Source organism: Talpa europaea (genome assembly GCF_964194135.1).
Source record: "Talpa europaea genome assembly, chromosome: 8".
Taxonomy (NCBI): domain Eukaryota; kingdom Metazoa; phylum Chordata; class Mammalia; order Eulipotyphla; family Talpidae; genus Talpa; species Talpa europaea.
In genome coordinates, this window is record NC_140075.1 from 39,983,584 (window position 1) to 40,242,528 (window position 258,945).

Genomic DNA, 258,945 nt, shown 5'->3' on the forward strand with positions numbered 1-258,945 from the left:
AATTAACTGCAGTGGGCTAGAAGGGTAGGGTGGGGTAGGGTATGTCTATTACCAACTAAAGAAAACAAAGAAAAGTCAGAGGGGGAAGTGTTGCAATAACACTGCGAACACGAACAACCTCCAGCAGCTCTCTGTTTAACAATGAACGGGTGACTCAAAGGTCTACGTTACTGCAACTATAAGAAAAGAAAATCTTTTTTTTACCTGCCAAATTTAGACCAAAATCTCATGAGGGAAGTGATGATATCTATTCTTACTCCCTTTCCCGCAACCTTCAAGTGCCAAAAATGCAAATGCAACCTCCGAAAATGCAAATACCTACTGATTATTTTGCAAAAACCCTACTTAGTATCAAATCTCCCAGATCAGAGTTAGTTAGTCAGAGTTCTGTTTTTCAGCTACCTTTAAATGTGAGGTGAAAAAGAAAGCACCATTTTCTAGAACTCAGGGTTTTCTTATTTCTCTTGGAGATGTGTTGACAGGCTAAAGTTTGAGCCTGGTGGAGGCCAAAGATCATATATAGTTTGTGTAGTGACAGAAACTGCTGAAAATCTTGACAATGAACCGTAATCTTTGAAAATGAAAATATGTCATCCAACAACCTCCCTCCACATACAACACACACTTGAGACCCCTCACTGGCTTACCAGTGTTCTTACCATAGGCTCCAACCTTACAAGGTCCCACCCACAGAGTCTGGCCCTTACTCCACCATCAGTTCCATTTCATTCCATCTCCTGCTGGAGCCCCATGTTCTGTGTTTGCTGCAGCTACACTGACTTTCAAATAAACTGTGGTACCTCCTGCCACTGGCCCTCACACAGGCTGTCCCCTCTGCATACAACTCTCCCACCCATACTCCCACCTCGTGCATGACCAGTCATCTTCAGATTCCAGCCCAAGTTCCTCAGAAAAGCCTTCCTGGGCTCTATACCCCATCTCTAGGATAGATTTCTCAGTGATATGAGCTCACAGAATCATTCTCCGTTACTTCAGGGGATTCAGCTCATCATCTTGTTTAGAGTTATACCCCCTAGTCTGTACTTACTGGTTAATTTCTGTCTCCCCATTTAGATTATAGGCTTCAGAAAGGCAGGAATGGTATCTAGTTTTGCTCTCCATCCTATTCTGAGCTCCCAGAACAGTTCCCAGCAGATAGCAGACAGCCAATTACCATTGGTTGAGTAGTTGGGGAAATGAATGGATAGAGGAATGAGTGAATGAAAGCACTGAAAGAAACTGAATTTGGCTGGGTAGCTTGGAGTCTTGAGGTTAAAATGAAGAACTGGGAATTAAAACCAGAGGCAGTTGGATGGAAGATGTGTATGGTGGCAACTATTAGGGAGACTTTGCTCCTAACCCCCTGGCAAAGAAAAACGGTAGGGTGTAGAGAGGCAGCAAAATACCGTCAGAAGTCACAGCGTAGCTGCCAACCTCATCAGAGAACCAAAATACCCAAGTTCCAGACCACAGGGCTAATGAAAATTATTCACTTTACAATCACAAGGAAATGCTATGGAGTTAAAGTTAGACTTATTCTTGAATTGGATTTTATTCTCCAGGGCCCTAAAGTTAACCAGCTGGAATCATTTTTTAAGGACCATTCTATTTAACCTTTGGAAATGAAGCATCTGCCCTTAATGGAAAAGCTACTTCTCATTGTGAAGATAGTACACAATGTTCTTGGTTTCTTTGGTCTCCAAAAGAGGAACTTCAGATATCTCACGGTGTCCTCACTGTATCTTGAACCCCCTATGTCAACAAAACAGGCTGGATTAAGAGCTAATTTTTTTTTAATAATAATAATAAGTAGAAAGTGCAGGCCCATCTTGAGAAATGCTAGGAAGGCAGTCTACAAAGGCGTCTCTGCCTTTCAAGAAGTCACAGCTAGAAAATGAAAGTTCCCACATAACCAACCTCCAAGGCGCTGTGCTCCGACCAGAGGCCAAGTTTACCATCCTTTCAAAAGCTCTGTTCCTCAAAAAGAATCAACAAAGTGTGATTAGCTAATAATCAATTGAATAATTAAATTTTCCTGCTTGGCACAAATTCTTCAGTCAGGGAAACAGTAAAGAGAGTCCGTGCCTTAAGCACATTCTAACCCAACTTATGAATCAAGATCTGAAAGAACCAAGATATTGGTCAACAACACAAGTTACAAGGCAGCCCATAGCCAACAGCACTGCGGTCCACTGAACCTTTACTGTACCAAGTGCTTTACACGTATGTTCTCATTAGCTTCAAAGTCCTTGTGAGATTATAATCTCTTGTGAGAAGCTGAGAAACATGCCCTAAGTCTCATCATTAAAAACAGATTTCGAGCTGAGTCTATCTCATTTCAAAGCTCACGCACAGCCTCTGAGTCCCCAGGGCTCACAGAGCTCAAGGGCAGAGGGGAGAGAGGGAGCTCTGTGCTGTCTTCGAAAGGAGCAGCACGGACACAGGCCAGAGAAAGAATGTGTGGAATGGTAGTGGAGACAGGACAGAGGAGGAAGAGAAGAGAACAGAAAAAGACCAGCTACTTGGATCCAGCCATTGGGGGTGAGGCTTGAGTGAAAATTTCTGCTATGGAGGCCATAGTAACAGGCCTTACTCCCTTCTTTCTTGTAAAACATCATATTCCCACACAGAAAGACTGAACTGGGAGAACTGGGAGAGGGAACTGGGAGAAAAGTTGGGTAAAGACTTTTCCTTTACCCTCTTTCTGCCCCTGTCTCAGCTCCAGTGCAACATCTCAGGCACCCCACCGTCCTGTATTTTCTCATTCATTGTCTTCAAAACTCTTGTGAGATTACAGCCTCTTGCAAGAAGTTGAGAAACATACTCCAAGTCTCATCATTAAAAACAGGTTTTGCACTCAGGACTATCCCATGCCCCACTGTCCATGCCACTAGTCTTTTGAGTCCTACATCCGAGGGGCAGCATCTTGGCTGGTCGTTGGCATCTAAAGCCTGGCTGGTTCCACATAGAGCTGGAACTCCACTTCTTCTGGCTCTGGGCACGGACCCAGGGGCTGGGATTGGGTAGAAGAGGGGTATCTGGCCATCCTCACTCTCCATTAGTCAGGCACCGTCTGAGAAAGGTGATGTCAGTTCTGTGACACCACAGAAACTCTAACACTGATTACAGATTGTTTCCCACAGAAATATCCCACTATACACCCTCTTATTCGTTTATTTATTTGCTCATTCAGCAGGTAATTGTGAATGACCACGTCAAGCCAGGGACTGTGCTAGTTAGTGTTAGGGAGACAGGATCAAACAAAATGTGACCTTAACCTCAGGAGCCTTATTGCTGATGGCAGGCCCTGGTGACAGACGGTCAGTTAATAGTCACTGTATTGGATGTTAGGATAAAGGGAAGCTCAGGAGGCTCATGGCTCTCTAGCTGCTCACACTCTAAGTTGCTCATCTCGTTCACCTCTGCACCTCCAACTCCCGTCACTGTGCCCAACACGCAGGTGCTCAGGAAATTTTAGCAAGGTAAATGAAGAGATTACGCGGGCTGAGCCCCAACTGTTTCTCTGTGGTTTCCGCCCATGGGATCAACCCTGACAACTGGCATCCCAAGCCCAGATGAAAAGAAGGAAGGAAGGATGCACGACAAGTCTCTAAATTGTTCACAGTCTGTTAGAGTTGGGACGAACCGGACAAAGTGATCTGTGTTGTCTCCACTCCCTCCCCCAGCCACCCTATCCCCTTAACTGGGGTCCTTCATGAACCACTTTCCTCCTTTCCCGATTCCTCCTCATCCCTCAGAGTCAAGCTGGTCAATAGTCCTACGGAAACTCCAGTCTAGACTTTAACACAGAGCTTCTGATTGAGATGTAACTTCAGTTTCCTTTTGCTCCCTCAAAGGTTCTACCTTGCCTCTTTCTGGTGAGTGGAGGCCAAGAAATCTACCACCCAGGCTTTCTCTGCTGTGCCAAAAATCCCTCCCCAGGAATTGGACTGCAAATCTCTGAGGATGGTGACAGAGCGCCTATCATCAGTTAGTAAGTTGTTTGCTCCCCCATCTTCCTGATTCCCCCAAGTGCTCAACTGTCTTGTCCCCCTGTGTTAGAGGAAGTTCTTTCTCCTCGACAGCTCCAGCTGGTTTGATTGCAGGAAGCCACCTTGCTCTCTGAAGTAAGGGATGTAGAAACAGCATTCTTGGCTTCTGAGTGAGATCTTCCCATCTCACTGCTGCCTATTGCAGGCCTGGGGAACCCTGAGAGGCAGAGACATTCTGCAGAAAATGGAGAAAGACGGATCGTGAACAGGTTCTCTGAGGAACTGGGAAGTGCCTCTGCATTTAGGGAACAGTGGTCCTCAGATGCACAGTGGGCATCTGAGCTGACAAGAAAGGGAGGGCATTGTATAGAGAAAGCACGAGGCAGCTGCCCACTCAAGCAGGGCAGTAATGTTAGGTCCAGAAAGGGCTGGCCAGAGTCCCCAGCCTTTGGCCAGAGAACCTCGAAATCAGCCCAGGTAGTGTTGAGACAGGCTCAGCGACCCCAGCTGAATAATGGCAGAATGGGGTTAAGAGTGCTCGCGTATTCCCACTCTCTGGTTTTTGTCTCATCTGGTGGCCTCACTGGGTGGCTCCTGAGCAGCCCAGAGGGACAGGCGGGTGGAGAGGGGGTGGGTTTTCCTCACTCCCATGTGTGGCTTTCTCAGTTCTTCAACACCAACTATCTCTCTGTCTCTATCCATCTCCTTCCTGGGAAAGAGTCCCGCCCCCCCTTCTCCCCAATATTCAATGGTCAGGGGGAAGGAGTCACCCATAGCCTGGCACTCTCAGGGACAGTGGGCATGTGCCTTGGCCTCTGGGTGCGGGATCCTCTTCAGAGACTGCAGTGTGGGGGAAAGAGGGGGCGGAATCCAGTAACTTCTCAGGCCATAAGAATTCCTGCTCTCCCCCTCAGTCTGACCCTCTCTCTGCCCGTCTGGGCCCTGGGAATGCCCACGGCAGGGCAGCAGGAAAAGGAGGGAGAGGCGGGTTGGCTAGCTTGCTTGGCTGGGCACGGGGAGAGCAAGCTCTGCCTCCCCCCTCCCTGGCCTGTCTCCTCTAGCTCTTCTCCCCCGGTGCCCCCCCCCCCCCCCCCCGCCTGTCCCTCTGGGCTGCTCGGGCGCCACCACTGCCGTCCCCAACCCGCCCCGCCCGCCGGCCCGAGCCAAAGGGCGGCGTGACTCACGGCGTTGCCACCAGCCCACGGCTTTGGCCCCCGGTGTATAAAGGCGGCCGGGTCCAGAGGCTGCCGAGCCTCCCCGGCCTGAGGCGCGGCAGAGCATGGCCCAAGGCGCGGAGCGAGCCCGAGTGGCCGCGGGCCGGGGTCTGCGCGGCGCCCTGGCGGCGCTGGCACTGCTCTCGGCGCTCAACGCGGCGGGCACGGTGTTCGCTCTGTGCCAGTGGCGCGGGCTGAGCGCGGCGCTGCGCGCGCTGGAGGCGCAGCGGGGCCGGGAGCAGCGCGAGGACAGCGCCCTGCGCGCCTTCCTGGCCGAGCTGAGCCGGGCGCCCCGCCGGGCACCCGCTCCACCCGCGGACCTCGCCAGCGCAGCGCGCAACAAGCGCAGCCACGGCGGGGAGCCCGCGCCGCACGTCCGCGCCGAGAGCCACGACATGCTGATGATGATGACCTACTCCATGGTGCCGGTAGGCGGGGGCTGGGAAGCGAAGGGGAGCGCGCCCCGACGCCCGCTCGCCCGGGCTAGTGGGCAGCTAGGTGCAGTGGCCAGAGGCCCTTGGGTGAGAATCCAGCTGGGGACTTCACCCTCCGAGCGCCTTAGCCCTCTGGGGGCAGACTCCTAATCTGTTCAGTGGGCGAGGGCTTGCAGAGGTGAGTCTTCTTCCATTTCTGATGCCCTTTGAGTCTGCAGCTAACCGAGGGGCATAAGCGCCCGCAGTGTTTAAAAAAAAAAAAAAAAACAAAAAACAACTCTGCTTTGCTTCTCAACATGGGACAGAAGTTTTCACCTTCGAGTGTGAAAACTAGAAGGTGCCACACCAGCCCCCAGGCTCTGCCTGTGCAACTCGCTGTCCCTCCACCACCACCCTCCCTGCCAGCCCTACTTTCCTCTTGCTCCCCGCCCCCCTAAAGCTGGGAGTCAGTGCAGGTTTCCACAAGGAAGGGTTCTTCCCCTGGCATAATCCCGAGGCCTGGCTTCCCACCTGGCCTGGCCCATCCGCGTGAGATTACTGACCTAATTGTCTAAGTGCAAACCAGCAGCCCTGATTTTCCCTACCACCTGACACCTTGATGCTGAGAAAGCTGTTCCTCAGTCAGAAGTGGGTTCCAAATGGGCGAGATCAATATGGAGCAATTTTTTTAAAATTCAGGGTCAACCTGAGGTTCGAATATGGGCTCGGAGGAGTATGTGGAACCCCGAAAATTGTGTGTATGTGGACTCATGGGCACGTGCCCCTCCGGAGAGTTCGTAGCTTTCCATGAGCTGCTCAGAGGAGTTCCCTTGCACTCCCTCCCTCAAAAGGCTCAAGAAACACTACTCTAAAGAAGGTCTTTAAAGCAACGTCTCAAAAATCTTTTTAAGTTTTAAGTTTCTTTGCTTTTGCTCATTTTAACTCAGTAATTATATAACAACTACAGTTAGATCACATTGCAGTTCCCCATTCCATTCCATGATCCTTGGTCTTATTTCACTAATAATTACAAAGATTTCCGTTCTGTCATCTCAAGTCAAGTGTGAGCCATACTTCAGAATCCTGGGTACCTGAAGATAAATCCATTAAAAATGGCCATTATCATAGATGCTTTTAAATGTCTTACACATGCAAAAATGAACTTTTAAAGGGATATAGGAGCATGACATACTTCAAACTCATCTTTTGAGAACAATTAAAATTTCCTCCTGGGTTTAGTTTTTACCCATGTTATCATCTAGAAATCCTGGGCTCAGCAAAAAGTTCAAAAAGGACCCCATCCCTTAGGAAAACCTGGCTCCTTCTCTGGACTCTACTGTGCATGCTGAGGGTTTTTTGAAACCCTCCAAGGATTCAACTAAACATCAACATTTTTTTATTTTTAATCATGTTGTTAAGGTAGGGGCCTAGAGATCCAAATTGCAGCTTTTTCAGCCACTGACCCAAGAGAACTGAGACTCATTTCTCTGTCACTCTACAGGTCAGAGGGCAGAACATCACATTTGTCAAGTGGAAACATTTGTAGATTATCACCAACTTATCCCCCACTTGCAAGGGGGTGTGCTTGGACCTTTTTAGAGTCACTAAGGGAATTTCCAGGCAGGACAGGAGAAGGCAGCTCTCTTACTGCTGACTTTTGTCTTGGGACTGGCTCTCAAACAGTAAATATAAGGATCACGTGGGAGCACACTTAAATGCAGATTTCACGGCCCCACTCTCTGATTTATAGACACCATCTCCAGGATCTATTTTCTTTGGAAGTTCCCTAACCCCCCCTCCCCCGCCTTCTCTCCCTCTTGGTGAGTGTGATGCAGGTGGTCGTGATTGCACATTTGAGAAACGCTACTCTAGACCGCTGCTTCTCTAACTCTAATGCACATGTGAAGGTACTGGAGATCTTGTGGAAATGCAGATCCCAATTTAGAGGGTATAAGATGGGGCCTGAGATTCTGCGCGTGTGACAAGTGCCACTGCTGCCAGCACTGCTGGCCTGCGCAGCACACTGTAAAGTCGTTCTGAAGCAGGGGTGGCACCCTGGGATCATCTGGGGGGATTTGAACTTTACTGATGCCTAGACCCCATGCCCAGAGAGTCTGAATTGTTTTGAGGTACAGCCTGGAAGTGGGCCCTCAGTCGCCAGCAGGGAGCACCCTGGCATCCCTTCCTGTGATTGTCAGTGTTTCACTGTTACCCCCGCCCCGAGGTCTCTGCTTCAGGAAGAGGAACCAATTTTATTGCTGAGAAGCCTTTTAATTTTTTTTGAAGCAACATTCTCACCTTTGCAGACTTTTCTCATAACAAAGATTTATTCACACAAGGAAACAATTTTAGAAAAGAAAACATTTCCTGGGGCACCTCTAGTAGAAAAGTTGCTAAGAGAACTATTTGGTCTACAGCATGGGTTGGTATGCACACCGGTACAGCTGAAATCTGTCCCTCCCCAGCCCTTTATACAGCTCCTATAGACCTGAATGAGGGTGAGAACTCAAGTCCCCCACCCCAGGTCTTATGTCCTTAGAGATCCGTGAACAAAGAAAGAAGCCATATGTACACCACCAGCATTCCCCAAAGCTTTCTAAAATGGTTCATTTTTTTATCCAAGATGAACCTCTTCAGACTAACTCTTCAAGGTTCTGTGCTTCTGGTTGAAAGCACAACTCAGCATGGTAATTCTGGCCAGCACATTCTTTATCACAGAAACTGGTTGACAACTATAAATGACTTTGTCAAAAGGATAAGATGGCTAATTACTACCTAAGTACAGGTAGTTTGATATAGCCAACCACATTGAATTTTGAAAAGCAAGTGGCTACTTTGCAGAAAAGTAATAAATGGAACCCTGGTGCCACTGAGCTAGACCAATAGTGGGAAACCAGGAGAGGTGCCTTCTACTTCAGCCCCACCCCACCCTCTCCTCACATCCCTGCCTCAAGCTGTGCTCTCTCACCCGACACCCCACTCTTCACATGTCACCATCACTGATGTTCTTTATGTCCTGACTGAAACCTAGAGTTGAGCTCCCTGTAGGAAAAAAGTTTTACTTCTCAATATGCACCTTCACAAGGTCTGAATGGGTCAAAGATTTACATTTTTAGAAAGATGAAGCTCTAAAATTACTAATAGAAAATATGAGTGAATTCACTTTTAATTTTGCAATGAAGAAGACCTTTTTCTAAACTATAACTTAACAGCCAGAGGCAAGCAGTAACTAAGTGCACTTAACTACATTTAAAAAGCACAAATGATAACAGCACTTACGCATGCCAGGCAACAACATACACGCACAAAGGCAAAACATGAATGACAAACTGAAAAAAATTATTTGCAGTTCATATCGTTTATCATTACAGGAATAGTTTTTGAATATATGTAGTGCTCCTAGAGCTTGATAAGGAAAAAAAAACCAGGAATTTAATAGGAAAATTAGTAAAGAAATAGGAATCCAATAGAAAAATGGGGCAGTTCTTAAGAAAGGAAATATAAATGACTCTTAAATGCATGGGGAAAGAACCCTTGATTGAAAATATAAATTATAATTGCCTTGAAATATGGCGTTTAGGATCTATCAGACTGTCACAACAACAAAGGTCTAACGACAGATTCTTTGGGGGAGAAGCTGAAGGGAAACAGACATGCCCTTGCGTTCCTGTTTGGAGTGCAGGACAGTGCAGCCCATGTGGAAGGCAATTTGGGATACCTAAAAAAATTGCACACACATTTACCCTTTAACTTAGTAATCTCACATGTGGGAATTTATCCTGCAACAGACTTTATCACCCATAAAGTGACATACACACATAGTTATTCATTGAAAAATATTTATACAAGCAAAGTCTGTACTTCAATACAGCACTCATTAAATCAGTTGACATAAATTACCACTGAGATGTCAAGGGAGATTCTGTATGTTCTGCTCCCAGAACAATCCCTGGGATCTGTTCTAAGTCAAAAAAGCAAGGGAGAGGAAATTCACATTATATTACCTGTGTAAGGAAGGGGGGGGGAATAAATGCAGAAATGAGCAGAAGTATTTAGGGAGGGTGGGGGAAAGGTGGGAATGTGTCTCTCGCTGTATAGCTTTGTGTATTGCTTTGCCTTTTGACTTCTGGTGTTACTGTTATTGTGAATGGAAAGTCCACAAACACAAGGTCACATGGCAGCTGTCACCAGGCTGGGGAGTAATAGGTCATGGCAGGGACTGTGCTGGTCTAGGTTCAAGTGCTTTTGCAGGGGACCCCTAGCTGATCGTTTTGCTAGACAAGAGCTGGGCCCCAGTGTGCCCAATCTTTTGATTTTTTTCAAGAGAGGTAAAAAGTTCGACTCCTAGGTAAAATCTCACGGCTTTTAACTTATTTATTTTTATTTTGGGATAGAAGAACTGGGGTACAGCCCAGAGGTGCAGGTGGGGGGAGGGGTGAAAGAATTCACCAGAGATAGAGTGGGGGACAGAACAGGCAGACCGACTGAAACACATTGCTGAGGGGAGCAGCGGTCGAGACAGGAGAGGTCTGCCACGCCATGTGGGTCACCTCCCTGGCTGGTGATTTAACACAGGCCATAGTGGTGAAAGCACTAAGACTCAGCCCCTAGGCCACCAGGGAGGCCCCCTCTCATTGCTTTTATATAATGACGACTATTTTGTAAAAAATGTTAATTGGCTGACAGCGTGTTGGCTGAACAATGCTCACATTGTTAGGGGCCATGGTAGGGCTTCCAAACTTAGTTTTCAGCAGACCCATCTTAAAATTATGAGTGGCTTGGAACAAAAATGGCTTTATTTAGTTTGACCACAACCCCATGCCTGCCCTATACACACACACACACACACACACACACACAATTATTTCCCAGCCCTAATTCTGAAAGGATAGTACTATCTGTGCCTTTGTTATTGTTGGTTGAGTGGCGATTTCTTGTGTTTGCTTTAGTTAGGGTCTCATTTTGTTTGTTTTGTTGGCTGTTTCTGAAAATCAGCTGCACCTTCAGTGGATGGAGATTTCCTGTCACTGTGACTTTTCAAGAGCAGGTACTCCAATTCTCTTAGTAGCTCTCAATGAGGAGATCCCAGCTGTGTTAAGCAGTAAATGCATTATTGTAACAAGCACAGCTTTTGATGATGACTACTATGAGGTCCATTTATTTGGATCTATTAGCAGCCCCATCCCCTGTGGCCAGAGCTCTGTGGGCACAGATGATACATTTCCTTGAGGGCCCTAAGTGGACTGTGCCTGGACTTACTGCCCTTTCTGAGCCCTTGCACCAGGTCACTTCCAAATGATGTAAAAGCTGAAGATGTAGCCCAGGGGTCAGCAAACTATCCTATGGGCCAAATCTGGCCTATTACTTGTTTTTGTACAGCCCATGAAGAATGATTTTTACAAATGGTTAGGGTGAAAAAATCAAAAGAAAAACAGTATTTTGCTATATGAAATTCAAATTTCAGTCATCAAGTGTGAAGTCTTGTTGAGCACAGCCATGCCCGTTTGTTTACATATTGTCCATGGCCGCTTTCATACAACAGCAGCAGAATTGAGTAGTTGCAATAGAGACCATGTGGCCCACCAAACCTAACATATTTTCTGTCCAGGCCTTGACAGGAGAAGTTTGCCAACCCCTCATTTAGACTGCAGGTTAGTGGAATGAAAAGAAAGGGTGCTAAGGTGGTCTCTTTCGAGAACCCACACTACTAAATCAGAGCTGTTTCAGCATTGGGTTAACCCTGGACTTTAAGACCCAGCCAAGGAACTGAATGTGGGACAGCGGACCTGAGCATGTGCTTCCTCCCTAGAGGGAGGCTGTGGGCTGAGCCAGGCTCTCAGCCTTGCTGCACGACGCTGGCTTCCCACGTCAGGAACAGTCGACATCAGGATAGCTTTTCACCACCCATTAACCTCAGATCCAGGCCTTGTTTCCAACTCCATCTGTTTTCCTTAGTTGAAAGAGAAATACTTACACCCCCTTAGGTCTTGTTGGTGAGGGATCAGAGGCCTGATACGCTAGGACCAAAAAAAAAAGACAGAGCAACTGATGTCCTAAAGCAGCAAGTGCACGTGGGTGCTTGGCATGTCACACCTGACACTGTGGGTTGGTTTGCACGTCAGAGACCATCACTGGCTGACAGTTAAGGGTGGCAAGAGAACTTGAAGCCCCATCTCTGCTTCGATTGTGTCTAGTGTTGGTCTGGTGAACACCCCTAAAACTAGCCCAGGTCGTGTCTCAGGTCACCATGGTTCATTGAGGATGACATACAAATAAAACTTTCCTCTTGATATATCCTGATCGTAGTTCTATAAGAACATAGGTAAGAAACTAGTGAGTCAGGACTATCTGGACCCATGAGAGCACATGGGTGTTGTTGTAGTGACCACATGATGACAATAGATCATTTGGACCTGCTCTCAGATTCTGAAACCCTTGAAAGCCACTAGTCTGTCTAGCCAGAGCAGCGAAGGTGAGGACAACAGGGACAAGGCTGATGAACCTTTTTTTTTAAAGATTTATTTATTTATTTATGCATATAAGAGCTGGGGCACAGGCCAGAGATGCGGCGGGTGAGAGGATGCACCAGAGACAGATCGGTGAACAGAACAGGCAGACTGACTGAAATACACTGCTGAGGGGAGCAGTAGGTAAGACAGGAGAGGTCTGCTGTGCCAAGTGGGTTGCTCCCTGGCTGGCCGGGCATTGAACTCGTGCTGCAGAGGCTGCAGATTGCGTCATAGTGTGGTGCTTTATCCTTTGCGCCACCAGGGAGGCCCAAGCCTGCTGAACTTTCACAATCTGAGCAGGGTGGGGGCTCCCAGGGGCCTGATGAATTGTCCAGTCTTGTCTTATCTGCACCATTTTCCTTCCTTTTCTTTAACCTTTCCTGCCACTGTGCCAGAGATGAAAGAAATTTTTCTCTTTGGAACTCAAAGCCAGTTTCTCCCCCAGAGAAGTGCCATTGCACCCTGGGGAGAATACCCCCGCCCAACCCCACGCCGCCCCCTAGACCTCACGCTGAGAGCCGTGGGCATAGGGTCTGTTCTGGGACCCTCAAAGCCGAAGTCCTCCGGTGTCATGAGCCGTTTGTCCTCCTCCGTGCCTTGTCCCTGCTCTCTCCATGGTGAGCCCTGGCTTCATGTGCCGGCCCCTTCAGCCCTGGGAACCTGCCCTTAATTTGAGCAGCCACGGATTTATTCCTCACTGTTAGAGCCCCAGCCTGACTCTCCCTCATGCTCCCCTGAGCAAGGCTGTGGTGAGCAGTGTGGATCTGGGAGTCAGACAGATTCACCTCCCTGGTCCCCCAGCTTGATAGCTGGGTGACCTTGGGCAAGACTTTTAACTTTCCAAGCCTCTGTTTTTTCATCTACAGACTGGCAGAGTACTGGTGCCACCTCCCAGGGTTGTTAGGAGTTTTCAGGGAGATGATAGAGGTAGTGCCTGCTGTAGTCAGGTTCCCAATCGGTGTTCCTTGTCGCTGTCAAGATTAAGCACTGCTACGTTATCTCTAATCCTGTGTGCCCTGTGCTCATATCGTCCTATTTCTGGGTCTGCTCTTTATCTCCAGTTTCTTCAGCATGCCAGTCTGTCTTTGTATCTGTGCCTCTAGAAGCTGCTGCTTAGGGATACTGTTTGACCTCTTGCAGCCAGTGGCATCACACCGCTCAAAATCTTGTCGTTGACAACAAAACAGAGTTACCCTGGAGATGGCATTGGGGCTACTTCAATAGTTGAGGATTGCTGAGTTCCCCCCACTTCTGCATGGCTTTACCTCCCAGTAAAAGGGAGTGGTATTCACTTGCTTTCTGACAGGCTCCGCTATTGTTAACTTTTGTTGTTTACCATTGGGGGCAGTGGTAAAAAAAGCTTCTGGATGTTTTTGGGAAGTTGAGGAAAATGTGAGCAGAAGGTGGAGCAAAAACTTCTAAGGAAGGAGAAAAACTTACTTTTTAGGGGGCTCATCTTCTCTAGGATACGGGCATATGTAGGAGCAAACAGAATAGCTTTCAGATTGAATTACCAAAAAAAAAAAAAGACACTCTTTTTTTTCTTTTTTTGTCTACATTTTTCAAACTCCCCTCCTCCTTCCAAGGAATCCTTGGCCAAATCTAGTTGACATTCAAGCTTAATTTACATGCATTTTATCTACAGACTAAAGGTCATGTTGTGTGAAATAAGCCAAAGCTTTTTAGGTTGTGATTTTGCTACAAAGAGAGCATTTTTCAGCCCATCAGTTGCTTTTATATAGCTCTTTGGGTTTTAACAGCTCTGTATTTTAAGTAGACATAATTTGCTTCTAGTTTAAAGTTCAGGACATAATTTTCTGCACTGAAAGGTAGAGTTACTCCAACAAGGCCAAATGAAGATTATTTGGAATGCAATTTAAGGAGTTTGTTCTGAGTGCAATAGATATAATAACCCCTTCATCTGCCGCTCAGTTTCTGGTTCTTTCCAAAGTGCTAGGACTATTGGACACCCTACCTGGGCTGTATCTAGAAACATTGAAGTATTTTGCAAGCACTAAAATATTTTAGTATTTTTCAAATGCTTCCTCTCCATACCTCAGGAAATTTTGAAGTCTCTTAATTAAAAAAAAAAAAATGAAATAGAATCAATAGAACTTGCCAGAGACGGAACATAGTCTAGGGTGACTCTAAAGTTTAGAATCTTGGGTGCTGAGGGCAGCACACTGGCCTCTGGGAAGAATGTGATTTCCTAGTTGTTTTTCTGATTAGTTGATCCAAAAGGAAAAAATTGTATTTTGGATATTGGATCTAAGGAGTTACTTATACTACATTAATTATACCAAGTATCACTTGCAACTCTTTTCACTCAAGTCCAATGTGAATGCATTCCTTTATTCTTTCATTAGCGAACTCTTTTTGAGCCCCTTAGGAACGGCATGTCTACCAGAGCCCCAGTCCCGTCTGGCCAATGTCTGATGCTAACAGCATCAGCAGTTGTTTTGTGGGTGCGCATCTTACCTAAGCACCTCATCCAAATGTTTTCTGGGGGAGCCATTTGTAGCTATTCCCCCTGCTGAGCGAGGAGGGGGCCAGAGCAGGGAGGAGGTTGACAAAACATCTTCACAAATTTTTTTGCCATGGACAAAGAATGCCTTGGGGCAGAGTTTGGAGATAATGGTTTAATTCTTTGTCCATTCCTGCAGCATCAGATAAGTTACTTAGCCAAGGTTTAGGAACACTTCTCTCACTGTAAGGTGAGGTTAAGAATGCTTAGATAAAAATCAGAAATTATCTGAAGATGCTTGTTGAAAGGGACAGTGTGAGCACAAAGTATTGTTATTAACAGTTCATGAGAGATTATTCCAGCAACGCTGCTATTTCAGAAAACTCCATTAGTGGCCTGAGGGAGACAAGTGATTCTTGGCTCACTTCAAAGCACTCATCCCTTCTTCTTCTTGCATTTATTTGTTTGTAGAACACAACTAAAACTTTATTTGTGCAGTTTTGGTCTCTAAGTTGCCACCTTTAGTTATATTTTCTCTGTAAATATATCTCACACTTCTTTGCTATGCCTCTAATGAAGTATTTGATGAATACCTCTACAGTTTAAAAAGTGCAAATATAAACGAAGGTATCTGCCAGTTTCTGAGTCTGGATTCTTGTCAGACTAGGAGTTTGGCAGGTGCATTCTGGAGTTTTTAAAAAATTCCTTCCTAGGAGTTCATGTGACCCATGAAAAGGGATTTTGGTGTCAGGTATTGGTAAGACTGACTTAGAGGCTGTTCCACTGGTCAGAGATAAGTTCATTCATTCGACCAGTAGTTACTGTTCCAGGCACATGAAAAATATATACAAATCCCTCTCCTCTTGGTGTGTATGTTGGGGGGGTAGTAAAGGAGGGGGAAGACAAAAACCAATGTAAATGAATGATCTACTGTATAGTCCTAAGTCACTTAACAGTGGGGAAACATTCTAAGAAATGTGTCATTGTGCATACGGCATAGAGTATAATCACACAGACCTAGGTGGCACAGCCTACTACCCACCTAGGCTACATGGGATAGCCTGTTGGGTCCACTGTCACATAAGCAGTCTGTCATCGGCCGTTAAGTGAGTTATGTTTGTATAGAAGGTGGTAAGCGCTATGGAGAACAACAAAGCAGGTTGAAGATTTTGAGGTGGGGAGAGGAAGATGTAATTATAAGTTTGAATAGGGAAGGCCTCACTGAGAAAGTGACCTTTGAGAAAAAACCTAAAGGAGGTAAGGCAGCCAGCCATGTGGCTGTCAGGGAAGGGCTGTTCAGGCAGAGGGTATAGCAAGTGCAAAGGCCCTCAGGTGGGAGAGTGTCTGGATTGCTAAAGAATAGTTAAGAAGCCTGTAGTAAAGGGAGTGGGAGAAAGTTGTAGGAAGGCAGGTCAAACAGATAACTGGGATGAGGAAGAACAAGGACACCAGTTCATGTAGGAACTTGAAGGCTACTACAAGGACACTAGCCGTTATAGGGAATGTTTGGAGGATTCTGTGCAGAAGAATGACGCGACCTGCCTTTTCACTTACTGATTTGTATCTGCCTGTTTCTATAAATCCTACTTCTTATTGCATTCTGAATTCAGTTGATAAACGGAGTTGTAACTGTAAGCAACCAAACCAGGTCTTTTGCTCACCTCCCAAAAAGGTCTTGTAACAAGAAATTCTGCTACCTAAGGAGTTTTATTCCAGGTGGCCATGAGGGAGCCAGCGCGGTTGACAGTCTATAAACTGGCTGCCCGAATGGTGGGAGTGCTGTGATTATATAAGGGGGGGGTAGGAAAATGAAGGGATAAAGGAGGTGAAGGGAGTGGGGGGCTTCCCATTTCTAGGTCCCAGGAGAATCATGAGTCCCGGCGTTTGGCTTTCTGGGCAGGGAGTTTTTTCCGGGCTGTTGGAGTAACAATCAGCAGGTGTTTGCTTTTGATGGTACTGTCAGCCTCACAGGGGCACCTGAGAATTTTTGTTTGAGATGTAACGATCATTTTTCCAGTTTCCTTGGATGAAGTTGGAGAGAAGTGTATTAGATGTGAGTTAAAGGTTAATCACAAAGGTAGAGAGGGGAGGGATGGGGGAGAAGAACAAGGGGTGATTAGAATTTAATTCTGTTTAGTCCCAATTTTTAGTCTAGGGAAGTTTTTGTATTAAAATGTAGGGAATTGGGGGTCTCCCCAGTGGCGCAGCGGTTGAGTGCTGGGTTGCGAAGCTGCCCGCAGCCTCTGCAGCACCGGTTCGATCCATTGCTGCTCCCCGGCCACCTGAGGAGGGTCCCACATGGCGCGCAGACCTCTCCTGCCGCCCGCTGCTCCCCTCAGCAGTGTACTTCGGTCCTTCTGCCTGCTCTGCTCTCCGCTCTGGCTCTCGTGAATTCTCTCACCCTCTCGCGCTTCTGACTGTACCCAGTGCTTGTATAAATAAATAAATAAAAATCTTTAAAAAGACAAAACATTCCTTAAAAAAAAATAAAATAAAATGGAGGGGATTGGACTTTTATTAAATACCTTTGTTAAAACAGTATGAACTGATGATTTCCCAAAAGGCAGAATCTCCTGGTTTACATGCATATCATAGAACAATATCTTTATATAATACCAACACTGAAAACAAAGTTGATTCTATAAGGACTCCTTCCTTTACTGTCGTAACAACTCCCTCAGCTTTCTCATCCCTCTTCCCCTCACTCCAGGGCCTCAAGGGGCTGGGGAGCTTGTGCAGGGAGCTTGTGCTGACCACTCATAGGAAACAAGTTATTGGTACCCACATGGCAATCCCCCTTTTAAGACCTGTCGTCAAAGCCTGAAGAAGGCCTTGAAACACATCTGGGAGGAGGAAATGCATCTTTGAGGACTTTTGTTGTGCACTTTCAGGTGTCCCCAGTGTTAAATATGTGGCTTTGGGGATGTCTGGGAGGGATTCAGCTGGGTTCTGAGGCGCCATTGATGTGAGATGTCCAGGGCTTGCTCACTTGGGCTGACAAAGGCCTTTCTTTACCTTTGCGTGATCTTCCAGGGGGGATGTAGGAAGGACACCCTGCCCCAAAATTTCACACGCACTGCCACCTCACTCTCACACCCTATACAAGACAAACCCCACCTTCACATAGGTGAGTGGAGATTCCAGATTACCTTTACCACATCCTGGCTCTAATACGAATTCCTGCCTCCCACAGGATGAGTGCAGGGTAGCTGACCCCAGCCTCAGGCCCTCCATGAGCGACGCCTCCGACGTCTGTGGTCTAACCCTCTCATTTCCTACCCTGAGAGTCCTGATTCCTCCAATAAATGCAGCTGGGTCACTTGCTAGCCCCGGCTTTGCAGTCCAAGGGATTTCAGTGGCGGAATGATCATTCCATTCCCTGGAGCTGTTTCTAAAGAATTATTTGCATGCATAGAACAACAGCAATTTGCATAGTTAAGGAGAATCATAAAATGTATTCAAGTGTCTAAGAAAAATGGGATTTAAGTTACAAAATAGGTCAGATCGAGAGGTGACAGAATAAGCAGTGTTCCAGAAGCAGAGCAGGGCCTGTAATTAGGGACCTTCCCAGGAACCCCGACAGGACGCATTGTTTCAGCAGCGTGCAGACCAGAGCAGGCGGGTGATGGGGGCAGATTTGCTCTTTCTTTTTCATGAAGCAGTCCTGGGAGAACAAGGTGAGCGGAAGGTTGCTCAAGAGGACAACCAGCCAACCATCTCGAGGTTAGGGGTTCAGCTAAGCACTGGCAGCCGACAGAATTGAGCTGTACCCGTTCTGATGAGAAAGGCACTTTGCACTATACTTTGCATTTTTGCACAGGAAAGATTTATTGAAATGGATGCATTTTCAACTGGTTAAAAATTGACCTATTTATGTTTCAAAGTAAAATAAAGGAAAAATTTGCATTTCAAGTTTAAATCTGACAATTCCCTTTGCAAAGGTTAAGAGGGATAAAAAAGCAGGTGAGAGGGAAAGTGCTCAGTGCTGGCAGCTCCACTCACTGTCTCTGGCTTCAGCTTTCTCCTCCCTCCTCCCCCGACTCTAGGGCCTCTGAATGTCCCCCCCACTACCGCCCTCCCACACCCCTGGGAGAGGGCAGAATTTGAAAATCATCTGTCTAATCCAACCCTCTCACTTTACAGATGAGTAATTCTGGGATCTGGCCCCCACAAAAGGGCCAGATGGACTTTTCTCAATCAGCCCAGAATAGGCCTCTTGTCACCTTGACATGAGAACTAGAGGTCAGTCAAGGCCCTATGAGCTTCGGGGTGTCTCTTAGCAGTACTTGAAGAATGAAGATTGTTTTGGACTGAGAACAGGGAGGGCCCTGAAGCCTCGGAGATGCATCTATTTTTGCCCAAGTCCTTCAGCCTCCCCCATCTAATCAGTGAGGCAGTGGCTACTATTCTCCCTATTCTGAGGCAGAAGAATGTAGCCTGGGGTCTCAGCCAGTTCTGGGTTTAACAGTATATAGGTTCTCTCTGTCTAAGATTCTCATCTTTACTCTCTTCCTTGTCTGTCATGTGACGTCGCCCCCACCCCTGTTTGTCCCTGATGCCCCAGCTCCTAAAATGCTTCGTAAATATTCCTGATCCCCTCCATTGTTCTTGAGAATGTACAACCCTGTGAATTCTCCATACATATTTCATTAAATTCTTTGTTTTTCCCTAGCTAACCCCTCTGATGTTTTGATTGCTCATCCAGCCCGAGAAGAATCCAGAGGGGTGCAGGATGATTTATTTTTTGCCCCAACATAACGAAAGCCAACCCCACCTCAGTTCACCTAGAGCAGTTCCACTTTCATTAGTTTTCTATCTGAGGGGTTGGCAGTTTATGTGGTTGACTTTTTTCTGCCATCGCTGCCACATATTATCAGCGCTGAAGCCAAGTGCCCATGCTGTGTGACGTGCTCCATCCATTGCTACGTTGATCTTCTCACTGGGAAGGTGACCTGGGTGGGCCCAGTGTTTCTTCTGGGGGGTTGTGATTTCACCTCCTCAGTGACATGTTGACCAGGCTGTACTAAGCCTGAGCTCTCTAGCTCTTTATGTTGCACTAAAGATGACAGTGACTGTTCCCATATAGCATGTCCCCAAGTCAGTGTGGCTGGATTGGGAGGGAGCAACCCCCACAATTGCTACAGACCTTTCCTTGTGCCTCATCTACTCCTTAATACTAGTGGAGTCTTACAGCATAAACCTAGGCTCAGAGTTTCCTGTCCCCTTCTCTTGAGGTGAGCTCTTCTCTGGAAAGCAATGATGTGCTTTTCTCCTTGAACCCTGTCCCTGAAGTGGAAAATTTCTAGGCCTGGACCAGGTTCAGTTCTATGAACAAGGGATACAGACTGAATGGACCACAAGTGCTCCTGCTCTCAAGGTGTTTCCATTGTTTGGGGAGCACAGGCAGGTAATACATAAATGCACACATTTATGTGCACACATAATAATAAGTTATGTGCATACAAAGTAAGAGTGAATAATGATGTGTCACAAAGATAGAAGTCAGGTGAGGTGATCAGGAAGGGTTGCGGGGACTACTTTTGGTTGGGGAGTCAGGGAAAGCCTTCCTGATGAGGTGACATTTAAGCTGAGGCCTTAGTGAAGATGTAGGCATGGCATACAGGTAAGGCAAAGACTAGAGACGATGTCCAGGGTGATTGCAGCAAAGGGAGGTGGGAGAGTTGGCGATGGCTCCCCAGAGGGGGTAGGGCCTCTTCAGGGACAGATCATGCCCACCCACCCCACTCCCAGCCCCCAAAACAGTGAGCTCTAAGGCCTCTTTTAGCTTCAACATTCTCATATCGTTAGGAAGCTACATAGGAAACCTTCAATGCCAGATGTGGCTCTTATTTGACCATCTAGATTTTGTGAATTTGAAATTTGGATTTTCTTATTTTTATCTAAATTCTTAATTATTATCAGGCAAAAAAAGCCTGACTTTGTTATGGCCCTACCTATATACAATCTTGCATAGCCCAAGTTTGTTAAAATAATATTCCCCAGTAAAGACAAATGCAATTTACTGGTAAATATCTAAATCAACATTTAATATATGCATTAAGCCAAAAGACCAGGAAACAAAAAGTCTGCCTCATTTTTTTACAGAAGCCTTGCCCACCCCAGACCACTGACAAGTGTGAAAGAGAAAGACTAATTTTCTCTATTGATGCTTCTGTTGTTTCAAACTACTTCTTCTCCTGCAATCCCCCAGGCAACAAATGAAGCATTGGGAAGTCTTAAATGGTCCTCTCAATGAGCAATTACACGTTTTTTAAGACAATAAATTTTGTCCATAGTGTAGCTGATTACATTCATTTCTGAAAATGACAGAAAACAGTGAATAGAATTTTTTCCTATCTAGTGTGCAGATAATCACCAGAGCCGTAATAGAACGTGCATTCCTCCTGGAAGGGGAAATCTGGAGGTGATCCTGCTCTTCAAGGAGCAAGCTGTGTGACCTTGAGTAAATGACGCACCTGGCTAAGCCTCTGTGTTCTTATCTGTTCCACAGGAACAGTAACACTGCCTCTTAATCCCCAGCGCAGAGAGCTGCTGGGCCAGAGGGAAGGAAGGACACCTAGGGTGTTTCCAAGGAAGGCATCACCAAGGTCTTAAGCAAGGGGAGTGATGTATATGTGCGTGCTTTATTATTCATCCTAAAGTTGTTGACATGGATAATACATTTCACAATCAATCCCTAAAGCAGTCAATACCCATTGACATACTTGACAAAAAGTAACGCAGCCTGAGTTTTCCTCTAGATCTCCCAGCACACCAAATAAACCTAGATGGGAGACAAAACAATTCTTTCCCTCAAATCAAAACATGTTCTTTTTAAAAAGTTCAGTTGAGAGAGTAATTTGTGAAAATAGGGAATACAACAAAAGGGTCTATCATGATTACGATATGAGCAGCTCCCTCCCACACTGACCCTCCACTCCCTCTCACTTGAGGTTTCTTAGGTCTCTCCAGAAATATTCTAGAAAGACCAAGACAGAATCTTGAAAGAGGGAAGCATCTGGGGCATTTGTGCACGTGCTACATGTTTACATAAATGAAGCCCATCATTCATGCTGCGCTATACTTTGTGTGTTTTCTTTTATCTTGGAGATCTTGCATTATTCAACCTTATGGGCTTACATTCATTCTTTACCCCATATTTCATTGTATGCATTGGTTCCACTTCATCAACCAGGCCTCACTTATAAGTATTTAGGTTTCAAATAGTGTTTATCTTGCCCACATTTCTGCAACAGCCGTCTTTGAATTTACATCGGCTCTCACATTTCCAAGTGTATCTGTAGACTAAATCCCAAAGTATCATTGATGACTCAAAAGGTAAATCCACTCATGTTTTCGTAGATATTACCAAAATGTCCTCCAAAGAGACAATGTCCATTCCACTTCCATCAACAACTCCTAAGGGCGCGGCTGACCCGACACCCTCTTCATTGATGCACTGTTCGTCTTTTTGCTTATAATCCTAAGAGGTGAAAAGTCACATTTCATTGTTTGAACTTAACTGTAACTTAACTTTCTTCAAACTGTAAGTGAAGGTGAGGTTCTCTTTTCTTTTCCTGTCTGTGTTCTCTTGGTTTCTAATTTCTTGTTGACTTGTGACAGCTCTTTACATACTACCTTTTGCAATTATTTTTCTGAGCTTGTCTCTTTTGTTAGTGATGCTCTTATGCAGAAATTTTTAATTATTAATCCAATTTGTCACACCCTTTCTATATATTTTATGGAGATTGTTTCTTAGAAAAAGACTTACCTACATGAATACCATGGTATAACTTAACTTATTTAGTACAAAGAGTAAAGGATGAACCCATTTTTTTTTACTTTCTTTTTTTTTTTTAAGATTGAATTATTTATTTATACAAGAACTGGGGTACAGGCCAGAGGTATGAGGGAGTGAGAGGATCCACCAGAGACAGAATGGGGAGCAGAACAGGCAGACTGACTGAAATACACTGCTGAGGGGAGCAACAGGTGAGAAAGGAGAGGTCTGCTGCACCATGTAGGTCACCTCCCTCGTCGGGGATTGAACTCCTACTGCAGTGGCTGCTGATAGCTTCAAAGTGCTGGCACTTAACCACTTGTGCCACCAGGGAGGCCCTTTTTTTGACTTTTTATAGATGTCCATTTAGCAGTCTCAATTCCAATTTTAACCAATAGGTTTTCCCCCACCGTTCTAAAATGCCATGTTGCTGGGGTCTAAAATTGTTCTGTTAGTATACTGAAAATTCTTGGATGGTAAATTAATTAATTAGCTAAGTCATTCCTGGTACATTCAAGGAATCATTGAAACAGTAGCTTAAAATGTGTGCTTATGATGCCAGGCCCTGTTCCAAGCATGTTGCATGTATTTGCTCATTTAAACCACATAATCATGCTGGAAGGTAGGTGCTGGTCATTCCTTTTACCAGTGGGACACTGGAGCAGAGTGGTTGTCACCTTCCCAAGGTCACACTGCATGGGAGTGGCAAGGTCATGATTCAAACACAGTTTGACTTCGCAATCCATGCTCTGCCCACACCGTGCTGTCTCCACGAAACGGAAAACGCTTGGGTATGTGCTTCTACATGCCAGACACTGTGCTTAGAACTTCAGATCATCTTAAATTCATAATTTACTTAATCTTCACAAGAATCCAAAGAAGTAAGCACCGGTGCGGTCTCCATTCTACAGGTGAATGAAAGGAGGCAAAGACTAGCTGCAGGACAGAGAGGGAGTGGGGAATAGGGTGGAATGAGGCCAGACAAGGTCAACCTTTGCTCTGTCTTTACAGCAGCCAGGAATCACAAAAGTGTTTGAATCGGGGCTGATCTATCAGATCTGGCTTTTATGGAGAAAGGATGGGGAAGGGCATAGAGCGGGTGTATGGGAACCAGGCAGCAGAGGGATAACTTGGTGCGGTGACCGCAGATCGCTATCCATGGTGAGTAGGTGCCCAGGTGCATTAGACCATCTGGGCCACTTTCCACAGGCCAGGCTGTGGCTGGCTTAGCCCTCCAGAGTGGTGCTTGTAGTGTCTACATTTTTCAGGGAAAACTAAAGTATCAGGAAACCAAAGGCAACTGCCATCTCTGTGCTCACCCAACTGGTAAGTGTTCACTCCTAAACATTATACCTCAGACCCTTGATATTCAGGCCTGTTCAGATGTCGGTGCCAACTCACTACAGCCTGGAAAATTGGATCTGGCGATTCCTTCACCATTCTCTGTCTTCTCAGATAGAAACCAAAGAGGTTCTGCTGAGACGTTGATAGATGAGCTACTGGTACCCCGTATCTTTAGATCTTTTGAGGATGTCTCTCAGTTTTAGGCTAGTTTCACCTCGGACTTCTGCATATTCTCCTGAAGTTACTTTGAGAATTTTTATAATTGCTTTCTGTTTGTCTGAAGTGGGCTGTTTCCGGGCCCGCTGCCACTGTGCTGCTCTTAACCGCCCTCTCTCCCCACAGATCCGGGTGATGGTGGACCTGTGTAACAGCACCAAGGGCATCTGCCTGACAGGTAGGCCTCCCCGCGCCGAGCGAGAGCCGCTAACGTGGCCAACACGTGTACTAGCCAAAGGCCAGGGGCAGGAGGAACCACCAGGGACACTTTAGATTATAAAAATACATGTAGCTTTAGTCTTACCAGATGTTTTTAATGGGCTGAAAATTAACTGTAATGCAATTATGAAAAATAATATTTTTGGTATTGCCATAGAAATATAGCCATGGAAAATAACTAGTTCTTGGGTAATTAAAAACATACATGTGATATCTTGAACCAGAGCCATAAATGGTTTCCTTCTCCCCATTAGTTTTTTTGTTTTTTTAAAGATTTATTTATGCACATAAGAGCTGGGGTACAGGCCAGAGATGCGGGGGTGGTGAGAGGATTCACCAGAGACAGAGTGCGGAACAGAACAGGCGGAATGACTGAAATACACTGCTGAGGGGAGCAGCGGGCGAGACAGGAGAGGTCTGCTGCACCATGTGAGTAGCTCCCTGGCAGGCCGGGGATCGAACTCATGCTGCAGAGGCTGCAGATTGCCCCATAATGCAGTGTTTAACCCCTTGCGCCACCAGGGAAGCCCCTCCCCATTAGTTTTCAAAAGTGGGGGAGAAAGCAAGGAAAACAGCCATGCTGAGTGGTCGCTCTCTTGCCAGAAAAGAGTGTGCCCTTACAGAAGTACCACGAAGATCCCAACTGCATGGCTCCATTTACACACAGATTTTCTTGTAAACAGATGGTGTAAACTTATAGTGTCGATAAATACCATACAGTGTTGAAAATGTATTTACTCTTCCTTAGGGTTTTCTTAATAACATCTCCTCCCCTCTAGCTTACTTTATTGTAAGAATAGCACATATGGTGCACATAACATGCAAAAATGTGTTAACAGGCTGTTTATGTAATTGGTTAAGACTTCTGGTCAACAGCAGGCTATTAGTAGATAAATTTGGGGGAGTCAGGAGTTATACTAGGATTTTTGACTACACATACAGCGTGTGGTTGGGGGGAGGTCAGCGCTCCTAATTATTTCTCTACATTATACATATAGCATGAATGGCAACCTCTAGAACCAAATTGCTTATCAGTGAAGAAAGCACTTTTCTCGGCAAGTGCTGTCTGTGGTGCTTGAGGCGGGCTGGGTGGGACTCGAGGTGGGTCACCTGCTGCCCCCTCCCACTCAATGGGTCAAGGACAATTAAAGAAGAAAGGATCAACAGGGAAGGAGGGACAAGGAGGCTTGGGACAAAAAATGGCTGCTGGATGGGCCAGAAGAGAGAGAAAGGGGTTTTGATTTGATTGTCTACACCTGAGTCTGACAGTAAAGCCTCCTCTCACCTGAGGAGAGGGGGCGCCCATCCCCTGCCTTTAGAAACTGGGGCTGCGGAAAAGCACAGACCCCAGAGCAGTCACTGAATTCATTGCCCAATGCCCCACACCCTCCACTCCAGCTTCAAGCCAAACCCAAGGGTGACAGAGCCTGATTTTAGAAACTCCTTCCCTGCCTCTCCAAAGGAGGTATTTCATTCTGAGGAAAGGGAAGATGTTTTTGTATTAAAAGTCTACCATGCATGGGCCTCCCCCGTGGCGCAGCGGTTGAGCGCTGGGTTGCGAAGCTGCCCGCAGCCTCTGCAGCGCCGGTTCCATCCCCGGCTGCTCCCTGGCCACCTGAGGAGGGTCCCACATGGGCGCAGACCTCTCCTGCCGCCCGCTGCTCCCCTCAGCAGTGTACTTCGGTCCTTCTGCCTGCTCTGCTCCCCGCTCTGGCTCTGGTGAATTCTCTCACCCTCTCGCACTTCTGACTGTACCCAGTGCTTGTATGTATAAATAAATCTTTAAAAAATAAAATAAAATAAAATAAAAGTCTACCATGCATAAATACGTGACTCTTCGTGGACTTCAGCGATGACCACAAGACTTTGAAGCTGTCTAAAGCTTTTACTGGGCCACCTCCACCTGTGGCCCCAGGTTCCGGGGAAATCCGTTCATGCTTCATGGAGCTGTGTGTGTAGAAGATGAAAACCCTGCAGGGTGTGTGTGTGTGTGTGTGTTTGTGTGCATGTGTGTGTGTGCATGTGTGTGTAGTTGTAGAAACCTCGCTCTTTTCTGCAGTATTCTCTCCAGTACCTCTTATCTGCTCTGCATTAGGAGTCCTGGTGAATTTGTTGAATGTCAAACCTGTGGTTTAATCTAGAGATTAATTGGGGGTGCTGGGCTGGTAAGGGAGCTTCCCTAAGGCACCCCAAGTCCAAGTCTTACTCTTGATTGCGTAGCTTGGCCTCAGAGAGAAAAGCTGTAATCCTGTGGCTTTATGGAAATGATAATTGAATTACTCGAGTCACATTTCAGCCTTCACAGAAAATTAAACATCTTTAGAGCAGCTTGGTCCTTTATTCTGAAACTCTTGGGGCTTAAGCACCTTTCTTCCATCTCTGGAAGTCCCTTTTCAGAGTTCCCACATGTGACAGTAATGAGCACTACAGAAATGCTCAGATGGATGGAGTTAGGCACAAAAGCTCTGTGGAGAGGCATAGGAAAAGCCCTTCCTTTTTTATTTTTATAGTGATAGAATGAGAGCCAGGCTTTCTGTGAATGCAGGGGATGGAGCTATTGAGACCACTTAGGGGAGATAGATGGAGGGGGGGGGTCACATCCACACTGATGGGGGATTACATCCTTGCTAGAAATGGGTTGAGGAGGTAATTCTTTGCTACTTCAAAATGATTTTCAGAAACCAGCACCTTTTCCTTTCTTGTCAGCTTGAAATTGGGCCTCCCTTTTACACAGAAAGCTCATTAAAACTTAGGTGTGAAAATGTTCAAGTTGCAAAGTGAAGAGGTACCAGGGGATAGACCATGCTGCCTGAATGAGGGTTCAGGGGATGAAGGACCCAGGACTGAATTTAGGCAACATCTGGGGAGAGACAGAGAGCCTTGATCCAGAAACCCGAGCAGGAGCTAGCAGGGTGGGCCGCAGGCCAAACCCTTGGCTTGAGTCTGAGAAAGATCTAGTTCCACACTGGATCCATCTTTGAAAAAGCAGGCATTTGTGTCTGGAGGCTGTTCCAGCTGTGACCGTGAAAGTCCACTATTATTCTTTTACTGGATCCAGCTGTGGTTGCTATGGACAAAGAAAGATGCCATGAACAGTGAGGCCAGTTTACCAGTAACATAGATGGGACTTTTGCTGTGCAGCTTTTCAAAGAACATAAGCTTTTCTGACTGCATCTTACCCCTGAGCCCAGATTTTGTGGGACCCCAGCAGATTTTATGGAAAAGCAGGTGTCTTTGAGAAGGCTTTCCAAAACAGACCTTCCTTAGTAGAAATTCAGGGCCTCAGAACCTTGCCATTCACCCAGCAATCAAACAAATCCAAGAATTCAAATGGCAAATGTGCTATATAGACAAAAATTCCCAGTATTGTTCCCCATCTAAGTTAATACATATTCAAAGCTCTCTAATTTTCCTGACCCAGACCTTGCAAAACCCAGGCATTCTAAAAATCCAAAAGAGCTGCAGTCACACATCTAGCCAATTCTAATTGACTCTGGCTAGGAGTGTGGGGTGGAGGTAGAGCCAGCAAACCCTTGCAGGGCTTGGCAGGACCCTACAGTCAAAGTCTCCCTGCCTGCAGTCTTGAACTGCTCCTGCTGTGGTGGGGCTTCTTACATTGCTGTTTACTGTCATACTCCTGAAACATGGGGCACATAGAGCAGAGACCCGCCCTGGCAGAGGGGGCACCCAGGGCACATGCTCAGCCCCAGCCTTCCTGCACATGAGCACATGCCCAGGGGTGGAAGGCAGCAGCAGTCAGTGATAGGTGAGGGGTAGGGAGGACACACTAAGGGTCAGGGGAACAGGTGGAATGCTGTCCTGGGAGGCCGGGCTGCATTTGAACCAAGGCTCCATCCTCCCTGCAGACTTTATTTACAAGACATACATGCAGACAAAATTTTTAATAATTTTATCTTTGCATTCCCAAGTGCAAAACCCTCTTCTGAGTGTGGGCCCCACTGGCGGCAACCAGTCCTGCATGCACTACAATAGGGACATGACCCTGTCCACACATACTCCGAGAGGGTCTGTAATGCTCAAGGAGAGAAATGTGAAGCGATGAGAAAACATCCTGAAAAACAGTTTGCTAAACACCCAGTTGTCAGCATAACTTATAATGCCTTATAATACCACTTTTTGGGGACAGCATAAGGAGCCCTGGGGCAGTGCAGTTGGCATCCTGAGAAGACATTGGAAAGGGGAGCTTGAGTCTGGTGCCTTGGACCACTCAGCCATCCCGACACCCTCGAGAAGGCCCTGGGACAGAGGAGCACAGTCACACCCTCTGAGCACGTTGGATTGGTTTGTCATCCCTCTGGTGCGCTCTCTACTGCATTAACTTTGGGACACAGGCACTGTTGGATCCCCTCCTCTGCCTTTCCTTGTGCCTCTTCTATCACCTGCCCCCTCCAGATGGTGTGTTTCTACTCATCTCACCCCAAATTTTGACCCAGACATTTTACTCTGGCCTCAAGAGTAATAGCTCAATGTTTTTTAGGATCAGAGATCCTTTTAGGGTCTGCTAATAGTGACAGATTCTTTCCCCAGAAAATATTCACGTCACATGGAGGTTGGGGACCCAAGACCATCTGCATCCCAGTCACCACTGGTGCTTGGTTAAAAAAAATATATACAGGGCCTCTCTGGTGGCGCAGGCTATTGAGCGCACTACTGGGAAGCTGTCTGCAGCCTCTGCAGCGCTGGTTCAATCCCCGCTGGCCACGGAGATACCCACATGACTTGGCAGACCTCTCCTGTCTCACCCGCTGCTCCCTTCAGCAGTGTATTTCAGTCAGTCTGACTGTTCTGTTCTCTGTCTCTGGTGAATCATCTCACCCTCCCACGCAACTGGCCTGTACCCCGGTTCTTGTATAAAAATAAATAAATCTTTAAAAAAAATACAGGTTCCTGGGTCTCTCAATCCAAACTGAATTAGAATCCCAAGATGGGGTCCAGTTACTCTGCATTTTAACAAGCATTCCCAGTGATTCAATGCACTCAAATGACTGAAAACTACAGCCCTAGGGGTCAGCAGAGTTTTGTCCAGAAACTCTATAAACACTTGGCCACAGCTAAAGTGTCCTAAATACATATCTCTAGCCAGGACCTCTCTTCAATAGTCCCCCGACTTGGAAATTTGGAAATAGTTATAGGGCTGTCCTGGAAACTTGTGGAACGTACGACATGCAATTGGTTCTTACTTGTACACCTTTTTTCCCCCCTACCAATGTGCACACTGAATTTGGCACCATCTGTAGTCAAGAATGATGGTTGATTTCTTTGGACCTCCGTCAGCTGTCCACATCACCCCCTTATGAGAGGGAGAGAGCAGGAGCATGAACAGGAACATGCCATCTGGTGATAAAATAATGTAACCGCAGGCTACACTGACCTTAGGAGATGTGTTGTCATTCTCAGTAGATCATTTCTGCCCAATGTAGGATTCTCTGTGTTAAGAGCATACATACAAACACAGGTTCTTCCAGAAACCCTATTGTCTGTAAAATAGCCTTTTTCCATCAACATCCTAAGTTCTCAGCTACCTGAGAGGCCTCCTCCCCAGTCACAGTGAAGCCCATGGATACATGGAGACCTGCTCCTCCTTCTGAAAAACACCCTTGAATTTCTAGCATTCTCTACAACTCTACAGTCACCAGCCACATTTTCCAATAGCCTTGTCTCTAAAGTTAACTGCAAAGACTCTGGGTATTTTCTCCCCACCCCTGCTTCTATCCATCTCGTTCCATAGTGCTATTCAACTTCCATTTACAGAAAGGATTTCCAGCTCACACTGATGTCACAGCTTATCCCCCTGCTCAAAAATCTACTCTTCTCTCCGCCAACCCCGCCCCCCGCCCCCGCACTGCCTTGCAGATACTGTCGATAGCTCTGTGTTTGGCTTCCAAGTACTTCTGTCCCGCATTCACCCCACCAAGTATTCTCTCAGCCTCATCGCCACACATACTAGCTTTGCCAGTCTTCTTTCTCTCACGATGCAAGTTCCCAGCTCTGTGCCTGTTTCCCTCCACCCCCCATAACTGCCTTGGGCCCATTGTTTCTTCAGTACAGCACCCCAGGACTCACCCTCTCAGACTTCCCAGAGCTGGGCTTGCTCACTGTGCTCCCTCATAATCCATTGTGGCTTCAAAAAGGTCTACTTTTCCCAGATAGGTCATAAATACGACTGACCCAGCGGCCAAGGTTTCTACCTCTTGGTAGATTTTGATGTATACAGTAAGTGATTAGTAAATGATGGTTTTCCACAAGCTTGGATTTCTGGAAATTTCCACTGTTATGTTATGTCTAACCATTATATGTGGTCTGGAGAAATAAAGGGACTTTGGTTGCTCAAACTCATTGACTTGTCTGAATGTACAAGTAGAATAATCGAGAAGGAGACTCTACTATTTGTGGAAGCAAAGTTGTTCTTTTTAGGTTAGGTGTAAATGATTCATCTGAATGCCTTTAGCCCCGGAGTACTTAAACACTAAGGAAGGTATTTGCTACCCGATTTGGCCCTCAGTTTTTCTCAGGCTATTTCGTGCAACAGAACAGAAGCCTCTGCTCTTGCTTCCCCTGCAATTTAGAGGAGACAAGCGAGCAGGATGGAGCCCTGGGACTGGGCTCACACAGCACCAGCTTGCTGAGACGTACCCTGTGTCAGGGCTGGACCAGTGCCTGCCTGCATTGTCACCAAACCTTATTTAATTAAGCTGATTGCTTGGTTGATGGGTGAATCTGTAGTGAAGCCAGCTTAGAAATTATCCCTGGTCCATTGAAATTGAAGCAGAAATGGTCATGATTGACAAATGGGTTTTAAAAGATTTTGGGGACAAATATACTGAGTTTGAAAAAAAAAAAAAAGGCATGGACTGGCTCCTTAGGGCCACTAAGTAATTAGTTTATTTTAGGGGGGAAAAGATACTCTTTGTCTTGGAGGATTATGGTGCTGGCTTTGCTTTCTTCCAACCTTGGTTTTTCATCTAAATTTCTCTTTCTGTTGTAGGACCGCCTGGACCACCAGGTAAGATCCCATGGGCCTTCCTAGTTTGTGGGGAGGATATGGGTGGCAGGCTCCTCAGGGCCCCTCAGAAAGGGCTGAGGAGGGCAGAGTCTGGAGGCAGCCCTGACCATGACCACGACCCCTGCTTTCTTTCTACTCCAATCACCAGCCCTCCTGCCTCTCCCACTTAGGACCCTGCCATCACCGGTCCTCACCTGTCAGTGCAGCTAAGAGGGAGAAGGGAAGAAGCAGGAGAGACTCTGGAATGACCTGGCATCCTTGGCTATAGAAAATCGCATTAACTTTAGTGGACATGACTTTCATTATTTCTGTTTCCATGTTTTAATGCAGGGCCTCCAGGAGTCGATGGGTTACCAGGACACAATGGATCAGAGGGACTGCCCGGCCCCCAGGGCCCAAAGGGCGAAAAAGGAGCCAATGGAAAAAGAGGGAAAATGGGTATTTTGGCAGTTTTTCTACTTAATTTCCTTGCCGCATTTCTCCATGGTTGTGTTTTGAAAGAACTAAAGCTGTGGGCAGTGGGCAGTGGGCTCAAGTGTTGCATCTCTGCTTGCAAGGCTAATTTAACTCTTGCCTAGAAGCGCCTATGTTTGGGATACACTGTTTTGAGTCCAACTCTGACAAAGGTTTAGCTCCAACGGGGGCAGTGGTTTCCCTGAGAACTTATCACCAACCTGTGGCTTGCTCCCACGCAGTCTGAAGGGTGGAAGGGCAGGAGCTGTGCTGTGTGTGCAGCCCCCCCACCCAACCAGAGTTGTTGGAAGTTGCTTCCTGCCCTTCCCTCTCACTGCCTCTTTCTGCGGGGTAAATCCTGTGTTTCACTGACAATCTGTGACTGTGTCAGCCCCTGGGTTCTCCTGGCTAGAGGAATAGCTAGAACATTTTGAGAACAGCAGCACCTGGCCGCCCTGAGGCCTGCACGCAGGTTTGTGGTCCCAGCTGTCAGGATTTGCTGTCCAGAATCTTCACAGAGATGTGGCTGGCGTCTCTGAGGGGCTCGCCCTGCCCTGCTGTGAGTGGCAGCACCTCCATCACCCAAGCAGACACCCAGAAGTACCAAGGCGTGGCATGTGTCCAGGAAGCAGGGACAAGTAGGGACTCAGGCAGGGTCTGTGGGGCTCTGAGTGTCGATTCAGGGGGGCCTGTGGAGAAGGCCTGCGCAGATTCACTGAGGAAAGAACAGAGGGCATGCCGAAGGCTTGGGTGCTTGGGAGGCTTCTAGGAAGGCCGGGCTCTTAGCCACCAGTCAAGGCCACTGTGGAGGGCAGAGGTGCTACTTCATCCCTTGGCTCTGCTACCCCAGTTCATACAGGCCCTTCCAGAACTACTGGAACATGCTTCCAGATGGTACACTTAATCCCTTACGCAATTTAAATGAGAGCCATCAGAGATGGAGAGGATTGTTAAGAGATGCTACCACTTGGGGCAACCTCTGTGAACATGGGCGTACATGACCCATGCCAGCTCAGCCCATAGAAGGCCAGCAATGACAGCAGAATTAAGGAAGAGATAATAATTATAATCAGATAATAATTATAATTATAGATGAACATCAGTGCTGAACAATAATCACCGTCATGTGCAGATATTTGGCTTATCCCATGAAGCCCCCCACAATGTGATCTAGTCCTGAGAATCCAGCAGAGTGTATGGGGAGAGGCCACCAGCTAGCCCTGGGCAAGGGACAGGTGGAGGAGGGATGGTTTTCAGAAAGGTCTGGAAGAGATCCCTGGTGTTGTCGAGGGTGTTGAGCGGGAAGGAAACGTAGAATCGCTTATGTACCACATGTTCACGAGGCAGGTCCTGTGCCAGATGCTGGAGATCTAGCCATGACAAAGCTGACAAAATCGCTGCTTTCATGAAGCTTACTTCCTAGTCTGAGCAGATGGACAGTAAGTACGATAAATAAGTAGAATATATTGTTGTCACGTGGTGCTGGGCACCAAAGAGAAAAAGCAGCAAGGAGAGTGTTTGCAGGGCCTGTGATGAGATTGGGAGGCCAGATAAGCCCTCCGGGGAGAGACCTTTGGATAAACACCTATCAGGGGTGAGAGAAAGCCTCCGGGGCTGTGTGTGGGCCTGTGTGTGAGTCCTTTGTGCCTGCAGAGTCCGAGGACAGCGTGGAGGCCAGGGCAGTAGACAAAAGGGGTGCAGAGGGCACATGGCTGAGTTTAGACTGGAGAGTTCAGGTGAAATCAGGCATGCAAAGAGCTCTGCTTTGCACTCAGGCCCGTGCTCCCACTGGGTGAGGGAACTGCCTTGGCAGCTGGGCTGAGGGAGGTTGCAGGCAGGCAGGGTGGATTTTGCAACAAGAGACAGCAGCAGACAGTGAGAAAGTGCTGAATTCTGTTTATCCAGGGGAGCCCACCAAATCCGCAGTTTCCTGGGGATCCCATAGGAACTGCAGCAAAGATACAGATTCTCTACCCCCTCTCCCCAGCAGTCTCCCAGTAGGAGATGGGGGTGGTGCCTCCAGGGGTAAACAACCTTAGAACCAAAGCTTCTACTAAGGTTGAGGGTAGAATTTGAGTCACTGAGGGCCCCAGGCCAGGAGTTCTTGCCCCATGCCGGGGGACGGGCAGAATACCCACCTTCCTAGATGTAGAAAGACAAAGGCTGTTTGAAGAGCCTGGCTGTGGAAAGGGGTGGTTAGAAGCTTTCCTCAGCCCTCAGCCTGCTCAGACAGTGGTCAGACTCTAGATCTAGGGCAGTGCTGTCCTGGGTTACCCTGCTGAGGGCCCCCCCTGTGGCTGAGCTTTCCCTCCTGCCCCCTTCCTGAGCCCTAGGCTGGATTCCCAACCTACCAGCACTCAGTGCAGGGAGGAGCAGGCATCAGAAGTGGCAGCACCACAGAGGGAAAGTGATTTCATTCTGAGAAGCCACTGAGGGCCTTTAAGTAGGAGAGCACTATGAGGAGTTGTGCCTTTCTTTTTTTTTTTTTTTTAAAGATTTATTTATTTATGCATACAAGAACTGGGGTATAGGCCAGAGACGGGGGTGAGAGGATTCACCAGAGACAGAGTGGGGAGCAGAACAGGCGGATCTACTGAAATACACTGCTGAGGGGAGCAGTGGGCTAGGCAGGAGAGGTCTGCAGCGCCATGTGGGTAGCTCCCAGGGGGCCTGGGGATCAAACTTGTGCTGCAGTGACTGGCGATAGCTTGATAGCCCTGTGTTTAAGCCCTGTGCCACCAGGGAGGCCCCTGTGCCTTTCTCAAATAACACTGCAGCCACTGCTTGAGCATAATGGAAGGCGCACGGGAGTCAGGACAGGGAGACAGCTCAGGGTCTATTCCCTGTGCAAGTGGAAGGGATGACAGAGGGGTATGGAAGGATGGATGACGTGGAGTGATATTTCAGGGGGTAAAATAATAGTACCAGGTGGTGGAAGGATAGAAGGAAGACATGGGCGGGAAATGCCAAGAACAGCTTCAAGGTCTCTGTCCAGCATGACTGTTTTTCCCTGCGGTGAGGAACCTGGATCCAGCTCAGGTTCAGAGAGAATGTCAGGAGCTCAGCAAGGGATGTGTTGAATTTGAGAGGCTGTGAGTCCTGTGGCTGATGTCAGCGGGACTTGGAGATGCGGGGCTGCAGCCAGAGGGGGTGGGCGCAGAGGTGTCCATTAGAGGGCCACTCGAGGCCACGGGGACGAGGGCTGTCACTTAGGGAGATAAGAGGGGGGAGCTTGGTCCAGCCCCGAGAAGCAGCGGTCTCTAGTGACAAGTAGAAGGTGATGAGCTGGCGAAGGAGCCTGAGGACCAGACACGGGAGGTGGTGGGGCTGTCCACTAACAGATACTTGTTGAGCTGATTCCAAGTGCTAGTGGGGGAAACAAAAAAAAAAAAAAAAAAAAAAGATGCAGCCACTACTCTGGAACTTTCCCTCTTTGGTGGGGAGGCAGACAAGAATAGTCAATAATCAAATACATTTGTAATCGCAATGTGAGATATACCTGTGAGGGAGAGAATAGGGTGTCTTGGGATGCAGTACAGAGAGTGGTGGGCAGGAGGTAATGTCTGAGGTCAGACCTGAAGGGTGAGAGCTGGGGAGAGGTGCGCAGGTAGAGGGCAGGACTCCTGCAGGGGCCTGGAGGCTGGCTGGGTAGGGGCGAAGGCCAAATGAGCCCGAGGCCAGGGCCTTCAGATGAGCAGTCAGGCCTCCTGTCAGTTCCCAGGAGGGCCCTGCAGGGTCTCCCACAGGGATGGCACTACAGAAAAGGAAGGGCTAGGTGAGCCGAGAATTCAAGGATAACTAGTGGTGTGCCAGGCAGGGGTGGGAGAGGCAGACGCGGGAGTGCATCCCAGAAAGAAGGAACCACAAGTGCTGTTTCCAAAAACAGGAAAAAGGGTCTGTGTTCCACAGAGACAGGACTTGGTCAGCCTTTCCTGTGCCCACCAGCAGCAACCCCAGCCGCAGGGAACAGCCATGTCACTATCGCTCTACCAGAGGCTCGCTACAGCACCTTCGTTTATAATTCACTCTCTTTTTCCTTTTTTTTTTTTTTTCTTTGAGGTGACATTGGCTTACATCACTGTATGTTTAGGAATACAGGTTGACACGTCTTCATGTGTGTATTGCCACACCATACCTGCCACCAAAATACGATGAATGCTCCACCACAGTCAACTGGCCTCCTTCCCACTTTGCTACCCCCACCCCATCCCCCTCTGGTAACCTCAGTTCTGCAGTCAGAATCCAAGGGTTCGTTTTGGGGTTTGGTTTTGTCTATGCCTTTATTTTATTTTTTTTCTGTTCCATGGGTGAGTGAAATTATTCAATCTTTGTCCATCTCCTTCTGACTGACTTCACGTAGCATAGAAATGCATGTGTTCCTCAGGTTGGTGTTGTGGACCCTTCGTGTGGATATCTGGGAGAGGGGTTGCTAGATCATATGATCTATTTTTAATGATTTCAGAAACCTTCATACCCATATCGTTTACAGTAGAGACTGGACCAGATTACAGCCCGCCAACAATATACAAAGGTTCCTTTTTCTTCACACTTACAGCAACATTGTTGTTTCTGGTCTTTTTGCTGTGGCCATTCTCACAGGTGTGAGGTGGTATCTCCCTGTGGCTTTGATTTGCATTTCCCTGGTGATAAGTGATGATGAGCATTTTTTCGTGTGCCTGCTGCCCATCTGTATGTCTTCTCTGGAGAAGTGTGTTTAGCTCTTCTTCCACTTCTTTCTATTGGGTTATTTTCTTTTTTGTTGCATTACATGAATTTTTTTGTAGATCTCAGACATCAACCTCTTGTTGGAGTATGATATGCAGCTATTTTCTCCCACTAGTAGGATGTCTTTTCTTTTTTTTTTTTTCCTGAGCATGCGTTTATTCTTTTTTAATTTAAATTTTATTTTTATATTCCCCTTATAATTACAACCCCCTTATTTTGACCCCAAGTCCTCCTTTCCCCACCCTCCACCCCCCATAGAGTGTCTCTGGTTCATAGTTGTTTGTTGATTTTAATATTTTCTTTCTTATAGTTATTCTTTTTCCTGGTCCCTTATTTAAGTTTTCTAGATTCCTGCTATGAGTGAGACCATCCGGTATTTTTCTTTTTCTTTCTGGCTTATTTCGCTGAGCATGATCCCTTCCAGCGCCATCCATGTTGCTGCAAATTGCATGTGTTTATCTTTTTTGAATGCTGAGAAATATTCCATGGCTGGTGGGAGTGCAAACTGGTCCAACCACTGTGGAGAGCTGTGTGGAGATTTCTGGACCTACTAAACATAGAGCTTCCATTTGATCCAGCAATTCCACTCCTAGGTATTTACCCAAAGGACACAGAAACATCAATTCCAAAGAGCACCTGCACCCCTATGTTTATAGCAGCACTGTTTACAATAGCTAAGCTTTGGAAACAACCCAAATGCCCAAAAATAGATGACTGGATCAAGAAGATGTGGTACATACAGGATGTCTTTTCATTTTAATGATAGTTTATTTTACTCTGCAGAAGTTGAGAAGTTTGTTTACTTTCACACTTGTTTTCCTTGACCCTGGAGTCCAGTCCTCAAAGACATCACTAAAGCCAGTATCACGAAGCATATTTCTTATGTTTTCATCTACATATTTTATGGCTTCACACCTTACATCCAATTCTTTGATCCATTTTAAATTAATTTATGTGTCTGCTATTAACTAGTGGCCTAGTTTCATTCTTTTTGCTGGGAGACCCAGAGGAAAACTCATATTGTGGGTTCCTGAGAATACTAACCTGATGAATTCAGAATTTAAAAGCTCTAGCCTAACGGTTGTTTCTAGGAAATTGAAGAATCAGAGTGAATCATCCATTTCTGACCTTCGGGATGCTGGAAACATGTTGGAACAACATGTAGCCAGAGCCCAAGGACTTGGTTTGAATCCTGGCTCTTCCCCTTACTACCTGTGCCCCCTTGGGCAAGTTACTTAATCTCTCTGTGCCATGATGTCAGATCTATATTCTGGGGACAATAATGGTATCAACTTCATCACGTTGTTAGGAAGAGTAAATGAATTAATATTTATAAAGAGCTTAAAATAGGGCCTGACAATAAGTGTTACGTTAGTGTTAACTGTTATTATTGTTTCCAATAATAGGGAAGAAAAATCTTGGCTTTAGGAAAAAAAAGGAAATCAAAGTGGAAATGACTGTATTCATTTGAAAACAATGACTTAAGATTTGGAGAGAATTAGACTAAAAGAGATGTAAATGTTGTCAATTTTGCAACTAGCATCTACTATGAAGTTTGACATTCTGTTGCCTCAAAACCAAGTATTTTTTTTTCTCTCCATCTGGCTCCCTAGGGCTTTCTCACTTAACAGTTAATGCTGCTGTGTCTTCTCTAAAAACCAAATCCCCAGAAAAGCAGAAATAAACACCTTCCTCTTTATTCTTCCCAGTCTTGGAACTGGGTTTTGACGACACCCTTTCCCCCCCGGCCTCAGTCTGTGACAGCTGGGCCAAAAATACACTGTCCTCCCTCATCCCCTGCTGAGAAGATGATGGAATTGACCCCAGTGACATCACACAACCCCAAACTCAAAAGCTGGCAAAAGGGTTGGTTTTGTGTGGGTGCTAATGGGGAAGAAAAATAGCAGAGAGTCGCTTTTAGCACACAAGTTAGGCAAGCTCAATCTGGCTGTTCTCTTCTGGCAAAATGTCTAGCTCGAAGCCTGCAGGCCCAGGGGCCACGTTGTGCAGTGTGACAGCATCCCTGTGTGCTGCTGAGCCAGGCAGGGTGGGCAGTGCCACGCCTGGGCCCTCCATGGTGGCACGGAGGTGCCTGTGTACCTGCGGCACCAGCGCCAGGCCAAGGTGGTCGTGCTAATAAAGACAAGGGAAAACCTCCCAGAGGTGATGGTCCCAGACTGTACACAGACAGAATAACCCCTTCCTTCCTTAGGGGGAGCTTTAAACTGATCGTGCTCACCCAGCTGAGAGTGAAATTGCACCTTTAAGTGAAGGTCTTTAATATTAGTGTGAAATACCTGCCCCCCAGGGGACTTTATTACAAAGCCGCTGCTTTATAGTGTGAACACTTTCCTGTGTCACACGTGGTCTCTTAAAGAAAACAAAGGTGTAGAAGGAAGGAATAGGAGGAAAGAAGGGAGATGAGATGATGATGCAGAAAGGCTCTTTGTGACTGGAATGAATGCCTGAAAAAGAAAACCCTGAAATAACTAGGAGATACCATTGCCCTGAGCTTTGCTATATCTGGGCACGCGAAACCTTCAGAAGTATCAGTTATCCCCTGCGCATTGTGCCGGCCTGGGCTCTATGGCAACGTTCTCGACTCTCGTGTCCTTCAGATAATATGCCAGATTGCCTATTTAAAATACTGACAAAAGAGCGTCTGCTCAAGCAGAGGTCCCCTCTTAAGTGAGTGAACCCCTTTCCAGCAAGAGGTTCTGATGACCACTGCAGGGATGACCCAGAGTGATGGGTTTTCAGCACTCTTGTGAGAGGCATGTCATGAACTCTGACCTTTCCCCCCTAGGTGTGGTTTGCCCCCAGTCACTGAATCTGGCTGGCAGTGGAGGGGCTCTCCCGCTACTTGCAGGCTCTTCTGCTGTGTCTCCAGCTGCTGAGTCTCCACGTCCTGCGTCAGTGCGCATCGCCCACCAGAGGCAGGGAACCCACGCCCCTCACCCCCAGCCATGGCTGAATTTGGTGGTTTTCACTGAGATTTTCTTTATGGTTGGCTGACATCTAGCAAATGTTTTTTGTTCGCTCCATTTTGTAACAGTGATCATAGATTTAAGTCTCACATACTGCGGTCTTTCGTGGAATGGTCTGTGTGGGGTTCCTTGACTTTGGAAGAGCAGAAACCATTGGGAATGTTTGTCCGTCCTCCAGCATAAAGGAAAGGTGCTAAGAGCTCCAGCCTTATGCTTCAGCGAATTATTGCCTTGGATGGCAGTGCAGTGTCTGAGCACAGAGGGTGTTACCATGGGACATGAGTACCTTCCATATTGCTCAAAGGATTTAGGAGAACCAGAAAGTAGTATAGAGAGGCTTTTAGGATGGGAGGCTGATCTAAATGACCTCTAAGGAACCTTCTGATTCAGAATTCTGGTATCCTCTGGGATGGCTATAAAGAATCCTGGGCCACTGGAGGAAGCATGGGTGGGGCAGTACATATTTGGTTTTAAATCTGGAGGGAGAACAGTTGCAGTGCCAGAAAGATGACATTCGGAGACTGGGGAGTGGCCACATTGGAGGTGAGGGTTGAAGGTGCAGTCCCTGATCCAGAGTCGAGAAAGGGCATGGGACTGGGAGGAAATTTAGAAAAGGGAGTAGGTCCTAAGCCCTGTTGGTTATAGACTTTAAGTGGAACAAATCCAGTAAGTGGATTCCTTGCACTAAAATGTGCCGCTGGCTCTTTCCTTGTTGCCTCAAAGCTCTGCCACTTGAGCAAAACCTCTATTGAGCAATATCCGCAGGAGGCTGTTGTCAAAATGAGCAAATGGTCCCTGCACTGCAGGGTCATGTGACTTGACCCAGACCTGGCAGTTCCCTGGAACGCAGGCAGGCGGTCAATCCCCCCCCCCCCCCCCCCCCCCCGCCCAGGGCACCGTGTCCCCGAGCGCTCCTGGTAGCTCTTATACAGTTTTCCTTGAAATTTTCGACTTAAATAACCATGTTGTCTGCTGATAAGGACAATCTTATTCATCTTTTTCAATCTGGCTGCTTTTTATTTCTTTTCCCTTGCTTTTTTGCCCTGGCTAGGATGTCTGGGCGACTGTGAAATAAAAGTAATGAGGGTACTTATCTTATTCCTCATCTTAGGGAAGGAAGCACTTAATCTTTCACTTTTGAGAATGTTACCTTAGGTTTTACATAGGTGCCCTTTGCAGATCGAGCAAGTTTCCTTCTGTTCCTCCCCTGTGTTGCTGTCCTGACCCGACCTGCAAGTGGTGGCCGGGGACCAGACCTCATCCTGTTTGTCCCAGGGCTCAGAGCGCTGCGCTGCCCATAGTCCAGGGCTGACCTGCGTCCTCACGTTGGTCTTGGCTCTTTTTTCCTGCAGTTCTGGTGGTGATGGCTCTCCATTAGCACAGGCAGGAATTTCACCCACTGCAATTGAGTACACTGTCCTCATGCTAAAGCCTGCCCTAATGCAGCTTTACCGGTTTTGCTATTTTTATTAACAGCATTTGTATTAGAATGTCACAGAAAAGGGAGTTGGCCATGGAATCAAGAGCTTTGCCTTCACAGTTATAATCACTGTAGACCTTAGTTCTAACATCCAGAAAGTGAGAGGAAGGACAACTGGTCTCTACTCCAATATGGGCGAGGAATAAGCCCGATGATCCGGCGCCATGTAGCGGCGACCCCAGCCCTCCCAGGCCTCCAGTATTCTGTTGGGGAGGAGCGTGGGGCACAGACTTCTGATGAGACCTTACCTCTCGGCCCCGAGGCTCACTCCTTTGCCGCAGCCTATTGTCCCAGTCGGTGTCTGCACAAATGTCCCAACAGAGCCCCCGGGAAATCCTATGCTCTAATGAATTATGACTGTGACACTGTCCTACCATGATTATGAGTATCATGTATTTGGTTTTTGAAGCGGCTTCCCCTAAACATTACAAAATACGGCATTACAAAACGGTGTGCTAGAATTTCTTGTACAATAGGGTGTATATCCTTTTTCTCCCTTAGGCCTACCTGGAGCTACAGGAAGTCCAGGGGAAAAGGGAGACCCTGGTGAACTGGGCTTGACTGGAAATGAGGGCCCCGCAGGGCAGAAAGGTGAAAAGGGGGACAAAGGGGACGTGTCCAACGATGTGCTCCCCGCAGGTAAGAGGCAAGCTCCAGCGTTTCCAGGGTGAGAGGACGCAGAGACCTGCCTGGGTTTTAGTAGAAGGCAGCTCTGGGCCTCCTCTCCTCGTTTACCTGATGTGCATCTGCTGTGTCCTCTGTTTTGCTACATGCTTTAGAGTTCTGTGCTTTCACTAAGGGAGGGACTTGCATGTTACCCCTGGTTTGGTAAGAGCGAATCTGGCATCCAAGCAGATGGAGTTTAGATAATTTGGGTCTGGACATTGTAAGTGGGTCGAATTAGAATGAAGTAACTATTTTCCCAAGTAACTATTAAATCCAGCACAATCCACAACAGCACAGGAAACAAGCTGCGTGAGATCAATTGACAGAGAGCAGAAAGCTCAGGTATTTTCTTCCCGGTCCCCAGGCCCTTATCCTAAGCCTTTTAACATAGAATTGGGGCAAATGTAGATGCCTATCTTCTTTTTCTGACTTTCAGCCCAGGTTAAAGCAGCAGGGGGCTGGTGGAGGAGTAGGAGCCGCAGAGAGACACAGTGGAAAAAGAAGATGAAAATTAATGGTCATGGAGGAGAATGAGGAGAATAATTTTAAAAACACAGAATTCTGGATATTATTTATATCCTAAAATCAAAACTTTCCTGTCATATATTTATTATCAGAGAGCAGCTTTTATAAATTAGGGATCTTGCTGGTAGCTGGGAGTATGAATGTGAAGATGAGTAAGACATGATGTCTGTCCTCAAGAAGCCAAGGTGATAGATGCTCAGAATAACGACCCAAATCAGTTGTCTATCCATCCAATCAAAATTTACTGAGCACTTACTGTATGCCAGGCACTGTGCTAAGATCAGAGCATCAAGGAAAGATCAAATTATGTTTCGCTTGCTTTGTTTCATAAACAGGGGAGGTTGCTATGCAAAATAATTAAAACCTAACGAGTGTTTCACTAGAGTTATATATGCGAATATTCTTTGAAAATATATGACCTTGTTACACTTCTGCTATGTGGGCAATCTATACACCCCAAACATTGCATTCCCTCACTGCTTGAACAAATGAGGGGTGACAACAAACATTCAGAAAAGTAACATTCCTGAGTGTACCCCAGTTCAGGAGATCAAGCCAGAGTTGATGTGTCCTCTGGCAGAGAGAAGAGAAGGTGTGGGCTGGGTCATGTCTGCCCTGCCTTCACTTCTCTGCCTTTTTTGAAGTGGGCAGAGACCGCCTGTAGCCTCTGCGACCCCTGCTTGCCCACTCGGAGGGGACTGAAAAGGCTTACAGCATCTGACTGGGAAGAGGCGCTAAAGGGACCTCCCATCACCAGTCTCGGTCCAGGACAAGAGGGTAAAATCAAAGCACTGAACAGCCTGGCCCAGTGGCATCTTTATGAAAGTGCTAGAACCAGCAGCCCCTGCTAAGGGCTGCACCCATGTTGGCCACCTGAACTTTGATGAAAGGCTGCCTGAGGGGTGCTGGGATCCCAGCTGCCAGAGCACTCACCCTGGTGACCTCTGGGAGGAGGGGTGCAGTGAGTCTCCTGGCAGTGGCTTTTTCCATTTGTCCCTCTTGTGAAACCCAGTCTCTGACTATGGCTCTTTAATCAGTCTCCCTACACTTTCTCTCTCTCCAGGTGCCAAAGGTGACCAAGGTCCGCCCGGCCCCCCTGGACCTCCAGGCCCCCCAGGCCCCCCAGGGCCTCCTGGAAGCAGAAGAGCCAAAGGCCCTCGGCAGCCAAACATGTTCAACGGCCAGTGCCCAGGTCACCAAGCCCTGTCCCGGGGCTCTTGCCTCTCCTGCTGATGATCTCAACTCTAGAGCGTCCCCCAGGCCTCATGACCAGATCTTTGGGACAAAGGGAAGAGATTTTTGTCCAAAGCCAGAGTTCCCACTTGCAGCATGTTTGTGGGAGACCTAAGCAAAGATGGGGGGGCAGGGTTAGAGTTGGGCCTCTGCTCCATTCCCTCCTTCCTCTCCCTTCATTTTCTACCAGACTCTTGTTCTTCCTTGCCCTGTACTAGCCTTCCCAGAAGCCTTCTCAGAGGCTGAGCTGTTGGCTGTGGGCATAGTGAAGGGCTTGCCTGATGCTGAGGGAAACTAGGGGCTGCCCTGGCAAATGCTGCAGGACTGCCACAGCCACCACTAAGCTTTGCGTGCTAGCTGTGTGCCAGGCACGGGGCTCCGTGCTTTAGTGTGCTTGGTTCTCATAACAATCCTGCGATATGGGAATCATTACTGTCACCAGTTTGTAGGTACAAAGTGGAAACCCCAAGGAGCTAAGTAACTTGCCCAAAGTCACTGAATTAGTGACAGAGCTAGGGTTCAAACCCAGGGGCACCCTGCTGTGAAGTCACTGCTGTTAGAGCATCTTCCTTTCAGAGGTGGAAATTCACACTGTGAGAGTAAGCCACACAAGGGTGAGGAACTCCTGACTGGGAGGCCCAGACGACTTGTCTCTGGGTCCGTGGGTGACAGGAGTGGCAGCAGAATCAAAAGCTACCTAGAAAATGAAAGCCATCATTTTTTTTTCTTTTTAAAGATTTATTTATTTATACAAGAACCAGGGTACAGGCCAGATTTGCAGGAGGGTGAGAGGATTCACCAGAGACAGAGTGGGGAGCAGAACAGGCAGACTGACAAAATACACTGCTGAGGGGAGCAGCGGGCGAGACAGGAGAGGTCTGCCTCGCCATGTGGGTATCTCCGCGGCCTGGAGGGATTGGACCCGCACTGCAAAGGCTGTGGACAGCGTCACAGGGCTGCGCTCAACCGCCTGTGGCACCAGGGAGGCCCTGAAAGCCATCTTGATGGAAAATGCGTCTATGGTGAAGCTAAAACTTCCCCTAAAGTGGTGGCCTGGGGCCCACTCACCTACTTAGGCCTTGAGGGGGTGCAATTTGATGCTCTGACTTCTGAGCCAGAGAGGAGAGCCGAGTGCCCCTCCCACTTGCTATGGATTAACTTCCGCTTTGCTGAACAGTCTTTCATTTTGTTTCGTGCACTGTTTTTTTCTGGAAGCCTTTTTGGGGGCATGGACTCAGCTGTCGGAGTGGGCAAATCTGTGCTTTTAAACATGTCACTCCCCTGCCCCCCATGGCCCATGGAGGCTGATTATCATTCTGCCAGCAGGTAGCACAGTGTTAAATGGCAGTGGGGCTGCCCTGCCCCCGCTCAGCACCGGCCTTTTCATCAGCTTTTTCATCAGCTCTTTGCTCAGCATCCCTTAGAGATTGAGTTCAGCAGAAACCTTTGCCTGGGAGGAGTGGTCTGACCCCAGCTGTTTGGAATTCTAGTTCTCAGTAGACTCTTCAGGTCAGCAGGTGACAGGGCGCCTGGAGCAGCAGGCCCTTCCGCCCATGCCTGCCTTCAGGGAAGCAGCAGCAGTTGGGCACCCGGACTGTGAAAACCGCTTTAAATGAGAGGCCATTCTCTTCCTAGATTTGAGTCCTCAGTTGCCAGGCATCCTGCATCTGAACTTCACCCTCTCTCCTGCCCCAACTCCATTTCTCTAGACACCCCCACCCTCCAGCCCCCACAGCTTTAGAAGCAGGTTGGCATAATAGGAATTAATGAGAGCCTTTTCTCCTGACTAAGAACAGGAGGATCTCTCTGTCCTTTTCTTGTGCAAAGTCCAAATTCCTGAGCAAAAACTGCAGATGAAACTCAGAGGCAGCGGGATTGCATGTGGGGGAGTGGGAACGGGGCCCCAGATTGCTCTCCTCAGAGACACACAGGCTCATCCAGCCAGAGAGAACAAAGCTTCCAGATCAGAAAGGGCCCCTTCCCTTATTTTACAGATAAAGAAACTACACCAGATTTTTCTCTGCACTTCCCTGATGACAGTAAAGATGTACCTTTCTAATCGGCAAACCACAGGGAGATTCGAACTCCTCAGAATTTGTCCAGACAAGAGGATATGGCCTTTCCCAGAAAGTGCAACTTGCCCTCGCCTAACCCAGGCCAGCGTCCTCATTGCAGTCCACTCCCTCCACCCTTGCACTGGCCATGTTCCTCCCTTTCTCCTTCCCTGCTTCTGCCTCCTAGAGCCACCTCTTCACCAGCGGTCTGAACTGTTAAGTGAAAGGTGACAAACCAAGGAGGATGAACCCCAGCTTAGGTATAGCCTCAAGCCAACTTTCATCAGGTGACCCCATCGAGAAGCTGTGCCCCAGGTAGCAGAACACAGTGGGCCACCCCTCCTGAGCCTGCTCCCTCACACTTCCCTGAAAGTGGAAATCCATCCAGAAAACCACAGAGAGGCGAGGAAAGTGTCAGCCAGCCTCTCTTTCCCCCCAGTCGTTGAGGGCATGAGTGGCCAGGTTCAGCCACGTGTTCCCTTATGCTGACATCCTCTTTGGGCTGTGTTCTCTTAGCAACTGTGGTCCTGAAAAGCACATTGGGAACTCACTGGGCAAGGAAAAGGTGCCTCAGTCCAAAGGGATGCTCTGGGGACTGGAGGGGGGAACAGCACTGGAGACACGCAGCTCACACTGTGCCCCCCATCCTTGCTCTGACTGTGGTTGTTGTTCCAGGGGAGACGTGTGCTATACCAAATGATGACACTCTGGTCGGAAAAGCTGATGAGAAAGTCAATGAACACCTTTCCCCACAAGCAGGTAGAGAAACAAAGCATCTAATTCCAAAATTGGCTGTCTGCAAGTCATCATTAGCAGCTGTCCTTTTTCCTCTTTCCCTAGAATCCATGATCGCGTCCATCGGAAAGCCCACGCAGGTGCTGAAAGTTGCAGAGACATTTGGGACTTGGATCAGAGAATCTGCTAACAAGAGCGATGAACGGATCTGGGTGACCGAGCATTTTTCAGGTACTTTCACTTGTCAGATAGCCGGTTTCGGTGTCATAATTGTATCTTTCATCTGTGACCTGCCTCCAGGCTTATTCAATCTCTGCGAATCTCAACTCCCTGCTGCTGGGTATAGCTCAGTTTATCCAGTTTGAGGCAAACAGTCCAGAAGGAGCATCATGACCTTATGAAATCCCAAATGATATAGCGGGAGAAATGTCAGAAGGGAAATCTTTTGCACTATCTATCTCAAAAGCTGATACCCCTCCCGGGGGCAGGGTGGATGTTTTCTCATTTATCTGCTGGACAGGGTGGGGTTAGGCGGTATGTTATCTCACAGGCAGCTGAGGCCGACCCTTGTCACACTGCCCATGGCCTATGGTCAGGAGTGGCCGGTGGTGGTGGCAGTGTCCTCCTTCCAAAGGGGTCTGGCCATCCCCAGAGCCAGGGACGCAACTGAGAGGGGCTTCTTTATTTCATGAAAGTGAAGTGGTGGGCTGGTAGGGGCTGCCCGGATCACCAGCTGTGGCTCAAAAAGAAGGAGGAATTGTGTGAATTAGCAGGTGCTGCTGTGGAACCCAGGAGGCAGGAGGTGATGAACAGTTGCCAGTATTAGCGATTCCTGCTATGTAGGCCTATGTGGGGCTGATAGAAAATGTCCTCAGCCACCTGGACTCGGATGGGGAAGGGTGATTCAGTTTCCCTGGGAGGATCAAAGCCGACTCGGTGGCTACTGTGTAGGAAAGACAGTTCCGGAGTCCGTAGAAGTGAGCTGGACTTTGAGTTTGGGACTCTGAGCTCTTCAGGCTGGACCAGGACCCTTAAAGCTACCCTCCTTTTGACTCCCCACCCCCCACCTGCCGAGCTGATTGTCAGAGCAGCCCAGTAACAGCCCCTCCTGGCCTCCCTCCCGCAGGCATCAGGGTGAAGGAGTTCAGTGACCAGCCCTCTCTGTTGAATGGCAGTTACACACTCATCCACCTCCCGTATTATTTCCATGGCTGCGGGCATACCGTTCACAACAGCTCTCTCTACTACCACAAAGGAGGCTCCAACACCATAGTGAGGTGAGTCTCAGGGTCGAGGGAGGCACAGCACCTTTCCAAGCACCCCGGGCGGTACCACCTCCTGAGTAGTGGTCTGGTTTACCTGTGAGCTACTGGCTGGGGCTGAGGACTGTGTTCCCATCCCTGTCCCCAGGGCCTAGCTCGCTGTCAGACATCAAGCAAAGTTTGCTGACCAAATGAACCACAGACCACAATGACTGAGCACCAAGTCCCACACCTGCCTGGGGGCTGCATTTGTTGCTGATCTAGATACTAAGAATAAGGTCAGAGCCAGAGGGAGAGGGCCCTGAGTGGTAAGGGCTGCAGTTTTCTCCTGCTTTAAGAAAAAGCAGCCAGCACTCAGAGTTCCCTCTTTCAGAAAGGTGTCATCCTCTGCCCCTCAAATTGGTTTTGTTCTGAAAAAGCATTTCACGTCATAGCCAAGATCACTGACGAGGGACTGCAGCGCTACCCAGGGGAATGGGCCTTCACACCGAACTGTCATCCCAATGGAGCCCTGGAGACCTTGCCAGGCCTCCCTCTGCTTCCCCGCCTCCTCCTTCTGCTTCTCCAGGGACAGGGAAGTGGTCGCCTGGGTAGACTGTGCCCAGGGCAGCAGCCAACTCTTGCTGCCCTTCACGAGACTTACTGAAGTTTGGTCTTCGTGGTTCAAGAAGAAATACAGTTCTGGGCTTTAGAGGCAAAAGCAGGTCATTCTGAGCAAATCAAGGGAACCGTGGACTCAGGTTCTAACTGTCCTGCCTACTCACTCCATGGCGTTGAACAGGAGACATCACCTCTGTGTCCTACATCAAAATAAAAAGATGGATGAGAGCCCCTGCAGCCCTCCAGCAGGGCCGCTCTCTGAAATAACAGCTCCGGCATCGTGGAGTGAAAACCGTGGTCCTAGTCACCTCAAACAAGGGGCAACACCTCGAGGGAAGGGCCTCCCTGTGGCGCAGGCAGTTGAGCGAGCACTGTGAAGCTGTCTGCGGCCTCTACAGCGCTGGTACAATCCCCACCGGCCACGGAGATCCCCACATGGCGCGGCAGACCTCTCCCGTCTCGCCCGCTGCTCCCCTCAGCAGTGTCTTCGATCTGTCTGCCTGTTCTGCTCCCCACTCTATCTCTAGTGAATCCTCTCACTCTCCTGTGCCTCTGGCCTGTACCCCAGCTCTTACATAAATAAATAAATAAATATATATATTTTTTTTAAAAAAGCCCTCGAGGGAGGATTGGGTGTCTGCCCCCCACCTCCCCAGTGAGGTCACTGGTGGCACAGGTTGGGATGGGACAGCTTCCTAGTGTCCTGTGCGGTTAAACCAGCCACCTCAGACGCATTGCGCATCCCCTGCTTGCTGTCCTCCTCCTCCAGACTCCCCCCTCCTCTCAACATCTCCCCTGCCCCCTCACTTGGGAAGAATCTTGTGCTAACAGAAAAGGACAGCTGACCCAGCACCTCTCAGAAACCACACCCCAGACATAGCCTTCCCATGACATTTCTCCTGATTTAATCCTGTGGCTCCTTGCTGTCATGTCTATAGGATAGAGGTGGTAGGGGAATTATGGGGTGAGTGAGCCCTAGAAAATGTCTTCTGATAAAGCTAAACTTGCATGATGCACAGGTCAGGAGGCCCGCATCGAGGGCCTGCTGCATGTTTCTGACTGGAAACATGTAGCTGTTGCAGCCAGTACCAGATGGGGCAAATGGCGGTACTAACCCCAGGCGTTCAGAGGAAGGAGAGCTGTGAGCTGAGGTGGCAGGACCGCCTTTCAAGCCCTTGCTCACTTCCCTGATTTCTATTCAAACTGACTTCAGGCTTTATGGCTTTATGGCTTCAAGTTTCTATACTCCAATCACAGCCAGAATCACACATTTTACTTTCCTTTTGTTGCTCAATGGCACCCTCTAGTGCTTCTTTCCGCCTAATGTCCCTGAATTTTTATCCCTGGGCTCAGGTACCTTTTGAATAATCATTTCTTTTTGGAAAAAACCCAGATTTGGAATCTGCCCAGTCATTCAGCCTCCGGGAGCTGAGGGGCCTGGGATTCCACGCCATACCTAAATTCATCCGGTCACTTAACCTGAAAAGAAAATCGATTTCTTCTCGCTAGTAACTTTCTTCTTTAGACTGCTGTGAAATTCTTGTTTTAAAATCCCAGTATGGAGTAACGGAAGAACTCCCAGGCTTGGAGTTAGAGAAAACTAAGTCTATTACATCTTATATTCCTGGACATGTCACTTCCCCCTTTTTTATTTGTGGAATGAAAGGACTGGACTACATCATCTGTTAAGGCCCACTGTACCTCTAAAAGTCCTTGAAAGGGCATTTCAGGAGGTCAACAAATACCTAAGGAATCATGAGTGTAAGGAATTTTCCCAGGGTTAATTGGCTAGCGAGTGGACACCTAGAGGTAAGTTCATTCTGCCTCTGGGGGTTCACTCTCTTCCACCACGCTGCGGCCTCCTGTTTCCTCTGTTAGCCAAGCTAGTCACTGTCCTTCACATCTTGCTGCCCACAGCACTGTGGTTGCATCTGCAGAAGGGCATGACCTGGGAACTCATCAGAAAAAATATTCTAGAAAATCACCCTTTTCCACAAGGATGGTGACTCATATTTACTTCTTTACACATTTCAGATTTGAATTTGGCAAAGAAACTTCCCAAACTCTGAAGCTTGAAAACGCCTTGTATTTTGATCGAAAATACCTCTTTGCAAATTCCAAGACTTACTTCAATTTAGCTGTAGATGAAAAGGGCCTTTGGATTATCTATGCTTCCAGTGTGGATGGCTCAAGCATTCTTGTAGCACAGCTGGACGAGAGGACATTTTCTGTGGTGCAGCACATCAATACCACGTACCCCAAGTCCAAGGCCGGTAACGCCTTCATTGCCCGCGGGATTCTCTATGTCACAGACACGAAAGATATGAGGATAACGTTTGCCTTTGATTTGTTAGGAGGGAAACAGATCAATGCAAACTTTGATTTAAGAACTTCCCAGTCTGTGCTTGCCATGTTATCATACAATATGAGAGACCAGCACTTATATTCGTGGGAAGATGGCCATTTAATGCTTTATCCTGTGCGTTTCTTGTCAGAGACATTAAAGCAGTGATGGGATGCTTGCTGCTCATCCCAGCAAATTTCAGATATTCTCTGGGACCATTTATATCAATCCCCAAAGAAAACTTGTCTTTAAGAGTAGCCGGGTACTTTGCTTGTTTATTTCATGACATGCCTATTTATATGGCTGGCAAAAATCTCTCAAATTCAGATTCTCTAGGAGAAAGTAGCAACAGATTGGAAGTTGAAATGACTAAGATTTAGCGATTCCTCTGGCCTGAATCCTCAGGCCTTGATTTGTTACCTGCCCTAGGCCTTCCGCCTCCCTCCTGGGGGTTCCTCAGCTAGAAGGGCTGGCCAACAGGACTGGTAAGGGTTCCTCCACCTTCAGTGAATTTTAAACCTTTTGCCTGATGGTACACTAAGAAACTTTGCTGTAATTTGGGTTCTTGTTTGTTTTTTAGCCATGTGCTGGGCACGTGTTGATCAGCCCAATTGCTTGAGCAAGGAACTTCATAGTGCTCAGATTTGGTGCCTTGGGAAGCTGCATTGACCCTTTCCTGCCGTGAGATACCCTGTTACCCATAGTTGACTCCCTTTCTCTGCATCTGCATCACCACAGTGCCGTGAAAGGCCAGTCCCCTCAGCTCCTCCTTTCTGCTCCAAGATTTGCAAAAGCCAGGAACAGCCAGTTACATGCTCAGGTTTCCTAGTGAAACAGAAACGAGCCCTTCCAGGTGCCTCTCCACTTCTGATCAGGCTGATTTGCAGCAGTGGTCACAGCGGCCAACTCCTGGGGTGTCACTGGCTTCCTCCCCCCAGCTATGCCTCCGCTCTCCAGCGCTGAGTGATGTGGGCGGGCATCCATCTGGCTGCCTGTGGGAATCACTGTGCAGTTTTCAGAAGAGAGGCACTATTTGTAGTGGAGACTGGAAAACCGTGGCCCAAAAGAAAAGCCAGCCCGTTACCTGTTTTTGTTAATAAATTTTTATTGGAACAGGTGATGCTATGTGTTTGTGTATTATAGGCTGTGACTTTTTCTGTCCTACAATGGTGGAGTTGAGTAGCTGCCATAAAATTGAGAAATGTCCCACAAAGCCTATTTGCTCACCAGAACCTGTGTGTGTTTTGTTCCAGGCTAAGAAGTAGCACTTTACATGGTTTGAGATTTTGGTAGAAGGCCAGGATGAGAACAGCTTAAAATTAAGTGGCCGTCCTTAAAGCAGATTTAGAGGATGCAATCACCCCTTGGATGCCAAAAGAAAATCCTGTTCGACTTGCTCTAAATGCCCTGAAATCATATATTTTCTGCCAGCTCAGTTCTTCAAACATCCTTTGGCCCAGATTCAGGCAGGGCCACTGGGTATAGCAGGGGAGCTGTAAGTCATGAGCTCTGCATCTGGGAAGAGGACCAAGGGGAACTCTTATGAAGGATTTTCCAGCAGTTTGGCCTCACTGAACATGTGTGTGCTGGAAAGGAGCTTCTGAAACTTTTTCACTGGGTCCAAATCCATTCTCAATGGCTCTGAGTCATGGTTTTATACCTTATTAATAGAAACATTTTTAAACTTGAGGGATATAAATTTAACTACCCCACCTCCTAAAATAATTAGGCCACTGTTAGGGACTTTTTTGTTGTTGTGTGTTCAAAATAATTGGTATGTAGAACTCCTCTCTCCCCACCCCCTTATACTTTTTAATTAGATTGTGTCATGTCCTCACAGCTTTTAAAAAACATTCTTTTCAGAGTCATGTTTTGTAACAAAGTAATTGAGAGTTTCATGTTCAAGATCAATGTGTCTAATATAGCTAGTTGTTTTTGTTTTAAGTATTTAAATATATGTGTTGATGTTTCTAGACACAGGATATGAGTATAATTTCATAGTAATAATTGTATTAGTAATAGTGATAGTTATATATATATATATTAAACTGATTTATGTATGGCAAATAAGTACAAAAAGAGTAGTTAGAATTAGCACATATTTCTCTTTGAAAAAAGTTTTAGAAAACCCAGTCTTGATAGAGTCATCTTCCTTGGCTCCTTTCATTGTGGATGAGAAATCATAGACTCACTAGTAGAACAGCTCTGACTGGGATTTTTTCCCCTCTATGGCAGAGTAGTATAGGAACAGCTGAATCTTGTACAAGGTTCCATGGGTAATAATGTAAAGTAATATGGTTCCAGTATGGTTGAAAGTTTGTCAGTACTTCATTAAAGAAAAAGATTTGGGTTCACTGCTGAAATAGAATGTACAGCCTCATGTTTTTAAGATGTAGTTTTAGCAGTTTGCATTGTCACTTATAAGCAAAGTTGCTCTCAAAGCACTTTTTATCTGTCTGCACTTCTGATGTCAGATAATTCTCTAATTTTTCTTTAAAGTGCTTAGCTTCCCACTGGAAAGTAAATAAAGCCATCTCTCCTGACCTCAAAGGTAGGTCACACGCTGTTCCACAGCATTTTACTGATTACTTGTCCTATTGAAGCCATGCAGGTGACTGTAGTCTCAGCACATCACTCAGCCAGGTGTGAGGACAGAGAAAGCGTTCTGGGTGAAAGTTTTAAAACGAGGAATTATGATCTTAGACACTTTTCCCCATTTTTACCTTCAAGGCTGCAAGGTGAAAAGTCAAATGAGACACTCTGATTCTTGAAGAGCCAGGTGTCATTTTCCAATGGCACGGAGTGCTTTTGGCTGTGACTATTTGAAATCAAACCACCTGACGGAGTAGTATGTGATAGGGCTTTTCAGTTTTTATCCAGCTGCTGTAAGCTTGTGTACCACATCATTAAAAGCCATAATTTCCAATCTGTAACCACAGATTCTGAACAATTATGAATAACAATAATGGCAAATGTCTCTTTTTTTGGTTGTAATTTATTTAACTTTAGTCAATAAAGTAATCATTGCTGAACATAAGCACATGTTGAAACACGTGTATTTTTATTTTTCTCTTTTGGTAATTTCCATGTAATACTGAAAAGAAAAAAATAACAACCCAAAGCAATGTTATAGAACTGTATTACTTGTTCCTCTAGTGAAACTCTCACGATCTGCTAGCTACTTCAGAATACAGGGAAATCATTAAGATTTCCCTACAGGAAAACATGAAAAATATAAAACTAGTAACTACTGATAGAACTATATAAATAGAGACATAAATGCAGTGAAGAATTGTTAGTTTATTTGTATAGGCAAGGCAACTGAAAGGGAAATAATGTTTTGGGCTAAAAATAAAAAAAACAACAAAAATTTAACACCAGATCTGTGTGATTCGGGGCAAGTTTCTTAATTGCCTCCCAGCCTCTGTTTCATCTGTAATATGCATATAGTAGTGTTACTTACCTGTTTTTGTTTTTCTGTGTAAAATGAGAAATGCTCTGAAAGTATATGATTCTTGATAAATTATGCTTATTTCTTCTTTATGTTTCATCCCTACAGGGACAGCCCACCTGTTGTTCTCATGGCCTTATTAGAAGGGCTATGGGAACGGGTCAGGGTTACAGGATCAACAGCTTCTATCTGCTCATCTGTTTGATTAGGTAGTTAACACTTCACACCACCACAAAATGACCTCTTAGTTAGACAGCAAATTTACAACTGAATTGTATTCAAGCCCTGAAAAGAGAGTCTAGGAATCTGCTACACTGACCTGTAGGACTTCTCTAGAACCTTCCCTTGAATTGTCCGTTACTGACAGCCAAGCATGTGCTGCTGATAACTCTTGCAATTAAAATATTACAAAAGCAAAAGGAGAAAAAAGTTGACAAGGAAAAGTAGTCTTTCCCCTTTAATTGGACCATTTAGCTTGTATGTGATTTAAAGATAACCAGTCTTAGAGCCAATCATTGTAAGATTTAAAATAAGAATGAAATTAATCTGTCTCACTACTTTTTCCTCCAATCTGCTGCAACCAACCTCAAAAACTATTCTTCTGAAATCTAAAGAATTCTAAAATCACCAGATTTTTGTCTAGCAATCTAGAAATGTCAGTGTCTCAAGCACAGTTGCCAAGAGACCACACACACAATCACAGGACTATTAGACTTCAACACTAGGTAGAACCTTTAAAGAATACCCAGTCCAACCTGTGTTTTTGAATCAAGGAAAGTGAGGTCAGAGAAAGTGAGTAATTCACCCAACAGCCCCTCAGTGCCAGAGTCAAGAGAAGATACTGTTTCCTGACTTTATAATCACGTTCCCACCATACTTTGGCACTTCCAAAGGAATGATCTGATCTCTATTATTGGAAAATAAAAATCACTAACTTTGAACATTTTTTAGAGGCATTTCTTCCAAAAGAGCTATTTCTAAAGGCAAACGCCAAACTCAGCCTATTTAGGCAGAGAACACACCACAACAAAGACATTTTCAACGCAATGATGCCAGTCACCACCCTCCGGCATGTGAATATAAATGCCCATATCCAGCACCTATTGTTACTCTAAAAAGTACCAGCGCCAGTGGTCCAAAGTTTTAAGAGATCTCAAAATAGCCACTACTTGGTACTCACCCCCTATACGCCACAGTCCCTTCATTTTGCACACATTATTTTACTTAATCAGAGGTGCTCAAGTAGAAAAATCCTTAAATATCATCTATTCTCTCTACTCGGTGTTTTAACCCTCTCTCTCTACAAATGTAGTGGGCCTGTGTTGCACTCAGCACTTGGATTCCACATCAGGGAAGATATTTTGGCCCTGGTGCTGGGAGTGCTGTCAGCCCATAAACTCCAGCTGTCAACCCTCAGGAGGGGCCCGGGCTGCAGCCACCTCCGCCCCCAGGTCACGCCCCTTCATCCAGATGACCCAGATGACGCTGTGTGAGTATTAAAGGTCTAGATGGTGGGTCAACTTGGAGCTTCGCTAGAGTGGCCATCCTCGTGCTGGGGTTCCCTGTGGTTCCACCAAGTCTGTCACTGGCCTGCACCCAGACTGACTTTTCCTCTTGCCGCTTCTGCCGCCTTCTCCCTTTCACAGGTATTGATTCCGCGGACACTTTTAATGGCTTCCTGCTGGCTAACCTCCATCTGGGTTGGCTTCCCAGAAGAACCCGAGCTCTCAGAGTGCCTCATGAAATGCTGGATGCCTGCCTCAATTTTAATTTCAGATAACGACAACAAAATTTTGTTAGTATAAGTACCTCCCAGGTGTGATGGGGGCACATGTAGGGTAAAAACAAAAACAAATTGTTTATCTGGAATGCATATTTAACAGGGGCTCGTCTTTCTATTGGCAACACCAGGCGACCCTAACCTTATGTGTTCCTGGGAAGAAGCCCCTGAAGTGAGATTCTGAGCTGGGTCTTTCACCACCCTGCTGTAGTGAGGACCCCACTGCTGGTGATAGACTGAGCACCTGTAGCCCCTGGGACAGCAAGGCGGGCCAATCGTTCACTTTTCTTTGGTGGTAAACTGAAATGGTGTGCCGGTGGAAAGGAATACCTTGGCTAAAGTTGTGTATCAGATGTTTGAGAATTTGGAACAACAGACTAACAGGATAATGCAATCAGGTGTGGCTGTTGCTAAATTTGGCCTGCTGGAAATAGATTAGAAAAAGCTGAGAGCAATTAATTGCCAATTGAAAGCATTATGGGAAAGTCCAGGGCGTCCTTAGCTGCATAAGAAAAGGCTCTTGTCTCCTGCAGGAGGGCAGAAAAAGCTGAGCACCAGACTCTGGACTTGGAGATCAGCGTTGAGACGCTCCAACGAAGGTTAAACTCCCAGCAAAAGGTCTGCCATACCAAGGTAAGGGCCTAAACAGGACAAGATTGGGTCCTTGCCATGTGGAATAGGAGGCAGGGGGCCAGCCGCTTCCAAGTTGTAGTTTGTGTAATGTTGTGGCCTTTTAGGAAAAAAAGGGAATTTCAAGGGTGGATTAAATTGAGCTTTTTGGCATATTGTTTTCCATAAAAGGCCTGATATTAAGTATTTTCAACTATATAGACCAATTGTTCTTTGTTGCAACTAAATTCTGCTGTTGTAGCTAAAAACAGACAATCCATAAATGAGGAAGCATAGCTGCGGTCCACTAAAACTGTATTTATGCACATTGAAATTTGAATTTTATGATTTTCACGTCACAAAATGTCTTAAAGAACGTTAAAACAATTCACTGAATAAATTTTAAAGATCCTACTAGCTTTATTCGACAATTCATGAAATGGGCACCATCCAGTCTAGCAGAGAGAATGGAGCTCTGTGGAGCTGCACATAATGACAGACTTTTATAGGCGAAGAAGCAGGACTAAGGAAGTTAGACTAGACAAAAAGCAGGTCGGTTATGGCAAGATTCCTTTAGGGGATGGTCAGGCCTTAGGCTGATCACCTCACTCGTGCTGACCAGGTGATTCTCGACTGACTGATTTAAGAATGCATTTTAGGGAGAGCCAAAACTGTAAATAAAGTAAATTAAATCTTGGTTTGGTGACATGAAGCTTAGTATAAAAGGCTCCATTTTGAGGCTGTTGTCTTGTTTTTAACAAATATAAAAACCATTCTTAGCTTGCAGATGGTACAAACACAGATGGTGGGTGGGATGCAGCCCTCTTCCTCTTTGCTCTTCCTGTTCTAGAATATACTTAGGCTAATATTAACATGTGCTCTAGCTTTCTTTCAGTTCATATTAGCATGCTACATCTTTTTCCATTGTTTTTATTGGTGTGTGTTAAAGTATTTTTTGTGGGCAGCATATGTTTGGGGCTTGCTTTTTCACGCAATCTAGTTCTGCCTTTGAATTGAAGCATTCAAACTAGGGATTCGTAAGCTGCAGCCCTGTGGACTGCCTGTTTTGTAAATGTTTTATTGGGCTGCAGTCACCCTCATGCATTTATATAGGGCCTGTGGCTGCTCTTTTACCACAAAAGTAGAGTTATGTACTTGGGACACAAACTTCATAGCGAGTGAACTTTAAATAATTACTGTTTGGACTTTTTAGAACGCTAGCTAACCTTTGGTTTAAATCCTTTACATTTAGTGCATTTATTGCTAAGGTTTGTTTTAAGTCTACCATCTTGCTATTCTGTCCTCCATGCCCTCTTTTTATGGGGGTGCACAGGGAGTCCTTTGATTGAGTACTTTTTAAAAATAATTTTGTCTATTTCCTTTCTTGGCTCATAATAGTTATAACTTACTGTGTTGTTTGACTTTAGAGTTTATAGTATGTATCTTTATCACAATCTACCTGCAAGTCGTACCCCGCTTTATAGTGTAAACTTTACAATACAGTTCTCTGTTCTCGGTATAAGTTGGATTTTTTTTTTTTTTTTTTAAGAATCCAGATATAAGTAAAATCATACTGCACTCTTTTTCTTTTTTAAACATCCTTGTTTATTTTGTCACAACGTGGGACTTCTCCCCGAAGGTGCAGTGACCATAGTTTTCCTACCACCAAAGTGCCCACAGCCCCCCACCATACCAGCCCCCCACCATACCGCCACACTCCTCGGTGCTCCTCCCCCGCCCTGCCGGGTTCTCTGCTCTCCCTCCCATCCTGACTGTCTCAGATCTACAGTCTGCTTTCTAGGGTCAGTCTTACAGTTTGTCTTTGATCCTTGATTTCTCTAGATTCCACATATAACTGAAACCATCTGTTATTTATCTTTGTTCTTCTGGTTCACTTTGCCTATAATCTTTTCAGTTCCACCCATGTTACTGTAAATGGCATGAGTTTATCTTTTTTGATTGCTGAGTATTCCATTGTGTATATGTACCACATCTTCTTGATTCACTCATCTGTTCTGGGGCATTTAGGTTGTTTCCAACCTTATTGTTTGTGGGGTTTTTTATTTTGTTTTTTTATGGGCCATCCTCTCAGATATGAGGTGGTATCTCATTGTGGTTTTGATCTGCATTTCCCTGATAATCAGTGATGATAAGCATCTTCTCATATGTCTGTAGCTATCTACATGTCTTCTTTGGAAAAATGCATATTCAACCCATTTAGTATAAAAGGTTATTTAGGGTTTTTTTGTTGATTTGTATAAGCTCTTTGTAGATCTTTGATATCAGTCCCTCATCAGATGTATAGTGTGCATATATTTTTTTCATTTAGTAGGGTGTCTCTGTTTTGGTCACTGTCTTCTTTGCTGTAGAGAAACTTTTTTAGTTTAATATAGTCCCATTTGTTTTTGTGTTTGTTTTTTTTTATAAAGAGGCATGTGTTTTTATTTATTTATTTGTTTGTTTATACATGCACTGGGTACAGTCAGAAGCGCGGGAGGGTGAGAGAATTCACCAGAGCCAGAGTGGGGAGCAGAGCAGGCAGAAGGACGGAAGTACACTGCTGAGGGGAGCAACGGGCGGCAGGAGAGGTCTGCGCACCATGTGGGACCCTCCTCTGGTGGCCTGGGAGCAGCCGGGGATCGAACCGGCGCCTCAGAGGTTGCGGGCAGCTTCGCAACCCAGCGCTCAACCACTGTGCCACCGGGGAGGCCCCCCATTTGTTTATTTTTTTCCTTTATTTCCCTTATTCCTGGAGATGGGTCTGCAAATATGTTTCTGAAATTTATGTCATGGAGTGTTTTCTTCTATGCATTTTCTGGTTTCAAGTCTTCCAAATCTTTTACCCATTTTGAGTTGATTTTTGTGGATTGTGTGAGATAATGGTCTACTTTCATTCTTTTGCATGTGGCAGACCAATTTTCCCAGCACCATTTATTGAATAGTCTTTCCTTTGTCATATATTAGTTGTCCATTACTGCGTGGTTTTCCTTCTGGGCTCTCAATTCTGTTACATTGGGCTGTGTGTCTATTTTTGTTCAAGTACCAGCCTGTTTTAATTATTATGGCTTTATAGTATAATTTGAAGTCCAGAAGTGATACCTCCATTTTTTTCCCTTTTTAGTCAAGAGAGGTTTGGCTCTTCGAAGTGTTTTGTGGTTCCATGTAACTTTTACTAATCTTTGTTCTACTTTTTTGAAGAATGCCATTGGAATTTTTATTGGGATTGCATTGAATCTAGAAATTGCTTTGTGTAGGATGGCTGTTTGACAATGTTGATTCTTCCAACCATTTGTGTCTTCTGTTTCTTTTAATGATGTTTTATAATTTTTCTTGTAAAGGTCCTTCATCTCCCTTGTAAGGTATTTAATTATTTTGTGTGAGATTGTAAATGGGGTGGCTTTCTTAATTTCTTCTTCTAGTTCACTATATATAGAATGGCAACTGATTTTTTTTATAAATTTTATTTTTATATTCCCCATACAATTGCAACCCCCTTATTTTGACCCCAATCCTTCCCCTCCCCCTACCCTCCATAGAGTGTCTCTGGTTCATAGTTGTTTGTTGATTTTGATTTTTACTTTCTTATAGTTATTCTGGCAACTGATTTTTGTGTGTTGATTTTGTATCCTGCCACTTTGCTAAACTGGTTTAATGTTTCAGTTAGCTTTTCCATGGAATCTTTGGGTTCACTCTATTATCATATCATATGCAAATAATGATAGCTTTACTTCATTCCCAAATTCGATTCCTTTTATTGGTTGCTCTTGCCTAATTGCTCTTGCTAATACTATTTTGAATAGTAGTGATGAGAGTGCACATCCTTGTCTTGCGCCAGATATTAGTGGAAAGGCTTTCAGTTTTCCACCATTGAGAATGATACTAGCTGTGGATTTAGCCTATCTGGCTTTTACTTTAAGATATGTTCCATTTATCCCCAGTCTTTCAAGTGTTTTCATTATAAATGGATGCTGAATCTTATCAAATGCTTTCTTGGCATCTATTGATATTATGTGGTTTTTTTCTCTCCTTTTTGTTGATGTGTTATTTTATATTGATTGATTTTTTCAGATGTTGAACCATCCTGATGTTACTGGTATAAATCCCACTTGGTCATGGTGTATAATCTTTTAATGCATTGTTGATTCAGTTTGCTCAGATTTTATTGAGGATTTTTGTGTCTGTGTTCATTAGGGAGATTGGTCTGCAGTTTTCTGTCTTTGTGCTAGCTCTCTTTAGTTTTGATATTAGAGTAATGTTGGCCTCATAAAATGTGTTTGGAAGAATTCCTCCTTTCTTGATTTTTTTTTTTTTTTTTTTTGAAAAAGTCTGATCAGGATAGGTATTAGTTTGTGTTTGAAGGTTTGGCAGAACTCACATGTGAGCCATATGGCCCTGGACTTTTGTTTTTTTGGGAGAGTTTTGATTGCTCTTTCAAGTTCCTTGTTGTAATTGGTTTGTGCAGGTTTTTCTTCCCTATTCAGTCATGGATAATTTTATAATACTAATAATCTGCCCATTTCATCTAGGATTTTGTTTGCATATAAATGCTGATTTTGTTGCATATAATTGATTGATTTTGTTTGCATATAAATGTTTATAGTAATCACTTATTAGCCTCTGAATTTCTGCTGTGTCTGTTGTAACTTCTTTCATTTTTGATCCTATATATTTGAGCTTTCTCCTGTGGTTTCTTAGTATTCCTAGCTAAAGGTTTGTCTATTTTCAAAGAACCAGCTTTTGGTTTCATTGATCTTTTGAATTATCTTTTTTTATTTCTATTTCATTTATTTCTGCTCTTCTATTTCTTTATTAGCCTTTGGATTTTTTTGTTTTTTTCTACTTCCTTGAGATGGGAAACAAGGTTGGTTGTTTGGGCTCTTTATAGTGTCTTAATGTGGGCCTGTATTGCTATATGCTTACCTTTTAGAACTGCTTTTGCTACATCCCATACATTCTGAAAGGTTATTTCTTCATTGTCATTTGCTTCAAGGTATTTTTTGATTTTTCTTTAATTTCCTCATTAACCCAGTGGTTGTTCAGTAGTGTATTAATCAGTTTCCATGTGTGTATTATTCAGTTTCCATTAAAGTTGTTTTCTTTTTGTAGTTGATTTCTAGCTTGATACCTTTATGGTCAGGGATGATATTTGGCATGATTTCTATCTTTATGAATTTGTTGATGTTCATCTTGTGACCCAATGTGCAGTCAATTCTAGGGAATGACCCATGTGCACTTGGGAAAAATGTGTATTCAGCTTTTGTCTGGCTCTTTGTTTAGGGCGACTGTCTCCTTATTTACTTTCTGTCTTGTTGATCTGTCCATTGGTAAGAGTGGGGTATTGAAGTCTCCACCCATGTATGTATTTTCTCCAATGTCTTTTCAAATTTGACAGTAGTTGTCTAATGTATTTTGGTGCTCCTTTATTTGGTGAGTATATATTGATGAGTGTTATCCTGTTGTATTCCCTAGATTATTATACAGTGCTCATCCCTGTCTCTTACTATCTTTTAAAACTGGAAACCTATTTTGTTTAATATAAGTATGGGTGTTTCTGTTTTCCTTTGGGTGCCATTTGCTTGCAGGATTGTTTTCCATCCCTTTACTTTCAATCTGTTTGTCCTTGGTGTGTAGGTGTTTCCTGCAGGCAGCAGAAGGTTGGATTCTGTTTCTTAATCCGGCTATATACTGTGTCTTTTTTTAACTATATAAAAATTTTATGGCAATATTAAGTTTTATTTATAGATATTTTACATCATTGTTCATTTTTGCACAGTTTGCTTTCTCCTCTCAGATGTTGTCCCCTTAAAATTCCCATCACCAATTCACCTTTAGTCCCTTGTGCTCTTCCCTCCTGTTTTGATCCCTTCTCTCCCCTGTGGAATGTCGCTGATTTAGTTGCCTGTTAACTTTGTGGGATTTTTTAATTATTCTTTTCTTGATCTGTTATTTGGCTCCCTATATTCCTGCTATAAGTGAAACCATCCAATATTTTTCTTTTTCCTTCTGGCTTATTTCCCTGAGCATAATCCCTTCCAGCTCCATCCATGTTGCTGCAAATGGCATTAGTTTATCTTTTTGATGGCTAAATAGTTTTCCATTGTGTACATATACCACATCTTCTTGATTGGCCATATATTTTTGGGCATTTGGGTTGTTTCCAAGTCTTAACTATTGTAAATAGTGCTGCAATAAACATGGGGGTGCAGGTATCCTTTTAAGTTAATGTTTTTGTGTCCTTTGGATAGATTCCTAGGAGTGGAACTCCTGGGTCATGTGGTAGCTCCATTGTTAGTAGTTTAGGAACCTCCATGATCATAGTGGTTGGACCAGTTTGCATTCCCACCAGCAGTGTAGGAGAGTTCCTTTTCCTTCACAATCCTCCCCAACATTTGTTGTTGCCTGTTTTTTTAATGTTTGCCACTCTCACTGGTGTAAAGTGGTATTTCATTGGTTTTGATTTGCATTTTCCTGATTATAAGTGAGGTTCAACGTTTTCATATACCTGTTGGCCATTTGCAATTCCTCTTTGGAGAGGTGTCTTTTTAGTTCTTCTGCCCATTTTTTTTGACTGTTTACTTTGTTTTTCTTGTCCTGTGAGCTCTTCATAGATCTTTATGATCAGTCACTTATCAGTTGTATTGTGTGCAAAAATTTTCTCCCAATCAGTAAGGTGTCTCCGTGTTTTGGTTAGTGTCTCTTTTGCTGTGCAGAACCTTCTGAGTTTTATGTAATCATGGTGGTTTATCTTTTCTTTCACTTTCTTTGCTTTGGGGGATGTATCTTTAAAGATGTTACTGAGATGTATGTCGTGTAGTGTTTTGCCTGTATTTTCTTCTATATATTTTATGGTCTCAGGTCTTAAATTCAAGTCGTTTATCCATTTTGAGTTGGTTTTTCTGCATGGTGTGAGGTAGTAGTCTAGCTTCATTCTTTTGCATGTAGCAGTCCAGTTTTCCCAGCACTATTTGTTGAACAAACTGTCCTTGTTCCACTGCATATTCTTTGCTCCTTTGTCAAAGATTAATTGTCCATAAATATGTGGGTTTATTTCTGGGTTTCTATTCAATTCCACTGGTCTGTGTGTTTTTGTTCCAGTACCATACTATTTTAATTATTATGCTTTGTAGTATAGTTTGAAATAAGGGAGTGTGACACCTCCATTCTATCTTTTTAGTCAGGAGACCTTTGGCTATTCGAGGCTTTTTGTGGCTCCATATGAATTTCATCAATATTTGTTCTATTTCTTTGAATAATGTCATTGAAATTTTTATCAGAATAGCATTGAATCTGTAAATTGCTCACAGTAGGATGACCACTTTAATATTAATTCCTCCAATCCATGAGCAAGGGATGACTTTCCATTTCTTTGTGTCTTCGGTTTTTTTTTGTTTGTTTGTTTTGTTTTGTTTTAAGATTGATTATTTATTTATACAAAGCACTGGGTACAGTCAGAAGCGCGGGAGGGTGAGAGAATTCACCAGAGCAGAGAGTAGAACAGGCAGAGTGACAAACTACACTGCTGAGGGGAGCAGTGGGTGGCAGGAGAGGTCTGCACGCCATGCAGGACCCTCGCTGGTGGCCGGGGATTGAACCGGTGCTGCAGAGGCTGCGGGCAGCTTTGCAACCCAGCGCTCAACTGCTGAGCCACCAGGGAAGCCCACTTCTTCTGTTTTTTTAAACAATGTTTTATAATTTTCTTTATATAAGTAACTCACCACCTTTGTTAGGTTTATTCACAGGTATTTGGGGTTTTTTGTTTGTTTCCATAGTAAATGGGATGTTTTCTTGATTTTCTTCTTCAGATTGATTGTTTACACATAGGCTACTGATTTTTGTGTGTTGATTTTGTATCCTGCTACTTTACTAAATTGTTTTATTAATTACTTTGTGGCATGATTAGGGTTCTCTATATTAAATCATCTGCAAAGAGTAGTAGTTTTACTACTTCTAACCCTGTTTGGATTCCTTGGATGTCTTTCTCTTGTCTTATTGCTCTGGCTAGGACTTCCAGTATTATATTGAAAAGCAGTGGTGAGAGTGGACATCCTTGTCTTGTTCCAGATCTTAAGGGAAAGTCTTGCAGCTTTTCACTGTTGAGAATAATAATGGCTGTAGGTTTGCCGTATATGGCTTTATATGTTAAGGTATGTTCCTTCTATCCCGAGAATTTCAAGGGCCTTAATCATAAATGGATGTTGAACTTGGTGAAATGCTTTCTCAGCATCTATTGATATGATTATATGGTTTTGATTTTTCTTATTGTTTGAACCATCCATATGTCCCTGGAATAAATCCCACTTGTTCATGGTGTGTTATCTTTTTGATGCATTGTTGGATTCTGATGGCTAGGATTTTATTGAGGATTTTTGGATCTGTATTCATTAGAGAGATTGGTCTGTAGTTTTCTTTCTTGTGTTTTCTTTGGTTTTGGTATTAGTATAATTTTGATTTCATAAAACATATTTGTCAGTATTCCTTCCTTCTCAAATTTTTGAAAGAGTTTGTGTAGGATAGGCACTAGTTCATTTCTGAATGTTAGAATTCACTTGTGAAGCTGTCTGGTCCTGGGATTTTGTTTTGGGGGAGGGTTTTGATTACTGTTTCAATTTCAGTGCTTGCAATTGGTCTGTTTACGTGTTCTATTTCTTCTATATCTAGCTTTGGATGATTGTATAGTTCTAGGAATTTGTATCTTCTAAATTGTTGAACTTGTTTGCATATAACTGTTCATAGTAATCTCTGATTATTCTTTTGATTTCTGCTGTAATTTCTCCTTTTTTATTTATTATTCTATTTATTTGTGTTTTCTCCTGTTTGTTCTTTGTGATTCTGGCTAGAAGTTTGTCTATTTTATATTTTTGAAGAACCAATGTTTGATTTCATTGATATTTTGGATTGTTTTTTTAATTTCTATTTTGTTTATTTCTACTTTGATTTTTATTGTTTCCTTCCTCCTATTGGCTTATGGGTTTTTTTTTTTTTTTTTGTTGTTGTTGTTCTTTTTCTATATACTGTCTTTTTATTGGTGAGTTCAGACCACTAACTTTAACAGTGATTATTCACACACAAGTGACATTGCCATATTGTTCCTAGCTCTGTGGCTCCATTTAATTCCTTAGTTCTTTGTGTTGGTTCCCCTTTCTAGTTTAGCTCCCAAGACTTCTCTTAATATTTCTTGAGGGGGTGGTTAATGGATGCAGATACCTAAGCTTTTTTTTAAGAAGGTTCTTATCTTTCTCGCATACAGGAAAGAGAGCCTTGCAGAATAAAGTACTCTTGGCTGGCTTTTTTTTCTTGGAATATTTTGAATAGTTCATTCTGTTCTCTTCTTGCCCTAGTGGTTCTTTAGAGAGATCTAATGTTAGTTTAATTGGTGTTCCTTTATAGGTTATCTGTTTCTTTCACCTCATCAACTTCATTATTTTTTCTTTGTCTTGGGCCCTTGGGAGTTTTACTGTCAGGTGTCTTGGTGTATTTCTTCCTTTCATCTGAGTATCTAGGTGTTAATTTTGCAGCTTGTATATTTATATTCATTTCCTTCTCCAAGTTTGGGGAGTTCTCCTCCACTATTTCCCTAAAGAGCTTCTCAGTTCCCTTGTCTCACTCTTCCTCTTTCTGGGATTTCCTATGATTCTTATATTTCCTTTCCTCATGGTGTCAATTCTCGAAGTATCGCTTCATTTCTCCCCTTTGTTTCTCTTTCCTTTCTCTTTTTCATCTTTGAGATCACTGTTTTATTCTTCCATTTAATTTCTTTTACTTCCATGGCTTTCTCCACTCAAAGTTTCTTCACTGTTTCTTTACAGTGAAAGAAACTAGGGCCTCCCTGGTGGGTTAAAGACACAGCAGTAGCACCATATCACCAGCCACTGCAGCATGAGCTCGATCCCGGGCGGGCCAGGAGCTAACCCACATGGCTCAGCAGACCTCAACTGTTTCTTCCGCTTCTCCTCTCAGCAGTGTATTCAGTCAATCTGCCTGTTCTGCTCCCCACTCTGGCAAATTTTCGTTTTTAATAGCTGCGTAGTATTTCATTGTATAAATATACAACCTCTAAAGCAACTCATCTGTTATTGAGCATTTACATTGCTTCCATAACTTAACTATTGTAAATAGTGCTGCAATGAGCAAAGGAGCTCATATTTTGCTGCAATTTAGTGTTTTTGCATTAAATAGATACCTAGGGGTGTTTGCTGAAGCATCTTCATATTGTTATGCTTAGTGGCTGGACAGATCTACGTTCCCATCAGTAGTGCTCAGAGGTTCCTTTTTCTCCACATCCTCGCCAACAGTGTTGTTTCTAGTCTTTTTGATGTAGGTCATTCTCTACAGGTGTGAGATGATATTGTGGTTTTGATTTGCACTGTGACAGGTGATAATGAACATTTTATTGAAGACACTGTTCTTTTATTGTATATTATTGGATGCTTTGTAATAAATTGATCACATATAGTCAATAAGTCCGTATGTATGGATATATTTCTTGGTAGTCTGTTCTGTTCCATAGATCTATATATCATTTTATGTGAAAACCAGACTACTTTAATTCCTACAGCTTATAGTATGAAATTAGGAAGTGTAAAACTTCCACCTTTTTCTTCTTCTCAAGATTGCTTTGGCTATTTGATGTCTTTTGTCTCTTTTACATACAAATTTTAAATTGTTTTTCTATTTCTGTAAAAAGTGCTAATGAAATATTTAACAGAGATTGCATTGAATCTATATTTAACTTTGGGGAAAATGGACATTTTAACAACATCCTTTTAGTCTATAAGCACAGATTAGCTTTCCATTTGTGTCTTCAGTAGCTTTCATCAGTGTTTTATAGTTTTCAGTATACAGGTCTTTCACCTCTTTGGTCAAATTGTAAATGGAACTGTTTCTTTAATTTCTCTTACATTTTATTTTTAGTGTAGAGAAATGCAAAAATTATTTTTGTATACTGATTCTATAAGCTAACTCCAGACAGTCTTTTTCATAGCATCTTTAGGATTTTCAACATAAAATATGTCAACTGCAATAAAGACAGTTTACACTTCTTTCTTCTTGATCCGAGTAATTTTTTTCTTGTCTAACTGCTCTGAATAGACTTAAATACTAAGCTGAATAAAAGGGACCAGAGTGAGAATCTATATCTTGTTCTGAATCTTAGAGGAAATGTTTTTGGTTTTCTGCAAGTGATTATGATGGTAGTTGTTGCCTTGTCATATATGGCCTGCATTATGTTACGGTATACCCCTAGGGCTACACTCAGTTTATTGAGAAATTTTATCAAATGGCCATTGAATCTTTTTCAGCTGCTTTTTCTGCACTTAGAGGATCATATAATTTTCATCAACTTTATTAACATTGTAATTGAAAATTGATCAATTTGCAGATATTAAACTGTCCTTGCATACCTGGAATGGATACAACTTGGTTAGTGTAAATGATCCTTTCATTATATTGTTGAAGGAAGTTTGCTAAGATTTTAAAGATTTTTATGTCTATATTCATCAGGAATATTTGCCTACATTTATCTTGTAGTACCCTTCTCTGGTTGTGGTATCAGGGCAATGCTGGCTGTATATAAGAAGATTGGAGAGTTTGAGAAGAATATTTCACCTTCATTTTTGTAACACATTTTTCACTGAGAGAGGAATTGCAGGTTGATAGTGGAGCAACATCTTTAAAGTCTTGGAAAAGAAAAAAGCATTTGTTTTTTCCTAGTATATGTTAACCAATTATAATAGTTTCAAGTATATAACAATGATTTGCTATCTGAATACATCAAGTGATCACCACATTAAGTCTAGTTAACATCAGTCACCATACAAAGCTAATTTTTTTTTTAAAGGTTTACTTATGCATCCAAGAGCTGGGGTACAGGCCAGAGATGTGGGAGGTGAGAGGTCCCACCAGAGACAGAATGGGGAACAGAACAGGCAGACTGACTGACACAGACTGCTGAGGGGAGCCAGCAGGCAAGACAGGAGAGGTCTGCCTCGCCATGTGGGTTTCTCCCTGGCAGGCCAGGGATCGAACTCATGCTGCAGAGGCTGTGGATTGCTTCATAGTGTGGTGCTTAACCCCTTGTGCCACCAGAGAGGCCCAAAGCTAATATAATAGTATTGATTTATCCCCTGTGCTGTATGCCCATGACTTATGACCAGAATTTTTTATTTCATGAGCCCTTATACCCATTTCATGGTCTTACATCTCATCCCTCTGGCAACCATCAATTCTTTACATCTGAGTCTATTTGTGTGTTTGCCATTTTTTCTTTTTCTTTTTTTTTTTTTTTTTTACTGTCATCAGCACTTTTTATTTTATTTTTTTTTTGCAGGTCTTTTATTGGGGTTCACCAGACATATGGCAGGCAGGGGTGCTGGGGGGCCGGGAGGCTGGCAGTCCTCCCAGCCCTCAGCAAATCCTCACTCTATCTGGGCTCTCTGGTGTTCTCTGCTTCTGCTTCTCATGGTTCTCTTTCGGCTTCTGCTTCGGCTTCTCCTGGTGTCCCCTTGACGCTGCCCTTAAAAAGCACAGTCTTAGCGCAGGTGTACCCACTTCAGGTGCCCGCCATCAGGCACGCATTCAGGATCACAGGGTTCCCCCATCTATCCTGATGGCGGGAGGGCAGAAAAGCCTGATTTTTCTTTACCCTACACCAACTAATTTAAAAATTAGTTGCATCTGTTTATTTATTTATTTTTTTTAAATAATTTTATTTTTATATTCCCCCATACAACTGCACATGCCCCATTCTGACCCCAATCCCTCCCCTCCCGGCCCCCACCCCCCTAAAAGTGTCTCTGGTTCATATTTTTTTGTTGATTTTGATTTTCACTTTCTTATAGTTATTCATTTTCCTGGTCCCTTATTTAAGTTTTCTAGATTCCTGCTATGAGTGAGACCATCCGGTATTTTTCTTTTTCTTTTTGGCTTATTTCGCTGAGCATGATCCCTTCCAGCGCCATCCATGTTGCTGCAAATTGCATGTGTTTATCTTTTTTGAATGCTGAGTAATATTCCATGGTGTATATGTACCACATCTTCTTGATCCAGTCATCTATTTTTGGGCATTTGGGCTGTTTCCAAAGCTGGGCTATTGTAAATAGTGCTGCTATAAACATAGGGGTGCAGGTGTTCTTTGGAATGGATGTTTCTGTGTCCTTTGGGTAAATACCTAGGAGTGGAATTGCTGGATCATATGCCATTTTTTCTTTAAGATTTATTTTTATACAAGAGCTGGGGTACAGGCCAGAGGCGCGGGAGGGTGAGAGAATTCACCAGAGACAAAGCGGGGAGCAGAACAGGCAGATGACCGAAATACACTGCTGAGAGGAGTGGTGGGCGAGATAGGAGAGGTCTGCCATGCCATGTGGGTATCACCCTGGCCGGCTGGGGATCGAACCCGCACTGCAGAGGCTGTGGACAGCTTCACAGCACTGCATTCAACCTGCTGCACCACCGGGGAGGCCCTGTTTGCTTTGTTTTTTAGATTCTACTGGGTATTTGTCTTTGTCTAACTTATTTTAATAAGCATAATCCCTCTAGTTCCACTATGTTGTTGCGAATGGTAGGATTTCAATTTTTTATAGCTGAATAGTACCCCCCTGCATATTGCTACATATACATATGACATCTTTAAACAGTTACCTATTGATGGGCATTTGAGTTGTTTTCAATTCTTGGCTATTGAACAGTCAACTTGGGAGTGCATACATTTCTTTGAATTAGTGTTTTGTATTTTTCAGGTAAATAACTAAAAGTATGACAACTAAATGATTTGGAACTTCTATTTTTAATTTTGTGATGACTCTCCATACTGTTTTCCACAGTTGTTACTGTACCAATTTACATTCCCACCAGTGTACAATGATTCTCTTCTCTCAGTATCCCTCCACACTTGTTGTCTTTTGTATAATAATCATTCTCACAGTAATGAGGTGCTATCTTCTGTCATTAGATTTGCATTTCCCTAGTAACAGATGATGAACATCTTTTCCTGTGTCTATTGGCCACTTGTATGTTGTCTTTGGAGATGTGTCGATTCAGATTCTCTATTTTTTGATTGAGTTATTTTTTTATTTTTATAGGTTCTTTTTTTTTTTTTTTTAAGATTATACAAGAACCTGGGCACAGGCCAGATGTGCAGGAGGGCGAGAGGAACAGAACAGGCAGACTGGCTGAAATACACTGCTGAGGGGAGCAGCGGGTGAGACAGGAGAGGTCTGCTAGCCATGTGGGTTGCTCCGAGGCCGGCGGGGATCCAACCAGCACTGCAGAGGCTGTGGACAGCTTAACAGTGCTGCACTCAACCACCTGCGCCACCAGGGAGGCCCTTATAGGTTCTTTATTATATTAATCCCATCAGATAATATCTCCTCCCATTGAGTATGGTATCTTTTCATTTTGATACTAGTTCTTTTTTAAGATTCATTTATTTATGCATGGTGTAGGCCAGAGGCATGGGGGGTGGGGGACAGTAGTAAAAGGATTCACCAGAGACAGAGTAGGGAGCAGAACAGGCAGATTGACTGAAATACACTGCTGAGGGGAGAAGAGGGAGTAACAGTAGAGGTCTGCTGAGCCATATGTGTTAGCTCCCTGGCCTGCCAGGGATCGAACTCGTGCTGCAGTGACTGGCAATAACTTCCTATTGCTGTGTCTTTAACCCCTGTGCCACCCAGGAGGCCCCTAGTTTCTTTCACTGTAAAGAACTTTGCGTGAAGAAACTTTTTGATATTGTCTTATTTATTATTCCTTTTGTTTCCCTTGCCATTGGAGTTGAATCCCCAAAGACATTTTTAAGGCCAATGTCAAGGGACATATTGCCTATGTTTTTCATGAAATACATCCAAGTTGTTAAACCATTTTGAATGAATTTCTGTGCATGGTATTAGGTAGTAGTTTTGTTTTTTGTATATGGCGCTCCAGTTTTCCCAGCACCATTTACTGATGAAACTTTCCTTACTCCATTATATGCTCTTGGCCCCTTTGTTGTAAATTATTTGTCCATATACATGTGGATTTATTTCTGGGCTCTCAGTTCTGTTCTACTGATGTGTGTTGTCCTTTAATTCCAGGACTAAGCTATTTTAATTGCTATCATCTTGTAGTATAGTTTGAAGTTGGGGAGTATGGTAATTCCATTTTGTGCTTTTTTCTCTTGGCTATTTGGGTCTTTTGTAGTGCCAAGTCAATATGATCTTTGTTTTATTTCTATGATTAATTCCACTAGGATTGCACTATGTGATTAATTCCATGGTGATTGCAGTGAGTCTATATATTGCTTTAAGTAACAGCCATTTTTTTTTTAAAGATTTATTTATTTATACAAGAACTGGGGTACAGGCCAGATTTGCAGAGGGTGAGAGGATTCACCAGAGAAAGAGCGGGGAACAGAACAGGCAGACTGATGAAATACACTGCTGAGGGGAGCAGTGGGCGCGACAGGAGAGGCCTGCTGCGCCATGTGGGACCCTCGCTGGCCAGCCGGGATTGAGCCAGCACTGCAGAGGCTGCGGACAGCTTCACAGCGTTGCGCTCAACCGCCTGCGCCACCTGGGGAGGCCCAACATAGCCATTTTTAAAATTTATTTATATCTTTTACATCATTGTGTAGTCCCCATAAAATCCCCACCAACCATTCATCCGTGAACTGTCACCATGGTCCCTTGTGCTCTTCCCTCCCCTGAGTAAGATAGCCATTTTAACACTGCTAATTCTTCATGGGGTATCTTTCCATTTCTTTTTGGCTTCTGTTTCTTTCAACAGTGGTTTATATTTTTCAGTGAATACATCTTTCACCTTTTTGGTTAACTTTGTTCCAAGTATTTAGTTCTTTTGCTGCAATTGTGAATGGAATTGGTTTTCTGATTTCTCTCTGCTAGGTTCATTATTTCAATATAGAAATGCAATAGATTTTGGTAATCTGCCACTTTGCTGTATCCATTATTTCTAATAGTTTTTACCCAGAGCCTTTGTGCTATCATGTCATCTGGAAAATAGTGATTGTTTTACTTTTTCCTTTCCAATGTAGATACCTTGTTTACACCTCTTTTGCCTAAGTGGTTAACTTCTGATACTATATTAAATAACAGTGGTTAGAGTAGGCATCCTTGTCTTGTTCCTGATAGAGGAAAAGCTTCCAAGTTTCCACTATTCAGTATTATGTTAGCTGTAGGTTTATCATAAATGATCTTTATTATGATCTTTATGATTTTTATTATGATCTTTATTATGTTCTATACCCATTTTGTTGAGAATTTTTATCATAAATGGATGTTGAGTTTTGTCATCATTTATTGAAATGATCATATGATTTTTGCTGTGGTATATCATATTGCACATATTTTAATATTTTATATAATTCTTACATCATTTTTCATTTTTGCACAATGTATGCATTTTCATTTTGGTTATATTCCCCATAGAATTGCACCCCTCCCTTATTTTTACCCTATTCTTCTTCTCCCCACCACCCCCCACCATAGTGTGTCTCTGGTTTCTAGTTGCTTGTTGATTTTGATTTTTACTTTGTATTAATTAGTCTTTTTCCTGGTCCCATATTTAGGTTTTCTAAATTCCTGCTATGAGTGAGACCATACGGTATTTTTCTTTTTCTTTCTGACTTATTTCACTGAGCATGATCCCTGCCAGCTCCATCCATGTTGCTGCAAACTGCATCTGTTTATCTTTTTTGATTGCTGAGTAATATTCCATTGTGCATATGTACCACATCTTCTTGATCCAGTCATCTATTTTGGGGCATTTGGGTTGTTTCCATAGCTTAGCTATTGTAAATAGTGCTGCTATAAACATAGGGGTGCAGGTGCCCTTTTGAATTAATGTTTCTGTGTCCTTTGGGTAAATACCTAGGAGTGGAATTGCTGGATCATATGGAAGCTCTATGTTTAGTAGGTCAAGAAATCTCCACACAGCTCTCCATAGTGGTTCGACCAGTTTGCACTCCCACCAGAACATATTGCACATATTGAACCATGTATCCCTGGAATAAATCCCACTTGATCATGACGTATGACTTAATACATTGTTAAATTCAATTTGCTAATAATTTCTGGAGTATTTTTGCATGTCTGTTCATCAGTGATATCAACCTATAGTTTTATTTTTGTGATGTCTATTTTGGAATCACGGTAATTTGACTTCATTAAATGAGTTCATCAAATGAGTTTTTGGAAGAGTATGAGAAAAGGGAAGTATTTTTTGAAAGGTTGGTAGATCACACTGGTGAAGCCATCTTGTCCTGGGCTTTTGATTTTGATGAGGCTTTAAATTTGTTTCCGTTTCCTTACTCATGATTGGTCTGTTCAGATTTTCTACTTATTCCTGATTCAATTTTAAAAATGTCTATTCTAGATTGTCCAGTTTGTGCCCATGTAAGTATTCATAACCCTTTTATGATCCTTTGTGTTTCTTCTATAACTACTTTTTCGTTTACAATTTTGTTTTTCTCTGTTGTCTTCGTGAATCTGGCTAAATGGTTGTCTACTTTGTTTTCTTTTCAAAGAACCTACTTTTAGTTTCACTTTTTTTTTTTATGTTCTTTAGGTATAAGCTTAGAAATTTTATTGATGATCTTTCTTATTCTCTAGGGTAGGTCTGTATTGCAGCAAACTTCCCTCTTAGTACTTTTGACACACCCCTTAAGTTCTAATGATTGTCTTCATTTTCATTCTCTAGGTATTTTCATCTGTCTACTTTGATTTCCAGGTAGACGTAATGATTGTTCAATAGTATGTTGTTTAGTCTCCACGTAGTTTTCATTTTCTCCTCTTCTTTTGAATACTAGCTTTATATCATTGTATTCCAAAAGATGCCTTATATAATTTCAATCTTCATAAATTTATTGAGTCATTTTTTATCCCAAAATATGGTCTGTCCTTGGGAATGTCCCTTGAGGTGCACTAGAGGCTATGTGTTCTGTTCTTTACAAGTGGTATGAATATCTGTTAAGTCCATCTCATCTAATCTGTTATTTAAGGTCATTGTTTTCTGTTGACTTTCTGTCTGATCTACTTACTCACTGATGTAAGTTGGATGTTTAGAGTCCTCTACTATTTAAGGCAGGGATATGAAAGAAAGTCAACCAAATTAGAAACTTCAGAAATGAAACTGGCCTGAGGATGACAGTCATAACAAAGCATAGTACTTGTAATAAATTTTTGATCCTGTTAAGTTCAATCGAAGTTTATAATAAAGGGGAAATGATACAAATGAAACAACCATGGCACACAGGACTTTAGAAATTATCCACTCTTCCCCTGCTTTTGTGCCCCAGGAAGGGGAAGGACAGATGGTGCAGCAGTTGAGCTACCAGCTTAGAAGGTCCAGTTCCAAGCCTCCTCACTCGAAGTTCTGAGCCATCACTGAACCCTTGTGTCTCACTAGTTTTCAGGCTGCCTTTTCACATGATTCTTTTTTGCTTAAAGATAGGAATTCCTACTTTTAAATGGCAACTGTTTGTTTTGACTAGGTCTGTAACTTTTTTCTAAGTAAATGAAGCATCTAATAGTATCTTAAAATATATTCCTATATAACAATTTTGTAAAAATTTATTATGACCTCTTATAGTAAGTGTAAAGTTACCACATGAAAAATATAATAAAGTTCCTTGCTACGATTGCTGGCAGTGTCTCACTTTAGGTCATTAACATATGCTTTATATATTTCAAGGCTCCTGTGTTGACTGCATATATATTAATAAGTATTACATCTTTTTCTTGCATTGATCCTTTTATATAATGTCCATCACTGTCTCTTGTTAGATTCTTTGGAATTTTTTTATCACATAAAATTCTTTCTGCACATAAAGCCTATAGCATCTTTATAAAAATCTTCACCTAGAGAGCTACATTGTTCAGGTACATCAGTATCCATTATTAAGTGATCCTTAATACTCTATAAAATCTAGTATCCTCAATTATAAATGCAAAGAAACATAAATTTTACTTTGAGCTGGTAAAAATAAAAATGATTATCTTAAAACTTTCTGAGACAGTTTTCAGTATTTCACATCACACTGCACGAGACCACGGTTTGAAAGATGCTGTTCTCAGCTTGTGAACTTATGACTTCCTCTCTCCAGTATTCCCGAGTATTTACCTAAGGCATGATACAGTGACAAAGCATTAAAATTAACAATGGCCTGACACAATGAACACCATAATTACAGATTCTTGGCCATTTTATTCATTGAATTCAAGGTACATTCACTACTCGTATCTTTGCATGCATAAAAGCATTCCTCTGAAACAAAGGTCTATTGCCTACAAGCTTTTTAAATCTTTGGATCTTTTAACTAATGCTGTTTCTTTCCCTTTTCACTTTGTTCACAGCAAACTGCAGTTTTATTTAATTCAACAGATCCTTGATTAACTGTCAGTTTTCATTGGAAATGCTATATGCAAAAAGCTACAATTATAAATCCTTGAGTTCTTCGCCTCCCTGCTGTCACCATCCCTTTGTCTCTGTTCCTCCTTCCTAACCTCAGGGCCCTTATGGTGTTTAGTAATGTTCACTATTTTTGGTAAGTATTTTACTTTATCAAGTTGTCTGCTATGTAAATGTCCAGTATTTGTTTTAATTTTCTAAGTTGTTTTACTACACAATTCTCTCAAATATCCTCCATTTTGCTGCATTCATGAATGCCCACCTGTCACTTCACCCCCATGCTTATTACTCACACAAGTGGGCTGATTGTAATGAGGAGCAGCAGAAACAGCAGTGCACAGATTTAAATCTGTAGTGACAATTCATCTATCCTGATGCTGAATAGAATTCCATAGTGTGTATATACCACATCTTCTTGATCCACTCGCCCGTTGATGAATATTTAGGATGTGTCCATGTCCTAGATGATTTAAAAAATGCTGCTGCTGTGAACATTGTAGAACAGGATTTTTGCATGCATGGTTTCACATACCTTGGCTTCCCACACCCAAGCGTGGGAATGCTCAGTTGCATTTCCATTTTTAGTTTTTTAAGGTAAATGCAAGATGCTTTCTATAATAGTTACACCTGGTTACATTCCCACCAACAATATTTCTCAGCACACTTTCTAGCATTTGTTGGAGTTCTTTTGAGTACAAGTCATTTTCTTTCCACTTATTTTATTTTATACATTTTACATTTTTCATTTTTGTACAATGTATGCATTTTCACCTCGGTTATAGTCCCCATGAAATTCCCACCCCCCATTCACCCGTGATCTATCACCATGGACCTCTGGGGAGTACGAGTCATTTTACGGTATGAGATGGCATCTCATTAGAACTTTAACCTGTACCTCTCTTGTTGGGTACAATGATGGCCATTTTTCCTTATGTTTATTGGCCTTCTAGATATCCTCTTTGGTGAATCGACTGCTCGTATCAGTCGACTGTTCCCATCTATCAATTGGCTTGTTAGCTTTTTTATTATTGAACTGTGTGAGATTTTTATATATCTTGGCTAATCAGCCCCTTCTCAGCTACATACTGTGTGAATACTTTCTCACATTCAATAGGGTTACTTTTTTTTTTTTAAGATTTATGTATTCATATAAGAACTGGGGTACAGGCCAGAGACATGGGGGGTGAGAAGATTCACCAGAGACAGAGTGGGGGGCAGAACAGGCAGACTGACTGAAATACAGTGCTGAGGGGAGCAGTGAGCGAGTCAGGAGAGGTCTGGGGCACCATGTGGGTTTCTCCCTGGGCAGCAGGGGGATTGAACTCGTGCTGCAGCGGCTGTGGACAGACAGATTCATAGGTTGCGTCTTAACCCCTTGCGCCACCAGGGAGGCCCAGGGTTACTTTTTGATCTTGTATCTTCCTTCATTGGGTAGAAGTTTTTTAATTTGAGGTAATCCCACTTGTTCATTTTTGTTGATTTCCTTTCATACGGGTTGAGTCTCCAAAAACATCTATCATTCATGCCATGGAACATATCACCAGTTTTATCCTATATATTTTAGTGTTGTAGATCTTGGAGTTCATTTCTTTATATGGAGTTGGAAAGTGATGCAATTTCATTCTTTCTGTGGCTTTCCAAGTTTCCCAGCATCACTTAGTAAAGAGACTGTCCTTTCCCCATCGTATTGTTAGGGGGAAAAGGATGTCCCAAAGCTAATTCCATACAGGCTTTGTGGACTCCACCCCCACCCCAGGTCAAAGCCAAAGACACTGGGAACTCCAAATCCCATCACCACCAAAGGGAAGGTGGCTGGGACCTGAGGGTGGGGTTAAGCAGCCAGGTGGATATAAAAGGCAGACATGTGGGTTTTGGAGGATCCCCCATTTTTGGCTCTCCGCCAGCTCGCAGCCTCCGGCCAGCTCTGAGAGTGACTTTGGGTTTCCAGGTCATCGGATCGGGTAGGACGCATTAAAGACTTTATTTCCCTATTTTCTCCCTGAGTTGTACATTTTCCTTATTTCCTTTTCCCTTGTAAATAAACCTTTTATTAACCTTTTGTGTGTGTCTGTAGTGGAGTATTCATAAGTCCCTTTAAAGCGCGCGGGTGAGGACCCACAGCCAGGAACCCGTTTAATATCGGGGCTGCTCTATAATAGTATCATCATGCTGCCTTGTCACAGATTAGGTATTATGTACATGGACTTATTCCTGAGCTTTCAATTCTATTCCATTTTCTCTTCGTTTGTGCCGACCATATATATATATTTTTTTTAGATTTCTTTATTTATACAAGCACTGGGTAGAGTGAGAAGCATGGGAGGGTGAGAGAATTCAGAGCCAGAGCGGGGAGCAGAGCAGGCAGAAGGACTGAGGTACACTGCTGAGGGGAGCAGTGGGCGACAGGAGAGGTCCCATGTGGGACCCTCCTCCTGTGGCTGGGGAGCAGCCAGGGGTCGAACAGGCGCTGCAGAGGCTGCGGGCAGCTTTGCAGCCCAGCGCTCAACCGCTGCGCCACCAAGGGAGGCCCTGTGCCAAGACAATATTGCCTTCAACACTGTTGTTTTATAGTAAAGTTTGAAGGCAGGTATGGTGATACCTCCATTTCCCTACTTTTCCCTGCAGGTTTGCTGTTGCTGGCCTTTCATGGTTCCAAATTTCCATATTTTTTTTTGTTCAATTTCTTTGAGAAATATTGCTGGTAATTTTGATGGGAATTGTGTTACATTTATACATTTCAGGCAGGATAGTCATTTTGATCACATTGATTCTTCCCATCCACAAACATGGGATGATGTCACCAAGTCCTTTAATAACATATTGTAGTTCCTGTTGTAGAGGTCTTTTAGCAACTTAGTTATTTCTGAGGTATTTAGTTCTTTTTAAGCAATCATAAGCTGAGTTATTTCCTTCATTTCCTTAGCTGCTTGTTCATTTTTGTATATAAAAAAAGCTGTGGAATTTTGTATGATTTTGTATGATTCTATAACCTGCCACTTTGCTGTATTCACTTATGGTTTCTAATAGCTTTTTAGTGGAGTCTTTAGGGTTTTCCATATATATATATATAGTCTTCTGCAAGTAGAAAGTTTCATTTCTTTTTTTTTTTTTTTCCCAAGATTTATTTATTTATTTATTTATACAAGCACTGGGTACAGTCAGAAGCGCGGGAGGGTGAGAGAATTCACTAGAGCCAGAGCAGGGAGCAGAGCAGGCAGAAGGACCGAAGTACACTGCTGAGGGGAGCAGCGGGCGGCAGGAGAGGTCTGCGTGCCAAAGTTTCATTTCTTTTGTGTCTTGAATTTTCTGTTTTTTGTTTTTTGCCTGAGAGCTCTGGCCAAACCTCTAATAAGTTAAACAGAAGTAGTGACATTGGGCATCTTTATGCCGTTGCTGATCTAAGGAAAAAGCTTATAGTTTTTCACCATTAAGTATTGTCAGTTTGTAATAAAAAGACCTTTATTATATTGACAAATTGTTTCAGTTCCCATCTTGCATAGTTTTTATCATAAATGAGTGCTAAATCTTATTAAATGCTCTCTCTATATCTACTGATAGTATATTTTTATATTTTCTTGGTATGATGTATTATATTTATTTACATTATTAATAATGTATCCTTGCATCCTTAAGATACATCCTACTTGATATTGATGTTCAATCTTTGTAATATACTGTTGAATTTGATTTACTAGTATGTTGATTTTTATGTCAGTGTTCATCAGGGATATTGGTCTATAATTGTGCTGTCTTTATCTGGTTTCAATACTAGAGTAAATTTAGTATCATAAAATGTATTAAGGAGCATTCCCTCTTGTATTTTTAAAAACAATTTGAGCAAGGTGGGTGTTCTTCTTTAAAAGTTTGGTAAGATTCATTTGTTAAGCAATCTGGCCCTGGTTGTTAATTCTTGGGTAGTTATTCTTGGATAGATTTTTTTTTTTAATTGCTGTCTCAATTCCCATGTTTATAATTAGATGTGTTCAACGTCTGTTTCTTCCTGGGTTCGTCTTGGCAATGTATAGTGATCTAGAAATTTGTCCCCTTCTTCAAGGTTATCAAATTCATTGGCACAGTTGTTCATAGTAATCTTTGGTTTTTTGGTTTTTCTGTGCTATCTGTGGTGATTTCTCCTTTCATTGGTGATTCTGTTAATGTTTTTTCTTTGTTAGTCTAGTTAGAAGTTTGTCGACTTTATCTACCCAGTGTACCTAATCTTAATTGATTTTTTGGTATAGTCTTTTTGATCTATTTCCTTTCTTCTGATTTTTTCTTTCTTTTCCAAATTACTTTATGTATAGTTTTAGATTGTTAATTTGGAGGTTTTCTTACTGTCCTGTTTTGCAGTTACCTTTGTCTTAAGACTACTTTTGCTGCATCCCACAGATTGTGGTAGCTTGATCCCAGTTCTCATTCATGTCAAGGTATTTTGATTTACTTTCCTCTTTTAACCAATTGTTAATAAGCAGTGTATTTTTATTTATATATTTTTTACATTATTGTTCATTTTTAAACAATGTTTGCTTCCCACCCCTCAGGTGTAGTCCCCATAGAATTTCAAAAAAAAAAATTTCCTTCCCCAAGGCACCCGTACACCATCAGCTCAGTCCCCTGTGCTCTGATCCCTCTCCCTCCTCCTGCCCTGCAGCATGTCTCTGGTTTATAATTGACTGTTTTTTCTTTGTTGTGTTTTGTACTGTTATTATTTTTTTACACTGATGTCTTATTTGGTTTCCCTATATTCCTCCTGTAAGTGAAACTATCCGATATTTTTCTTTTCTTTCTGGCTTATTTCACAATAAGCAGTGTATTTTCTAATCTCCATGTATTTCTATTTCTTGGCTTATTTCCTTAATGTTGATTACCACCTTTGTGGCATTATGATCAGAGAGAGCTTGGTATAATTTTGATCTCTGTATTTATTGAAAATTGATTTGTGGGCCTCCCCGGTGGCGCAGGGGGTTGAGCGTCGCGCTGTGAAGGTGTCCTCAGCCTCTGCATGCGGGTTCAATTCCCGGCTGGCCAGGGAGAAACCCACATGGCAAGCAGACCTTGCCTGTCTCGCCCATGCTCCCCTCAGCAATGTCCTTGGTCCGTCTGCCCGTTCTGCTCCCCGCTCTATTTCTGGTGAATTCTCTCACCCACCCGTGCCTCTGACTGTACCCCAGTTCTTGTATAAATAAATTTTAAAAATCTTTAAAAAAAAAAAAAAGAAAGAAAATTGATTTGTGTCCCAATATAGTCTATTCTTGAAATGCACTTGAAGAAAATGTGTATCCTGTGGTTTTGGGGGTTGTCTACATGTGTCTTTTGAATCTATTGGTCTAACTCCTTACTGAAGGCTATTGTTTCCTTATTTATTTTTTTTAAAGATATTTTTTAAGAGTTTTTTTTTAAGATTTATTTATTTATTTATACAAGCACTGGGTATAGTCAGAAGCGTGGGAGGGTGAGAGAATTCACCAGAGCCAGAGGGGAGAGCAGAGCAGGCAGACTGACGAAGTACACTGCTGAGGGGAGCAGCGGGCGGCAGGAGAGGTCTGCATGCCATGCTGGACCCTCACCCGGCGGCCGGGGATTGAACTGGCGCTGCAGAGGCTGCGGGCAGCTTTGCAACCCAACGCTCAACCGCTGTGTCACCGGGGAGGTCCTCCTTATTTATTCTTTATCTTATTTGTCCATAGTTGTAAATGGGTTATTAAAAATTCCCCAGTGTTATTCTGTTGTCACTATTTTTTTTTTAGTTCTCTTATTAAATGTCTTTGGCATCTTGGTGCTCCATTATTTGATGCATGTTTTTCATGTTGTAATGGACACAATCATAATGTCTCTTTTCCTTTTTTGAGTGGAAGTCTATTTTATCCATCATTAAGTATAGTTCCTGATTTTTTAAAATTTCTATTTAAAAACTGTCCTCCAGTTTTCAATTCCGTGCTTAGTTGGTAAGGTGGGTTCCTTGTAAACAGTACAAACTTGGATTTTCTTTTGAAATTCAGTCACCCACTCTACCTTTTGATTGTTGAATTCAAGCCATTTCCACTTAAGATTATTAAAACATTAATTTTATTTTCTGAGACCTTATATGTTTTTTTGAGGTTTTGTTATACATTGTATTTCTATTGCTATTCAGTTCTGCTGAGGTTTATAACAGACTGTTCGTGTGAGCAGTTCCACATTCTGGCATCTGATACATCTGATGGAATACATTGTTATTCTTTTCCTTTGCTGTTACATGACCTGGGTGTTTATTACCTCCATGTCCATTGTCCTTTAGCTTTATAATAACCCTTTAAGACTTCATATTTGCCTTTGTGTTTATACATTTTTTGTTTTAGCTTTTCAGTGAAGCTCGTTACTCTTCTGTCTTAAAGATTTCCAGCCTGGAATCCTTTATCCTGAAAGATTACTATTTAAGAACTTTAAATATCTCCAGCCAATCTTCATGTTTGTAACATTTCTACTGGGAAGTCCACTGACAATATGATTGATGTTTTCCTATTTTTAGTATTCTGTCCTTGTATTTCAACAGCTTTGTTAAAATGTGTGTTGGTGTGTCTGTGTGGTATTTTGTTTGGGACTCTTCGGGTCTCTTGGATCACAGCATTTGGTTTATTTCCCAGATTGAGATGGTTTTCAACAATTATTTCTTTAAATAAATTTCCATGTCTTCCTCTTCTTCTGAGATGCCTGTAATACACATTATTTCTCTGTAGGTTAACCAAAACCACTCTTACAGTATTCTCATTTGTTTTGATTCTTTTTTCAGTTTTATTTGTGTCTCCAACACTGTTTGAAGCTCATTCATCTTCTATAATGCTTCCTTTGGCCTGCTGTCAAGAGCCTCAGTAGTAGTTTTTTGATTCTGACACAGTATTTCTTAGTTTCATTACTGCTAATTTTACTGCCTCATTTTTTCTTAGTCTTTATCCTGTCGCTGTTTTATATTCCTGTAGGAGCAGGCAGGCAAGAGTGCCTTCTCTGGTTCTCCTTAATGGAATCCTAGCCTGTGTAGAAAGTCACAGTTCTTCCCCTTGGGGTTTGCCCTGAGCCAAGGGTGTGGGACTCCACTCTATCTCTACTCTCACCTCAAGAAATGTATTTGAGCTGGCAGCCCAGCTATCAGCTTCCTGTATACTGCTGGCCCCACATGTCCCATTCTTACCACCTTCCAGCGCGTGAGTGTGTGGCTCTGCCAGTGTCCCTTCCAACTTAGTCAATACCGGTCTCTGAGGGCCGGGGGTGCTTCAGACTCACCCCTGTTCTGTAGAATTCTCGTATTCTTGAATGGTTGTTAGCTGTTCCACTTGTGAGAAAAGCAAAGCAAAGAATGATCTATATCACTGCCTTGGTGATGTCACGCCTATGGTGCTTCTAATTTTTTTGAGAAATCATCATGCTGTTTTTCATAGTGGCCGCTCCAATTTACATTCCCACCAACAGTGTGCAGGGGTTTCCTGCCACCACATCCTCACTGATTCGTAATTCCTTGTCTTTTTTCTAGTCTTTTTGACAAGTGTCGGGCATGGCTTTGATCTGTATTTCCTTATTAGTGATGCTGAAAATCCTTTCACATGCTTCCTAGTAATCTGTTTGTCCTCTTTGGAAAAATTTCTTTCTATCCTTGCCAGTATTTAGTTGGATTTTTTGTTGTTGGGTTGTATGTTTTCTTTATATACTGTGAAATTAACCCCTTATCAGATGAATAATTTAAGTATCTTCTATATCGTAGGCTGCCTTTTCTCCTGTTAATGGGTTTCTTGGATGTGCTGAGATTTTCTAAAAATGGAGTCACATTTTTCTTGTTGCTTGTTCCCTTGTGCCTCCCCTTCTCACCAACCTGTCCCCCCTCCCTGGCCCCCCTGCATTGCTAAGCCTGATGCCAGGGAGCTTATTACTGCCTATGTTTTCTTCTGGAGATTTGATCATTTCAGGTCTTACAAGTCTTTGATCCAATTTGAGTTAATGTTTATGGTGTAAAACAGTGGTCCTGTTTCATTCTTTTACATGTGTCTGTCCGGTTTTCCCAACCTTACGTAGTGAAGCAACTGCCCTTAACCCGCTGTATTTGCTTCCCTTGTGGTAAAATTAATTCATCTTATGTGCATAGGTTTAATTCTGGGCTCTCTATTCTATTGCTCTGTGTGTGTGTACTCTAGTTTTACAGTATAATCTGAAATCAGAGGATGACGCCTCTGGCTTTTCTTTTAAATTTGCTTTTGCTATTTGAGGTGTTTTGTGGTTCCACACAAACTTCAGAACTATTTCTTCTATGAAAAATGCATTTGAGGGGCCTCCCTGGTGGTGCAAGGGGTTAAGCACAGCACTATGAAGCAATCCGCAGCCTCTGCAGCACAAGTTCAATCCCTGGCTGGCCAGGAAGCAACCCACATGGCACAGCAGACCTCTCCTGTCTCGCCCACTGCTCCCCTCAGCAGTGTTTTCTGTCTGCCTGCCTGTTCTGTTCCCCACTCTGTCTCTGGTGAATCCTCTCACCCTCCTGTGCTTCTGGCCTGTACCCCAGCTCTTGTATGCATAAATAAATCTTTAAAAAAAAAAAAAAGAAATGCATTTGAAATTTTAGTAGGAATTGCACTGAATCTGTAGATTGCTTTGGGTAATAGACATTTTAACAATTCTAGTCCACAAGCATGAAATATCTTTTGTGTTTTCTTGAGTTTCATCAATGCTGTATGGTTTTCATTGTAAAGGTCTCTTACCTCCTTAAATTTATACTGAGCTATGTTTTTCTTTTTGAAGTGAACATAAATGGGATTTATTTCTGACAGTTACTAGTGTATAGAAATGCAACTGATCTTTATATATTTTCATCCTGCAACTTTGTTAAGTTCATTTAATAATTTTGGGATAATATGTTATCTGCAAATAGCCACGGTTTTACTTCTTTCCAATTTGGAAGCCTTTTTTTTCCCCCTTACTTATTGTTCTGGCTATGTTGAACAAAATTAGGGAGAATGTGATCCTTTTCTTGTTCCTGATATTATCCCTTAGCTTTTTCATTTTTGAGCTCTTGTTCTCATATATGGCCTTAATTATGTTGAGATATATTCCTTCTATACTCTGAGTTTTTAATCATAAATGGATGTTAAACTGAGATGATCATGTAAATTTGATCTGCCATGCTAATGAGGATGTAGCAGAATGGGACCGCTGAACATAGGAACTCTCAGTAGAATTCATTCATTGCTGGTAGGAACACAAAATGGGATAGCTACTTTGGGAAACAGTTTGGCACTTTTTCATAAAGCTTAGCATAGCGTTACCATGATTCAGTGATCACATTTAGGTTTACACAAAACTTGCAAGCAACCAAGATATCTTTTAAAAGGTGAATAATGGAAACTGTGGTATACATGGAAAATTAAATGATAAATGAGTTACTGAACCACAGAAAAGAATGTACTCTAACATTGGTGTCTAAGTGAAACTGTTACAAGGCATCATTACTACTATATGACATTCTGCAAAAGGCAAAAGCATGGGAACAGTGAAACAATAAGTGATTAGTAAGGATGGGGGCAAAGAGGAGGGATGAGTAAGTAACACAGGGGGCTTTCAGGGCAATGAGACTACTCTGTGTGGATCCATTTGTCACCATCCACATAACAGAGGGTGACAATGCAATTCATGGACTGAATACTGCTTCACTGTTATAAAAGTATGGTACTAATGTAAACTGCTAACATAGGGAAGCTATGAAAGGCAGAAACTGTAGTATTAAACCAATGTTTTTATAAACATAAACCCATTCAAAAAATATCTTTAAAAAACATGCAAATTACTATAAAGCAATAGCTCAAAGAAAGTGGCAGCTATCAAAATCTTGCGTATGTTTCGGTTTCAAAATGCTCTTATCTTGCAGAGGCTGAATAAGCTGATATTATATGCTGTGGCGATGGAGAGAATGCACCAGTATCCGGCTACACTAAACTGGGGTAAGTGCCTGCAATTTTTTCACAAACTAGTTTTTCTATGTATTCAGACATTCTCTTGCTGCCTTCCCTCACCATTCTACATAAGCACTGTTCCCAGCATCCTTCACCACTGTCAGCACCAAAATCTACACTCAGTTCAATGAGCCAAAAGGGAGCATTCAGGAAACAAGAAGGTACAGTGAGGTTAGTTCTTACCCAATTAAATTCTAATGCTGAGTGGCTTTTCTTCCTGGCTCACCACAGTATCCCATTTGCTAGAATGACTTCTGATATACTAGACATTCACAAATAGCTTAAAAATTCTGTACATTTTCCAAAACTTAAAATCTTTTCTGTTGAAAATAACATCAGACCAAACTAAGATAAAACTCTAACAAATAACATTTATTTTTCTTTTACATTTGTACTTCACAGTCCAAACATCACATCGCCTTCAGAGAAAAGTGCTTTTATGCCATTATATTTTACTATTTACTGCACAGGCATTAAACATTCTTCACATGAGACAATTTGCTGGTAAACATTTAAACACACAGACATTGGTTTCAATATCTCAAGAACATATTTTTTGGTCATTACCAAAGAAGTACATCAAAATATGACAACATTGGCCAGTATTTTACAAGCAAATAATATTTAACTCTGCATAGTTTATACAATAGGCTATGGTAATAAATAATCACCAATCTCATCAACTATTAACCGGCCACAAAAAGCCTAACATTCATTTTAATTATGATACATGAAATGCTCTATTGGTGTAGTTGGAACACAGCCTTAAAATGTGAGTGGTCAACCTTGAATATGTGAAAAGAATAGTACTAAATCAGCATGTTTCAGTTAACTACAAATGTCATGTCCACATAGTACATTCCTAACAGAAGGCAAATATTTAAATAGAAAAACCAGCGGTCAAAAAAAGCGAATGTGCAAATTGTGAGGAAAACATTGCATTTAAATTTGCACTCAATTTGCAAGTTACAGTACTAGCTTAGTAGAAACACTAACAGGAAAAGTATTTAGCAGGAAAGAATGGAAAAGACCTCTTGCGGCAGAGAACTAGTCGATGCACACTGCTCCGGAGCTTAAAATATTTCTGGTGGTCTAGAGCTTTTAACATGTTATGACTATCCTTCCTTCAACAAAAGAGACTGCATGCTTCAATCAGCGATAAGGATAGGGGTTAGGAAGAAAAACCTGAATCAACAACACTGTCTTCCTCCATTTGGTATAAAGGCCTTTCTTATTACTATAACTCACTAGTATGCTAACTTTTAACCTCAAATGTTTTCTGAATCAGGTTTGCTAGATGTTGTAAAGAACAGATACCCTTCATACATACTAGATTGATTTTTCTTTTTTTTTTTAGCATGTTAGCATGATAACAAGGTACATGCACTTTCATCTTACCAACTTGTACAGGCAATCTCAGCATAACACTCTGCTTAGATTGGATTCAAATTCTACAGAGATTCTCTGTATTGTTTTAAATGCAACTGCTTGGAAAGCAGAAATGCCTAATAATTAATGCAGTGTGTTTTTTGTTTATAAAAATAAAGCTCCCATCTTTAAGTCTATAGAATGTCAAGAATTCTAGTAGGGATATTAAAAGCATTGGGCAAAACCCTCGTTTTCAGCGTGCCATCTGCCCCACAGGAAAAGATCCGATTGCCCTGGATGATGTCAATCTGCATCACTCCAGCCCCAATATTTCTGAATATGGACTGTTTAGCATGTTCGTGTTTAAATGAATGAATTAGGCCATGGCCTGTCAGTCTCCAAACCTAGTTTAAAAAAACAAAGGAATGAAAAGAAAATCATAAGTCACTTAAAGGAAAAACAAAACAAAGCACAAGTGATTTAAATAGAGAACAATAGCATGGATTTGAGTCCAATCACTGCCTCTTTCCTCACTGGAAATAATAGTATTGACACAATTTACTTTCCGTACCTTTCACTGTCCCTACTTTTTGAAATTACTCTCTGTCCTCTTGTTTCATAATAACAATACATATCCCCTCTCTAATTAAATATTGATGTTAATTCAATTAAATATCTCCCTAATGGTAAGCTAGGCCCTGTAGCAATACCATCTCAATCTAGAAACCTCAGCTACCCAAAACAGGCACTGGGGGAAGTTCTGTTCCAAGGAGACAAAGTAATGTCGCACACAAAAGTAAGGGAAGATGAATGTCAAGAGGTATTTGATATCTGCACAAAGCTTCACAAACCACAGATAAAATACTTGGACATTCCCATTCTATTGGACTGACTCACCTTTATGTTACCTTCTGCTGAACCTGTAGTAAAATATTCCTCACAGGGGTCCAGCGCCAGCGCTTTAATAGCAGAGTCATGTGCCTGGAATGTGTGAATTAGTTGTCTCTGCCTGATGTCAAAAATGCAGACATAGCCTTTCCTCCCTCCAGAGATTATAAGTTGCTGTTTGGGCGCATATTGAAGCACTGTGGCACCATGGTCATGGCATGTGAAACCTGAAGAGGAAAACACCAAATGCCTTTCCCAAACAATTTCATCTCGGCAATTCTGATAAAAATTTAAATGCACATTTAATATAGAAATTAAAAAATGCCAAGCAATGACCGAAAAGTCTTACACACAGGAAGTTTAAACTCTAAGCCCAAGCTAAGCTATATTGCCTCGTAAGAGGTGTCAGTACAGAGAGCAAGCTTCTCAACTACACTCTCAGCCACCTCACTAATACCCACCACTGACCAGCAAGTACCCAAGGTCCGTTCCATACATAAACTCTCATCAGAAGTTCTCAGGTGAGTAACTGAAACTTAACTACACTAGTGTTGAAGATGACAAATTACAAGTTAAGGAATTATCCTTCCCAGGATTATGCATTTTAAAGATTAAAAAAGCCTTAAATATATGGAAAATCTTTGTGATGTTAACAATAACAATAGAAATGCATTTTAAAACACAAATCTTCCTATAAAGAAAGCTGCTTAGCTTATTTAACCCAAACTTAAGAGAATGTAACACTTTTAGCAGCATTATGTGGAAAAGATATCTTTAGGATACTGTCTTAAACAAAACAAATACTTCAGTGGCATTGTTCATAGTTCTTATAATAGGTTAATTTTTGTTTTATAATCAGGTTTAATTTTTTAAAAATGTCATTTGTATTGACTCAATGAATACTTTGTAATTAATATCTTAAATAGCCTATAACACTGCATTTTCTTGCTTAGAGTACAAAATAGACTCTTTTAGGATAGCTGACTCCAATTCTATTTGACTCAGCCAGGTCAGCAGCTAGACATTCTAGCTAAGCCAGGATAGTAAAAAAAAATCATAGACCTTAACTCACCATGAATGAGGCTGTTTCCAGGTGATATCAATGTGTCCCAGAGGCACACATTTCTTATAAAGAAACAAATACATCAAGCAATTATTCACAGTCATCACTAGGGGAAGATTGTATCTTCAAGTCAATTATTTTTACTTAAGGTAATTTTGTTGTTGTTCATTCCCATTTATAGAGCAGTGATTCAACTAGGAAGAGGATAGAGGCTGAATCTGGGAGTATATCTCTCCTAAGAGTCTATTCTTTCCAACTACACAGTTGTCTTATATGGTCTTGCCTGTCTCTACCCCTTCTCATCCCCCAGTTCTTGAGACCTGACTTAGTTTGTAACCACTGCAGGTGAAATTCATCCATAGGCATGTGTTGTCCATGGAAAGAAAATCTTGAGAATCATGGCTACAGAATGTCAAATGCTTGTTCTCAAACTCCTAACTCTTTGGTATTCCAAATGTAGAAAATCCTCTTAAATAGAAATCTAGACTTTATATTTTTACATCTTTCATTTTTGTACAATGTATGTATTCATCTTGGTTATAGTCCTACCATCCTTGTTTTGATCCTATTCCCTTCTCCCCACCCCCTCTGCAGTGTAACTGGTTTATAGTTACCTGATGATTTTGATTTTTTGGTTTATTGTGATATTTTTCCTTATCTCTTATTCCTGTTATGAGTGAGACCATGGATGGAGCTGGAAGGGATCATGCTCAGTGAAATAAGCCAGAAAGAAAAAGAAAAATATTAGATGGTCTCACTCATAGCAGGAATTTAAAATTTGCTTATTTCTTATTTTGTTTCTGTCAACTTACCTGTTGTCATTGGATTGTCCAGATGTGGCAACTAGACTTGAAGAGGTAATAAATGCAAAGTCACTTGTGGCTTTACTGTGGCACTGCCAACTCTATGGACAATAAAGTACAACTGATGTTATTTAAAAATCCAATAAAACCAGTACAGTATTTACAGTTCTATTAGTAATATACTATGTGCATGAGTTAGTTTTTAAAGTAGTCTAGAACAAGAATAAGTGATATAAGAGGATTGGCTGTCATTTGCATATATCCAATAATTTTTTAAAATTGCGGAGTTGTGAAAAATATGAATAAAAAGTTGCTGTTTTAGATTATGTAACAAAGGAATGGGATCTACAAGTACATGAACTCAGCCAAGCCATTCAGTTATATTTAAGGCCCAATCAATTTTAGTGCTCATGACCTCAACTGCATTTAGTAAACTTAACAAATCTCTTACATGCACATTTAGTCTTAAGCCCTTAAGATGCTGCAGTCTAAGTCAAATTAATTCCTACCTAAATACAAACATCCACCTTCCTTACCACCTCTGCTCCCAGATACTTACCCTGTAAAGAGATTAGCAGTAACAAGGTCAAAGTGGTCCTGCAAATAACCCACAGGTATAAGGCTGCCAAAGTGGGTCCTAACGATATTCCAGTACGGTAGGAAACCACTTTACTGAGCCATGCATGACTTTTGTTGGATCAGGTGGATGTCAGAATACTTTAAAGATGGACATTTTTCTATTTGGAGTTGTCATAAATAATCATTTAAGGGTGATGTCTCATGAAGCCAGAAGTTCCATACAAGGTAGTATCACCTTCCATCCCAATTCTATCCATCACCAAATTCTTTGATTGGCATTAATTATTTTATAATCTAACAAGCAAAAATTTGGAGGAAATAATACATGGTACCTGTTTGGTTCTTAATATAGTATCTAAAATAAATCACTACAAAATTCTATCAAGATGTTAGAATACATTTTTTTTTTTTTTGAAAACTAAGTATGACCACAGAGAGAAAGAGACCTTGAATTTTTTCCCAATATAATGGTCACCCTTCAACCTATGAGAAACAAGCTCTGTTTTTTATGTCATTAAAACTAGGGCATTGATGGGAATGGTGTTGCTGGGCGGAAATGAATCTTCCCCCACAGAAGTACCAGTGAGAATGAGAAACAACACTGCGTAAATAAAGTGGCATCTGTGTGTGCTCTGGGAATTCTGAGTAATACTTACCATGTAAGGTTTAGGGTTTGATGCAGTTTGGTTTACTTGCCAGATACTAAGAAAGCCCTCTCCATCTGCAACACCGCACTGGAAGATGGGAAAATGTTAAACATAGCTACCGTTCCCATATCACTCAGTCCCCACCTCACTAGCATTCTGCCTGTATGTATTTTCCAAGGAAATTCAAGGCTATGAATATCCTGTCACCTTTTAACTGCTTCCCCAAGCTTATTTCATGGTTTTCCATTCAGCTACCTAATATTGTGTCAGAAAAGTCATGACACACTTTTGCTTGAAAAACAAGTCATTATGTGTCATGACTTTTCCGACAACCCAACAGAATTTAGTGAGAACCTGGAAGGTTTCTCTCAGGTGCTTCACTGTTTACAGATACCAACGCAAAAGAAACAGAATTCTTTACCCTCACAAAGTATTTAGTATCTTTAAAAAAATTTAGGGAACTTATGCTCTTATTGGAAAGTGAAGGATGGACACCAATAAACTTTCTGCTCAGGTTAAGTCCAGAGCCACTGTATTTGTTTTTAGATGTAGTCTTACTAATGAGTTACTCAAATATTCACAATTATTTTCAGATGAATTAGCAATAACACCCACGAACTAACCTTGTTGCCTTGTGAATTAAAATACAATCTGGTAACTCTTGCATTGCCAGCTTGGCGGAAACAGACAAGTTGCTGAGGTCGTGTCCATTCAAACATTCGTACGCTACCATCCTGAGCACCTGTGAGATCTGAAACACAAGAGGCATGGTAGAAACTAAGAAATGGGGCCTCCCCTGGTGGTGCAGTGGTTGAGCGCTGGGCTGTGAAGCTGCCCACAGCCTCTGCAGCACTGGTTCGAGCCCAGGCGGTCTCTGCAGCGCGGGTTCGATCCCCGGCCGGGGATCGAACCCTGGCCACCGGCGAGGGTCCCACATGGCGCGCAGACCTCTCCTGCTGCGCCCGCTGCTCCCCTTAGCAGTGTATTTCGTCAGTCTGCCTGTTCTGTTCCCCACTCTTGCTCTGATGAATCCTCTCACCCTCCCGTACTTCTGACTGTACCCAGTGCTTGTATAAATAAATCTTTAAGGAAAATAAAATGAAAAAGCTAAAGAAGTTCTGATATTTTCCATTCTATAAATCCTCAAAATGATAGCGGTTACTTAAAATACTTACAGTATTGATGAACTGGGTGTGAGGTCATTCTTTTAACATTATGTAGATTCCTTTTCATGAGCTAAAAAAAAAAAAACACATTTTGTGCATGACAGAAAAGGATGTGCTTCAAGCCAACTCTAATTCTAGTAACATTTCTTTACAAAAGGATCATTGCTGAAATAAATCCTGTTGATTTATTTGAATGACTTAACATATGACACTTGTCTTAACAGGTTACTGAGGCATATCCACTTAATGGTGCAGCCCTGGCCTCTGGACCATGAGAACCGCAGGCAGCTTTCTCTAGTGATAAAGGGACCTCTCCTCCAAGTGTCCCTCCCTGCGGATAATCAGAAGTATCTCCAGACTCTTCAAAGCAGAACATGAGAAAAGGACCCCTTCAACTGCAATGGCTTACAAGAAACTATTGATGCACTTTTCTAATACTTACTATAGAGATGAATTTTTCCTTGATCTGCTTTACTACTTTGTCCCTCTCAGTTTGCTCATTTATAAAATGATTATGAAGGATACTCATAGCACCCACCACCTACGCTTGTTTTCAGAAACAGTTTGCACCTGATAAAAGGAAACTCAGTCTATACATGCTTATTATTGTACTAACTGGTCATTGTCCCGCACCTTTAGGACTATTCCTATGTCAGAGTAACTTCAACTCATTTTTAAGGGAGTCCATATCCAGAAGTCATAGCTAATAGTAAACAACATACCACACTAGCTCCAGTGCTAGTCTGTCCACTGCCCAGCCATGGCAGAGAGGAAGGTGGGTGCACCTGACTCGTCGAATAGGATGTTGCACCGGGTTGATATAGAGTTGTAGTAGAACCACGATAATCTATATCATCTGAACTGTAAAAGACGTGTGTGTGTGTGTGTTAAGAGCAAATGGAACTTTCCCAGTAACACATTCCAATTACAGAGCTTCTTAGGTATCCACAAAGCAGTACTTTTAAAATAAACAAATAGCCGTGAGAAGTCAATAGATTACTACTGGTTAGAGTTTTCCCTCAACACTTATACAGTTAAGTGTTGTTCGGGGATAACTTTACTACTGCACAAATTAGAATGCTTGTTCTTTTTATGATGGACTATATCATATTACATTGTTATAGCTACTCTAAAGTGTGATATTGAAACGTAGCTATATAGCAGCAAAACAGAACATTTAACAGAATAAGGAGAGAGGCTACCATGACATCATCTCCAAGTACATAAAATTTCCTTATCTGGAAAAAAGAAGGGATTATATGGAGAAGCCCCCAAACAAGACAGTATTGCAAAACTCTTATTGCAGTATCCAAGCTTTACTATAAAGTTGTCTACATTTTTATCTGTAAAAAGGGTATGTTTATAAGGAAATAAGAAACAATAAAATTGTTCATTAAATGTGACTTACCAGTTTACTATTTGTGTATACTGCTTCTTGCTTTACTTATCCACAAAACTGAATTCACTGAATATTGTATAATTACTGATATTTTTTGGGTTAAATGCCAAGGTGGCAGTTGTCAGCATTAGGATTTGTCTGCATTAATCTTTGAAATCATTAGTACTCATACTTCTTCCATTAGACCCTGAAATAATCTTTTTCTTTTTTTACTTTTTTCATAGTAGTGAGTCTCTTATTGGCAGCTAAATCAATTATTGTCTCCTACCCAAATGAAGGGCGAAAGATGTAATTTTCAGGATAAATCATGTACATTTGAAAAAAAAAATCATTTAAAATTGACTACATAAGACAGACAAACCTTTTGGATTCTCTGTCAAATTCTTCTCCAATCCATATGTATGATTGACAGGCCAGAAGAGAAGTAACATCGAGTTCTTGTACATCATGAGTTGAAGCCAAAACAATTTCATTAGAGTTTGCCTATAACGGAGAGATAGGGTCAATAATTTAAAGAATTTCACTACAGTATGTTTCTTCATAATGATTAAAGCTTTTACCTTATTAACAGAAAATGCCATGATCATATCTGATTCCTTATGAATGATTTTTGCCTTTCCACCTGGATAGCCGAGATCAGCTTCAACCTATAAGACATTTGTCAGCAGTTTTAATTGTTGCAGCACAGTTCCATGTAGAGAACACACAATTCTTTAAAAGAATAATACAGCAGCAACAGCAAAAATAAAAGCACCAGTAATTTAAGTGTTGAAAATCAGCTTTATAGTTAAGTTTTCTGATGCCCTATAATCACCCAAATTATAAAGATATTCATTGTGATTATAGGAACTGTCACAGAAGATAGCTAACAGTTTTCAACAGTAGTCATGACAGTAATAATGTCTCGTTTCTTCTGAAAGTACACAGAGATTATGCAGTGAGAATATGTATATATTTAGAGTAGGGGAGAGAGAGAAAAACAAAGGAGCCACACATAAGATGGAACATTTTTAAATAAGGGTGATGAAAAGAATGAAGGAGATTGAGAGAGGAAGGTGCAATGGCCTAGGGTCAAAGATGAAGGAAAAAAACATTAAAAAGGAGGAACGATAAAACCACCATGTTTAAAAGCAGACTAGATAAAGGAACAGAAGTGAAGGCAGAACAAGAAGCAAGAAAAGAACCAATCACAATGATGAGTAGGCTAGACACAGTGCAGCATCCCCTGCCTTATGGTATTGAGCTATATGGGAGCACTGAGTACTCTAGTTAGCCAGCGGGCCAGTCAGGGTTAGTATTAGAGATGAAGGGTTATTTCTTGATTTCAAAGAATGAGCTTGGAATACTACCTTGATGTGGCAATCTTCTGCTATGGAGATGTGTTTGACCTGCTCCACATGTTCTTCTACAGACTAAATACCACCACACCATCATAAACACAAGACACATGCATGAAACAAAATTATAAAGAGAATGAAAATTTAAACTGAAAATGGGCATCCCATGACTTAAAGATGATAAAAATGAATCTTGCAAGCTTTCCTTTCAAAAGCACATCAAGAAAGAAATTAAATTAAAATGTTAGATAAATCAACACAAAAGCAGACAAAATAAATGCTACTGTGACTATTACATATATAAATACTATTGTAAAAATATTTGTACCCCAGTTATATAGCCTAAAGTTCTGACTTAAACCATAAACTCGAAAATCTACTTGTACAAGCAAATATTTTATACTATGCAGATTCCTATTTTATAGGGGCCTATTTAAAATGCAAATTAAAATTATAATTACAGACTAAAAATACTGATAATTATTTCACTCTTACTCATAAGGAATGTATCCATGAAAATGGATCAGAATTCACATCAACCATTTACTAAGATCACATAATTTTTCTCCTTTTAGATAAATAAATGTTTGATGAAAGGAACCATGGGAAAGAGATCACACAGATAACCCGCTCTTGGTCAATGACAGAGTCATCAGGAATGACTACAATCAAAAGTAATAAATCTGCTCTGCTGTGGAAACCTCTGAGGTTTTATCAGAAAAATATACTTTCCTGCTACCTCTTGAAGTGAGTTTCACTGTCAGTCAAAAGGGTCAAATTCCCTGACCAGGCCTTCAGTGACTGCTCTTACGCTGCTGCAGCTGACTATAAAGGAATGGTACATGTGTCCAAGGGTTGAATGGTTAAAAACCAAACTGCTGGAAACAGTTTTTTTTTTTAATCAATTGAAAAGTTTGTCACATTTACCAATTTCATAAAAACTTGTTCTATAGACTATTCTTCTTTAACATAGTCAATGAATAAAAGTATCTGCTTATGAATGTATCTAAAATGTCAGCATTTCTTAGGAGAATTTTAAGTGATTTTAACCAACATTGATGGAAAATCAAAGGGCATTTCTCAAAATATTAAAATAGTCCCAAAATATGGGTCAACATATGACCCAGCAATTCTCCTACATAACTACCCTAGGAACGCAGAAACACTAATTTAAAGGGCTAGGTGCATTTCTATGTTCACTGCAGCACTATTTACAATAGCCAAGTTATGGCAACAACCTAATTGTCCAAAGACAGAAGAGTAGATCAAAAAATGTGATGCATAACACACACACTTAATAAGTCACTACTCGGCTATAAAAAAAAAAAAGTTGAATTCTTGCCATTTGTGATAACATGGAAGGAATGAGAGGATAATCCTAAGCAAAATAAGTCAGAAGGAGAAAGAGAAATACCAGATGCTTTCACTTATAAGTGGAATATAGAGAAACAAAATAAAGGGTTAGACAAAACCAAACCAATAACAAACCCTTGGCAACTAACTGCAAAACTGAGGCAACCAGAAGGGCAGGGATTGGGCCCAAGGGGGCAAGGTGTGAAAACATACATTTGCAGAGGTGTAAACTGAGAGCCCCTAAAACAAATACAATGATGTAAACCAACTTTACCTCAATGAATATAATTGGAGGGGGAAAATTTTTTAAAAATCAACCAACAGTTTGACATTTTTAAAATGAGTTCCCCAATATTACTAATTAGTCAATTTATTTATGCAACACAATCTCTGCCTCATTTTGTAAAAACATTCTTTCTTTTTCATGTATTTGGCATTTCTGTGGTATTTTTCTCTTTCAAAACTGATCCTGAAATTTAAAGTTTACCCTTTTCTAAAGTTTAGGTTCTTCCATTTCTAAATGCTAAATAAAATGCTTTTTAAAAGGCTATATATTACTTTCAATTAAATGTTATCCAAAGAATAGTACCATGTTAAGTTCCATAAACCACCCATCATATTGTTTATTACATTTGAAAGCCCACTGACAAATATTATAAAGGAAACACCATGTTTTACTTGACTGTGTGTGATTTATCGTGGGAACTATGTCATTTCACTTCTATGAAATGAAAATTACAAGAAATTCACTGTAGTTTAGAGTTACCCATGATATATGAAAGATAATAAAATAAGCTCCAATCAAAACTTCATTAAAATATTAATGAAAACCAAAAAATACAACAGAAATTATTTTTCAAAATACCTCACTCTGCTTTCTTTTCTTAGTGAAAATATATCTAATAAATGTCTCTTGAAGGACTTCTTGTTTAACAAGAAAATGCCAAAGCCGCTTTACTGGAAGTGCAGAAGAATCCCGAGATCTATTAAAAAAATTAACATATCACATGATTTTAGTCTATAGAAAATGTGTTTCACATTTACAGGTAAAGAAAAACCTTCATTAGCTATTGTAAAGAAGACAATAATAACATTAAGCAACAAAATTTTACATTTTTCCCCTTTAATTTTTAGTGAAGTCTCCTAAACATTCCTTCATCCAGCAAATCTATAATTACAGGTTCTCTAAATGAACAGGTCGAGCTAAGAGTTAAATAAATTTCTCATTTTCTTTTAAAATTATATTGCAGGTTGCTTTTGTTGGATAAAGCATATTACTAATGAAACCTATTACAGGTTTCATTTTAATATGCATTAAAATAAGCTAAAAAGTTGTGTTCTTTCAAGCTTAAAGCAATACTCTTATCCATGGTCAGATGCTTCAAAAAACACAAATATGCTGCTTATCAAAAAGGGTATAGATGGAGGCGCGCAGACCTCTCCTGCTGCCCACTGCTCCCCTCAGCAGTGTACTTCGGTCCTTCTGCCTGCTCTGCTCCCTGCTCTGGCTCTGGTGAGTTCTCTCACCCTTCCGTGCTTCTGACTGTACCCAGTGCTTGTATAAATAAATAAATAAATAAATAAATCTTAAAAAAAAAAAAAAAGGTGTAGCTGGAAAGACGATCAAAACATCAATAAAAAAAATCACAGTATGTTTACTATTAAATTACTGACAAAAGGTCAGTAGCACTTTGCATATATAGATTATTACTCCAAAAATTTCTGTAAGAGTTCTTAAAATAACAAAAATATAATAAAAGGGCTTTCCCTGATCATAAAATATGTCTACTAAATTATGGATAATACTGAAAAAGTTTTCTATCCATATTCTGTTTTCTTTAGAGGGATGTAGAAATAAGAATGAAGTTTCAGTGTTTTGAGGGCTACTGGCATATCTTGCCAAACTGTCTTCTAGGAAGGTTAAACTGAGCTATACACTCAGCAGCATTATGAATGTTCTTACTTGAATGGAGTATTTTCAGGTTCTAGCATTGCTTTATTTCGAAGAAGAGCTGGTCCAGTTCCTACTGAAAGGTCAGTTGGGTATGTGTTGATATAGTTAGGAGGTGGGCCTTCATATTGATCCATTTTCTCTTGCAAGATCTGTTCCCAATTCTCCAAGTTTTTAACAACAGCAATGCCTAATGGTGATGTTACAGGCAACTCTAAAAGGTGATAGAATATGTCATTTTATTTTGATAAAAAAATGTTGGTAATCATACACATACTTAGGAAATCAAATTTAGATCCAGTGCTTCTGAAAATACAAATAAATTTGAAAATGTTATTCTACCACTTGGATTCTTAATACTTTCAACAAAACAGAAAGCTTTCTCCATAAAATAAACTGAGGAAACGTCTTGCTTCTACAGTGTGATTCTGGCTTTTACTTTCAGCTCTCTTAGGTATAAAGTGATTTTTACTATGAATTATAAAACCATAGACTGGAGTCTAATTAAGCAAGACCTCAACTTGAAAAGATACTGCATTGGAGATTTTAAGTACCAAATGCTCTTTTTTATATGAACTTTGTAAAGACAAACTTGATGGTAACATTATATTTAGTAACATTAATTTTTATGTTCCAAACTTACCAGAGAATTCTAATCCAGCAATGGGAAAGAAATTCTTGACATTGTGAAGCACTAGCTTAACCATTGTCAAATGTAGAAGAGCCCAGCTATTTAAAGGGTAAAAAAAAAAAATTCTCTTTAATTGAAACACAAAATCATGAGCAGCATAGTAGTGATGCTTATCAATTATTTAACTCCATCTCCAACCCAAAAATTAAATCTATTTTTTCCTAACAGCTTACTATACAAAAACGGCACCTTTGTGGACTCTGAAAATAAAAGAGATGCAACCATAAATCAATCACTCTTGCAGTATCTAAAAATTACCTAATGGAAAAACACCATACAGTTACATGAAATGTAAGAGCACATCAGTAAGTTAAATGTTAAGTTCTAATTGCACATCAATAAATTACATCTTTTTCTCACTAAGTATGCTTGTGTTTGCAGCTTGCATGAAAGCTGTTTTTAAAATTACATGTAAAGGGGAAAAAATACTCTCTTTAGAAATTTATCTCAAAGATAGAGAATTCCTAACCTGAAAACCTGTGTCAGTTCTTATATAAAACATAATAATGTTATTAAAGCAAATAAACAATCCCTTATTTACCTGTAGGAATTTGGATCTTGATGCTCCTGTATTTGTGTATCTGAAAAAAAGGCATCATCTTCATCTTCATCACTATGAATGCTTTCATCAGAATCATATATAACACCACTATCCGACAAAGGAAGAAATGGCTGCAATAAAAGGCAAAGTTATTTTTTAACTATAGAATTGGGATATTTTTGTCCTAACTTATTAACATTGAACATTTTAAATAAAATCTAATATAAAATTAATAACTAAATAAAATTTTCTTTTGCAAACGATACTAGATCTAAATAAAACAAGTAAAAAAGGCGAAACTCCGAGATTCAATAAAATGAGTAGCTAGATACAAAATGAGTACTTTTAAAAATCAATAGTCTTTTTCTTATTTATCAGCAGTGACGAGCTAGAAGTTTATACAAAAAAAAAAAAAAAACAAACCTAAAACAAAATGCCAAAGGAAAATTTTATGAAAGCGTGATAGAAATTACAAATCCTCCTAAAAGCTATAGGAGACTGAGAAACATAGAAACTATAATTCTTTATAAGTTGATTAATAGTTTTTAAATAATTGTAATAAAAATCCCCACAGGAATTTTCAGAACTTGATTCTAAAGTTCATAGGAAAGAAAAATATGGGCAAGATTAGCTGATCTTCTTAAAGTAAATTCTTAGTGGGTATTAAAATAAATGGATCAGACTAGCAACAGATCAATGAAAAAAAAAAGTCTAAAATAGTGTAATAAGAAATTATGACAAAGGTAACATTATAACTCAGTGGGAGGAAAGGAAAAATGATTTAATGAATGATACTAGAGAACTAGTTAGCTATGTGTGCAGATAAATGATAAAGAGGGCAATCAAGTCTGACTTTCACTTTATTCTCAATGAATGAGTGCTGAAAGCCAAAAAGGATGAAGATGATGAGGCAGGAGGTGAATGAAATAAGAGTAAACTTTCATTAGTGGACAGGAATTTCTCTTCTGAAAAACAGTAACAAATCACAAAGCATGGATACATATGGCTAAACCTATAAAAATTTATGTCAAAAACATCATAAATGAAGTTAAAAGTCAAATAAATTGGAAGAATTCTTGTTAATCACAAGATAAATTGATAATATCTTTAATAAAGAGTTCACTAAATTAAGGAAAATACCACAGTCCTGACAGGTAATTTAAGAACATGAAGTTAATTTCTCAAAGTAGAAAATCAAATGGCACTGAGTTCATTAAAAAATTTTGTTATTACTAAAAGGAAATAAAAATTTTTTAATCTATCAAATTAAAAAATGAAAAAGGAATACTTAATGTTAACAAAGGTAAAGCCTCACTATTTTCAAGAGAGTATAAATCAGGAATCTGGAAAATAATCCACAGATGTTTAAGTTATACAGTATCACCCAGTTCTTCTTAATGAAATGAGAACATGAATAAGACTTATCTACAGAAATATTAACCTCAGCATTATTTATAAAAAGTACAGCAAATATCTAAATATTATTATGGGGAAATTATTATGTAAACTATAGTGCCCTCATCAAGCTCTTGGCTTGTCATTGTTATCTATCAATACTTGGTCATTAGAAATGCTACTTGTCCTAGTAACCTGCATCCTGACCATGGCTTCTAAATATCAGTTCCCGCGAAAAGGAACCAACTCTTTGGAGAAATGTTCGTGAGTCTGGAATAGGAAATATATAAGCCTAGAGTAACAAACTAGAAAGGAAATTCAAGGACTACTAGAATAATATCAAAGAGATTCAGGAACTAACAGGCAGAGATGGGATCATCTAAGAAGCCACAAGAGTAACAGGTAAAATGGATTAAAACACAAGTGTTTAAATCCCTGACATCATGACAAAACTAATAACAAAATACACCAGCCTTCTCTGACACTAGAGTCAACTCATCATTTTGAAAAAATGGTGTGTAAAAGCCTCAAGGGACAAGCCAGAATGATCCTGCCAGAATAAACTGGAATCCTGATACATTATAAAAACTGGAAATCTGCCCTCACAATTTGCCTAATCCAGAGGTCCTCAAACTTCTGCACATATTATAATCACCTGGAGGTCTTGTTAAAACAGACTGCTGGTTCTCACTTTTACAGTTTCTGAATCAGTAAGTCGCAGATGGGAACCAAGAATTTGCATTTCTCACAAGTTCCTAGTTGATGCTGGTACTGAAGGTTCTGGGGTCAGTAGCCTAACCAACTCACTAGAAAACAAAAACAAAGCTTCAAAACTCACCCTGAAAGACTTTTTAAAGATCAGCTTCACCTACCAAAAACAGTGAGATCAGCACCTCAAAGACTCCAAGGTGAGATCTAACACAATTTTTTAAATGGGAGGCATGACAGGAGATGTATTCCCTTTTGTGCTTACAAAGTAAGCGACAACATTATTAATAGATGTAAAGAGCAAAACAGATCAAAAGAAGACAACGAGCATAAAAAAGCAAAATGCAAAAAATTAAGTATTAGCATGCATCCAACATGGTTCCAACGGGGCAATCCTGGATCTAGTCACCATATATCGGGCTTCCAGCAGAGTATTCTAATCCCCACAGAAGTTTCCTCTGCTTAAGGAAAACAGAGATATATGTCATGGCGGCTCATAAAACGCATGGCCTGATGAAATCGTCAAATATCCATCGATCTCCTAACTCCAGTTCCATGCTGACCAAGGGAACTTAGTCAGAGGGAGTCTAGATGGTAGTTACAAGCACTCCACTTACTAAAAATGGATGGCCCTGATTATATGTTAATAATCTGACTTCTGGTCCATACCTAAGTCTCCTATTTTAATTTTTCTCATGCATGGTCAAGCATCTGATCACACTGAATGACTTTAATTTCTGGAGATGAGAGATTAAATGTCTAAATTACGGTGATTCAATTCACAAGTTGCCCCATCATTCCCATGTGATGCATACAGAAGTGTTAATAAAACTGACAAACTTAGAGCTGTGTTCTCCATGCCCCTTACCTTTGCAACGAAATAATCCCACATACTAAGTTCAGGAGGAATAAATTTTTCCTTGTAAGATGGTCTTTCTGCAGGCACAGGTGGAGGGGTAGCATCTTTTACAGGTCTTCCCGGGACCAGCATTCGCATGTTAAATCTCCTACGATGCTTATCTATGTCTTCAGATGGAGTAGGAGGTGCTTAAAAAAAAAAAAAAAGAAAAAGAAAAAAAAGACATCATTTAATTTTCATTATTAATTCACAGTTCACCTTTCTTTTCATCCTGCTTTGACCATGTTTTAGTCTAGACTAAGTTACATGTGTATTCCTAAACTTTTCTAGTACCTATATCAGTTTTCTACCAATCATGGCAAGGAGATACTTTTATGCTCTAATCTGTGTATCTTGCCATAAGCAGCTCATGTGCTATACAGAGAAGGATTAATATAATTCTATGTAAATGTATACATTAAATTGTATATTCAATAAGTAGTAAAACAATTACTTGAATGATTATTTTTGGTGATGTTGTTCAAGAAAGATTCACAGAATTATGTAGGATATAAAGAATACTTAAAAGAAGGTCAGAAGCTCAATGTTTAAAGAAAAGCAAATGTTCAAACGTGGTTTGAACAAATGAGGAATAAACTACTTCTGCCTGACAGGCATTAGATACAGGGATAACAACAACAGTCTCGAGTTAGGCCAGGACTAGCCTGTGGCTATGAGGCTGGAAGCAAGTCTCACCAAAACTTCTTTAGCTAAGTCACATGATAAAGTATGGTTTGCTTCATCCATTAGAGAGGAAGATGGAAGATGACATAAGAAGAACCTGAACTAGTATGGTGTGTGTTAAAAACGGAGAGGTACATTTAAATATGAGGAATATCGAAAAGAAATATCAAAAGGATTCACAATTAATTGGACATAAGTAGGCCAGAAAGTAGAATTCAACCTACTCTTCAAAAGCGCAATCATAGAAAATGGTAATTCTTTCTCAACTTTCTCCATAGTACAAACAAAGTTCATTGATAAATTTATCAGCAATTGATGTCAAATTATATTCAGAGTAAGATTACTTTTTCATTCTGCATGACTACCAACTAGGCTAACCCACCTCTACTGTGTTTTTCTAATTGAGAACATATTTTAAAGTGCACACAACTCAGTGGTATTTATTACAGTCACATCACTGTGAAATCACTATCTTTATCTAGTTCCAAAGTAGTCTCAGCATGCCTCGTGGAAATCCTATACCCACTGAGCAGTCACTCCCCATTCCGCCTCTAGTTTACTGCAACCACCAATCTGCTTTCGGTCTCTATGGATTACCCTATTCTGGATACTTCATCTATCAATAAAAGGACACATACAATATGTGACCTTTCGTGTCTGGTTTCTTTGACTTAGCATAATACATTTGAAGTTTGTGCTGGTAGCAGCGTGTGTACACACTTCATCTCTTCTTATGGTGTAGTAACATCCCACTGTGTATAAACCACATTTTGTTTATCCATTCTTTCTTGAAAGTAATTCACAATTAGCTTTTAACTGGACTATTACAGTAGCTCCCCTTCCAAAAGATAATAGGTCTGAAAACCTAAGTCAGATTATGTCACTCCCTGCTTAAAAACCTCCAGAACTTTCCTTTCTTTAGGACGACGACAGTAAAGCCCTGATTTATGAGCCCCTAAATGACCTTTCCCCCACAACTACTATAACCTGATCTCTGATCACACTCCCCTGGGCTCAAGATGCTCATTCTGGCCTCTAAAAAAGGAGAAACTCAGTCCTACCTCAAGAGCTTGCACTCACTGCACCAGCTGCCTGGTAAGGCTGGTATCAGCATGTAATGAGCCTCGAATTCCTAGGTACTCTGCTCAAGTGCTATCTTACCAGCAGTATGTCTTCTGACCATCCTAACTAAGCTGTTCCCATGCCCTCTTCCTTCATTGCTCTTTCAACTTACTCTGCTTTATTTTTATCACAGTTCTTATACCTGAAATATTGTTTGTTTGTTGCATGTCTACTTCCACTAGGTGTTAAGATTTATGAAGGTAAGGGATGTATCTGTCTTTTTCATTCTTAACACTGCCTGGCAATCATAGGTGTTAAGTGAAATGCTGACATGACTACTCACTTGGAGAGTTTAAGCACAGACGATTTCTATTTTTATCACCAAAAATAGAAAATTCAGTAAAAGAAAGAAGAGATTTGGGGGACAAACTTAAGTTTAAAGTGGACTACAACTAGGTAGGAAGATAAAAGTTAAGCGTCAGCTGTGTATAACGGGAATGGAGCAATGGGAGGTAATGAGATCTCTGTTACTGTGACTGACACAGGAACCTGTTCAATTAATTCAACCTGGGGTAATAAGGACATACGTTAGAGCCTGTGCCTAACATTTAAATTCTTTGAACCTCTGATTCCTTATCATTAACAGGACCATTTCTAAAGATGAACAGAGATGATTTCTATGTTTCAGCGCTAAGTAGGTGGCACAGGTGTTAAGACAGCGCTATCAAGCTATCGCCAGCCACCGCAACACAAATTCAATCCCCAGCCAGGAAGGTGATCCCATGGTGCAGCAGACCTCTCCTGTCTCACCCTCTGCTACCCTCAGCAGTGTATTTCAGTAGATCTGCCTGTTCTGTTCCCCACTCTGTCTTTGGTGAATCTTCTCACCAATCCTGCACCTCTGGACTATAGCCCAGTTCTTGCATGCATAAATAAATCTTAAAAAAAAAAAAAAAACCCTCCTAGGGCGGGGAGGGATTGGGGTCAAAATAAGGGGGTTGCAATTGTATGGGGAATATAAAAATAAATTAAAAAAAAACCCTCCTAAACTATAAACTACCAGCATATCTTTCAAAAGAAAAAAGAAAAATATATTCTAACACAAAAGGGGGAAAAGGACCCTACAAAAAAATGGGATTTAAAAAAAAGTACTAGGAGATGTGACTCTATACCCTGAAATCTATTGTGTTACAAATCAACTTTATCACAATTAAAAATAATAAATTTAAAACACGACAACAAAAAAAAACAGTGTGCATGACTGGAACAGCTATATTGTACATGACCATAAGCTCAATCTGAAGACAACTGCTGGCATGCTCTATAAATATTATGAAGATATATTTAAATGTTCTTTAATTAGAAACTATCCTTTTGCCGTGACCTCATTCTTTAACATTGTCTTCTATCTTTGCCTTTTCTCTACCTTTTTATTCTCTTCAAATATGTTCTGGCTTATCAAAAGATGTTAACTAAAACCATATTTTATTCTAATATGAGTTTAGCTACTATCAGAGAGTAAGCAATCATATTTTGAACATTATTGATTTTCAAAATAAAACCTCAAAACATTTAAAAAAACCTTTTGCTTTACATTGAAAGCTATTTAATTTATACACAATATTGTTATCAAATTTATCTTACCTGAAATATTTTCTGATTGTTTTTGAGGTTTCACAACAAGTTTCACACCCCCTCCAAAAACAGCAGCCCACATTCGATTATTTAATGGGTGAGCTGCCAGTCGAAATAATTCATTGGAAGAATTTGTGGCAAGAGCATGTATTAATAAACTTAAGTAAACTGCAACGACAGCTTCACAAAGCAAAATGTTCAATTTTGGCTGGTCTTCGTCTTGGGCTGAACTCAAGAGATTAATAAGTGAACTCACACCTGTAAGGTACATAATATCAAACTATCAGTACAAAGCTCAAAAAGGAAAAAAATTCCAATTTGCAATTTATCCAAAAGTATGCAAATATATTTGACAAAATACAGTTTCACGATTTCAGCAACAAAATGTAAAGTGGGTTATAAATGATAGACTTAAATAAGACTCCATTAACCTATACCGATGTAATAAAGGAGTGAATAAACAAAAAGGGGAAAAGGGAAAGTTCCTCCTTACAGCAGAATTTCAACTAATTAGAAGCAGAGAGAATTAGTAATTACCATTTAATAACCCCACAATAATGTCTGATACAGGAAAGATCATCCCTGGATGCTAAAATTAGCTGGTGAAAGTATATTTTACACAGAATTATACTATTCCTTCAAAAGATACTTATTAGTTTTAAAGGAAAAAAAAAGTAATTTTACAAAGGGGAAACCACATTACCACCAAATGTAATAATAATACCAGTAATGGTACTGACAGTACGTGACTCAATATTTTGCACTGAGAAGCACAGCATCTCTTTTGTGGTATCCCTGTCAAAATACAAAATGAATTTAAAATTAAGAAAACTCCATATTCTACATTCAAAAGTGTTCAAGTCATTAAAGACAAGGAATGAAGAACTACTCATTTTAGAGGAAACTAAGATATTACAAGTAAGCGTTAATGGAAGACAACTGGTGAAATTTGAATAGGATCTTTGGATTAGAGGAACAATATTAAAATGCTGAATCTGATCATCATGCTATGGTTATGTAAGAGAATGTCTATTTTTAGGAATACATCTGACACATTTAGATGTAAGAGGGCATTATTTCTATAACTTACTCTCAAATATTTCAGGAGAAAAATGCATGTATATGCACGTACATAGTAAGCGAGAGAGAGCAGGTAGGAAAGAAGATAAAGCAAGCATGGTAAAATGTTAACATTTGGGGGCCTCCCTGGTGGCGCAGGGGTTAAAGACAGTGCCAGCCACTATAGCATGAGTTCGATCCCTGGCTGGCCGGGAGCAACCCACATGGCACCGCAGACCTCTCCTGCCTCGTCCGCTGTTCCCCTCACCAGTGTATTTCAGTACATCTGCCTGTTCTGATTCCCACTCTCTCTGGTGAATCCTCTCATTTCCCTGCACCTCTGGCTTACACCCCAGTTCTTGTAGGCATAAATAAATAAATCTTTAAAAAAAAAGTTAACATTTGGGGAATTTGGGTGAATTTATACAAAAATTCATTATTTTTGCAAATTTTTGTAAAGTTTAGAAATAAAAAGTTAGAATGAAAACATGTTTCTAGACCCTGATGCATAAAGCAATTTTAAATACACACTTTGAGTTTATTACTTTTTTCTATAGTCATTCTTCACAATGTTCATTAACATTTAAATTCAGAGCTATAAAACACAGAGTAAAAAATTAAATGACATGGTAAACCAGGGAGCGTACTGAAGAGAGCAGACAAGCTTTGAAGTAATGGCATGGAAAAATGAAGAGAGTTAACCAGAGAAAGAAGGACTGGCAGACAGCATGTCATATGTGCCATAGTAGAATGGTCACTTCTATCCTAAACCCATAAATCTACATTCCTGTAAGACCTAAAACCATAAAATACATATAAGAAAAAAATACAAAGAAAGCAAAATATTCCCTGACATAAATTTCAGAAAAATCTGAGTATTTGCCTCCAGCATCAGGAAAACAAAGAAGAAAATAAACAACTGGGAATACATTAAATAAAAAGCTTCTGTACAGCAGAAGAGACAGTAACCAAATGAAGAAACACTCTACTAAAAGGGAGAAAATATTTGCACCCCATACATTTGACAAGGGACTGATATTTTAAGACCTACAAAGTGCTCACACAACTCAACAAAAACAAAATAATCCAATCAAAAAATGGGCCAAAGAGTTAAATAGACGTCTCCAAAAAAGACATGCAGATGGCCAAAAGACTTATGAAAAAAAACTCAACCACACTTATCATCTGGGAAATGCAAATCAATGAGATACTACCTCACACCTTTGAGAACAGCCTATATCAAAAAATCCAGACACAGTAAGTGATGGTGAGGGTGTGGAGGAAAAGGAACTCTCCTACTGGTGGCAATGCAAACTGGTCCAGCTGCTATGGAAAACAGTGTGGAGGTTCTGCAAAACTAAAAATGGATCTGCCTTATGACCTGACAATTCCACTCATAAGTATCTACCCAAAGAAAACGAAAACACTAATTCGAAAGAAAACCTATACCCCTATGTTTATTGCTACACTAGTCATTATTTACAATAGCCAAGATATAGAAACTACCTAAATGCCCCAATACCCCAAAACAGATGAAAAGATCAAGACATGGTATATATACACGAGGGAATACTACTTAGCAATCGAAAAAGATAAATTCATGCCCTTTGTAGCATCACAGATGGAACGAGAAGGGACAACGTAAGCAAAGTAAATCAGAAGGAGAAAGATACACCTAAATACTGGATTGTTTCACTTATATGTGGTTATAGAGAAACCAAACAGCGTCAAAGACAAATCTTGAAAGCTGACCATAGATCTAAAGCATCCAGGAGAAGGGGAAGAGGAGGCAGAAGGAAAGGGTGAGGTGAAACAGGTGGAGGGGGGAGAACACAGTGCACCATGGGTGCTTCGGTGGTGGGAGAACAACAGTGACCACACCTGAAAGGAAAAATCCTGTATTGTCAAAAAATCAACAAGAATATAAGGAAAAGGTACTTCATTACAACATAATTTAAAAATAAAATTTTAAAAATAAAATTGTTTTACTGGATATGGTACCTTTTCTGACATCTCTCTGTGAAATCGCTCTCTAGGTCTCTCATTCAGAGTGTCTAATGATAAGGAAGATTGTGTGTTCACCCTTAAGATGTTAAACCTTTGCTTTTTTATGCTAGACAACAGAGCTGATTCTTGAAGCCTTAACTTTCTGACTCTTCAGACATTACAGTACTTAAGAATTCCTAATCCACAGCAGAAAACATCCTCAAAAAAAACCATTCACCAAACCCACAAAGAACAACAGTCAGAAACCAGTTAGTAGCTTTTAAAAAAAGGAACTGCCAAGTAGATTTTTTTTTTAATGCTTAAATTACCAGGCCACTGAGCAGGAGAAGAATTTGGCGTTGCATGTTCTTCAATACTTTCTGTCCTTAGTCTTCGACGATCACTTAAAAGAAGTCCTTGATAAGCTATTCCTGTAAACTGATTTCCTTCTGTTTGACTGCTAAAACAAATAGATTCAGTTATCATCCTAACATATATAATAATTGCACTTTGTACATATCACTCATTACAAATGATTATAATAGAATCAAAATTCTTAAAGATGAATTCATTGTTTTAATACAAATTTGTTTTAGACAGGTCTTAAAATTAATTACAAATGTTTATTAAATTTTTTCAAAACATAATAGCAAATTTTACTATATTGGGCAGATGAAAGTTGATCTTTTAAACTCTTTTCCAGAGACCAATTAGTGTACCTTAGTATCTTTTCTACATGCATTCATTTTTATTTAAACAAAGTCCCAGATAAGATTATTACTGGCACTAGGACAGATTAGAAAGTTTCAGGTTACTATTTTGTTGCCTTCCTTAACTGTGCAAAGTTGTACAAGCTTAAAATCGGAATTGAAACATAAGCTAAAATCTAAAGAATCTAGAAATATATTTTAGAAATTCTTAATCCTAAAGCCAAATGCCCCTGAATATTTATTTCCCTATTCTTAAACACTTTCTGAAGTTAGGGAAAATCCAAAAGCAGAAAGCAAAGTTCACTCCCTTGAGAATCAGTCATAGCCTGAGGACTATAAAATACACATTTTAAAAATATTTAAATTTTCATTTGGAACCATTTTAACCAGTGACTAAGTATCTAACAAGTCTTCTTTGATCATAAAGAGAACTACAGTTAACTAAATAAGCTTTTCCCCTACATTTTCAAGTCTTTGGGATTACTTAAATATGGCCGAATTAGGCTCAAAACAATATAGGCCATTTTGAGAGTAATTCCTGAATATGACATCAAACTTTCCCATGAAACACTAAAATTTCAAGAAAAAAAAATCTAGACATATGCCTAATATAAAAATGTCAGTTTGTATATATTACATTTTAAATATAATTCATTTAAATACAATTCATCTTTCCAGGTGATTAAATTTCTTACTACAACTGTTCTAGTCATTAAATGCAAAGTCTATGCTGATGAAAGTAATGTGATATTTAGAATATTTCAAAACGTTACTTCTAACTAGGAACAGTTCCAAAAACTTTATTACACATAAATGGTTAAGCTAAATTTATTTTAATAATTCAATTTTGGAATGTACTTTTTAGACTTTCGAAAGTATTCTTTCAACTGAAAGCCAGTTAAACAAATAGGAGCTAACACAATGCTGAAATAGTACATGTGTACAAAAATAGGAAACTTCATACTATTATTTTGGACAGTGAGCTTTTCTAGAAAATAAAAAAGAAGGTGGTGATAATTTCTTTTACTATTTATCATTTCTATATTTTTCTGTTATTACTAGGTGATAGCTGAAATAAATAATTCTTATATCTCATTCATTCTCTTAATCTATTAAAATATACACGGTCGTCACATTTGAGGATTTTTCAGTCCCTAGGAAACAGAACCTTAATATAACTTGAACAGTTTAATGTTTTTGCTATATTAATACTACTTCAGGGTTTTTTTTTTTTTTTTTTTTTTTACCTGTAGCTGTGACTGTCACATAATGCTTGGTAAATTGATGCAGAAAGCGATGCTGCCAGAGAATGAAGTGTGTGTACCTAAAACCAAAACAGCCACAATTACATTCTGTACTAACATTTCTACACAACTTAATTTTTAAGCAACCTTATATTTTAGAAAATAGCCAGGAAACTACCAAAATCATAAATAAGACTATATTCTAGAAGAGCCTACAAACTCTTTCAAAACTTCTAAAATAACACTCACTCAACTTTATATGTACGTCCACAACCAAGCTAAGTGATCCACAAACATCTTCAAATACTTACCGTGAGCACACCACTTACTATGCCATGAACAGAGTGCCGCGTTCATATTACTGGGATTATCTTGGCCTATAAATGATTAGCTTAACTAATAATAATCAAAAAAAAGTAGAACCAAAATAAGTATAGCATTTTCAAAACTTCTATTTAAACTTGCTTCATGATAAAAATTAAGACTTGATTCTATCAGTATATCTACTTAGAAAATATATCAATCATTGTGTGAAATGGCTGGTTTTACAGAAAGTAGATAATTTACTTAGTAGTTATAAGTGGCACAGTGTTAGAATTCTAAATTTAGAAAGTTTAAAAATTATCAATATAAGATAAAAATCACCCTAAAGTGTCATACTGAATCAGTATTTTCTGTCCCAAAATCTTAAAATTTGAAGGGAATTCAGAAAGTTTTGTACTCTTTGAAAGCCTTATCCAAATTTCTAGGAACTGAACATTTTTACCTAGAATTTATATACATTTAATGCCTTTTCTATTAGCCCCCTAAAAAATAAGTAGTCTCTGCTAAAATACTGATATAGAAATACATGCTGTAGACCAGAAGTCTCCAGTAGGCTGACACTATCAGTTAATCTTCAGTTCTTCAGAAAAGGTACTACCAGAGACTGAATGTCTTTCAAACAAAAGATTAAAAAATTTAAATGTTGGGGGCCTGAAATAACATCAGTCACTCGAACTGGACAAAGTGTAACACAAATACACTTTGGATAGCACAGTGGGAATCTGATCAATTCTCCAGATCCTGTCAAATTCTCTAGGGTATAGATTTAATTTTGGGGAGTAACTCTGCCACAACGCGAATGCTCCATAGACTGCACAGCCTATAACACACATAATCATCAGGGAAACAGCGGCATGGACACTTTCTCTGGGACTATTCCTGATAAATCATGATTCTCTCAAAGATATTCACTGAATTTATATTTTCACAATATATCGGCATGTAAGCAAACAATCATAAATATATCTAACTTAGTGGTTCAATTAGGGGAATAGCGTAGCTAAAGGAATATTAAGTGTTAAGAACACTAGAAAATTAATTTTATTACTGGAAAAAATATTTGCCTGACTTTAAGAATAACTTTTCCAGAAGAACGCTTACTTTTAAATTACATTCATTGAACAGTCTTGAATTGATAGGGAGTGAGAAAATAGTACATAAGAAAAAAAGAAAAAGAAAACAGTACATAAGAGCCCTTAAAAATACTTCCTCTATGTAGCGTAAGTATAACATATTTCCCTTCTTAGTGTGTATAAGATCAAATAGTCATAAACTTTACGATACCTTGACATCGCCAATACTGGGATGAGGTGGTGTTTTCATCTGAACAATAGTATAAAGTATATCATGGATGTGATTATTGAGGTACAACACAGGATTAGCTATGACTGTTTTTGTTGAAGCGATACTTGCTGAAAGCAGAGGTAAGGTGGTAGGCAATGGTAGTGGAGACTGGAGCTGCTTCACTGTAGTTTCCTGGGGTGACAGTGGATTATTTTTTCAAAGTAGTTAAAATGAAGGAGGAAAAAAACAATGATTAGTTATATTATAAATATACTAGCAATATACATTTCAATAAAGTGTTATGTTCCTGCACTTATTCATATGAGCACCCAGTCTGTCCAAGGGTCTATGCTGGCCACAGAAGATAAAACGAGGACCATGGCATAGCTGAGCACTCATATTTTTATGCCTAAGTCAAAGCTTATCAAAGCCTTAGTCTTAAAGACCCATTCATGGTGTTGATATCTGCCTCCTATGGATTAAGGAGCAGAACATATTTAAATAGTAAAATGGTCTTTACTATATAGCTACAAATGGAAGTGTTCTGTAACTTATTCAAATTACCAAGATTGAAAAACTGAAGTTCATACCTGCTGTGATTCTTGTAGCAAAAATTTGAGTTCCATCCTTACTGAGGCCAGCCCACCACCTTGGGCCCCATGAAGACTACAGTAACTAAGAAACACTCTCAGGAGATCTTGATTTTTCTGCAACCACAACTTTCGCCTTTCTGCGTGTTCTCGTTTAGCCTGCAATCTTCGTCTTTCTATTTGGTGGCGCTCATAGGAACCAATATCTGGTTTGTCCACCATTTCATTCTGATCCAGAAGATCACTCTCTACTTTGGAATAAGCCTTACTGGCATATTCTTTAATGACTGATTCATGATTACATATCTCATGCAAGGCAGCAATTTCCTTTTCAAGCCAGTTATAGAGTTGAAATCTAAGTTTTCCTCCATCTACCTCATAACCTGTAGCCAATGTTCTTAGTTCAGTCATAAGAATCTTTAAACAAGCTCGAAATTTCAGTTGTTCAGCAATCACGTCTACTTCAATATCACCTTCAAGATAATCCTCTTCCTGAGGTGTCACTAACATATTAGGGTCTGGAGTTTTCTGATCTTCTTGTTCATCCTTCCTGACATCTGTACTTTTCATTACTAAACCAGCAGCATCTTCCTCCTCTTCTTCTAAGGCACTATCATGCTCCTCACCCCAATCAAGGTTAAGGGGTTCCTCCTCAACTTTTACTATTGGCTGACTCCAGTCAAACTGTGATGAAGTTGCATTTGACCAATCAGTGCCAGAACTTCTTTGTCCATCACTCAGAGTTTTCGATTCTGAAGGTATATCACCCATCTTTTTAGAAATAAAGTCAGGCTTATCTTTCTTTGTAGGTAAGGCAGATATTATGGTAACTTTGGGAATTTTGGAGAGTACCTCTAAGGCTAAAACAGGGCACCCAACTTTAAAGTGAGCATTTGCTGTTGTAAAGAATAATTTTCTTTCTATGAGGTTAATTTTATCAACAAAGTTTTTCTCAGTTTTGAGACCTAAGGTTGCCAAAGTTCCTTCAGGGGAGGCAAGGTTTCTTCGAATAATCAAGGGATGAGTTCGAAGGTAGTTGTAGAAACTAAACACCACTGGGTTACAAGATTTGATGATAACTATAGAAATCAGACAGAAACAATAAGGTATTGTGTTAACTTGTACTATTATTAAAATATAAAATGTTAGCATATCCTCAAAATAAAAGATAATTAAATATTAACCTAAGTTAAACTATGATAATGCACATTAGTAAAACTATACCACTGAAATAAAAATAATTTCACTATGTACTGCTATGAAGTATTACCCAGACTATATTAAAAGAAAAAAAGTGTATGTAGTAAACTATCTTTATCTAAAAAGATCTCTCTCTCTCTCTCTCTCTCTCTCTCTCTCACACACACACACACACACACTCACACAAACACACACGCTTATATTTTCAAATGGAAGGAAAACACAACCACACTTTCTTTTTTAATCAACTCCTTAAATAAGGAGAGAACAGAGAAGGTCAGGAAAGAAGCCAGATTTCTCTGAAAATACATTGGTTTTATATATTTTGCTTCAAAATCATGTCAACATTTTATATAATTTTGAAAGTAAATTAAATTTTAAAAATTTACCAAAAAGACTAAAGCAAAATTAAACACATGCTTTGGTGTATAATATACCATACAAACAAAAATAGCAAAAAAAAATAAGTTTAACCCTTTCTCAGTAATCAGGTTATGAAAAATATTTGTATTAATATTCTGAAATTACTATAAGCCTAAAAACTATGTGTTAATGCTATAAGAATCCAAGATTTTCACTTTAAGACAGAAATCTGTAATCTAAAGAGAAAGAACCTTACAATATATATTTAAACTATATATAAGTGTGAATTTGTGAATTCTTAGGAAAAAAATTCCTACTTCCATTCACTGACATAGCCTAGAAACAAAGACCAAACCAACAGCAATAAAGATCTCTTTGCCCTGACGGCAGTCTCTAAATCCTTGTCTCTAATTATTATTTCAATAAAAAGAACCAGGATTCTTTGGGGTAATAGCCATTTCCAGTTCCAAGTCAGAAAATATACAAGATGATTCTGAAACATGTTGCAATACCAAAAAGCAAAGAAACAATCAAGGAATAATGTCGAAAGGACTGAAGAATTTGTAGAATCTCCCACTGGCTAAAGATGGGATAATGTGAGTATCTACAGTAATAAACTGCAATGGGTTAAAACATAGATCTATCTAAATCTGTAAGTTCAAAATAAACTTTTTTAAAAAAAGCTTCCTTTTCTACACTGTAATGTTCTTTCCTTAAAGTTCTGTGTCCACAAAAATTGACCCTGCGGGTTTTACTCTACACAAACCTGAATCTTTAAATTTACTTTTTAAGAGGAAAGAAATAGTCATGTAGAAACATAGTTGCACTGCTTTAGGTATTAAGCCTGAAAACTGAAGGACATATATGTTCTTGTATAAGAAAATAAACCCACATCCTCAGATGATCTGGTATGGTAGTGAGTTGGACATATTCCACTTTGGTCTTCCATTTCTCAGCTCCCTACTTGGGACTGGCCTCCTGACTTCTCGTTGAGATCATTCAACAGGAAGCACAGGCATGGGATTCCAGGATCAGAGGACATGTGGTTGGGGTAATTATTTCTGCTGGAATTCCCTCTGCTTGTTAATCATGGGATGGTTACATCCCTCTCCCAAAGTGGGATCTGTAAGATAATAGCTAAATTTATAAAGACTTTTACTTCCCCTATTAAAATATATGCACCCTTGCCTCAAAATAAATTAAAACATAAAAAAGTATAAGTAAATGCTAATTGATCACTTTTGTAGGATGCCAGGGAACCACGCAACTATTTTGAGAACTGGTAAATAAAGAAAAAGAAGCAAATATATGTTCCCTTTATAATACATACTAATAAACTTACAGTGATCTACAGTTGCTATAGTAGATTGCAATCTAAACAAGCATTCCTGCTCACAAAGGATAAAATCTTTGAAAGAAAAAAAGAAAAAGAATAGGAAGGGGTGAAGAGGATGGGAATATATGAGGCACAAGGTTGGTTGTAAATTAACATCTATTAAAGCTGGGTTTTAGAGAAAACTTTTGCACACAACACTCATGATAAGGGACTGATCACAAGATCTACAAAGAGCTGATGAGATTCAACAAAAACAAATAATCCAGTCAAAAAATGGGCAGAATTGCTAAAAAGAAATTTCTCCAAAGAGGAAATACAAATGGACAACAGGCATATGAAAAAATGTTCAACATCACTTGTAATAAGGGAAATGCAAATCAAAATGAGATACCATCAAAAAAAAAAAAAAAACTAGCACATATCCAAAAAAACCTAGCAACAATAAGTGTTGGTGAGGACGTGGAGAAAAAGGAACTCCCCTGCACTGCTGGTGGGAGTGCAAACTGGTCCAACCACTATGGAAAGCTGTGTGGAGATTCCTCAACCTGCTAAAGATGGAGCTTCCATATGATCCAGCAATTCCACTCCTAGGTATTTACCCAAAGGACACAGAAACATTAATTCAAAAGAGCACCTGCACCCCTATGTTTACTGCAGCACTATTTACAATAGCTAAGCTATGGAAACAACCCAAATGCCCAAAAATAGATGACTGGATCAAGAAGATGTGGTCCATATATACCATGGAATATTACTCAGCAATCAAAAAAAGATAAACTGATGCCATTTGCAGCAACATGGATGGAGCTGGAAGGGATCATGCTCAGTGAAATAAGCCAGAAGGAAAAAGAAAATACTGGATGGTTTCACTTTTAGGAGGAATGTAGAGGATACAAATAAGGGATAAGGATAGAAAAGTAATTGTAATAAAGTAAAAATCAACAGGCAACTATAAACCAGAGACATTATGCAGGCAGAGAGAAGGGAGTACGATCAAAACAGGGGAGGGAAGAGCACAAGGGACTATAGTGATGGTGCACAGGTAAATGGCTGGTGGGAATTTCATGGGAACTATAACCAAAATGAGAATGCATACATTGTACAAAAATGAAAAATGATGTACAAATGTGTAAATTTTTAAAAAGCTGAGTGATGAATTCATAGACTTTCACAATACTATCCACTCTTCTACATATATTTGAAATTTTCCACATTAACAAGTTTTGTAAAGTTAACATCAAAAACATTAAGAAATAGAACCTTCTGTCTATAAAAATATGCACATTTAATTAAAATTACCTGGGTAACTCAGATACTCTTAAGGTCTTATTTCCTTTAAGATATTTAATAATAATTACTAAAATAATATATTTGTTCTTATGAAAGAAGAAAATAAAAAACAAGTCCTGATCTCTTTACCCATATAAACTATTAGCATTTTAAAATAAGAAACCAAAATATAAGACCTGAGAATTATAATTACAAAGAATACAAAATGAAATGTTACCACTTATATCTCCCCACTCTTATTTCCTAAAGGTAGCATGACAATTAGTTTTTTGTGATTTGTTCCAGACACGGACGTGTCTCATCTGTAGACGAGTGACATATATGCAAAAGACAACCAGTCACTGTTCTGCACTTACTTTCTTCATTTAATAAACTACTAATCTATCAATCTACCTCATATTTTAATAGCACATTGCTTCTATACTACGACTATTGAAATTTACTTCAACATTCTATTGATGAATACTTAGAATGTTCCTTTTCTAAATTATTATAAACAATGCTGATAACATTAAAATGCAGATGTTAAAAAATAACACCTCACTTGGGAAGGATAACCAAGAGCAAAGAAAGTTTTCTACATAAAAAGTAATTTTTTTCAGGGTATATACACTAAATCAGTATGTGTACACTCAAAATTTCTACCTTGAAAAAAATGGCTATAGGTCTATATGGAAAGACTGTATCATCTGGAAACATTCTGTAAGCTTCAATTTACTATGCATGAAATTATAAAATTATGAATCCTATTTTATATATCTCATTATATATAACTATGAGTAAAAATGTGAGTCTTCTTGGCACTAAAATTATAACAGCAAAATGTTAGCATCACCTATAAATAGCAAACAACTAATCCTTTAGTAACATAAGTAATTTTGATAACTCCCAAAGTTGAAAAGTAAATCTGGTAATGACTGTAGGTTATACAACTTTACTCTAAGTGATCATTAGTTCATAAACTCTTCAGTTAAAAGGAAAAAAAAAAACACCTCGCAAAATGTTCCTACCTTGATGTTCATCATCCTCCTTCGGTGTTTGCTCCAATAACGTGTCCAAGGCTCGGGTGTAATCTTTCATTACCCAATAGGCAAGACTACGCAGGAAAGGATCAGGATGTAATCTCGTACAATCAAATCCTGAGCCATCCTTTTGGCAACCCAAGATCTTCTGATTTAGGATGGATATGTAAGTGGATGAAGTCTCAAATTCAGATTCATATAAACGGGCAATAACCATAGCTAACTGAATATCTTCCATTTTCTCCAGACATACCTGCAAAGTTAAATATTAGAAAATACTTATATAATAATTATTTAGAAACATGAAATAGCTCCCTGATATCCTGAAATTATCTACCATTTATATAGTCACGGGGGAGAAATGGATCCAAAGGTAAGTTATATGGCTGCTTGACAGGTTAAGGAATAGCAAAAAGAGGAGTAGAATTTAGTAGCTTCCAGCCTAGAAAGATCATTTATAAAATAAGCTTTAAAAAAGTGCATCAACATCATCTCAAACTTAGGTCAGCTTGAATTAATAACATTCATTTTTAAATTAATATATGATCATTCAACTTATATTTAACAGATCCTCTTAATTTCAAAATATAGTTCCACGAGGGATAATTATTACTATTTAAAAGAACCTACTACTTACATGGCAGATAATTCCTGTCATAAAGGTACATAATCTATTTTACTCTCTGTTAGTCTATATTCTAATATAACTACTCATCTTGAGAAATTTAGGCCATTCAGGTAATATGAGCATAATGCAATCAATGTTTCTTTTCTTTGCCTGAATATCTTTTGTGGAAATTATAGGAATAACTTCCAATTTCCAAATTATAAACATTTGTTATTTTAAAAATCATATACCTGAGATAATTTTGAAAATATGACTGATTCTAAATATACTTTCATTTTGTGGGGTATTTCCTATTTCTCCTATAATGTGTTACGTCCAATTCTGATTTTCCTTCACCTGTTTGGGTTGTTCATAATGATACTGAGTATCCTAAGAGGTAGATCATAAACAATTGCAATTACCATTAGCTGCCAGGATTAAATATTAAAAAATGCAAAGCTAAACCTCTTCACATTCTTTTTCCACTAAGACAACAACAATACAAAGCAGTGTAAATTCCAATTTCAGTTCCTTATCTGTGATTTTCACATAGAAGAAAAATAACTTACTTATGCCCTTCTACACCAAGAGGAGGTTGTGACCTATATATATATTTTAAATGGTTCAGAATTACAAGATGGCCAGGAAGAAAACACTCATAAAAAGTATGTCATTTTTTCAAACATTCATAGTTTGAAATGTGCATGCTCATTTTAAAAATCAATAGTCTCTATAAAATTTTGCATTTTTTCACACCTGAATTTATTTATAACTTCATTGATCACACTGCTGCTATTTAAGTAACCTCGGTAGTTATCCTCTGTCCATACAAACATGCCAATAATTATAATCTCCTCTACAACCTCTTCAGGTTTTCAGTCTCTTACAAGTATTCTGTATAATGTTTTCTTAATTATACCTCGATAGCATCTTTCAATGAACCTGCTAACAAGAAAAAAGCAGCAGATTGTTCAAAGCGTTGTTTTCCAAGTAAAGAGAAAGCATTTTTCAAAGCAGCTTTACGCCATCTATCTTCATTAAAGTTGTGGCTGAAAAATGTTGTCATTTTTTCATCATGTTGTGACCTGGGAATCAGAACACAAACATCAGTGGCAAAACCAATCCTTTTCAGAATATAAAATGTATATTCTATACAAAATATAGAAAATAAAAACCGCAAACATTGATCTAAAAGATGAACAATAACTTCAGTGAGAGGTAATTATAAACATACTTCTCTGTGCAGGTGCCCTTTTGAATTAATGTTTCTGTGTCCTTTGGGTAAATACCTAGGAGTGGAATTGCTGGATCATGTGGAACCTCCATCTTTAGCAGGCTGAGGAATCTCCACACAGCTTTCCATACTGGCTGGACCAGTTTGCACTCCCACCAGCAGGGCAGGAGAGTTCCTTTTTCGCCACATCCTCGCCAACATTTGTTGTTGCTATTTTTTTTTGATATGTGCTAGTTTTTTTTGATGGTATCTCATTGAAGTTTTGATTTGCATTTTCCTGATTACAAATGATGTTGAACATTTTTTGCCTGTTGGCCATTTGCATTTCCTCTTTGGAGAAGTTTCTTTTTAGTATTTCTGCCCATTTTATTGACTCGATTACTTTGTTTTTGTTGAGTCTCAGCAGCACTATTTGCAATAGCTAAGCTAGGGAAACAATCCAAATGCCCAAAAATAGATGACTGGATCAAGAAGATGTGGTACAGTTACACAATGGAATATTACTCAGCTATCAAAAAAGATAAACTCATGCCATTTGCAGCAACATGGATGGAGCTGGAAGGGATCATGCTCAGGGAAATAAGCCAAAAAGAAAAAGAAAAATACCAGATGGTGTCACTCATAGCAGGAATTTAGAAAACTTAAATAAGGAACCAGGAAAAAGACTAATTATAATAAAGTAAAAATCAAAATCCACAGGCAACTATAAACCAGAAACATACCACAGGGTGAGGAGGAGGGAGTAGGATCAAAACAAGGGGGGTGGGAATTGTATGGGGACTATAACCAAGATGAAAATGCACATTGTGCAAAAATGAAAAATGATGTAAAAAATATATAAAATTAAAAAAATTTAAAAAGGAAGGCTTATAATGCCTGTATATACATAAATAGAAAATAAGAGTTCACTTTCTAAAGTGCTTTTGCCAAATTTTAAGTAACATTCCACTCTTAAGGTTAAGATGAAATGATATTTTACCAATTTCTTATAAAGGAATCAAGGCACAAAGAAGTCAGCTGATTTGTCAAGTTCATAATCTAATACTTTCAAAGGCATCAGGCTTCTGGTTTGCAGCACAATCTTCACTTCACTGAATTATATTAAATGTTGAGGCAACTTACCTAAACAGACCCCACACTACTGCCTTCTTCTTCATTGAAAGGTAGAATAAAGCTGCATCCAAGGCATCGTTGTTCCTTTGAAAAGCAGCTTTGGCAACCTAAATGGTAAGTAAAATATTATATTATTTTATAAAAGAATTACAACCAATTAACCAACACTTAATACTTCCCTAATTTCCTGACAGAAAACTACAGAGCTAGGAAAAGTTGGCTCTATTCCACAGTCTCCAGGGGCTCATAACACATGCTTCTAGAGACAACCATTCACATGCCAGTAATTATAATTAAAATATCATAAAATATTATCACTCACTGTCTACTTACCATGAATTAGGCACCAATCTATGCACCTTTCATTCATCTTATTGAATCATCACAAAATCATGTACTATAATTACCCATTTTACATCTGAGGTGACTGAGACAAAGGGGATGAGTGAATGGCCTGAAGTCACAGAATAAGGGGCGGGAAAAGGAATATTACCCAGGTAGTAATAAAATTGTTTTACAAAAGATGAAATCTTGACATTCGCACAACATGGATGGACCTATTTGGCACTGTGTTAAGTGAAATAAGACACAGAAAGACAAATACTGTATGATTTCACTTATATGCTGAAAATAATGAAACAAAGCAAGTGTACAAACAAAACTAAGACAAACTTTAATATTGTAAGAACAAATAGTGGTCACCAGAAAGGAAGAGGGGAGGGGGCAATAAATCAGGTAAAGTGTAAAGCGGGTCAATTGTATGGTAGGAGATGGAAATTGGATTTTTGGTGGTGATTATAATTTATATACAAATGTTGACACATAATGCTGTACCCCAGAAGCCTATATCTTGTTGGAAACCATGTTACTTCAATTAAAATAAAATTTTGAAAGCTTTTACATAGGACACAAGAAGGCAGAATACTCAAGATAGGTAACTTTTTTCCTTAAAATTAAATATATTTCTTTTATTAATGTTTTGTAAAGTTAAAATGCTAACTTTTATGGTATAAGTGATTTCACAAATTAAGCTCTCTCTACTCATACTGATACAGACATCTGTGAATAAGTATCAGTTACACACATTTAAAAAACTACAGGCAAGAAATGTTCTGGTGTTTTTTTAAATATACTTTAAAAAAATCATTTCTGGTCATTTTCAATTAAATCCTGATAATTCTGAAGGACAAATTATTTCTGGCATGTAATTAAAATACAGAAGGTTGAAATCCATCATTTTCAAGGGTTTAGAAATTTTAATTCTTAGAAATTCTATGAGGAAAATGTTAATGAGCACCTAATCCTCTGATAACTTTCTTTGTGTCATATAACCAGTTGCAGAATTTATACAGAATCAGCCAACTCAGTGTAAATTAAAAAGTCATTAAGCCAGTAACATTATTGTATGTAACTATGTTATTATGAACATAATACCATGCCAAACACATCCTATTTCCCAAAGATACTAAGATAACTTCTGCAAACCACTAAGCTTAGAGGCATAACAAAAGAACAGTGGATGTTTTCTTAGCTCACACTGACTGCTGGTGAAACAGCCAGTAGAGGCATGGGAGAGATGGGGAAAGCACCTAAAATCACATCACGAAAATTCTAGACTGTCAATACTCTTATTTCTCTTCCTTTCCTTAAAATTAGTATTTTCTCTTCAAATATTTAACCTATTGCTTAAATGTGTTTAATAATTTCAAAGAAATTTCTGTTCATACTCACAGATTTATAATATATATCTCAAGGCAAAAAAATTTATATTATCACTGATTTAATTTTAATAAATTACTTACAGAAATAAATCATATGTAAATGTCACAAATAATTAAAGGTACACCACTTTCTTTTAAGTGTTGCTTTTTTTTTATATACATCATTTTTGGGGACTACACCTGACAAGAAATTAAAGAGATCTTGTAGGCAACACCTGAACCATTTCACATAAATTTTTCTACTGCCTCCGAAAATAAAATTTTTTTAAAGAGTTATTTATTTATGCATACAAGAGCTGGGGTACAGGCCACAAATGCGTGGGGTGAGAGGATCCACCAGAGACAGAGTAGGGAACAGAACAGGCAGATTGACTAAAAATACACTGCTGAGGGGAGCAGCAGGCGAGACAGGAGAGGTCTACTGTGCCATGTGGGTTTCTCCCTGGCAGGTTGGGGCTCAAACTCGTGCTGCAGAGGCTGTGGATTGCTTCATAGTGCAGTGCTTAACCCCTTGTGCCACCAGGGAGGCCCCAGAATATAAAATTTTTAATGTGGATACTATGTTATTTATATTCCATAACAATCTTGTCCTATACACCAAACTACATTTCTTAGTTGGTGTGAGAACAAATTCCCTCTTACATTTGTGCCCATTTTAAGACTAAAGTAATGATATTGTGTTGCCTGTTCACACTAGTAGGAAGCTGACACTTATACTCACATTTGGAACTGTGATCTGAGGATTGTGAACTACACCTACAAAACACTGATAAGATGACCATGCCAAAAACATTTGGGAGTAGAACTGAGGGACATAAATTTTTTATTTATTTATTTATTTAGATTTATTTATTTATTTATACAAGCACTGGGTATAGTCAGAAGCGCGGGAGGGTGAGAGAATTCACCAGAGCCAGAGCAGAGAGCAGAGCAGGCAGAAGGACCGAAGCACACGGCTGAGGGGAGCAGCGGGCGGCAGGAGAGGTCTGCGCGCCATGTGGGACCCTCCTCCAGTGGCCAGGGAGCAGCTGGGGATCGATCCAGCGCTGCAGAGGCTGCAGGCAGCTTCGCAACCCAGCGCTCAACCGCTGCGCCACCGGGGAGGCCCAGGGACATAAATTTTAAATAAATTTGCCATTAATCTGGCATTAATGTTTGAGTACTATTAGAGAGGAATAAAATCAAGAAGGGTTTCTGCATTCTTGGGAGAAATAAGTTCATCTTCACCAGGATAGTACCCTTAATTGTACTTCAGAGAATTTCAAAGGATTTCTAAAAGTAACCAATGAATGACAATTCTACTTTACTAATCCTGTTAAGAGTATGAAGGGCACAGTTTTATAAATGATGGGATTTGGATCTGATTAACTAAGTTTTAGTTCTATGAGTGGAATGTGGAGATGGTAACATACATAGGGCTAAAGAGCAAATTATAAGATACAAATTATGAACCAGGCCCAAATCTGGCACACAACAGATGCTCACTAATGGTTGGTTTCTGCAGCGCTACTACAGAAAAGAATTTTCAACTTCCACTACCAAATTTTTTTCAAAAGGAAATTTACCAGAAAACTGATTCCTAAAGAATTGTCTTTAAAAAATTTATAGACTAGGGCTTTCCTGGTGGCACAAGGGGTTAAGTCTCAGCACTATGAAGCTTTCCTCAGCCACTGCAGCAGGAGTTCTATCCCCAGCCAGGAAGTTAACCTACATGGTGCAGCAGACCGCTCCTGTCTCACCCGCTGCTCCCCTCAGCAGTGTATTTCAGTAGATCCACCTGTTCTGCTCTCCACTCTGTCTCTGGTGAATCCTCTCACCCGCCTCCCACACCTCTGGCCTATACCCTCGTTCTTGGATACATAAATAAATTAAATCTTAAAAAATTTATAGCATGTTTCATTTGTTGCTAAAGACATGTTCTTCAGTGGCACATAATTCAAAACTTTTTACTGAATTTTATTTTAGGTAGGCAAAGGAAGTTTATTATGTATTAACCTAGACATGCAGATATCTTTTATATAAAAAGAATGATTTTTCTATGTAATCTATACAACTGACAAGAACTTAAGAGTACTTTCTAAATTTAGATTTTCTTAAACTATGACACGCTTCAACTGAAAACAGAAAATAATTCCATTACATAAATATATTACAAAAATCAGTTTACACACAATAGACATATTGGTACACTGCAAGAACATTTTATAAAGGTCTAGTGTTGGGGATCTCCAAAATTTTTACTTAAGAAATTCTCAGTACCTCAAGATACACAATTCCCCACTAAAGATTTTTCCCACAACATAACATCTTTTATCCTTCAAAAAAAGAGCTATTTTTAATCATCAAAATCCAATGATATTACCTTTTCAATGCATCTTCGAAGAGTGTTAATATTCCTGACCCACCAACCTATTCCCATAGCTCTTAACTCAGACCATTGAGGGTCCCCTCTCTGAATTGCTGGAATCATATTTATCAGCTCTTCCTCAGCTTCAGAATGAAAAGCCCAGGCAAAATGGCAAGTAGACACACCTAAATTAAAAATACGAAAGAATAACCTTCAAAATTACATCAAAAAAGAACAAGAACAATTTTTTTGGTTTTTGTTCTTTTTTAAAATTCCCCCTTGCTAATATTGACAAAATTGTGGTTGAAATACCACAAAATCAACACAACAAGCCGTAACTTCCACTGTAAGTTTAAGGGAAAAATTGACAAGATTTAATAACATCAATTTGTATTTTCTCAGAACCTAGAAGGAAAGTTAATTTTATCACTATTTATATAATTGCATGATTTTAGAAATAATTACATCAAATAACTGATAATTTGCTTTAGAAATTATTCCATAATACAAAACATTCTTTGCTGACATCAAATTTATATAAATTAATATGAAGGGATATAAAAATATATTACATTCTATACTCTTAAATGAAATTTGATATGTTTTTGGTATGATTAAGAGGAAACAAAAATACACATAAGCATGTCAGGGGAACTAGGGTCAGAGAGCAAGAATACAAGAATAGTGAATGTGCCTGGAAGCCTAACTAGTAGTTGAGAAAGGCACTAGGAAGAAAAAGAATAAGGCAAGTGCTTATTTTTATTGCCCTACCAATGGCAGGGCATTCTTTGCAGTTTATCTCTCTGCTGCTTAGTTTTTCTATCTATATACTGACTATTTAACTTTTTCCCTGAAACTATTCCCAGAACATTATATGCAACAGTAGTTACTTTTCATCTCCAATGTTTTAACTGTAGTGAAACGGAAAATGGAATTTGACAAAGCTTCAGAAATCTGAGATCTTTTCCATGTCCCTAGGCAATGTATACAAATGGCATTAAGTGATTCAGTACCATTTGGTTAAATCTAAAACTAAAATTTAAAGTATCCTTGAGATACCATTTTTTCAAACTTATCCAAATGGCATAGACTATTTACAATGAGAATATTAAATGTTGGCAATGGATTGGCATCAACACACATTGCTTCTGTTCAACATAAATGAACACAGTCTTTCTGACTGTGGCAATACGTGTCAAGAGTTAAGAAATCATGTACTTTACAGTGGTAATACCTGATAAGGGTATCCAAGTATCTCAACTAAAGATAAAGTAAAGAAGAGGGAAAACAAGAAAGAAATCATGGACTTAGACTCAATGATTTCATGGCTAGAAAACATGAGGAAATAAGCAGAAATATCAATATTTATATACCAGGTTATAAGGACTTTCACCACTGTTATAATTCAAATAGAAAAAAGTAGTCCAGGGATGGGTATACAGTCAATGACTCACCAAATGCTCATATACAAACATGAACATCCCAACCATTTCAGTACTAAATAAAACTTTGCAAAGAATTTAAATACCTTGATGAAGTAGCTGTACTCGGTATAAAGGAGGTAGTGATGTCAAAAGGCATGTGTGCAACCGCATAGCTAGCAAGTATCTTAAACCACATTCATCTAATGTGTCTCTTCCTGTAAACAGAAAGTAAGTTTAAGGGAAAATGAATATAGCAGGTGACAAACCAAGAAAAGGTTAGAAATTAAACACTGAATTCAGTAATAATGTATACAAGATATGTATTTTAGCGTATTCCTTCATGGACATTTAATATCTATTAAAAAATACATCTTTACTAAAAAACATGAAAATACTAAAACTCCCAGAGGAAAATGATTAGGAAAAACAGTACTAGTATAGGTAACAATAGTAATAAATATAAAGAAATGAAATCTTAATACCCAATTAAGAATACACTAAAGTACATTAGGTACAATTGAAAATATGTCTCTTACATGAGTTCAGATGAAATTTAAAAACAGGAATTAACATAACTAAAATAAAATCATCTGTTAGTGGCCTCCCTGGTGGCACAAGGGGTAAACTCGCAGCACTATGAAGCTATCCACAGCCACTGCAGCATGAGTTTGATCCCTGCCCAGAGAAGTGGCCCACACAGCCCAGCAGACCTCTCCTGTCTTGCCCACTGCTCCCCTCAGCAGTGTATTTCAGTAGACCTGCTGTTCCGCTCCCCACTGTCTCTGGTGAATCCTCTCACCCCCCGCCCCGCACCTCTGGCCTCTACCCCAGTTCTTGTACACATAAATCAATCTTTAAAAAAATCATTTGTTAAATTATTAAATAGTTAATATTTGCTGGGCTGTGTAGTTCAACTGAAATATGGTACTACCAAAGATTTGAAATTTGACTCCACAAATTTGCACTTTGTTAGAAGTTGAACAGAGGTATGAAAGTGTGTCTAATTTAATGAAAACCACAGCCACTGTCAAATAAAGTAATGCAGAAATATTAATAGCACCTAGTCCATTAATTGCCACTCAGGAAAAACTCAGACTGTCAATTCAAATCAAATTATATTTTCTAGAAGAAAAAAAAAGTCAAAAAAATTGTGATGCTTCAAGTTCCAGTTCTACTTCACATCAGCTATATTCATAAACCATTCGTTCACTAATGGCTTCAACATATTAAACACAAACTTAACATGTGAGGTATAGTAGGAGCTGAGGATTTGGCAGTGAGTGAGGTAAAGTTCCAACTCTCATGAATCTTACATTTTAGAAGACAGACACAAACAATACACAAGCAATGTGTCTAGAAAAAATTAATGTTATAGAGAGAAATAAAGCAGGATTGAGAGAAAAAGGGAGTGTTGGAGTAAGAGGTTCTATTTTATACAGTATGTCCAGGGAAGAACTTTATTATCAATGAGATAACACTTCATCAGAAATTTGAAGAGGTTAAGCAAGTTAGTCATGCAAAAAATATGAAAGAAAAACACTCTACACAGAAGACATAAAAGTTTTGTATCAGATATATTAAGCTGTTTTTCATGGACTGTGGTTATAACTGCTTTCTTAATGTCCAAAGAAAAACTCATGTGGCTTGCAACAAGGACTTCAAGTCTATCCTGGGGAGAATCTTGCTTCATTATACACAACTTCATAATGATTGGAATTTTCTCTTAAATTAAACATTGTTAGAAGATAGGCATGAGGCAAAATTCTCTAAGATTATTTAAACTGATAGAAAACTTTGGAGAGCTATAGTAAGAATATAAATCTATATGAAGAGATATATTCCAGGTGATTTTGAGGTAGAGTCTTTTTTCCTCAAATTTGGAAAGCTTGCGAAGTAGTTAAAGAATACAGCTTTGGAGGCAATGATTTACTTACATATGAACTCCAGTTCTGCCACTTAATACCTGTGTGATCTTAGAAAACTAATCTAATCTTCCTTAAGACTAAGGTCTTCAGTTAAATATGTCAAATATAATATGGTTATTAAATATAATAAGGTACATAAAGCACTTAATTGTTCACTTCCCCGCGATATTTACTGAGTAAATGATCAATAATTTTTGGTTTGCTTTGCTAAAACCATCATTTATCATCAACACCATTACCTCAAACATTGCAATAGGTCATTCTAATATAGATCTAGTAACGATTAACTTTATAAATTTTTAATGAGAACATTTACCTGAGTAACTCTTATCTCTGTTTTCATCAAGCTCAGTACTGGTAGTAGCCACTGTGTCTGCCAAAGCTACAAGAAACATTTGCTCCAAACGGGTAAGGCCTGGTAGACTTGAGTGCATAAGATGACTTGAAAGTACCCTAGCATGTTCTTGGCCAAAGTAAGCTGGTCCATATTGAGAAAGATTTATTACTTTTGATTTATTTTCTCTCTTTTCTGGCTCTAAATCAATATCATCTGTTGTTATATCCTGGATTTGGAACAGGTCTGAATACTGATCCTCTGGCTGACTTTTGGTATGATCTTCAAAGCTCTGTGGTATTTTTTTACTTTCTTCTGAAATTCTGTAGGTTGTATCTTGATCTGCAGCAAGCAATGCATGCAGTGGTAATGGAGGAATAGAATCTATTTCAGTATAATCTCGAGTGCCATCCTTTCCTATGGTGACTGTGTCCTTTGCAGTACTGCCACTTACACTAATGGTTCGAGAAAGATGTCGCTTAGTGCCTTCTCCAGCTTCAGCATCTCTAACTATCGCAACTTCACCAGCAATACATTTTACTAAATGAGAAAGAATAGCTTTAGCCCTCCGAACTTTCCCTAAATCCATCAATTCTAACAGCTGAGTTGGGTGATACTGTGGGAGAGTGGGGGAAAGCACATGTGCAGCTTCAAATAAGCCACCATCTTGAACTACAGTTGGTGAACAAAAAACATCATCTGCATTAGCTGTTCCTTCAACAACACTTTTTCTTGACAACATACTAGACTTAAACGCAGAATGATCTTGTAGTGCTGTGTCTTCTGCATCCGGACTAGCAGCTTCAATGTCTCCAAATTTGACAGCGTGCTTCCACTGTGCATATACATGCATTTCACAGTCCATTCCTACCACCAATATCCCATCTCTTACCCAAGAAAGAGAAACAGGTAGTGAAGGTGTACCATCAACAGAAGATACTAAATCTATAGCTCTAAGAAGAACCCATCTTGACCTAACACCTTGCTTGATGCTACCACCTAGTGGCAAAGTAATGACAGCTACGCCATCCTTACTGTTGATTTGCTCAGTCACAATTCCTGAAAGCCTTCCATACATGAAGATATTAGCACCGACTCCTACTGTGAGAATGTGCGAACCGTCTTCTTTTGATACCCAGTCCAAATGTACTAAATGCTTAATATTTGGAATGAGATATCTATCCTTGCTCAAAAGTGCATCTGATTTGCTATACACAAACAAATTACTGTCAACGCTGATCCTTGAATCAAGTACACTCCCAACAGTCACCAAATCATCAAGATGAATTGTTTGTTCTAGAACCCATTCTGACCCTCCTGTAGATTCACATTCAAATATGCAAACATGCATGGAAAATTCCTTAGAGACAAAGCCATTTTGTTGAATAGGTTGTTTGTAAGCCACTGCAAGGCGACCTGTGTATGAGCAGCTAACAGCCACTGGTCTTCCCACAATGCTCACTGTACTGCTATTGTCTTCTCCTTCATCATTCATCAAGGGCCATCTCCTCCAATGATAGGTTTCCTTCTCATCACTTTTACATTGTAGATTGGTTTCCATATTGCATTTCCAGAAGCGTACTTTATTGTCAGAACAAGATGTAACCACTAAATAAGGGGCAAGGCACACTGGATAAATTGAAGAGGAACTCAGATGTCCTTAAAAAAGAAAAAGTGGATAGTCAGAATCAAAACATGCCTAACTGGACTTTCATTCCATATCTTTTTCATCTATGTCATAAATGCATAAGAAGTCAATGTAATTTGCCCTCAAATGCCCCTATCCAGTCTTCAAATAATTCAGACCCAAGATCTACCCTTACCATCAAAATGTTTTCCGCTAAACATACTCTAGATCTCACCCTTATCATCAGGTTTAATTTATGCTCACTTAATAGTGAAATAGAAGTCTCATATTTTTTCCTCACTGCCAAAGACTAGGACTGCCCATCTATTGTCAACTGTAACATAAGGGGTAATGCAAAGAAGATTTGGATCAAAACAAATTCCATCAAGAACTTAACAGTGGGCCTCCCCAGTGGCGCAGCGGTTGAGCGCTGGGTTGCAAAGCTGCCCGCAGCCTCTGCAGCGCTGGTTCATCCCCGGCCATCAGTGAGGGTTCCACGTGGCGTGCAGACCTCTCCTGCCACCCGCTGCTCCCCTCAGCAGTGTGTTTTGTCAGTCTGCCTGTTCTGCTCTCCACTCTGGCTCTGGTGAATTCTCTCACCCTCCTGCGCTTCTGACTGTACCCAGTGCTTGTATAAATAAACAAATAAATCTTAAAAAAAAAAAATGATAACTTAAAAAAAGAAAGAACTTAACAGTGGGAGAGTGACTTTAAACATCTGAGCCTATTCCATCTAAGTAACAGAGCATGTATTACTACTCTGCTTCCCTTAGAATATTATGGTCAAATAAGACATTTGAGAGCATTTTATAAAGCCTCTGCAAAACCTAATTTATTATAAATTACAAAAACCATTATTTGAATATATCCCAAACCATTCCAGTAAGTTAAAGGATTCAAAAAACTGGCTTAGACCTGCATCTGTCACAAAAGCCCAAAGTAAACTCTTAAGATGATCTTTCCCACTCTGCATTCAAACCTGGCTTAGGGGTAAGAGCACCTCACATTCAAAATCATTCATAAATAAATCTTTAAAAAAAAAACAACAAAATCATTTACTAGCAATTGCATTCATTTGCTGAACCCCAGATTTCAGTCCCCAAAAATACTACTCTAGAAACTCTTCAGTTAGAATTCCACAGTGACAGATCATTTTAAATATAGCTTCCAGTCCTATCCTCCAAAACCACCTTCTTAACCATGTTAAAGTGAGTATCATTCTATACAAGTCAAACTATAGTCATATATCCCACATTTTCCGCCCAAATTATATGCCAACTCTTGTACTAATTAGAGACATAATTAGCACAATGTAGATAAAAAGGCCTTTTTAAAAAACAAACAAAAAAAAAGCTTCAATGATTTGGAATGAACATATTTGTTTCTGGTTTTTGCAATTTTACTATCATAGTATTCCTAATTACAGGAAATCACAGTACAGGGAAGAAACCTCACATTAAAATATTTACTTCATTTTCTGTCAAGCTGATTATATTTATCATAGTAAATGATTTCTAACAAAGACATGTTTCTAAACAGATGCATCATTACTTGAAAGTAAATATCTCAATGTTAAGATAGCCATATTTCAGAAGAGTTCAACCATTTTATCCTCTCAAGACCACTCTGAGCTATAACCACCTGGTCTTAAAGCTACCTTACCTGCTGAAGGTGTTGCTCTTATTACTTCAACTCCTTCTGGGAGATCAAGAGGTTGGCTATACACTAGTTTAGAACTCAGAATAAGTTTACTAGCAGTTTGAAGATTGGCAATTGATGAAGAATGTGGCATGGGGCTCACGCTAGGAGAGGTTTCTGGAGAGGAGTCTACATTCTTCTGTCCAGGGACGGTAAGTAGACTCTCTGATGAAACACCTTCTGAAGCTTTAGCTTTGAAAATAAATTATGAAATTATGAAATGTACTACTATTATAACCATATACATGAGCTAGATTATTTTAAGAAACAGGGTTTCTTTGGAAATAAGTCCAATTTTTTGAATTTTGCTTGTTACCTTAATAAAGTTTTTTTAAATTTTACTCTTTTAGCATCACCAACTCCATTAACAGGGATACCATCAGGGAAGAATCACCAAATTTAAGGAATAAAATCTTGGGTGATCTAGTTCCATTTTCTTGTACTTTCAAAACATATCATGAGCTTGAGGAACTTGTTAACATGATTCCTGGTCTAACCACAGAGACTCTGTGCTTAATGTGTTTCTTTAACAGATGGATAATGAATCAAATTTTGAGAAATGAACTTAGAGAAAATGCAAAGAAGATACAAAAATACCAGTCTCTTAATTATTGAAACAAGATGATTGCAAATGCATACAAAAAATAAAGGTTGAAAGAAATTTAAGATATTTTTAGTTGAAGTTGTAAGACATATTAACCTTGATCTTCCCAACTATTTCCATTTTCGTCTTAAGCGTGGAGTGTAGATCTCTAAGCAGATTCACATATCTGTGTCTTTGCTACACATCAGGGATACTTTACATTAAATCTATTTCTATTTGTGTGTGTGTGCGCATGTGTGTGTGTCCCCATGAGAATATGCATTTATCAAGGGCAAGGATGATGTCCTAATGTTTTGTGCACCTCAAGAAGCACCAAAAAACAGAGATAATGACCAATCCCTGTTTGCTTCGGGTAGATGTTTAGTATGTCGAGCTATTTGAAAATGGGAGGCCATTCAATAAAAAAATATGAAAGCATTTTTGTAAAATGGAGTAAGTACAAATTTAAATCAGTAATCAGAAATCACAAGTACTATTATTGGCTCTGTCACTAACTAGGTATTTTCCCTAAGCCAGGTATTTCACCAATTCTGGCTATTTCCTCATCTGAAAATAAGGGTGATCTACATCATTTTTCTTCATGAAAGCCATGCAATTTTCTAATGTATAGCTTATGCTAACAAAGAAAATAAGAACATGGAAAACAGCAAAGGCTTAGAATCAGAAAGATCTGATTCTGAAACTTGGTTTGTGACAAACTAGATGGAGGACTTGGTCAAGTTACTTATCATTCCACCAGTTAAGGATAAAAATTAGTTCACATATATAACACATCTCTCTCAATATCAGGCACTTTAGAAGATACTCAACATATTCCTTCCCCATCTAAATTTAGGTCTATCATTTCATCCTCTAGCAGAATCTTCAATGTACTGGTAAAGTCAAGTATTAGCTAAGAATGGCAATATACACTAAATCTGCTGCAAATGTTAGAGCCAAAAGACAAGTGCTTTCTGTCACGTTAAAGACAGCGTATCATTTGCTGCAAACTCTAGAAAGCAAGCAACTCTAGCCCTGTAATGGCAGTGGAAATTTCCCTCAAAAGCAGTGGGGACAGATAGCATCACATAATTTCTGTCCTATCACAAGGATCTGTTACTACTCCTATTAAACCCTTCAGACCATTCCTGGCTCTATATTCCACTCTCAAAAAAATCTATGTTCTCTGGTGAGCGAAGATTTTCATCCTGATGAGCTAGTTTTGGATCTTTCTACTCTTGCATTTCTTTCAAACAACACATAACACCAAGAATTAACTCCAAAGCCTTCAAAAGAACTTTTGGATTCCTGCTGCATCAAGATTAGGCTCCACTAGGTAACAGGTTCTATTGACAAATTTGGCTGTTCTCATACCAGGTCATGGCCCAGTCAGACCTGCTACTTACAGTTATGTGACAGTGATTACAAAGGGAACAAATAAGAGATATATTAGTTCATTGTATTAAATGTGTATAAAACTGGCCAAATTATAAAATCACCAGAAATAATAAATTCTTGGTGTGGGTCCTATGCAGAGATAGGCTCTGAGGTTCTGCAGTCTCTGGGATGAACCATATTCAAGTTTCGGAGAAAGATGGCACCAGAGGAGGTTCCTCCCTTCATTCGCAGGAGGATAATCTGAAAGTAGTCCAAAGGGTACCTGGACCCAAATGGTCCCATGCAAAAATCAGAGCACCTCTTGGACATCAGAGACCAGTACTGACCACGCCGGAAGACACAGTGAGAAGATTCAACTCCTTAACACAAAAGGGTGGAGAAAGCCTCCTAGACACTGTGGCTAGAGCAAGAACCTGCACTGTAAACCCTGAAGATATGCTCCCACATTTGCCTGGTGTCCCAGAAAGAGGAGTGCTGACTATTGGAAGTGCACCCTTACCTAAGGGGAAAAAGGCATGGAGGAGCTGGGGTCTGCCAGATGGGCAGGATTCCCAGTCAGAGGACAGGGTGCTACACTGCGCCCACCCTCCCCACAACCCTTAGGGACTAGTACTGATCCTGTCAACTACACAGGGTGTAGACTGCACAGGCATGTATCTGGAAACCCAGAGAGGAGGGTTATCAGTGATCTACAAACAAAAGCAGCCACCACACATCAGCTTTCACCAGTGACTGGACACCTCAGGCTCCTCTCTCAAGCAATGACTCAGCAGATACAAATCAGTTCTCCCCAACATACAAGCTACTGAAACAGACAAGGCAAGAAAGATTTAAAAAAAAAAAAAAAATCACACCTACAATGCCATCTGCAGGAAAAGTGGAAGTTCCATTTGTCAGGAGACTTGAAAAAAAAAAAAAAAGGAAATAGGAAAGCAACAAAATGTGCAGGCAGAAAAATACAATATAGGGCATCTTGAGTTCTCAAGGGAATATTTCACCACCAAGAACAAATCTCCAGAATCCAATTACAAAGACATAGAATATCCTCTCTTCCTATCAGGTACAGAGTTCAAATTGTCATGATAGAGAAATTCAAAGAAATGGAAGAAGACACAGAAAAATTAATGAAGACATACAAGAAAACTCAGAAAAACAAATTAATGCCCAAGAACAGACGGCAGTATGCATTAACCAGCAGAAAATGACAATACTATTTCTAAAGGCAAAACTGATTTTTAGAGGCACAGTATCTAAAAGTCATAATAGGCATTCAACAAATATTAATAGAAAATAAATCTATCAAACTTTTATTTCTTCAGTATCTCTAATGTGCTGTTTTGACATATTTCATTAATGATGTACAATCATGTATTAAAAGTTTGGCATTCCATACTTCAATTCAGCAATTCAATTTACAGTTTATTGGATTCTCATGTTAAAGAATTAACCAACCTAAAGTATATTCAGTAAAATAAATTTCACATGACCTGTGCATAAATTTGTGATATAGTTACTCACCTAAGCATGCCTGTACAGATTTAAGATGAAGGTGCCACATATGAAGAATAGAGTTATTATTGGTGTCCTTTTCAATTACTACTAGAAAGAACTTTTCTGAAAATGGTGGTGGACGATATCCTATTTTCAAAGGAAAAGGATATGTAAGTTAGTATTTTTCTAAAGGGTTAAAAGAAAAACACTTTTTAAAAATGTCAGTATACAGGGCCTCCCTGGTGGCACAAGGGGTTAAGCACTGCACTATGAAGCAGTCTGCAGCCTCTGCAGCACGAGTTCGATCCTCAGCAGCCAGGGAGCTACCCACATGACGAAACAGACCTCTCCTGTCTCGCCCGCTGCTCCCCTCAGCAGTGTATTTGTCAGTCTGCCTGTTCTGCTCCCCACTCTGTCTCTGGTGAATCCTCTCACCAACCCTGCCCCGCATCTCTGGCCTGTACCCCAGCTCTTATATGCACAAATAAATGTTAAAAAAAAAACTCAGTATGTACACAAGTTGGGAGAAAGAGCTCAGTCTAGACATTTAGGGACAGTTTTATATAACTTTTGTGCCACACATTAAGTAGCTATGAAAGACAAACAGGGCTATGTCAGAAGTACACATAAGCGAGTATGAACGGATACCTATGTGTCAAAATGGGACAACCTGAGCATCAAAAAATAAACAAGCAATCTGTTAAAATGCATTGATCAAAAAAAAAATTTAACAATTTAAAAAAGCAAGAGTTCATAAAAATACCAAAAGAGAGAGAAAGGTACATAAGGAAAATAGTAAAGGAAGGACAAAAAGGAACAGGAGGAAGTAATGGAAGGAGAAGAAGAATGAGAGACAGAGGGAGGAGCAAATGTGAGGGAGAAAGAGCACAACAGCACAAGACTAGGCAGCCCCATAGAATGTCCCCAAAGTAACTGGGTACTAACTCCTTAGTTGGAAAATTGGCAACTAAAAGGAAGAAAATATTTATCTTACTTTCCCTATATGAAGACAGCATTAAAAAATTATAAGATTTAGGGGATAGGGCAGACTACAGCAGAGACTTCAGTTTTTATTTTAATGAAAATACATTATTTGCGGACATTACTTTCCCAATTGATAATTTCATTTTTCGTATACAAAAATGAGATCAACACAAAACACCAAAATCTTTTCTTAAAAACAAAACCCGTAATAACAACTCATGAGCAATGAGCACAGTTAGAGCTCATATGGTGGACTTGAACTACCAAGCCCCACTAAAAGGGACAATTTGGCGAATGACTCTATTCTTGCAAAAGGTATCTACAAGATGGCCGTGTAGCATCTTGTTCCTGAAAGACAGTATAATATCAAGAATAATGAGATTGTGTTCAAACGATTCAGGACTAACTTGAAATGGCCCTCACTAACCTAATATAGGAAAATGTAAGTATTGAAACAGTAATGAGTATACAACAATCCATGAGTGATAGGATTACTTGTTTGTATGTATAGTTTCTTCATTAACAGTTTTTAAAAATAAGTTTACAATGATACGCAAAAGAAAGTCAAACAACAAAAATTCATCAATAGTCACTTGGACATAATTCTTCCCTCTAAATTGTCAATTAAAAAGAAATAACTAAACACTTACCCTGCCCTTCCTAAAAGTAACTGCATTTCAAAGTAGCCAAATAACTTCAATTGATACGGGGAAACTTTTCTCTTTTTTTTTATTTTTTTTTTTTATAGAGGCATGTTTTATTTATCTGTTTGTTTGTTTGTTTATACATGCACTGGGTACAGTCAGAAGCGCGGGAGGGTGAGAGAATTCACCAGAGCCAGAGCGGGGAGCAGAGCAGGCAGAAGGACCGAAGTACACTGCTGAGGGGAGCAGCGGGCGGCAGGAGAGGTCTGCGTGCCATGTGGGACCCTCCTCCAGTGGCCGGGGAGCAGCTGGGGATCGAACCGATGCTGCAGAGGCTGCAGGCAGCCTCGCAACCCAGCGCTCAACCACTGTGCCACCGGGGAGGCCCTACAAATGCCTTTTCAGCTAATAAATAAATGAGAACTAAAAAATCAGAAATTATAATTTTGCAATTGAATTGATTAATGTAATATCAATAGAAGAAACCATGAAGTAAAAGATTAGCGAAGTTAACTTTGTAGCCACACCTGAATCTTCTAAATTTTTAGCATTATTAGAAATGAGATATCTTTTTTTTTTTTAATAGAGGCATGTTTATTTATTTATTTATTTGTTTGTTTGTTTTGTTTATACATGCACTGGGTACAGTCAGAAGCACGGGAGGGTGAGAGAATTCACCAGAGCCAGAGTGGGGAGCAGAGCAGGCAGAAGGACCGAAGTACACTGCTGAGGGGAGCAGCGGGCGGCAGGAGAGGTCTGCGCGCCATGTGGGATCCTCCTCCGGTGGCCGGGGAGCAGCCGGGGATCGAACCAGCGCTGCAGAGGCTGCGGGCAGCTTCACAACCCAGCGCTCAACCGCTGCGCCAACGGGGAGGCCCCGAAATGAGATATCTTAAAACTATGTTCTTTATGAGGTGATACACGTATTACCTAAGAAATTGAAACTGGATGTAATTGAGTCTATAGAACAACCTGCACTTTACAAGAAAAAGTTTAAATGACATTATAGCTAACTAGTCTAAAATTCCTATAAAATACTGTTCTTTAAAACAAATTAGTTATATGAAGAGTATAAAGGAGGATCACCTTTAAACTGATAGTAAAAAAACAAATGAGAGGCAATGGGTGAACTTTGTTTAGATACAGAGTCAAACAAATTAAACAACCCTGACATTTTTGAGACAACTGAATGAAGTAAATATGGGCCAGCTATTACACAATTCTGAGGATTTTATCACTATAAAAATACAAATGTAAGAAAGTCACTTTTAGAAATGCATGTGGAAGTACACAGGAATGAAACAACATGGGAGCTAGATATACTTTAAAATAGTTCAGGGAAAAAGGAAAAGAAAAAAAAATAAGGTAAATATAAAGCAAATCTGACAGAACATTCAATCTAAATTAGGAGCACAGGAAGATTCACTTAACTTTTGTCTATAATTGGCATTTTTTTAATTAAAAGAGTAATTTTTAATTAAAATTTAGAAAGTGCAAAATAAGGTGAGGGAAGGGAAGAAAAGAAATATACATATCAAGTCCTTTAAGAAAATGGCTGAAAAGTCAAGAAAAGCATCTGACATATTTTGCACAAAAAATAAAGGGAAACCAAGAAAGGTTCTGGGAAAATCTTCTGGCTTGATTTCTCAGTGAAATACAGATATATCAAAATAGGAAACTAAAAATGTTTTTAAAATACAAGTCTTTCAATTAAAAATACTACTATGAAGAAAAATACATTAATATATATGTAAGCAATGTTTTGTAGTAGTTTGACATGTATTTCCTATTAGAAATAGCATGATAAATGATAACTGGGTTTGCTGGAAAGCATATAAAAAAAGTTAAATTCAGATAAAGGTGAAATACTACAGAAAAACACATTTCAAATCTATAAAGCAGTACTGTTATGCTATAGTGACAGCAGAATAAAATTGAACAACAGAATAACATAAGAAAAATTTTTATAAGACACATGATAGGGGGAAAATTATTACTCTGAGGGATGAAAAGATGTTTGAGCAAAGTCTCACAGAAGACAGGAACTCATTCTGATATTCTATTAGAGAAAAGGAATTTGTCCATACAAATTCAGTATGTATTCTTTCCTTAAATGTCGAGACATAATTCTGTGATAAAATATGAATAATTAAATATGTCCATTTGGGTACTTATAATTTACAACCAAATAAGAAAGAATCTTGAAAATCTTGGTAAATCTAAGTTTCAATCAGAGAGAATAAATTCTTCAAGTAGATCATGTCTTTCTTACTTTCAAGCACGAAGTATTCTAGCCAATGTTTTATGTTCAAATACAATGACTTACAAAGTTATAACTTCTAAAGGAAACCTATTATGCTAAAAATATTTAAACATCATGTGAGTTGCCCTTGAAAGGTCTTATGGAGAATTATTCTTTCACCAAAAAAAAAAAAAAGAAGAAAGAAAGAAAGAAAGACTCTACTTCAGAGGGGAAATTGAGATGTTATCTTTATTTCACAGCATACCTGAGGTTCCTGGTATACAACACCTTATCTTACATTCTATATTCATTAGTAATCTTTAGCAATTTATTGAAAACTATTTTAAACCTATACTAACATTATTTCCTTAAGACACCATAATAACTTAATATGAATCAAAATAATTTAATGGTGCAGTTGAACAATTAAAAATAACTCTTAAAACAAACTGGGCTTCATCAATAACAAACATCTTTGTTGCTAGTGAAACTGTCTTTCAAAATGTAATTTTCACCCATATGCCTTCTTCACCTACAAAAAAGCAATTTTGATATAACGGGTGATTTTGCCAAGCACAAGAGTGATAGCTTTTATATAGAAATCTACACTCACAGAAAGTTCGGAGACTTTTTTTTAAGATTAAGGTATTAAACAAGATTAGTTTTTAAAATTGGGGCCTCCCTGGTGGCACAAGAGGTTAAGTCTCAGCACTATCAAGCTACTGCCAGCCACTGCAGCATGAATTCAATCCCCAACATCACCACCATCGTCATCATCATCATCACCATCACCATCACCCAACCCCCGCCCCAAGGGAGCTAACATACCTGGCTCAGCAGTAGATCTGCCTGTTCTGCTCCCCACCCTGTCTCTAGTGAATACACACACACACACACACACACACACACACACACACACACACACCCTCTTACTGTACCTCTGGCCTACTCTAGTTCTTATATAAATATAAATCTTTAAAAAATAAAATTACCTTGTGATGGCTGAAAAAATATTTCTGTTTCCTTTTTCTCCATATCCTCTTTATGTGGCTTGTAGCCTATAATGAAGTCTTCTTGAAACACATGAAGCAACTGTGTATTTGAGCCACACTACAAATGTAAAAAAAAAAAAAAAAATGAAGTTTTATCTTTATTCCCTATCTTCTGCCCACAATCTCCCCAATAATGTTAATGAAGAAAAAATAAAGCTCTCTAGAAGTTTCTGTTTTTTACTGACTGATTTATTAGAAAGGGGAAAAGCAACAGAAAAAAGTCTTCGGAATGACTGGGCAGAGAAAAATTACTTTCAATGATGCTACATAGCAAAACTGAGGAACTCTAATAAAAACAAATCAACAAGTGTGCTCCTCAAAAACAAACTGTGAGAAATAAAGACCAAAAAATACCCAGTTCAATGATGTGCACTACTTTGAGCTCAAAAATATCAGGTCTCATGAGTGGATAAAAAAGCCTGATTAGGTAAGGTGCACAAGTCTCTGGCTCTGATTTTCTCTAATTTCACTTAATAAAATTTAAAAAAAGGAAAGAAAAGGCTAGAACCAAACAAAATCTTATTATGAAAGTGTGTCAAGACAATCAGGTGACAATCCAGGAGATTTCAAGGAAGGGAAGTCTAGAAGGATAGGCATTAATGTTAATATAGTAGTATAAAAGGTCACTCTCCCCAGAGAAAAAGAGAAAGTGAGAGGAAAAGGTGATGATTTCATGGGTATTAAAAACATACAGGACAATGGGTGAAAACCTAGAATAAGTTTTAAAACTCTGTCATGGATAAAAAAGCCTAAGTCATTAATCAGTAGGTATAGTTACCAGCCCTTGTGTAAAAGAAAGTCACAACTGTGAGGGGAAAAAAATCTTGAGCAAGTATCAAGTGAAAAGCAGATGTTAGAGAGTGGACTATACTGACATCACAAAGTAAAGAGTAGAGAAAGAGCTAAAGTGGGGGATGAATTTAAGATGCTGCCATTAAAGATTAAGGTATCTATGGGAATGAATCTAATATACTCTTCACCCAAATCCCTATGGAGTAGAAAATGGACGTCATCGGTTTAAGATTTCCTAGGAAGCATTAGTAATTTGAGTCTAAAAGCCTTATTTCAAGGGCCTCCCTGGTGGCGCAAGGGGTTAAGACGTAACCACCTATGGGGCTATCCGCAGCCACTGCAGCATGAGTTCGATTCCCAGGCCTGCCAGGGAGCAGCCACATGGCGCAGCAGACCTCTCCTGACTTGCCTGCTGCTCCCCTCAGCAATGTACTTCAGTCAATCTGCCTGTTCTGTTCCCCACTCTGTCTCTGGTGAATCCTCCCACCCCCCACACCTCTGGCCTGTGCCCCAAGCTCTTAGATGCATAAAATAAAATAAATCTTTAAAAAATAATAAAATAAAAGCCATATTTCTATTGCCAAGAGCTAATGAGGTAATTTCTCTACACTGGTGAAAATTACTACATTTTCCCCAAAAGGATATGTAAGGCGCCATAGAAAAATAATGATCTACCTAACTATATATTTTTTTAGTACTTCATTTTCTTACTTGAAAATAGTGGTAACTTCCTCAGCAAAGAAACATTTTCTTATATTTGGAATGAATACACTAGTGCTATTATTGGACCATAAACATGATTCTGAACAAATATCCTGAGAGCTAGAATGGGATTTGCAAACTCCACATTGGAAGAAGGCTTCTCCTTTCTCAGGTTTCTTCAGGGAAGAACACTGACTACACAAAAGATCCATGATTAGAATGTAACTATATACTTTGATCCTAATTTCATCAGCATTTTAATGGACCTCATTAAAAATAGCTAACATTCATAAATGCACAACAAATACTCTGAAGTTGAAGTTGAAATGAGTAATAATATAAAAAGAGAAACCACAAATCAAGCCTTTATGTAGCTATACTGTCTTTTCCCTATGGCTCCCCTGACTGAATAAAATGATCTTTAAATAGGAAGTTAGGCTACAGATACAATTCAAGTGGAGAAAAAACAATTCCTAAATCATTAGATTTTCACTGAGAATCAAGATAAGCTGACTATATTTAATATCAAACCAGAAAAGTACTCTGAGATTGACTATATGCATATAAAGCACTCTGGAATAAAGTACAGTAATATCAGCAATTCATAATGATATCTTTACTTGGTTGGTTATAGCATCGAGTTCAATAATGCATCCAGGTCGAGCAGTAGACTGTTGACTCACAATATTAAATACTTCTCCAATAAGTTTCTGTAAATAATAAAACACAAAATGTTAATGATCAACAATTTGTGGATCTGCAGTAAACATGATACAGCATCTCAGACATTAAAGCCTCCTCTAAATATTACTGACAATGGAAATCCATACGTTAAAAGAAACACTTCAACATTCTTACTCATTCACATTTTTAATGTTAATCAAACATAAAAGTAGTGCTTGATAAGTAATATTTAACAGCAAGACATCTAGATTTTTCAACATGTCTCAAACCGTAGCTTTAAGAAAGATTTAGTGAATGATCTGGTCTGTGGCCCAAGTGTATGGTTTATAGTGAAATGCCATTCAAGAGCACAATCCTGCCAGACTGAAGGGAAGGTAAGGGGCTGAGAAGAAATGAGATTTTCTCTGTTTCTTGGAATGAGATGCTTGAACTAACTCTCAAAATTCCCAAACCTTTCTGCTAAAAAAAAAAAAAAGCGGTCTTCCTTTTGCCTCCTTCCAAATCAGTCTTTTACTTGCATAAAAAAACCTTTCAGTAATTTCACCTGAGGTGTTACTGACAAAGAGATACCCTTTCTCCTCCACTACTTCTGCCTCCAGGCTAGGAAGGATTAGCTCCCATGTAACAGATTAAATACAAGGACAGCTCTGGGAAAACAGCATATAAGATCTACCTAGTTTGTATGAACAGGATTCCAGAGAGCAAGTATGGGAACAGACTATAGGGTTATTAGATTAAGAACAAAATACATGATAATGTAGAGCTGAACTTACTGTTACGGGTACATTCACCCAAGAGCCAGAATTTTAAGTGCTAGTTCAGACACCTGGAAGTGGTGTCAATAATCTGCTGGGTCTGTTAATTGAAATCTGAACTCAACTGTGGCCCATAGTTGGTGGTAAAATGCTGGAACTTCTCTAACACTGCTACTGAAAATGTGGTCAATGGACCATCACTAAATATAGCATCTGGAAGCTTTTCATAAATGTATAGACACTCAGGTTCCAAAGCGAATACATAAACATTTTAACAAACTCTCTGGATGATTCATGTGCACACTGAAGTTTTAACAATTACTGCTGTAATTTCACTTTTGGAAATTTGGTCTAATAAAACAGTCACATAACAAAGAGGCACTGCTGTAGATCAAGGATTCACAACCTCAGCTGCACACTGAGTCACCTAGGGAACTTTAGCAATCACTGATGCTTAGGTTCCAAAGCAGAGGTTGATTTATTGGCACAGGGTGCGATCTGATTACCAGGCTTTTCACAAGGACCTCAGATGCTTCTAATACGGAGCCACGGCCAAATTGCCCTCTGCAGGAACAGATCCCTATTCCACCTGAGGATTTGTCTTCTCTGCTCACGAGTCTCCAGCCAGCACTAAAACTGACAGATTTACCAAATGTCTCACTCAACACTCGAGGATCACACTCATCCTCACCTAAAACCAAGGAACTCATTTACTGGAGAGATGGGATGAGATTTAGGATGGAGTGAAGGACTTACCCTGGAAGCAAAATTTAAAGGGGTGACAAGAAATTCAATGATCAATAATTTTTAAAAAATCAAAAATATTCAAAATCTCAAAATTTTAAATGCAGAATCCAATAGTTTTCATGAGTCAGACTGAAGCCTAAGGCAAAAGTAAAATCACACAGACATGTTTTTATGTATGTTAATGGCTATTTTTGCCCATAAGGTTAAAGCTTAATAACTAAAAAGCAGAAATATCAAAATTAACAATATTATTTTCAGTTTAAATGTTTTTATAGGAAAAATAGAGTTAATTCTAATTTTATTTTCCTGGCTTTAATAGAAGCAAAGTTAGTAATAATATTTTTAGGTGACAATCTTAAATATTTTTTATTGAACTTCAGCTTACTGATACTTCTTTTGCAGGATGAAATTATAACTGGTTTTTGTTGTGTGTGTTTTTTTAAGTTCTCAAGTTAATTTCCAAATCTGGGTAAGATTGTACTAAGCAAAAATTTTTAATCAGTTTAGAGGATCCACAAACAATGCTGCTTTCATATTACAAATTATTGACAATGTATGCCACTTAAAACTATTCCAGATGAAATTTCCAGATGAAATATTTGAGTCAAGTCAGTAGCTGCTTTTTGTAAACCACATTTATCCATAGAATTTAACTTTGCTCCAGTTAAAAATTCAAAATCTAAAGTACTTCAGTTCATTTTTCATACCTCCATTTTGAATGTGAAGTTAAACTGCTGTAATAGTGAGAATCATCATCTCCCAACTCTCAGCACCTGTGAATATGTTAACTTACAGGCAAGAGAGATTTTGCAGATGTGATTAAAGATCTTGAAATCGGGAGATTATTTTGGTTTATGGGGGTAGTAGGCCCAATATAGTCATAAAGGTCCTTACGAAAAAGAGGAAGTATAGTTAGATTCAAAGAAAAAAGATGTCACACAATGAAAGCAGAAGCCAGAGAAAAGAGATTTCAAAATGCTGCTAGCTTCAAAAAGGAGTGAGAGACCATAAGAGAGGCAGGGAGCCTCTCCACAAGCTGAAAAGACAAGAAAAATAGATATTCCCTGTAGGGTAAGGAAAAATATCAGGCTTTTCTGCCCTCCCGCCATCAGGATAGATGAGGGAACCCTGTGATCCTGAATGCATGCCTGATGGCGGGCACCTGGAGTGGGTACACCTGCGCTAAGACTGTGCTTCTAAGGGCGGTGTCACGGGGATGCTAATAGAAGCCAAGAAGCCGAAGAGAAGCCGAAAGAGAAGAAGCCTGAAGCAGAAGCAGAGAACGCCAGAGAGCCCAGATAGAGTGAAGATTTGCTGGGGGCTGGGAGGACTGCCAGCCTCCCGGCCCCCCAGCACCCCTGCCTGCCACGTACCCGCTGAACCCCAATAAAAACCTGCAAAACCACTGAGGACTCTGACTCCTCCATTACCCGGTCTGCATAGGATCAGAGAACCTGCTCAGTGGTCCAGTCCTGCCCTTACAGTCCCACAGAGGAAATATGGTGCTACCAGTACTTTGGTTTTAGAACTTCTGAGTGCTCTGAAGGTTGTTTTGAGTTACTGTAGGGTAAGGTAAAAAAGTACCAGGCTTTTCTGCCCTCCCGCCATTAGCATTAATGATGGATCCCTGCGGTCCTACGTGCATGCTTGATCGTGGGCACCTGGAGTAGGGCGTAGGCATGCATGGTGGGCACACCTGGGCTGACAGACTGGGCTTATAAGGGCAGTGTCACAGTAGAACAAAAGAGCCAAAAGAAAAAGAGCAAAAGAGGCAGAGGCCACAAGAGAAGGCCGGAGACCCCAGAAAGAGTGAAGATTTGCTGGGGGCTAGGAGGCCTGCCAGCCTCCTGGCCCCCCCGGCACACTGTGTACCCGGTAAAATCCCAATAAAATCTGGAAAAGCCACCAAGGGCTCTTAGGACTCCTTTACCCATCTGCTTGGGTAATAGAGAACCTGCTCTGTGCCCTTCCTGCCACTACAGTCACCAGATCTGTGGTAATTTATTAAAACAGTAGAAAACTAATACAGATGTTCATAATCTCCTTACTTTTGGATATGTACTTTTGAAAGTTATAATTAATATCATATTGGGCCTCCCTGGTGGTGCAGCGGGTTGAGCACAGCACTGTGAAGCTGTCCACAGCCACTGCAGTGTGGATTTGATTCCCAACTGGCCAGGGAGCTACCCACATGGCGCAGCAGACCTCGCCTGTCTCACCTGCTGCTCCCCTCAGCAGCGTATTTCAGTCGATCTGCCTGTTCTGCTCCCCACTCTGTCTCTAGTGAATCCTTTCAACCCCCGCACCTCTGGCCTGTACCCCAGCTCTTGTATGCATAAATAAATAAATCTTAAAAAAAATCACATCTAGTAATTCACATTTTTAAATTTTTTTCATTTACTTTCATATTCAGGAAGTATATTCATATCTCTCGCTAAAGTTTTGTATTTATCAAATATATCTTCAAACTTACTTTGCTTCATTAATTACAACTGAACTCTCAACTAAAAATTAGATAAGCAAAAAAGTAAATTTTGATATTAAGAGGGTTTATTTTCATTAAGATAAAGTAAAATTATAATAAATTCTTTTCTTGGAATAAATACAAATATTTAAGTTTAAAATTATTTGAGAATGTCAACAGACTTATTTTCAATTCTTTTCACCTACTTTAATATTCTGGGGGGAAATTACCCATTTGAAAAAATGCAGAAACATATTATAAGGCATTCATTCTTCCTTTTGCTTCCATTATGCCTCATCATGGCACTGTTGGATGCTGTATTTATTTAAAATTTTGGCAATTTGTTCCTTCTAATTTCTTGCATTTATCTTAATTAAAACATTACTTATCTTAATTACTAGTTTTGGGCATTCCCTGAAGGTATTTACTCAAGATGAGTGCCCCATTTACCCTAATTCCAGACCATCGAACTTACTTGGGCTTCCTAAGTTGCTCTTCAGCTGGAAGCAGTTGCCTCAACAGAATAGTAAAATGTTTACTCAAGATAGGGCACCAGCTGGGAGCTAATACCTTATATGGCTGGGGTGCTGTCCTCCATGCTGCAGTATGTATATCTTAAACTAAAGATCAGAAAGATGGCATTGTTTCATACTCAAGTCTGAACTAAAGGAGAGAGGCAGGAGTAACCCTCTCCCTATTACACCTAAGAATCCCATCTATAAAATTTTTCATTCCTGCCCCCTACAACCTTGGGTTCAACGTGTCTGAGCATTAGTTGTCAAGAAACAAATGTTACCATCAAGGAAGACTCTAAGAGTTCCACTATAGTGGAAGCTGAAACTGGCTCCTGGCTATTTTGAACGCATGGTATTTGACAAACACGCAGAAAAAGGTGACTGGTCAGGGTGATTAATCCTTGTTTCTTACTACAAAATCAGACAAAGAAAGGCTGTGTCTGGAACCAAATAAATATCAGGTACTCCCATAACCTATTTAAAAAAAAGTTGATGGAAAATGGTAAAGAATAGCCCTCAAAATGACTTGAATTTGCAGGAATGTCTGGATTACTATGCTGTATTTAAAAAGAAAAAAAAAAAAAGCATCGAAGGTGCTGACAAAAGTGTAAGGGAATGTAGGACTTGGTGATGGGAGGAGGCGGCTAGGATTAACCAGTTTAAGCTTTGTGACTATCTGTAAAAGCAGGGGCTATGACAACTTTCCTTTTATGTTAAACAAAAAATCAGGAAATTTTCCTGCTTTGACAAATGATGGAGTAACAACTATAATTTTGGTTCCAACTGAGATTATTTAATTGGCATCATTACACAATGATACAGTGCCAAATGGAAATCTGTTCCGCCTATGCTGGAGATAAAAATTCGTCCATCTATGCAAAGAACAATTAGGGGACACAAAAAGTGGATTTTGCTAGTTATTCTTTATTTGCATCTCAACCACTCTCTACCTTCATCTGCCTTATACTTTGAAGGCAGGATCCTCCCCTAGAATTTTCAGAAGCGCATACCCCTGCCAACATCTTTATTTCAGATCAAAAAAAATACACACACACACACACACACACACACAAAGAGGGCTGCAATCTATGTGAAACAAAACCTAAAATAAATATAACTGAAAGGAGAAGTGGACCTATTCACACTCACAGTTGGAGACTTAAATGCCCTTCTCACAATCAGAGAAATGACCAGAAAATTAACAAAAATCTAGAACTCAACACCACCAACAATCAAAACAGGATCCAACTGACAAATTATATAAAACACCCCACACAACAAAAGAATACACATTATTTTCAAGTATCATAGAATTTATATTAAGACAGACCATAAAACAAACTTTAATAAATTTAAGAGGATTAAAATAATCTCCACCACAATGAAATTAAGTTAGAAATTAGTAACAATGAAAATAGGCAAATCTCTAAATACTTGGAAATAAAATACACTTCTCAACAACTCATGAGTCTAACGGAAATTCTTAAGAAAATTTTAAAAATATAGTGAAAAAATATATGAAAATGAAAATGAAAATGCCAACTTATCAATATGCCAAAACAGTGCTGAAAGGGAAATTTATAGCACTAAATGCATACATCAGAAAATGAGAAAAGATTCAAATCAATAATCTAAGATCCTATCTCACAAAATCTGGAAAAGGAACAACCTAAGGGAAAAGATAATAAATATCAAGTCAGAAATTACTCAAAATGAAAACAAAACCAAAGAATCCAATGAAACAGAGCTGTTTTTTTTAAAAGATCAATTAAAAAAATCACCACAATCCCTCAACATTCATTAAAAAATAATAATAAAAGAGCAATAAAACTAGACTTCTAGCAAGACTGAAAGGAAAATGAGGGAAGACACGAAATACCAGTATTAGAAATGAAGTAGCGAGTACAGTGTCCAGAGGTAAAGGAAAAGATAAGCTCATTAACAGAGGCTGATGGTTTAATGTTACTAAAGATCCAGAGAATAATGAACTTCCTAATTCCTACTTTGTTTCTGGTCTTGTATTTCAAGAATTTGGCTTGCAAATGTAGAACAAACCAGTATTCATCATTTCTAAAAATAAATACTACTTTATTTAAAAAAATTGACTTAATATTGGTTTGTAAAATTAGATGTTTCAGGCATACAGCATTATATTTTGACATCTGTACATAATAGTATTACTCTATAAATTAAAAAAAATTAATGAAAATGAAAAGGTTTGAAAAAAGTACACTGGTAAGGGGAATTAGAAGACCAAAAGTACACTGGTAAGGGGAATTCTAAAACTATGTCTAATTGCTCTAAATGAAATTATATTTTCTGGAAAATAATGCCCAGCTTATTGAAATTTTGTAAATGAAATCAATAAACCAGAGAATGTTTTCTGAGAAATCATGGGAAATGTCATAGGCAAATGTTAGTTTTCAAAAAAGGAAACCAACATGTCTTTAAGTTAGAGTTTGCACAAAATAGGTACAATTTATTATACTTCTGTACTACTTAATACAAAGTTTTAGCTCTCCAGAGATTTCAGAGTACATGCATTCAATCAACTACACATTAATATAATCATCTCATACAAATCTGACTTCCTTTTCTGACTCAGAAGATTTGACAGACTATGTTTTATTTCAGCAAAGTACACAACAAGCTGCCTTATGAAAATCCTTGGGTCAAGGCAATAAAATATTACAGATAATAAAAATTCAGAAAGATTTCAAATGGTTACTGGTAGTATCTTTCTTCCCTCTTGTCCTATTTTAACATTTTAGTAATTGACTTAGATGAAGATGCAGAAACAATATTCATCAAACAGACCAGTCCTATGAGTCAGAAAGCAATAACAAAAAAAAAAAAAAAGAATCTCAATTCAAAAAGATAGTGAAAAGTTGTATGTTAAACACAGTAAAATGAAATATAATAGGAAATATAGGCCTACATTTGGTCCCCAAATGCAAATGCACACATACAAAATGACTGATGGAACAAAAAAAAAAAGGTCTTTGGATATTTGTCAGTTCAATATAGAAAGTGGTGTGACTGCCAAAACATCACAGTAGCATCTACTGAGGCCACAAACCTACGGTTTTAGTGACCCAATGATGCCCAGAGTATGAATAGCATCTTAAGAATGCTATGATGCAATGAAACTTAAGAAAGCAATGATGATCAAATGTAAAACAGAAATTTATAGGCCACAAAACTGCTATGTCTAGTGATCCAACAATGCCCAGAGAATGAACAAACTGAAACCTAAGAAAGCAATGATGGTCAAATGTACAACAGAAATTTATAGGCAGGAGATTTAGCCTAAGCAAAAACAGTTCAAGAGTTACAAAATAGCTGTCTTCAAACATCTGAGGTGCTCTCTTGTGCAAGGAATCTGGGACTTACTTTACATGGAACTAGGGCCAATAAGTAAAACTTAATACAAATTTAATTTCAATATAATAGGCAAATGTGAAAACAGAATGAATAGGCTTTAGACTTGAGTATCCCTCCTTGTTTGCCAGATGACAAATTGGCAGGAATGTGACAGAGGGGAATAAAGGCATCAGATGGCTGGTTAGACTAGGTGACCTTTAAAGTATCTTCCAACTCTGTAATTTTAAGATGCTATTTTTCTAGACTTTCTCTAGCCAAACCAACCAATTTTATTACTGTTTCTGAACAAATCTTATTTATACATTTACTTTCCTATGTCCACACTTATTTTCAGGCCATTTTCTCACTGAGGCAAAGACAAAGGATTGTCGTCTAAATCTTATTAATTCATCAAGAACAAACATTGTTTTTGAAGACTGCTAAACCTATCCTAATCTGATCTCTCTCTCCTCTGAATTATGAAATCCTTCTAGTGCCATCTGTTTGGCAATTAATTACATACCACCCTCAGACACCTCTTAAAATGTCTTAAATTGTTATTTAACCTTTTCTTAATAATTTCTATGACTAAGTTAAAAGCTCCTTAAATGCAGACACTGAAACTTACACTCTGTATCTGCTATACATCTAGAAGCACAGAGAAAACATTAAAAAATCTTTGATTTTTAATACTGGAAACATTTTTATTAGGACATTTGTTTTATAGAAAGGCATGTTTCATAGATAAGTGGAAATTTCACTACTCAAATCTGCATATAAACTCATATCTGAATTCCAGTTCAGATAGTAACTACCAGAATGTGATAATTGCCTCCCACTGATGTATCTTCATTCTAACCACAGAAATTTTTTAAACGGTGACTCAACCTGAGAAAGTATGAATTTTCCAACTTGAACAGAGAACTTGAAGATTCCTAAAAATTTTGTTTGGGCAAAGAAAGATTAGCCAAACCAGAGAATGTGAAGAATAACAGTATTTTAGGGAAAAAAAAATATACACACATATATATACACATACATATGTACATACATATATATACATGTAATACATATGTATACATATTTATACTGAAATTTTGATTCATGTACCCTGGAAACAAAGACAAGTTTGTCACATAGAGTCTTCACTATAAACACCAATTAACAACTAAAGGCACTAGACAAAGTAAAAAGGGAATTCCTTATCACCTTCGATACCCCAATAAAGATTTGTAAATACTTACTGAAGATTCTGGATCTGAAAGCTCATCTAATAATTTTCGTGCATCTACCACAGCTTGATAGAGTCTCAAATTTTTGCCATCAGAAGCAACAAAGCAAGCACTTGCAGAATTGCAGTATGTTCCTGAAAAACAAATACTTTGAATTATAACAGTTTATTTTATTATTGGCTGAAGTATGAGAAACAAATATTCATACTTTTAGGTAAAACTATGGTCCAGAATCACAAACAGATGTAATCAATGAATATTAAATATATTCAATAGAAGCAAGATATTTGAAAATAGAAAATATAAATAAGGGAAAATAGTAAAAAAAAGTTTTTACAAATTCTCAACATAAGGATGGTACCACATTCTGAATAGTCATTAAAAATACTCCTAATACATATATACAATACATACTACTAATAGTAACATTTATAACCATTTTCGTGGTTTTTAAAGTTTGTATTAACTTCACAACTAAAAGGAACACTTACCAAGACAATAACTGGGAATAAGAGTTGGAAGCCAGGCAACATTCGAGAAGGCTGAAGTATGCAAAGAGTTAATTCGAGCCAATTCTGATACTCCTCCAGTGTATGACAAAGGCCCTATTGGGTCTACACGCCACAGAATAAGTTCACTGTAGATTGCATTTGGGTCATGAAATGTACGTGTTGCAGCATTTCTTAGAGGTTGCTTCGAGGAACCTTTTTGATGTCTCCCGGGATCCATTAATCTACTTAGTTTATTGTCTGAGTCCCACTGGCAATCTGATTCAGGAGTCAACAGAGCATTATGATGAGATGATGTCAACAAAAGTGGTAAAACTGAATGACATGCCAGATCATTGAGGTGAAATCGATGACCGCAATATCTAAATTTGTGAGATACAGTTAGAACAGTGGTAAAAGCAGATTTATCAGCAAAGGTGACTGCCCACTGATTTAAAGAACCATCTATGTGTTTTGAGACCATCATTACTGTAGGAGCTAAAATGTTCATATTTGTACTGTGTGATCTAGAGTGTGGTTCTGATCCATGAGGACTGCCTACAGCCATCATCTCTTGATTTAACAGTGTGTGGTGAGTATCCTTCATTGCATTTATACAAGCATACATCATGATATTTTTACTAAGAGAGCTTGCATCACCAGATGGAAATGCCACAGGAATCCTAGAAGAAAAAGAAACCTGAAAGACACAAACATATGATTCAGTGTAAGTAGTTCACCTCGTCTCAGAAAATGTTCCAAAAATACTTTCATTTTCAAAATGCCAAATCTGTTTCCTAGCAAAAAATATCACTTTGAATCTCTTTGTGGTCTAATGCCGCACATCTATTTATGTAATACTATATCTTACTTATAGCATAAAAGGCAAAAAAAAAGTTTCAAGTGCCTTGCTTGCACATCTAAATGACCACAACCACAAACCTAAATAAAATTCGGAACAATAACAGGCAATGGTAGCTAGATTTAGTTGATATAACTGAGGGAAGGAAGTATTATCCTGAGTCCTATTTTTTGGGCTGTTTTTTGGGTTTTATTCAAAATAATGTGAATTTGAACAAAAATTATTCAAATATTCAGTATTTCATTTCAAAGTCAATTTCATTTTGCTTTGAATCAGGTTTGCAAAATTTGTGGTCATTTTTTCCCCTCTATTAGCAAGAATAAGTACTCTTTACAGTTACTTATCAAAACCAAAATCTTTAATTCTGAAAACCTGCCAAATCGGCAGAGCATCTATTTCTTTTTTATTCCCAAATAATTGTATTAATTGCTTCAACAGTCATATATACCTGGACTTGTCTAAATATTCCAGGATTATATTCATCCAAATACTTTACGTGCCACACTAAAAAGGTACCATCTACAGGATGTATAGTAAAAAGCATGTCAGGATTCTTATTCCATTCAGTAAGCAGCATTTCAATCTTGCGATCAAGTAAGACTGTAGGCAGTGGCATAGATATACTAGGTCGTGAATAGGCTTTAGGACTTCCATCTCTTTCTCCATCTTCATGTTCTGATGATCCTGTACCTGCCTCAGATTCTCTATCCAAGGATAAATCTGCATCAGAAAATAAACTTATCAATAATACTAATTTACCAGTATATACTACTAGTAAATGCATTTACATATCAGACTATAAATAGGATATTATCTTTAGAAACTGTAAATCCCTTTTTCAATTTATAATCAAGAATAACAAAGAGTGAAATAATTTTCTGGTCTGAACCAGAAATTACTGTATTTCTTACTTATAATCAAAATTTCACTCAGTTATCATTACTACCATTAGAAAAATCTGTTCCCCCAAAAAAGATACAGTTTCCAAGGTAGTAAAACAGAGCAAACATATAGAGTTACATGGTAGATAGTCCATAGTAGAATGTCAGTAATATTTGTGGAATGAATAGAAAAATAGGATGGATTACAAACTAAATGTGGTACCACAAAAAAAAGGAAAAATCTAAACACAAAATACTAACCGTGATCTAGTTTCATATGTAAACCCCTCTCTCTTTCCTCCTGTGAATATTCCTCATCTTCTCTCTCTACATAATCACTTTCATGATCCACTTGCTTTTCAGAAAGTTTTCGTAACTGCTGCATAAATATTTCAGTAGATGATGTGAAATGGAATTCCTTGTTGTTTAACCAATGAACTACAAAGCCCCCGTTTCCTTCATCAATGTTAAACACAGTGCCAACTAAGACATTTGGAATATCTGTGAAAACAAAAGAGGTAAGATTTCAGTATGAATTTTTAATGTCCTAAAAAATATCACAAATGTGTGCAAAGACTAATTTCACAATTACAGAGAAAAGGCACTAAACAAGTCAACATAACTCTAGCAAGATTTGTAAAATTTTAACTAGATTTAATGCTAAGTGTAAATATTAAAAAATAATGGCATAGACTTACATGGAATTAAATTACTGTCTTTAAAGCTAAATACACCAAATGAAGTAGTATTCATTGAATTTTGGCATGAAGACAGGGAAATAGCAAGATAAAATTGAAAAGCAACTATAAAAAACATTTTTGAGAAAAATGAAAAAACATAAATATGAACTGGGTATTAGAGATTCTGGAATTTTTTAAATTTTCTTTGATACAATAATGCTATTATGATTATATGAGAGAATTCTCTTATTCTTAGGAAATACTTGCTCAAGAATGTAAAGGTGGGTGTGCCATAGGATCTGCTATGTACTTTGAAAGATTAAGAAAAATGCATGAGAAACACATGTCACAGACATACATATATCCACCCAAATACTTTCAAACATGTGTATATATAAAGTGAAAAAATGTGGTAAAATTTTAACAACTATTGAATCAAAATAGAGAATGTAACAGTGTTTAGAATCAAAAATAGAGGATATAACAATTTAGTACATTATTTTTCCGAGTTGAATATTCAAGTATTTGAAACCCCTAAAATGTTAGGAGAAACTTATGCCACAAAAGAACACAGAAGGCAGGCAAACTTGAAAGTATGACATTTCTCACTTAGGGTACTATAATTTACAGTATAGATTAATTCATGTAATATTGTACAACTCATAAAACTCAGAATCCTTAGTCTCAACAATGTTATAAATAACTCATTTATCAGAAGGCAAAAGTGAAAATGGCATTGTGCTCTGCATAAACTGGTGAAAATCTAAAGATAAAGTGCACAGGATAGTCTAATAGTGTTCTATTAATAAACTTGAATGTTAAAGGGACAAGTTGTTCTCTTTATCCAATTCCTGGAAAACAGTTCTGGTTTTCTGATAAAAAATTAAACATATCATATAAAACAGGATTTGCAAATTAAACATTCTAGTTTAATATGACAAGACACTTTATGACAACTGAGAAATCAAGGGAAAGGCACTTGACCTGAGTTCCAAAGATAAACATTAAAGTTAATGGTTGCACCATATGACCCAGCAATTCCACTCCTAGGGATCTACCCAAAGGACACAAAAAACACTGATTCAAAAGAACACCTGTACACCTATGTTTATTGCAGCACTACTTACAACAGGTAAAACCTGGAAACAACCCAAATGCCCAAAAACAGATGACTGGATCAACACGATGTGGTATATATACACAATGGAATACCATTCAGCAATCAAAAAAGATAAATTCATGCCATTCACAGCAACGTAGAAGGAGCTAGAAGGAATTATGCTCAGTGAAATAAGTCAGAAGGAAAAAGAAAAATATCGGATGGTTTCACTTATAGCAGGAATATAGGGGAACCAAATAAGACATCAGTGTAAAAAAATAATAACAATACAAAACACAACAAAGCAAAACCGGACAACTATAAATCAGAGACATCCTGCAGGGGAGGAGGCGGGAAAGTCCCACTTTTCTCTTTAATTATCTTTTTTGGCATATTTATAAAAAGTAAAACTTTACTTTCTTTTTACCTGTGGCAGGATTGATGCTCGCTGCAATATGAAAATGACACAGTGCATTTGCATGATGGGAAATGTGTCTTTGAACTTCATGTGTTGCTGTCTGGTCAGGCATTAATTCAGTGTGAGTTACAAGAACAGAAGACCTCCTTTGTCCTTTTCTTAAATTTTTCAAATGGTGTATTGTCTGAAATACACAAATATTTACTAAATCCAACTCTGGAAATCAAAGTATTTTATGATTTTTCTCTCTGTAAAACTTCACCATTTTAAAAAGAAATGTTCGTAATTACAGTAGGATAATGATGATCACATTCTCCGTAGTTCTTGCAAATTTTATTGTTCAAGGCAAAAAGTATTCACTCAAAAATACTTACTAATTTTATCTACAGAAAATCGCATTAAGATTAAGAGTCTACAGTTTTGTCTTTTGGGGATATCCCAGTACTAGATGGAATTATAAATAGTGCCCAATCAGACAGCATCAAAGCAGGTCTACATTATATAAAACTTTTGAAGACAGTAACTTTAACCAATCAACCCCAAGTAGTATATCTGCTTGCTGAAAAAGCAAAGCCATTTTGGTATATGTACATTGAACTGTACATATAAATATATAATGTAAAATTACATTAATAATTAGTAATGTAAGAAGATGTTTATAACACATTAACTTCAAATACCAAGTTTTAAAATACTATTGCATAATAGGATTTCAATGTTGGAAACTAAGAAAAATGCTCAAACACACATTACTGGAAAAGGTGATAATAAATCACTTTTTTAAACAAGTCTAATTTAAGAATAAGTACATATTCTGTGTGCAATAAAAAGAATATTAGTAATCTAGATTCACTATAATAAATTTCTGATAATTTTGAATTATCTTTTTATCTCATTTTATTTGCTAATCATAACAGACAACTGTTTACATATACTATAAATAATTTAACTTCTAGAAAGCACTTTCACTTTACATATAAATTATTTTGGAAAAATTATCTCACTTTCAAAATAGTACACCATGGAATTAAAGCAGTTACAATTATTCATTTGTGTTTAATACTTTAACAACATCTTTATTCTTAAGGATCAAAATAATCATTTTTAAAGGAACAATAAAAATAAAATTTAACCCTCCAAGAAAAAGCAAAGTATTTTTAATTACAACTAATTTCAAGAACCTTTACATGTTTTCTAATCAAAGCTGCTTCTATATATTTTCACATTTGACACGCAAAGTGAAAGTATTAAAATGATAGTGTTCACCTACAATAATGTCTGAGATCATTTGTATTTGGTTTTTAAGAGATAAAATTAGAAGTCTTACAAGCATGAAATAAGGGAATTCTTTGCTATTAATTTCATCATTACATGTACCATGTGCACTATATGCATTTGAACTTATGATGTCCCAACAAACTCATATATCTTCAAAAGTAATTTACCATCTTAACTAATATAGTACCTCAAGAGCATGCTGTATTCTGTCTTTGTGTCTTCCAGCATGAGCAAGGCCGCTGGCAATGCTGGAAGTGGTAGTTTCACAAATCTGCTCACCCAATAGACAGTCTTCTGGTAATAAAGTCTCTGCCCAGAGCCGACAGACACCATCATGGCATGAAGTTAACAACACATTACAGACAGAACCTCTAATGACAAGGAGAAATAGACTACCATGAACATCAAAGCCATGAATTAATTAAAGGCTACTAATATTTGGTTCTTCCACATAAGGATGACTAGTATAAAAGTATGATCTATGTGAAGTTATTTTTCCAGTAATGTAATGAATTTCCACTGACTATTTCACACTCTCAGCAAATACCATTTGTTACTTGCTCTTACCTGCAAAGCAGTTACCATAAAATAGGAACAACCTACCTGTTCCTCACCTTAATTCATTAAAATCATTCCTTAAACATTTAAGCTAGATGATATAGTATGCTTCCAACTACTTTAGAAATCACACTGTATGGAGAAAGAGTAATCTATCATAAGGCCTGAGATCACATATAGTAATATTGTGATCATCATAAAAACTAGGACATGGTCTTGACAAAGGAAACAAATTAATGTCAAATTATATATGGAAACTAGACTGGAGAAAAATTGATATCTTCTAAACAAAATAAAGAAAACTTAATCATTACAAACACAAAATGACCACAATAAATCATTAAATGTAATCAAACCAAGTGTCTTTATGGTATTAGTTACATCATTTTGCATCACCCTTCCTATAAACTGAAAGAGTTCCCAGTAGGTAAACAAATTTTTGTAATAAAACTGTAAGGAGAATTCCAAACTATACATCAATTCCCATTAAATTAAGCAAATATGTCACAGAATCAAGCAGCTGAAACCTAATATGAAAGAACAAAAAATCATTTACCCTTTCAATGTTTTCACAGACTTTCAGTCAAAAGTAAAATGTTTTGTAAATGTTTTCTACAGATGTAATATCTTAGGTAGATCAACTGTATCCCAAAATGCATAAATTCCCCATACTGTCACTTACTGAGCAGCTCTACAATGCGCGCTTTATTCCCCATCAGATGTAAACAGTTCTTGATGCATTTATTTTTTTAATTTTTTAAAAAAATTTATTTATTTATACAAGAACTGGGGTACAGGCCAGATGTGCAGGAGGGTGAGAGGATTCACCAGAGGCAGAGCGGAGTACAGAACAGGCAGACTGACTGAAATACACTGCTGAGGGGAGCAGCGGGCGAGACAGGAGAGGTCTGCCACACCATGTGGGATTCTTGCTGGCCAGCCCGGGATTGAACCCGCACTGCAGAGGCTGCAGACAGCTTCACAGTGCGGCGCTCAACCACCTGCACCACCAGGGACGTTCCTCTTAATGTATTTAGCAAATAAAATAGCCCTCCCTCAAGAATAAATTAGAGGCCTCCCTGGTGGCGCGAGGGGTTAAGCACCATACTATGAAGCAATCCGCAGCCTCTGCAGCACATGTTCGATCCCTGGCCGCCCATAGAGAAACCCACATGGTGAAGCAGACCTCTCCTGTCTCACTTGCTGCTCCCCTCAGCAGTGTGTTTCAGTCAGTCTGACTGTTCTGTTCCCCGCTTTATCTCTAGTGAATCTTCTCACTCCCTCCCCCACTCATCTCTGGCCTGTACCCCAGCACTTGTATGCATAAATAAATACATCTTTAAAAAAAAAAAGAATTAGAACTATAATACAAGAACCATTTGTATGAGCTGTTTTATAATTTATTAAATCTTCTGTATACTTTTAAAAGATACTAAAACAGGGCCTCCCCGGTGGCGCAGCGGTTGAGCACTGGGTTGCGAAGCTGTCCACAGCCTCTGCAGCACCAGTTCAATCCCCGGCGGCTGGGCGAGGGTCCCACATGGCACGCAGACTTCTCCTGCCGCCCGCTGCTCCCCTCAGCAGTGTACTTCGTCAGTCTGCCTGTTCTACTCTCTGCTCTGGTGAATTCTCTCACCCTCCCGCGCTTCTGATTGTACCCAGTGCTTATATAAATAAATAAACCTTTTTAAAAAAAATTAAAAAAAAAAAGATACTATAACAATGAGGAAAACATAATTAAAAAATCCTTGAGAAGATTCTGTTAATAGCGCTAAGAAAAACCTGGCCACTTTACTATTATATACTTAATCACATGTGTATTTTTTTTTTGTTTGAATATGATTTTATGTGAAGCAATTGAAATTGAACAGTTCTGTTAGTCAACGACACAAAAGAACATAACACTCGCCAAAGTCTAAAGCTGTTGTGCAACAAGCTTTGTTTATATATTAAAATTATCTCCAAAGATATACAACAAATAACTTGTTTGTGAAGTTGTCTATGCTCTCTCAAGATTAAAGAAAATTACAGAGTTACAACAATGGTACTTAGAAATGCCTGGGATGACTAAAACAAGATAAATGTAGCTGAGTGTTAGCTCATGAATCACATGTGTATTATTGACAGTTCATTACTATGCTGTATTTCCTTCCCCCAAATATGTGCTCTTCCTGTGATTTGCAAACATCTTCCTAGAATCTTCTGATGCTGCTGCTAGTAATGACAGCGGCTAACATTGCCTAAGAACAGAATATGTACCAAGGACTGTACTAAGCATCCACAAGCACTAAAACACTTCAGTCTCAACAACTCTCTGAGTGAGGTACTATTATTACCCCATTCTACAGAGAAAAGATGTGGTACAGAGGGCATAAGAAATTTAGTCAAATACTCACTGAGCTGGTAACAACAGCCAAACTGAATTCAGGTAGTAGACTAAGAATCTCTGCTTTCAATTGCTACCATATCCATGCAGTAAAAGGACTTTTGTTCTCATTATTTTTATAAACATATTTACATACATGTAGTTACATGATACATTTGTCTAACCTGGGCATATACTTGCTAGTTTTACGCCATGAAAAACCAGTCACTGCTCGGGGATGTGCCAAGTAAACAAAGGAAAATTGAGCAGATGCCTCTCTCTTTTTCACTTCATGATGATCCTGAGGTATAATTGAAGATTTCCAACCCGTCATAGGATACCATACTTTCAAAAGACAATCGTCCTGCAAAAATATATAGGTTAACATAAAATTGATTTGTATACACACAATTCAAAATTTAAGTGGCTTGAAAAAAGTTTAAAAATTAAATTATAGGCCTCCTTGGTGGCGCAGTGGTTGAGCGCTGGGCTGCGAAGCTGCCCGCAGCCTCTGCACCGCCGGTTCGATCCCCGGCCCCTGGCGAGGGTCCCACATGGCACGCAGACCTCTTCTGCCGCCCACTGCTCCCCCCAGCAGTGTACTTCGGTCCTTCTGCCTGCTCTGCTCTCTGCTGTGACTCTGGTGAATTCTCTCACCCTCCCGCGCTTCTGACTGTACCCAGTGCTTGTATAAATAAATAAGTAAATCTTTAAAAAAATAAATAAATAAATAAATTATATATGAAAATTTATGACCAGATCTAAAATGACATTTATTGCTCAGATATTATTCTTGAAAAATAAACGAACCATTTGCTCATTATCAATCTCTCTGTGCAATGTTGGTTTTGAAATGAGACTGATGCCAAATTCCCTATTTAAATACACCTGGGCCACTGTAGAGAAAACAGATGCCAGCCCTTTGGATAAGAAAGATGCCATGTCATCACTGTTATCATCCTTTCCTATTTGAAGATATCCGTGATGGTAAAACAAATCCTTTTCAAATATGAATTGCTTCTTACTCTAAGTAAGGAATCAACGAACATTTCCCCCCCATAAAGGGTCAGAGAGTAAGTAAACTGGGTTGTATGTCCAACCACAGATCCTCTGACAAAGATTCTTTTGGTTTTTTCCTTAAACCCTTTAAAAATGTAAGATCATTCTTAACTCATGAAATGTTTTCTGATCCCTACTCTAAATGATGAAAAGCCATTTAGGTAGTTATTAGGAACTATGCCCACACTTACATGTGTAACAATTCATCATTTTACTTAATTCTAACAATTATGTTAAAGACCGAGACAACTATTACTAACAGAACCTATTTCGGAGTGCTTTTTTCGTCAATGGGGAAATAGTCAATGTTCTCACTTATGCAAAAAACTCATTCTCTAAGAAACAAGAAAAACATGTACCAAAAAAGCCAAAGAGACATGAACCAAAACAAAGAGACACCCCACTGATTGGGAAAAAAATCTTTGCACTCCATTCAATGGATAAGGGACTGATCACAAAGATATACAAAGAACTCACAGGGCTCAACAAAAACAAAATAAACAATCCAGTCAAGAAATGGGCAGCTCAAAAGACATTTCTCCAAAGAGGAAATGCCAATGGCCAACAGGGATATGAAAAAATGTTCAACATCCCTTATCAGCGAAATGTAAATCAAAACCACACTGAAATACCACCTTACACCAATAAGAATGGCACATATCAAAAAAACAAGCAACAACAAATGTTGGCAAGGATGTGGTGAAAAAGGAACTCTCCTACACTGCTGGTGCGAGTACAAACTGGTCCAACACTGTGGAAAGTTGTCTGGAGGTTCCTCAGTCTACTAAAAATGGAGCTACCATATAATCCGGCAATTCCACTCCTAGGGATCTACCCAAAGGACACAAAAACAGTGATTCAAAAGAACACCTGTACCCCTATGTTTATTGCAGCACTATTTACAATAGGTAAAACCTAGAAACAACCCAAATGCCCAAAAATAGATGACTGGATCAAGATGTGGTATATATACACAATGGAATAGTATTCAGCAATCAAAAAAGGAAAATTCATGCCATTCACAGCAACGTAGATGGAGCTAGAAGAAATTATGCTAAGTGAAATAAGCCAGAAGAAAAAAGAAAAATATTGGATGGTTTCACTTATAGCAGGAATATAGGGGAATCAAATAAGACATCAGTATTAAAAAAATAATAACAGTACAAAACACAACAAAGCAAAAGCAGACAATTATTAATCAGAGACATCCTGCAGGGGAGGAGGAGGGAGAGGGATCACAGGAAGGGAAGGAGGGAAGAGCACAGGGGACTGAGGTGATGGTGCACGGGTGCATTAGTAAAGGAAACTCTATGGGGACTACACCGGAGGGGGTGGGGAGAAGCAAATATTGTCTAAAAAAAATTTTTTAATGATGTTAAAAAAAAAGAAAGAAAAAACATATACCAAAAAGTGCACAAGTTCAAATATCTTCATCCATAGGAGACAAACTACTGGGTTTTTCCCCCCATATTTTCATTTCAACTCAATTTAATGAACACAATGTATGTTTCCACTAGTATCTCATTTATTTGGATATTTGAATTATTTCATAAATCTGTTTGAGTGCTTACTCTGAGACAGATAGTTAACAATGTACTCGTTGCTAGTAACAATGCACTTAACAAGCATCTTCCTCACCTCAGCGTAATTTTCACCGAACCAAATTTACCATATACTCCATGGCAGTTGTCTCAGACTATGTACCATAAAAAAAAACCCTAGAGTACCTCAGAGTCCCTTAGGAGTCAATAAAGAACTCCATAAAAACCCCACAAGCAGGTGGCATTCTAGAAATTTCTCCTAGTCCTACCAAATGAAGTAGCCCCACTTCCAAGAGCCACTGCCTAAATTCAAAATGTAGTTAAATTATAAATAGAAAGAGCTAGAAAATCCCATATATTGAGCAACAAAATACTTCTACATTGTAAAAGAATTTTTAAAATATATTGCACTGAATGAAAGTAAAAGCAAAACATCAAATTGGGAGCTCCAAATACATTAGTGTTTAGGAAGAAATGTACACCTTTAAATGCTTATATCACAAAAGTCTATAATCAATGTTCTACACTTCCACCTGAATCCATAAGAAAAAAAGAGCAAAGTGAACCCACAATAAATAGATAAAAGAATGGAAATCAGTGAAAGAATACAGAGAGAAAACTCAATGGATCAGAATACTGTTTTTTGAAAAGATTGTAAAACTTACATAATCCTCTATCTAGAGATAAAAATATTTAGAGAGAAAATACAAATTACCATTGTCAAGAAATCCCACACTAGGGGGCCTCCCTGACGCACAAGGAGTAAAGTGTCTGCACTATGAAGCTATCTGCAGCCACTGCAGCACGAGTTCAATCCCCAGCCAGGGAGCTGGCCCACATGGCACACAGACCTCTCCTGCCTCGCCCACTGCTCCCCTCAGCAGTGTGTTTCATCAGTCTTCCTGTTCTGTTCCCTGCTCTGGCTCTGGTGAATTCTCTCACTCTCCTGCACTTCTGACTGTACCCAGTGCTTGTATAAATAAATAAATAAATAAATAAATAAAATCTTAAAAAAAAAAAAAAAATCACGAACAAGCAGAGGTTATCCCAGCAAAGTAAGTTTAATATTTGAATATCAATCACTGTGATAGTAATAGAAAACAAATCAGTCGCTACATGTAACTAGGGCTGAGTGAGGATTAATTGGGAAGAGGTCAAAGGAAACCTCTGAGATGAAGGAAATGTTCTCTAACTTCAAGTTCAATGTGATCACATGGACCTATATATTTGCCAAATGGACTGACCTGTATGCATTTCATATAATAGGAAATTATGTCACTTTTAAAAAGAACAGATATATTAATATAGCAATATGATATTGTAAGTGAAAAATCAGCTTAAAGACTATGATCTCAAATTAAAAAAAAATGATCTCATAGTGTTAGGGGGAAGTGATGTCCTGAGTTAATCCCATACAGGCTTTGTGGACTCCACCCCCACTCCAGACTAAAGCCATCAAGACTCTGGGAAAGACAAATCCCATCACCACCAAGGGAGGGTGGCTGGGACCTGAGGGTGGAGTTGGTCAGCCAGGTTGGATATAAAAAACCAAACACGTGGGCCTTGGGCTCTCTGGCTCGCAATCGCTCGCCTCCCGGCTTCACCGCTCCTGGCTGGCGGCCAGCTCTCAGAGCGCCATTTTGGGATTCCTGATCGGCGGATCGGGTAGGACTCATTTAAAACTTTGTCTCCCGCTTTTCTCCCAGAGCTGTACATTTCCTCATTTCCCCTTCCCTTGTAAATAAACCTTTTATTAACCTTTCATGTGTGCCTGCAGTAGAGCCTTGGCCTCCACGGTGTTCTGGAGCGTCACCACTGCATATCCAGCACATCGACGGCCTTGGTCCATGAAGCTGCTGCCATCTGTAAATAGCTCCCACTCTGGGTCTGGCAGAGGCTGGTCAGTTAGATCTGGTCGGCTGGCATACACTGTATCTATGGTTTCTAAACAATTGTGGATTAAAGTGTCATCCTCAGGTCCATCTGCATTGCTTGGAAGCAGTGTGGCGGGATTCAGGGAGTTAGAAACCTGCAGCTTCACATTAGGATTGTCTAACAGAGCTGCTTGATATTTTCCCATTCGCCCGGCAGTCAACCAAAGTCCACCCTTCTGCTCCAGCAATGTCAAGACCTGATGTGGCACACACACAGTGATGGGCTGACCCAATGTAAACTTCTCCGCCTCGTGTAGGAGGTCACAAGTGGCAGCTACAGCACGCAAACATGGAGGCCATCCCTTAGTGGTGTGGTCCAATTGTTTGGACAGATATGCAACGGGCTGCATTTCTGGTCCCAACAATTGCATTAGTACTCCAAGGCCAACACCCTGTCTCTCATGTACATAAAGTTTGAATGGCTTCCTAAGATCTGGAAGCCCTAATGCTGGTGCTGAAATCAACTTTACTTTTATTTCTTCAAAGGCCTTTTGACATTCTGAGGTCCAAGACAAAGGTTCAGAGTCCAGGCCTTTGAGAGCATCGTACAAGGGTTTTGCTATTAATCCAAAGTTAGGAATCCAAATCCTGCAAAACCCAGCCATACCCAAAAATCCACGCAACTGTCGCCGGTTGCTGGGGACTTTAAGGGCTGAAATTACTTGTTTCCTTTCTGTCATCAAGCTCCGTCTGCCTTTCCTAATTTCAAACCCCAAATACGTCACCGTTTGTTTACAGATCTGTGCCTTTTGGGGTGACACCTTATAGCCACATTCTGCCAGGTGGTTCAGTACCACTATGGTATTTTCCAGACAAGATTTGTAGTCTGGACTTGCAATCAATAAATCATCTACGTATTGCAACAAGACACCCTGGTTTAATTGAACCTTCCTGGTCCCTCCCTGAGTAAGCAGGAACCAGGCGCCCAGGCACGGGAGCGGTGCAAAAGGCGCCATTCCCGCGCCACTGAACTGGGCTACAGCCCGCGTACTGGAACTGAGGGCTTTGGAACTGAGACCTGGGGCACGAAATTAGGGGCGTGGGTTCCCCACGACGGTGGGGCACAAGGCAGACACAGCACCCCAAAGCCGTTGAGGTGTACCCTACCATCCCCGCTCTGCTCCCTGTCCCACGGGGTGGAAAATCAGCTCCCCAAGGGCTCTAGGAGAGATCTCTGGCGCCACCTAGCGACTTGTAGCCAGCACAGGCTCCTGAAGGAGCTAGTGGCCAGCTGGGGAGTTAGCCCACACCCGGCCCCTTCCGAACAAGTAGTCTGAGCCCACAGGGAGAGCGAGCACCCACAGCTGGGGCAGACCAGGCACGCAGAAGAGTGTGCCTGACACCGTACGCGCAGGGAGTGTGTCCCACATCACCATTTTAGAACAGGGACATTTCTTCAGTAAAGACTACCTGCAGAAGGCTTCCTCAGGAGCCAGAGGTGAGCGGGGGAAGTTCGCCCACGCCAGACCCCCTCTGGCCTGCAGTCCAAGCCCAGAGGGGGAGCAGGAACCCACCGCCGGGGCAGACCAGGCGCACAGGGGAGTGTGTCCCCACATCGACATTTTAGGACAGGGACCTTTCTCCAATAAAGACTGCTTGAAACTGACAGATGACTCCTGGAGGAACCAGAGGGGAGCAGAGAAGCTCACCCAAGATGCCGGCCAGTCCCAACTACACAGTGTCCCAACGCATACGGCAAATTAGAAAACAGACAGTAGGGAGGAGAAGAACCACACGCAACCTAGCAACTCTCCAGAGAAAAAGCACACCACAAGAAGAAAACCAGCCCTCAGATTGCAACGACAGTAACTTGGAAGAACTTCTGAGCCTTCCAGAAAGAGAATTTAAAATTGCCGTGATTAAAAAACTGACAGAAGTCATAAAGGAAAACAATGATAAGGGAAAAATAATCAACGATCAGAAGAATGAAATTGAGTCCCTAAAGAGGGAAGTAAAAGAAATGCAGGAGATCAAAGAATTAGTGGAAGAACTAAAGAATTCGGGGAAAAGCAATGAAAGCAGAATTGATGAAATGGAAGAACGAATAAGTGCTCTTGAAGACACAGAAATAAAAAGAACCAAAACAGAAAAGGAAAGAGAAGTACGAAGGAAAAAGAATGAAGAAAGACTTCGGGAACTATCTGACTCCATGAGGAAAGGAAATATAAGAGTTATAGGAATACCAGAAGGAGAGGAGAGAGAAGTAGGAACAGAGAAAATATTCAAAGAGATAATTGAAGAGAACTTCCCAAATGTGAAGAAGGAGCTGAAAATTGATATACAAGAAGCAAGAAGAACACCAAACTTCCACGACGAAAGAAAAAATACAGCAAGACACATAATAGTAAAGCTCCCAAGAATCCAGGACAAGGAAAAAATAATGAAGCTGGCAAGAGGGAAGAAACAGATAACATTCAAAGGAAAGCCAATCAGGCTGACATCAGACTTCTCCGAAGAAACACTACGGGCAAGGAGAGAGTGGAGGGACATAGTCAACAGACTCCAAGAAAACAGATGCCAACCAAGAATACTCTATCCCGCAAAGCTCTCCTTCCTCTTTGAAGAAAGAATATGGACCTTCCCAGACAAACAGAAACTCCGGAATTTCATTGCAACTAAACCCCCACTCCAAAAAATACTACAAGGAGTCCTAAAGCCAGAACCTCAGAGGGACGAATAACAATGAAAGAAGGCCAAAAAAAAAAAAAGTTATTAAAAGAATAAATAAATAAAATCAAAGGAAAGACAAACACAATGGCAAATACAGATGTTAACATATCAATATTAACTCTAAATGTAAATGGACTAAACTCTTCAATAAAAAGACACAGAGTTGCAGCCTGGATTAAGAAACAAAACCCAACCTTTTGCTGTCTCCAGGAAACACATTTAGCTACCAAAGATAAAAATAGGCTCAAAGTTAAAGGATGGAAAACAATCCTACAAGCAAATGGACCAAAAAAGAAAGCAGGAACAGCTATACTTATATCAGATAAAACAGATTTCAAACTCAAAAAGATAAAAAGAGACCCCAATGGTCACTACATTATGATCAAGGGGACAATACTTCAAGAAGAAATAACACTCATTAACATATACGCACCAAACGAAGGAGCACCAAAATATATCAGACAACTGTTGTCCTCTCTGAAAACAGACATCAGAGAAAACACATACGTAGTGGGAGACTTCAACACACCACTATCAACAATGGATAGATCAACAAGACAAAAAATAAGTAAAGAAACCAAAGCTCTAAATAAGGACCTAGAGCAATTGGGCTTAACAGACATCTATAGAACACTAAACCCCAAAAAAACGGAGTACACATTTTTCTCAAGCGCACACGGATCATTCTCCAGGATCGATCACATACTGGGGCAAAAGACAAACATCAACAGATACACCAAGATTGAAATCATATCAACCATCTTTTCTGACCATGAAGGCATCAAACTAGAAATAAACCATAAAAAGAAGGCAAGGAACTTTCCTACCTCATGGAGATTAAAAACCACACTACTGGAAGACCACTGGACTAATGAGGAGATCAAAGAGGAAATTAAAAAATTTTTTGAATTGAACGACAAGGAGGACACCAATATCCTAAATGTATGGGATGCAGCAAAAGCAGTAATAAGAGGAAAATATATAGCAATAGAAGCTCACATCAAGAAACAAGAAAGAACTCAAAGAAACAACCTAATCTCGAAGCTCAAAGATCTAGAAAAAGAACAACAAAAAAAACCCAAAACCAGTAGAAGAAAAGAAATAATAAAAACCAAAGCAGAAATAAATGAAATTGAAACTAAAAAAACAATCCAAAAGATCAATGAAACCAAGAGCTGGTTCTTTGAAAAAATCAATAAAATAGACAAACCCCTAGCCAGGCTCACAAAGGAAAAAAGGGAGAAAGCACAAATAAACAGGATCATCAATGAAAGAGGAGAAATCACAACGGACACAGCAGAAATCAAAAGAATAATCAGTAACTACTATGAACAGTTATATGGAAACAAGTTTAACAACCTAGAGGAGATGGACAAATTCCTACAACTCTACAATCACCCAAAGCTAGATAAAGAAGAAATAGAACACCTAAACAGACCAATTACAATTAGCGAAATTGAAATGGTAATCAAAAACCTCCCCAAAAACAAAAGCCCAGGACCTGATGGATTTACAAATGAATTCTACCAAACATTCAGAGACGAATTAGTGCCTATCCTTCACAAACTCTTCCAAAAAATTGAGAAGGAAGGGACAATACCAAACACGTTCTATGAAGCCAACATTACACTAATACCAAAACCGAACAAGGACAACACAAAAAAGGAAAACTACAGGCCAATCTCCCTAATGAACACTGATGCAAAAATCCTCAATAAAATTTTAGCCATCAGAATCCAACAATGTATCCATAAGATAATTCACCACGACCAAGTAGGATTCATTCCAGGGGCACAAGGATGGTTTAACATCCGAAAATCAATCAACATTATCCAACACATCAACAAAAAGAAATATAAAAACCATATGATAATATCAATAGATGCTGAGAAAGCTTTCGACAAAGTGCAACACCCATTCATGATAAAAGCCCTTGAAATTCTTGGGATACAAGGAACATACCTCAACATCATAAAGGCCATATATGACAAGCCAACAGCCAGTATCATTCTCAATGGTGAAAAGCTGAAAGCAATTCCATTAAGATCTGGAACAAGACAAGGATGTCCACTCTCACCACTGCTTTTCAATATAATACTGGAAGTCCTAGCCAGGGCAATAAGACAAGAGAAAGACATCCAAGGAATCCAAATAGGAAAAGAAGAAGTCAAACTATCACTATTTGCAGACAATATGATATTATACATAGAGAACCCCAAAAACTCCACAGAAAAGCTAATTCAACTCATCAATCAGTTCAGTAAAGTGGCAGGATACAAAATCAACACGCAAAAGTCAGTAGCCTTCCTATACACAAACAATAAATCTGAAGAAGAAGAAATCAAAAAAACCATCCCTTTTGTTATTGAAACAAAAAAAATCAAATATTTGGGAATAAATCTAACAAAAGAGGTAAAGGACCTATACAAAGAAAACTATAAAACACTGTTAAAAGAAATAGAAGAAGACACAAAGAAATGGAGAGACATCCCCTGCTCGTGGATTGGAAGAATAAACATTATTAAAATGGCCATCCTTCCAAAAGCAATATACAGATTCAATGCGATTCCAATCAAAATTTCAATGTCATTCTTCAAAGAAATAGAAAAATTATTGATGAAATTCATATGGAATCACAAAAAACCCCGAATAGCCAAAGCTCTCCTGAAAAAAAAAAGAAGGGAATGGAGGCATTACACTCCCAGACTTCAAACTATACTACAAAGCCATAATCATCAGAACTGCATGGTATTGGAACAAGAACAGACATACAGACCAATGGAATCGAATAGAAAATCCAGAAATAAACCCACAGATTTATGGTCAACTAATCTTTGACAAAGGAGCAAAGACTATGCATTGGAGCAAAGAAAGTTTGTTCAATAAATGGTGCTGGGAAAACTGGGTTGCTACATGCAAAAGAATGAAGCTTGACCACTACCTCACACCATACACAAAAATCAACTCAAAATGGATTAAAGAACTAGACATAAGACCTGAAACCATAAAATATATAGAAGGAAATATAGGCGAAACACTACGTGATTTGCACATCAAAGACATCTTTACAAACACATCACCCAAAGCAGTGATAGTGAAGGCAAAGATAAACAGCTGGGACTACATCAAATTAAAGAGCTTCTGCACAGCAAAAGAGACAATAACAAAAACAAAGAGAAACCCCACCAACTGGGAGAACATTTTTGCACCCAACACTAATGATAAAGGACTGATCACAAAAATCTGCAAAGAGCTGATGAGACTCAGCAACAACAAAGAAAATAATCCAGTCAAAAAATGGGCAGAAGAGCTAAAAAGAAACTTCTCTGAAGAGGAAATGCAAATGGCCAACAGGCATATGAAAAAATGTTCAACATCACTTGCCATCAGGGAAATGCAAATCAAAACTACAATGAGATACCATCTTACACCAGTGAGAATGGCACATATTAAAAAAACTAGCAACAACAAATGCTGGCGAGGGTGTGGAGAAAAAGGAACTCTACTACACTGTTGGTGGGAGTGCAAACTGGTCCAATCACTGTGGAAAGCTGTGTGGAGATTTCTGGACCTACTAAACATAGAGCTTCCATATGATCCAGCAATTCCACTCCTAGGTATTTACCCAAAGGACACAGAAACATCAATTCCAAAGAACACCTGCACCCCTATGTTTATAGCAGCACTGTTTACAATAGCTAAGCTTTGGAAACAACCCAAATGCCCAAAAATAGATGACTGGATCAAGAAGATGTGGTCCATATATACCATGGAATATTACTCAGCATTCAAAAAAGATAAACACATGCAATTTGCAGCAACATGGATGGCGCTGGAAGGGATCATGCTCAGCGAAATAAGCCAAAAAGAAAAAGAAAAATACCGGATGGTCTCACTCATAGCAGGAATCTAGAAAACTTAAATAAGGGACCAGGAAAATGAATAACTATAAGAAAGTGAAAATCAAAATCAACAAAAAACTATGAACCAGAGACACTTTTAGGTGGGCGGGAGGGGAGGGATTGGGGTCAGAATGGGGGGGCTGCAATTGTATGGGGAATATAACAATAAAATTTATTATTAAAAAAAAATAATAATAATAATTGAACCTTTCTGAGATCCCTGGCCAGTATTTCCCCAAAAATAGTTGGGGAGTTCTTAAACCCCTGTGGAAGCACAGTCCAGCAATACTGGAGAGTGCTCTTGGACTTAGGGTCTTGCCACTTGAAGGCAAAAAGCGGTTGATCCTGGACATCTATTGGGATACAGAAAAAGGCATCCTTCAGGTCTAATACCGAAAACCACCCAAAGTCACCAGGTATGGCAGTTAATAAGGTGTAGGGATTAGGCACAGTGGGATGTAAATCCCGAACAATGTCATTAATGGCCCTTAAATCTTGGACAAAACGGTACTCGCCTGTATGGGGTTTCTTCACTGGCAGAATCGGAGTGTTATACGGTGAGCGACAGGGCCGAATGAGTCCAGATTGAAGGAACCTTTTCAATACTGGCTCAATTCCCCTCAAGGCTTCCTCCTTTAAGGGGTATTGCTTCCTCCTCGGGGTTCTGCTCCCCTCTATCACTTCTATTTTTACAGGCTCCGCATTTTTCGCACGTCCTGGGGTTCCATCAGCCCATACCCCTTTACTTACTCTTTCAACAATTTCTGGAGGTAAAATTTCACCTTTCGGTGGAACATCTTGAGTAAGTAACATCTGGAACCGCAGAGCATGCTCTGGAGGCACCTGTAGGTGAAGCCTCTGATGTTTTGGTGAGAATATAATTCGTGCGTTGAGCTTACTTAAAAGGTCACGACCAAGGAGAGGGACTGGACACTCTTCCATGTACAGGAAGCTGTGCTGGAGCTGTGTGGTGCCCAGCCAGCACTCCAAAGGTTGCAGGAAGGGTGTCTGTTGTGACTTCCCTGTAACCCCAATGACTGCTGCAGTCTTTTTGCTCATTTTAGTTAATTTCGAATTCAAAACTGAATATGTCGCTCCAGTGTCCACCAAGAAATCAATGAGACGATCCCCCACAGCGAGTGTTACCCGGGGCTCTGAGGGGGTTATTCTAATGGGCTTCTCTAGATCTAGTGGAGCCCCCGGGCACCCCTATTCTGCATCTGAACTTTCTCCATGAACTATCATCTGTCTCCTCTCCTCTGCACTTGGTTCTAGATTCCTTCTACTCTGTCTGTATTCCCTCCTATCTTCACCTGAGGCTCTACCCTGTGCTGTCATTTGTCTCCTGTCCTCTGTACTGGGCTCTCGATTCCTTCTCTGTCTGTATTCCCTGTCATCATCTGAGCCTCCACTCTGTGCTAACATTTGTCTTCTTTCCTCTCTCCTTGGTTCCTGGTTCTGTGTGCTCCTTCTATATTCCCTCCTGTAACCCCTACGTGAATCATCATGTCTTGGGGTTCTCTGTCTTCTATCCTGCCTTCTATAATTATTGCGTCTGCCGCTTCCCTGTAACCTGGGACAACTGTACTTCCAATGTCCCTCTTCCCTACAGAAAGCACACTGATTTCTTCCTAGGGGTTCATGTCTCTGTCCATTATTGTTTCCCTGAAACCCTGTCCTGTGTTCTCTTTGTAAAAAAACAGTCGCAGGTTTCGGTCTCCTGTCCTCTCTATTATTATAAACCCTGAATGCCAGGTCCACTACCTGGGATGGACTCATCTCAGTGACGCCGTCCACCTTAGCTAACTTTTTCTTTATGTCTGGGGCACTATGGGTAATGAAAGCCATAGTGATCAGACGAGCATTTTCTGGGGCATCTGGGTTTATATCCGTGTGGTTAGTGTAAGTTTGAATAATCCTCTCAAGGAACTCTGACGGATCCTCATTAGCTCCTTGCTCGAGTTGCAATATTTTGTTAAAGTTTTTTTGTTTGGGGATCCCCTGCTGCAGTCCTACCAATAAGCATTTTTTATACAGATCCAACATCGCCGTTCCTCCATTGTTAGGGTCCCATCCAGGATCTCTCTCTGGGACAACAACCTCCGGCTCTGGGGACTGCCTATCCTGTTGGTGGAGACGGTCAGCCTCCTCCCTGGCTTTCCTGAATACCATCCTCTGCTCATCCAGCGTTAATAAAGTATGCAGCATGGACTGTATATCTGCCCAGTTAGGGTGGTGGGAGACAAAGATAGAGGCAAACAAGTTCGCCATCCTCTTGGGAGCCTGGCGGTACAAGGGAACAGAGCTCCTCCAATTTAGGAGGTCTGCAGTACTGAACGGATGGTGCGACCAAAAGTACCCAGCAGGTCTCCCATGTTCATTTAAGCCACCCATTGGCATCTGGCGAAGGGGAAACTGCCCTGCCTCAGGTTGATCCTTCCTGCCAAAATGGGTGCCGAGTCTAGTGTGGGGAGGAGACGCCATTTTAGTGTCCTCCCCAGAGGGCAGTGGAGGCTGTGCAGCCTCAGGGGTCTGCATGGGAGGGGCCTTGTCACGTGGAAGAGGATTTTGTCCTGATGTATTTAAAGTATTTAAAATATGATGCTCCTCCTCTTCTAACTCTGCTCGCTGGCTGTCCTCATGGAAAGGGGAAGGTCTATTATTTCTCTGCACCATTAGCCTAGCCTCCGCCTCCGCCATATCTAATTTATGGAGGGTGGCCTGCATCTGGTCCTGCATACCTTTAAAAGCTGACTCAAAAGTCCGATTTTGTTGTTGCACTTGAGACAGCATGCTTTGATAAGCTGACTCAAAAACGTTACAATTTTCATCCCTTATACTCTTAATCGTTAAATCAAAAGCCTGATTTTGTTGTTGTATGGCCACGTTAAAAGCCTGAATTTGTTGTTGCATGGCTATGTTAAGAGCCTGAATGTGTTGTTGCACATTCTCAGTATGTGAAGTAGAACTTCTACCTCTCACAGAAACAAGAATGTAGCAAATTGCGCTTACACATATTACCAAAAAACCACCCAGAAGCACAGTCTGTAAAGGGATGGCTTGTAAACCACCCATGTATGTATACAATAGTAAAATCACGTGCCATACACCAGGCTTCATCAAATTATTTATATTAATGAAACTGGTGGTGATATTTAATGGAAGAAGACTACTCAAATTCAAGGCCGGAAGGAAACTGAAAGAACTCAGGCTAGGGATGAAACTGTATAGGCTCATGGTTGAGGCCATATTTGAGTCAAAACGCACCCACAAGGGCTGTACGCACAGGTAAAAAACAGACTTTTCAGGACTAGAGACAAATATTATACTGCTAGTCCTGCAGAACTAGTGCGCTTATGGTGACCAACGCAAGGAATGTTACTTTGGGCTGGTCAACCGCGGGTGTAACTTGGAAACCACGCTGGGCGCCAAACTGAGAGGAGAACCTGTTTGCTTTGTTCGTAGGGTTCCAGAGACCTCCAAAGAAGGTGAGGAAGCTTGCCTCCATTGGCAGGACTGAACAACCCGGCCAACGAAAATGCCCTGGTACCCTCGAGAAGAGGAAAGCCCAGGTGAAGTCTGATGAGACTAACTTTGTACCTGAAGCCTACATCGACCGGATGCCAATGGTTCGCTCTGATCCTATATGGAGTATTTCAACAAAGCCAGCTAAAATTGCTGCTTAGTTATTCTGCCCTGTGATTTTATGCAAAAATAGGCAAAATGGTTTAAAAGTAGACTTAATTTGCAAACTTTTGCTATGCTGTTAAAGTTTGGGATCAAGGTTGAGAGAATTCATTTTTGCATAAGTTGAACCATTTTAACTTTTTTTTCCTGTGATTTTGACATATCTGCTGTCTTGTTCTGGCTAATGCCTCCAGATGTTTTTCTTTCGGCTGGGACTGATGAACTGTTTTTCCAGGAATGGAGGACTTTTGCTTTCCACAATGGACACTACCTGGAGGGATTCGTTTTCTTTCAGACTGGAACCCTGGAAAACTTTCATCTGAGACTGTATCCCAGCATCCATATGTTTGACCTTCATCACCATGGAAATGGTGGCAAAAAGTGAAAGGGGAGAATTGTTAGGGGGAAGTGATGTCCTGAGTTAATCCCATACAGGCTTTGTGGACTCCACCCCCACTCCAGACTAAAGCCATCAAGACTCTGGGAAAGACAAATCCCATCACCACCAAGGGAGGGTGGCTGGGACCTGAGGGTGGAGTTGGGCAGCCAGGATGGATATAAAAATCAAACACGTGGGCCTTGGGGGCTCTCTGGCTCGCAATCGCTCGCCTCCTGGCTTCACCGCTCCTGGCTGGCGGCCAGCTCTGAGAGTGCCATTTTGGGATTCCTGATCTGCGGATTGGGTAGGACTCATTTAAAACTTTGTCTCCCACTTTTCTCCCAGAGCTGTACATTTCCTCATTTCCCCTTTCCTTGTAAATAAACCTTTTGTTAACCTTTCACGTGTGCCTGCAGTAGAGCATTGATAAGTCCTTTTAAGCGTGCGGGTGAGGACCCACAGTCAGGCACCCCGTTTTGTATCGGGGTTGCTCTACAACAGTTGGAATATGCATCTTCATGCACATATACTTCTGTGTTGTTTACAAAATCACCGGAAACTCAAAGAATATATATTAAATACAAAATAGTGGCAATATTTTTTACTTAGGGTTAGGGCTATTTGGCAGAAGATTATTACTTTCTCTGTGAAATAATATACATATTATGCTTTAAAAGTAAAAATATAACCATTTTAAAGGGAGAAAATGTTTGATAAGCCAAACCTTAAAAAAAAAAAAAAAAAAAAAAAAAAAAAAAAAACACTGGATATAGGAACAGAGAGGTGCTCTCATAAGCAGAAAATACTTCTGGGAATACAACACAGCTTTTGCCTTCCCTTCCTGCCCATATCACTCTAGTCAAAAATTCTTCTCATCCTTGCCCTTTGAAGGTCCAGTTTTTTACTCAAAAGGGTATTCCTCTATTAAAGGAAAATGTTCTTGAAGAAAAACAGATTTTTAAATCACTTTCAAATTATACAAAATAACCAATTATTATTGAAAAGTGCTCAGATACAGAATTTATGAACATAAAGAGATAAGCAAATATCTAGCAAGTAAACTAGGGAAAAAAAAACAGTAACTGAGCTGAAGATTTAATCACATATGTCCTATGGGAAGAAAAAAAAGCTCTTTAATAAGTAATACTCTTACCTCAGATTAAAAAAATACAATATTCTTCAGTTCAAGGGGTATAGGCCAGAGGTGCCGGAGGTGGTCACCTGAGCTGACTGCCTTTTCCTTTTTGACTTGTTAACCTGGATACATCTCACACTTTGAGCTAGCTTTCTGCTGTTCTTTAACAAGCCCTGCTGACTCATATCTCTGAGTTTCTGCACTTAGTGTTCCCTTAACCCAAAATATTCTTTCCTCTGAACTTTACACAGTTGGCTGTCATATTATTCAGATCTCAGCTTAAAACTATTTCCCAGACAAGTATTCTCTAAAGATCACCCACTCCAATAGATGCCAGGTCATACTACATCATTCTGTCCTGATTTTCTGAATAGCACTTACTATTTTCTGAATAGCACCTGGTGTTTTTTCTGTCTCCTTTCATTAGAAGTTACATTCATGAGAACAGGAACTATGTCTTCCTGTCTCCTTCACATGAGACTGCCAGCACATAAAACAGGGACATATATGTTGCACTGCAAATAATATTTGCCAAACATGCAAAGGTTGTTATTTAAAGGTATAATAGTTCCTCCAAAGAGGAAATGCTGACAGGCATATGAAAAAATGTTCAGCATCACTCGTAATCAGGGAAATGCGAATCAAAACCACAATGAGATACCATCTTACAACAGTGAGAATGGCATATTAATAAAAACTAGCAACAACAATTGTTGGCGAGGATGTGGAGAAAAAGGAACTCTCCTGCACTGCTGGTGGGAGTGCAAACAGTACAACTGCTGGTGGGAGAGCTGTTTGAAGGTTACTCCAAATGCTAAAAATGGAGCTTCCATATGATCCAGCAATTCAACTCCTAGGAATCTACCCAAAGGACACAGAAACATTAATTCAAAAGGACACCTGCACCCCTATGTTTACTGCAGCACTATTTACAATAGGTAAGCTGTGGAAACCACCCAAATGCCCAAAAAATATATGACTGGATCAAGAAGATATGGTACATATACACAATGGAATATTACTCAGCAATCAAAAAAGATGAACTCATGCCATTCACAGCAACATGGATGGAGCTGGAAGGGATCATGCTCAATGAAATAAGCCAGAAAGAAAAAAATTACTGGATGATTTCTGTTGCGTGGGACACCACCACACTGACAAACGGGAGTCATGAAGCAGGCTACATATTGCAAGATCCTGGCCCTTTTATTGACACATGTAATTGATTGTAAAGAGATTAAGGAGATTAAAGAAAGGGGAAGGGTGTAGATGATTAGGGATCAAGGTATGTCCAGAATGCCCAGGGGGCTGAGGACCGATGCATAACCTTCCCAGTGTGATCCAGCTTTGTGCTCTTGTTTGATTTGAAGGGCTGAAGGGTTGGGCTCCTGTTCCTAACTGGCCGGACCACTTTGACCTTGTTTAGATGACAAAATGGTGGCCGAATAGGCTGCCTAGGAGTAGCAGACCCACAGATTTCACTTTCAGGAAGAATGTAGAGGATGCAAATAAGGGATGGGGGGAAAAAAAAGTAATTATAATAAATATCAAAATCAACAAGCAACTATAAACCAAAGACATTTTATGCAGGGGAGAGGGGCATGGAGAATAGCATCAAAACAGGGGTAGGAAGAGCACGAGGGACTATGGCGATGGTACACAGGTGAATTGGTGGTGGGAATTTCACGGGGACTATAACCGAGATGAGAAAGCATACGTTGTACAAAAATGAAGAATGATGTAAAAGGTATATAAAAAAACTAAATAAAATGAACAAAATTAAAAAAAAAGAAAGTGGTAGAAAAACATGCTTCAAATGATACACAGCATGTAAGACAATGTCCACACTGATGTCAGATCAATGACTAATGGAAAATTATAACGCTGCATTCCTGCATGAATCCAGCTTTCTAATCATAAATTGGACCTATACTGAGTCATCATTCCTTCATCTACTATGGATTTATTAAATCAACAGAAAGACTAACTACTATTGATTCATGGGTGTATTGTAACCCTAAGAAATATGACTAAGAAAAAAATCTGGAGATGGCAGGTTTTCCCATGGTCAAGTTTAGAAACAATAGAATACTAGCTTTGAAAGATCAAAGTTTTAAGGGTGATAGCTTAATTTTAGAGGTCAAAGGCAAAATTATAAAATTTTTTAAACTACTTTTCCATGATTCTGCTAATACTTTTCCCTTTATTAGTCTTGCTTTTTGGACATTATAAAAATTCTTCCTGCATTTCTACATTCTATCCAGAAATATTAAATGTTAGGTTTGTTTCATTATAAATGAATGAACTAGCTTATAATAATTCACCAAGGAATGAGTATGGTCAGAGGCAAGGTCCACCCCGATATAAGTCCTGGGGTACTCTGATAGTTAAAAGTAGGAGAGATACAGTGACACTAGCAAACAGAGAAGTCAGAGAGAGAAAAGAAAATCAAGAGAGTTTGCTGTGTCCTAGAAGCAAACTCATGAAAGTGTTCATGATGGAGTAAGTAACCAACTGTGTTAGGTCATGCTAATATGTTAAGTAAGAATAACCACAAGGTTGAGTAACAGGAACTCGCTGGAGACAGTTTTAGAGTGGTGGTGGTGAGTAGGCACAATGGAAAATGAGAAGAACATGGAGGCAACTATAAGCAACCTCTTTATGGTGCTCTAAATCAGGAAGGGAGGGTCTCCCTGGTGGCGCAAGGGGTTAAGACACAGCACTATGAAGCTATCCATGGCCACTGCAGCACAAGTTCAATCCCCGGCCAGGGAGGTGACCCACATGGCACAGCAGACCTTTCCTGTCTCGCCTGCTGCTCCCCTCAGCAGTGTATTTCAGTCAATCTGCCTGTTCTGTTCCCTACTCTGTCTCTGGTGAATCCTCTCACCCCCTGCACCTCCGGCCTGTACCCTAGTTCTTGTATGTATAAATAAATCTTTTTTAAAATTAAAAAAAAAAAACAACAGGAAGGGAAATATAGTGAAAGGAAGGGTAAAGGTTAAGAAGGTTTTTATTAATATTGTCTGTTTTAGAATAGGCACAACTTCACAGCATATTTGATATCTGATGCTGTGCTAGCTAGCCTAGCCTGCCCTAACAAATGCCATGGACTGGGTGACTTAGAGAAATTTATTTTCTCACAGTCCTGGAAGCTGGAAGTCTGAAATCAGGGCACTAGCACCATCAGGTTCTGAGGACAGCACTCCTCCTGGGTAGCAGAAGGCTGCCTTCTGCTGTATCTTCATGTGGTGGTGAGCAAGCTGTCTGCTATCTCTTCTTATAAGAGCACTATTCCTATCATGAGGGTTACTCTCACAACCTCATCTAGCCTCAATTACCTCCCAAAGGACTCTTCTCCAAACACCTTAACATTGGAAGCTGGGATTTCAACATATGAACCCCTGGTGGTAAGGGAGACATTTAGTCTACAACATATGCTAATATGATGACTCAGTAGAGAAGGGGAAAATGAGTAAGACAAGAGGAGACAACTCCAAGAGTGATGTCCCCGAGTCAGCAAGAACAAATGGGATTGAGTACACAAGGGAAAGAACTGGTTTTGCATAAAAGCACACAGTTCATCCAAAGCAACAAAAAAGAAGGCAGAAATATAGGCACAGATGTAGGGAGATGGACCAATACAGGTAGGTGGTGAATGATTACCAAAGTTCTCTTCTGATTGCATCTCTTTTCTCAGGCAAGAATTCACAGTAGGGTTATAGACCCTGGTGGTGCAGGGGTTACAGACCCAGTGCTATCAAGCTATCACCCGCCATTGCAACATGAGTTCAATCCCCGGCCAGGTAGCTAACCCACATATGGCTCAGTAGACCTCTCCTTTCTCACCCGCTGTTCCCCTCAGCAGCATATTTTGTAGATCTGCCTGCTCTGCTCCCCTTTCTTGTCTCTGGTGACAATCATACACGCCCCCTGTACCTCTGGCCTACACCCCAGATCCTGTATGCATAAATAAATCAATCTTCAAAAAAAAAAAAAAAAAGGAAACCTGGGTTGAGATCTTTTAAAAAAAAATTTTTTTTCTGCAAGAACGTACACTCAACTGAGCCAGGCTCAAAGAATTCCTACAAATGCAACAGCAATATTTTCTCAGTGAAATACCCAACTAGTTGACTATGGAGCTTTGATATCCAAAACACCAGGGGTAAAACCCCACTCTATCTTCTGACTACTCTGTATTCTCAGAAACATTCTCAAGCTGCAGTTTCCTCTTCTGTAGAACATGAAGACTACTTTCTGCCCCACAGGCTTTGTGAAGGCATGGCTTCTGGTACCTAACTCTCAATAATTAGTAATTTCTTTCATAACAGCACTAGTAGTTATTCTTTTAAGTGCAAATTGCTTGTAAACTTTCCTTAATAAAGCAAGATAAAAGTTGTCACCACCAGTATAAAACTCCTGTACCATCTACCCCCAGCCCCAAAATAATTCAACCTGGCCCAAATCCAGTTTCTGAACAACCCATAGATTGAAGAATGAATACCAATAAAAACTGGAAAATTTATGTTTAGAATAATAAAACTTAAGGGAAATTTTTAGAAACTGTGGGATAAGCTAAGCTTATAGGAAATTTTATATAGTGTTAAATGCATATATTACAAAGAAGCTAAACAAACGTATCCAACTTAAAAAGTTGGAAAAAATAAACTAAACAAAATTAATAAAACAGAAAACAAATGTACAATATATAGGTCTATAAAACCAAAAGTTAATTCTTTGAAAAGACACAGAATTGATAAACCATTAGCAAGGTGAATCAAGAAAAAGAGAAGGTATAAATACCCAATATAAAAGAAGAAAAAGAAATCAAATGTATTATAGATTAAAGAGATAAAATGGGCCTCCCTGGTGACCTAGGGGTTAAGCCTCAGCACTATCACTGCAAAGGCCCACTGCAACAGCCTGGGTTCAGCCTGGATTCAATCCCTGGCCAGGGAGCTAACCCACATGGCACAGCAGACCTCTCCTGTCTCGCCTGCTGCTACCCTAGCAGTGTATTTCAGTAGATCCACCTGTTCTGCTCCCTGCTAGGTCTCTGGTGAGTCCTCTTGCCGCTACCCCTGCTCCTCTGGCCTGCACTCCAGTTCTTCTATGCAAAAATAAGTATCTTTTTTAAAAAATAAAAAGAAAATGTCTTGTATAACTATATCACTAAATTTGAGTATTCAAATTTGTGTGAATAGTGACTATTTCCAAGTCACTGTCAAGGTCTAAACAAATATAACTTACTAATACTAACGCAAAAAAGAAATAGAAATTCTGAATGATCCTTTATTTAAAAATGTGAACCACACCAAAAAAAAAAAACTCTTGGTCCAAATGACTTCACCAGCAAATATTTGAGAATAAAATTATAAGCACCTTCCAAACTCTTTCATAAAGTAAATAAAGGGAGCTTTCCAACCCATTTTATGAGATAAGCAGTGAATTATTATCAAAATTTGTCAAGGATATTACAAAAAATGAAAAATTGTCAATCTCATTCATAGATCTCATAAATCCCAAACAAAATGTTAGCAAATCATAATCAGCAAAGATTATACATTACAATCAAGTTTGGTTATTCCATAAATACTTAAAAATATGTCCATGTATTCATCATAGTAAAAGAGTAAAAAAGAAAAATTATGCAGAAAGGTACTTGCTAAGATTCAAAAATACTTTATTTAAAGAATCTAGCAAAGTACAAATAAGAAAACTACTACAGGTCCTAGATAAACAAAAGTAAAAGAAACCAAAGAAAGTAAGACCTAGTGTTACTATGAACGTCAGTATGAAAAAACAATTATTTCCTTATTTTCATAACTGCTAATTAAAGGAAATGCTACATTTCAGTTAAAAATAAAAGCAAAAACCAAAGTAGTGTTAGCAGTACATGTGACTAACAAAAATCACAGATGTTTTAATGTTAGAAGAAAAGTGGCTCCAGATATCTCACAATTTTTTATACCTCTCACTTCCTTGAAATTGCTAGTTATTAGATCCACTACTAAACTACACGATTGTAGTCTTCCTGTCTATGTCATCGACTGCTGGACAACCACTTCTGTGTCGAGCAAGTAATTATTCAACCACAAAACAGTTGACTGTTCAACAACTAGTAACTAACTCAAAAAGCCTTGGGTGAATCTTGGTGTTCTTAGAAAACTTACCCTTGTGTTGTAAAGCATGACATGGAAGTTAAATTCCCTATAACAACCAAATACAATTAACTTTAACTTGTGACTTTTAAATGTAAATTTCTGTTCCTGACCATAACTAAAAAGTACATAAATGGCTATTATCAGAAATTTTATTTTTTAATATCCTGAAGCTGAATTTCAGTAACTATATGGTATTGTTTTTAAAAGTTAAAAATTATGCAATACTAAACATTATCTAAGAATTTATATATGTGAAACTTTCTTTCAGATTTATTGTATTTGTTTATGCATGCAAGAATTGGCATACAGGCCAGAAGTGCAGGGGTTGAGAGGATTCACCAGAGACAGAATGGGGAGAAGAACAGGCAGATTGACTGAAATACACTGCTGAGGGGAGCAGCGGGCCAGACAGGAGAGGTCTGTGGTGCCATGTGGGTCAGCTCCCTGGCCGGGGATCAAACTCAGTGCTGCAGTGGCTGGCAATAGCATGATAGTGCTGAGACTTAACCCCTTGTGCCATCAGGGAGGCCACATGTAAAGCTTTTTTTAAAAGGCAATGAAATAAAACAAAATTCAGGATGCTAAGTGAGTGGGAAGGTAAGAAGGAGACACAAGCAGGAGGATAAGGAACCCATTCATTTTATTTTCTTCATCTCAAGTGAGGTGGTGGGTGCCTGTATTTAACATTTTATTTTATAAATAAATTACATAAATGTTCTTTTATACTTATGAAATATTTTATAACTTGAAAAGAAAGAGTCACAGAATAAGAAAGATCTCGTGGAAATTTCAAATGTCACAGGAGGAAAATATTATTTCAAAGTTAAAGCTTAAAAAATTTCCCAGGATTTAAACAAAAAGACAGAGATAGAAAATAAGAAGTGGGTCAGGGGTTGGGCAGTAAATTATAGGACCAGCATAGAAAGATCCATATATGAGTAAGGACTATTCAGAAAAAGAGAAAGAAAAAAAAAAAAAGCATGAAGGGAAGGAAATAACACCAAATATGAAATAATCTCCCTGAAATGTAGGACAAGGGTTTTCAGATTGAGCAGGCCCAACAAATTAGCTTACATAAAAAAACTTTATCCTTAGAGAGATCTACTAAAATATTTATGGATGGCTGACCCATACCACATCATCATGAAATTTCTAGTATCAGGGATAAATGAAAAGATTCTTAAAACCTCAGGAGGTAGAGATGGGGGGTGACGCAGTCTTAAGGGCACTGTAGTTCCTCAGCGGCAACAATGTAAGCTAAAAGGCAACGGAACTACGACTTAAAAAATTATGAGGGAAAAATATTTTCAGCCCCATTCTATGCCCAGCCAAATCAAGCATAAGAGCAGAAGAAATAAAAGTTCAAACTCCCAAGGCCTTGAAATGTTTTTTTTTCCCAATCATCTTTCCTCAGGAACCTACCAGGGGATATCATCATCAGAATAAGAAAAGATATAGGATGCTTAAAAACAGAATTTAACAAAGGAAAGAGCCAAAGAGAATCTCCTAATGTCGGCAAATGAAAAGGCAAACATGAGAGTGTGCTGTTTTAGACGTGGAGAGCAACTGAGCAGACTGGAGCAAAGAGAACACATATTTCCAAGATACCTCCTATGTCGGATTATACCAAAAGATGGTTCAAAGTCTGTCAGAGGTTTGGGGTGTAAGTTAGGTCTACTAAGCGAATAATGAAAGTAATTATTAACTTCAAAATAACTTTTCTATGAACAATATTTTATACAATCTTAATGACATGAACATACTGATTTACCTAAACATTATGAGACACCTAATCAGGAAAAATGGGAGCTAGGGGAGTGACTACTTGTATGTGCTGGAGTAGAGACGGTGCTGGGAACAGTAGGAAGGCAAGAAATGACATAAAAAAACTGAACCAGGAGAAAAAAAAAAAAGAATCAAGATATGGGAGCATAGGCAAGTTATTTAGAAACATGAATAGGAAAAACCTAAATATGCAGGTTGGGGGCCTCCCTGGTGGCACAAGGGGTCAAGCATAGCACTATGAAGTTATCAGCAGCCTCTGCAGCACAAGTTTGATCCCCAGTCAGGAAGCTACCCACATGGTGCAGCAGACCTCTCCTGTCTCGCCCGCTGCTCCCCTCAGCAGTGTATTTCAGTCAGTCTGCCTTTCCTGCTCCCTACTCTGTCTCTGGTGAATCCTCTCACCTCCTGCACCTCTGGCCTGCACCCCAGTTCTTGTATACATAAATAAATCTTCAAAAATAACAGTACAAAGCAAAAACAGACAATTATAAATCAGAGACACCCTGCAGGGGAGGAGGCGAGAGAGGGATCAGAGGGAGGGAGGGAGGAGCACAGGGGACTGAGGTGATGGTGCACGGGTGCCTTGGGGAAGGAAACTCTATGGGGACTACACCTGAGGGGGTGGGGGAAGCAAATATTGTTTAAAAATGAACAATGATGTAAAAATAAGTAAATAAATAAAATAAAAATAAGCAGTTTGAAAACAGCCTCCAGGACTTAGAAATTAAGAGAAGGGAGAGGGGAGAAGGAAGTGCTTCTTTTTATTGTAAATCTAGTAGTAGTTTTATTTTTTTAATTATGTACATATGCTAATTCTAAACATAAAAATAAAAATCAATTTTTAAAAATATAAATGAACTAAGGTCAAATAAAAATAATAACTATAACCATTACTTCCTAATACCTACTACCTCTGGAGAATATACCAGATCTTTTACAAATACTATCACAATTCCTCAGGCCACCTTTGCAGAACAGGATTACCCAAATTTTACAGGCACGAAAACTTGAAATGAGAATCAATAAGGAATACTTCTAATTGCTTTGTTTATTTTCATTATGTTTTGGTCCTTACCTTTCCAGCAGTAGCAAAATATTCACCATCAGGGGACCATTCCATCAGCTGTACAGATACTGAGGTTCTTAAAAAAAAAAAAATTAATAGCATTTTAAAAATATGGAACATTGTAAAAAAAAAAATGGAACATTGTATATATAAATGGTCAAAATAAGATTTTTATAACATAACAAGAATGCTTTTTACTTCTCTAAAAATACAGTACTTTCCCTGTCTAAAAATACAAATTGATTAAAGTGTGAGGACACAAAGAAGAATGCAACTAACATTTACAAGGTATCTCCACCAACATTGTAAGTATATAAAAACTGAGCTCATTATCTCGCCTGGCTAATTGATCCCCCTCACATAATCCACATTGTTAATGATACAGTCATCCTTTCACATGAAAGAGTGGCTGGTAACTTTTACCACACCTTCCCCTTCCCCATCCCTCTCCTCTCAGCCATCAGTGAGTAATTTCTATGTCAATCCTGACAACCAGAGTCCTGAGGTTATTACCATGAAAATATTTTGTCCTATTTTTTCAAAATCATCAACTATAGCACAGATTGAAGGATGATGTTATATGGCATTTTGGTTAGAAAAAAAAATCCCATTTCTAGGGTTTTAAATGCAATGGCATCACCAAAAAATAAAGTCACTGTGACAGGCGACATGTTTTAAAAGGCATTTTTTAAATTAATAAACAGAACAACAAAGTTATACACTAACTTGCACTGCCAGATGCACTTCCAATCATTTAACACAGGAGGAATTTTATTATCAATTTCTTCCTCCTCTTCCAGAATGTCACCTCCTGGAGGAGCCCACAACTGAATAGAATCCGTTGCAGTCAACAACCTGTTATCTGAAAATTAAAGAACGTTCTCATGAATAAGCAAATATTATCTCAAAAAAACAAAAGCACATATGGGCTTCTATTTAGGCCTACAAACTATTCTATGGAAAATAAGCAATATTGTCTATGAAAAACACTTGGGGTATGTCCATCTAGAAGTTCTACGAATCCGTGAGACTTCAAAGAATAGTTCTTGTGGGAGATTTGATAATGAAAAACAAAAGCTTACTGGCAAAGAGCTACTGTCTATCAAGTAAATCTTAAAAAAAAAAAAAGCAGAAGTAGGATAACAAACTAAATGTAAAAGAACTCTGATACATACACAACATAAATGTTTGCACAATATGAGAAATGACTAGAAATTAATAAAATTTGTTTTTCTACATGGAATTATAAAAATTACCCTCATTAATTGTGAATATAAAAAAGGCAATAGCCATTATCATTAGTGGTTTCTAAATCTTTCAAAATTAAAGACAGTGATTTCCTGAAAAAATTAACAAAAGAAGACAAAAAACAAGGGATTTCTTGGTTCTGTTTTATTTCTGATTTTGTTTCTTAATACAACAAGAGCATATGTTAATACAGTGCAGCATAAGTTAACTCAGGAACCAAATAATGTTTCTTAGAATAAAACATTCAAAGGCAGAGGGGGAAAAAGCAGAAATAAGCAGTGTATACCAAGAAGAAAAAAGTACACTCATTCATAAACTATTTTTTTCTTATTATCGGAGATTGTCATACTGTAATCATACAGTTAAAACAAATATTTAAGTTTCATAATTTCTAAAAATAATAACTAAATACCTTGAGGGTCCCACGCTAAATTGTATGTCACGGAACTCAAAAAAAACTGCCCAGTCTTAAGCCACTGACACTTGAGTTGCTGAAATACATTAAGAAAAAGAAAAGATTTTTTAAAAATACACACAACCACTACTACTTTATCATTTTCTTCAACTTTTAAGACTTTATGATCTGAAACAAAGATGTAAATATTTCACTGTAATTTTCAAAATAATTTTTTTAATACTTCCAAAGGTTCCACTTACTATTCATTCTACCACATCAAGTTGCTTGTCATGTCCAAACAAACCATGTTCTCTCAGGCTTCTTTCGCATCTATGGAAAGTGTATCTCAGTGTCTATTCGAAACCTAAATACCTTTTCCTCTCTCTCCATCCACAAATTCCAATGTTTAATCAAGACCTCGTTAACTCATTGCCTCTGCTGTGAGCCTCTTGTGACAGCCTGGCAGCACTCATAGCACTTTCCACTCTACCACCAGAATACCGGTCACACTAAATTACTATTAGTCTATGTGGCTCACTCTGCTATTAAACTGCAACTCTCCAAGGACAGAAACTATGCCATCATAAGCTTTGTGTTTTCAGTAGGGCAATAGCTGACACACAGGTGCTCAGTAACTGTTTATGAGAACAATTTAAGTGCACATTAGAAAAAAATGCAAATTATGGACACAATGTCTAAAAGCCAGTGATACTTCCCAGAAAGTAAAGAAAATTGAGCTATCTGATATATAAAATCCACAAACCTGACCTGTCTTACATATGAATAATTTCCAAACTTCTTTTCAGTATTTTCATTCTAAAAGATACAAAAATGACTTAAGATTTAAAAGTTATAGACCTCTACCATGAAATACAATACCCAAATAACAAGTTTCAATATTTCTTTATAGTACATAAATATAAAACTTCATTTTATGAAAGTGCAGTGTGATATAAAGCTGTCATGTTAGCATGTTAGGCAAATTATGTATTAATTGGTAAGTAGCAATAATTTAATATAATGGCAATTCTTTTTCTCTTTACAATATTTAAAAATATTTAGTAATTAAATAATCTGTTCAAGATTTCATGAGTGGGCTTCCCTGGTATCCCTGGAGTTAAGTCTCAGTTCTATCACCACTACAGCCTGGGAACTAACCCACATACGGTGCAGCAGACCTCTCCTGTCTCAACCGCTGCTCCCCTAAGAAGTATATTTCAGTAAATCTACCTGCTCTGCTCCCCATTCTGTCTTTGGTGAATCCTCTCTCGCTCTCATACTCATATTCTCACACACATACACACACACATAGACGCTCGTGTGTGCCACCTCTAGCCTACACTACAGCTTTTCTACACACACACACACACACACACACACAACAGGTTCTCCCTGGTAGTCTAGGGGTTAGTCTCAGCACTATCACCACTGCAGCCTGAGTTCGATTCCTGGCCAAGTAACTAACCTACATATGGCGCAGCAGACGTCTCCTGTCTCGCCCAGCAGTGTATTTCAGTAAATCCACCTGTTCTGCAACCTGCTCTGTCTCCTCTCATCCCATATATCCCTGGCCTACACCCCAGTTCTTCCATAAATATATAAAAAAATTGTTGTTTTATAATCATTGGTAAATATATACTCATGGCATTCAAACTTCACATTGATGGTTTTGACATTTTGGCTATTTGTGAGAAATGGTGATGCTGGAGTTCCAATACATGTAGTAATTTTTAAAGGGGTTAATAACTCTACTCATATAGTGTTTTTTGAATATTAAATATTAATGACTCTAAATGGTTCTCATGTAATACTGGAGCACACAGCTGGTAAGTGAGCTTACCTAAGTTCCTAATTCCTTCATTTAACAAATATTTAGGAGCACTTATTATGCCCCAGATACAGTTCTAAGTACTTGGATAAACAAAAAAAGAAATTTTAAAAATAATAATAATAAAAGAAACAAAGCTCCCTACTCTCAGAAGTTTATATTCTTAACAGTAAACAATTAACAAACAAGTGCTATGGAAAAAGTTAAAAATAGAAGGATAAAGGAGTTAGGATAAAGGTGGTAGACAAGTGGCAATTTTTTAAATTGTCAGGTAAACCTCATTGAAAAAGTATCACTGATCTGCAAGAGCTGGTCTGGAGCTATCTGGAGAAAGAACATGACACACAAAAATTGTTGTAACAACCAGTGAAAAGGCCCTAAGGTAGGAGGTAACTGTTTGAAGAACAAAAAATATGCTGGTGGGGTGGGGCTTGAGAACACCGGAGAGGACAAAAATATTATGTGAGATGAGTTCTGAGAGGTAAGGAATGGGTACTGGGGAGAAAGAAGGCTGCAGTTTATTTTAAGGCTCTTAGGCTTTCAATCTGGGAGAAATGTGGAACCATTACAGCATTTTAAGCAAAGAAGTGTCATGATCTTCTCTCCTGAGACTAGAGATAGAGGGAAGAGGAGAGAAAATGGATACATAAGAAACTAGTAGAGTAGTATAGGCAAGAGACAATAGCAGTTCAACTATAGTAGATTTTATTTAACAAGAATCTCAATTATCAAGATCCTAGAAAACTGACTTTTTACATCTCAATTAGCAATAGCCAGAAAATCTGTATTTTCTAAATCTAGGTATATTCATAATGAATGTAAAAGATACTACCATAAAGAAACAGCACAAGTTCATACTGATACTTCAGAACATCTTCAGTACCAACAACTAAGGAACTTTCATCGCTATCAATATGATTCTAAAGTTAACTTAAAAGTTTCCTACTATGATTTAATACTTACAGAATTTCTCTTATGAGAATTTATGCCCAAGGGCTCAAAAATACAAACAGCATTACCATATGAAGCTGCAACCTAAAAACAAACAAACAAATCATTAATATTTAGGAAAGGAGAAAAGAAGATAACTTCCTTTTCGCAATAATGTATAACATAATTATATGTATTAAAATCCCAATAAAGTATTTGTGGTTCATTCCCTTCCATAAATAGAACTGGTTAAAAGTATTGGATTTAAGAAACTCTTCTCTGTTGTCAAAAATTCCACAGGCTTTATTTTACATATCAAATATAAGGGTGACCTAGTCAAAGAAATCATGGTTTATAAGAAATTTTTTAGTATGGAAATAACTTTATTAATAAAGATACATTCAGGGGTGCATCTCTCTGTCAAAACCTTATAATCAAGTGAAAAAAAAATACGAAAATTCATGCAAAGTAGTGAAAAACAAAGAAAACAAGTAATAAAAATATAACAAAGTGACCTTAATTATACCATCAAACAAAAACTACCAATTAGGAAAACCATCTAGAAGGAGGACTAGAGAAAATGGACTAAGGTGAAATTTTACAGACACCCACTCAATTTATAAAGAGCAGATGTAGGCATCTCCAGTGAACTTAAGCTAGAAATCTGAAGGCCTATAGGACTTTGTTCTAGGTCACTTACCTGACAGGAAAGCACATAAATCCTTCTGTTCCTAGAAGCCACCAGAGCCTACTTTCTATTAATACCTTAGAAACCGAATTTCCACTTCCTCCTCTTGGCAAAAAGAAATCAATTATAGAGAACAGATCAAAACCATCCCTTCTGACACTTCTATTCCCGAGTTAACTTGTAAAACTAAACTGGAAACATAGTCTTTTAAGACCAGCCAAAATAGGTCCACTGTGCAGGGCACTCATATCAAAAAGTCACTGTTGCTGTTACTATCCAAAATTCTTCCCAAAAAGAAGCTTTTGATCTATAATGATTGGGAGAAAAGCTTCTTAAAATGCCTGGATGAAAGGCATGTAATCAATCTAAATTGTATTTAATAGATGACTGGATAAAGAAATTGTAGGATATATACTCAATGGGTTACTACTCAACTATTAAAAAAGATGAAATGTAGTTTTTTGGGACAAAATGGATGAACCTTGAAGTGATAATGCTAAGTGAAGTTAAGTCAGAAAGTGAAAGACAATCACCAATGGTTTCACTCATTTGGGGAATATTAATACCTAAAGAAAATAAACTGGCAAAACACAACAAAAATAACTCAGACACTGTGAGAAATACGGAGGTTACCAAAGGAGAGAGGAAGACACAAGAGAGGAGGCAAAGAGGGGACAGAGAAGTAACAGCAAGGAGGATTTGGTGGAGGGTGGCTGAAGCATGTGCAGTGCTTTCCAAAATTAGTTATGCGAGCAAATGACAAATCAATAAAATTTCATTCAAAAAAATTTAAGGTAACATTTAGACAAAATGTGTTATGACTGATCATATTCAACATGTCAATGAGTGAAAAAATGATTATAACTGCCAACAATCATAAATGTTAAAGTTATTGCCACAACCTCGTAAGATGAATAAAAGATGACAAAAGACAATAAATCAAAGATGTCATAATTATTGCCTTCTTTACCTTCAAACAGGTAAGGAAAAGTAGAAACATGGTTATGAACTCCAAGATCTTATCACCAGAGTAATTTATTAAAATTCATCACTGACAACTATAATACAACTCTGGGCAGGTTTAAAGCTACTTTTCTTAGCCTAGAGAGATGAGCAATGAAAAATTAATAAGAGAAATCTGAAATCTAAGTCTCCTAAAGAAAGTAGAACAATGTTGGGGGAGAGGGCGGTGGTCAGAAAAGCAAAAAACAAATATCAGAAAATTCAGGGCTTCATTACTAGATAAATTTTACAACTGGGTTATCCTTTAGTAGTACATTGCTACAAATACTAAAGCTTGATACAAGCAGCAGAGTCAGACAGTGGAAATGGTATAATAATTTATAACTAAGCATAAATTTACATGATTACTATTTATCACATGAATATCCTGACAACATATTCTTGATAAAAATTATTATAAATCAGTGAAGAAAATTTCTAGAATATTAACATTGTTTAAATTATATTACAGCAAAAATATTTTTATATTTTTGTAGAGACATTCAACTCTGCTGTATAATACTGGTCTTACTGAATTACTAGAGTATAGCCAATGTACTAGGCTTATTTGACATAAAACCAAAATTTAAGTTAGTATGTTTGAAATTTGGGGGAAGAGGTACGTATGATGAAATTTGAAATAATTAAAAAATAAATTCTGTTTTAAGGTCTGAATGAACAAACTTTAAGATTCTTTCAACAAATAAACTTTCATTGAACTTACCAGAAATTCTACAAAGTCCTAATTATATGACAAACAATACATCAGACACTGACATCTTGCTAAATCTCCTGATAAAAAGTTGATATTATAATTTGGTAGTGATAAGGGAAGTTAGGTAGAAAAGATAAAAATTTACTTCCCTGCTACTAGATCAATAGCTTCTCAATTATCAACTGGGAGAATATCAGTATACACAGGACTGCAGGACTATAGCTCTATGCCTGTAGAACAATCACCACATTGTCAGCCTAGTGGTGCCTTACAGCTTGCATACAACTTCAACCTATCCCTTAACCCACTCCTATCAATAGCCATCTAGCAAGGTATAGTAATACGAATTATACACATTACTGGCATAAAAGGATAAGAATATTTTGAGGTTGTTAAATACATTAAAAGATGACATTTGAAAAGTAATTAAAGCCCTTACTCTTCCATGTTGGTTAGAACACTCCACACAGCTGACTTGGATGTTTCCATGCTTAGCACCAGGAATGATCTGCACACATTCAAAGTCACTTGCCAAAATAACAATATCACAGCCTGATCCATAAGCCTAAAAAGAAAAGTTTTATACTCTGTAAGATAAGTAACTTTTTATTTACCGTTATATAAAAATTTATCTTAGATTTTACCATTGTATACTTTGACACATTTTTCAATAGTTAAATAGAAAAATATTAAGAACGTCGATTTCCAAATAAGAAAATTAAAAGTCACATTTTTAAAAATAGGGTGATATAGAAGACTATGGGTGCCTAGGTGGTGGTGGGAGTAGCTGATGACATGAATCTAAAGAGGTGTGATCCCATACAGTGTTGAAAACCAATGTTACCTCAATGAAGTTTTTAAAAATATAAAATTTTTAATTAAAAATAGGGTGACAACACTCCATGAATTAAACAACTGCTACTAACAGAAGAGTTCTTCCACTTTAAGACTTCAGCCTCTGTCCCTGAAGGCCATAAAACATTCTGTTTAGTTTCTGTTCAAAGCTCATCACAATAAAACACTACAGAATAAAACCTCCATCTGAAAGTAGTACAGCACGCAAGGTTGCGATTGTGTTCCCTGGGTTAAGAAAGATCAACACAGAAATCAGACACATTTTCCACACACAATTCCACATGGCTTTAAGAGCTAGTTAAATAGACATGAACAACCGGAGGCAGAATTACATGCACTAAGAAAAGGACTAAAGTAACTCAACTGTCTACACTGAAACCACGACACAGCCTGCCTGCCCCCTCCCTTCAATCTTATTAGACATGAGGAAAAAAGGAAATCAAACCGAAGTGGTTTCACACACACAAAAAGTTAAATTAAAAAATATTAAACTGAATCATATAAAATGTTGAATAAATGTAACTAATGGTCTAAAAATAAAAAGTGACACAAAATTAAGTTCCTGGGGCAATTTCCTGACTCAAAATAACTATAATGAGTAAAATCACATATTTCTTTTATTGCCACATTTCTTGGTGTATTTTTTTAATATTTATTTATACATTTTGTAGAAGAACTGGGGTGTAGGCCAGAGGTGCAGAAGGTGAGAGGATTCACCAGAGACAGTGGGGAGCAGGACGGGCAGTTCTACTTAAACAGACGAAGGGGAGCAGAGAGCAAAGCAGAGGTCTGCTGCGCAATACGTGGTGGGTTAACTCCCTGGCCCGGGATTGGCCACGGTGGTGATATCGCTGACTTAACCTCTAGGCCACCAGGAGGCCCTTCTTGGTTTGTGTTAGCCCCGTTGTGCAACTTTGTGAATTTTATGACAGAGGGGGCCAAAAACAGTGCGGTCATCTTTTTCCTTCCAAACTCAACTTTACATTAAATATTACAAATAAGCTAACAATCTATTTCTGAACTGAAAAAGTCATACTGAAAGTAACGTAAACATAAAACTTTGAGGTGTTTTTTTTCTCCACTATTTCTACACCCTTAAGCAATATGGTCATATCCTACTAAACACAGCTACCCAGCAGCTAGCACTGACATGTGATGACATCTAAGACAGAGACCCTTGCCCTGAAGAGGTCAACATGTAGTTGCTAATGAAAATGGGAAATGAAAATAAAGACCAGCTAGGAAGACAAACATTACTTCATCTGGTTTTAAAATGTCCAACATTGCAAAAATCTTGCTGTAACCACTCTAAACCATCTTCACGTATTTACAAATACCAAAAAGTTCACCAAAAGAAAAGACAATTTAAAATGGGGGCAATATAGGGAAAAAGTAACTCACAGGAGGAAATACTACTTACATTCTTACAGATACAGCAGACTTGCTATAGCATGCACTCAGGAAGGCTAAACTAAAAAATAATTTCAGTATAGGCAGATGACATGTTTCTATCATCTAATCCTTAATATATCACATTATTAAAATGACAAAACTGATCTTACCCTTCAACAATTTCATAGCAGTATATTAGGAAAATGGATTGACAGAAAGAGCACAGAGCTTCTCTAGCATGGATTCCCACACACAGGGCTTTCAATTTTGGTTCTGCCATTCTGTGAGAGTGCAAGTGACTCTCACTGAGCATTTCCTTGTGGAAAAATGGAGGAAACAATACTTTTGGGATAATTGCAAAATTAAAATAGCAAGTGGTCTCACATAGTACTTAGCCCACATCATTCATTCAAGAAACACAACTATGCACAACGCCCCAAGCCTGGGCCAGAGACTGGGAATACAAAACCACAAGATGTGGTTCCAGTCAATCTAGCAGAGAGCAGACCAATGAAGCACCAATGAAAACTAAATGACAACTGCCATGAGAGAGAATGTCACAAAACATTACAGAAGACAGAATAAACTCAATAAATGTGTTATCAACCCTCCTTTAAACGTTGCAGCAAATTTAGATTATCATTGTATAAACATGCAAGTTCATTAATTTCACAAGATTACATTTGTCAAATTAGAAACAGGTGTTCAAATGCTCATGCTCTTTTTTTCCCCTCTAAGTATAAGGCCTCCCTGGTGGCACAAGGGGTTAAGTCTCAGCACTATGAAGCTACAGGTAGCCACTGCAGCACAAGTTCAATCCCTGGCCAGGAAGCTACCCACATAGCACAGCAGACCTCTCCCATCTCACCTGCTGCTCCCCTCAGCAGTGTGTTTCAGTCAGTCTGCCTGTTCTGTTCCCCACTCTGTCTCTGCTGAATCTTCTCACCACCACCCCCCTGCACCTCTGGCCTACACCCCAGCTCTTGTATGCATAAATTAAAAAAAAAAAATCTTAAAAAACATGTAAGCACACTTGCTACTATAAGTATAAGCAACTGCTACTATACACAGATAGGATTACTGCTCATTCACTAAAAAGGATTTTTACTCTTCCTAGATAACCATAACAAATGATATTTTCCAGCAGACATGTACCATTAGTTTACTTTCTAGTAAGTTTTCAGTCATTTTCTTATTGATTTGTAGACATTTTTATATACTGGATACCAGTACTTGGACAAATACATGTGTTGCAAGTATCTTCTCAAACTCTGTGTCGTCTTTTCACTTTTATCTCTAAGGAACAAAAATGTTTAATTTTAAAGTTGTCTAATTTACCTATTTTTATGGGTATAGTCGATTTTCTTTTAATTTTATTTTGATGTAATTTCAAGCTTACAAAAAGTTATAGGAATAGTTATAAAGAATTCCTGTATACCCTTTATCCAGATTCCCCAAATGTCAACATTTTACTCATATTTCCTTTATCCTTTATTATACCTATTTTTTTCCTGAACCATTTCAGAGTGAGTTGCTGATGTGATTTCCGTTTATTCCTTAATAGTTTGCACTTCCTTTAAAAAATTATTTTGGGGGCCTCCCCTGGTGGCGCAGCGGTTGAGCGCTGGGCTGCGAGGGCTGCCCATAGCCTCTGCAGAGCCAGTTCGATTCCCAGCCACCAGCGAGGGTCCCACAAAATAAATTAAATAAATAAATAAATTTTTAAAATATTATTTTGGGCCTCCCTGGTGGAGTAGAGGTTAAGTCTCAGCGCTATCACCACTGCAGCCTGAGTTTGATCCCCAGCCAGAGAGCTAACCCATATATGGCACAGCAGACCTCTCCTGTCTCACCCGCTGCTCCCCTCAGCAGTGTATTTCAGTAGATCTGCCCGTTCTGCTCCCCACTCTGTCTCTGGTGAATCCTCTCACCTACCCCACCCCCGCACCCTTGGCTTACACCCCAGTTCTTGTACACATATTTTTTTTAAATTATCTTGTATATACAACCACAGTATAATAATCAAAATCAGTAAATTAATACTATAATCTATAGAGCTTATTTACATTTCTTTACAGTGAAATAAAATCCCAGATGATATATTTAGGTATAATGTTCCCTTAGACGTCTTTAATCTTGCAGAGTTCCTTTTTTCTTCTTTTATGACTAACAGTTTTGAAAAATATGTGCCAGTAATTTTGCATAATATCTCAAAATGTGGGTTTGTCTGATGTTTCCTTATGATTAAATTCAAGTTACACATTTTCGGCAGGAATATCATAGAAATGTGGCCACATTCCTTTCATTGCATTTTATCAAGGGGCACATTTGTCAGTCTGTCCTATCTCTGGTGATGCTATTTGAGCAATTGATGAAGTTATCTACCAGGTTCCTCCTCTATAGTTATATTTTCCTTTGTAATTAATAAGTATCCTGTGAAATATTTTTAGATTATGTAAATTATTTTGTTACTTATCAAATTTTACCATTTTTGTAACCAGTGACAATTCTTTCTAGTCAGTTATTCTATGATGGTTGCAAGTAGTAATTTTCTAATTCTATCATTTTATTACTTATTAATTGGTTTTCCTCCATCGGAATTTTCCTTATTTATATTTGCATTTTTTATATTTGTAAGGGTGATGGATACTTAACATCCAAAGGGTTATACTACATTACCATTACTTAATATGCTCAAATTGTCTCATGTTTGGCCAGCAGGAACCCTTCAAACCATCTCGTGTTCTCTTGACATCTTCTCAGCATTCTCTTACTTTCTGATACAAGACATTCCAGGTTCATCTTGTGTTTTCCCTAGAATCAGCTATTTCTCCAAGGAATTTTGTTTTCTTTCAGCAGAGAATAGTATTTAAAAACCAAGATCTAGATGCCAATTTACTACTATTCAGACAGCATTGCTTCTGGACCTTCTCAGTTGACAGACTAGGAAACATAAGTATGTGTACACACACATATACACACACACACATACACATTTTCAACTCTCCACTGAAAAGCTCTAAAGCAATGCTACCTAATAGATGCATATTCCCCATTAATCTGCACACCTCTATACATGTATCACTTCTCTCTCTCCAAATATAAATATATATACAAACATATACACACACTATAAAGACATCAATATACATATATATGTACACACATTATTCCTAAGGTCACAGTGATGCCTCTAATCTAATTATATTCACCACAGAACTCATTCTAACCTTCCCATTTTCCATATTTTAACTCTCTACTTCAGTGAGAAATCTGTCTCATATCATCCAAAATAAATTTATCTGTAACTGTGATATACTTGACATCTTGCTAAGAGACCTTTTACAACCTAAAGATCGTGAACACATTTTCTAAACTGCCCTCTAAAATCTTTATTGTGGGGTCTCCTCTGGTGGCACAGTGGTTGAGCGCTGGGCTACAAAGCTGCCCACAGCCTCTGCAGTGCCGGTTGATCCCAGGCCGTGAGGTGAGGGTCCCATATGGCGCGCAGAACCTCTCCTGCCGCCCGCTGCTCCCCTCAGCAGTGTATTTCGTCAGTCTGCCTGTTCTGTTCCCTGCTCTGGCTCTGGTGAATTCTCTCATCCTCCCGCGCTTCTGACTGTACCCAATGCCTTGTAAAAATAAATAAATAAATCGTTTAAATAAATAAATAAAATCTTTATTGTGAATACTCCTACACTTTTGGCAGGAATATAACTGATCCAGCCCCTATGAACTATAGTATGGATGATTCTCAAAATAGTAAAATAGATCTACCATATGACCCAGCAATTCCCCTCCTAGTATCTACACAAATAATATAAAAACACTAATTCAAAGGGATATATGCATTCCTATGTTCATTTGCAGCATTATTTGCAATGGCCAACCTAGGGAAACAACCTAAGTGCCCAAAACCAGATGAGTGCATCAGGAAGATGTGATGTATGCAGCCAATGGAACACTGCTGCTCTACTAAAAAAAGATAAACTATTGTCATCTGCAACAACATGGATGGAACTATAGGGGACCGTGCTAAGTAAAATACATAGTCATTCAGAAGGAGAAAGACAAACATCAGATGGCATCACTTAAATTGTGGAATATAGAGAAACAAAGCAAAGGGTCAAATAAAGCCAAACCAATAACAAATCCTAGAACTATGACTGTAAAACTGAGGCTAGCAGAGGTGCAAGGGGAAGGAAGAGAACAGAATGAGGAGGGCACGCAACGGCATATGGTAGAAGACAAAGGTAACTTTGATCTTTTTAATCAATGATGTTAGGAAATCTTGTTATCTATATAGGAAAGAAATAAAACTTAACCCTTATTTCATCTACAAACAAAAATGAACTCCAGGTGGGGTGTGGGGTAGTAACACCTGAATGGGAGATTCTATATCTCTAATTATAAACAACATTGCAAGCCAATGTTACCTCAATCACAAATAAATAAAATCTTCATAGTCTTTTTACATTTAGATCTCTCCTTTACCTGTAGTTCATTTTTGTACTGTCACAGGTAACACAGAGGAGGGTAACCAAAGTATCAACTTTCCAGCCAGAGAAGCACAAAGGGAAGCCCCAGTAAACCAGAAGGAACAGAGAAATCACAGAAAGGCAAGAGCTCAGAAGAGCAACCCAGTACACCTGTTTATAAATTCCAGGACACCCAACCCCTACCGCCAGATAGCACATGTACAGACCATACCTGAAACAACAGAGCAACTTTTGGGAACTGCACTATAGGAGAGACCACCACCCAGGTCCCATATTGGCAGCATATACACAGGATATATCCATATAGCACTGCAAAGGCTTCCATATTGAAACTACAACCCATAGAGAACTAGTCAAAACTTTTGGCCTAAAAACCCAAACCAGGGGCCTCCCTGGTGGGACAAGGGGTTAAGTCTCAGAATGATGAAGCTGTCCGCAGCCAATGCAGCACGAGTTTGACCCCCAGCCAGGGAGTTACCCACATAGTGCAGACCTCTCCTGTCTTACCCGTTGCTCCCCTCAGCAGCATATTTCAATAGATCTGCCTGTTCTGCTCCCTCTCTGTCTCTGGTGAAGCCTCTCACCTCCCACACCTCTGGTCTGTACCCCAGTTCTTGTATGCATAAATAAATCTTCAAAAAGAATAAAAATGAAAACCCAAACCAGTTAACTACCTGCTTAAAAAAAAAAAAAAATGAGTATTCTCTATAGGATTTACAGAAAACACAAGAGTTTTAGAAAATGTTTTAAAAAGGCCAGGTTACAATCCAAGATTACTTGGCACACAAGTAACAAAGACCATCTCAATTCACACAGGAAAAGATAATAAACACAGATGTTGACATTATCATAGATCTTAAGGTCCTAGAGGAAAATTCTCAAAAAGTTCAGGTAAACATTCAAAATAATACTCTCAAAACAGTAAAACACTCTCAATTAGAAAAAGAAAAGCAGAGCCTCCCTGGTAGCTCAGGGGTTAAAGACAGCGCTATCAAGCTATTGCCAGCCACTGCAGCAAGAGTTCAGTTCCCGCCTGTCCAGGGAGCAACACACATGGCACAGCAGACCTCTCCTGTCTCGCCCACTGCTCCCCTCAGCTGTGTATTTCAGTCTGTCTGTTCTGCTCCCCACTCTGTCTCTGGTGAATCCTCTCACCTCTCACACCTCTGGCTTACACCCCAGTTCTTGTATGCATAAATAAATAAATCTTTTAAAAAGAAAAAGAAAAGCAAAACAAATTCAAAGTATACAGAAGTTGGGAAATAATAAAGATTAGAAATTAACAGAGAAGATATATGACTGAATTCAAAATCTGGTTCTTGAAAGGATCAATTAAATACCTAAGCTTCTATGAAAGCTGACAAAGAAAAAGGCACAAATGACAATACCAAGAAAAAAATTGGAAATATCAGTAGTAATCCTGCAGACATCGAAGAGATAACAATGAAATACAGAAACAACTCTGCATAAACATGACAAAGAAATGGATGAAAGAGACTAATTCCTTCAAAACCTTAAACTACAAAAACACACTCAGGGTGAAAAATAATTGCCTTAACAGTCCTGGGAATATCAAAGACAACAAGTGGGTAGCTAAAGACCTTCTGAAAAAGAAAACTCCAGGCCAGATGGTTTCACTGGCACAGTCTCTTAATATTTACAGAATGACAACAATTTCTACATGCTCCTTGACAGAAAATAGAAAAGGAATATTTCAAAATTCTTTTTATGAAACCAGCATTATAATATCTGAACCAAACAAAAAACAATAAAATAAGGGCTGGGGAGTGGGGAGGGGGAGGGGAGGAGATTTAGAAGAATATTCTTAATATAGATGCAAAAGCGCTCAAGCACAATCCAGTCAAATATAAAGAGAGTAACACACACCAGCCAAAACAAGTGAGGCTTACACCAATAATATTAGGCTAATCCAAATTGCAAACATCAATGTAATCTACTATATTAGCGGTCTAAAACAGGACAACCACATGACCACATCCAACCATAAAGAAAGGGCCTCCCTGGTGTCCTAGGGGTAAGTCTCAGCACTACCACTGCCAAGGCCCACCACAGAGGCCTGAGTTTGATCCCCCACCAGAAAGCTACCCACACATGGCGCAGCAGACCTCTCCTGTCTCGCCCACTGCTCCCCTCAGCAGTGTGTTTCAATAGATCCGCCTGTTCTGCTCCCCACTCTGTCTCTGGTGAATCCTCTCACCTCAGTTCTTTTACACAAAAATAAATAAAATCTTTTTTTTAAAAAACCATGAAGAAAAAAGCAAGCAGACGATATTCAAGATCCCATTATGATTAAAAAAAAAAAAAACTTTCAGCAAAAAAAAACTTTCTCAACATTACCAAATAACATCTACAAAAATAAAGTAAAGCGAAAACTCTATTATTAGCCAATGCAGTAAGTACAATAAAGCAAATTAGAGATGACTGAAGAGAAAACTAGCTCGGGATTAGGAAAACAAATCCAGAAAGCTTCAGGAAAGGTTATAAATATATGTATGGAAGAGAGGGTGTGAGAGAGAAATAAAGTGAGAGGGTCTAATATAATATTTGATATGTTATTAGTCTCATAAAGTGGGTGGGGGGTAGAAGCAATATTTTAAATGATCACAGCTAAAAATTTTTACAGATTTAGTGAAATACATCAATTCACAGATTTAAAAAGTCTCAGAAGTCCCAAACAGAATAGGAAAGGAAAGACAAGGAAAAGAATCTTAACAGCTAGAGGATAAAAAACACCACTTTCAAATAAGCAATAGGCTGGCAACATTGAATTCTCAACAGAAACAGTAAAGAGTGAAGAGTGATAACGTCAAGGTATTGAAAATACTGCCATCCTTGGTTAAGCAAAATGTCTTTCACAAATGAAATAAAGACATTTTCAGAGAAACAAAAGATGACGTCACAACACCAACAAATCCACACCAAAGAAAATTCTAAAGGAGTTTTTCTAATAAGAAAGATGATCCCAAATGGAATGTGAGAGATGCAGGAAGGAGTAAACAGAAATGAACAAATATGTAAGTAAAACTAAATAAGCATTGATATGGAAAATAGTAATGATGTCTAACAGGGTTTATAAATATGAACAGGTTTCACAGAAGGATAGATAATAAGCAGGAAGGTTAAAAATAATAAATTGTCTAGAAGGACTATAAAACCTCAACAGACTTTGGTAAGTTAAACTGTAAATTAAGAATGCATGTTATCATTTGTAGGGTAGAGACTGAGCAGGTAACTTTAGGAATACTAGAGAGAAAAAAATGGAATGAAAAAGAATACTCATTTCAAAAATGGTAAGGACGAGGGCCTCCCCAGTGGCGCAGCGGTTGAGCGCTGGGTTGCGAAGCTGCCCGCAGCCTCTGCAGCGCTGGTTCGATCCCCGGCTGCTCCCCGGCCACCAGAGGAGGGTCCCACATGGCGCGCAGACCTCTCCTGCTGCCCCGCTGCTCCCCTCAGCAGTGTCCTTCGGTCCTTCTGCCTGCTCTGCTCCCCGCTCTGGCTCTGGTGAATTCTCTCACCCTCCTGTGCTTCTGACTGTACCCAGTGCTTGTATAAATAAATAAAAGTAAATCTTAAAAAATAAACAAATAAATTTTAAAGAAAAGGTAAGGATGAAACCAGGTCAAATAGTAAGAGGGCACATTTAAACACAAACAAACCAGTAATTACATTAAAATAAATTAAATTTCTAGTTAATACAAAAATTGTCAAGCTGGATTTTAAAAATTCAACTATGGGATATTTAGAAGACAGATCAGAAATTTAGCAAATGTAAATGAAAGAATGCTGATAAAGCTATACTAATATCAGATCAGAAAGACTACAGAAAGCATATTTAGAGATTTCTTTTTAAACATACCTCCTTTATTGTGCTTCACAGATATATTGTTTTTTTCTACAAATTGAAGTTTTGTGGCAACTCGCAAATTTATTGGCACCATTTTTCCAACAGAACGCAGTCACTTCATGTCTGTGTCATATTTTGGTAACTCTTACAATATTATAAACTTTTTCATTATTACACCGACCATGGGATCCAGAATCAATGATCCGGGGCACCACAAACCGTGGTCATATAACACAGCAAATTTCATCAATAAATATAGTATTTTGACTGGTCAACTGACCAGCCATTACCCTCTCTCTCAAACTCCTCAGGCCTCAAATTCCCTGACACACAATACAGGAAATTAGGTCAATGAATAACGTGACAATGGCCTGTAAGTATTTGAGTGAAAGTGTCACAAGGCTCTCACTTTAAATAAAAAACTAGAAATGATTAAACTTAGGACAGCATATCAGAAGCTGAAATAGGTCACAAGATACACCTCTTGTAGCAATTAGCCAAGTTATGAATGCAAAGAAAAAGTTCTTAAAGGAAATTAAAAAGTTACTCCAATGAACATGTGAATGATAAAAAAAGCAACACCGTCTTATTGCGATGTGGAGAAAGTTTCAGTATTCTGAATAAACCAGTCAGAACTTACCCCTAAGCCAAAGTCTAATCCAGTGCAAAGCCCTCAATCTTCTCAATTCTGTTAAAGCTGAGAGAGGCAGGGGTTTGAAGGTGAAGCAACAAGTGCTGGGGCAGAAGCTGCAGCAAGTTACTTATTACAGAAGTTCTAGTCAAGGTCATTAATGAAGGAGTCTATACTAAACAACAAATTCTCAATATACAACTTAAAAAAATTTTCTCAATATAGACAAAACAGCCTTATATTAGTCAATGTCTGACTTCAAAGCGTCAAAGGACAGGCTGACTCTCTTGTTAGGGGCTAACACAGCTGATGACTTTCAGCTGAAATCCATCTTATTTACCATTCTGAAAATCTAGGGTCCTAAGAAGTATGCTAAGTCTACTGTGCCCTATAAATGGAACAAAAGCTGGACTTGAGAACATGTTTACCACATGGTTTACTCTGTATTTTTAAGCCCACTGTTGAGACCTACAGCACAGAAAAACATTTCATTCAAAATATTACTGCTCACTGACAACACACCTGGTCACCCAAGCATCCTGATGGAGATCTACAAAGAGACTGACATTGTTTTCATGCCTGCTACCACACTGCAGTGCCAGCAACCAGGCGCAGGGACAGGCGGGGGGGCTAATCTTTACTCTCTGGGCTTGCTCTTTGGGCTCTCTCTGGCATCTTTCATGGTTCTGCCTCTCTGTAGTCACTCGTCCTCTCGTAGCCATTCCGCCGCAGCTGTCCTGCCCTCACCACCCCGTGTGACTCTGTCCTTATAGGCTCAGCCTCCAGGCTCAGGTGTGCCCACTTACGCATGCCCACACCACACTCCAGGTGTCCACAATCAGGCCTACGTGCCCGCACCTACACTCCCAAGCACTGCCTGCATTCAGGGCTGCAAGTGGTAGCCACACAGGCTAGCAGCATAAAAGCCTGACCATTCACTCACCCCACACACATCCATTCTGCAATCCATGGATCAAGAAGTAACTCTGATAAGTGCTACAGCAGGGTGCTACAGCTGGGAGAGGACAGGTGTAGGGTAAGGGAAAATGTCAGGCTTTTCTGCCCTCCCGCCATCAGGACAAATGATGGATCCTTGCGGTCCTGAATGCATGCCTGATGGCGGGCACCTGGAGTAGGGTGTGGGCATAGGTAGATGGGATTTACCTGGGCTGAGACTGGGCTTTTAAGGGCGGCGTCACGGGGACGCCAGCAGAAGCCAAGAAGCCGAGAAGCAGCAGAAGCCGAGAAGAGAAGCAGAGAAGGCCGGCAAGCCCAGATAGAGTGAAGACTTGCTGGGGGCTGGGAGACATGCCAGCCTCCCAGCCCCCCAGCACCCCTGCCTGCTGTGTACCTGGTAACCCCAATAAAAGACCTGCAAAAAACCACTGAGGACTCTGACTCCTCCTTTACCCGGTCTGCATGGGATCAGAAAACCTGCACCATGTCCATTCCTGACCCCTACAACAGGTCACTGTCTGTGGGCTCTTCCCCCATGCATACAACTGCAGGACCCCTCAGGCTCAGGGAATAACAAAGGGGCTTATTTAACAAACAGGGGAAGCAAGAGTTCTCAAGGCCACAGGTAGCCGAGTATCTCACCCCAAAGAGCGTCCACAGTGTCCACACATCCCAAACAAAAGGCGGCTCCTTCAAGATGGCACTGTCCCGTCAGCGAGGGCCTGGGGCTCGTGGCTCACCAGCAAGCAGCGGGGCCGGGCCCCAACTCACTGTAGCTGGGGGTGCTCGCAGGCAGGGCCGCTGAGATGCCGCCGCAGCCCACAGCCACAGTCTCAAGGTCCAGATGGCCCAGACAACAAGGAGGCAGCAGCAGCGGGAGGTGGACAGTCAGGAGCAGTTAACAGCTGTCAGAGGTGACATGGACACAGACTGCTGGCCACCGTCAATGGTGCTAGGCAGCAGTGGCCAGCAGTACCGGTCTGCATCAGTCACCAGGAGTTCCAGTGTAAGAAACACCAGTATTACAGCTCTTTGCAAGCTGCCGGCCCATGCCAACAACAAACAGCTCTCCCAGACACCAGGCCCGGGGTTTTTGGTGCTCCTTCCAGGTGATGCCAGAGGCAGGTTCGACCGGCCTGACCTCTGAGAAGCTCTCTGGCTTCTCTACAAAACTTTCAGCTTCACTTCTTCCTTCGGAGGTCGGCTACTGGATGCTCTTTTCTTCTTCAGAGGTCAGGAACCAAGTCAATGAGAGTCTGAAAGTCCAAGCATCTCTCTTCTGAGGCCAGCCAGGAACTGTGAGTCAGAGTTCTTAAGCACAGTGAGAGTCTAAGTCTCCAGCTGTCGCCTGCCCTGCCTTACATGCTCTTGCAGGGTCTCCCATCTACAAGTGTGGTTGGACCTTTTCCAATCCTATGGTGATTGGACGGCAGCACCTGAGCTCATAGCTGAGCCCATCAGCTCATAGCTCACACCTGATGGGCCCATTCTCTGATCCAGGCACCAAATCCATGGGCCTCTCTACTGCCTGCAGCTAGAAGGAGCCCCAGCATTGGAGCTGGCCCTGTGGGACCGCATGCTCCTCCTGCAGCCTTGAACCAGGGGCTACATGCCCTGGGGCAGCATGCTAGGGGGATGTAAAGGCAGGAGGACACGGAGCAGGTTCTCTATGATTTGAGCAGATAGGGTAAGGACAAGAGTCCTGGAGCCCTCGGTGGCTTTTGCAGGCTTTTTTTTTTTTTTTTGTGGACCCTCGCCAGTGGCCAGGGAACAAACCGGCACTGCAGAGGCTGCGGGCAGCCTCGCAGCCCAGCGCTCAACTGCTGCGCCTCCAGGGGAGGCCCGGCTCTTGCAGGTTTTTATTGGGATTTGCCAGGTACACGGCAGGCAGGGGTGCCAGGGGGCTGGGGGGCTGGGGGGCTGGGAGGCTGGCAGGCCTCCCAGCACTCAGCAAGTCTTCACTCTTTCTGGGCTCTCTGGCGTTCTCTCACGTTCTACTTCTCTCGTGGTTCTCTCTGCTTCTGCTGGCGTCCCCGTGATGCCGCCCCTATAGGCCCAGTCTCAGCTCAGGTGAATCCCATCTACATATGCCCACACCCTACTCCAGGTGCCCATCAGGCATGCATTCAGGACCCCAAGGATCCATCACCAATCCTAATGGCGGGAGGGCAGAAAAGCCTGATACTTTTTATTTACCCTACAGGAGACCACTGCCATCCACCATGACTGCTGGCCTCTGCCTGCAGCCTGAGGTCCCTGGTGGCAAAATGCCCACTACCCACTGCCACTTGCATTCCCTGCAAGAAGTGTTCTGGAGACAAGCACCAGAGCCCCCTAGGGGAGGAAGTCACGGGGGGGATCTCTGGTTTGGAAGACCTTAATTCTCTGAAGGGTTCAAAACCTCAGTGGAGGAAATAACTACAGATGTGGTAGAAATAGCAAGAAAAATGGAAATGAAGTGGAGCCTGAAGATGTGACTCAATTTCTGCAATCTCATGATACAACTGTAACAGATGAATTGCTTCTTTTTTTAAAAAGATTTATTTATTTATTTATTTATTTATTTATTTATACAAGCACTGGGTATAGTCAGAAGCCCAGGAGGGCGAGAGAATTCACCAGAGTCAGAGCGGGGAGCAGAGCAGGCAGAAGGACCGAAGTACACTGCTGAGGGGAGCAGCGGGGCAGCAGGAGAGGTCTGCGTGCCATGTGGGACCCTCACCTGGCAGCCGGGGATGGAGCCAGCGCTGCAGAGGCTGCGGGCAGCTTCGCAACTCAGTGCTCAACCGCTGCGCCACCGGGGAGGCCCAGATGAATTTCCTCTTATGGAAGAGCAAAGAAAATGATTTCTTGAGATGGAATCTACTCCCGGTAGAGACTTGAATTCTTCAAACTTGTCTATGAAAGCTGGAATCAGCATCTTCTAAGTTCCTCTTAATGTTGGTATTTTTACTTCCTCCCTTAAATGTCAAATGCTCCCTCGAGTGAAATCACTCCCACTTTAAAACCACCAGTATCAATGGAGGAACTGGCCCTTTCTGAAAACACTGACATCTGTATGTCTTCCATGGAAAAGTATGTCTTCAGAATCTCTGCACATTTTGTAATCACATTGTTTTGTTGCTGTTGTTGAGTTTTATGAGTTATCTATATATTGTATAATGTATGATTTGCAAATATCTTCTCCCATTCTAAAGAATGCCTTTTCACTGTGATGATAGTTTCTTTCACTCTGCAGAGTTTTTAGTCTGATGTAATCCTATTTGTTTATTTTCCTTTTTTCTCCTTTGTTGCTAGAGTCAAATCCCCAAGGAGATCTCTAAGGCCAATGTCAAGGAGCATATCACCTATATTTTCTTCTCTGTATTTTATGGTTTTAGGTCTCACATTCAAGTCTTTAATCCATTTTAAATTAATTTTTGTGTGTGGTGTCAGATACTGGTCTAGTTTCATTCTTTTGCATGTGGCTTCAGGATTTCACAATATGCTTTACTGAAGAGATTTTGCTTGCTGCATTGTATGTTCTTGGCTCTTCTGTGGTAAATTAGTTGCCTGCATATATGTGGGTTTATTTCTGGGTTCTCAATTCTGTTTCATTGATTTGTGTAGTGAGGCTATAGGTATAGCACATAGTAATAATTTAAATAGCTCCTTCTGGGCCTCCCTGGGTACAGGGGTTGAAGTCTCAGCACGACCAAGCTGTAGCCAGCCACTGCGGTATGAGTCCCAATCTCCTGTCAGGGAGCTAACCCACATGGCACAGCAGACCTCTCCTGTCTCGCCCACTGCTCCCCTCAGCAGTGTATTTCAGTAGATCTGCCTGTTCTGCTCCCCACTCTGTCTCTGGTGAATCACCTCCCCACCCCCACACCACTGGCATTGACCCCAGTTCTTGTGTGCATAAATAAATAAAATAAATCTATAAGCAATAAATATCTCCTTCTGATTAGATACCCCTAAGTGAAAGTACAGTCAAGGCCAGAGAACACAAGAGGAAGTCGTTAGCATATCACAAACCAAAGTCATTACTCTGAGGAAAATGTTGGCATTTCATTCTTGAACTACAGCTACCATACTTAAACATATCCTTGAACTGAATCTAAGCCAAAACGTTGTGTTTTTTGTGCCCCCTTGTCTAAATGCCCATGTGGTGTGATGTTTCCTGGGTCGCTGCTAAAATCACAGGAGGAAAGTATGATGACTTAATAAATTAAATTAAATATTATTCCTGAGAGGACTCGATTCTTAGATGTAGTGACCCTAAAAAAAAAAAAAACTTATCTCCAATGATAATATAAGAGGATATTATTTATGCCTTTCTAAGCATCTCATTGAATTATCACATACAGTGTTTAATGGTGTCTAGCTATATTCAGTGACAATGTAATACCTACTGACTTCACTATCAGATGGATATAAGATAACTATCATATTATAACAGTTTTAGGGTGGGGGAGGGGAAGAGAGCCCTTATCGATCATGAAATGAGGAGGTTTGAAAATAAAAAATACAGGCGATTGATTTCATACATAAAGTCCAAAAACTACATGCGCTATCTCTAAGAAAAAGAAAATGCAGTCATAACGCCTATGTAAATTGCATCTGCTTCCTCATAACAGTTCTATCTTGTTATATCATAAATTATAATGCAAAAGAATTCTACAAATTCAAAGATTGAAAACCTTAAAGCTTGTAATAAAATATTTGGCTTCCAAAATTACTTTTAAAAATAACCCACAAGCTAGAAGAGGCTTACTAAATCTGAATTACAAATATTCTATAGGGCCTCCCTGGATGGCACAGGGGGTTAAACACAGCACTGTGAAGCTATCCGCAGTCTCTGCAGCACAAGTTAGATCCCGACCCGCCAAGGCGCTACCCACATGGCACAGCAGACCTCTCCTGTCTCGCCTGCTGCTCCCCTCAGCAGTGCATTTCAGTCAGTCTGCCTGTTCTGTTCCCTGCTCTGTCTCTGGTGCATGCTCTCACCCCCCACACCTCTTGGCCTGGACCCGAGTTCTCGTATGCGTAAATAAACAAATCTTTTTTAAAAAAGCAAATATTCTATATTACTATTCCCCTTAAACTACTCCTTTGCTTTGTATCATAGAAAAAATTAAATTGGTCAGGCATGACTTGTTTTTGCACGGTGCATTGTGGTTATAACCCAAAATCCTGTGCTCTTTTGGGAGATTAAATAATGAGACTCTGATTTGTTTTAAAATTTTCCTGAGATCCAAGTTAAGATACTGACTGTAATTTCTAAAATCATCTTTTAAATAACCAAATGTTAAGAAAATGAGACAGTAAATACATTTAGAGGGCAGAGGGCCTGAACATCACCACAGTGGCCCGGTCTCCCACTCTACACTTCATGTTAGAGTTCCAGGTACCTTCCGTCTACCAGAAAAGGATACAAGCACAGTTAAGAGCCTCGTACTCCACTCTGGGCCCACTACTTTCTAAAGCTCTAAACAGCATAACCCCTAAGACAGAAAGAAGGTCAGGGTCCCTGACTGTGAAGTCTGATCAACAGACTGGTACACACAAGTGGAAGCACATATAATACAGACTCCTGACCTATACCTTCACCATCATCACTTTGTTCCTGGTGCATTTTCTCTTTTGTCCATTTTGCTTTAGAGAAATACATACAAAGTTATTCAAGTTCCAAATACTTAAAGACCACCTAACTTAAGAAACCTACATTTCACAGCTGAAAACCTTTAAAAGGTTTAAATGATTTAGCCAAGAGAGAGCTCTGGAGTCCCATTTCTGAGGAGACATTAAATGTGACTACCAGTTTCTCAGTAGCTGCTAGAACTTTTGTCACTATAAGCAATCTACACAGGTACCATAGGAACTTCTACAACCTCATATTCACCTATAGAGTGAGACAAACTAACCCACACATTTTGCAAGTTATACATTAAATAAACAAGAAGCTATACTCCAAGAATAACTAAGCCAACTTTCTGGGAAAACAAGTATATTCTACATTCTTGACTTCTGTCTTTCCTTTTAGTCTCAGCAGGTGTAAGAGATGTTACATCCATTGATATCCGGCCAGCACGGAACCATTTTTCAGTCCAACTCCCAATTCCCCTGTCCAAAAGTAGCCTCTTACTCCTCCTGAATTTCCACAAGAATTTAAGTGCTTCACTATACCATAAGCTGCACATGTCTCAACTAACTCTCCTAGAAAATTACCGGGTTCCTGTACCTCTGTAATAAATTCCCTGAAATATTTTTTTAATCTCCATAGTCTCCTACACCTAATGTGTTCAACAAGCACTTGGTGAACATATAAACAGGCTTATCATTTTCAATGTTTAGTGTTGCCACAACTCTAGGACTAGAATAATCCTAGTAGTGTTAAAATGTATATAAATGCCAGAAAAAGAGGTCATATAACATTATCTTCTAAAAATTTTTTAAGATTTATTTATGCATACATGAGCTGGGGTGTAGGCCAAAGGTGGGGGTGAGGGGTGGTGAGAGGATTCACTAGAGACAGTGGGAGCAAAATAGGCAGATTGAAATACACTGCTGAGGGGAGCAGCGGGCACGACAGGAGAGGTCTGCTGTGCCATGTCGGTTAGCTCCCTGGCTGGGGATCCACCTCGTGCTGCAGGGGCTGGTGATAGCTTCATAGTGCTGAGACTAACCCCGTGCACCACCAAGGAGGCCCTATCTTCTACGTTTTAAATGATTTTTTTTCATTCATCACCAATATTTAAGAAAAAACAAGAACAAAAGTCAAAAAATCTAAGAATATAATTATGTCTATCTAAAAAGCTATGGATAACATTTGCAAATTACATTTTTCAACATTCTAAAGATATTTGTTTTTGATAAGTCCTGTTTCTTTTTAATCACTTGTTAAGAGAATAGTCACCCAATAATTCTTCCTTCATATTACACCATTCCTTGGCTTTTGTCATTCTTGCCATTAACAAAGCCCTAAGACCTCTCTCTGTCTTTACAAATATCAATCTTCCATGATATCTCTTCTTGTCTTCCCAACTACATGTAATCTCTTTCATATGCCTTACACTATAATTAGCCACATCATTTTTAATTTATACCAGTATATATAATAAACTCCCTGAGGCTAGAGACGACTAATTTTAATAAATTTTGATCAATGTGTTGATTCATACCCAACTAGGATAATATCAACTGTCCCTAAATGCCTGAAAATACAGTGAGCAACACTTATGACCAAATAATGAAAATATATATACTAATAATCATTTTTTAATATTTTAATGTTTACAGAAAAGTCAAAAAAATTAGGACTATTTTTCAGGAAAGTAATAAATACGAAAAAATTTACAGTATGTGTTACACTGACTTACTTGTAACAAGATAGTGGACATGACTTAAAGGTAAAATACAGTACAACAGGGCCTCCCTGGTGGCCTATGGGTTAAGTCTCAGCACTATCACTGCTTAGGCATGAGTTCAACGCCTGGCCAGGGAGCTGACCCACGTGGTGCAGCAGATCTCTCCTGTCTTAGTCCCTGCTCCCCTCAGCAGTGTCTTTCAGGAAATCCACGTGTTCTGCTCCCTACCCTCGTCAGATGAATCTTCTCACCCCCTGCATCTCTGGCCTACACCCAGTTCTACTAAATAAAGACTTAAAAAAATAAAGTACAACAAAGCTCATCAGTGGTAGATCATTCACCTCAGACTGTCTGGAACCTCACTTATTGAAGGAAAACAGTATTTCCAGAACCTAGATCTTACAGTGAAAAGAACAGTATGATCAAAAGGCAATGTTTTAAAAGCTGATATTACAACTATAGTTACAAAATTACTACTGAATGTTTGTTTTTTTTAAAAAAAACTGCTGCTGACTGCCAAAAAGCAAGTGAAAATCCCCAGAGCTCACATTACCACTAAAACTACACATACCACTAAGATTGTCCATTAGAAACAGCACCACCATGTCACCATAGCACAGATTGGGCCATGGTGACAGTCATTCACAGCCCCACTGCTAACAACATTCACTATAAACAGTCCAAAATACATAACTCACTGCTTCTCAACTACAATGTCATGGGTCCTTCAAAATTATTTTACAACAATTTCTTTTCCAAAACTTTCAGTTTATAGACTCCAAAATAAATGACTTACCCTAATTTTAAATTGTCCTCAGGTTATCCTAAAACATACCATTGGTTAAGAACCATTAAACTAGCTGCAAAGTGATCTCTCCTTCTACACAGGCCATGCCTAACCCTTACACACACACACACACACACACACACACACACACACCTTCAAGCAAGCACTCTGAGAAGAAAGAAACATAATACAGACAAGTCATAAGACCTCCATTTCAGTCTTGGCTGGAGCCCGGGAGATTGTTTTAGTCATGTGACTTACAACTAAAGTTTTTTCATCTGATCGCTATACAAATTAAATGGCACAGAGCTTTATGTAAAAGAGCTTTACCTTTTTTTTATACTAAGCTAACATAAGCATTCAAATATTTACTAGTTCATTCTAGAGTACTTGAAACTGCATGCTCTCATTCATTTTTCAAGCAAATTTGTTTTTCAGAGTTCAAAAGTTCATTTTTAATTCACAGCAAAATTATAACTGGCTCAGTGCATTCAAAACTAAGATATTACAATGCGATGGTATGCGAGATAGGTTTGTAAATACCATAGGGCCAAAAAAATCAGTGTCACTAGCAGGCTCCTACATAGGTAAATTTTGAGTCATATTTGGGAAGGTGAAAAGGATTCTCTGGTTGCAAAAGGGTGGCTGAAAAAAAGGTTAGCATGTCTATAGCAGAGGGGCCAAGTACAAGCACACATATAATGAAATAGAAAAGGAACAATGGAAGAAGACTATCTGACAAGTTTAAATTTCATAACCCAAATACACACTGTTAAGCCTCAAGTAAAATGGTAATAGAAGAAAATTATCCAGGCAACTAACTGTGTAGAGGATAAACTGTAGTGATCAAACCAGTGTCAAGGAAATCAATTTGGAAACTTTCATATTAATACCAAAAAAATTTCTAGAATAAAATAGTAACTAAGGTCACCAAAAGGGGTAAAGCTGATTGACACTGCAGAGAGTCAGCTAGTCCTGGCAACAGGTTGAATTGGGGAGGTGGGAAAAGATGGGAAAATAATTCCAAGGACCTGGTCATACGTGGCCAACAGCATAACCACACTTGTGCAGCACTAACAATTCTTGCATTGGTTTTTTCAGATGCATATGAACCTGTTTAACCCTATATACTGGTCTCACAGTGAGTGACCACTCCACTTTAGATGGAAACAGAACACTGTCACCACATGGTATGGAAATACCACATAATCCAAGGTTCCGGATTGATTTCTTCAAGGAGGAAGACTCTTTTTCCAACACTGGGAAACTTCCATCCCAGCTACACAAGTGCAGATCAGAAAAATTTCTTCTTTATGGTCCAAATATTGTCTACATATTTGAAGTCTAAGCTCTATTCTGTATGATTCTCTTAGGTCACATGTACACAAAACCAGATAACACCACTGATGAGGATAGGTGTAATAATATTAGGCAAATTCTATTTTAAAAGGACTTGTTCTCAACTGGAACAAAGCCAAGTTGATTACATTTAAAAATTAAAATGGCCAAAAAGCAATTTTACAGGGTTATTTTTAATGTATCACAATGATAAATTCTGTTCCAGAATGCACTGTGCTACATAATGATTCTGCAGTTTTGCTGGAGCTTTCTTTATTTCTGCAGTTTTAAAAACATGCTGTTGGAAAGCAGACATCAGATCAAAGTGCTTCTCTTGTCTAAAAAGCATACCATTCTGCTACTTCCAATTTTATCAAGCAGAATGGTTATGAATAACAATGTGTATTTTTAATACCAGGTTCAGTGCATACAGTTTCTAAGGAAGACGACATACAAATTCAGTAGCAAAAAAATAATAATAATGAAACAGCACACCACCTCCTGTTAATACATGGGAGTCCACGGGTAAAAGAAGCTCTGGGGCTTGCTTTGAATCAGCTACACCAACACCCCATTCTCTGATGGGTCCAATCTCGTTGAAAAATACATCTATATTATCTACCAGATTTTTAAAAAACATTTTAACACGTTACTGTTTACATACACACCTCTCGCATAAACAAGGAAAACGTCAAATTTTCCACATACCCTTAAGTTTAAAAAACAGCCAATCGGGCTTGCAAACGGATTGAAAAATCACCTGAGGGGGGTTACCCAACTGTGAAAGCATGATAAACACGAGCTTTCCAACCTGCTGTCCCTCTAACCCTTCCATTCCAAATTTGTCGGGGACGCAGAATGAATTTTTCTATTTTCTGGCAGCGTTACGATTCTGCCTACCAGGAGACACAGAGGGTCGGATCGGGCTCCACACCCCAGGCTTCGGGGGTGCCTGGCCGCCTAGCCCAGCGGCCGGGGGAGTCGGGCGCCGCATCGCCTCCGCGCTCCAGCGAGCCCAGCACGCGTCCCCTGCACCGAGAGCAGGTGCGAAACGGACGCGCTGGGATGTCAGCAGCCGCAGCCGCCCCCCTCCACCGCCCCGGGAGGGGGACCTTCGAGTCCATCTGGCCGCCCCTGGGGGCCGGGCGGCGCGGTGGATTCCTAATCCCGTCCCCTGAGGGTAACCCCCACCCCCGCCGGGGCACTCAGCCCCACGCCATCCTCCCCAAACTGGGCTGCCCAGGGGACGCAGGTGGGGCCCACCAGCCCCTCCAAGCCTCCCGGGAAGGACCGGCCACCGGGGGTCCAGGCCCCGCGTCTGGACCTCATCGCGCCCCGGCCGCCGCTCACCGTGAAGGGGACATCCCCGACGCTGCCCACGGAGTAGCAGTTGTCTCCAGGGTTGACAGCCCCGGTGAGGACCTGGTGCAGATGCATCTCCGGAGCCCGGGCTGGCCAGGGGAACGCGCGCGGCGCGCCGAGCCCCGCGCCCAGCCCCGCGGTGGCCTCGAGACCTCGCTTCCCCCTGCGCTTCCCTCCGGTCCCCACCCCCGCGGCGGCTCCGGCTCCGCGCCCCGCTCCGCTCCGCCGGCCCCTCCCGCCGCGCCCCTGCGCCCCGGAGCTCCGCGGCCGCCGGGCCCGCCGCTGAGCTGCGGAGAGGACCGGATGCTCCCCCTGCCTGCCGCACCGGCGCACAAATGCGAGAGGCGGGCGAGGGCGCGTGCGAGGCGCGAGGGTGCCAGGGGAGCGCGCGAGCTGGGCGCGTGCCGTGGGGACGCTCCGCCCGAGGGAGACGCGCGGCGCGCGCGCCCACCAGCCGGGGAGCAACGGTCGAGGGGGAGGGTAGAGCCCTCCTCCTGGGGCTACACTCTGCGCTCGGTCCTTCCTCCTCCCCGCCTGGGCGCGTGCGCGCGCGCGCAGCAGTTTCCAGGGCAATAGCGCGCGCTGCGCGGACCCTGGAACGGGGATTGCGCGCGCAGACGTGCGGGAGATCCCTCGGAGCCTCCCGGCTGCAGCCTCCGGGGGTGGGGACCGGGACGGGGACGCGGGCGGGGCGGAGGCGGCCCCGAGCCAAGAGCCGAGCCGCGTTCAGCTCTGGGGAGAGGCTGCCAGTCTGTTTGGCTGAGGGTTTAATCTATTTCCGAGTCCTCAGTGTGATGGTCAGTGCAAGTGACCTCAGGAGGACACCTGGCCCTGGCAAATTCCACCCCCGGGAAATCTTAGATTCCTCAGGTTTTTTTTCAAGGTATAGTGCGTAAAGTATTCTTTTTTTCCTATAAACAGTAAAGGCATCTTGCAAGTGTTTGACGAAGGCTTGCTGGTCTGGCTGCAGATTGTTTTGCTCCCCCCTTTGGTCACCGTTGTTCTAGACTGCTAAAGGGCCCTCCACAGATGGGTGCCTCCTTTAGGGTTTTTTTCAAGGGTGATGTCATAGATTCACAGAATCGCCTGATTTCTCCAGACTGTCTGCTAAACTTTGAGTGGTTGATACGGGAGCAGATCCCTGCTCCAGGTCATCACAAGTTTCTGAGCCTATGCTGTGCTTAGGTTACTGGGAAAAAGAAATTAGAAGGAAAACCAAAACATAACTATAAAATCAGGCAGGACTCCAAGTGTGATGACTGAGACACAAATGTCTGTGCACCACAGAAAAGGAAGAATTCTTGTGACTAAGGGGGTGGGTAAATGTTGCAGAGATGCCGACATAAACAACGGATGGGATTTTGGCAGGTCGAAATGGACAAAAAAAGGCTGTATTCAAGTAGAAAAAGTAGCAGGAGGTGTAAAGTGACAGAATGTGACCTGCCTCTACATGAAGAGTCTTCAATGCTCCACTAAGAAGTTTAAATCTCATTTTGCATGCAGTGGGGGCTCCTTCAAATATTCCTGAGCAGAAATTTATGCAATCAGAGATGCTTACGGAGCTGACTGTAGCACTGTGAAAGACAATTAGTAAGGGTGGGGAAGATTGGAGGCAAAGGCCAAGCAAAAGTTAGTAATCTGTTCAGCAGAAAGGAGGAGGAGTCAAAAATAGGCGCAATTATCTAAGGCATTTTCCTTTTCCTTTAGTTGTGTAACTGCTGCCCAGTCAACCAGACTACACACCCGAGTTCCTTTGCCCCTCATTCCCACTGTTTTTTACCTTCATTTCAGATTTCATTATTTCTCATTTAATTAGCAGAATAAGACTCCTAGCTGGTCTGACTGCCTTCCATCTCTGCTCTCCCGTCCATCCACCACACTGTCACTACAGACAGACACATTTTGAAAAGAAAAATTCCTCAGTTTAAAATCTCCACTCCCTGCAGGGTAAAGTCTAAACTCCTTTACTTGGCTGACAAACCCGTTCTCTCTGGCTTTTGCCTAATCTTCCTGTCTTATCTCAAGCTGTTCACTCACACCCACTAAGCCCCAGCCCTACAGAACATATTTTTATGCCTCCTAGTCTTAAGTTCATGCTCTTATTCTATCAGAAATTCCTTTTCTGGGCCTCCCTGGAGGCACAAGGGCTTAAGTCTCAGCATATGAAGCTATGGGCAGCCACTGCAGCACTAGTTCGATCCCCAGTCAGGGTGCAACAGACCTCTCCTGTCTCATCCACTGCTCCTCTCTGCAGTGTATTTCAGTACATCTGCTGTCTGCTCCCCACTCTGTCTCTAGTGAATCCTCTCACCCCCCACCCGCACCTCTGGCCTGTACCCCAGTTCTTGTATGCACAAACAAATAAATCTTAAAAAAAAAAAAATGCCTTTTCTCCACTTGTTGATGGACAAACCACAATTTAGTTTAAAAATTACCTATTCAGGGCCTCCCCGGTGGCGCAGCGGTTGAGCACTGGGTGGTGAAGCTGCCCACAGCCTCTGCAGCGCTGGTTCGATCCCCAGCTGCTCCCCAGCCACTGGAGGAGGGTCCCACATGGCGCGCAGACCTCTCCTGCTGCCCGCTGCTCCCCTCAGCAGTGTACTTCGGTCCTTCTGCCTGCTCTGCTCCCCGCTCTGGCTCCGGTGAGTTTTCTCACCCTCCCGCACTTCGGACTGTACCCAGTGCTTGTATGTATACATAAATAAATCTTTAAAAAAAATTTTTTTTATAAGTTAGTTATTCAGAAAAGCCTTCCTACCCACCTTCAGTTTCCTCTTCTTGGAATGTACATAAACCTATTGCATTATGGGCCTCCCTGGTGGCACAAGGGGTTAAGATGCAACCTATGAAGCTCTCTGCAACCACTTCAGCACTAGTTCAATCCCTGACCAGCCAGGGAGCTACCCACATGGCGCAGCAGACCTCTCCTGACTCGCCTGCTGCTCCCTTTGTTATAGGACAAGGAGAGGGGCAGCCCAAGCCCCGCAAACCTGCCTATTCTAAATGGGTTCTGTCATCCGCCGCATCAACACAAAACACATGAGACTTTAATGGGAAGGAACTTTAATGCAACTAGGAAACAATACAGGTAGGGCAAAGAATCTAGTTTCTAAATCAAGCACCCAAAGTTACCCATCCCCTCGTGGGTAAAACTCCATCCATATGGGGTCGGCCCAGAGCAAGGCCCCAAAGCCTGCCACAAGTCTAAAACATCTTCCAGTGGGGACCCACAGAAAAGGGTCACAAACAACCGGACAAGCCCGGAAGGAAAAGAGCAAAATCAACATCCAGATAAAAGCTGCCATGGTCACCTCCCCACGGGTCTCACCCACATCTGTGTCACCCAGTCCACGACCAAAAGACAAGCTCAGTTTCTTCACATGTCTCTAGGCTCCATGCGCCTCCTCCAGGTCTCCTGGCTCCATCCTGCTTCCTTCCTCAGTCTCTTCTGCAGCTTCTCCTCTTCCTGCTCAGCTCCACCCTCCCTTGGGTGGGGCAGGGAACCTCCCCCTTTCCTGGGGACCACCCTGTTACACCTTCAGCAGTGTACTTTGATCAATCTGCCTGTTCTGTTCCCCACTCTGTCTCTGGTGAATCCTCTCACCCTCCACACCTCTGGCCCGTGCCCCAGTTCTTGTATACATTAAAAAAAATATTTTTTTAAAAAATAAACCTATAGCATTATAAGAATTTGTGTGTCTGTTTTTCAAGGTAGAATCAATATCTATTTCCCAGTGTCTGAATCATATATAATACTTTATTTGCTGACATATAAGATTTGAATGTGAATAGGAGTTCCCAATTTGGTAAGGAAAAAAAAAAAAGCGAGTAGAAAAGTACCTTACATTATACTTGCATTTTGTGTGTTTGTGGAAATTTTAAATGATCTTACAGCGGCCTTGTGGCAGGAAGTATTGTATGTTAGTGTAAACGGAATACTATGTATAGTATAATGAGTTCTAAGAAATCACAGGATCTGCATGTTTAATAATGTACTATCAAACACAAATATACCAAGCCACACAGCTTTTAAAATAGTGACAATATAGCAAACAACTAAACAACAAAAAATTATCTGTAAATGAAGCCCCATACTATGGTGAAATGTAATGAAAGCAAATACCAGTGCTGAATCTTGGTACTAGCAAATAAAAAGCATGCCACAATTTCAAAGAATTCCTATAGTACCACATGTATCAGTAAAATCAAAATAAAACAATATAAAATAAATTTAAACAATATAAAATAAACAATAAACAAAATAAAATAAATACAATAACTTTAAATATATTCCTTTACAAGAAGGATTAATACATTTAGACAAACATTTCAGTAAAAACTGAGATAAAACTTATAGTAAAATAATAAATTTGAAGAAATTCCAACATCATGTTCATATATAAAGGAAAATATTTTACTAAATATTAATACACATTGAACACCAGAAGAAAATTTGAACATGTGTTTTGGAAGCTAATGTTTCAGTGACTAATAGCTACATAGCAAGAAATGATCATTGTTTAGAAGTGTCATAAAGATTTTAATCCTCACTCTCAAAACCCGGAGATATGTTTTCAAGTCCTAAAAAACTTTTCTACTACTGGATTCTAGATGATCTTTTAAATCTTCAACCTTCACTGCACTAGAAACAGAGTCTAAATCATCATCAAATAACAAATTCAGGCTGCTAAGAGCATTATTAGTCCATATTTTTTAAAACATTCTTCGGGAGCCTCCCTGGTGGCACAAGGGGTTATTTCTCAGCACTATGAAGCTATTAGCAGAGCTGACCCACATGACCCAGCAGACCTCTCCTGTCTCACCTGCTGCTCCCATCAGCAGTGTATTTCAGTGGATCTGCTCCCCACTCTATCTCTAGTGAGTCCTCTCGCTCCCTGCACCTCTGGCCTACACCCCAGCTCTTGTATGCATAAATAATATATAAAATAAATCTTAAAAAAAATTCTTCAGATGGCTCTTGTTTTACAAAATTCCATGAGGTTTTGACCCATTCACACAGCTGTGAAATTGTAAACATCCTTCTTCCTTTTGGTGTGAATGTGAAATTGAAGCCTGCACTCACCTGTTCCTTTCTCCCCTCGTGAATCCTTTAAGTTATTTTTGATAGTGATATGTCAAGGTTGTGACTTGCTAGTTAAGTCTCCTGGAATTACAACCCAGCCTTTTGTTGTCCAAGCCAATCAACCCTAACTCATTCCACATGAATAGTGTCCTTAGTAACCCTCCCACTAGGATAGCTGGAACACATTTTGATGTCCACAATTTCATTTTCTCCTTGTTCATCCATCCTTTTGTGTGGACCTAAGGTGTTGTATTTGTTGTCTGTTTTTTAAATTTGGTAATGACATTCTTTTTTAAAAGTAGAAAAGTTGGGCCTCCCTGGTGGCACAAGGGGTTAAAACACAACCTATGAAGCTAACTGCAGCCACTGCAGTACGAGTTCAATCCCACATGAGAAACCCACATGGCACAGCAGACCTCTCCTGACTCTCCCACTGCTCACCTCAGCAGTGTATTTCAGTTAGTCTGCCTGTTTTGTTCTTCACTCTGTCTCTGGTGAATCCTCTCACCCCCCCCACACCTCTAGCCTGTACCCCAGTTCTTGTATGCATAAATAAATCTTTAAAAAAAAAAAGAAGTAGAAAAATTACCAGTTTTTGTATCATTAACAAAACATGCCAATAATTTCAATGTAAGTTATAATTTCATAGTCACAAATTTTAACAGTAACAAATGCTGCATGGGATTTGGGTTTAATAGGACAGTGTATGTAGAAGGGACTTAATTTCTTAGCCATAAATTACATACCCATGTACACTAGTTATCCATTACCAGTAACAAATTACCCCAAAACTTAGTGACTAAAACCAACAATAACATTCATTATCTCACAGTTACTTTGTATCAAGAATTCAATAATGCTATAGCTGGAGTTTCTGATTGCAATGAAAATGTCAGCTCTATAGAGAATGAAAGAACCCAGACACAAGAGATCACATAGTATTATGATTTCACTTAGATTAAGTTTTCTGAAAAAAGCAAATTTATAAGCACAGAGAATAGATTAGTGGTTACCTTGGTTCATGGTAGAATGGGAAGTAACTGCTAATGAGCATGGGGTTCCTATTGGCATAATAGAAACATGCTAAAATTAGATTGTGGTAATGGTTGCATAATTCAGTAAATTTACTAGAAATAATTGAATGGCACTTAAAATTGGTGGATTTTATGCTAAACAAACTGTAACCTTAATAACATGATCTAAAAACAAGTCTTAGCCAGGGCTAAAGTCATTTAAAGGGTTGACTGAGATAAGGGGCTTCTTCCAAGATGGCATACTCCCATAGCTGGTAAGTTGATCTGGGTGGTTGGCTGGAGCCCTCGGCTTCTCATTATGTGGCCTCTCCATGGGACTGTGTGAGTGACATCAAAAAATAGCAACTGGGGGCCACCATGGTGGCCTGGGGGTTGTCTCACCGCTCTCACTACTACAGCCTGAGTCAATCCCCAGCCAGGGAACTAACTCACATATGGCGCAGCAGACCTTTCCTGTCTCACCTGCTGCTCTGCTCAGCAGTGTATTTCAGTACATCTACCTGTACTGCTCCCCATTCTGTCTCTAGTGAATTCTCTCACTCCCCACATCTCTGGCCCACATCCCAGTTCTTCTACACACACACACACACACACACACACACACACACACACACACACAGAGAGAGAAAAGAAATAGCAGTTGGCTTCTCCCATGAGCAAGTGATCCAAGAGAGAGACCAAGGTGAAAACTGAAATGTCTTTTGCAACAGCCTCAGAAGTCACACACCATCACTTTCACCACATCTTACTGGATACACAGGTCAATCATAGTTTAGTGTGGGAGAATATTTCCCAAGAGAGTGAATAGCAGGAGGTGAGAATTATAGCGGCCATCTTAAAAGCTCACTACCACACCACAGATCTCAAGGATTTTATCTTCAAGCAATGAGGGGCATCATTGGTGTCGTTCTTACCCATACCTGGTAAAAGAAATCTCTACTCGAAACTCCAGCGTGCTGTAATGTAAACCATTGGTATATTGTTATCAGGTCTTTACTGGTCATCTATCTTATCTATCTATCCATCTATCTATATGTTAGGGATTTTTTTTCCATTTTAAAAAGCCATACTTATTAGGAAAAGGAGAAAAAGAAAGGCAGGCAGGAGAGATACCTGCCTAGATATTTTAAATACTGAATTTCCCAAGTGAGTCTATATTTTTGTTTGTAAGTATTCCCTCTAGTTGTAGAGACCTTACAATTTTCTCATAGATGTCTAACACCTTCAGCTGCTATTTTCCGTTGACAGCAATGAAAGTCCTGACTCCCTATTGCCAGCTTATGTGGCAAATTCTATTATGCTAAGCCTAAAATTAATGTAATAGCTATGCCTTTATTACTCTTGAGTCATAAGCTATAGTAGCTTAATCTACTATGAAGCAATCCGCAGCCTCTGTGGCACAAGTTCGATATCTGGCGGCCAGGAAGCAACCCACATGGAGCAGCAGACCTCTCCTGACTCGCCCGCTGCTCCCCTCAGCAGTGTTTTTCAGTCATTTTGCCTGTTCTGCTTCCCACTCTGTCTCTGGTGAATCCTCTCACCCCCCACACCTCTGGCCTGTACCCCAGCTCTTGTATGCATAAATAAATATTTAAAATAAAATAGCAATGGAATAACCTTATTTCAGTTATCTATTGTATAGAAACTACTCTGTGACTTAGTGGCTTACAACAACGATGTATTATTTCTTATGCTCTGTGGATTGCTAGTAAGTTCTTTGCTTGTCTGGCTTAGACTCACTCATGAGTCACATTCAGCTGAAGAGTTCCACTTGGGATAGAAGGTCCAAGATGACCTCATGGCTGGCAGTCGATGCAAGCGGTTGGCTGGAAAGACTTGCTTCCCTTCCATGTGACCTCTTAGCCCCCATAGGCTAGACTGGTGGTCACAGCAGTCTCAGTTCTATTCTAGAAGATCACACACAGAGTCACTTCTTTTTTTTTAACTTTTTTTTTTTTTAGGATTTATTTATTTATACAAGAACCAGGGTAACAGGCCAGAGGTGCGGGAGGTTAAGAGGATTCACCAGAGACAGAGCGGGGAATACAACAGGCAGACTGACTGAAATACACTGCTGAGCGGAGCAGCGGGTGAGACAGGAGAGGTCTGCTGAGCCATGTGGGTTGCTCCCTGGTGGCTGGGGATCGAACTCCTGCTGCAGAGGCTGAGGATTGATTCATAGTGCGTTGATTAGCCCCTTGCGATACCAGGAAGGGCCCTCAGAGTCATTTCTACCGCATTCCTTGTTCAATGCAAGTTAGCACAGATTCAAGAACTAGGAAAATAAATCCTATCTTTTAATGGGAGGAAAAGGAAAGTCACATTGCCAAAAGATTTTGGAATGGATGCATTGAACATAGAGACTTTTTTTAAGGGCCTTTGGGTCTGGGGGCGGGGGGGGGGGGGGAGGCGGGGAGCCGCAGGGGAAATCTTTGCAAATTTTAAAAACAAGTAAAAAGGTAAGTTTAATTTCAGTTGAACTCTTTCTGTTGCTAGAATCTAAGAAAAATGGTCATACTGGAAGGTTTGCAGACACAGGGTCATATCTTTGCAGGTCCCTATTTACGATTATACATGTGAAAAGTGAGATGCTCTACAAATATAACTGGTTTCCTTAAATATTACTGTTTAGGGGTGTCATAAACTCCTTTAAGTGAGAAATGCTTTTAAAAGATTGTTTTGTCATTTAAATGATTATATAGAATAGACCAGATACGACATGACTTATCGCTCCAAGTTCATCTTTCAATATTCTTGGACCTCTAATATGTGCTGCAACCATGCTGAAGTGCTAGTAATTCTTTGATCTTTCAAATCTATGGAAACATAATACTTCCCCTTTCTAGAAACTCCCTTACCACCATCCCCACCACTTCCCCTTGCCTGTTTAATTTCTACTCTTAAAAATTCAGTACAGGGGCCTCTGTGGTGGTGCAAGAGGTTAAGATGCAACTTATGAAGCTATCCACAGGCATTGCAGCACAAGTTCAATCCCCAGCCAAGGAGGTGATCCACATGGTGCAGCAGACCTCTCCTGACTTGCCCATTGCTCCCCTCAGCAGTGTGTTTCCGTCAGTCTGCCTGTTCTGTTCCCTACTCTGTCTCTGGTGAATCCTCTCACCCCCCGCATCTCTGGCCTGTACCCCAGCTCTTGTATGCATAAATAAATAAATCTTTTTTTTTTAATTTTTTTATTTATACAAGCACTGGGTACAGTCAGAAGCGCGGGAGGGTGAGAGAATTCACCAGAGCCAGAGCGGGGAGCAGAGCAGGCAGAGGGACCGAAGTACACTGCTGAGGGGAGCAGCGGGCGGCAGGAGAGGTCTGCGCGCCATGTGGGACCCTCACCTGGCTGCCGGCCGGGGATCGAACTGACGCTGTGGAGGCTGCAGGCAGCTTCGCAGCCCAGCGCTCAACCGCTGCACCACCAGGGAGGCCCTTAAAAAAAAAAAAAAAGAAAATATATAGCAATTACTGGAATTTTTTCTTAAAAAATAGCTATCATTCAAAACAAAAGTCAAAAAGAGGTGTAGGAGCAGCACATATTAGTGTCGCCCTCACCGTCATGGCCAGCGCCTCTTCCTGGATTTATTCTTTTTTTTTTTTTCCCTCCAATTCACGTTACTAGTGAGGCCTGGTGGAAAGCCATGGAGCACGTTCTCCCTGCCGCCGGCTTTCTGTACTGGGAGGGAGCAGGCACCGAGGCCTACCTGGCCCTGCGCATCTCGTGCTCTCTCTTCATGGCCCTTCGGCTCTGGATTTTGGATCACGAGCCTGGGGTCGGACCCAAGCTGGGCGAATGGGCAGTTGTCACAGGCAGCACTGATGGAATTGGCAAATCATATGCAGAACAGTTAGCAAAGTGTGGCATGAAGATTGTCCTTATCAGCAGATCACAGGATAAACTGAACCAGGTTTCCAGTGAAATAAGAGAAAAATTTAAGGTGGACACAAAGACCACTGCTGTTGACTTTACCTCAGAAGATATTTATGACAAAATTAAAACAAGCTTGTCAGGCCTTCAAATTGGTGTTTTAGTGAACAATGTGGGGATGTCATATGAGTATCCTGAATACTTTTTGGAAATTCCAGACCTGAACAATACCATCAAGAAACTGATAAACATTAATGTTCTTTCTGTTTGCAGGATGACAGGATTGGTGCTGCCCGGCATGGCAGGAAGATCTAAAGGGGCGATTCTGAACATCTCCTCTGTGAGCGGCATGTACCCAGTCCCACAGCTCACCATCTACTCTGCAACTAAGGCTTTTGTAGATTTCTTCTCGCAGCGCCTCCACGAGGAGTATAAGAGCAAGGTCATCTTTGTGCAGAGTGTCCTGCCATTATGCGTAGCTACGAAACTGGCTAAAATCCGAAAGCCGACTTTGGATAAGCCGTCTGCAGACACGTTTGTGAAAGCTGCAGTTAAAACCGTGGGCCTGCAATCCCGAACCAACGGATACCTGATCCATTCTCTTCTAGGCTCAGTGATGTCACTCATGCCTTCTTGGATGTATTTCAACATGAGCATGTCTTTAAACAAGTCACAGAGTAGTTTCTATACAATAGATAACTGAAATAAGGTTATTCCATTGCCATTTTATTTTAAATATTTATTTATGCATATAAGAACTGGGGTACAGGCCAGAGGTGTGGGGGGTGAGAGGACTCACCAGAGACAGAGTGGGGAACAGAACAGGCAGACTGACGAAGTACACTGCTGAGGGGAGCAGCGGGCGAGCCAGGAGAGGTCTGCTGCACCATGTGGGTAGCTCACTGGCCGGGGATCAAACTTGTGCTGCACTGGCTGTGGATAGCTTCATAGGTTACCTCTTAACCTCTTGTACCACCGGGGAGGCTCCAAGTGTCTGTCTGTTTAAACCTTTATTTTTTTGTTAGTCTGTTAGAATTTTTCCTAATACTAAATCATACTTTTAGAATTTTTTTTTAATTCCTAAGGCCTGGCAAAGTGCCTAGAACACAGTAGGAACTCAAGAAATGTTTATTAAGCCAAGTAGTGATTAACTGTATTGGGGGTACATTATATAAATTGAGTTAGTGAAAATGTCGCAAATATTTTAGAACTCACTTATCTTTCCAAGGCCTCAGAAGATAAAATATCCCATCCTGTGGACAGATGGTGGTTGTGGGAAAAGAAGGCTAGCCTAGCAGCTCTGAGATAAGGGATAAGGACTGAACAATAGTTTCAAGTAGTTACCAAAGCGAGGGATGGCCTGCTGAGTAGTCAAGAGACCACTCTATGCCTCTGTGGTAATGAGTTCATTTTGCTGATACTTCAAAAAATACATTTTAAAATAGGGAATCCCTTGATTCTGCTTTGCCAATGATCATTGTCTGTGTTGTCACTGTATAAGTACTTTTTTTTAATAATAAATTTTATTTTTATATTCCCCATACAATTGCAACCCCCCCATTCTGACCCCAATCCCTCCCCTCCCACCCCCCACCCCCCACCCCCCAAAAAGTGTCTCTGGTTCATAGTTTTCTGTTGATTTTGATTTTCACTTTCTTATATTCATTTTCCTGGTCCCTTATTTAAGTTTTCTAGATTCCTGCTATGAGTGAGACCATCCTGTATTTTTCTTTTTCTTTCTGGCTTATTTCGCTGAGCATGATCCCTTCCAGCGCCATCCATGTTGCTGCAAATTGCATGAGTTTATCTTTTTTGAATGCTGAATAATATTCCATGGTATATATGTACCACATCTTCTTGATCCAGTCATCTATGTATAAGCACTTTTTATTTATTCTCCCATTCATTCAACAAACTTTATTTGAGCTCCTTACTCAACTCAGGACCTCTGTTAGCCCCTAGGACTATATCACTTCTGCCCTCACTGGACCTGGAGTCAGGTGGCGCCAAAACTACCAGAGTCTGAGCTTCACACAGGCTGAGTTCAATCCTGGCCAGGGAGCTAACCCACATGTAACGCAGCAGACCTCTCCTTTCTTGCCTCCTGCTCTCCTCAGCAGTGTATTTCAGCAAATCTGCCTTTTCTACTCCCCACTCTGTCTCTGATGAATCCTCTCAACCCCCACACCTATGGCCTACACCCCAGTTCTTCTACACAAAAAACTAAATAAGCACACCACATTTTAGGCTGAAGCAGTGAAACTCCCTTGTTTCTTTCTCTCAGGATTTGTAAAATCACAAGTTCTTGCTAGTTCTTGAGTCAGCTCTGCTCAGGCTGACATGGAGATGCTAATAAATGGGGCTTAGAGAAACTCAAAAATCAGTTACTACCTTAAACAAATGACTAACAGAATATAACTTTTTGCTTCACACTGCAGATTTGTAGTCAATACCAGAAATAGAAATGTCACTCATTTCCACAATTCTGTGATTTAAGACGGACTTAGATATAGAAGAACCACTGAATCTTAAAAATGTGACAAGACCTTTTCATTGATACAATGTGGAAGGAAGAACACAGGTTTTACAATCATAAGTATTTATGTTCAGAGGGTGCCTCTGCCAACTACTCACTAGCCCAGGACCACTTTCTTCTCAGATCTTCAGTGTTTTCATCTGAATAGTGAGAATAAAACTACACTTCTAAAAATATCATTATTATAAGAATTAAATACAATGTGTTTGTGTTCCACATCTAACAAACTATAGTTAATCAAAAAAGTATTACCATTATCACCTATTTGCTAGCACTATATGTATAAAATAATTGGAACTTTTTTTTTTAACATTAATACCAACACACAGCGCCTCCCTAGTGGCACAGGGGTTGGAGTCTCAGCACTATTAAGCTACCACCAGCTACTGCAGCATGAGTTCAATCCCAGGCCAGGGAGCTAACCCACATGGCGCAGCAGACCTCTCTCTCCTGTCTTGCCCACTGCTCCCCTCAGCAGTGTATTTCAGCAGATTCACCTTTTTTGTTCTCCATTGTGTCTCTGGTGAATCCTCTCACCCCCCACACCTCTGGCCTATGCCCCAGTTCTTGTATGCATAAATAAATAAATCTTAAAAAAAATGAAATCGTAAAAATGAAAATGTAATAAGTAAAGTCAACTATCTCGAAGGTCATTTAGACTAAGCACTAAGGTCTAAATTGGTGCCTGAGGAATGGTTTCTGGGGAGTGCAGCTCTATTGCTACATCTAAAGCTACAACCTTTAGGTGACTAGGGGAAATGGGTGTATTCAGTGGAAGGAACAAAGATCCCTTACTCATTAAAATATCCTTGTAGATAATTTGGTGTTCCTATTATGTATCAAAGGAAAGAATATACTGATATGGTCAAAAAATAATAACAGTACAAAACACAACAAAGCAAAAATGGACAATTATAAATCAGAGACATCCTGCAGGGGAGGAGGAGGGAGAGGGATGAGAGGAGGGAGGGAGGAGCACAGGGGACTGAGGTGATGGTGCACGGGTGCCTTGGGGAAGGAAACTATGGGGACTACACCTGAGGGGGTGAGGGGAAGCAAATATTGTTTAAAAATGAACAATGATGTAAAAAATAAAAAATTTATTTAAAAAAAAGAAAAGAATATACTGACCTGACTATTTTTTGTGATTATGAATGAATAAATAAGCAGGCAGTTTCTTGTGAATTTGGTGTGTGAATAACTCCTTCTGATTCAATCACAAAGCTGGCAGAAAGAAATCAGGCTTTTGGCCTACAAAGCATTCTACAATGGTTCACAGGATATTGATTGTCCTGGGAAACCAATTCACAAGGGACTATTTCACAGACAATCATGATCAGGATGCCAGGTACTGTGTAAAGGGCTTTACAAAAATATTTCCATGTAATAACAATAGCAATTCTCTTTTACAATTTAGAAAAAATGGGTTTAGAGAGTTTAACACAACTATGAGTTTGGAGTCAAACCAGGTCTGTCTCACTTGCAAGTAAAGTTACGTGATCATGGTTCTAGATTGCTTCCCTCAAAACAAAGATCTTTGGATTCTTATGGAACTTCTCTAAGACATTTCTAACTCCATAAAAAATACATTTTGTAACTCAAACATGTTTCTTAGTGAGAGATGCCAGGTTTAATTCATGCAAATGGTATCTTAATTTTTTAAAGGGAATAGTGAGGATACCAAAAACAAACAAATTAATACATATGAAAAAGTCTTTAATAGATAATGAAACAAATTGTGTAGCAATTTTTTGAAATAATTTATCAGGAGCCAGCAAGGGTTTACTAAGGACAAATCACTGCATATTCAGTAAATGTCTATTTTCAGTAGCATAACTAATGCCAGAGACAACTTTTACTTTATTTCAGTGAGACATTTAACAAAATCCCTGCTGGATTATTGTACCAAAATATAGCTACTGACCAGATATCAACTGACCTCTGCAAAATAGTAGATCCTTTGGTAAATTCACCATTGTTGAATTTCTGACCTTTAGCCTGCCCAGCTCAGAAATTCAATCACTTCATGCATATAAAATCCTTAAGACAATGATTGTTAAAGAGATATAAACCTATATCCCTAAATCATTTACAATTTAGTAAATTAATGTTACCTCAGCTAAAAAAAAAAAAAAAAGCACAGGGGCCTCCCTGGTGGCACAAGGGGTTAAACACTGTATTATGGGGCAATCCACAGCCTCTGCAGCATGAGTTCGATCCCCGGCCTGCCAGGGAGCAACCCACATGGCGCAGCAGACCTCTCCTGTCTCGCCCACTGCTCCCCTCAGCAGTGTATCCAGTAGATCTGCCTGTTTGCCCCTCACTCTGTCTCTGGTGAATCCTCTCATTCCCCCCCTCACCCCACACCCCATACATCTCTGTCCTACACCCCAGCTCTGGTATGCATAAATAAATAAAATAAATCTTTTTTTAAAAAAAGCACAATTAAAAAAAATTAATGATTATCACCAAAGACTTTAAAAAAGTGTTAGCAATACTATACTGAATGTATTTTACATATAGAAAAAAAAACTCATCTTTAATGCACAGTTGGGTGAATTTTAGCAAATGTATATACTGATTTAACCACTAATCAGATTAAGATATAGATCATATCCATCATCCCAGGAAATTTCATTTCTCTTCCAGTCAACACCTCCATCATCCAGAGGCAATGATATTGTGATTTTTACCACTGTGGATTATTTTTATTGTTCTTCAAACTTTGCACACATGGAATTATACAACATGATTCTTTTGTATCTGATTTTTAAAAAAAATATTTATTTATGTATTTATTTTTGTGCAGAAGAACTGGGGTGTAGGCCAGAGGTACGAGGGTGAGAGGATTCACCAGAGACAGAGTGGGTAGCAGAACAGGTGGATCTACTGAAATACACTGTTGAGGGGAACAGCAGGCAAGTCAGAAGAGGTCTGTTGCGCCATGTGGGTCAGCTCCCTGACCAGATCAAACTTAGGTGGTGGTGGTTGATAGTGCTGAAACTTAACCCCTAGGCCACCAGGGAGGCCCCTGATATCTGACTTTGTATGCTCCACATTATATTTGAAATTCAATCATATTGTTGCATACATCAAGTTTGTTCATTTTTACTTCTAAACAGTATTCCACGATATGAATAATAGCAGTTATATATTTTGTTGATGAACATATATTTTGTTGGAACATATATTATGGACATATATTTTTTTGAACAAAATATAATTTTATTCATCTGCAGTGAAAAATGTAATAGGCTGGTGGTCCAGATGGTAGGGTCAGTCTAATCAGCCTATTCTCTCCCTGTTGGTTCATTATGTGGGAAGTTGAATCCAGAAAGTATCTGCTTAAGCGTAAAATCAGAACAAAGGGAGTTTGCTAGATGATTCAAATGTCCAACATTTTGACAGAGACATTCTATCAGGAGGCCTGAATAAGACTAGATGAATAGGGCCTTCCCGGTGGCACAGCAGGTTGAGGGCTGCACTCTGAAGCTGTCCACAGCCTCTGCAGTGCGGGTTCGATTCTGGTCTGCAGTGCTGGTTCAATCCGGGCCAGCTGGCAAGAATCCCACATGGCACAGCAGACCTCTCCTGTCGCTCCCCTCAGCGGTGTATTTCATCAGTCTGCCTGTTCTGCTCCCTGTTCTGCCTCTGGTGAATACTCTCATCCTTCCGCACCTCTGGCCTGTACCCCAGCTCTTGTATAAAAATAAATAAATCTAAAAAAAAAAAAAAAGACTAGATGAATAGACCAATATTTTTCTTAGGGAATCTCCTTTAACATGTGTCTCTATAGCTGATTTCAGGCCCTATGATCGACAGACACATCCTCTCTTTAAGCGTAGTAACTATAGGCATGTCCCTCTTTAAGAACATGCTTGGACTATTTCAGCTGTTGGTTTTTAGTTGAACTATCTGACAGGCCCCTTTCTATCCACTCTCAGTTCTTGAGGAGAGGGCTTCCCTCTTACCTGGCTTAATGGATCACCCACAATATTTATCCCACAATTGAGAGGCAATGGTGCTCCCACCACCTGGAAGACTCATGTAGAGTCATCTTCCCCTCAGCCTATTCTGAAAGAGGAAGGGTTGTTAAATCTTCAGATGGGCAGGATAGCTGATACAGGAGCTAATGGAATCAAAATTCAAAATAATATAAGCATATTAGGGGGCCTCCCTAGCGGTGGAAGGGGTTAAGTCTCAGCATTATAAAGCTATGGGCAGCCACTGCAGCACAAGTTCGATCCCCGGCCAGGGAGTTAACCCACTTGGTGCAGCAGACCCCTCCTGTCTCACCTGCTGCTCCCCTCAGCAATGTACTTCAGTAGATCTGCCTGTTCTGCTCCCCATTCTGTCTCTGGTGAAGTCTCTCGCCCCCTGCACCTCTGGTCTACACCCCAGCTCTTGTATGCACAAATAAATAAAATAAATCTTTAAAAAATAATAATAATATGAGCAGAGTAAAGCACAAACCAAAGCAACAATATAAATAATAGAGAATTCTATGTAAGTCCAAGACACATAAACCATAAGATAGTTTTGGAGAAATCTTATTTGCCAAAACATCCATTTGAATAGTTTTATAAAAATGACCTCATTAATTATATTCATATTTTACATTAATTGTATTGTATTTTTAATTGCATTGATTCAGACTATATCGAGAGAATACTTTTCAACTCTGGTCACCAAATTTAAAAGAAATTCTAATTCTAATAAGAAATTCACAGAGAGATGAATGGCACTACATTATTCATTCGTTTTTAGTGAAGAATGCAGATCACAAGGTAGTATTCAACACATACAGCTGACAGACAATAAGGGTATACATCAAAATGTTACTAGCAATAAAAATGAACATATATTCAGCATTGCCATACTGGTTGGGGAATAGCCACAAAGAAATGATGAAGGCCGGGCCTCCCCGGTGGCGCAGCGGTTGAGCCCTGGGTTGCGAAGCTGCCCACAGCCTCTGCAATGCCCATTCGATCCCCGGCTGCTCCCCGGCCACCAGAGGAGGGTCCCACATGGCGCGCAGACCTCTCCTGCCGCCCGCCGCTCCCCTCAGCAGTGTACTTCGGTCCTTCTGCCTGCTCTGCTCCCTGCTCTGGCTCTGGTGAATTCTCTCACCCTCCCGCGCTTCTGACTGTACCCAGTGCTTGTAACAATAAATAAATAAATCTTTAAAAAAAAAAAAAAAGTAACATACCATCACTTAAAAAAAAAAAAAAAGAAATGATGAAGGCCTTCCCTCATCCTGTGCACATTCTGGGAGGAAACAGGAAACAAGAAAATAAAAAGAGTTACTAGGTCCAAAACAGTTCAACGAAGAAAAATAAAGTAGTAAGAAACAAGAGGAGGGTTAAGCTATTTGAGATAGAGTAGCCAAAGAAGACCTTTCCAGAGAAGCAGCATTTGAACAGAGACCTGAGTTTAGATAGACGGCAAACTATGGACTGTATGCCACATGTCAGTGGTTGCCTGTCTTTGTATATCTCAAGAACTAAGAATGGTTTTTAGATTTGTAAATGATTACATTTTTTGAAGGAAGAGTAATATTTTGTGATGTAAAAAATTAAATGCAACTCAAATTTTAGTGTTCCAAAATAAAGTTCTATTGCACACATGCATGTCTATGGTTGCTTTTGCACTATTAGTAGACTAAAGAGACCATAGGGCCTGCAAAGCCTAAAATATTTTTTATGTGGCCCTTATTGGAAATATTTATTGACCCCTGATATAAAAGAGAAAGCCCTGACAGCATATAAGGGAAGAACAACACACTGGCAGAAAGAATGGCAAGGACAAAGGCCAAGACTGTGGTTGGCTTGTGTTCAGAGAACTGCATGGAGGGCAGGGAGCAAAGGGAGACTGGTAGGAAGTGATAGGAAATGAGATCAGAAAGGAAACTGCAGGCCAGATCTCAGACTAAAGATTTTAATAGAGGTGGGAAGTCACTTAAGGGATTTGTAAAGGGAATGACATGATCTGACAGCCCACTGGGCAACAGATTGAAGGGCGGTTCTGAACCTATACCCCAAGGATAAAGAAAATATGTATTTTCACTAAACTTTAGCTGCAATTTAACATTTATTTCCATTATTAATATAGACCAAAAAAGTGAATTTTTATCAATGGAGATCAAGTATTTTTATTTAGATCACAGTTGCTGTAATTATCCTGAAATATGTATTAATATTTCCACTTAGCAATTATTACAACTCCTATTATATCTTAATTAATATATTAATAAAGAAGTATCTTCATATACAGTTGTGTCACAAAAGTGCTTTTTAGATATTTTAATGATTATATTTAAAGGTAAATTGTTCCCTGTTGAATGCAATGTGTTTTATATTAAGTATTCTTAAATATCCTTCTGGAGTCCATATGCTTGACTAGACTGCCAAGGAGGTTCAGGGTGCAAGAAAGGCTGAAAATGGAAGAAGCAGGAAACATGTGATAGACTAAGTTTTATTTTTTTTAAATGGTTTCTTTTTTTTTTTTAAGATTTATTTATTTATTTATACAAGCACTGGGTACAGTCAGAAGCGCGGGAGGGTGAGAGAATTCACCAGAGCCAGAGCAGGGAGCAGAGCAGGCAGAAGGACTGAAGTACACTGCTGAGGGGAGCAGCGGGTGGCAGGAGAGGTCTGAGCGCCATGTGGGACCCTCGCCCGGCAGTCGGGAATCGAACCGGCGCTACAGAGGCTGCAGGCAGCTTCGCAACCCAGTGCTCAACCGCTGCACCACCAGGGGAGGCCCTAGACTAAGTTTTAGAAGAGGATATTAAGTGGGTTCAAGCCATATATTTTAATCTGCCTGTACATAGTAAGCGCTGAATATATGTTCATTTTTATTGCTATTAACATTTTGATTTATACCCTTATAGTCTGTCAGCTGTATGTGTTGAATAATACCTTGTGATATGCATTCTTCACTAAAAATATATCATAATCATCATTCTTTGTCATAACACAAGATTTATTGCTTATTCATTTTTTTAGAGTATTGCTTATTCATTTAATGGTCAGAGTATTGCTTATTCATTTAATTCTTATCACTGGATGTTTACATTCTTATTTCTGTTGATATAAAAAACATGATAAATATAAGGTTAATCTTTGCACATCCATTATTATTTTCATAGGATACATTCTAAAATTGGAACTGAGGGACATTACTCAGTGTGCAGAAAGTGTTCAGTCCTGCTAGTTGGGATTTCATCTCCCTTCTTGGTTCACACACACATGTGTAACCATGAGCATTAACCTGCCTGGTTCAAGCCAAGCTCCCAAAGTTTCTCTAGAGATTCATACACATCCATGGTCTGGCTTATTCTTACTTTCTGTATAGAATTGGAGTTTACAGGAAGGCTGTGCTCAAATCAAGGAACCCAAACTACATCCTAGCATCCACGTGGTGGCAGTATGTCCTAAATATTGGATCAAATACCCAAGAGGAACCAAGTACTTCCTTCTGTTATTTCAAGAGTACCTTCTTGTAAACCCAATCCTATAAGGTGATATCCAATGCCGCATGAATGGAAAAAGGTAGGATCACTTTGGAAAATACTACTAGGTCAGTTCAGTTGTGCGGTAATTCTAGAAGTTTTCTTTGTGGGTTACTTCAAATAACTTGTTTTTAACTTTATAATGTTAACTTTTCTCATTACAAATACCAGATTTCAAAAATTTTTAGAAAGGTAAAAGAAATCACAATATTTTCATTAATGCTAGTAATACTATTATATTCTAGTCCTTTCTCATCTGAAGATATTTTTATAGTTGTAATCAAAGTATACATAAAATTTGCTTTCCTGCCAGAATTAATCACATTTAAAAATTAATATATTGAAATAAAATATAAACATTGGTAATACTCATTTCTAGGACAGGCAGTTACAGATCATTATTTTTTAAGCATTTTTTATTTTCTATTTTCAAAAATCAGGGAAAAAATAATCCTAAAAATTTTATTTGGTTCCATTTGCATCCCACATAACCCAACATTTCTACTCTTAGGTGTATTTCCAACAGAAAGGCATACAAATATGCTTCAAAGGCATGTACTAAATTGTTTATGACAACATTATTTCACTTCTCAGTTGATGTCTTTGCTTCCTGCTCAGTGAAAAGACTTAAACCACCACAAGAGGGTTTCCACAAATCATCTACCACCTGCATCTACCTACACCTACACTCAAACTTTCAGTGTTCCTCCAGTTCCTACAGACAAAGTGATCATAATACCCAGCCTGGCAGCTTGTGGTCTAGTTAACCCTCTCATCTGTTCAAAACTAGAATCCAGTAATTCTTCCCTCTCTGTCATTACATCAATATTTTTTGCCTTCTGCGGGATTATTCCTATCAACACATAAATATATAGAATTTCTACCATTTTTTTAAAGATTTATTTATTTGTTTGTTTGTTTGTGTATACAAGCACTGGGTACAGTTAGAAGCGCGGGAGAGAATTCACAGAGTCAGAGCGGGGAACAGAACAGACAGACTGACGAAGTACACTGCGAAGGGGACCAGTGGGCGGCAGGAGAGGTCTGCGCGCCATGTGGGACCCTCGCCGGCGGCCAGGGATCGAACTGGCGCTGCGGAGGCTGCGGGCAGCTTTGCAGCCCAGAGCTCAACCACTGCGCCACTGGGGAGGCCCGAATTTCTACCATCTTAAACAAAAAAAAACAAACTCTCCCTTTCCTACTCTTCTCCTCTCTCCCTTTAAACTCTTTGGAAGATGTGTCAATGCTTACTGTTTCCAATGTCTCCTGCCCCATTCCCTCGGGATCCGGTCCAGGCAGGTTTCACCCCAGTGATGGAGGATGGGAATAGAAATGTTGGAAAGGAGGAGCCACAAGACCAGAAACCTGGCTCACACTATGCCGGGAGCTGGCAGGTGGGGGTTGGAGAGGGGAGGGATTAACATAACCATTAATCTAGCTATAGAAACTAAAAATCCTTAGGTGCCAAGGCACAGACAAAGCAAAGTGTCAGCCTGCTGTTAGAGCATCATGGGGTGCAGACCAGACATAAAGATTTGGAGGTTGAGGGCCACAGTAGAATCTCCCTGGTCCCTTTCAAATTCTACATAGTTAACCAAAATCAACAACAAGCACTCCACAAAGGAATGAGCCCCTCCAAAGAGAAGACGACGACTATAGCAATGCAATCTCTGCACTGGCACGGGGCAGCAGTTCTTCGACCACCTGTGACTATATTGGTGCTTCTTTTCAAAAATCTTTTCCTTTTGCACAGAAGGAGCTGCAGCCCTTCTGCCCGCCGTGCCTATGCAGGAGCTCCTTGCAGCAAACTCACCCTACGCAGGGCAGCAGTCTGCCTGCCAGCCGGTGACCTATACCATGCTCTTGCTTCTCTTCACTGACCTCCCTCTGCAGAGGCAGCGAGCACTCCTCACAAGGCTGCCCTCCTGCGACCATGCAGGCCTCACTTCTAGCAAACCTGTCCCTTTCAGGGCAGTGCTTGCATCTATGCAAGAGTCCTTTTCCTTCTCTCCTTTTTCATAATAAATTTGCTTTTTTGGATCTAGCATCTCTGTGTCATGGAGAAACTCGCCTGGGAAACTAACTTGCTGATGGAGCTGAAAGGGGAGCTCTAGTGAAACTTTTCTCAGAGTGTGCCCAATAGACCCTTCTCTCCAAATCCAACATCTCCAAAACACGACTTCACCAGCATTTACCTTAAGACTGTTCTCAAGGTCACAAAGCCCTCCGTGCTACTAAATCTCACATTATTTTCTCTGACCTCATCTTATGTGACTCTCAACATCTGTCTCAGTTTATAACTCTCTTCCTTGGAATACTTTCTCCACTTGGTTTCCAGAACAAATCACTTGCTTGACCATCTTGCTATCATTTTGGCTGCTTCTTCTGAATCTCTTTATTTGATTCTTATTTATTTCACTTCCTAGAACTTCAGGGCCCCAAAGCTGAAATTAGACCTCTTCTCATTTCAGACTTCACTAAGATGATGATTTCATTCAGTTTTAAGTCTTTAAATACCATCCATATGCAATCATTTTCCAAATTTACACTCTAGCCAAGTCCTCTCCCTTGAACGCAAGACTCATATATCCAGCAACATGCTGGAAACCTCACTTCAGATACCCACTGCTAGCAGGCAGGGTGAGGGACACCCCAGGACCCCCAAATCTGCCTGCTCTAGGTAGGTTCTGCCATCTGCCACGTTAGGACAAAACATACTCTAGTATATAAGACCTTTAATGGAAAGAAACTTGAATAAAATTAGTGTGCAATAAAGTGAAGATAAGAAAAAGACAAAGAATATATTGAATAGTTTCCAAATCAAGCACCCAGTTCTTGTAAGCATAAATAAATAAAATAAATCTTAAAAAAAATGTGATTTTTACATACATTAAAATTTGATAACATGCAACCTAAGAGAGTCACCTTTAATCATATCAACCTGGGCTGTTATCAGGGATTAAATTAATTACCTAACAAAAATTAGTTTGTTTTTTTTTGGCATAGAAGAACTGGGGCACAGGCCAGAGTTGCAGGGGGTGAGAGGATTCACCAGAGACAGAGTGGGCTGCAGAATAGATGGACTGACTGAAATACATTGCTAAGGGGAACAGTGGGTGAGACAAGAGAGGTCTGCTGTGCCATGTGGGTAAGCTGCCTGGTGGGGGAGTGAAGACAAGCCATAGCATTGACAGCCCTGAGACTTAACCTCTAGGCCACCAGGGAGGCCCTTAACAAGAATAAGAGCTGAAATAAAGGAAATAGAAATCAAAGACAATTCAAAATATCAGTGAAATAAAAAAATAGTTCTTTGGGGACCTCCCCGGTGGCGCAGCGGTTGAGCGCTGGATTGCGAAGCTGCCCGCAGCCTCTGCAGTGCCTGTTCGATCCCCGGCTGCTCCCCGGCCACCAGAGGAGGGTCCCACATGGCACGCAGACCTCTCTTGCCGCCCGCTGCTCCCCTCAGCAGTGTACTTCGGTCCTTCTGCCTGCTCTGCTCCCCACTCTGACTCTGGTGAATTCTCTCACCCTCCCGTGCTTCTGACTGTACCCAGTGCTTGTATAAATAAATAAATAAATCTTTAAAAAAAAATAGTTCTTTGAAAAAAATCAACAAAATAGGCAAACCTCTGCCTTGGCCATAAAGTATTGACATCCTAAGAGAACAAAACTGAAATTGCACCATTAGCCCTGCAGGGGCTTTGGCAGTTAAGTGACTTGGGATCCCCAAGGCAGCAGCATGTCCTTGGGGATACCTTAAGGATGGATTTTAGAGCACTAGAGCAGAGGTATTGATTTTCTGTTCCACTGAGGAAGATGTTTAATTGTATTTCAGAATACCTTTGGGAGAAAGAAGAGGAAAGAAAAACAGTCTCATTACTCGCTCCACTAGTGAGAAATAAACTCAAACTTTTTTTAGAGTTTTTAAGTGGACAAATTTTAAACATACAAAATTAGAAAGGATTATATATTGAATCTCCATGTGCTCATTAACCACATTCAGTATTTTTAAATAATGGCCAACTTTCTTTTTTATAATTTTCCCCTGTCGATATTAATTTTAAATTTTATTTATTTTCTTTTTTAAAAGATTTATTTAATTATTTATACAAGCACTGGGCACAGTCGGAAGCGCGGGAGGGTGAGAGAATTCACCAGAATCAGAGCGGGGAGCAGAACAGGCAGACAGACTGAGGACACTGCTGAGGGGAGCAGCGGGCGGCAGGAGAGGTCTGAGCGCCATGTGGGGACCCTCGCCTGTGGCCGGGGATCTAACCAGCGCTGCAGAGGCTGCGGGCAGCTTCACAGACCAGCGCTCAACCACTGCGCCACCGGGGAGGCCCTTAAATTTTATTTTTAATGAATTATTGTTTTATATCTTTGTTTTTTTTTTTTATAAATTTTATTGTTATATTCCCCATACAATTGCAGCCCCCCCATTCTGACCCCAATCCCTCCCCTCCCGCCCCCGCCCCCCTAAAAGTGTCTCTGGTTCATAGTTTTTTGTTGATTTTGATTTTCACTTTCTTATAGTTATTCATTTTCCTGGTCCCTTATTTAAGTTTTCTAGATTCCTGCTATGAGTGAGACCATCCGGTATTTTTCTTTTTCTTTTTGGCTTATTTTGCTGAGCATGATCCCTTCCAGCGCCATCCATGTTGCTGCAAATTGCATGTGTTTATCTTTTTTGAATGCTGAGTAATATTCCATGGTATATATGTACCACATCTTCTTGATCCAGTCATCTATTTTTGGGCATTTGGGTTGTTTCCAAAGCTTAGCTATTGTAAACAGTGCTGCTATAAACATAGGGGTGCAGGTGTTCTTTGGAATGGATGTTTCTGTGTCCTTTGGGTAAATACCTAGGAGTGGAATTGCTGGATCATATGGAAGCTCTATGTTTAGTAGGTCCAGAAATCTCCACACAGCTCTCCACAGTGGTTGGACCAGTTTGCACTCCCACCAACAGTGCAGAAGAGTTCCTTTTTCTCCACACCCTCGCCAACATTTGTTGTTGCTAGTTTTTTTAATATGTGCCATTCTCACTGGTGTAAGATGGTATCTCATGGTAGTTTTGATTTGCATTTCCCTGATGACAAGTGATGTTGAACATTTTTCATATGCCTGTTGGCCATTTGCATTTCCTCTTCAGAGAAGTTTCTTTTTAGCTCTTCTGCCCATTTTTTGACTGGATTATTTTCTTTGTTGTTGTTGAGTCTCATCAGCTCTTTGCAGATTTTTGTGATCAGTCCTTTATCATTAGTGTTGGGTGCAAAAATGTTCTCCCAGTTGGTGGGGTTTCTCTTTGTTTTTGTTATTGTCTCTTTTGCTGTGCAAAAGCTCTTTAATTTGATGTAGTCCCAGCTGTTTATCTTTGCCTTCACTATCACTGCTTTGGGTGATGTGTCTGTAAAGATGTCTTTGATGTGCAGATCACGTAGTGTTTCGCCTATATTTCCTTCTATATATTTTATGGTTTCAGGTCTTATGTCTAGTTCTTTAATCCATTTTGAGTTGATTTTTGTGTATGGTGTGAGGTAGTGGTCAAGCTTCATTCTTTTGCATGTAGCGACCCAGTTTTCCCAGCACCATTTATTGAACAAACTTTCTTTGCTCCAATGCATATTCTTTGCTCCTTTGTCAAAGATTAGTTGACCATAAATCTGTGGGTTTATTTCTGGGTTTTCTATTCGATTCCATTGGTCTGTATGTCTGTTCTTGTTCCAATACCATGCAGTTTTGATGATTATGGCTTTGTAGTATAGTTTGAAGTCTGGGAGTGTGATGCCTCCATTCCCTTCTTTTTTTTTCAGGAGAGCTTTGGCTATTCGGGGTTTTTTGTGATTCCATATGAATTTCATCAATAATTGTTCTATTTCTTTGAAGAATGACATTGAAATTTTGATTGGAATAGCATTGAATCTGTATATTGCTTTTGGAAGGATGGCCATTTTAATAATATTTATTCTTCCAATCCACGAGCAGGGGATGTCTCTCCATTTCTTTGTGTCTTCTTCTATTTCTTTTAACAGTGTTGTATAGTTTTCTTTGTATAGGTCCTTTACCTCTTTTGTTAGATTTATTCCCAAATATTTGATTTTTTTTGTTTCAATAACAAAAGGGATGGTTTTTTTGATTTCTTCTTCTTCAGATTTATTGTTTGTGTATAGGAAGGCTACTGACTTTTGCGTGTTGATTTTGTATCCTGCCACTTTACTGAACTGATTGATGAGTTGAATTAGCTTTTCTGTGGAGTTTTTGGGGTTCTCTATGTATAATATCATATCGTCTGCAAATAGTGATAGTTTGACTTCTTCTTTTCCTATTTGGATTCCTTGGATGTCTTTCTCTTGTCTTATTGCCCTGGCTAGGACTTCCAGTATTATATTGAAAAGCAGTGGTGAGAGTGGACATCCTTGTCTTGTTCCAGATCTTAATGGAATTGCTTTCAGCTTTTCACCATTGAGAATGATACTGGCTGTTGGCTTGTCATAGATGGCCTTTATGATGTTGAGGTATGTTCCTTGTATCCCAAGAATTTCAAGGGCTTTTATCATGAATGGGTGTTGCACTTTGTCGAAAGCTTTCTCAGCATCTATTGATATTATCATATGGTTTTTATATTTCTTTTTGTTGATGTGTTGGATAACGTTGATTGATTTTCGGATGTTAAACCATCCTTGTGCCCCTGGAATGAATCCTACTTGGTCGTGGTGAATTATCTTATGGATACATTGTTGGATTCTGATAGCTAAAATTTTATTGAGGATTTTTGCATCAGTGTTCATTAAGGAGATTGGCCTGTAGTTTTCCTTTTTTGTGTTGTCCTTGTTCGGTTTTGGTATTAGTGTAATGTTGGCTTCATAAAACATGTTTGGTATTGTCCCTTCCTTCTCAATTTTTTGGAAGAGTTTGTGAAGGATAGGCACTAATTCATCTCTGAATGTTTGGTAGAATTCATTTGTAAATCCATCAGGTCCTGGGCTTTTGTTTTTGGGGAGGTTTTTGATTACCATTTCAATTTCGCTAATTGTAATTGGTCTGTTTAGGTGTTCTATTTCTTCTTTATCTAGCTTTGGGTGATTGTAGAGTTGTAGGAATTTGTCCATCTCCTCTAGATTGTTAAACTTGTTTCCATATAACTGTTCATAGTAGTTACTGATTATTCTTTTGATTTCTGCTGTGTCTGTTGTGATTTCTCCTCTTTTATTTGTTTATTTGTGCTTTCTCCCTTTTTTCCTTTGTGACCCTGGCTAGGGGTTTGTCTATTTTATTGATTTTTTCAAAGAACCAGCTCTTGGTTTCATTGATCTTTTGGATTTTTTTTTAGTTTCAATTTCATTTATTTCTGCTTTGGTTTTTATTATTTCTTCTTCTACTGGTTTTGGGGTTTTTTTGTTGTTCTTTTTCTAGATCTTTGAGCTTCGAGATTAGGTTGTTTCTTTGCGTTCTTTCTTGTTTCTTGATGTGAGCTTCTATTGCTATATATTTTCCTCTTATTACTGCTTTTGCTGCATCCCATACATTTAGGATATTGATGTCCTCCTTGTCGTTCAATTCAAAAATTTTTTTAATTTCTTCTTCGATCTCCTCATTAGTCCAATGGTCTTCCAGTAGTGTGGTTTTTAATCTCCATGAGGTAGGAAAGTTCCTTGCCTTCTTTTTATGGTTTATTTCTAGTTTGATGCCTTCATGGTCAGAAAAGATGGTTGATATGATTTCAATCTTGGTGTATCTGTTGATGTTTGTCTTCTGCCCCAGTATGTGATCGATCCTGGAGAATGATCCGTGTGCGCTTGAGAAAAATGTGTACTCCGTTTTTTTGGGGTTTAGTGTTCTATAGATGTCTGTTAAGCCCAATTGCTCTAGGTCCTTATTTAGAGCTTTGGTTTCTTTACTTATTTTTTGCCTTGTTGATCTATCCATTGTTGATAGTGGTGTGTTGAAGTCTCCCACTACGTATGTGTTTTCTCTGATGTCTGTTTTCAGAGAGGACAACAGTTGTCTGATATATTTTGGTGCTCCTTCGTTTGGTGAGTATATGTTAATGAGTGTTATTTCTTCTTGAAGTATTGTCCCCTTGATCATAATGTAGTGACCATTGGGGTCTCTTTTTATTTTTTTGAGTTTGAAGTCTGTTTTATCTGATATAAGTATAGCTGTTCCTGCTTTCTTTTTTGGTCCATTTGCTTGTAGGATTGTTTTCCATCCTTTAACTTTCAGCCTATTTTTATCTTTTGTAGCTAAATGTGTTTCCTGGAGACAGCAAAAGGTTGGGTTTTGTTTCTTAATCCAGGCTGCAACTCTGTGTCTTTTTATTGAAGAGTTTAGTCCATTTACATTTAGAGTTAATATTGATATGTTAACATCTGTATTTGCCATTGTGTTTGTCTTTCCTTTGATTTTATTTATTTATTCTTTTAATAACTTTTTTTTTTGGCCTTCTTTCATTGTTATTCATCCCTCTGAGGTTCTGGCTTTAGGACTCCTTGTAGTATTTTTTGGAGTGGGGGTTTAGTTGCAATGAAATTCCGGAGTTTCTGTTTGTCTGGGAAGGTCCATATTCTTTCTTCAAAGAGGAAGGAGAGCTTTGCGGGATAGAGTATTCTTGGTTGGCATCTGTTTTCTTGGAGTCTGTTGACTATGTCCCTCCACTCTCTCCTTGCCCGTAGTGTTTCTTCGGAGAAGTCTGATGTCAGCCTGATTGGTTTTCCTTTGAATGTTATCTGTTTCTTCCCTCTTGCCAGCTTCATTATTTTTTCCTTGTCCTGGATTCTTGGGAGCTTTACTATTATGTGTCTTGCTGTATTTTTCCTTTCGTCGTGGAAGTTTGGTGTTCTTCTTGCTTCTTGTATATCAATTTTCAGCTCCTTCTTCACATTTGGGAAGTTCTCTTCAATTATCTCTTTGAATATTTTCTCTGTTCCTACATCTCTCTCCTCTCCTTCTGGTATTCCTATAACTCTTATATTTCCTTTCCTCATGGAGTCAGATAGTTCCCGAAGTCTTTCCTCGTTCTTTTTCCTTCGTACTTCTCTTTCCTTTTCTGTTTTGGTTCTTTTTATTTCTGTGTCTTCAAGATTACTTATTCGTTCTTCCATTTCATCTATTCTGCTTTCATTGCTTTTCCCAGAATTCTTTAGTTCTTCCATTAATTCTTTGATCTCCTGCATTTCTTTTACTTCCCTCTTTAGGGACTCAATTTCTTTCTTCTGACCATTGTTTTCCCTCTCTAGGGACTCAATTGCATTCTTCTGATCGTTGATTATTTTTCCCTTATCATTGTTTTCCTTTATGACTTCTGTCAGTTTTTAATCACGGCAATTTTAAATTCTCTTTCTGGAAGGCTCAGAAATTCTTCCAAGTTATTGTCGTTGCAATCTGGGGGCTGGTTTTCTTTTTGTGGTGTGCTTTTTCTCTGGAGAGTTGCTAGGTTGCGTGTGGTTCTTCTCCTCCCTACTGTCTGTTTTCTAATTTGCCGTATGCGTAGGGACACTGTGTTCTTGGGACTGGCCGGCATCTTGGGTGGGCTTCTCTGCTCCCCTCTGGTTCCTCCAGGAGTCATCTGTCAGTTTCAAGCAGTCTTTACTGGAGAAAGGTCCCTGTTCTAAAATGCCGATGTGGGGACACACTCCCCTGTGCGCCTGGTCTGCCCCGGCGGTGGGTTCCTGCTCCCCCTCTGGGCTTGGACTGCAGGCCAGAGGGGGTCTGGCGTGGGCGAACTTCCCCCGCTCACCTCTGGCTCCTGAGGAAGCCTTCTGCAGGTAGTCTTTACTGAAGAAATGTCCCTGTTCTAAAATGGTGATGTGGGACACACTCCCTGTGCGTCTGGTCTCAGGCACACTCTTCTGCGCGCCTGGTCTGCCCCGGCTGTGGGTGCTTGCTCTCCCTGTGGGCTCAGACTACTTGTTCGGAAGGGGCCCGGTGTGGGCTAACTCCCCAGCTGGCCACTAGCTCCTTCAGGAGCTTCTGCTGGCTTCAAGTCGCTAGGTGGCGCCAGAGATCTCTCCTAGAGCCCTTGGGGAGCTGATTTTCCACCCCGTGGGACAGGGAGCAGAGCGGGGATGGTAGGGTACACCTCAACGGCTTTGGGGTGCTGTGTCTGCCTTGTGCCCCACCGTCGTGGGGAACCCTCGCCCCTAATTTTGTGCCCCGGGTCTCAGTTCCAAAGCCCTCAGTTCCAGGATGCGGGCTGTAGCCCAGATCAGTGGCGCGGGAATGGCGCCTTTTGAATCCCGCTCCCCTGCCTGGGCGCCTTGTTCCTGCTCACTCAGGGAGGGCCTCCACGGTCTCCCCGCAAGCCTAGGTCGCAGGCGCGGGGACCTGGGCAGCTGGGATCCGATCTGGATCAGCGCGCTGCTTTCCGCGCAAGCTTACCGGGCGGCTGGGGCTGTGTGCTGGTGCTGGTCTCCTCCTGGGGCGCTGGGCTCTCTTTAATGGCGCCTGGAGCTCACCTCCGCGGCGGATCCTGCAGGGTTCTCCACAGCTCCCGTTCACGGGGTGTGGTGGCTGAAATAGTTCCTTTCCACTCACAGTCCCACTTGCTGCGTCCGTTTTTCTTGTTGGCCGTTTTGGTTTGTTGTTTCCCTCCTCTCTGCCGGTCGGAGAGTGCCGACTTTGTGGGCGGGGGAGGGGAGCAGGGTTCTGCGCTTCCCTCCCTTCTGGTCCTCTTTTATGGCAACTTTCTTTTTCGGGCAGTTTGCTGGAGTCGTCCGTTTATCTTCCGTGTCCCAGTTCTCACTGGGACCTGCCGCTTTTCCTCCCTATTAACTTTTTTTAATGGGAGATCTTACTCGCAGCGTCTCCTCGCTGCCATGTTGCTCCGCCCACGTTTTATATCTTTGTTGATAGCTATATGGGCTTTGTGTGTGTGTGTGTGTGTGCATAATCCAGACATCAGTACTTGTTGAACACTTACTATGTATGTGCAGACAATATTCTAGATGCTGGAAATATAGCAATAAAAAAGTATACATGATGTTGTTTTGCAACAGAGTGGTCCCCAGAAAAAGGGGAGGTTCCAGGTTCCCTGCCCCACCCAAGGGAAGGTGGAGCTGAGCAGGGAGGAGAGAAGCTGGGGAGGAGACTAGGGTAGGAAAAAGGATGGAGAACAAGGAGACCTGGAGGAGGCATGTGGAGCAGAGAGACACGTTAAGAAGCTGAATTTGCTTTTCAGTCCTAGACTGGTTGAAACAGATGTGAGTGAGACCTGCGGGGAGGGTAACAATGGCAGCGTTGATCTTGATTTTGATTTTGCTCTTTTCTTCTCAGACGTTTCTGGTTGTTTCTAACCCTTTCCTATCCTGACCAGGAGTTGCCTTAGACTTGTGGCAGGCTTTTGGGCCTCAGAGGGTCCTGCTTGGGGCCAACTCTGTTTGGCTGGGCATTTACCCGAGGGGATGGATAACTTCAGGTGCTTGATTTGGAAACTATAGTCTTCCCCTTTTCTGTATTGCACACTCATTGTATTAAAGTTCTTTCCATTGAAGGGCTTACACACCAGAGTATGTTTTGAATCGGCAGGTGGCAGAACCTATTTGGATCGAACAGGTTTGGTGGTTTTGGGGTAGCCCTCTCCCTGTCCTATAACAGTTTTGATGAGATTTTGGGTTGGGGGGGGGTCCTTGGGTTACCTCTGAGAAATGTTTCATCAGAGTTTCCCTTTCAGTGGAATGTGGTGAGTTTGCAGAGATAAAGGCATTTGGTTATATCCAAAAAGTTAGGTTTATTAAAAGAAAGGAAAGGAGAAAAAGACACTTGTACACACGCATGTAGGCAGCAAGAACTGCATTTTGCCAGTGCAAAAATTGTACTTACATAATTAGTATTGTAACAGGGTGGGCCCCAGGAAAGGGGGAGTTTCCAGGTTCCCTGCCCCACCCAAGAGAGGGTGGAGCTGAGCAGGGAGAGAAGAGGCTGCAGAGGAGACTGAGGAAAGAAGCAGAATGGAGCCAAAAGGAGACCTGGAGGAGGCACATGGAGCCTAGAGACACGTGAAGAAACTGCTCTTGTCTTTTGGTCGTGAACTGGGTGACACAGATGTGGGTGAGACCCGTGGGGAGGAGACAATGGCAGCTTTTATCTTGATTTTGATTTTGCTCTCTTCCTTCCGGGCTTGTCTGGTTGTTTCTGACCCTTTTCTGTGGGTCCCCACTGGAAGATGCTTTAGACTTGTGGCAGGCTTTGGGGCCTTGCTCTGGGCCAATCCCATTTGGATGGAGTTTTACCCACGAGGGAACGGGTAACTTTGGGTGCTTGATTTAGAAACTAGATTCTTTGTCTTTCCTGTATTGTTTCCTAATTGTATTAAAGTTCCTTCCCATTAAAGTCTCATTATGTTTTGTGTTGATGTGGCAGATGGCAGAACCCATTTAGAGCAGGCAGGTTTTGGGGGGGTCTGGGGTGCATCTCTCCCTGCCCTGTAACAGTATTAGTACTAAGGCTAATTCCTTTGTGGAATTGTAATCTATTGTTAAAATAAGTTTAGGGTGTGACTAGGTTGGTTTGTAAAGACCACTGATTCTCTATAATGGCCCTCAATCTCCCACCCCTAGTCTGTGCCTCCAGATACTTTCTATGGTGGTCCACTTTTTCTATAGCAGCCTGTGCCTAAGGATTTTTCATTTCTATAGCTGGTTTAACAACTGCATCAATCATTTCTACCTCCACTTCCAATTTCTGGTCTTGTGATGCTGCCTTCCTAAATGTCCTACTGATACCACAATTGTCAGGCCTAGTCTCCCAGCCAGGAACGGAGCCCAGGCTACAGGAGCAGCGCAGAGCCCCAGCCACTAGACCCCCACAGGTTGGTGTCTCACGAAGCCGCAGCAGGAACTTCGCAGATGCTCAGGCAAGCAAGCGAGAAGAGGCAGGTTTGTTTAGAGAAAGAAAAAGTTCATTGAGGAGAAAAAGAGCAGAAATAAAGTGGGACTCCCAGGCCAGGGAACCAGGCCTGGGAGGGGCAAGGAAGCCAAAGTGGAGTTGTGTCTCAGGGAATATATACCTTCTTTCCCTCATTATTCTAAAGCTCCACCAGTCTCTTTGTGTGGTCAGTTCTTGGCTGTCTCACTTAATTTGCTACTGAGTGGGGGATCTTCACACTCCTTATCTAACAGGTTTGTCTTTCCCCTTTTGTTACATCTTTATCTTTATGGCCCAGTCTTCTGGATGGGCATCTCTACACTTTATCTTTATGGCCTAGTCTTCGGGGTGAGCATCTCTACACTTTATCTTTATCACCTGAAGAAAACCAGGACCATCGATAACAATATTGTCTGGTCCTAGGATGTTTGTTTTTCCCAGTGGAATTGGTTACATTCCCTTGGTTGTCCTTATCTCTGAAGCCTCCCTAAATTCTTCAGAGGTCCCCTCCTGCACTGTCCCTGAAACTGCCTAATAACCCTAGCTTGCCCTGTGTCTCATTACTCTTAACCTCCATCATATAGATAGACAAAAATCCCTGTCCACAAAAATCAGTCTAATTGGGAGAGAGAGATAATAAATAAAATCAATAATTTTATGGTATGTTAAATGATAAGAGCAGGGGAGGGAAAGTTTGGGTGAAAGTTTGCAACTTGAAATAAGGAGGTTAGGGTATGTGTGGTGAATATTGGTGATGGAGGCTAAAAATAGAAAAGTTGAAAAGGAGGTATCACAAGATCAGAAGTTGGCTCACCAGAGGCCAGGAGCTGGAGATAGGGGTAAAAATAATTAACATAGTTGTTAAACAAGCTACATAGAAAAGTAAAAAATCCTGAGGCACTGCCTGGAGATGGGGATATGGAGAGTGATGGTCATTGTAAAAGAATCACCAGGCACCACCCCTCAGGCCATAGTGTTGAGAGCACTGAGACTTAACTCCTAGGCTGCCAGGGAGGCCCCCTAATTCATTTTTAAAACACCTGTGGGATGGCTAAAGTTTCCATTGAGACAGCATTTAGTTCAACTTCTGTAATGTTACTTCAACTCCTACTCCTCCCCATGACTACTTTTCCATAGGTATTGATTCTAGAGCACACCCTTATAAACTTCCTGCACGCAAGTCTCCATTTCAGAGTCCGCTTCCCAGGGAATCCAAACCAAGACAGCAGCAGTGCCTAAGAAGCGAACTTGTTTGCAAAAATACAATGTATATAAGGGATTTGGCCCTGGGAATATCTGGAGGAAATGCGTTCTGGGAACACAGAACAAGAATAAAGGTCCTAAGGTAAAAGAGTGACTGCTCTCTTCCCTTCTTTTGTTATAGGGCAGCCCCCCCCCCCTACAAAACCGGTTGCCTGACTGGTCCTCACCCAAGCACTTAAAAGGACTTATCAATACTCTACTGCAGGCACACGCAAAAGGTTAATAAAAGGTTTATTTACAAGGGAAGGGGAAACGAGGAAATGTACAACTCAGGGAGAAAAGTGGGAGACAAAGTTTTAAATGCGTCCCACCCAATCCGCCAATCTGGAATCCCAAATGGCACTCTGAGAGCTGGCCACAAGCCAGGAGCCATGAAGCCAGGAGGCGAGCGAGAGGATGAGCCCCCCAAGGCCCATGTGTCTGGTTTTGTTATAGGGCAGGGAGAGGGGCAGCCCAAACTCCGCAAACCTGCCTATTTTCTATAGGGTTCTGCCATCCGCCACATTAACACAAAACATGAGACTTCAATGGGAAGGAACTTTAATATAATTAGGAAACAATACAGGAAAGACAAAGAATCTAGTTTCTAAATCAAGCACCCAAAGTTACCCGTCCCCCGTGGGTAAAACTCCATCCAAATGGGATCGGCCCAGAGCAAGGCCCCAAAGCCTGCCCTAAGTCCAAAGCATCTTCCAGTGGGGACCCACAGAAAAGGGTCAGAAACAACCAGACAAGCCCGGAAGGAAAAGAGCAAAATCAACATCAAGATAAAAGCTGCCATTGTCACCTCCCCATGCATCTCACCCACATCTGTGTCACCCAGTCCACGACCAAAAGGCAAGCACAGTTTCTTCACGTGTCTCTAGGCTCCACGCGCCTCCTCCAGGTCTCCTTCTGGCTCCATCCTGCTTCCTTCCTCAGTCTCCTCTGCGGCCTCTTCTCTCCCTGCTCAGCTCCACCCTCCCTTGGGTGGGGCAGGGAACCTGGAACCTCCCCCTCTCCTGGGGACCACCCGGTTACAATCCCCCCTTTTAATTTTTATTCCGCATATCTATGGTGGCACAGATCTCAGGGTGTAGTCTTAGGAGAAGTCCTTTTTCAGGGTTACAATGTGTGTAAGAGAAGGAACAATTAGTCAGCATCATTGTCCATGAATGTCCTGTATGACAGTTTTCCATTACTGGAAAATAGTCCATTATCCTAGCCAAACGAAAAAAAAAATCTGAAGCATTAGCTAAACAAGACAGCAAATATATCAAAATCACAGGGGAAAAAAATCTTAAAATTGGTTGAACTTATGTAAAAAAAAAAGTTCTCTCAAATTTGATCCCAAATTGTTTCAACAGCATAGCAAAAGTTCGCAAACTAAATCTACTTTTAAACCATTTTACCTATTTTTGCATAAAATCACAGGGCAGAATAACTAAACAGCAATTTTATCTCGCTTTGTTGAAATACTCCATATAGGATCAGAGCGAACAGTTGGCATCCGGTCCATGTAGGCATCAGGAACAAAGTTGGTCTCATCAGACTCCACTTGGGCTTTCCTCTTCTCGAGGGTACCAGGGCTTTTTTGTTGGCCTGGTTGTCCAGTCCTGCCAATGGAGGCAAGCTTCCTCACCTTCTTTGGAGGTCTCTGGAACCCTACGAACAAAGCAAACAGGTTCTCCTCTTCTTGGTTCAGCTCTGCGTCAACTTTCTGGAAGAACTCCATTCAAAGCCACACAATCAAACTCATATCCAATTTTTTAGTTTAAGCAAACAAAATCCCTATGAAAGTTATGCAAAAACAGACTGAGATAAGTAGCAAAAAAAAAAATTACTACCACTATTTTTATGCTGTGTTGGTATCAAGGGGAGAGAAAATGCAAACACAGGTTAGCTTTGCTGGAAAAAAAAATTGCAACCTTGCTGTAAATCCTGGTCACCAAAACAAGAAAACTTTGTGGATTCAGAACAAAATGCAAAAAAAATTACCAGTATTATGTTAAAAAAAACTTAGTAAATATCAGGTGTATTTCCAGGTCTATTCAGTCCTTAGTAGGAAAGTTTTACTCCCAACAGTTCCATCAATAGGAATCTGTTGAGACCTTTTCTCCCTATATTTCCAGAAACAATTTCTGTAGATATTAAACAATCGAAGTATACAATATTACAAGGCGACAAACACCATTGACAATTTACATACATATCATTAGGTACTGAGAGGTTTTATACACATTTTTGAAAACCAGTGTTAATATTTCTGTACATACCAAAGTTTTACCATTTTCCCAAGTGACAATGCTTCCCTTCCATTTTTACTTCATTGGGTAAGCCACAAATAGAACAGATTCACGTAATGCCTTTCCCAGGAGGAAAGGGAGAAACTTTGTGGAGTGTCTCAGGAGCTCTGCTGAGGTTCCACAAAATTTCCTTGCATCAGCCAAATGACAGGCTACCAAATTTGTGCATGAATTTAGATTTCTGAGAAGCTTTGCCATAAATATCAGAAAAATAACAGAAACAACAATGTTCAATCTCTATGAAGGCACCGGCTTAGTTCAGTAGTACAATGTTGACAATGAAACCATAACCTTTGTGTTTTTCTCATAACTGGGGATTTTTTTTTTTCAACATCTATGGGCACCATGTATACCAATTTTTCAACCTCTCGAGGCCAAAACAGACAGAAGGACATACAGACATACAACATATAGACAAAGACAGTTTTTTTAGTTATGCCATGTGGAATATCGTATGTAACTGCAGTTTTACTCCATTGGCTCAGAAAAAAAGGTCAAAGTCCAAAAAAATGTGGAGTGTTGCTGGCAGAAAACAGTTTCCAGTTGTCATCCTACAAACCTAAGACTTTGGAAATAGGAGGGAAAAGTTTTATTAATCACAAGAGTTACATGACCTTGTTTATCACGTTAGGGTTTTCAGTGTTGAAGACTTTTTATTAGACGTTAATCCTGGGGTATTCTGTACAGCAACTGAAAGAGCAATAGTAACAGTTAACTTTTAAGTAAAAAGAGTCATCTCTTGTTAGCCACCAAGCAGGCACTCCTTGGGTTTCCTGGAATAGAACCTGAAAAAGCAAAATCAAAATATCAGTAATTAACTTTCAATTAAAAGGAGTCATCTCCTTACTTCTGTTAGCCACTCCTCTGGGACAGAAGCTGAAAAAGAGCAGATTCAACATCTAAGCACAGATTACACCTCCCCCACACTAGGGAGGGACAGCAACAACACAGGTATGAAAACCTGGTATACAGTTACATGATGCACCCTAAAGAGTGCTTTCCACAACAGACCTTCCTCAGTAGGAAGCAGAAACTTAGAATCTTGTCTTACACCAGCAATTGAAAATGGCATTCAAAATGGCAAACATGCCCAAAACAAATTGTGTAGACAAAATTCACAGCAGCAAATCCTTTCATACTCAGACAAAATGTTTTTAATTTTTCTGATCCAGACTTTGCAAAAATTCAAGTTCTCTTCAAGAATCCATCAAGGCTACCAGCAACCACCAGTTACTGCTTAAGGCTACTCTTTCCTTAACACCCAGGCATACATTTGCTAATTTAAACACCACTGCTCCACAATTGGCTTGCAAAATCCATCAGCAGAAGTCAGGAAGTAGACAAAGACAAAGCAACATATCACTGAAGAACCATTATTGCCTTTAGAAATGCTAATGAGACAGCAGAGATTACAAAAAGAAAGAAAAAAAAGTTCCAAAGTCCTAGCAACAAGAACCTCTGAATTTTACAAGAGCCCCGCCAAGTGGCCTCAGACGCCATCTTTGATCTGGCCACATGGTCCAATGTACTGCCTAATCTTTTGAGTAAAACTGTTGCACAGAACAATTTCCACAAAATCAAATGTCTTAGCAAGTCACTACAAAGAAATTACATACAGACACACAGATCTTCACAAAGCCTAAGCCAGTTTTTCAACAGCAAATCTACATATGAAAAAAAACATACCAGAGAAACCAAAAATCACATTTGCACTTATGGTAGCCAGTGCCATAGGGAAGCCCAGTTTCCCCATGGGGCTGACTAACCACGGATGGCTCTGTTCTAAATCACGTTGGGTGCCAAATCTGTTACAGGGCAGGGAGAGGGGCAGCCCAAACCCCGCAAACCTGCCTATTTTATATAGGGTTCTGCCATCCGCCGCATTAACACAAAACATGAGACTTTAATGGGAAGGAACTTTAATATAATTAGGAAACAATACAGGAAAGGCAAAGAATCTAGTTTCTAAATCAAGCACCCAAAGTTACCTGGCCCCTCGTGGGTAAAACGCCATCCAAATGGGATTGGCCCAAAGCAAGGCCCCAAAGCCTGCCATAAGTCTAAAGCATCTTCCAGTGGGGACCCACAAAAAAGGGTCAGAAACTGTTATAGGGCAGCCCCGATACAAAACGGGTGCCTGACTGTGGGTCCTCACCTGCGTGCTTAAAAGGACTTATCAATGCTCTACTGCAGGCACGCGTGAAAGGTTAATAAAAGGTTTATTCACAAGGAAAGGGGAAATGAGGAAATGTACAACTCAGGGAGAAAAGTGGGAGACAAAGTTTTAAATGCATCCTATCCAATCCGCCAATCAGGAATTCCTAATGGCACTCTGAGAGCTGGCCGCAAGCCAGGAGCCATGAAGCCAGGAGGCGAGCGACAGAGCGAGAGCCCCAAGGCCCATGTGTTTGGTTTTTATACCCAACCTGGCTGTTTAACTCCACCCTCAGGTCCCAGCCACCTTCCCTTTGGTGGTGACAGGATTTGTCTTTTCCAATGTCTTGATGACTTTGGTCTGGAGTGGGGGTGGGGTCCACAAAGCCTGTATGGGTTTAGCTCAGAACATCCTTTCCCCCTAACAAAACAACCAGAAAAGCCTGGAAGGAAATGAGCAAAATCAAAATCAAGATAAAAGCTGCCACTGTCTCCTCCCCACGGGTCTCACCCACATCTGTGTCACCCAGTCCACGACCAAAAGACAAGCGCAGTTTCTTCACATGTCTCTAGGCTCCACGCGCCTCCTCCAGGTCTCCTGGCTCCATCTTGCTTCTTTCCCCAGTCTCCTCTGCAGCTTCTCCTCTCCCTGCTCAGCTCCACCCTCCCTTGGGTGGGGCAGGGAACCTGGAACCTCCCCCTTTCTTGGGGACCACCAAGAAAGTTACAGTTTCATACCAAACCTGGCTGCTTAACCCCACCCTCAGGTCCAAGCAACCTTCCCTTTGGTGGTGACAGGATTTGTCTTTGCCAATGTCTTGATGGCTTTGGTCTGGAGTGGGGGTGGAGTCCACAAAGCCTGCATGGAATTAGCTCAGGACATCCTTTCCCCCTAACAATTCCCCCCTTTCACTTTTTGCCACCATTTCCATGGTGATGAATATCAAATATATGGATGCTGGGATATTGTCACAGATGACATTCTTTCCCCCTAACACTTTCTCCCTTCAGAGAAAACCTTGTAAATTTCCACTTCCAGTCTTAAACTTTTACGTATTTCTCACATGCCGACAAAATGGAATTCATGGGCTTATTTGAATCCTAGCCAATCAAACCAACTGAAAAAATATTTATGAGGCAAAGGGGGAAATTTGAACTCTGACTGGATATTTGATGGTATTAAGGTAATATTATTATTGTGAAGCATAATAAAGGTATTACAATTATGTTGGGGAAAAAGGAATCCTTATCTTTTAGGTAAACATACTGACATGGTGATATGAAGTCTGGAAGTTTTGTGAGTAAATAAACTGTTGGTGGTGCAAAGTGGTTGGGAAAATAAACTAAAAAGAGTGGTTATGAATTAATGATTACTGAGATTGAATAATGAATTCATGGGAGTTCATGCTAATATTTTCTTTACTTTGTTTGAAATTTTCTTAAAAAATACACAATAGTAAACATACATTTTTCTACAATATCTAAAACATATTTTAAATATACTATCTAAAGGCTTAGTTTGATCGGCATTTACCCTATCAGTGAATGAGCACACAACCATCAATCCATGTATAGGTTGTCACATACACAAGCACTGACATGTTAACTGTTAATTGTATGTATCTCAGCTCATGAGCAACTGATTGGTGTCAACAACACTTTTCTTGCAAATATATTTTTATATCATTTGATGTTTATAGTAGTCTTACAATAATCAAATATTTTAATATGTTTATTTTTAAGAAAAGAGACACATTCTCTTTGAAAAATGTCCTGACCATTCTGTTACAGGACAATCACAAAAGCAAATGGAATGGCCTGGGTTGAGTCCTCACCCATGCTCTCAAAAAAGAACAAGGCCCTCCCTGGTGGCACAAGGGGTTAAGTCTAGGCCCTATCAAGCTATTGCCAGCCAGATCCCTGGCCAGGGAGCTAACCCACATGGCACAGCAGACCTCTCCTGTCTCGCCCACTGCTCCCCCTTCAGCAGCGTATTTCAGTTAGTCTGCCTATTCTGCTCCCCACTCTGTCTCTGGTGAATCCTCTCACCCCCTGTACCTCTGGCCACACATCAGTTCTTGTATGCATAAATAAATTTTAAATATCTTTTTTAAAAAGCTATAATGTGAATATGACATTTTAAAAAATACAGAACAAGACCAAAAGGCAGGCAAACAGAAAGATTAGTAAAATGTTTATTTGCAATGGAAATGAAAAATAAGGGGAGCACAGAGAGTGACAGAGAGATAGAGATTAATTGGTAAATATGTCTTGCTGGTAAAGCTACCTGACCTGGGACCCCAGGTGCATGCTGAAGGCAGGCAAAAGCAAGTTCCTCTCCAGGTCCAAGTGTCCAGTTTTATAACAAGCATGACTACTTAACTCCACCCTAAGTTTCCAGCACTCTCCCCTTCATAAAGTCAAGTGTCATGGCATGATATGAGCTGTATCTCAGCCCCTGGGATCTCTTTAGCATGTAAGTAGGGGCAGAGTTCATAAAACATCAGCTCATCAGCTGGTAGAGTTCATTCAGGACATACTGTTCCCCCAACAATCTATTTTTTACACCCCACCTGAGCACTACACGTACAATAAGCGACCCATAATATACTGTGCTTCTTTGTACACTTATATGTAAATGATATTAATGTGCAGTACATATACTTTTTTCAGTAAGTAGTTGTAGTTATTGTTATAATCACAGTACTTTCTATCGGTTAGGTTCCAATACTAACAGAGATAATATCTTCTTTATCTTTGTATACAGAAGGTATCTCAATATCTAGTAAATGTCAAGCACTTAATAAACATCTATTAAATGAAAGAATAAATGAAACTTAGGAATACTTTTTTCTAGACATATACTGTCCAGCAGAAATATCCATAAGACTGAGAAATGTAATCTAGTTCCTGCCTGCCAGTTTACTCAGTGCTCCACAGATAATTTGATCTCAAACATAACAAACATAACATTCCTAGATTTAGTGTCCACTTACTATATAGTCACTTTGAGCCTAAATGGCAGAGAAAAGTCAAATGCTGTTTTATTTTAGGCAAATGATACTATGTGTTCAGTAACCATCCCTTACTTCCATTCCATCTTGAGCCCCTCCCAGCTGCAAAGATATATGAGAGAAGAGATGAGTAAGGAAGAGAACAAAGAACAGAGTGAGGCTGAAGAATTAGGTCAGCAATTGTGTCTGAATTTGTGAATGGCTATCTCACATAATATTGGGTCATGTTTCTTTTTTTTTTTAAAGATTTATTTATTTATGCATACAAGAACTGGGGTACAGGCCAGAGGTGTGGGGGGGTGAGAGGATTCACCAGAGACAGAGTGGGGAGCCGAACAGGCAGATTGACTAAAATACACTGCTGAGGGGAGCAGCGGGCAAGACAGGAGAGGTCGGCTGCTCCATGTGGGTCACCTCCCTGGCTGGGAACCGAACTCATGCTGCAGAGGCTGCAGGTAGCTTCATATGCTACATCTTAACCCCTTGCGCCATCAGGGAGGCCCCCGGGTAAAGTTTCTTAAATGCTGAAGACATTTCATGATTTATTTTACCACAGTGTCAAAATATTTCTGGCATCAAAATGACTGGATCGAGGACCTCCCCTGGTGGCGCAGCGGTTGAGTGCTGGGCGGTGAGGTTACGTGAAGCCTCGCAGCCTCTGCAGCACTGGTTTGTTCCCCAGCCGCAGGCGAGGGTCCCACAAAAAAAAAAAAAAAAAAGAAGACTTGATTGAAACATGTACCCATTTGATCTCCACAGTAAGTGTGAGGTAAACAGAGCCTGCTCTCTCTGTTTCAAAAAAGATGACACAAAGAAGATGTATCCTTTACAGAGATCGAATTTTTAAAGTGTGACAATTTTTTAATGCAGTATATTGGGATAATAATGTTATTTCGTTACTGCCAAAAGATAACTACTTGTTTTGAAGGAGCTGTTGGAATAAAAGCACTCCTTGGATTCTTAAAGTGGGTATTTGAGTGACTTCCAAACTCAAAAACCCCAGAGAGATTTGTTTGGAAGGTTTTGTTTGTTTGTTTGTTTTGAGGTACTTGAATAACTAACTTGCTCCTTGAAAAAGCAGGGTGCAGACATCAAAGGCCTGATTATACTGAATCCTCCTTTCAGTCATTATTTAGACTAGTTCCCAGCATGCCACAATCCAAAGGAAAGGATCCAAGTTCTGTTTAAAATTCAGAGACTAAAGCACTTACTCAGCACCCTGCTCACATTAGTGCTGGTTTATTCAACATTTAAAGTCTTTTGGTAGCTTCTTTTTTTCAATAATCTTAGGCTTCTGAGAATTTTCTCAGAGCATAGAAAGCACTTCCCTGATCTATTTATGATGAAAAATGCTATGCCCCTCTGGAAAGATCTTTGGGATAGTCAAGGCCCTTAATCCTAATTGTATCCTGGGGAAAAAATTTACAAAAATACAGTTTTTCTTTTCTCCCTTTTTTAAAAAAAAAAGATTTATTTATGCATGCATGCAAGAGCTAGGGCAGAGGCCAGAGGTGTGGGGGGTAAGAGGATTCACCAGAGACACAGTGGGGAAAAGAACAGGGAGACTGACCAAAGCACACTGCTGAGGGGAGCAGCGGGCGAGTCAGGAGAGGTCTGCTGTGCCATTTGGGTTGGTTGCTCCCTGGCCAGCCAGGGATCAAACTCATGCGGCAGAGACTGTGGACAGCCCCATAAGCTGCATCCCAAACTTCTGCGCCACCAGGGAGGCCTTTTTTTTTTTTTTTTTTTTTTTTTTTGTGGTGAAGAGGGTGCATTTGCTTCTTGTGGAGAAGGTGAAATTTTAGAATAAAACTGGCCCTTTCTGCTTACTGATAATG

At 40.2% G+C, this 258,945-nt stretch overlaps 3 protein-coding genes across 10 annotated transcripts; 2 read left to right on the plus strand and 1 right to left on the minus strand.

Annotated features, from left to right (window-relative positions):
* Window positions 1-5,271: 5,271 nt before the first annotated feature.
* GLDN (gliomedin) lies at window positions 5,272-50,407 on the plus strand (the record flags this gene model as incomplete). Its single annotated transcript, XM_084240890.1, has 10 exons — window positions 5,272-5,634; window positions 24,059-24,110; window positions 31,158-31,175; window positions 31,506-31,613; window positions 41,322-41,459; window positions 43,075-43,203; window positions 45,974-46,057; window positions 46,139-46,264; window positions 47,160-47,310; window positions 49,930-50,407. The coding sequence occupies 10 exons, from the start codon at window positions 5,272-5,274 to the stop codon at window positions 50,405-50,407; spliced, it is 1,647 nt and encodes a 548-aa protein (XP_084097016.1).
* Window positions 50,408-87,004: 36,597 nt separating this feature from the next.
* On the minus strand, window positions 87,005-215,565 carry DMXL2 (Dmx like 2; the record flags this gene model as incomplete). 8 transcript variants are annotated; one of them, XM_084239742.1, is made up of 44 exons in its annotated part: window positions 87,005-87,214; window positions 87,708-87,925; window positions 88,771-88,823; window positions 89,574-89,665; window positions 90,800-90,877; window positions 91,414-91,541; window positions 91,966-92,026; window positions 92,679-92,817; window positions 93,717-93,838; window positions 93,916-94,002; window positions 94,705-94,767; window positions 96,911-97,028; window positions 98,009-98,210; window positions 98,640-98,725; window positions 99,229-99,359; window positions 102,200-102,378; window positions 105,620-105,868; window positions 108,985-109,112; window positions 110,613-110,689; window positions 112,218-112,409; window positions 112,808-113,886; window positions 118,007-118,271; window positions 119,545-119,710; window positions 120,982-121,079; window positions 125,056-125,225; window positions 126,569-126,679; window positions 128,706-130,382; window positions 132,013-132,240; window positions 135,548-135,667; window positions 140,383-140,500; window positions 142,557-142,646; window positions 151,709-151,830; window positions 152,188-152,884; window positions 153,495-153,766; window positions 154,189-154,428; window positions 156,134-156,308; window positions 157,590-157,773; window positions 160,511-160,689; window positions 185,657-185,723; window positions 186,374-186,509; window positions 187,308-187,386; window positions 190,084-190,155; window positions 192,895-193,020; window positions 215,479-215,565. In XM_084239742.1, the coding sequence occupies 44 exons, from the start codon at window positions 215,563-215,565 to the stop codon at window positions 87,005-87,007; spliced, it is 9,171 nt and encodes a 3,056-aa protein (XP_084095868.1). The 8 variants fall into 8 exon arrangements, with proteins under 8 accessions (XP_084095868.1, XP_084095867.1, XP_084095870.1 ...); XM_084239741.1 differs by having other exon boundaries at window positions 108,985-109,115; XM_084239744.1 differs by lacking the exon at window positions 94,705-94,767.
* Window positions 215,566-225,254: 9,689 nt separating this feature from the next.
* Window positions 225,255-226,184, plus strand: LOC311176084 (very-long-chain 3-oxoacyl-CoA reductase-like; the record flags this gene model as incomplete). Its single annotated transcript, XM_084241423.1, has 1 exon — window positions 225,255-226,184. One exon carries the CDS (start codon window positions 225,255-225,257, stop codon window positions 226,182-226,184), a length of 930 nt encoding a protein of 309 aa, XP_084097549.1.
* Between the last annotated feature and the right edge of the window lie 32,761 nt (window positions 226,185-258,945).